This window comes from Aotus nancymaae, unplaced genomic scaffold (assembly GCF_030222135.1).
Source record: "Aotus nancymaae isolate 86718 unplaced genomic scaffold, 86718_ANA_hifiasm-v0.15.2.pri h1tg000115l, whole genome shotgun sequence".
Taxonomy (NCBI): Eukaryota; Metazoa; Chordata; class Mammalia; order Primates; family Aotidae; genus Aotus; species Aotus nancymaae.
The window spans coordinates 3,953,642-4,241,999 of record NW_026988530.1 but is presented as its reverse complement, the minus strand read 5'-3'; the positions used below and the strand labels follow the sequence as shown (position 1 = coordinate 4,241,999).

Sequence of the window (288,358 nt, the reverse complement as noted above, 5' to 3'; positions counted from 1 at the left end):
ACAGAACCGCTGTCACTGGTGGTAGCACCGCAAGGAGTCACTTCTCCCTCTAATAGGCTCTCTGGGTCCTTTGGCTGGATTTTGGCCTTGGGAGCACCCTGGATAGGCTCAGCAGCTTTATGCTTGTTCTTCCAGACTTGATCAGAGTGACCCTTTATGACACTTGCCTTTTCCTGCACCTGATTTACCCTGATGGAACTGGGATCTTTGACTTTCTTTGTGGAGGGACTTCTGGGTTGGTCAAGATCTTGTAAGGAACTGAAGATGGAGGGGAGGTGAGTATTCTCTGCCAATGTAGTGATGTCCGCAAAATCACTGCTAGACTCAATCCCATTTTCAAGTATCCCTTGGCCCTCAAGACTCAAGCTGTTCTTTCTTAGATTGGTATTTTCGGAACAGGCTGCTCCTCTTGGCCAAGAGGATCAATGCAGGACAGAAGCTGGTGAATATCAGGGATTTCTAAAGGAAGCAGTGGAGGATCTTGATTTTCTTTTGGGAACTGGTAGGCATCTAGAGGCATTGACAGCTTGTTTTTAATCTCATCCAAATTCTTATTCTCGGTTTTGTCCTGGCTTGGAGCTGGAGACAGTGTCAAGAGATTAGTTGGACTCTGGACTGGAGCTATTGTTGAAATGTCCCCAAGCTGAGGTGATGGATTACTCTCAAGTAATAACTGGGTATTTCCGTTACTGCAGGACTTGGAGAAATCTGAAGTTTGTGCCAGGCAAAATGCCTGGCTTGGAGATTGCAATCCCAGGGAAGAATCCATCCCCAGGGAAGTTTCCATCACTACAAAGGAATCAAGGAAGAAGTCAATCCTTGGTAAGTGAGATGCTCCCCCTACACACCAATGCAGCAATCAGATACCTTTCTAACATGGGATTTCTACTAGCTCTTCTTCAGGACTGTGGACAAGACCCTGCATTAGGGGATAGGCAATGACTTTTCTCTTACCGGTTATCATTTGGTATGATTGTTTCTTGGCTTTCTTTGAATTTCATAGGGTTGTTGTAAGCCAAATAAAAAGTGAAAGTGATTTTTAAATAGGAGATGTTTTATAACGCCTCACATTCTCATATAGGGTAACCCTTTACACCATGCACTAGGGGAGAGAGTGGAGCCCTTCCTCATGAAATATATAAGCAAGCACAGATTCTGAGCCTGTTTGTTTTGGAGAGGATCTCTGAGCAGAAGGTCTTAAATCCTATTGTAAGTTAAGGAAAATCAGAAGGTCACTGCCAAGATAAAACTTCTGAAGTGCCTTCCAAAGAGACTAAAGTAATACATTAAGGAAGGAAGTTACGGCGTCTGGTGCAGGGGAACTGATCAGCCAGGGCACTGAAAAGTGTGATATCTCTTGTGACTCTCTTAAATGTGGCGTAGATGGCCATTATAGTGTTCCACTTTCCCACTTAGAAGGTGTTCTTGGATAGAGTCTGAAAATGGAGAGCAATGCCCAAGAACAGTGGTTAAAGTCTCAGGACTTAAATTCTGCCTATCCTTGGACTTACCACTCAGCTATAAATTTGACCCTCCCTTTCAATGCTGTATTTATTCTTCTCCTTTCTTGTTGTTTGTACTCACCTTGAAAACTGGTTTCTGTGATGGGTTGAGCAGACACAGAGTAATACATCGCAGAAGTGGAGACTGTTGGTAGAACAATTGTGGGCTGAACCTCCTTTAGCACCATCACCATTTCTGGTTGATGGGCAGACGCCCTATTTCCTATAGATGACACAGAGCCATGGGATTGCAGCCAGGGGCCAAGTTCTCCAGATAGTTGAGGCCCCAGTGTGCCTGGATTATAGTAATAGACCTGGCTTCCTTTCTGGTAGGGAAGTGACAGGCTATGGCCCTGCTGATTTGGAATTTGAGATTTTATCCCCTGAACAAGGCTGTCAGATAGTGTTGGATACAGAGAGGCCATAATATTGGCATCTGAAGTTTTATGCTGGGCTGTCATAGACATGGAAGAGACAGCTGTGTTCTGGTTGATGACAGTCACAGTGAAGTCCCTGAGTGAGGATGACTTCTTTGCTGTGCTTGCTGTAATGTCCCACTCAAAAACACCTGGGTAAGAGGCAGCTGAAGTAGAACTGTGGGTCTGGCCACTAACCCCAGACAACATAGTTGTGCTAGAATGTTGGTAAAGGTAGGCACTGCCTGTGCGTGGCTGGAAAGAGGTGCCAGAGGCTGATGGCAGTAGCCATGCTGAGCCAACAGCTGGAACAGAGGCTCTGGAGAAGTTGGAGATGCTTCCTGTTAAGGAAACCGCACTGCTCACCACAGGAAGAGAGAGCTGCAGATAATTTGCTGTTCCAAGTAAAGAAATATTTTGGAAATCTTCTGCAAGAAAGAAGAGAGAGATGAACAAACTGGTGAGATTGAGAAAATTTCACCTTATTTGGAGAACAGCATTATCTTAAGGTTGTTGCAATCAGGAAGCCTCTAATACCGATACTCACTGAGATACCACAAGCCAAACACTTTATGATGGCCATGAGTGCTGAAGCAGTTTGGTCCTGTTCTGATGAACTTCCTTTGTGTCCAATATGGGCACAGATGTGCAGAAGACCCAAGAGGTCTGGGTTCTTACATTATTTCCTAGGCTAGAAGCAACCTTCTCCCTTCCCTATCTTTCCCTAGAATCTGGGTGAGTATTGACTCCTAACTATTTCCTAGAATTGGAGCATTTTAGAAGTGGGAGGTCCTTAGAAAGGGACCTTATTTGATGAGTAACTGAGGCTGAGAGAGGTCAGATTGACCTGTTTAAGTTTTACCATTATGTTAATATCATTACCATGACTTCCTTGCTAGGACTCTTTTCTCTGAGCACAGACCAGAAACCAGGAGAAATAGAACTTTTAATATGGCAATTTGGGCCTACCAGAATATAGTACAGCTGTCAGTTTTATAATCCTTACTGTCACATTTTGCTTCTACAGGTCGTGTGACATTTCCCAGCATTTACCTTTAAGCCAGGCCACTGGTAAATCTGAAGCGTCGTTCTTTGCCCTCTTCACGCCTGGCTTTTTATCCTAAATCAAAATACTACCTAATAGTTTGAGAAGAAATGGTTTTGTGTGTGTGTGTTTGTTTGTTTCTTTTTTGAAGGAGTCTTACTCTGTCACCCAGGCTGGAGTGCAGTGGCTTGACCTCAGCTCACTGCAACCTCTGCCTCCTGGGCTCAAGCAATTCTCGTGCCTCAGCCTCCCGAGGAGCTGGGATTATAGGCGCGCACCACTGCACATGGCTGAGTTTTTGTATTTTTAGTAGAGACAGGGCTTCACCATGTTTGCCAGGCTGGTCTCGAACTCCTGACATCAAGTGATCTGCCCGCCTTGGCCTCCCAAAGTACTGGGATTATGAGGTGAGCCACCGTGCTCAGTCTGGAAGCATCATTTCTAAAACACATTTCTAAAATGTTTATATTAAAAACTGTCAAGTGTCATCTATGTTCAAAAGGGCAACAGAAAAAAAACAACTGAATGTGACTTCTGATAAGCTGCTTTTTCTAGGGATACTCTATTCTAGCCTGTTTCCTTCATAGTTTATTGATGTAAGCGTTTGCTAAAACCAACTTCATTTTGCCCTATTGTGAATAGATTTCACTCTGTCTTTCTGCTTTTCTTCTAAAATTTAAAATGCATTATTTTCTCTTGAAATCATTGTGTTATTCTTCAGAGCATATCCCAAAGGTAAGTGTAGGGGACCGGGTCCTTCTGCTTTCATTTAAAATCCCAAATTCCTACCCTAGAATATCTGCCTCCTTATAACCCAGTACTCTTCATTTTCTCTTTCCATCTAGTTCAGAGAGGAATCTCCAGAGCGTAACTATTACTTTTGTTTATTTGTTTGTTTGAGACAGGGTCTCGCCTTGTCACACAAGCTGAAGTCCAGTGGTGTGAACATGGCTCACTGCAGCCTCAACCTCCTGGGCTCAAACACTCAACTGATCCTCCCACCTCAGCCTCCTGAGTACCTGGCATGCCCCCACACCTGGCCGATTTTTTAAAAAAATTTGTAGAGATGGAGTCTTGCAATGTTGTCCAGACTGGTCTCAAATTCCTAGGCTGAAGCGATTCTCCCATCTCGGCCTCCCAAAGCACTGAGATTACAGGTGGGAGCTACCATGCCCAGCTGAATATTAAAAACATCACTACACATCACTAAATGTAAAATAGAAACGTTGAAATATTAGTGAGGGAGATGTCCTCCCAAAGCACTGAGATTACAGATGTGAGCCCTCGTGCCTGGCTGAATATTTAAAACATCACTAAATTTAAAATAGTGAAGTTGAAATATTAGTGGAGGGAGACTGTTACACATGAACCACCACAGAATATGTTGCTAGTTTTCTATGCCACTTAGGTTTTCTCTCGGTTTCTATTGAAACAAACACCCTCAAAAGTGTCTGATTTCATTTTCTAGATGTGTGCCCTTTAAGACTCAGCATTTGAAAAAAAATGGGGCAAGAGGGAATAACCAATCTATTATCCTAATGTAACAGATGAGGAAACAGATTTTGTGAGAGAATCAAAGAGTCCTCTAAAGTCACACAGCTAGTAAATGTCAAAGCCAAAACTGAAATCAGGTCTCTATATTTCTACTTGAATACTTTCCCTGTTATTCCAAGCTCTTTGGGACTATAGGGGTAAAGAAATCTAAAGTTAGGAGGAAAGAAGTTGAATGAAAAACTGTCAAGAAAGTTTCTCTCTTTACCTGACATGGTCAGAGAAGAAGAAACATCAACTGTAGATACAGGGGATGAAGAGACGATCCTAGTGGATGTCTGGGTGGCTGAAGCCAAGGAGTGCATGTGTCCAGTATGAAGGCCACCGGTCACACTGGTCACTGGCCAACTGTGACAAATTTATAGGCTACCCCAAGATTCTACCAGGTGCTGATAGGCTTGGGGAGAGAATGATGTCATAAAGCAGGCAGTTTAAAAGTGTGCGATAGCCAATAGGGAGGCCAGATCCATGAGAAGATGGGATTGGCTTGGGGAGAGAATGATGTCATGAAACAGGCAGTTTAAAAGTGTGCTATAGCCAATAGGGAGGCCAGATCCACGAGAAGATGGGATTGGCTGGCAGAGGTGGTAGGAAAGCTGAAACAGTACTAAGTGGCTGAGTTCCAGGGAGGTGAAATCCTGCAAGATCATCTCAGCGTTTCTTATACATGTTCACTAACATCATTGACTAATTTTTATATTTTATATGTCATATTTCATAGTATATAATACTATACATGTATAATTGTATAGTACATGCACAGTATCCGCCGCAGAGAAAGGAAAGGGACATCTAAGCTGAGCAATTACAGTTGTTCTAAAAGCATTTCAGTGAATCTGATTAATGAATTTACTGCTGCTTTTAAGGGCCAAAGGAAGAGATTAAAAAGCCCTCTTTTGTACCTTGGCTGAAGAGCTAACTTCATTGACTGCCCCTTGTAGGAAATGATGTGGTCCCAAGCTCCTCTCTTTTAACTTCTTCTCCTTGAATCCTACCTTCCTTGGGCCAGGTTGGACTTGGATCTCTCTTCTGCTCTTCTTTTTTCCCCTTGATTTTAGGCATTGTTTCTGGGCCAAGCCTTGATCTTGCATTTTTACACTCATGGATGTGACTTCCTGTCAACTCCCAGAGCAGGGGTCTTTTCAGTGTCCTGATGCTTGGAAAATGGACTCTGCTTCCAGTAGCTGGCTTCCGAGTTTCTTTTGGTCTCGGGTCTTATCCTGGCACTGAGGGTGGCAGACTGGCGCTTTTGGCTGGTTTGGCATTGGGTAGGCGGTTTTTGGGACCCACATGAGCCAATGGCACCATCCCCGCAGTGGCTGGGGCTGGGGACGTGGCTTTCCTGGACACTCCTCAGCCAAGAAGAGTGAAAACCACATTCCTGAAAGGTAATATGTCTTGGTCCCTTGGCATGGCCTTTCCTGCTCATGGCTTCTGGGCGTGGGCTTCATCTTTTGTGGTCTCTGCGTCTCACTTTTGCCATCACAAGCTTGGCTTGTCTGCGCCTTGCTTTGAGGCCTTTTTTTTTTTTTTTTTTTAGACAGAGTTTCACTCTTGTTACCCAGGCTGGAGTGCAATGGTGCAATCTCGGCTCACCGCAACCTCCGCCTCCTGGGTTCAGGCAATTCTCCTGCCTCAGTCTCCTGAGTAGCTGGGATTACAGGCACGCACCACCATGCCCAGCTAATTTTTGTATTTTTAGTAGAGACGGGGTTTCACTATGTTGACCAGGATGGTCTCGATCTTTTGACCTCGTGATCCACCTGCCTCGGCCGCTTTGAGGCTTTGACCCTCTTCGCCACCCGCTGTAACTGAAAGGGGGAATGTCTGTGATGTCCTGTGATTTCTCCTTATTCTTGCAAAAGTGAGGTTCTGGGCCAGGCGCGGTGGCACAAGCCTGTAATCCCAGCACTTTGGGAGGCCGAGGCAGGTAGATCATGAGGTCAAGAGATCGAGACCATCCTGGTCAACATGGTGAAACCCCATCTCTACTAAAAATAAGAAAATTAGCTGGGCATGGTGGCGCGTGCCTGTAATCCCAGCTACTCAAGAGGCTGAGGCAGGAGAATTGCCTGAACTCAGGAGGCGGAAGTTGCGGTGAGCCGAGATCGCGCCATTGCACTCCAGCCTGGGTAACAAGAGCGAAACTCCATCTCAAAAAAAAAAAAAAAATCTGAATCAGCTCTGACTCAACAACATCTCAAGAAAAATGACAATAGGCTTGCCCTCATTGGTTTTATTCTGTGTGCTGCCCCTCCACCCAAATGAGCAGTCAATTCTTGTTCCTGAAGTCTTGGATCAATAGAGCAGTATACTTCCCAAACTAATCTATTTCTGGTCTGATCCAGGTCTAGAAATCCTGCTTCTGTGAGGCTGTCATAGTCTACTTTTGATGGTGATTTTGGCCTTCAGTGGGAACACATACCTATGTGTCTATTTCCTGAAATATCCATGTCAATTCATGGTTCAGAGGTACAGTGCAAGTTCTGGAGCCAGACTGTTGAGATTTGCATCTTACCTGGACTTGCTGGCTGTGCAACTTTGAATAAGTTCATTTATATTCCTAGTACTAAAGTTTCCTGGTATCCGTCATCCTGTTGGTTGGATAAATCCTACTGTTTTGTTTTGTTTTTTCCCTTTGGAAAACCCTAATACATTGATTGACTGAAACAATCTTAATTGTGTTCTGGCTTTGGGTTATAGAAAGAGATTTTCTGAATGCAGCTATCACTGCCCATTCTAAATGTTGCTGATACCAATGACTAGGTAAATGTGCAACCTCTTAAGCAGCTGCATTGACCACTGCAGAATAAATACATGAGATGAAATCTGCAAATGCTATTACAAGCAGCCCACTTGCATGTGTTCTGAAGTTTTTCAATTCCACTGCTCAGTACGAAGCTTAAACACAGGTAACAGTAATAGTGCCTATGAAGAGGCCAATACTTCTTTATAATTCGTCTACACGCAAAGAAACTAACCTAAAGTCTACCCCGTCTAAAAACAAAGAAATAGGAAATAAATGTAACAAATGTCTTAATTCTTTAAAGCACATATGCATGTAATATTTATACTGTTATAACCTATTCTAGTTTAAATTTCAAGTATTTTCTGCTTGATTCCAGCAGATGGAATATTTTCTCTATAGTCCATACGATATTTTCATCAAGATAAAATTTTTCTAAGTATATTAAACATTAATCACTTCCAATTGGATCTTAACGATTCATATTTTATGCAGCGATTTTATGAAAAAACTGATATAGTTGATGTTCTATTTTGCCCTGAAAGTGGGTATGTCAGAAATGGTCAATTGTAACTGCATGTCTTTTGATAATTTTAATTTTGAAATGATTTCAAGGTCTTTTATAAATAGGAAAGATCGTACATAAGAAAGTGAGACAGATAATAGTTCTGCACAACTTCTTCAATCAGGGCTGAATCTGTGTCTCAATTTGCATATGGCTACTTTTTCATAACAGGCATATCAGTAACCTCATCTCCTTTTACGTTTGCTCAAAAAGAGGGCATATTAGTTTTGAGAATTGAACATCTTCACATTTTATAGGTACTCTGACAGGAGGGCTAAATACTTATAAATTGTATAATCTGTTTCTAATTTGAGGAAAAACGACAAGAATTTTTCTAGGTGAAAGGGTCAGGAGAATGCCTTCAGTTCCTTGCTCTTAATCTATGTATGTAACCGCAAAATAAAAATGCACTGGAAATAACACAATTGGAAGTCAGGAAACCCACTTTCTAGCAGTAGATTTGTTTTAAAACTAGCTACTAGATCTTATACAAGCTACCTCAACTTCAGTTTCCTTTTCTATTTCATGAGGGAGTAAGAATATTTTATGTCTCAGGCTCCTCACAAATTGAAAATTTCAAGAATTTTCACTACAAAAATGACCTATTGTGCTGTGTTCCCCACATGAAACTCCATTCCAAATATTGTTCAAGCCATTTTTTCTTGGTAAGTGGAAACAAAAAGGCTATTTTATTTTTAATTGCTCCAAATAGTTTTGTAAAACATTGAGTAATTTGCATTTAAAGTTATATTGTAATTGTCCTCTGACTCTCTTTTAAGTAAGAGTTTATCAAGTTTGGGCCTTCCACCAGTCACCATATATCTGCTATAAGAGCAATCACATTATTATTTTCAGTTGAATTAACTTTCTGACTTTCTGTTCTTCTAGTTCTAAAATGCGACGTTTCCAAATATAGTCCATTCTTGTCTACTTCTTCATATCAACAAGCAATCAAGTTTTGTATTAGCCTGTGATACAATCTAAATGTGATGTTGAATTTGAAATTAATTATGATGTACAAAAAAGATTCAATAAAACTGCTGTTTTAAATAAACCATACACAACACATATCAGTTATTATAAGGCAGAAATGTTGGAATTTTTATGTGTGCCCTTATTCACTTATTTATATTTTATTTATTCATTTATTTACCAGTCATTCATGGAGCACCTATTATGTGCTAGGCCCAAAGTAGGCTGTTATACCTAAAAAGATAAATAAGTTGACATGCCTAATTATGTCAGCTCTGTAGAACACTAATTCTGCAAAACTAATTGTTGTTTCTTTATAGATAACATAGACACAATCAAGAAAGTTTCCACACTGAGTTTCTAATTTATAAATATTATGACTGTTACTAAACTAATGGTATCCAAGACGTCTTTCCAGGCATAGTTGTGCCCCTGGTGCATAGGTAGTAGATATACCACTCACAGCAGCTGTTAAAAAATACTCATGGTCATACCTATTCTGCCCAATCCTTGACCCCTTAGTTTCTAAGAGTCAGGGATGAGTTACAGTTCTTCAACTTAGGGTCTCACACTCTGGCATACTTCATTTTTACATCTTGTTTAGCTATTTTTTATTTTAATAAGAATTGCATATGTTTGAGGTATACAACCTGTTTCAATATACATATACAAATGAAATGATTACTATAGTCAAACAAATTAATATCTCCTTCACACAGTTCCTCTTTGTATTTGTGATAAGAGCACCTAAAGTCTACTCTCCTAGCAAATTTCCAGTGTACAAGTGTCATTAGCTATGATCATAATACTGTACAGAGATCTCTAGACTTATTCACCACAGATAACTGCAACTTTGCACCCTTTAACTATGTCCCTATTTTCCATACCTCTTCACCCCTGGTAACTACCATTCTACTCTCTGCTGCTATGTATTTGACTTTTTAAGATTCTTTATGTGAGTGAGGTCATGCAATGTTTTCCTCTAATTTCACTTAGCATAATCTATGTTGTCACAAATGGCAAGATAGCTTCTCTTAAAGCTGGATAATATTCCACTGTACACAATTGTTTCTTGGTATCTGCGAGGGACTGGTCCCAGGATCACTGAAGATACCAAAATCTTGATGCTCAAGTCCCACAGTCGGCCCTGCAGAACCCATCTATATGAAAAGTAAACTCTGTGTGAGTTTCCCATTCTGGGAATACTGCATTGTTCATATGCATTTCTTCAAAAAAAATCCATGTATCAGTGGACAGGCATAGTTCAAACCCATGTTTTTCAAAGGTGAATGGTATATTTAATTTTCATATCTATTCATTCAACAACAGAAACAGGTTGTTTCCGTTTCTTGGCTATTGTGAATAAGGCTGCAATGAACGTCTTCCTTACTTCCTTGTCCTTATTCTTTATCTTTCCTCATTCCTGTTTAAACTATACTTCAATAAAGAGATAATATTCTTCATTTCCCCTATACTTCCAAAGAATTATTTCGGGGATTGTGAGCTTGGGTTAAAGAAAATCCTTGTATTCCACTAAGTGGAAGCCCTAACTTTTGATTTCTGTCTTTTTAATAACTGTAAGAGTACCTGACCCATAACAGATGCTTAATAAACAATTGTTGAAATAAGTTGTAAAATGTGAAAACATAAAACTTAAAACTTTCCTTAAAACTTGGAATTTTTAAAGTATATTATATTTCTTCATCTATATCTTTAAGTGCATTTATATTTCCCTAATATTTGCTCTTTTTTATAAAAACTAGTAGTGATATTTCTAAAATGATATCAATAGTATTTTGCACATTATTCAGAGCAATTTAAAAAATATTTGTGTACTTTTTGATTTCCATATGGACATTTACAATTATAAATTTTATTTATAATTTTAATTACAATTATGATTTTCATTACAATTATAAATTTCACTTACAATTATAATTGCAAGAATTAAGCATTTTGTTAGTACATACTTGAAAATGTTATTTTTATTTGTATTAAAATTTTATTTTTCTTAAAAATATTCTATATTTATAATTTGGATTATATTCATAAATAAAATAAACTTTGTCTGTATCTAAATTCCACATATTAACAAGGCAATATGTTGAAAATACCTTAGGACCTCAGAGGAAAATTTAAAATGTAATAAGATAGTTTGGCAATTATTTGAATATAACATATTTTAGCAATAAAAAATCAAAGAAATAAAGTGCTTGCTTGTTAAAGGATTATTTACTGGGTAAATAATGTAGGCCAGGATATTTTTCAAGTCCTTAGAATCTGTTATTTGAAAGATATGGTCGTTAGGTTAAGGACCTTAAGGACAATGCAGAGCTTCCGAAGCATCAGCACAGTGGGTGGAATCGTGTAAGATCCAGTTCTGGAAAACATACGTGAGTGGATCTTCCTAGTGCACTTGATTCTTTGCCGTCAGTAAAGTCATGCTGTCCTTCGTATTGCAATCCAATCTTTCTTCTAGAACTACATCAGGTTTTATTTTACTTCTGAGTCATTGAATATGTCAAGCAATAATTTACCTCAATGTAGACTTACATAATGGAGACATAAAGAAAACAATTTTTCTTGCACATTTTCCCTAATTACTAACATAAAAGAGAATATATTAAGTTTTTAGGAATGTTTTTCCTGCTGAAAAAGTTGAAATCTTGAGGGAGTAGGTTTCCCAGCATGCATTGATCAATATTTTATTTGATATGAAAGCATGATTTGTTTAAAACAATATTGGAATTATTACATGATTCTCATATATATGGTTATACAATAGTGTCTTTCTCAATAGTGAGAAGTCTATTAATCTACTGTTAAAATACTTACATATTCTTAAGAACATAGGTATATACCCACCAAATTAAATTAATATAGGCTCTGGCTGGGCAGAATGACTCATACCTGTAATCCCAGCATTTTGGGAGGTCAGGTCAGGAGGATTGGTTGAGATTAGGTGTTCAAGAACAGCCTGGGCAACATAGGGAGAACTTGTTTCTACAAAAAATATAAAACAATTAGCCAGGCATGGTGGAGTACACTCGTAGTAGTCCCAGCTACTTGGGATGCTGGGAAGGGAGGATGTTTTGAGCCCAGGTGTTAAGAACAGTGTTACAGTGAACTATGATCGGGCCACTGCACTCCAGCCTGGGCAATAGAGCAAGATCATATCTCTAAAACAAACAAGCATATATATATGTGTGTGTGTGTGTGTGTGTGTGTGTGTGTGTATTTCTATATTTACACATAAATACATATGTATTTTACGTACACTTTTCAAATTAAGTTAAGTTGACCAGATTGTCAAATCTATAATGGTAGAGAATGAAATATTAGAATCTCCCCAGTTGATTCGTTTGGGGAAAGTATTATATCAATTGTAAAAATAAATTAATTGCTTATGTTATAACAATCAGAAGTTTTTGAATAAACATTTAGATTTTTCACTTTCATTAGAACTTTAATTAATCTGGGATTCCTAGGCCCATTATATAGCATGGAAAATATAAGGAGCTGAGGAACGCCACTCTCTTAGATTGAAATTGCAAAATTATACCCTGACACTAACACACATGGTGGTAGACATTGCATGGTTGTCTTGTAGACATGACAACCATCATCACTATTTTTTTTTTAAGATAGTGTCTCACTCTGGCTGGAGTGCAGTGGTGTGATGACAAGTCACTGTAGCCTGGATCTCCTGGGCTCAAGTGATCCTCTCACTTCTGCCTCCCAAAGTGCAAGGATTACAGGTGTGAGCCACCACTCCTGGCTAATTTCCTATTTACTTTCTATAGAGATGGTGGGTCTCACCATGCTGTCCCTTCTCGTCTTGAACTCTTGGCCTTAAGTAATCCTCCTGCTTTGGCCCCTCAAAGAGCTGGTATTACAGGTATGAGCCACCACATCCAGCCAATCATTGCTTTCTTTTTAGAGATTTTATAGACTTCACAAGTTATTGGAAACAATTAGTGACTTCATGTTAATTAATGTTAACATTAATTATCAAGATCACATAATCATCTTTCAATAACCCAAATGGCATAATGAGAAAATAGCTATAACATATCCTACATTTTATTTATTTTAATAATTTTATAACAGTATCTATATTTATTTAAGTAAATCATTTTATTTCTATTCATCAAATATTTATTTATTTAGATTGAGTCTTGCTCTGTCGCCCAGGCTGGAGTGCAGTGGCGAAATCTTGGTTCACTGCAACCACCACATCCCAGGTTCAAGCAATTCTCCTTGCCTCAAATTCCCGAGTAGCTGGGATTACAGGCACCCCCACCTGCCTGGCTAATTTTTGTAGTTTTAGTAGAGAGGAGGTTTCACCATGTTGGCCAGGCTGGTCTCAAACTCCTGACCTCAGGTGATCCACCTGCCTTGGTCTCCCAAAGTGCTAGGATTACAAGCACGAGCCACCATGCGAGGCCCAAATTTTGTTTGAGATTTGTATTTCATTTCATTTATATTTTGTAACTAATACTGTGTTCCAAAAGGTATTAAGGGATATGTAGCATTATAGCATCCCATAAAGACATGGGTAACTCGTAAACAGAAGTTAGGATTGTAAGAATTCTCTCTACACACAGACTCAGTATGGTTCTCAAAAATGAAGTGCAGCACCCTCGAAGGATGTTTTTGGTTGTAAGGACAATGGGATATCTGGCCTCCGGTGAGGTGTTCTGAGGGTGTTTTTGATTATTAGGACAAGGGATTACAGCCCTCTAGTGAGCAATCAGGGAAGCCAGATCTTTTGCAATGCCATGATAGAATCCTTGTAACAAAGAATCATCTTTTGTCTGGCTAGACTTTTGACAGAATGCCGTCAATATTTAAAGCAGTGTTTCTCAGACATTACTGTGTTTATACATCACCCAAAGATCTTGTCAAATTATGACTTTGACCAGCTCTCTGTTGAGAGCTATGTTGTTGGTTACAGAACACTTTTCTGAGTTGCAAGTCCTAGGGTTCATTACTATATATGAAAACCTATTTGTAAATATCTAAGTGAAGAAACTCACTCTCTTCTTAGGTAAATGCAGACTATTTTTGGCATTGTTTTTTAAATAACGCTGAATTTTCCAGGAATGCAAATGCCTGGCAAATGGAAGAAAGATTGTATCCTTTTTGAAAAATTACATCACCAACAGCAATGCTGTTGCTTATGTTTTTAGTAAAACATTGTGTAGGTCTGGAAGGTAGCTACCAAGATATGATTCTCCAAGATGAGAGCAAACATTAGACAACTTCATTATGTCTGATTGTGTAATTGTGCCTAGAAATGTACATATTAAAATTCTCATTATTATTATTATTTTTGAGATGGAGTTTCACTCTCTCTCTCAGGCTGGAATGTAGTGGCACCATCTGAGCTCACTGCCACCTCTGCCTCCTGGGTTCAAGCATTTCTCCTGCCTTAAGTCTCCTGAGTAGCTAGAATTACAGGCATACACCACCACACCCAGCTAATTTTTATATTTTTAGTAGAGACAGGATTTAACCATGTTGGTCAGGCTGGTCTCGAACTCCTAACCTTGTGATCTGCTTGCTTGGCCTCCCAAAGTGCTGGGATTACAGGCATAAGCCACTGCACCAGGCCAAAATTCTCATTATTTTATAATTCATTACTTTCCATATTTTTCTTTGTATTACAGTAATGCTATGATATTGACATTTTTAAAACTCTGTGAGTCTGTACATTATATTATCAATAAAATTTATTTTAGAATAGGAAATGGGGTATTTACAATTATTTTCATATAATGTGGGGTGAGGTTTTGAGTTTAACAGGGCTGAAATATGCAATGTAATGCAGATTTCTGCTCTGTTTCTCTTTTTAACTCTTTAAAGAACTAGATCTAAAATGCAATAAGCCCATTGATTGTGGTTTTAAATCACATAATGAAGAGTAACCATATTCACATGTAACGATCATGTAACCAAAGTACCACTCTAAACATCTCCACCAACTAGGATGTAAATATTGTGCCGTAGCCTCTCTTACTCAAAGGACCAGCAGCATCTATACTACTTGGGAGCTTTTAAATAAATGCAGAATCTCAGGCTTCACCCTGATTTCTGTGTCATAATCTACATTTTACCAAGATCTCCAGGTAGTTGGAATGCATTATAACGTTTGAGAAACACCATCCTGGCCGATCCCCTGAATACTGACCCTCAAGTTCCTACTCACTCTACTGGTAACAGGAGCCAGCATGGTGCCCTCTGTCTATTTAGTGCAGTGGAATCTGCAAAGCTAATGGAGCTTGTGGTTGGGAATCTTCTGCATCTTGACATGTTGTTATAGTCTATTATTTTCTGAATGTGAGGGAAGTGCTATAACATGGGTTCTTGTCTCTTGTCTTGGGCATGTTGGAGGTCATTATTTCTTGGGAAGGAAGTAGGGAAAGAGAAAGGACAATAATGGGGGCTGGCGGAGGGCTGTCACCAGAAATGCTGCGTCAAAACCCAGTAATGGTGACCGGGCAGTATACTCCTTCCTTTTCAAAGGGACTCTTGCCTCTGCCGGCAGCCTTGGCTTGCTCGTTTACATCACTTCTCCTAGAAACAGCAGGACACAGAGATTCCATCAAGCCCAGAATCATGTTTCCTTTCTCTCTTGCAGAAGATTTCTTCCACAGTTGAACAGGTTTTGTTTTTGTTTTTGTTATTTTTTACTCAATAATTTGAAATACTGGATTCGAATAAATCCATTCTTCTTCCATTTTCCCTTGCTAAAGATGACTCTCTCTCTAAAGATGACTACTAGGAAGGGTCCGGTGACTCATGCCTGTAGTCCCAGCACTTTGGAAGGCCGATGAGGGTGGATCACAAGGTCTGGAGTCCAAGACCAGCTTGGCCAACATGGTAAAACCCCGTCTCTACTAAAAATACAAACAATTAGATGGGCATGGTGGTGGGTGCCTGTAATCCCAACTACACGGGAGGCTGAGGCAGAGAATTGCTTGAACCCGGGAGGTGGAGGTTGCACTGAGCTGAGATTGCGCCACTGCACTCCAGACTGGGCAACAGAGTGAGACTCAGTCTCAAAAAAAAAAAAAAGACTACTAACTAACCCTGTATCATTATGTCTAAGTAGACTTAATTGCAGCAATCTCTAATAACAAAGGATCTTTGGTTAAAATAGGAATTCCTCCCTCATCCTTTGCTTGCCCTTCAAAGTAAAGCAATCATCCTTAATACCTAGAACATAGAAATGTCTCATCACACTAGACAATGGAAGACCTCACCTTACACATATATGCAATAAAACTACACAAACAAAAAAAGCACTAATTTCAGTGACTCTAAACACTTATTTCAGTGATCTTAGAATCCCTGAAATTTCCTGTGCACATGATTATAAGGGGTGAGGTATGCGTAGGAGGCTGTCATCATAGCAAATTTTAGGTAATTTTCTGGTGTAGTCCTTATGCAAAAGATAGGGTAAAGTGATCTTTAGCTGGGTCAAACTGCTAAAGAGTTAAATACAGAATGTAGAGGATAAAGGAATGGATGACATCTTTCTGCAGTTTGAAGTTATTGACATATGAGGAACTGGACCAGAAAGAATGACTCTTAACTCTCATCTGCACTTGCCATAATTTTAGGTTTAATGTCTTTTTTGTCAACTTTAATGTCAATTTTAAATCTCTGGCTTATCCTCAATAACAACTGGATAGGAATGAGGGGAAGATAATAGACAGGAAAAGATTATTTATTCATTTGCCATTTGCTAAAAGCATTTGAGAAAAGCTTTTCATCGTTTCTATTTTTGTTTGCTAGTTTGGTGTTGTTTTGTTTTCATTTCTGGTTTTTTCTTTTTCACTTTGCTACTCTAAATCTCCTACTTAAAACCCTTAGAAATACAGTGGTTTTAGTCATACTCTCAAGTAACTGTTTCAGTCAAATTTCACTCAAAATTGATATGCTTTGGCAGTTCACAGCTGTTGCTCAAGCAAGAAACATCGCTGCTTGCTGAATAGAATGCACACATTGTGATTAGGACTGCACATCTGGCAGTAAAATTTGTTCAGATTGGGCCAACTGACATTTCTGGTCATCTGGAATTACGCTATCAAATAGATAAAGCACAGATGACTAACCTGCACTTCCACAACTATCGTAGAAGTTCTAGAATCACCAATTATGAACAAACATAAAGAGGAAAGTGAACCAACTCTGTGTGTTTTAGTTTCCTACTGCTAAACATTTTAAGAGGCATTCTGCAGCATCAGAGCAAATTTATAGGTATTGGAATGCTTTTTTCAGTATTCTCTTGCATTCTGTTTGCCTCCCCAACTCATTCCTTATCCCACGTGGCACTCAGACACCTTCTAGTTGACCCCTGCACCCATCAGCAAAATCCACCAGGACACCACTTCCTCTGCTCTATTCTGCTTAGTCAGTCCCTCTTTATGTTTAGGTTAATGTCATATGTGTCACAAATACTTAAAGACATAGTGGGAAATCCAGTTATGTTCAAAATAAGAGAATAGTATAACCTTAATTGAGAATATAAATACTTTGTTGGAGCAATCAGAATCTCCTATTTATATACTAGGTGCTTCCCTAGGTTCATTAGCCTGTTTGTCCTTGGAATAACTTTTTATACTTTTGTAGACTAGACCAATAAATCATGAGAGAATTGGGAATAGAAAGCAGTCCTCCCTATGCCCAGCAGAGTATTCTTGCCACTAGATTATATTGAGTTGTTATACACATTAGCCATTTCCCTGACACACTGAAACAGATCAGTATTTTTGATTGAGTTTGACATTTTGAAATTTAACTACAATAGCTTACCCTATAAACAGGAAGTGACTGTAAAACAGATGTTCTTATTTAGAGACGATGTTACCAAAAGAGCAAATCACTAAATTTGTCCTTGCTGTAATTGTGTCATTTAAACCAAGAGGAAAAAAAAAATCAGAGTCCTAAGACTGAAGAAACCCTGATAGGAAAATTATGCCATCATTCAATGTTATAAGATGTCACCTAAAGAAAGAATTTGATTTAAGGTTCAACACTGTTCTCATGTGATATGAATACCAATTTCCAAATTCTGGTATGCAATTATTGAGTGAAAAACTTCCAATAATTGTGAAAGTAGAGACTTGTGGGTGGTTTTTTAGTGAGTTAGGAAAAAGACTAATCCTCAAATTCTGTAAACCAATAACTATGTTTTTAAATTTTGTAGTAAAAACAAATTCTGTGCATTCATCAAACATGACTCCTTAACCATGAGCTTTATAAAAGTTAAGCAAATGTGGTTGATTTTATTTTGGTCTACTTAAAAAGAAGACAAGTTTAGCATGAAGATAATTTTGAAATTAAAAGCATATTAATTCCTCATGAATATATATTTTGAATGAAATTTAAGAACTATTGAATATTGCTTGTTGTATGGCTTTTAGAATAGTAAAATGAATATTTTAAGTACTTTATTTTGAGATAATACTTACTGACACTTTCCAAGATAATTTATCTTCATCCACAGCCCCTCAGAAAAGATGGGACTGGGGGGTCATATTTGTGCCTAATGGTTTTATTTATATAATCACAACTGATGAGACCATGGTGGACAACTGACCCATGTTGGGACCAAGTATTTGAATGAGCACACTGAAGATTTAGTCAGTTATCCAACAGAAGCCAAATAGAATGATTTTCTGTTATTGAGGCAGGTAAATAAATAAAAAAAACTTAGCAAAATACTATGATGAAAAACTATAGCTCTGATGGAGATAATATAAACTTGGTCATTGCCTTTCAGATGAAATCTTGACGTGATCTTCTGGTTTTTAAATGATGCTAATGTTTTACTTACCAAAGAAAAAATTAAAAATTAAAAATTATTACTGAAGCTAAAACTGGGATTTTTTTTCATGTAATGATTATAATATTCGAAGCATTCCAGAGTCAGTGCAATTCAGATATGCCATTTTGAAACTATATTTCTAGAAATTAATTTAATTTTTGACTTTGAATCTGACGCATGGCAGAGAATTTAATCTAGACATTTTCAGGCTTTCAATTACATAATCTGCTCAGGATATATAAATTAATGATAAGTCATTTCAGAAATTTTGTCTTTTGTATCCCCTGCTGTTCTTGTCATTATTGTCCTGGAAAGAAGTATGGACCGACCAAGGGAGCCCCTATAAGAATCTATTTACAGAATTGGACACACGCCAGTGGCAGGAATTAGGTGAAACAGAGATGCATCACATAGCTGAATAAGATGGTTCTGGGCTGGCATTAGACGCTGAGTTTCTTCATCGTATTAGAAAGACAATGTCTCACAGTGGCCCATATTGTGATTCATTCAAATTTGCTGGGCTCAAACTCTGATTCCCCCAATGTCTTTGGGTACATGTTTTATGTTCTCTGAGCTAATGGCATTGTGCTGCATTTCTCTGATGTGTGACTCCTTGAATCATAGGATGATGCAACAGACTTTCTTACTAGTTTGTTAGTTCAACAGGAAACATTATTTTTTTTCATGCACTGAAACTCAGAAATCATAGAGAAAGGAATTATCAGGTGCCATCTTTTGTATCCAGATGAGCCATATCCTACAGTTTCTCACTCAAAATTCTTCTGTTTTCTCAGATCATCTTTATAATTCAGAGATTATAATTTTTTTTTTATATGGAGTCTCACTCTGTCACCCAGGCTGGAGTGGAGTAGTGCTATGTCAGCTCACTGTAACCTCTGCCTCCCAGGATCAAGCGATTCTACTGCTTCAACCTCCCAAGTAGCTAGGATTACAGGAATCTGCCACCACGCCAGGCTAATTTTTGTATTTTTAGTAGAGATGGGGTTTCACCGTGTTGGCCAGGCTGATCTCGAACTCCTGACCTCAGGTGATCCACCTGCCTCAGCCTCCCAAAATATTGGGATTATTGATTACACTTGCAACATCAGAATGGAATCTTTGATCCTGTGATCATTAATTTTATATGTCAACTTGTCTATGCCATGTTTCCCAGGTATTTGATCAAGCATTATTTGGATGTTTCCATGAGGGCGTTTTTGGTTGGGATTGACATTTAAACAGGTAGATTTTCAGGGAAGCAGATTGCCATCCATAATGTGTGTGAGACTCATCCAATCAATTGAAAGCCTGAACAGGATGAAAAGCAGAACCTGTCCCTCCCTCACGACCACCCCACACCTCCAGCAAGAGAGAATTCTCCAGCAGACCACTTTCAACTTCATCTGTACCACTGGCTCTTCCTGGTTCCACAGTAGACTGCCTTTGGACTGGAACCACAACTCTTTCCTGAGTCTAATAGCCTCTGCCATCAGATTTTGTAGCTCATCGAGCCTCCACAGTTGCATGAGCCAGTTTCTTAAAATAAATCTCTCTCAGCTGGATGCAGTGGCTCACACCTATAATCCCAGCACTTTGGGAGGCCGAGGTGGGTAGGTCACAAGGTCAGGAGTTCAAAACCAGCCTGGCCAATATGGTGAAACTCTGTCTCTACTGAAAATACAAAAATTTATTTTGTATAAAGTTATACAATTTTGTACCAGATTAGAGTAGATTTATGTTGGGGTAATCTTCATAAGAATAAGATGTAAACATGAATTCACATTGTCCTACCGATTTCTTATCTGTTTCTGTAAATTGCAAGCCAAGTGTGGTGGTGAGTGCCTGTAGTCCCAGCTACTCAGGAGACTGAGGCAGGAGAATAACTTGAACCTAGGAGGAGGAGGCCGTATTGCGCTGAGATCGCACCACTGAACTCCAGCCTAGGCGACAGAGCAAGATTCGATCTCAAAAATAAATAAATAAATCTCTCCATGTTGCACACGCACACACACATAGCCTATGGATTCTGTTTCTCTGGCAAACCCTGTCTGATGCAGACCCTCCAAAGCTATAGCTTGCTCTTTTATTCCTCCTGCAATTTATTTTTAGGCAACTTTTAAGCATCAGTTAAATAGTTTAAAAGATAAGGCGTCATGAAACCAACATTAAGCTTTCTACCAGATTTATACAAAACTGTAGAATTGTAACAAAATAATATGTAACTTCTGGCTTTTAGAAAGGTGTATATATAAACAAGTCCAATGATCAACTGAAGGAGAAAATGATTTTTTAATTATAAAAATATTAAAAGGCAAGGATAATGATAGAAGACTAGAATTATGTTGGGATAATATTCATAACGATAAAATGTGAACAGGAATTCAGGTTGTCTTACCAATTTCTTGTCAGTTTCTGTAAATTTCAGTACTAATCATACCATAACCACAATGGGCGCTGATAGCCATGTAGCAAAATAAATTAAAATAATATATAACCATCTTACTTGGCTTTCCATCCATTTTCTCAGGAAATAAATTGCTGAACATGTCATGCTATTTTTCACCCCTTCACCTCACTTGTTCACCTCTCTGCCCATACAGACATTCTAGGTTCTGAGATTGTTAGGGAAAGCTAAAGGCCAGTATTTCACAACAAGTAATTTTCATCTATTAAAAAGGGAAAATGGATAAAATATAAAATTATTTTAAACTTTCATATTTTTTTCTCTGACTAATAGTCAGTGATAATCCTGCACCCTAAGCACAATAATGGACCTGAGAAGACAAGATACTTGATACCTATAATGCATTTCACTAAGCATGCATGATTTATACACTGAATCTATCTAAAGGTATTCAAGAAATGATGCTTACGTTGCACAGCTGGAAGAAACATAAACATTGTTAAAATTTAATAATTTAACTTTTAATAGTAAACCAATATGTTACTGGTACACTCACTAGTATCTTTCTCAAAATAAGATTTCTATATAGAAGGTTAAACAGATTATATCTGTAAAATGCTATAGATACATCCAAAAAGGAAAAAAAGACATCTGAACTGCAAAATAATACAAATGTGTTTATTACTATATTATAAAATAAGAATTTAGATGTTCATTTATAGAATATTTTCATTTTAAAGAGTCTTTATCCTCAGTATCTTGAGAATACTTTATGAATAATCATGAGAATAAAACTTTACCATAAAATTAATTATAGATGATGAAGAATTTGTGTAAGCGTAGGTGTGACACCATATACATAACCACTTTCAAACCATTTGAAAATAATATTTAAATAATTAAACATTTAATATAATTCGGGAGTGGTCATCATTTTGGAAATCTATTCTCTTCTTTTAAAAGAAATTATGAAGTTCTAGAACCTGCTGAGAGAATTACAAGGTTTTAGTATGCAGCGCCTAATTCTGACAATGTTGTAGCAATTCATATGTGATGAATTTCTGTGGAAGTATTTTGTAAGGGCAGAGAAAGGGAACAAAATGACTTTGGGAAGAAATTGGCATTACCCTTTCGTTGTTCACATTCAATTCCTTTTAATACAGCACCCACTGCTTGTATAATTCCTCTGTTATTATGCACAGATTGAGAAAGAAAATACTGCTGTCTTGCCACCCAGGCAAAGTCCAGAACCTTGTCAAGGGAAAGAGGAATGAATTAATCTGAATCCACTTATAAGTTCCAAGTCATTAAAATCCCACGTAAGTGGATTCACATAGCTTATTTGGCCTCCCCTTTATTTGCTTTAAAAGAAGGAGTGAATGATATGGTAACCTCATTTCCACATTCCCTGTCTGGCTTGTTTGCATTTGATCTGTTCCTCAGTGACCTCCGGAAAGGCTGCTGGCCTTTCATTCATGTTTACCTTCTCCCTGTAGATGTTGCTCTTGGGAAAGCCCAACTTTTTGTCTTTACCTTCCTCACAGGAAATCCTTTTAAACTCCGTTCTTAATTCTTCCAACTGGACCCTTTAAAATTTCTCTTCTCTCTGTTTCACAAATCTCATCAAAGAGCAACAGATTTCAAATCAGTTCTGTAATATGGGGGCTGGCTGAAAATTCAGGTACCTTCCTTGATGCCATGGATGTTCCTAATTCCGAAATCAACTATGCTATTTTTTCAAAGTGGATGAGGGTTCCTAGGATATTTGGTGACATGTATCCAACAGACACAAAAATAGGCCGAGTTTTCTTGTAAGCCTCAGGCTGGATGTACAGTTCAGTCAACATACCAAAATGTTTAAAATGCTTATCAGCCCAAGACTTATCCTTAAAGAAATCAACAAACAACATCAACAACAAAAACCCTACGATTTGGAAAGATTTGAATAGATAGATAGGTAGGTAGGTAGAGAGATAGACATATAGGTATAAATGAAGATACATAGAGTTTTGCATATACACATTTACCCCAGCACATTCCTGCAGCATGTAAAATTTTACAGCACGCTTAAAATTTAGGAATTAGTGTTTTTCTTCTATCTCAATTTTAGTGTGTAGTCATAAAGAAAATTATCATCATCCATAAAAAGGCAAGACCCACCTATTTCTCATTCTGCAAAGTGCTTCTGCTTCAATGGCCCTATTGAAAATAACATGGTGTACTACCTGTAGGTGATGCAGATATTAACAGAATGATGATAAACTTAAAGGTTTCCAAGAATTCCGTAGAAATAGGAAATTTTATTCTCACTGAAAGAATGATGAGGCTTTAAACTCTTTCCTGAATCAAACCAGATACCTTCTCTAATATTTGCAGAGTTTGATTAAACTGATTTTTCTAGGCCTTTTGCCTATTTAATAGAAGTATCTAGACTTCATCTCTCCGTTTTTCCACAAAAACCATTCCTTTCGACTCTCTTCAATATAAATCACACTAGTCTCCATTTTTTTTATATATATAATGAAAAGATTATATACATATGATAGCTCTAATCTACCCTGGGCACTTCTATTGATTTCAAATTCCACTTTTTCCTTTGTTTAACCTTTTTCAGAGTCTTGTGATAGATTCTGACCTACAATTGGGAAAAATGAAGAATGGCGAAAGATTTGACCTGAGGATCTCACAGAGCTTGTGATTTCTCAGCCAATGGAATCATGAACTTGGATTATGTAAGGGAGATGAAAACAGGCTCAGTTGTTTCTAAGGGCTTCCATATCCGTACACTTTCTCCCCAGTTATAAACATAAATAGACTTCCAAATTTTATCTAGATTAAAATTGTTTTTGGTGTTTTACTTAAAATTTAAGCAATTATAATAATACTACAATTATAGTTACTACTTGACAAAAATGATATAACAATATTCCTTTTGATGGCTTGTTTCTTCAAAGTTTGACAGCCATAGCCAAACTCTCTGAATTTCTGAGTTTAAGTTATTGATTATGATCCATCCCCCAGTTACTTGCTAGAATCACAAACTTTGTTTTATAATTCTTCTGACATTCTAATATAATAGGTTGTCATAAGAATTTTAGTTTTTCTGACACTGAAAAGAGAGATGTCCTCTCTGTCTCTCTCTCTCACACACACACACAGAGAGACACACAAATACACAGACACACACAATGGAAGTGATATTCCCCAGGCATCTGGAATGATACCTTTCTCGACACTTGAAGTTAGGCACAGCTATGCAACTGCCTTTGATCAATAACAAGTGAACAAAATAATATGGTCACCTCTAAGAAAAACCATTAATTGGTAGTGCTGGATATGACAATTTTTTTTCTCTCTCAGAATTTCAAATGATAGTGCTTTTCTCATTTTGAGTCTCTGACAAAGCAAGTACCATAATTTCTGCAATATATTAGCATAGACAGAAGAGATTAACATTTAGTAGTTAAAAGGATTTCTTCAGCAATTAAGCATTGCAGTTGCATATATACTTCACTCATTTCTTTTAGAAATGGCACATTAGTTATATTTTGAGGAAGGCTCTAAAGTTAAGAAACAATAGAAGTTAAATTTGTGTTTCAAGGATAGTATGTTTCAATTTCAGCTCTATCTCACGTTATTTGCATTCATGTGCTAACTTAAGAGAATTCCATCACAAATTATATGAAATACCTCCAAGGTAGAAAATATATACAGGTATATCTTTCAGCCACTGAGAAAAAGTCCTTTATTATATCGTAAAACAAAAAATAATAATAATGAGATGAGGGGTTCTATCAGGACGGACAAGGGCCAGAAAGCATAGACCTAGCATCAGTAACCATATGGGTTTGCCCTGCACTAGTGGATTTTCCTGGACACCAGCCTTTCAGTGCTGAAACTGAGAAAGCCCTAGGAAACCTGGGACAGTGGCTCACATTAAATGGAGGTTTGACTAAGAACAAGAGTTTTGCTTCTGAACATTTAGCATGCTTCAGAGTTACCTGGAGTACTCGTCAAAACACAGATTGCTAACTTGTAGTAGGCAGAATTCTAAGACGGCCCCCAAGATTTCTGGCCCAAGTTGTACGTACACCTTCTCACATGTATCCAATGGAACATGAATTTAGTTGCTGCTGTGAAGAGGTTATCGAAGAGGTAATTAAGGTCCCAAGTAAGTTGACTTTGTGAGAGGGAAATCATGCCTAGTCTAGTCAATGAGCCCTTTAACTCTGAGTTACAGGCTCAGTAATGGAGGAAGTGGGAAATTGGAAACATTAGAAGGACATGGTGCACCATTCTGACTTAACAAAGGAAGAGACCACACAGCAAAGAACCAAGGCAGCCTCTTGGAGCTGAGGCAGCCCTTGGCTGACAGCCAGTAAGACAGAGAACCTCAGCCCTATTTGCCAGGAAATGGATGTATCCGATATCCAGAGTGAGCTGGGAAGAAGGTTTTTCTCTAGAGCTTCTAGACAAGAACTTAGCTCAGCCTACACCTTCATTTCAGCCTTGTTATAACCTGAGCAGAAAACCTAGTCATGCTTTGATGGATTTTGGCCTATCATTTATGAGCTAATAAATGAATGTCATTTTAATTTGTTACATTTTTGGCAATTTGTTACATAGCAATAGCAATCTAATACACTGATTACCCCCAAAGTTTCTTGTTCAGTATGTCTGAGGCAGGGCCTGAGAATATGTACAAGTTTCCTGGTGATACTGCTCCTGCTTGCCTGCAGTTTAAGGCGAGCCACACTAGTGTAAAAGCTAGACTTTGGGCCATGAATGACATAAGAAAGGTGAGGAACTAGATAGATCATTCAGTTCTGCTGTGTAGCAATTCCTGTTGAGTCCACTCAGTCAGCAACGTGGCCAAGTATGAATAAAGTAGAAATTAACTAGTGTGAGTTTGTCTCAGACCTTGATATTCCTACTGGAGATCCACAGTTGTCCAAGAAGAACTAGGGCAGCATTGCTGCTTGGTTCTACTTTAATTATTATCATTATTATTGTAATCAGCAAGGAAATACCCAGTTTATGATGACACTGACCTAGATGTGAGTATGAATTGACTGTTATTTTACTTAGCCCACGGTAGTATGTAGTCCTCAGGAGAGTAAGAGAAAAACTAATATTTAGAATGTTTAGGTGGTTTGACATCTTGATTCTGAGTAAATCTTATTTTTAATTTTTATTATGGAAATATTAAAACATATAACAAAAGATGTTAAAACAATGAATTCCTTGCACACAGCAATCACATGAATAAGCTTTAACAATAATCAACAAATGGGCAACTTTGCTTCATCCATGTCTCTACCCAGTTTTCTCTTTTCCCAGAGTTATTTTGAGGATAATACCAGATATCATATCATTTTATCCTTAATGATATCAGTGTCTACTACTAATGAAATCTTTTAAAAAACAAAACCACAATACTATTATCATAAACATGAAAATACACAGTATCTTAAATAGTTTGATTAATTTTTAAGTCATGCTCATATACATGGGTAAAGACTAGAATATTAATCTTTTTCTCTTTCCTGCCTTTCCAGGGAAGAACACTTTTTTGGGAAAGATTTAATGATGGCTTGGAAAAATATAAAGGAATCCATTTGATCCTAAGCATTTAAAATGGTTATAACAATACCTTTAGAGTATTTTACATTGTCAGGGAGATTTACCTGATGGTAAACCAATTGCAAAGAGCTTTGGGATTCTTTACAGTCATCTCCCAGTTTTCCTCTGCCCAGTGCTGTGTATAAGTGTATATACATATCTGCATGAGTGATATGATATGAATGATATGAAGATGAAAACTTCTATAAACCAGCTGTCATTTCATCACTCTGACTCTGCTTCACCAGAGGTTCTCATATTGTTCCTGAGAATTTGACCAGTTTGTGAACACAAGTTTGAGACCACGAGCTGAGAAGATAGAAAAGGGTCCGCATAATCAACAAAGAACGTAGGCTGCATATTAAAATAAACATGGAGGAAGTATGTGAGGCAGTATTTGAGTGGAGAGATGACTTTGTACCGCATAGTTAAACAGAAGCCTAGATAAATTTTAGTATGTCTCCCACCAATGGTGTTCAGATCTTCAGCTGTTTCTGGATCACAGATAGAAAATGGTGTGATTGCACTTCTTGAGGAAGTCAGTTATGGGCTCAAGATCATGTCTTTGACTTTGGAAAAGAGAAAGAAAACAGGCACAAGACATGAATTTAAAGAATCTGTATGAAGGAAAGCATTGCCATCTACATTACCTTTCGTCTTATATGATTTTTAAATTTTCCTATCAAAACTTGGGTTTCACTTTGAATAACAATCTAATTGTCCTATATTTGCTAGTAAATAAATAAGTAAGGTTTTATTTTTATTTCATTCATATGCCAAATAATGGAACTTATATTTGGAGCTCTGAGTATATTTGTCACCCAAATCACTGAGTTTCATATTCTACGTGATGTTTTCACAAAGCGATATGCTGCAGGGTAGAGCATATAAATAGTTAAAAGAGGATATTATGAGGTCTCAGAAAAAGAAAAACTCTTCTACGTTATGGGCAAATGTCACATTTTTAAAATCACTCTTTCTGTATCACCAGAGATTGCATTTGTTGAAAATTTCAGGTTGCAGGATATTAATGGTAATGGAAGAAACCTAAGTCAGCAGGAACTGCCTAATTATTCACACACAGAAGATTGAGCCATTATGAATGCCAATAAAACCATAAGTCTCTGGGATACTCTTTAAATTTCACAAAATCTTCTCTCTTAGAACTTAGAACTTCTAGAGATAAGTATACACCCGTAATATATACCCTTAGTTTTTTTATAAGCTTGGTGTCCTTTGTTTTAAAGCATACCTCTAATAAACCCAGGTAGACAATTTCTTCTGAAAGGGGCATTTTGATAGAAACAGACTCAAAAGCAAATCAATGAATGTATTAATAAATATATTTACATATATATGCAATCATGTTTATTTACATTATGTGGATATAAATATATTTAAATAAATCAATATAGTATATATATAAATTGTCATACTATTTGAGCCCTTTTTGTTTTCTAATCCTAGCCCCTGTCTAGCATCATCATACAATACATTTCCTAATGCACCCTATGTTCCAGGCTGTTGGATTACAGTTTATAGATAGGTGGGTAGGTAGGTAGGTAGATAGATAGATAGATAGATACTGCTTTGAGTCTTTGCATATTACATTTCCTTTGCCTGAAATCTTCTGTTGCCTGGTTCTTTCTAACTCTCATTCAAAATTCACCCCAAATTCACCTCCAGATTCTCTCTTACTCTGTTCCCTCTAAAAACAAGTAAGTGGGCTCACTGGTTAATTTCACATAATGTTTTTACAGCGTTGTTTATCTTACGATACATATTCTTCAGTCTGTAAATTCAAATAGCCAAGTTACCTAGAAAGTAATGATTATTCAAAATGTTAAACAAACAAGTGGGTGAATCCATGAATATACTCAAGTTAATAGAATTTGCTGACAAAGCAATATCTTAGTTATTGGCAGACTATATAGTTTATCAAAAAACTCATTTTCTCTTTTTTCTTGAACATAATTTTACACTATATTTCTTGGCCAAAACTGCTAAATGAGGTCATGTTATTTATCTTAATCAGTATGTGACTGGAAGTCATAATACTTCTAGTCATAGCCAACTATTCTCTCTCTGTGATTCTCTTTATTTCTTCATCTGCTAGCTAGATATCAAATCCCAAGATAACTTTGAAATTCATGTGTTTTTCTTTTTAATCCGACAGCTTATTCTAGAATGTAATAGCCAGTCTTCTCTCCTTTCCAGTCAAGTTTTACCCGAGCAAGATACAAACTTTTCTTGTTACAGCAACTAGCATTAACTTAATCAATACAAGAGTTGTTATCAGAAATGGGATACTAACCTAAAAAATCTTAAATTATGTCACTGTTGGTGAGGCAATGAGCTACCAGAATACTAATAAAATAGATTTAAAAAGCGGAGATAGCTGTTAAGCAGTGGGAAAACAAATGTTCACAACATCATCTGTGAAAACTCATCAGGCAGACCACATGCCCACTAAGCTTCCAGCTCTGGGGAAGAGATTGGAAAACAGAAGTTAGTAATGTATGTTGGGGGCTATTAGCTGCATTTAGCAATATTTTAGAAGAATGAGAAGGCATCAAGTGACAGTTGCCTTATTTGCAAGCAAAAAAGAAAAGGAATAGAGAAAATGCATGTATTTGAGACCATGGCAGATAATCTAGACTCCCAACCATATAAAAACAATGTTAAAATATTTTGAAAATCAGAATTCTTTCTGGCCCAGTTTGGCAATAAAAATTATACACAGGCAAGCAGTCTCAAGGTCACCTCTATTAAACTGAGAAAGAAAATGTGGAGCAAGGCAGCAGCTAAGAAAGAAAACTGAGAACTCTGGAAGTCACCTGGAACCCACTGAAAACAAATATTAGAAGACAATTCCATTTTTGAGGACTTGTCATTTTGAATTTCATTGTCAAAAACGCTGTAATCTCAAACCAAAAAAGAAAGTCTTTTATGATTTGACTATTTTGTTCCTAAAATTTTGCTGATAGAAAATTGGCTGCAAAAGCTACAGCCTCCAAGAAAAGCATCCTCTTCTGCACCTCTTCTGTCATGTCTCTGTTAACATTGAGTAAAATCCTTTAGCTGGTGGAGCCAGGGCAAAGGAGATCAACCGTCAAAGGAGTTTCTCACAGATAGCAGATATATGGTCTAGCCAAGGCGTTTCCATAATCCTTGATGGGGGCGGGACTTCCCCCTCCCCGCCATCTGCCCACCCAGCAAGATTTCCTACGGATTAATGATGGCGGTGTGTTCCCTCTCATCCCTTTTTTGAATTGGAATTTTTGTTGTTGTTAGATTGCGCCTTCCCCATTGTATATTTGCTTCTCAGGGTCAGGTTTAAGATAAACTGTATTTTTAATTTACAGGTCTCCGGAGCTCAGAGTCCCATGTAGATGAGAGCCAGCTATGACTGGATGGGATTTGGGACTATCTCTCATAAGTGTGGTCTGAGCTAGAGCAAAATATGAAAGTTGCTCGATGAACAGAAAGACAGACTGTGATGAAGAATGGTGGGTGTTGTTTATGTTTCCTTACTTTTTGGGCACACAACACTTTATTTTCCATCCTCTTTTTTATGTATCTGACTAAATTTTAAGCAATGGATTATCGGTAGAAATAGTGTTAACCACTTTCATTTCAAACATCTCCTATAAATACACATAGATTAAAATATAACTTAATTTTAAAGTAGAATAAAATCTTCCTCAGTCTTGCATCCATATTTTGTTCCTGGTCGCCTGACAGGAGCTGACACTCAGAATCACCTTGGAAACCAAGTGCTGAAGATGGCAGCTCCCTGTCAGCTCCGGTTCTGAATGGACATTTGATAGAAGCTGCCTCCTCCACAACTTCCAACTAACCTCCTGCCTCAACACTTTCTGGGTTGGCTTTTACCTGAGCAATAAAGAGACTTTCACGTTGGTAATTCACTATTACAGCAACCACTGTAGTATGATTTTAACTAACATTATCCTTCCATTAAATCCTGAATTTAATGTGTTACTTTTATAGAACAACTTAATGAGAATATATAATTCCCCAAATGCCAGGCAGTGTCCTTCTACCAAAGTGTACTCGTATGCATTTCAGTTCCCTTTGTACTTAAAATGCATATACATTTCTCAAACTACAAAATGTTGCTATCTTTCTTGCTAGTCTGACCTGGGATCAAACTTCAATGAGCCGATTCTCCTAGCAGCCTACGTCAATATATTTATCCTAGGGCGATATTCCTATAAACTGCTTTTGGGGTCCCAAAGAATTTCTGTTTTTTTCTCTGCTTTGAAAATGACACCACCAATTAACTCTTTTCAGTTTCTCGTATTCCCCATGAGTCACTAAGGAGCTGGCTAAAAACCATCAGTATATCTAAATAAATTCCAAAATTTCTACGTTGAAATTTTGAAAGAAATTTGGTGTAGAATATTTTATTTGATATGCATATAAAGACCTGTGTGGAGGCAGGGTAGTCACTGTTCGTCCTATTTCACTAATAAATCAAAGCCTGGGAGTTGTTGAGTCTCAGGTCATTCATCTGATGTGTGGCTGGCTCTGATCTTCAGATTCCTACTTCAGGGTATTCTTCAACTCACTAAAGTGCTATCAATTTTTAATTTAGTGCAACAAATCACAGATCTCTGCTGCAGTGCTACTGCTCTTATTTTCTTTTCCTTCTTTTTTGCTTTGTTGTATAGTTGGGGTCTCACCCTATTGCCCAGGCTGGAGTGCAGTGGTGTGATCAGTGCTCACTGCAGCCTCAAAATCATTTTGTTTTTTCTTTTTTAATTGTATTCTTCAAGTCTTGGAAAGCATAGTACAAGCTCATGCATTCTTCAGCACCTATCATAGTTTCTCATGCATTATAGGTCCCAATTTTTAAAAATGTTGGTTGGTGCCGGGCGCGGTGGCTCAAGCCTGTAATCCCAGCATTTTGGGAGGCCAAGGTGGGCAGATCACGAGGTCAAGAGATCGAGACCATCCTGGTCAACATGGTGAAACCCCGTCTGTACTAAAAATACAAAAACTAGCTGGGCATGGTGGCACACGCTAGTCCCAGCTACTCAGGAGGCTGAGGCAGGAGAATTGCTTGAACCTAGGAGGCGGAGGTTGCAGTGAGCCGAGATTGTGCCACTGCACTCCAGCCTGGCGCCTGGCAACAGAGTGAGACTCTGTCTCAAAAAAAAAAAAAAATGTTGGTTGGTTAATTGCTTCCAGGTTTCATCTCACGCATTCATTCATTCAATCATTCATTCAATCCATCCATTAATTTTTCTGTGAGGAGTTGCTCTCGATTTTCCTGACCCCTGTCAAATTATGCCTCCAGTTGACAAACAAGGGTGGACTCCATGTAGCTCAAATTAAAAAGTAGAACCAGGAGGCCTTGGCAAAATGAGGGAGCTGTCACACACTCTGCAACCAAGTCAAAGGACAGTTCCTGAAAACAATGTCAAAAATAACTGCAACTGGAAATTTCCCAACTGACCACCAATAGACAACAGGGCATCAACTGACCAATACTTGGAAACAGCTAATTAAGAGAGACTGGTGCTTTGGAACCATTCGATCAAGACTCTTCCTCATTCCCCTGACCGCACCTCCCCTCTTCTGTGTATCATCTGTGTTTTCGCTGTATCATCTGTAACTCTCCCTCCCCTGCTTGAAGCACATTTTTGTTTTACTTAGAAGACTGTGGCTCCCCAACCCACAGATTGTATCTTTTCAGAAAATAAAGCTTTCTTTTTTGCCTCTGTAGCTCTCACGGTCTTCTTTTGTTAACACAATTCAGAGCTGTCTTTTCTGTTTGAAGTTTCTTTACTTTCACATGCAATGCTCATTAAATAAAATATGGTCTCTGTATTATCAGGTACTTGGAAAAAATATTAAAGGAGAGAAGGTTAAACTTCAGTGTGGTTTGTGTAATTGTGTATCTGTAATCTGTGAAGAAAATCTGAATAAATAAAATTTTTAAAAAACTTCTATACCTACTCTTTTTTTTTTTTTTTTTTAATGAGACAGAATCTCAGTCTGTTGCCCAGGTTGGAGTGCAGTGGCACAATCTCAGCTCACTGCAACCTCCACCTTCCAGTTTCTAACTATTCTCCTGCCTCAGCCTCCCGAGCAGCTGGGATTATAGGCGTGAGCCACCACACCTGGCTATTTTTTGTATTTTTAGTAGAAACAGGGTTTCACCATGTCAGCCAGGCTGGTCTCAAACTCCTAACCTCAAGTCATCCACCTGCCTTGGCCTCCCAAAGTGCTGGGATTACAGGCGTGAGACACTATGTCCAACCATACCTATTTATTTAATGCAAACATCTATAAAAGTAAGCAAGTTAATATCAGCCCTATCAGTATTATGAAAAGACATGTATAGTTTCATCATATGCCCTGTTATTCTTCCCAGTTTTATTGCTGCTTATTTGTTACTGATTTTGTCTTACAACTACTTAAAACATTTATCTGTCTATCATGTGTCTTGGTTCATATGTTTAGGGGGAGATGGTTTAATACCACCAACCTCACAGGACTAATTAAAAGATTAAAGGAGAAACATATAGGAAAGGGATTTTATAAAGAACACAATAATCAAATGTATTATTATTGTTGAATGGCTTTTGGATATACAAAGAATGTTTTCCAGTTAAATTTTCAGAATCATTAAAAGGGAGGAGAAATAATAAAATAATCATCTAACTGGGAGACTGGATTAGGGAAGTCACATTGGAGGAGAGTGGATGGGTAGAATTCTCTGCTTCTGACCTCAAAGGCTTTGTTTCATCAGCCTGTGGCTGTGAATGCTTGCATGAACTGGCCATACCTTGCACTCTAGGGTAAATGGGATCTGAGCTGCTCTTTTTAACGGAACATAAGGAAACTTGTGAGGATCTACGAAAGTTGGGCTACACCAAATTCTCCATAGAAGCCACAGCTGGAAAGCTGTTTGTCAATGCGAGATAAATGGCTCCAAAGCATACTTGTAGCCAAAGATAGCACTCTGTGCCAGATGAAGGTAACCAAACTATTTCACTCCACAATATTGCTACATGGTATAATGAGTATTTTGAATTAAAGGCCTTTAAGGATCAATGGATGCTGGAAGAGATGTTTCTGCTATCTATGGAAGGACTTGCAGGATCCTCCAAGGAGAACAATTGTTTTTCCTTCTCTCCCTATTACATTATTACAAAAAAAAAAAATTGTATAAAAGAATGAAAGAATGCAGCCACACTGGAACAGACCCTAAGCTTATTCAACTTCCAAAGAGAACTATTTACCAGTTAAACTCTGTCCCCAGTAACCACTGATTGCCTCTCCACAAGATTGCCTATATTTCCCATCTTCCCCTCCCATCTGCAAAAAGGCTATGTAACTTTCTGTGCCCCCTTGAAGTTATTACTTTGTGGTTCTCCCCCCATGCACATTAATAACTTTATCTGCCATTTCTTCTATTAATGTGTCTTTGCTCAGTTGATTTTTCAGCAAACTTTCAGAGAGTGAAGGGAAAGTTTTCACTTGACCCCTATACAGGAAAGTCACTTAAAAGACGCTACACCTAGAACAGACTAAGTATTTTCAGTCTGATGCGATGTTTTCAGGGTTGGAGTAGTGGACTCACTCTCTGCCTTTCAATCACTCCTAATACATATAGCTGAGCCAAACTTGCTGTCTTCAAATTCCCCTTGCTCATTTCTTTAGTCTAATTACCCAGAGTCATCTGGAATTATCTCTCTTCTCACAACAGCCCTATGATTTAGGTATTATTATCCTCCTCCTTCAGATGGAGAAATAGAATTTAAAGTTTTATTCATTTTCAAGAAAAAAAAAAGGTAAAGCTGGTAACAGGAGGAGATGAATTTGAATCGAGTTCTATGTGAACTTCAAATGTTCTCTTTATTCTTCACAGTCATGCCTTTTCTCAATAACACCATATTTTACAGTAAAAAAAAAAAAAAAAAAAAAAAAAAATTGCACTTTAGAGGAATTAGCTGATTCCTGACATTGTGATAGCTTGTACCTGGCTTGGGCCATGGGCCTTTCTCTTCAGCTTCTAAATCTAGCTGTACCCATTTTTTCACTTGAAATTTTCATTTACACCAGCATAACATGAGAATTTATAACTTCCACAGTAATATTTATTTGATTATTTAGTATTGTAAACATTGCAACATTGGCTCTAAGCCATAGTTACATATATGCCTTCAAAAATATTCTGACTAATCACAGTGAAGCAAGTTCTTGAGGTTTAAAAAATAATCTGCAGCATTATCCATATAATTCCGTATTCAAACTTAAAAAAAACTCATCAATTTTAAATCGTTTTTAAGTCTGAGAGCCAGTTTGTGGAACTGAACATAATAGAGTATTTCTGTCATAATTTTCTAATGATTTTTCATGTCAACAGAACACATATTCATTTTTTGTGCTGTTTAAAATAGTAGCAGAAAAATATTTCTAGCTTTGTCTTATGGCAAAATGCCATCACATCGGTCCATTCCCGAGCAGCCATATGGCAATGGCACTGCCATCTGCTTATCCTGATATTTCTTTCCTGGCAAACCTTGAACCCATATGGGTTCTTTGTGTCTCATCTGTGTACATCAGGAAGAGAGGTAAAATCAATATCTACACTTTTCCCTGGAAGCAAGTTTCTATAATTACTCTGAACATGAAGATCATTTTCTTTTGTATTTACCTTCTTCTTCCTCTAGTTTTCACACACCTGCCTTCTTCTAATAGAAGCGGGAACGATTTGATTTCAGGAATATGCGAAAGCTGTCAGGGCAAGCTGTCAGGTTTGAGGCATCATAATCACCTCAAAGGACTGACGGCCTGTGCTTTGTGGATTTGAAACTTCATCACTCAGGAGATAAAATGATCCATCCTTTTACATGTTGACAGGAGAGCAATTTGGTGTCAGTGTGGAGAGTCACATATTCAGACAATAAGGCAACGCAGAATCATAAACAGGCCTCTTATATTTCCAGTGACAACCATTTTCAATAATGCCTAAAATATTTGATACAGAATGTTTAGGATAACTTTAAGTAAATATGTCAATTTCTTGTGGGAAATGTTCTCATGCTTTAGCAAAAGTAGCGTAATAGCCAATTTGCCAATTAGGAGTTTTACATAGTTTCTGGCCAAGCTAAACAAGACATATTTGTACCTTTAGTCATTTCAAAACACTATATGAATTTCTATTTCTCTATTTTAATATTTTCCTTCAAGCTGAATAATTATATTATTGAAATATTTATATGCATGTATGTGTGTCTTTCTTTTTTAATTTTGTGTTCAATCAATTAAAAATCTTTTGTGTATAATTTTCAAACTTAAAAATACCCCTCTTATATAAAACAAGAAATTAGAAAAAAATTACTACTATGTTGGGAATAAATGAATGAATAAATGTAACTCATGCAGGAAACTCCCTGTTTACAATAAAAAAAACATAACTGAACTATAGCCTTGCTGTGGGCAGACCTGTATTAGACAGAATTAACATTTTAGCAAGTGTGATTGTGATGAAGTATTCATAAAGGCAGTGTTTCTAGATCTCAAAGTCCATCTTTTTGATCTCCAGAACTGTGCCCATTCCTGATGTAAGTAGTCATTCTACTTGAGAAATTACCATATATCCATTGAGAGGGACCTCAGGTTTCCACCTATTCCTACCTATTTCTTCTACCTTCCAACTTCGAAAAATTGAGTAACCGTCAAATGGGTTACTTTATAAAGAAAATAGGTTTTAAACTTGAGAAAGAAATTGTGAAACTCCTGTAAGTAGGAAGATTTAAGCCAATACAGTTACATATATTTTTTATTGCAAATCTCTTTAATGTCTGTTTTGTCCTTCAACATTTATGTTACATTCAGGAGGTACATGTGCAGGTTTGTTACCTGGGTTTATTGCATGATGCTAAGGTTTGGGGTATAGTTGATCTTTTCACCCAGGTACTGAGCAAAGTATCTAACAGTTGATTTTTCAACCTTTGTTCTCCTCCCTCCCTGCCTCCCACTTCTAATAGTTCTCAGTGTCTACTGTTGCCATCTTTAGGTCCAGGAGTACCCAATATTTACCTCACACTTATAAATGAGAGCATGCCACATTTGGTAACCCAAGATGAGAAAGAGACTGGATGCATATAGGAATAGAAATGTATAGGACCAGACGCATACATTCGCACTTTACGTTCTTCCAGGGAAGTGAGGTCTATGTCTAAGAATAAAAAATAGAGAAATAGAAATTCATATAGTGTTTTGAAATGACTAAAGGTACAAATATGTCTTGTTTAGCTTGGCCAGAAACTATGTAAAACTCCTAACAAATGTGAATTTTACCATTGTATTTGATTTTCTTCTAGTCTTTTCCAAAATCAGGCTTCCCATGTGCTAATAGGTAGAAAATTGTACTGGTAGTGTTCTGTTAATGAAAGCACAAGGGTTATGTGAAAAGTGAATCTCCAGATCAATGGCTTACAAAGAAACTCCACAATGTTTCAGCTTTAAAGAGAGATACATGCAAAATGTCTATACAAAACTGATTTACTATATTTCATTCAGTAAAAACAAGTTCCATAATAATTCTATTTTTCAATTATTTGTTTGGGCGGGGAAAAGGTGAACATTACTTAACAAAGAATACAGGTTAGAATACAAGCAAGATTATAAAAGGCAATAATTGAGAGAGAAGCACAATAAAATCATTTCAGCTTCCACAATTCCAGATCCCATGAAACCTAATCACTATTCAGCATGCAACAAAAATCCACTGGTCACAGGAGCTCCTGATCCTACTAGATTGTTACAGCAGGGCACAGCCTTCTGTGGTTTTCCCATAGTTGCAATGAAGGATTCAATATAAGCTAGAGCAAAGAAATAGAATACAGAGGCACTTTGAGGCTCAGCATAGAATCCGCTCATAGGATATTTCAAGTCTTGAGTGTTGATGCAGGCCACCAAAATCCCACAGTCATAAAAGGCTATGGGTTATAGCTCAAGTCTTCTACCGCCCATGCTCTCAAGCCCAAGGCACCTCTGTAAGAAACTAAGATATGGAGGAACTGCAGCTACTCCCATTAATACCCTTATCTAATGGAGACTTTGCTGTCTTTGTTATATAACAACGAAGGCAAAAACAACCTAGAATCATGTTGCAGTGAAATTTGTGCTAATCTTTAAATCCTGATTAGCTCTTTATGTTCTGGCTTAGCTCAATTGACTAGATGATTTAAAGTATCTGCCATGACTGCCCCTTCCTGAAAAAAGTGGCTGGAGTGGTTTCATACACACAATTACCATGCTTTTACCAACCAGATCATAAGGGAATGGACCACACAGTTTGAAGAATACAGACCTATTTGTGGAGGCCAAGCAGCCATTTTTCTCAAAAAGGACTTTGACCAGCGGGCATTTTAGGAGTTTTACAGCTGCCTAGTGAAGTTAGTCTGCTTTTTGAAAATATGCTTTTTCATATCACAAATTTATATCAAAATCTCTGTTTTATTTTTACATAAAAAATGTCCTTTTTTTCCTGCTATAATCAACTAGAGGACAAGCTTTAAGAAACTGTAAAACCAACGGTTTTGCTAAGAATCTTCTTCAGGCTGCTCTGGGCGTGCTCTGGCCTATGGGTTAGTCCTACTCCAGAAGGAACAGTCAAAAAAAAGAGAAGAAAGAAGAAGAAAGAGAAGGAGAATTGTCTATAAAACAAAAACCGGAAATAGATTTATTTGCCTTAGTTACCCATCTTTCATTGTGCATGTCAGAAGCAAACCTCTTTCCTATTTCTTTTCCTCTGGTGTGACATACATCAGAAGAGATGACTTTGCTTTCTCCATTTACATCTTCCTAATTTCTACTCTGCAGAATGGGGAACTAACTATTACATGCATATTTAAGAAAATAAGTCAAATAAATCAAAATTTCTTTCCAGCTGGGTTTTTGGGACCAGTGCAATTTATATGATATTTTAAATAAAATATACCGATGGCTTATTCATTTTATTTTATGTTTTTATTGTTTCTGAGGCAAAGTCTTGCTCTGTCTCTCAGGCTGGAGTGCAGTGGCGCGATCTTGGCTCACTGTAACCTCCCTCTGCCGGGTTCAAGCGATTCTCCTGGCTCAGCCTCCAGAGTAGCTTGACTACATGCACCCGCCATCATGCCCAGCTAATTTGTTTAAAATTTTTTTTTAGAGATGGAGTTTTACCATGTTGGTTTATATTAAGACCTGCAGATAGGCAGTAGAACAACAAACTCTTTTTTTTTTTACTCCAAATAATGCAAGTAAAAGCAATATTCCATGGAAATTTCCCCTCAGATATCTACATTTGCTTTTTTATTTTTTCTTCATCAACTCTCACCTCGAGTGTACACACAAACATTCAATTAGATAAACATAGATCAAACTTTCTGGTAAAATCTAAAAACTTCTGAGGATTAGACATTAATCTATACTACAATCAATATTCCAATAACAGCAATCTACCATAGTTTACCAGTCAAATGGCTTGTAACCCTCCTGGTAACACCACTGTTTCACTATTCCTGATAAATTACAAAATAGAGAATGGCAATTTCCCTTTATAGAATCTAATTGTTTTGTTAGTGGGAAATTGTTTTCATTGCCCATCATCCATTACCTTTTCTCTTTGTAACAGGGTCTTGATTCTCCTTTTATTCAATAGGGAATGTGTCCATTTCATGGCTTCATGTATGTCGGGTTAACCAAGTTTCTTCAATGAGCTGCTTACTATGCCACTGTGATCAAAATTATTAATTTAGATGTGGGCCAATCAGAGCTATTAAACACCTCCTAGCTCTATTAGCCAGGAGTAATTTACTTTCCTCTGCAGTTGTGAAGCTGAGGTGTCTGGCAGTCTTTATTTATTTATTTATTTATTGGGGGAATAAACTCTGGAGCTTCTGTCATACAAAGAAAGCACAACAGAGAGGCACTGCTTGCTAGAACCCTTGACTCCAGTCATGTCTCAAATCAGCTCTACATATAGGTTTGCCAAGTATGTATGCCAATGTATTCTCTTTTTATTTAATTCAGCTGAGTTGGGTCTCTGGCTAATATTATCCTTACTGTTATCAACTAAATATCACCACCATCTCCAATCACAAAACATCACTACAAAATTAAATAATCCTAATTATTCAGGTACTATATGTGCTGGATTCATATAGGTGAACCATTCATAAAAATGGTTACGTATGGAGATGTAAAAAGGTTAATCTAAGGGTCACTTCCTAGCTACATATCTCTTACTGGAGAGTAACACAGGTATTTGCCACCATGCTCAGCTAATTTATATATTTTAGTAGAGACAAGGCTTTGTCATATTGGCCAGGCTGGTCTGGAACTCCTGACCTCAGATGATCTGCCTGCCTCAGTCTCCCAAAGTGCTGGGATTACAGGCATGAGCCACCATGCCCAGCGTAACAATGTTTTCTAAAAGGTCTAGAGGAAATGTTTTCTTCCAACATAATATTCTGTGCACTGCAGAAGGTCTTCTCTTCTGTCTTTTGGTACCTGGACTAACAGATTTTATATTTAATCAAAATAATTCCTATGCCATTATTATTAAGTTTTGGTTTGCTTAGAAAAAAAGATTAAAATTTTTTTAAATTAAAGTTGTTATACCATGTGTCTTTCTGTATGTGCTTTTAAAGTCCTTGTAACATTGAGTTACAGAACTTGGACTCCTGAGTCTAAAAAGAACACCAAGTTATGCCAAATCTTAAACAGTGACAGCAATTACAACCTCATCTGCAGGCCCTGTAGAAGATGCCAATCAAAACAAACTGTATTCCTGAGGCACAGGAGCAGAAATTAAGGCTATGCAACTCCTCAGGGCCCAGGGATTATCATGGAAGAGGTGGGCAGGTGAGATTGTAAAGGCCAATTTTGAGAGACAAAATAAATTCAGTTTCTCTACAAATTAGCCATTAATGTCAAAGGCACACTGACACAAGATCAGCACTAGACCCCAATGTCAGATTCATGAGGTTTTCTTAACACATTAACCAATTCCTTAATAAAGGTTATAAAGTTTATAAAAGGGTTATGGAAGTTCTATCTTATAGGTCAAGATGAAAATTTTATAGATTGTTTATAAAATTTTGGAAAACAAGTTTAATTGAAGTCGTGCTGTTTTATTGGGACTTACTGACTGAAAAATTAAGTCTCCCCTCTCAAAGGAGGAAGGTTTTTGCCATTTTTTGAAATCCTTGAATTACCACCTTGGTTAAACGAATGACTGATTTTACATTGATCCTATTTTGTGATATCAAGTGTTTTAAACCTTTGATATTTGACAAACTTTCCAAAATCAAATTATAAATTATGTCTTTTTCTGACCTAATTAGTCCTTTAAGATATTAGGTTCTTCAAAGTCCAAAAATAACATATTTGGTTTATTTGGTATAAAAATTATACAGGAAGCATTGTAAAGTGTGAAATGGTGTTTAGTTTTCTTTGGGCTGTATTTGTATGAATATGTTATTTGTATATGTTCCAAAATTATGAGAAATTCCATTAATTCTGATATGACTTAGTGCACATTATCAGTAATAATTATAATTGTTATGTTATATTATTGCATGCCACAAAGGTAACAAATTTCCTTGTCAACTGTGTCTTTGACTATGGTTTCCTTAAAACATTTTGTCATCTGTAGATGTATTAGTCAAGGTTCTCTAGAAGGACAGAACTAATGGAATATATATACACATATATATATGTAATGTGGAATGTAATATGGATATGTATATATGGAAGTTAATTATAAACAAACATATATTAATTATATACATGCACATCTATTATATTTATATACATTATATTGTATACATACATATATAATATGTTACTATATGTTATATACATACATATATTAATTATATACATGCATATACCTACTATATATGTGTGTGTATATATATATGGAAGTTAAGTATTATATGTATGGAAGTATATATATATATGTGTGTGTATATATATATGGAAGTTAATTATTAACTCACAAGATCACATGGTCCCAAAATAGGCCATCTGTAGGCTAAGGAGCAAGGAGAGCCAGTCCCTGTTCCAAAACAGAAGAACTTGGAGTCTGATGCTCGAGGGCAGGAAGTATGCAGTATGGGGAAAAGATGTAGGCTGGGAGGTTAGGCCAGTCTCTCTTTTCACATTTTTCTGCCTGCTTATATTCTAGCCACACTAGCAACTAATTAGATTGTGCCCACTGAGATTAAGGGTGGATCTGACTTTCCCATCCCACTGACTCAAATGTTAAAATCCTTTGGCAACACCTTCACAGACATTCCCAGTATCAATACTCTATATTCTTCAATCCAATCAAGTTGACACTCAATTAACCATCACAATGGACAATTGTCTTTTTTTTTGTTATTATTTTTGAGATGGAGTTTTGCTCTTATTGCCCAGGCTGGAGTGTAATGGTGTGATCTTGACTCACTGCAACCTCCACATTTTGGGTTTTAAGCAATTTTGCTCCTGAGTAGCTGGGATTACAGGCACCCATCACTATGTCCAGCTAATTTTTGTATTTTTTTGTAGAGATGGGGTGTCACCATGTTGGCCAGGCTGGTCTCAAACACCTGACCTCAGGTGATCTACCCACCTCAGCCTCTCAAAGTGCTGGGATTACAGGCATGAGCCATTGCACCCAACCTTTGATCCTCTTTAGAAGCTACTTTTATAATCAGCTGTAAAACCCTAATGGGTTCTCTTGAATGCAGGTTTCTAATAACTTTAGAGATTGTGACATCAGAATAGAGGAAAAACTTTCAGGACTCATACAGAGCTAAAATGTTCATAAATATCATGCAGAACAGGGATTACCTACATGAACTGAACTAACAGAAGACTGAATTAATCTTTTTGACTTTTTTCTTAAAATATTGCTGATCCTTTGTTTTGTTTTTCAGAGCCAAGGAAAAAAAATTTTTTTTGAGCTATTGACAGCTTTTAACAAGTTAGTATACTCCTGTGAACAAAATTTGGAGCATATTTGTTTCTCTCTACCTGATTTACCTAGAATTTGGAATATATTTGTGAGTATTCTTAATTTATGGCAATATAGTAGTTATTTGGATAAATGAAAGAAGAATCTGTTTTCAATTGTAACAGGACACAATTAGAGAAACTCGTTATTTTACCAAGGTTTTGACTGGAATGGTGTGCTTTCCTTTAAGGAATCAAACTGGACTTAGAGAGTCAATAAAATCCTGTTGGAATAACTGGCCTCATACCTTGTCTACACAGTCCTGTGTACAGGGTTCCTGACTTGTGTTAAGTAAAGAATGCCACTTTCTGATAGGCCGAGGAGCCCCAAGTTTTCTTGGGCTCAGGGCCGGGGATGGGGGGTGCTGCCAGGAAGACCTCTGACATGCCCTGAAGACATTTTCCCCATTGTCATGGAGATTAACATTCTGTTCCTCATTTCTTGTAAAAATTTCTGCAGCTGGCTTGAATTTCTCCACAGAAAATGGGTTTTACTTTTCTATCACATTGTCAGGCTGCAATTTTTCTGAACTTTTATGCTCTGCTTCCCTTTTAAAAGTGAATGCCTTTAACAGCACCCAAGGTGCTTCTTAAATTCTTTGCTGCTCAGAAATTTCTTCTACCAGTTACCCTAAATCATCTCTCTCAAGTTCAGAGTTCCACAAATCTCTAGGGCATGGGCAAAATGCTGCCAGTATCTTTCCTAAAACATAACAAGAGTCACTTTTGCTCCAGTTCCCAACAGGTTTCTCATTTCTATCTGAGACCAACTCAGTCTGGTCTTTATTGCCCATGTCACTATCAACATTTTGGGCAAAGCCATTCAACATGTCTCTAGGAAATTCCAAACTTTCCCATATTTTCCTGTCTTTTTATAAGCGCCCCCAAGCTGTTTTAACCCTTTCCTATTACCCAGTTTGAAGGTCATTTCCACATTTTTGGATATCTTTCTTGCAGTTCCCCACTCTTCTGGTAGCAGTACATTACTGTATTAGTCCATTTTTACACTGCGTATAAAGAGATACCCAAGACTGGGCAATTCACAAAAGAAAGAAGTTTAATGGACTCGCAGTTCCACATGGCTGGTGAAGCCTCACTAACATGGCAGAAGGTGAAAGCCACATCTCACATGGCAGCAGAGAGCAGAAGAGAATGAGAGCCAAGAGAAAGGAGTTTCCCCTTATAAAATTATCAGATCCTGTGAGGCTTATTTACTACCAAGAGAACAGTATGGGGGAAATTGGCCCCATGTTTCAGTTATCTCCCACTGGGTCCCATCCACAACACAAAGGAAATATGGGAGCTACAATTCAAGATGAGATTTGGGTGGAGACACAGCCAACCCATATCACCATTCATGAGGGATCCACCTCATGACCCAAACACCTCCCACCAAACCCCACCTCCCACATTGAGGATCATATTACATCATGAGATGTGGTGTGAACAAAACATCTAAACCACATTATCAGGTTTAATAAAAAGAAGCAATTCTGGAAAAGTAACTAAATTATGTGGAGAGGCTAATGAAAGATAAGAATTATTGTAACAAAGTCTGTACAGAATTCTCTTGGCTATGATTCCCTGTCAAATGATTTTTTTTTCTTCTGGTACAGAGAGGATATCTTTCACTTGGGTTTTTTAAATCTCCTGTTTTTAGGAAGAAAAGAGAAGATAGAATACCCTTTTGCTTCTGCTGTTCTTCAAGTACCTTTATCTCAAAATAATTCTTATGTCAAAGTTGCATATTGGGGGTAGAGAAAGCATATTCTGCCACTCTTCGTTGGTTTCTAAATATCCCTGGCTTATTGGAATCCCAGCTATTTGACCATATCTGGCCTTGTTGTATTGTTAGGCTCTTAAAGCATTTAGAACAATTTTTTTTGACAAAGCTTTTTATTTAAGTCTATAATCTTATTTTAGTCTCGAAAATCTCCTGTATTTCAAGCCTGAATATTCAGTCTATTTACATTCACTTTCTTTACTAGCAATACGAAACCCCCTTGGGGCAAAAGACTGACTTCCATGGAATGCAGATGAAGTTGGTAAAAGGAAATACAAAAGTGAAAAAGTATATTTGTGCTGTTCTAGGACTATTACCATCATACACTGGTAATGCTAAGATGATGGAAGGAACAAATAAATGCCCCAGAATCTTGATCTTCTGATAATAGAGAGGGAAGTTAACAGGGAAATACAGGTGGAATTTTAGCAGGGTAAACTTCAAAACCGGTAAAGGCTTGAGTGTTGCTACCATAAAAAAAGACAAAAACAAAACAACAACAACAACAACAAAAAAGAAAACAAGAAAACCAGCCACAAAAATAAAACACTAAATTGGGCAAAGAAAGAATGATGCAAATTACTATCGAAGTATTGGAGAGCACTCACTACTTCCGTGAGTATTTTACCTGCATATATACACCATGAACACGCGGTGTTTGGTTTTCTGTTCCTGTGTTAGTTTGCTGAGAATGATGGTTTCCAGCTTCATCCATGTCCCTACAAAGGGCATGAATCCATCCTTTTTTAAGGTTGCATAGTATTCCATGGTGTATATGTGGCACATTTTCTTTATCCAGTCTATCATTGATAGGCATTTGGGTTGTTTCCAAGTCTTTGCTATTGTGAACAGTGCTGTAATAAACATATATATATATATACACACACACACACACACACATATGTATCATTGTAGTAGAGTGATTTATATTCCTTTGGGTATATATCCAGTAATGGGATTGCTGGGTCAAATGGTATTTCTGGTTTTAGATCCTTGAAAAATCACCCCACTGTCTTCCACAATGGTTGAACTAATTTACACTCCTACCAACAGTGTAAAAGTGTTCCTATTTCTCCATATCCTCTCCAGCATCTGTTGTTTCCTGACTTTTTAATGATCACCATTCTAACTGGAGTGAGATGGTATCTCATTATGGTTTTGATTTGCATTTCTCTAATGACCAGTGATGATGAGCTTTTTTTTCATATGTTTGTTGGTCACATAAATGTCTTCTTATGTAAAGTGTCTGTTCATATCCTTCACCCACTTTTTGATGGGGTTGTTTGTTTTTTTCTTGCAAATTTGTTTAAGTTCCTTGTAGATTCTGGATATTAGCCCTCTGTCAGATGAACAGATTTCCAAAATTTTCTCAACCTACCAAGAGTTTTAATAGGCCAATGTATACCATAGCTGCATTTAATTTGTGTTTCATGTCTTCAGTAATACCAACTTTACACTCTGCAACTGGATCTGTTGGAGAATACTCATAGTTACAAGAACAGATCAGCACAGAGACATGGGCAACTCCTGACATTTGGTGCTAGTTCCACAAGTTTTAGCCCAATGCTATTTAATTTGGTAACACAACTGATAAATAAAGTCCTCCTAAATGGGCATTTCATTCCTCTTACAGCTACCCTGATGATTGAACCATTTATAAACTATTCCTTTACATGCCAGTGGTTGCATCTTACTATTAATAATTATGTTATTATTTACTGTACTTTAGGATTTTCCCCTTTACCCAAATAAAACCATTTTTTAAACCAATTCGTATTCAGAGAAGTAAACTTTTTGCTAATTTATAGAGTTCCTTTCTAAGAAGTTTCCAAATGAATGCCATTCTTACAGTCTTGTTAAATTTTTCATACACACAGATTGCATGCTGTCTCCATACTATTTCTGAATGAGAGTTCTCTTATCTTGGCCACAGCTAACGAAACCAGGAGTGGTTATCTAAACCATACTAAGTAAATTTATAAAGTGGCTAAAAGATTGAGAGGTAGCCTAGATACAAGACTCTGCCCAAAAAAGGCAGGCAATATTGGAATGTGGCCAAAGCAATTAAATTCTCGTTTTTGGAGGGTCTAGGGGATCTACTGAGGAGGTTAGTAGTTGGTGGTGGGAGCAGAAGCTGAAAGAGACTGTAGAGAAACCGCAAGTCAGGAGAAGATTTTCTTCTACTCTTCTCACTAGTTACAGAGTAGGAGGTAGTGTATGCTTGCTCTGAGGGGCTAATCAGGTAGTTAATTATTGCTAGTGTTTTGGTGTATATTTTAAACGACTTTCCAACATGTAGAAATACTGGTTTTCCCATGCTTCAATCGCTATTATTTACACAAGTGCCTATTTACACTATTATTACTTATCAAGTGCCTATAGGCCAAATGCATATTCCAAATCAGGATACATTAATGAACAGTAGTGCACTCATCTTCCTGGAGTTTATATCCCAATGGCCAAAATTATTTTTATAATTTTCTTCGTATATTGATAATTAACATGCATTACCTGAATTAATCCAAGTGAGCATTAGTTCCTTGTAGTCTCAGTTTAACAAATAAAAATGTGATTTGTTCATTTCATTTTAACAGGCATTCTTGTGTGTGTGTTTTTTACAAATATTGATTCACTGAATTTTCATGGCAATTTTTAAAAGCATCTACATCTTAATAAGGGGAAATGAAGGCAAAAAGAGAAAAAGAGGTTTAAAAAATTGCCTAAAGTAGATGCTGCTAGTAGTGCTACCTATTACTAGTAGATGGCACAACCAACTTTTAAATTTAGGTAATTAATTAGGCTTCAACAATCACATTCTTAATCACCTTTCTATGTTGCCTTTTAAAACAATTGTGACAGAATTTCCTTCACATTCTCAGTAATTACATTTTTATGGATATGATTTTATAATCCAGTACTCATCTTTTAACTCCTAAATTCAATTTTCTTGAGGATAGGTATCCAAGTCAGTCTTTAATATATATCATCACAGCTATCTACAGCTACAAATATTATAGGAAGATTAGGTGATAATATTATTGGTTACCTTGTCACCCGTTACATCAGCAGGTACTAATTGTTCTTTGAAATCTTTCCAGAACCATCAATCACTGTAGAAGCATATATTATCATATACAGTGACATCATGGTGAATCACAGTGATTCTCCAAGTGATATGTGCATGTTAACATATATTTTAAGATCTGAATCATAGGAGTGAATTGACATAACACAGCTGGCCTCCGGTACTACAGTAATTCTTCTTACATTGTTATATAATATCATTGAGAAATTTTCAACGTCATTCTCACCTTTGCTATGTGTAAATCTCTATTGGTTTGGATACACTTTTTTTTCAGTTCTTCAGGTTTTACTATGTGAAATTGTGTGAAAAGGTCAAAAATATGTAGATACCTGAAACCCATATGCAACATTTGGTTACCTTATTCTGTCTCCTCAATGTATAACAGTGTGATAAACACCAAATTCAAAGTATTATATTCACACTCCTTACTGACAAACATATTTTGATTATGAGTTATCTTCTCATTTTTGTTTCAACAATTGAATTTTGATAGAATTTGCCAAGATCCCAGAATCTACCTCAGATGTTTTTGATATTTACCCACTAGCCCCACTGGGGCAATGATTGTTAAAATTCAAAGTTGAACATATTCTATTGGAAATTCACTAGTGTAAAAGGATTAAAATGTTCAAAATGTTGCAGGTGGCTTTCAAATTTATCCCCTGAAGTGTGAACCAGTTACCAAGGAAACATATTGCAAATGTTAGTAAATCTCTCACTGACTTGCTTTTTACTTGTCCCATGGTTTAAGCGTATGCTGAGCCCATTTAGCACAGTGCTGCTGGCAGCTTCCATTCCTGTTATGTTTATAAATACATCCAAGCCTCACGAAAAAACTAGGCAGAATTGCTTGGAGAAAATTCTTCTGGTTTTCTTTTGAGTGAGAAAGCAAAACATCAGAGGATCACATTGATTAGAAATAGTTTTGCCAGCTTAAAAAATCTGGCGTGATAGAGTTGGAGGGAATTTGGGGGAACACCAAGCAGTAAAACAAGCTCAGCAATTGTCATGATAATAACATTTAGACTAAATCATAATAAATCATCTGGATAATTGCAAATTGGAGTGATGATAATTTTGGGAACATGTGATTAACGTATTAGAGATCGGAGCTAAAATTTGCCTTACAATAATAATATTTTCTGGGACAAATAAAATATCATTTTGTATTTTTAAATAATCTTTTTAACCACATGAAATGTTTACTATAAAAATTTATGGTTATAGTGTCATTCAGATTCTTTTTTACTCTCAACTTCCCAACTTCAAGGCATGTGTAGGTCCGTAAATTCTGAATCTGAAAGATGTATGGTGCACTGAAATGCATTATTTTATCTGTTTTGAAAAGGTAATATGACTCCCTTTGATATGGAATGACACAGGCATAAGATAAAATAATAAGCCATAAATAGAATTGATATTTAGATACAGTCAGAATATTTATATTTAATTTTCTTAAGGAAATGATTAAGTAAGCTAGGCTATAGTCACCCTGACAATCCATTATATGTCTCAATTTCCACTACAACCAACATTTGATAACTGGCTATATTTCATTGATTCATTTATTAAGCAACCACATACTACTGACTACTTACTAGATAAGTGCTTGAGGTTTCAAAAATAAATCATAAATGGTTCTTACTCTAAGGGTGGTAGTTTTGGTGGTGGCGTGCATACGGAGCAATTACCATCATGTGGTATTAGAGATATGAATTACAACTTTCATGTTTTCTGTTGATCTTGATCCTCATTACTAAATTTCAACTCACTTCATTAATGGAAAGACTATAAAAACTATTCATCTTGTTGTATGAGGAACAGTTTACTCATGGTTTCAAGCATAGAATCACATTCACTAGGATTGGGTAAAGGTCTTGGTGACTAAACCAGGCTAGTATTACGTGGTGGGATTCACTCAGGGTAGCTGGCAAAAATGTTAGGGAAATATTAGGGAAAGTTAGAAGATTATAGTCTCAAACCTTTTGGAAGGCTGATAGGTTTTAATGGAATGGACTGAAGGCAACCGTTTCATTACATTATAACTTTAAGCCATAGGGCAAAAGATAGGGACAATAAAAGCTTCCCTAGTTAAGTCTGTTTACCCGTATTCCTTTGTCCCTACTCTGTTTACTCATGTAAACTTTGTGCCGGATGTCCCTCTCAGGGGAAGGTCAAAGAGGAATTTCCCATTAATGGTGTTTACTGTGGGCCCCAGAACCAAAAGCTTTTATCATTTGTAAAACCACTCTTTTAACCATGTTATTATCCAAAAGCATGTTGACCTAGAACCTCTGTTATTAAATCCATACTGAATAAATGTAAAGAGGTACAGGGAGTCATGGCTGGTTAGCTGCAATTGCCCTCTGAAGGTAGCTGAGGACTATCCCTAGCCCACTCATATTCGCTGTATTCTAGTGTGTGAGAGTGCATTCATTCATCTGGTCGTTAAGTCCGGGTCTACAGGACAGACCTCCGCAGGTGGTGATCAGTGTCTGAGGTGGTGACCCCAACATGAAACTCCTCACAGCTGGTGTCCCAACAAGGGCTTGATGTGATCAATGCCACAGCTGATACCCTGTGTGAGACTGGACTGAGCCCCGAAGGGATCAAGGTCTCAGGTGGTGACCCCAATGTGACTGAGGTCTCAGGTGGTGACGCTGACATGATACTTGTCACCACTAGGTAAGAGGCTATGGCTTCCAGCATTTCTAAGAAAGGAAAATCCACACAATTTTGGCCTCAAACTCTCTTTTTTCACTTCTGTTTTTTTGTTTTTGTTTATTCCTCATTAGAGATGGCTACAGAAAACTAACCTGGCTTCTAGGTAACTGGACTACTATTAAGCCACCCCCAAGGTTTATAATGCTTTTCAGTGCACTGATTGTGTTATTTAATGTGAATTGTTCTTCCCCTAGCATGGGTTCCTCTGGTTCTACTGAATGTGCTGAGCAGAGACCTTGAACCTAATTAATCTCCTAAATTCTAAATAAAATCTGTGATGATATAGAGCAAGCATACATATGGAAGAAGCAAAGACAACACACTTATCTTGGGACATTTCAATTAAACTTCTGACTTGTTGACTTTATTGTAATAGTTTATTTTTATGTATTTATTTAGGTTTTTGAGACAGTCTCACTTTACCCAGGCTGGAGTGTGGTGGCTCAGTCTCTGCTCACTGCAACCTCTGCCTCCTGAGTTCAAGGGTTCAGATGATTCTTGTGCCTTAGCCTCCTATGTTGCTGGGGCTACAGGACCGTGCCACCACACCCAGATAATTTTTGTATTTTTTGTAGAGATGGGATTTCACTATGTTGGCCAGGCAGTCTTAAACTTCTGACCTCAAGTGATCCGCCTACTCTGCCTCTCAAAGTGCTGGGATTACAGGGTGTGAGCCACCTTGCCTGGCCTATTGTAATAGCTTCTAACTTGTCAGAAAGAGTCACACAAAAATTATTTTATTTATTGAAAATCCTTCTGATTTATTTCAAGCATGACAATCACTTGATTTATGTGTTTGTTTTTCAGGTTTTGAAAATGACTGTTGAAGAGTTTATAAGCTGCAGCATTTTAAGTAAATTTTATTATTAATAAATACACAGAAATTGAAAGCAAACTCATGGTTTCAGCCTTTATACTGAACCTCAAGTAAGTGATAAAAATATCATAAATGTATTAAACAATAAACATGTACTTAGGAAAAGACAAAGGGGAATAATGAAGTGACAGGAGGCACCTAAATTAACTTTTTAAAAATTTTTATCTATTTATTTATATATGATATTTATTTAAATAGAGATGGGGTTTTGCCATATTGCCCAAGCTGCTCTTGAACTCCAGGGCTCACTCCATCTGCCTGCCTCAGCCTTGCAAAGTGTTAGGATACGGGCATGAGCCACTGTGCTGGCCAAATTAACTTTTAAAGACTAGTCTAGTTCAAGTCATTTTATATTTCCTTTCTTTTTCCAAAAAATGTTTTTCTGTATTAAAATTCTGGAAGACTTAGCATGGTTTTTAAGAATGCCAATTCCTATGTTTTTAGATTATTTGGAAATTGGAGGCACATATTATTTATATTTTGTCTTCCTAAATTATAATTTTACTATGTGCATAAAATGTTAACAGTATATTTTATTTTTCTTCAGAAAGTCAGAAAGGAGAGATGAATCAAGGAATCTTATCCAAATGCTTTTCAAAATTAGTTTCATGCATGAGATTAAAGTTTTTAATGTCCAATTGAAATATTTCTGTTTCCATTATCAAGTAGAAATTGATATTAAGGATGAAATTTATCCATATGTTGAAAGCCAGAGAGTAATAGTCAGAGAACACATCTAAATTAACAAATATTTGCTTTGTGGTCTAAACAATGAAATTAAGGCACTATTGTTACTTTGAAGGTACAGATTTTAAGTCATACATTGAAATAAGGCAAACAACATGACGTATAATTGGAACTAAAACTTGACCATCTTGACAACATATTTTGATATTCCATAGATTATTTCGCCTACATATGGGATATCATGGTGCTAAATCTTCTACACTATTAGTGGCCAGTTAACTCAATCCAATAAATTAAACCATTTGTTTCAGTATTTTAAGGTGATGGTTTTTTATATGCTGGAATAATGGAGAACTAAGCAAGAATTCTCTTTGTCTCTTCATCTTCTTTTTGCATGGGAAGTTGTGTCTACATTTAGCATATCCAACCTTTTGGCATTCAGTCAACTGTGTGGAAGACTACATTGACTTAAAATGAAACACAGAGACATGGAACAGAAACCTCATGTTAGAAATATAAATGCTGATGAGACCCTTGCACATGTTTACTTGACTTCAAAGTTAATATATATACTCAGCAGTACCCTGTTTTTCTATTTCTAAAATTAGTTCAAGAGAGCAGCATGGTTCCCAGTGATGGTTAAACATGTCCACCAAGAACCCTCAGTCTAATTGGAAAGTCATTGGAAGACAAAACAGGTATCTATGGCAGATTTTTCTCTGTAACACTGACATTTTTTTTCCCATCTGTTTCAGATTTTATATGCATTTTAATTTTACATTTTTATAATGTATTTCTTTCAAACTTCATAATAAAATTGTCTCCACAAGAAGCTATTAACATTTATCTCATAGTTTCTAAATCCTCTTACTACAATTTGAAGATCAAGAACAGATACTGATGGAGAGTGTAGTTCTAGCTTCAACAGTTACAAGTATTAGTAGTGCTGAGCAAAATTGCCTTATATCCTGAGGCTCCATTTCATTGCTTGTAAAATAGGGTTTCAAGAAGATTCTCTCATAAAACTGTTTAATGAAGCCGTTAAAGTACGAAGTTTATATTGACTTGTTGCATTAAAAAAAAAATACACCCTTTTATGCCAAAATCTTGCCCCAATCATTAGTTAAGTTAGCCTCATGGTTTTTTTGAATGAATTTACAATTCCCAAACCAATGAGAGGGAGCCCTCTTGTGGTTTAGGCATAGAGTGGCTTATGATCTGTCTACATATATAAGACATAAGAATGTATAATCTCGGAAAAATGTAACAACTTTAGATACCTTCTGAATATGATCTAAAATTTAAATTTATAGGAAATTTAAAAATTTCAATTTTGGATATGTATAATTGTTCTTTAAACAATTCAGGGGAATTTTCGAAACTAAAAGTATGCAGCACATAGCACATTGCTGTCTGTAATTACATTCTTATTCAGTGAAAACCTTGGCCAGTAGTAATAATGATCAGTAAAGACATCAAAGTGGTTCAGGTCACCTCACTTAGGAAGCAGAGGACAAAATAATGACATTAAAATGCATATTAAATACCTTTTACATGTTAAATATCTTTTACACTCTTTAATTGTATTTCTCAATGATAAGCATCAAACATTTTGATCGCTTAGGGATTTGCCAGGCTTGTAACACCAGAAGAACTTGTCATATTTTGTTGCTTAAGAATACAATGTGTAACAGATATTAAAAGGTGAGCATGTTTAGCATAAGTAATTACCTATGAAACAGTTAATAACATATGCTAACAATATTAAATACAGTAATGTGTTGCATAATGACCTTTCAGTCAACCATGGACCACATATACAGCAGTAGTCCCTTAAGATTATAATGGAGCTAAAAAATTCCTATTGTTTAGTATTTATTAGACTTCTAATCATTATGTTAGAGTGTATTCTACTTATGCAAAAAAAAAAAAAAAGTTAACTGGAAAACCTATTCAGGCAGGTGCTTTAGGAGCTATTCCAGAAGAAGATATTTTTATCATAAGAGATGACAGTTCTGTGTGTATTGTTGCCCCTGAAGATCTTCTAGGAGGAGAAGATGAGGAAGAAGACAGTGATACTGATGATGCTGACCTGTGTAGGCCTAAGCTAATGTGTGTGTCTGTGTCTTAGCTCTTGACAAAAAAGTTTAACATTTAAAAAGTTCATTTTATCTTTTAGAATAAAATAAAAATTTTAAACAGACAAAAGCTTATACAATAAAGATACAAAGAAAGAAATTATTTTTGTACCATTGTATAATGTAGTTGTGTTTTAAGCTAAGAGTTGTTACAAAAAATTCTTAAAGTTAAAAACAATTAAATAAAAACATTTATGACACCAAGGTTAGTTTATTATTAAAGAAATTTTAAAAATAAACTTAGTGTAGCCTAAGTGTACAGCATTTGGAAAGTCTACAATAGTGTGGCCGGGCATCATGACTCACACCTGTAATCCCAGCACATTGGGAGGCCATGGCGGGAGGATCACCTGAGGTCAGGAGTTCAAGACCAGCCTGGCAAACATGGTGAAAATCCATCTCTACTAAAAAATGCAAAAATTAGCTGGGTGTGGTCCCGGGCACCTGTAATCTCAGCCACTCAGGAGGCTGAGGCAGGGAGAATTGCTTGAACCTGGGAGGTGGAGGTTGCAGTGATCCGAGGTCACCCCACCACACTCTAGCCTGGGCTACAAAGCGAGACTCCATCTCAAAAAAAAAAAAAAAAAAAAAAAAAGTCAACAGTAGTGTAATATCCTAGGACTTCATATTCACTCACCACTCACTGACTTACCCAGGGCAATTTCCAGTCTGGCAGACTCCTTTCCAGTTAAATGGTCTATACAGGTGTACTATTTTTTACCTTTCATTCTATGTTTTTACTGTACCTTTTCTATGCTTATATATGTTTAGAAACACAAATACTTACCATTGTATTACAGTTGTCTGCAGTATTCAGTATGGTAACATGCTGTACAGGTTTGTAGCCTAGAAGCAGTATACCATACCATATAGCGTGGGTGGAGTAGTGTATCCCATGTCGGTATATATAAATACACTCTATGGTGTTTGTGTGACAAATCATCTAATGATACATTTCTTAGAACATATTCCTGTTGTTAAGCAACTCATGACTTACACTACCACACTAATATACTTTTTAAAGTTTCTTTTTAGAAATGAAATTATATTATCCATTAGGTGAATAAGTCATATGAACATAATTTCCCTAGTTGTATTTTTGATGATTTGAAATAACATCTTTTTTCATTTTCCCCAGCATTTTCATTAGTAAATGTTTACAGATAATATAAAAAGGATATTTCAAATATAACCAATTCACATCAAATGGATTCTGATATATTTGATTTAAAGTAAATTGCAAATAATATACTATGTCCATCTGTTTTTTGTATTCTTTTTCATTCAAGAAGGAAAAAACACAAATTAATCACCTAACTTGGAAAGATATTTTAATTTACTATATGCAATGCATCATTATAAGTTCCATCACTTTAGAAAAGATTGAGTATTGCTTAGAGATTATTGATTACCTAGGAAAAGCACTAACAAAATAAAAGAAACCTCTTGTCTATGACATATGGTTTCTGCAGATTATTTCCTTTTTTGTTTTGCTAATGAAAGTGGAGGAAGCTTTTCTGTTTGCCACACATTGAAGTTTTCTTGGCCTAATAAAGTGGAGACTCAAAAATTTGCTGATGATAAAGAGAACAAAGGAGGCACCCAGATTATTACTAGGTAGGTTTCTAGCTTCAATTTTGGTATTTATCAAATACAAGCATTTAATAATTTATTCTCCGTCTTCTTTAAGTAACTTTCTGGCAATTAAAATATAAACTAGTGCTTTTGGATTTTCTGTTATCTGTCAAATAATTTGACAATTTGAATGAATTTATTGTTTTCTATTTATATTTAATTCTCATTTTCTTTGACTAGTAACTTCAAAAATTCAATGCTATACCTGTAAGCTTGATCTTCCACAGAGTAAGTATTTCAAGCAAGGTCAATCTGTAGGAAATTGCTTTTTGGGGAGGGAGAAATTATTTCAATAAGACTCTATAAACATAATTATTTCTGTAACAGATCATTTAGAAGAGTTATATTTTCTCCCAGAAACAAAAGGAATCTGACATCAAAATAATGATTTTTTTAATGGCTTAAGAACAGAGACCACTTTGAAAGATCAAGAGCCATTAGGTTACAGAACTGCAAGTGAATGTCATTTGATTTTTAACTAGTATTCATTAATTGTTTGAAGAACAAGTTTTCAGACAATTCGTTCCTCATGTCACAGAATGGGCTATAGATGACGGCAAGATTCTCTCCTGGACCACACTCTGGTCATACTCTTCTGAGCTCCCTTTTTGATTAGGCCCCAACTTGGATTCTGTTCTCAGTCTATTTAGTTCAGTTAGGCAAGAATTCTGCTGGTTCAGTTTAATGAAAATCCCTTATCTTTGATATCTGCTCAAATTTCTTATCCCCCCACCTTCAGTATCTTATCACCCTCCCTGCATTCAGCAAGAATTTTGCAGAGTCAGTTTAGCCAGAGTTGCTGTGAGGCTTCCTCTTTAGTAATTTTCCATCCACTGACCCCTACTTGTCGAGAAATCCCCACCTGTCCTGGTATTCGGAATGCAGCCCAGTTCTATACTGAGGTCTCTCTGGCCCCATTGCAATAGTTCATGAATAAAATTTGCCTTCACTGCTTTAACTTATATCCAGGTCTGATTTTCTGTCACAGTGCCAGCTTCTATTCACAACTCAGCTTCCAGTTAACAGCTTGCCCAAGTGAATTTTTAGATACTGTCAGAGCAGTACAATGTTGGATAAAGTGCATCAACAGAGATAACATGATAAGACAACACACGGGGTCAAATATACAAATATAAGGAAACATAAAAACAAAATATTTAAATATTTATAGTATAGTTCAGTAAATATGGCCTCATTTGATTTAGGATTCCAATGAATGTGTAATTAACAATGCAAATTATACAAAATTACAAAGAAGCAATATATTTAAATAATCAGTTTATCAAGGCAGAAAGCAACAGTCAGCAAGAGTAAATTGAAATAAAATATGTACAGATGAATAACCAGTGTAGTGATATGGAAAATGATGAATATCATGAGAGTAATGAAAATATTTTAAACCAGAGTAGTGCAAATTAACTTAATAAATCACAGTTTACAAATAAACGTCTCTCCATTCTTAGTGTAGTCGCATTACATTTATTCCTATACATTTTGTTTAGGGATCTATTACCTATAGATGCCTTTAGCACTGTACTTACGGATGACCTGGCCTGATTCTATGGCAGCATTTCAGTCCAGAGTTTCTGCTGATGTCCTGATATGAACCATGTAAGCAATTAGTGAAGGTCAACTCATTGAAGAAAATCATCATGCTGATTTAGCAAGGAATTTATTTTCCTGAACTTTGTGCCAATCAACATACAAAAGTGTCAAAGATTGTTACATGTAAAGTATAGGTACTTTAAAAATGACAGACTAGTTATCATATACCAAATTGTAATATTTTCTTAAATTTCTTATATACTATATTTTTTCTTATTTTTTTTTCTAGTATTCTATCACTAAACTCCAGTCTAACTGTGTGGAGGGAAAAAGAAAGACAGATTAAAAAAGAAAAAAGATTAGGCTGGGTGTGGTGGCTTATGCCTGTAATCCCAGCACTTTGGGAGGCCCAGGCGGTAGGATTACGAGGTCAGGAGTTCGAAACCAGCCTGACCAACATGGTGAAACACCGTCTTTACTAAAAATACAGACATCACCCGGGTATGGTGGTGTGCACCTATAATCCCGGTGACTCAGGAGGCTGAGGCAGGAGAATCACTGGAACCTGGGAGGCGGAGGTTGCAGTGAGCTGAGATAGCACCATTGCACTCCAGCCTGGGCAACAGAGGGAGACTCTGTCTCAAAAAAATGATTAGGATTTCATTTTGAAATAGTCTATATGGGTAAGTCAAGTGAAAGTGGTTTATTCAATAAAGAGATTTTGAGAAGTCTTTCAAACAAACAAACAAACGAACAAACAAACAAAAACTACAAATACACTAATGCCAAGTCGTTTTTCTAGTTAGTAACACATCTCTCATTCTATATTTAGTAGAAAAGTTCCATTAACCATCCTTCTCATTGTGCTTTTTCTATAATGAAATGCATATATTAAGACTTCTCTGAATGATGTATCACTGACTTTGTAATCCTAGATGTAATAGTTTCCATGAGAACTAAAAGGCAGTAAGACTTTTATCAGGAAAACAACATAATTCTATGATAAAATTTGGCCTTTAAAAAAATTAGACAAAAGAGGTATCCATATTCTTGAAAAGTGTTCATTTTTATTGTTTCTGATCAAATTATCTACAGTTCCATGATAAATACTTTATACTGTTCACAGGTTAATGACTCTGATAGAGAGTTTGTCAGTTGCAAAATTGAACTAAAGATAATATAATGAAAAACAAGTTGATAAAGTCGTGCATTAATTTTAAAACATATTTCAGTATAATTTCCTGGAAAAATATGACAGCATTTGGACAAGGAAGACAGACTTAGACATAAGACTCAAGAAGACAAAAAATAATTTACACCATAAAAACCATGAAATAGCAATATGTTTTTTGGTAGTCCTTTAAATAACTTGGCTCACTAATAACAAAGTCACTGTATATCATAGAAAGATGGTACATGGAATATATATGGCGCATTTTCTTTTTGTTTTGTTTTTCATAGCATATCATATTATATCCATAGAATGTCAGGGTACTTCACTCTATTTCCCCCCCAATCTTATCATTTATCATACATTAAAATACAGACTTAAGGAATAACTGTTGAATAATTCATAGAGAAAAAAGTGAAGGAGTGCAAAATTATTCAAGCATATTCAAGTACAATTTTACATCTGAATCCTTTCCTGGCGTTTAAGTCACAACTCCCTACCATTAATCAGTCAGGCTGGATAATATGTATGTGAGCGGGGTTGCCCAAAGACACCTTTGTTAAAACCACCTCAGGGAAAAAGCAGCTATTAAAATAAAACAACTTAATTCATTGTACTTTTATTGTAGCTTTACTCTAAAAATACATCATATAGTTAATATGGTTGACTGCTAGTTTTTTTTAAATTCATATTACTCTGTAGAGTTGTATATAATATCTTGATATCTGATAGAAATTTTAGAATATTTAAATTTATTGCTAAGTTACAGGAAGACATTGAAAGTCAGAAAATAATTTACATAGAAATTTTCATCACTTTCTATTTATCTATGTAGATAACTAGTTTTATATTTCATTATTTTATAAGCCTGAAAATATCTCATTATTGTTTAACACAATGCTCTCATGAGTGGTTTAAATAAGAATAAATTGAGTGATAAGGGGTTGATTGAACTTAAATACAGATGACAGAAACATGAAAATACACAATGGTTGTCTTATGGGAGGGGAATAAACTTATTTGGTATTTTAGGAAGTAAAAGTTATTTCTTGATGAAGATTTAACATTTTTATTATCTAGAGTTATGTCACAATGAAACAGAAGACTGCCCTTAGAGTAATGAGCTACCTGTTGCTATTCGGGTGCTCAGAGAGTGTGGATAATGTTAACAGTGAAGGCTGGGCGCAGTGGCTCATGCCTGTAATCCCAGCACTTCGGGAGGCCGAGGCGGGTGGATCACGAGGTCAAGAGATCGAGACCATCCTGGTCAACATGGTGAAACTCCGTCTCTACTAAAAATACAAAAAAATTAGCTGGGCATGGTGGCGCGTGCCTGTAATCCCAGCTACTCAGGAGGCTGAGGCAGGAGAATTGCCTGAACCCAGGAGGCGGAGGTTGCGGTGAGCTGAGATTGCGCCATTGCACTCCAGCCTGGGTAACAAGAGCGAAACTCCGTCTCAAAAAAAAAAAAAAAAAAAAAATGTTAACTGAAGATTCTGACTTTGGGAGGAAAACTGAACTGAAACACATCAAAGGTTAATTTTAAATTCTTTTTTTGTTTGTCTTTTTTTGAGACAGAGTTTCACTTTGTCATCCAGTCTGGAGTGCAGTGGTGCGATCTTGGCTCACTGCAACCTCTGTCTCCTGGGCTCAGGTGATTCTTTCACCTCAACCTCCCTTGATTAGCTGGGAGTACAGGCACCCGCTACCGTGCCTGACTAATTTTTGTATTTTTAATAGAGACAGGGTTTCACCATGTTGTCCAGACTGGTCTCTAACTCCTGACCTCAAGTGATTCAACCGCCTCAGTCTCCGAAAGTGTGATTACAGGTGTAAGCCACTGGGCCAGGCCTATTTTTAATTCTAAGAATATAAATGAGAGACAACTAAAATGAATTGCTTGAAGGAAGAAAAAAATTGTAAAACTTGAAAAGTATTAAATTGATCCTTATTAACAGAATAAGCTTGTGTAAGTTCACATCAACTCTCTCACTTCTGGAATTTTTTCAGTCATCCAGAATTTCATATCATACTCTAAAGATACTAAATTTAGCACTTGGGACAGTGCCAGGCACATGTTAAGGTACTCAGTGAATTTTTTTTATTCCATGATTAAATCATAATCTTCTATGTTGGACACCAAGCATATGTATATATTTTTAAAATGTGTAAGGAATTCCAATATATAGCCAGAATTCAGAATCACTTTTGAAAAATAATACTCCATCACCTTAAAATTCTCCTGTTTATGTGTTAACTCTAAAAAGCACTGCAAAACTACCTATTCAGACTCTACAAAGTCATCCAATATTACTAGCTGTCATTTGAAAAAGGTTTTTGACAATTATTTTGTTGTTCTTCAAAAACGGTGGAAATAATGTTTTAGAATTCACTTGTTAAGGGTTAAAGACTTGATTCAGTTAGCTTTGTTTATGTGTTTTTGAGGCAAAAAATTGTTGCATAATTAAGAGATGGCCAAATCGAATGACCACATGGTTCATATTTTCCACCAGCAATCACTTAATATTGCAAAACATATCACAGGATTATGGACCTTTGTCCAGGAAAACTGACTGCCTTTGTATTTTTAATTTGAAAGAATTAATCTCATTACCAACATCTAAACCTGTGTGTGTGTGTGTGTGTGTGTGTAAGAGAAGGAAAAGGAAGAGATGAAGGCATTATTAAGATGTAAAATGTAGACCAAAACCAAAAAAACAAAAAACAGGTAAGTGGGTCCTAGATACTAACTTGGGATTATATCTCTTGGCCTCATATCTGGGAGAAGCTTCCCCAGGATATTTTTCCCTGCCCTAGTTACTTTTAAGTTGTAGAGAGTTATATTTTACACATGGCCTGTAAGTATCTTTGTTGTGGAAGAATATGCATCACTGTACTATTTAAGTAATTGGAGTACCAGGTGTCTCCCTTTGGAAGTTCACATTTTAGTATCAGTCTGTTTTTAAAGAGGAGTGGGGGCTGAGATAAAAGTTTAATTTTAAAGTTAATTAAATTAATGCAATTTACAGTGTACACTGCTTTTTTATTCATGCAAGGTTTACATAACAATAAAAATGCAATGGCTCTATTTACCACTGTAGTACACAAATAAGAAAATAAAAACCAATGTGTCTGCTGAGGAAGATGTCTCTTACACAGGAACAAAATGCAATGGGTATTATGGGTATTTTATTTGCAAGAGAGAATCTGTGTGACCATATACACTATGTCTTCTAATATATTGTATTAAAGAACACCAGATTGTCTTAAATTTGGAATGGCTTGCTTTTTTTGGTAATTCAATATTAACTAGATGAAAAATACAGGTGGTAGATACTGATACATTTTGAGAGTTAATGCTATTATCTATGTTGCGAAGCGTGTGGAATTGCTTTTGGAGTAGGAGATATGACCTCAAAGATTGTTAAGGATATCTGTCTCAGGATCCTTAGACACAGTTTTATTCTCAGAGTTTTGATCTTAGTGTGTTCTAAATTTTTAGGGGACAGCTGTGAATCCCAGTGTTGTCAGTTTCCCTCTTTTCCATTTACAAAATACTGCGAGTATTTCTATTTCAATTTTGGCAGGTTTCTCGTATTCTCTCATGTCCATGTCATGGAATGTGTACTTTGCAGATGAAAGGATATTAGCTGCCAATATCATATTCAGTCCTCCCGAGTAACCAGCAGGTTGAAGTATATTGTATTGAGAGAAATAGAAAGGCATATTTTAAAAAGTGGAATAAAAAATGTTCAGAAAAAGAGATGTATAGCATAGAAGATACATCTAGATTTGTTTCAATTACTATAACTACTTAAATTGCACTGAGTACTAAAGTAGTGAAGAGCTTGCTCTCTTCTGTTAAACATTTGGATTATTTCTTGTTTTTTTTTTTTTTTTTTTTTAATTTCCCTTACTTTCCATGAGATCCAGGGTATTCATAATCTAATACATGTATTCATGTCTTAGGGATACATAAATATATAAGCACTTATAATTCCAAATTAAGATAAAAGTTATTAGAATACATCAACAGAATAAGAATTTATTCTAGAATAAGAGGAGCAGCCTAGTTGATTCCCTAATATAGCCACTGAGAGTTGGATGGGCTCTCCAGGTAAGTTCCATGGAACAACTTTTGGAAGGGTTAGAGAAGTTTTAAACACACTTAGCTTTCTTGCTTATACAGTGACTCTTGAATCTATTTAAAATATGTCAAGTAAGTTCTAGAACTTCATTATGATTTGAATCCAATTCTAATGATTGGGAAAGAAAGAAAAATTGGGCACATATTCTGATGTATAAGACATCCTATAAAGTCATATGCTATGGAAGCAAATATTTCAATGATTGAGATACAAATAATTCTTTTTAAGAAAATGACATAAACTGTATACACAAAAATCCCTTATTTTATAATGTGGCTATTTTAAAATATTTGAGAATATGTACATTGGAATTCCAGTGTGTGTGTATAGTAGTTAATGTATATGCACACATTTTTAATTTCTTGCCATTAATAATTTTGTAGTTGGTTTAACTTGAAATATTCTGGTTGAACACAGGGTTTATTGAGGCAAATATTATCTCAGGATTTTAATTACAATGTAATTTTTCAGTTTTAAAAGGTCTATAAGAGTTCACAGGAGGAGAAACATTCCTATAAACATAGTGGATTCAGTCACGTGTGCCTTGTCACTGTTCCCCCTTGAGTGAAAGCTGTTAGAGTATTTTCTGAAAGTAGTAAGACACTGACAAATGTAATAGGAAAGGAAAACTATGCCTAAGGAAAGTATAAAACTTTTGAGATAGATTTCTAATGTACCAATGTTCTTGTTGACAACATTGTCTTACGGTTGATATTTTCACATTCAAGTTTCAGGTTTAAAAAAGACACATTTTTAATATTCTCAAATATGGAAACAAGTGATGTCTGCGAATTCCTTTTGGAAGTAAGCCTGTTTGCATTCATTATTTTTCTGTTTGCTCCTGGCAGAATTCACTTAACCAATGTTGGGAAACTTTTGAAATAAGATGTGTAAAGTATAGAAAAACGTATTCAGGTATTTCAGAGACACATCGAGATGATGTAATTTACACTTCGAACTTTCCTGCTAATTCTCAAGGAATACAAATGACATATCTTGCTCTAATCTTTAGTACAAAAATATGTTTCCATGGTTTTGTTAAATACACATCAAATGAAGAAGCATCTGTTTAACTTCCAGGCGCACAGTCCTCAACGTAGGTACGTACAGAGTAACAAATTCTTTTAGTTGTGGCATTTGCACATAATGCCAAACATGATATTATTTCCTTATAGTGTTGTTTGAAATTACTTATAAAGGAAGGGAACTTGGTATTTTACTAGAAAAAACTGCTTAACATTTATTATGTTTTAAAATGTCATTAAAAATTACAATTGGATAAGCTGATGTACACTAACATTGTAAAGTTTTTAGTTTTAAATAGTAGTTTTTGCTTTTAATTTGAGAGTGGTTGAAGGGTAGAAAATAGCATCTGGTTTAAGATTTGGCTTTTCTATCTTACATCTGAGTTATTTGTTTTCTTAATGTTTAAAGTTTTCTCTGTGAATAATCTGGTATATTGAGTTTGTGCATCTGATCAATAATGAAAATACCTAGAAAGCATTATTCCAAAGCTTTTCCAAATACATTGATGGTAAAAATAGTTTAAAAAAAAAAGCAAAACTGAAAAAGAGTAAGAGTCTGGTTCTATTTACCAAGAACTCTATCATACATTTGCACCCAATTACACTGCAGAAAACAAGTTACTAATGCTCTGTTGTTGTTGAAGTAGTCCATAGGGTCTTTGATAAATTTTACATAAAAATTTCATTTAAACTTATTCGAATCTTGTGAATGGCTTATTGTTTGAAATCATTAATTCAGAAATAGAAAAACAGTCCTCACTTTATAGAAATGACTTACTTATGTCATTTAAAATTAAAACTTTCCCTTCTTATATTTGGAGATAGGAGTTGGGAGCCATATCACACTGATGGGAAAATTGTTTTTATTAAAAAAACTTTCATGAATTCATTTTCGTTTTCATTGTATTTGTTTTTATCAAAATGTAAATACTTTAATCCCATTGAATTTTAAAGTCACATTCTAAACTAAAATATAAAAGTCTCACTGAATTTTGTTCAATTATATCAAAATATTAAACACAATCACATATAGTTAAGCAGCTATTAAAAATCTAACCAGAACAAGGGTACTGGCTTGAATTGTTCAATATTTGGCAATAACCTAAAATACAAAGCTATAACACTTATTTAAAAACGTAGTTGTTTTCTGTGTTTCCACCTTCGTTCTGAGAGATATAAAGTTTAAGAAAAGTAGATCATGACTGTAATGCGATCTCTTATGATACTTGTTTAAAATTTGCACAGAGGAAAATTTAATACTCTAAACAATTAAATTTAGTATTCCAAACCATTAAAGTCTTTTAATACTCTTATTTGAAAATTCTCAAAATTACATATGTTGGTTAAATACTATTTGTACATATGTTGGATAAATCCTCCATTAATATGAGTTAATTTCCGACTGTAACTGATTATTTTGTAACTATACTATAAGAAAATAGTTTTAAATCTCAAACTATTAGTTTTTATTATCTTTATAATTTCCTTCTTTTCCTGTCATAAAGTTTACTGTGTGAAGTTTGCTTTTGTAAGATAAAATAGCATTGAATTACAAATCAAGAAATTTCAAAGTAGTTTTCATGTCTACTATTATGAGATATTATGTAACATATAAACACATTGGCAGTAAAGCTTCTACTTACATGGTTTACTGTGAAAAAACAAATAATCTGGAATTACTATGAAATAAAATCCCCTAATGAATAATTTATATTTATTAAAATAATCTTATCTGTCTCATGACTTTGCATAGCTACCCAAAATACAAACCTTTTCCATATGCCATTTTAATACAAGGGTCATCAGTTGTACACCACACGCACACATACACACATACACACCTATGGCAGAGACACTTTCTTCTGAATTGACCATTTCCACTTGCTTGCCCTCAGAAACTTAATCTTGCTGCTGATGAATATCCTCATGCCTAAGAATTTTATAGATAACCCAGTAGAAAATATTAAAAATCAAAAAAGCTAATGGGAAGCAGGCTCGGGAGATGGTGTCAATCTTCTTGGCCCGGTCGATAAAGACCTTCCTCATTTCATCAGGGCTTTTTGGCATTACCTGGACAGGGTGGTTGGGGCCCTTTGGAGTCATGCCGTCTTTTGCTTGTAGACATGGTCCCATTCCATAAGCTGTGAAGCTGAATCGACTTTCCCTTACCTCATCATCCTGTCAAAGAAAATGTGAGCAGGCCCTTTAATAATAGAATAGAGCGTGCATAACAGGCATCTCAGAATCATAACCAATTTTATCATGGTTAATGTTTACATCAATATAAGGAAAGGATAACAGAAGCATATAAAGATGAGTTGCTTTTGTTCCCCACTGAAGTTTTATTTATTTATCCTACTGCATTATATGGATGTGCCCATTAATAAATGTGAAATCTCAAAAGATACGTTTTAATGGGAAAACTAAATTCTGATGTTGCTTACATATTGCTTGAATATATAAATTAAAAAAAACAGGAAAAAATCGATTGGGATATTGTGTTATATATGTTCACAAACTAGATTTTTTTTTGCATTATTTGTTTAAATGAATAAATGTGTGATGTCAAAGGGGAACATACCAGGATTATTGACTGAATTTTTCTTTCTCATGGAGACAAACCTTTTAAAATTTTTTCTTTCAATTTGAAGTCACTTCCTCAGAAAATACAGTCTAGTTCAATAATACTGCCTGGCTTATGTTATCCTCCCTTTATGCTATTTTTCTGTTTTACACTAACCATTTTGGAAAACCTAGAAGATAATCATGTATTCTAGTTTATATACAACTACTTTTCAGGCACATTGGTTTGGTTGAAATTGTGAATGAAATTTGGCAGAAGTTTATTTCATATTAAGGACATAAACTTTTCATAAATTTATTATTATTATGTTCTTCTAAAAAGTATCATTTCTTTTAAATGTGGCAAATTGAACACAATTTTCCAAATTTGTAAATGAAAAGATTTAAAGGAAAATTTAAAGGAAAATTATTTAATAATATATGATAAATGCAATATGCTTATGAGAGAAATATAATATTTAATAACTTATAATGCAAATTATTAATGAATAATTTACTTTAATACATTTATTTAGAATGTAATGGTAGTTGGATACCAATGAGTAAGGTACTAAAAGTGAAGGTCTAAATGATGAGAAGATATTTAATAAAGTTGTTATATCTCTCCTATAATAACACCTTTCCATAATAATATAAAAGATAAAATAATTGACTTTAAGTCTTGAAAATTATGGGCTGGGCATGGTGACTCACGCCTGTAATACCAGCACTTTGGGAGGTGGAGGTGGGTGGATCACAAAGTCAGGAGATGGAGACCATCCTGGCCAACAGGGTGAAACCACATCTCTACTAAACATACAAAAATTAGCTGGGTGTGGTGGCACACACGTGTAATCCCAGCTACTCGGGAGGCTGAAGCAGAGAACCCAGGAAGCGGAGGTTGTAGTGAGCTAAGATCATGCCACTGCACTACAGCCTGAGCCACAGAGCCAGACTCTATCTCAAAAAAAAAAAAAAAAAAAAAGAAGAAGAAGAAAAGAAAATTATGTTGGTTCTGTGAAAGTAGCTGCTCTATGAATAATATATTATAAAATTTGAAAGTGAAAATATAGAAGTTATTATGAATTCTAAAATGAGAAGATGACCACAGTTGATGCAGTAAGGTATAAAATAGTTTTTTTTGGGAATTATGAAAGTAATGTAATTCCGCCTGAAAAACAAAAGTCTATCATTATTGGAAAGTATTTCCATTGTAAGATATATAAGCAATCGAATTTTGAGGACACAAGTTTGAAAGAAAAACTGACAATCCAACCTACCTGAGACTACTGTTATAATCTTGCAAAAATTGAAAATTGATTTTCCAGTATTCTGTAATAAGCATGTTCACTTAGACTACCATTGCTTTGACTTCCATGAAACTTTTAAGGCAGATTTATTATTTGCCTTAAAGATTTCTGTGTCTTACAAACTGGGATTAAATTGTTGTTATGTAAGTACTAAAACAGCATCCTTATAACTTTGAAAATCATGCTGGCATTGGCATTTCTAAAGGAAAATATAGGTTACCCAGATAATTTGCACTATTTTGTGTACAAATTAGCTGAATGTTGAAGTATAAAATAGGCTCTGAAATTATATCAAACTATGTGTTAAAAAAATCTATCTCAAATTAAGACAAATGATAACTTCTTACTGAGTATTACAATGAGGTGTTGACATGTTAGTTGAAGAACTTGAGAAATTCATTGTCAAAGTGCTCAGATTTCAGGCTTCTAGCTGATGTGCTTAGTAAAGCAGAATTCATTGACTACTTTTCTAATGATCTGTTCTGAATAACTTATAAATATATTTATTTATTTGTTTTTAAGATGGAGTTTCGCTCTTGTTGCCCAGGCTGGAGTGCAATGGTGCAATCTCTACTCATGGCAACCTCCACCTCCTAGGTTCAAGCGATTCTCCTGCCTCAGTCTCCTGAGTAGCTGGGATTGCAGGCATGTGCCACCATGTCTGGCTAATTTTGTATTTTTAGTAGAGTCAGGGTTTCTCTATGTTGGTCAGGCTGGTCTTGAACTCCCGACCTCAGGTGATCCACCTGCCTCAGCGTCCCAAAGTGTTGAGATTACAGGCGTGAGCCGCTGCACCCCGCCAATAACTTATTTTAAAACCTTTAGAGACCCTAGCTGCTCATCTCAAAACAGAGATGATCTATTTAAAATTAACATATTTGTGAGCAACTGAATTTTTCTCATTTGTATGTCTCCATATAGCTGAGTGTGAGTAAAGAGTTAACATCTAGCCTTGGCTGTTACAGGAGTGAGGAGAATGACCACTGATTTCCTAAGCATCATTCCCCTGAAAACAATAGAGGTAAGATACATGGGGAATTGGAGTTGGCCTCGTTGACTGTGAGGGGATGCACCTGCAATGGGGAGCTGTGCATTGGCCTGAAGACCTTTGGCCCATGTGACTAGATGGTATACAAGTGTGGTTTGGAACAAAGGCTGTGATTCTCTGCGTGAAGGTGATCATATACACCCTGACTTTTGTCCACGGCAGCTGTACCTATGTGTTCTCTGTGATGAGGGGCAAAAGAAGCTGTGCTCTTGAGAACCTGCTGAGTCTCCTGTGTGAGGCAGATACTAGAGGCCTGATGGGTTTCCTGCCTCACATCCTCCTAGGAGGCTGAGTGAACATAATGTTAGGTTAAAGCCCATGGGTGTCCTGAGAGTCTGCATGACAATTTGAACCCCAAATCTCAGCAGCAGTGGACAGAAGCTAACCAGGCTTTCAGATCCTTTGAGACTTAACATGGCCAAATGTTCCAGGAGGGAGTTCTGAGGAGAATCTGATGCTGATCCAACCCGGTTTTAAGATAGCAAAGACTCTGCAGAAAATAACATGCTGAATATTACAAGTGGAATATGGATGGAGCAGATTTTTCCCCTGCTGAATTGGAAGATGGATGATCGGTGAGATAAAACTGAGGGGAAAGTGGCTCAAGAGACAGTTAATTCCTTGTTTTCTATTAATCAATGATTTTGGGGGCTGGAGTGGAAGGTCATGCCTGTACTCCCAGTGCTTTGGGAGGCTGAGGCAGGTGGACTGCCTGAGCTCAGGAGTTGGGGATCAGCCTGACCAACATGGTGAAACCCAGTCTCTGCCAAAATTACGAAAAATCAGCCAGGTGTGGCGGCGGGCGCCTGTGGGCCCAGCTACTCTGGGGGCTGAGGTGGGAGGATCGCTTAAACCAGGAATTGGAGGTTGGTTCCCACTGCACTCCAACCTGGGTGGCAGAGTGAGAGATCCCGTCTCAAAAAAAAAAAAAAAAAATTTGTGAAACAAACCACTCAAGGGAAAGAGAAACAGCCAGTAAAGCAAGCACAAGCAAGCAGCTTCATGACCTGAGCTCAAGATGAAAACAGAAGCCCAGATGGTACTTGGAAGGACACCACACTTAATTTTAATCTTCCCTTCTGTAACCCCAGGTAAGTGACACTGCAAACTAGTGACTGTAGTGCAGCTCTGTTCCGTAAAAATACAATGTAAGCCACAAATAAAAGCCATGTGGGTAATTTTAAATTTCACATTAACTACATTTTAACAGTTAAAGGAAAGAGGTCAAAATAATTTTAACTTAAAACGAATTAACTCAGTATGTTCACAATATCGTTGCAACATTTATTAAAGTAAAAATTGAGATACTTTTCATTCTTTATTTTATAGGAAGTCCTTGAAATCTGGTTTGTGTTTTACGTTCACAGCACATCTCAATTCAGACTCTAAATTTCTAGTGCTCGATAACCACATGCGGCCAGTAGCTGCCAAATTGGACAAAGCAATTACAGCATAAAGGAGCTAGGTCACTTTGCTAAGAAGTGCTAGTAGGTCTCTAGGGAATCCATGCTTTCCTAGATCTTTAGTTTAACTGACTTAGGAGCTAATAATGTATTTTTGGATGCTGCAATGTGAAAATGTAATGTTTGGTGTGAATGCTAACCCCAGTTCTGCTGCAGTGTTATCATTCAGGAATTACTGGCAGGTGTAATATCAGTGACCCTTTTGGAGGAGGTGAAGCCTGGGGTGGTATAAATCTGATGAGCGTCGGTCATGGTGGCTCATACCTGTAATCCCTGCATTTTGGGAGGCTAAGGCAGTGGATCACCTGAGGTAAGGATTTGAGACCAGCCTGGCCAACATGGTGAAACCCTGTCTCTACTGAATATACAAAAAACAAAAAAAAAGTTAGCTGGGTGGTGCATACCTGTAATCCCAGCTACTCAGGAGGCTGAGGCAGGAGAATCATTTGATCCAGGAGTGTGTTATCATTTACACTCAAATAAATTAATAATGAAGAGGAAAAAACCTAAAAGTCAAAACCAAAATACTCCTAACCATCAGATTCAGTATGAAACAAAGAGAAAAAACGTTGGCCAGGCACGGTGGCTTACACCTGTAATCCCAGCAATTTGGGAGGCCGAGGTGGGCAGATCACTTGAGGTCAGGAGTTTGAGACCAGCCTGACCAACATGGTGAAACCCTGTCTCTACTAAAATCACAAAAAATTAGTTGGGAGTGGTGCTGGGTGCCTGTAATCCCAGCTACTCAGGAGGCTGAGACAGGAGAATCACTTGAACTTGGGAGGTGGAGGTTGTAATGAGTTGAGATCACACCATTGCACTGCAGCCTGGGTTACAAAAGTGAAAACTCGTCTCAAAATAAATCAATAAATCAATCTATGCTGAGAAGGGAAACTGACTGATGCTCTCATTGCTGTGAAATGTAACACCTCTACAGAAGAGTAGATATGTTAAGTACAGCAGAAAATCTGGGCTGGACACATAATAATCAGAAAGGAGCCTACTCAAACCATATGTCCTGGCCAAAACTCAGGTAGGCACTGGGTTAGGGGAGTCCTTAGGCATGTGGCCCTTATTCTGGGAAGGCAGGAGGGTATTTAGATTCATGGGTACATTAACTCTTGCAACTGCTCTACTGGATTTTACCGATGAGAAAAAAAATCTGGGCTGTTCAGAAGAAAGATCATGGCCAGAGGTACAGCTATAAACTCTCTTTAGGTGGCTGTTAAGACACAAAAAGAACACCGCAAAAATTGACAGGATTTCTGGGAACGATTTCCTGGCACGTTATTGCCTGCTGGGAGGATGGAAATCTGTTCCAGTTTGGGGAGCAGACTCCCCTAAGGAACCCTGTTAGATCTGTTCCTTTCAGCTCAGAAGTTAAATCCCACGGAGCCAATGGGGAATGGAGACAAAAGGCACTGACACAGGTTGCTAAATTTACTCCATCAGTTAAGGCGGCTGAAACAAAACAGACTGACTTGAAGGCCAGGATTTCCTTGCCCGATTCTTCATGGGGCTCTAAGGCTGTGCAATGGTTAAAAATGAATTGTCATGGGGGTAGTGAACACAGCTTCTTGCAATTACCTGATGCCAAGGTGAAATATGTGGTAATATTGCTGGGGAACGGGAAAGCAATCTAAAGAGTGAATGAGAAGCTGCCTGAGCAGGGAAGGAGGCAAAGGATCAGCTATAGCAGTGGGTATTATGATCACACTAAAAACTGAAGGTAGGATAAAAAAGAGTAATATACTCAGTAGGTGGCATTGCCTTTAACCAAATGTATAAATGTAAAGGATGTGATACATAAATGAAGGATCTTGCCATTTCTGGCTTGAGCCTAGTCCTGGGCAAGTCGTTCTTTAGCCCAGTTTTAATTGGATGTAATAAAATAAGAGCCCTCAGAATTGCCTAAATCCTCCTTTGTAGGAAGATTACAGGAACTCTCAGCTCTGATTAACGGAATGGTGCAGGGGTGCTAGTTTTCATTAATTCTCTCTAGAATAGCCTGTCTGGCCTATGATAAAGCTAAATGGATCCTACAGGCTGACTGCTGACTATTTGAGTTCAGTAAAGAAGTTTCCCATCAGCCTCCACCATGCTGGTTGGATGTGGTGAAAACTAGTCAAGAGTTTTGGACACAAAACTCTATTCATGAGTTCAGGCCAGGAGGCTGGTTGGATTTGGTAGACTTGACTGATGTTTTTAGTCTCAATGGTTAAAAAACATCAAACATAGTATGTCTTTATGTGAGGTGGATACAATTATAATCTTACTGTCCATCCCTAAGGAAACCTAAATTCTCCAATATGTTGTCACAACTGGATAAGAAACAATTTGGTCCAGATTGTTGTCAAAAGTGTTGTTTAATAAATGGTAGTTTCCCTCACCAAGCAGAAAGTCAGGGAGTTTGGAAACTGTAGTGGCACATGTGACTAGGTAAGGGCAGTTAGTTAATTGAGATAAGATGTGAGGTCCAGCTCATGAACCCACTTACAAGAAATAACCTGATCAAGTCACAAACACGAAAGGGCAAACTGCTATTTCTTCTACATTCTGCTATGTAGAAAAAGCTTATAGCACTGTTGAAATTTGACAGGTACATTTTGGATGCCTGTTGGCCCCACATTAGAAAGTAACTAGAAAACAGACTGAGTTTCAAAGGAAAACTAAAGCAGACTGTGAGAGATCTAAGGCACACAGTAGCCAAACTGTCCTTCTGAGGTCTTAAAAGTCACTGATTGTGCAAGTAAAACACACATAGACTGGAGTTTCTGGAAAAAGCTCAATAGTGGCACTCTAAGGCAGCTGCTAAGATTCTAGACTAGAAAATTATCTGACACTGTCAGCAGGTATAATCTATTTGAATGACAGCAGCTGGCGTTCTCTTGAGTTGTGGTTAGAAATAGCCCCCAAGACCAAAGGAATCTGAAGGGCATCAGTCTATATTTAGGCCAGAGATACCTACCACATCATGGGTGATATCAAAAAGACATTCCAGTATAAGTGCCCTGATAAAATTAAAATAGTATATTCAAGACCAACTGAAAGTGAGTAACTCTGGTGGAATGCATCATGTCCGTGTAATAAAATCCTGTGTGACAATGGGCCAGTGATGGACCTCCAGTTGAGCTACCCACAATGGTCTGAACCTCATGGCTTTCTTCCAACAGAGTCAATGCAGACCACCTAGTTCACCAGTGGAAAGTCCCATATGGAAGGTCAGGACCCCAAACACACCTGGCACTACTCACTCCATGGAATGGATCAGGAGAAGAAAGCAAAGGTAAGTCTACACATGAGCTGACTTATGAACAGTGGCAGGATCAAAATTTGGTTCTTACCCTCAGAGCAATATCTGGATATTCAAAGATTCCTTGGCCCCAGCTAGTGGTCTTGCCTTGTGGTCAGGCAAATGGGCCTTGGTTAAATAGGCAGTTAAGAACATCCCATGGTGGGAGAAGATGCAGTTCCTTATAGAAATTACAGGTGAGAATTCATTTGGGTCCTACAGGTGCCTGCCGAGTTGCTGGCTCAGTAGGGGACTAGAATGCCATGGCATGTGCCTTGTATTGGCTTTGGATGTAGCCATGGTGGTGTTCAGGCCATGCTGCAATAGGCAGAATTGTGACATATTCCCTGTCACCCAGTGAAGACATTTATGTGGTGAGAGCTTGTCCTTAGTATCAACAAGAGAAAACCTGTATGAAAATTGCTTTTTCACTTGACTCTTCCAAGGACAAGTGCTAACACATAGCTGTAGATGACATACCTAGGGTTCTTGCCCATGGCTTCTGGAGGATTCAGTGGCTATTGCTTGAAATTGACAGATAATCCATCTTGGGTTTCCTTTACATTGTAACAAAAGCCACAGCTGAAGATACTATTAAGGGCTTGGAACAAGGCACTTTTATATTAGCTTGGGCTTCTCAAATATAACTCATTGAACAAAGGAACACATTTTAGCCCAAAATGCACAACATGGCCCAAGAGCACAGAAGAGGAAGAGCATCCCATATCCCATCTGCCCAGAGAGCAAAGGCTTAAACAGATAATGGAATGGGCAATTAAAGCATTTAATTATTAGAGATGTGATGACAAGGACATGCAAAGCCTGCATAGCCTTAATTTAGCTACTTAACTCTCTGACACATGGTTTCTCATTGCAGGAAAATATTTGCTATACTACCTATCAGTGTTTTTAGGATTAGAGAAGATATATAAAACACCTGACAAAACACTCAAATTCCTGCTATTATATAGTTAATATTTTGAGTGTAATATTGCATTATTCTAGAAATTGCACAAAGCACAGTAGGAAAGAATACTAATAACTTGAATTATTTTACTATTAGATGTTTTAAATTCAGAGTAACCAAATTAGCACTAAAATGCTATGTAAAATAGGCCACCCAGTCACCTGTTCTCCAGGGTGCCTGGCATCTGTGCACTGTTACACTAAAAGGTTAACCAACGGCATCAGAGTAAAAAGATCATTCACTCCTCCGGACCTCACTGTTTCAGTTGTTGCAATACATGGGCTTTGCCATATGACTGCTAGAATTCCTTGCAAATCTAATTTATGCAACCAAAGAGTCTTCGTATTTTAAATGTGTTCCATGAAACAGCACAAATCATTTTAAGTATGCCCATGAGATGAGGCATTGTGGAGTCATACTGGGCCCTTTCAGAAACAGAAATTCAGCTCTGTGGGAAGGAAAGGACCAGACTCCTCTACAGGGTCTGTCTGTGCCTGTAGTAAGACAGCGGATGACAGAGACCATGAGCCCCTGGACCTTAAAAACAAGGGATTTTTTTTTTTTTTTTTTTTTTTTAACGACTGGCTTCTTGGGACTTTTTTGAAAGGTTGCACCTAAACAATAATTTTAAGTGTAGCTAAAGCTTTTCTATCAGCTTATTATTTTATTAGATTACTAAATTAGAAGAAGCATTGCATTATTTTATTACTTATTTCTCTACTTTGCATTACACAGTCATAAATTATCCTGTGTTTATGTATGCTTACATGTGCAGTGACATTCCTTATTGTAATTAGCACTCAAATACTTTTTTGAGATAATTTAATTTTCTGGAAATAGCTTCAGCTTAAATTCTAATGGATTACGTGTAAAAAAAGCAAGGAATAAGAAAATATATCTAGAACTTTTGATTCAGAGGCATTATGTGTTAGCCAATATTTATTAGGTATAAAATTAAGGCCCTTGAAGACATGAAATATAGGTAATAATAAACATTAGCTAGAATTAACTAAAAAGTGGGCAAAACCACTGACTAAAAAGTGAAATTAAAGAAATAGTTTAGTTTACCCACAAGTAAACCTTCTTACTATGCTTCAAGCAAGTTAGAATGGTAGGCAATGAAAAATTGAGACAGACATTTGTCTGTAGCACAATTCTTTTTACAGGAAGATCCTTTTTTTGTAAATGTAAAACTGACAATAAAAACATTTCAGTCATTATGCTTCAATACCATACTGTGAAACGTTGCATGTCTCTTTTCATTTTATTTTAATTATTATGCCAAACACTGATTCATACAAAATGCAAGCTGAAACTAGAAATATTAGAGACCAACAGAAAACAACAGAAAATAGGAGGTTGCATATTGTCATTGAATAGAATTGCTTCATCTGTGTCATCAAACACAATACTGCATATTAACACATGTGTGAGGCAAGGGCTCATTTTGTATCTTCTTCTTAGTCCTCAAAAATGGACAGAAAAAAGAAAACAAGTGGATGTGAGAGTGAGAAAGGCATGAAGATTGTCACTGAGTGTGAATAAAACATTAAGCATCTAGAATAGCATGAAGTATTGATTATGTGAATTGCTGTAAAATATAACAGCATTAAAGACATTATTTTCATCTTAATGTTTCTCCATCAGTAGGTACCGTTGGGGCAATGTTTATGCAATTAAAGAATTAAATAGATTATTCCAAATGTCTTTTTAGTAAATAATTTTCTGTAACTTTATTACCAAATGAGAATGTGACAAAGGAAGGAAAACTGAATTATTACTAATTTCTATTTATATGGTTTCAATGTGGATTATTTTAAATTACTGATAAACACAGCAATGACTTATTTTGTTGGGAAAAATCATTGCCCTTTGAGAATATCAAGATCAGATGAAAAATGTGAATGAATTAAAATTGTTTTTCTAAAATATCAATCTAAAATAAAATGTTTCGTTTCATACATCTACACACATTTTAAAATCATTTATAAATGGAAGGTCTAAAATAGTGCAATTATAGATGAGGTTAAAACATACTTTGTTGTTGCAAGTAAACTGTTAATATGAAATTGTTTGAAATTTCACTCCAGGAGAACCTTGCATTTATTGTAAATGACATTTTAATTAGCTATTAATTAGCCAAGAGTATACTTGGCATATTAAGCTTAGATTCAGAAATGGTTTGGAGATTAATAAATGTTAAAATGTAAATTCAAAAAGATAAATATTTTAGATGAAATATTATAGGGGACAGATAAGAAATCAATGGAATAATTTATTTAAAAATCTATATATCTATTTCTAGCATAATGTGTTAGATTCATTTATTGCCAACTCATAATTATGGAGTGTCATAGGGTATAGCAATATATATTATATGTTAAAAAACAGCACTTCTATTTTAGTTAACACTGAAATAGAAGTCACCAAAATGCACGTAAATTTAGATTAAACAAAAATTATATCACCTTATCAAATATTATTGTCCTGAACAGATTTTCAGGGAGAATATAGCTATAAGAAATAAGGAGGCTGAGGCAGGAGAATTGCCTGAACCCAGGAGGCGGAGGTTGCGGTGAGCCGAGATCGCGCCATTGCACTCCAGCCTGGGTAACGAGAGCGAAACTCCGTCTCAAAAAAAAAAAAAAAAAAAAAAAAAAGAAATAGTTACGTTTAACATAAACTAAATATCTAAATATTTGTCCATAGGGAATAATTAAAGTCTTACAATTTTTATCTGGAGAGGATGCAATTTCAACTCCTGATATTAGAGTCATTCAAATAGAATTTTCTTTGAATCTAAGTTATTGGGAAATAACTTTTCTTAAGTAGGAAAGACAATTGTAGGAACTATTTTATCTACTTAAAGAACATCTTAGCTCTGGAATAGCATAAGCTGACCTGGAATGGAAAGATTATTGAATAATTAGTGTATATGGATGCCATATTGCTTTCAACCATGATTCCTCCTCATTTTCATCAAAATAGTATATATGTATGTTTGCATTTATCCTTAGACTTTAGACTTGACAAATCCGCAGGACAGAAAATCAATTATTTAATATTCTTAGAAGCTATCTTGAATTATTTTTAAAGTAAGACAGCATATAAAAACATAAGTAAATAAAATAAAGTTTGTGTACAGATGGTCAAAATGCAGTCAATGATATCTTTGTTTTTCAAAAGATAATCATTGTGCCTACCAAAACATAAACTTGGACAAGATTTCTTAAATCTAGAACTAATGGTCCATTCCTATTTCATTTGAATATATAAATAATAATAAATAATAATCAGTAGGGAAACAGGCACTAGAATACTGGTGCATATGTTTTCTTGCAGCAAACCATTACACTATTACATTGCATTGTGGAGGAAGCTACATGAAATGCACTAAAGCAATCCCATTTCATCCACATCGCTCAACAAATAACATGTTCAGAAATACCTTGGCATGTCTTTTTAAGGCTCCAGGACTAAAGTAATGCTATCATACATGGGAATAGCGGCTCTAACCAAAATACTCCCCATATCATGCATACAGAAACACACACGCACACACACATAGCACTAGAGATAGCATCCATGACATGGTGCAGTGCGTAATCAGCACACAGCAGGCTGGGGCAGTGTGGGGTGGGGAAATTAGGATACAAGAGCAAACTTGTGTTTCTTCACAATAGATGCTAGATTCTCTGGTACCTTCACAGAGGAAAAAGTAAGTTTAAAAGACTGTATGCAATGCCTAAGCCAATGCTGAGCCTAGTTAAAACTTTCCTAGGAATCATATTTCCGTTAATGTAAGGACCCCTGTTGTGACAAACTTTCTACAGTGAGACTATTTTATTTACTTTGCCTGTTCTGCCAAATAGAGTACTGAAGAAAATTCATGTAAACCAGTACTCATGTCAATAAAAGGCATAGTACCAATATTAACACTCATTTTGAATATGTTTATTTCAAAATTTAGATTGCTCAGACTGTTTCTAAGCAAATACATAGTTTTAAATGACAAATTTGATTAGCCCAGAGCATTGTTAGTTTGGGGAAATAGTTTTCATAAAGCCAACCACCCCCAAATTTGCCCAATGCTTGAAATATTTTAAAAACAAATGGGATGTATATACTTTGTTATGAATATATCTGCATTATCATATTGTTTCTTCTCTAAAAATAAGAATTTTTTGACTGTCTATGAGGTAAGCCTGTTTTTACATTAGAGTTTTCATAAAGTAATATTTAATTAAATATCTTTCATTCTATGGTTTCTATAAACATTAACTGTTTAGCTGCTGGAGATATAATTATGTTGGTCTTTCAAAGAAATATTATAGTCTGCTATATAGTTTAATACCTACTTGTATCTATAAATATATATTGCAAATACTATATCTGATTATGTAAATTTCATGCAATGAAAAATTTACAATTCAGATAATTGAGTAAAAGAAGGTAGATCAGGTGAAATTATTTTTCAAGGATGAAAAGCAGAGAGAAATGGGATGCTGGGAAATATGATGTAATTTTAGTAGCAAAGGAAAATAGCTGAGTGATTATATATTATAAGATAACATACCAAGTACTTTAAAATAATACCAGGTCTAGATAATCTGTTATGAGATTGAGAATACTGCAAGAGTTGTTTAACATGTCTCTTGCAGGGATTCTTACCCGCAGTATACAGTAGAATCATCTGGGGAGCTACTTTTAAACATAGTTCAACCCAGAAATTTAGTTCAATAGACAGAACTATTTGTATGTGATTTCCCAGGCTAAGTTCCTGGCTTCAACAGATTTCTATTTAATTATTGCATAGTATATTATGGGTCCCAAGTCAAACCACATATAGACCAAAATGATCTATTTTAGATTGCTTTCCTAATATTTAATCATTATACTTGGACTTATGTCTTTGTGATCTCTTTTTGTTAGAAAATTTCAAAGGATGCTGCTAGCAAAACTAAATTGTTCACTTACTGTAAGTAATCTAAACACATTTTAACGTTTAGAATTGATTCTAAAGATACACAGAAGGCATAAATCATTTTGTTGCCTTATTTTGAGGTCTCTTGTGCAGCTGCTTTTGGAATTTGTATAAATAAAATTTCCATTTATTTTCAACTAATTTTGTAAAAGTATATGAGTGTTTCTTCTATGATGATTATTACAAGATATATGTGATATTTCTCTTTAACATATATTTTTAAATCATTTTGACCAATCAAATCGCTCTGTTAATAAAATGAAGGATAATATTTAAATATCCATTTACTGCGTGAGAGAAGACAAGAATAAAGTTTTTAGAAAAAGAAAATACTCTTCTTAGCTAAAGGGGATGTGTTTGCTCAGCTTTCAAAACAAAAGGGGCTGTGTTTCCCCACCAAACACTGCCTTGGTAGTGCAGAATATGCTGTCTGCTTTTTACTGATGAGCACATTCCTCTATTTAGAGTTAAGAAAGTCAATTTACCATATCTGAGAAACGGTAAAACTTCTCCAATGCAAAAGCTTCTGTCTGTGGGAAGGTAAAGTGGACCAAGAAGGATTGAGAAACCAGAGAATCAATTCATATATGATTAAATATAATTACACAATTGGTTGTAATCGCATATATCATTTGAACAGACATATGTAGCAATTAATAGATTTTCACATATGCAAAGTATCTACCTCAATGTATAAACTGAACTTAAAAAAACTCTTTTTTCTTCATTAAATCATAATTACTTTTAATTACATTTGATCCCTGAATATATCAAGTAGTTTTCAGAAAATAATAAGATAAGACTATTTTTGCATTTTCCCAGAGTACCAATCAGTAGAGAAAATGAATATTTCCATCTTTTTATGAGCTAAAGAGGAAGGAATATCAAATAGTTTTATTTTATTTACGTGTGGTAAAACTGAGTAAAGAGGCACTTAGGTAAAAATAATTTTTTAAAAGAAGGACCCAGAATTGAGCATCTAGACATGTTGTCTAATACTTTTTCTACTAGATATTGTGTTTATTGGATGTGTGGTGGATGTAGGGTGTGTCTGACCTTTCACACTTTCCTCATTTGGACATCGGATGTACAATACTTCTCTTTTCTAGTACTTAGAATACATGCCTGATACATTCAAAATTGTATAAGGAGAAGAAAAAAGGTAAAGAAATGGAAAATCAAAATGATAAAAAGCAAATCATAATGATAGGGAACATGAGTATTGCTTTACTTCTAATTATTGATACTAGAAGGGGGAAAGTGGTCTTTATCAGTCACTGATAAAAAAGAAAGACCAGAGCATCACCCCTGTGATAAGCATTTGTACTGTCATTGTTGTTCCACCGGTGCCAGGTATCATGAAAGAAAAGAGGAGCAGGTAGGAGGTAGAGAGGGAGAGAGAAGAGGAAGAACAAGAGATAAAGGGAGAATGAGGAGGTATGGGAAAATGTAACAGACCAGTAGACCAGGGTGAGGTGAGGGAAGAAGATAAAGTTAACCTCTCCATCACAATATGTTTCAGTGTACAAAAGATGTGGTGCTTTGGTTTTCATAAAATTTAATTAAATGCAAGTCTTAGCACTGTTTTTTGTTCATATATTACTGACTCTTCCAATGCCAAATGCTGATGTTCTTTCCATGCTGCCGTTAATTGTGTGTTTATTGGAGCAGTGACGCTTTTTGGAGGGCCAATTAAAAATGATAAGTAAGTTACTGCTTTAGAATATGTTTAATACTAAATAGACTCAAGCACTGAGAGGTCAAAGCTTAGTGCTTTTTAAAGAAGTTTAATAAATATATAAATTGCAGCATAATTTATAAACCACAAATAATCCTTAAAAAATTGCAACTTTTAAAATACTTAAAAATGCACACTAGATGAACTAGACTATTATCATTAAGGTTTATCTTTTGACTTAAATATACCAGAATATTGGATCCTTGCCACAATTACACAAAACTTTGACATTATTCTCCATTGCTTTAAAAGTCCATTTACTTTCAAAATATCAGTTGGCACATTCACATTAGAAGTAAATGTGTAGATCTGCTGTTGATAGAGGCTCTCTCTTATAGAAAAAGAAAGGGGATTGGTCAAAACCACGTGCATGTCAAGGGAGATGCCATTACAGTTCTGCATGGAAGAAAAACTTCATTTAGGGCATCAAAATTCAATTAGGAGTTTACTTCTGCAACTTACTATGGTCTTTTCATGATGTTCTAAGTTTTCTCCTGGTTTCATTATTTATCAGATAGTAGCCACGTAACAATAGCACTTTATTGTGTTCCCATGGGGTTTCAAAAGAAACGTTTTTAGCTCATGAAAATATGTATCAAAAAGAGACCACATAGTTTTGCATGTATTTGTCATTATGGTATTAGTAAATAAGTAATATTTGATTAAAATAAATTACCTCTGACAAAGACACTTTAATAATTACATTTGATGACTTATATGAAATGAAACCATTAGAAATGCTCTAACATTGCAAGTAAGAAATAATATATTTCATCAATTAAAATAAAAAAGTGTCTGTCCAGGAAGTATATTAAAAAGAAGTTGATATAGGTCTCATGTCATCAGATATGCTGTTTAAAGTAGAGCTAGGTGTCATCATTTTCTCCCTGAAGCTATTTTTGACCCTTTCAGTTTGGATTGGGAAAAAATGAAAGAAATATTATATCATTTCATCTCCAGTCCCAATTGCCTCTCTTTTCATCTCGATTAAATACAACAAATTCACTTTCCAGTGAAAATTGGATCCTGCCAAACCCAATACATTTATTCACTTACCTTATTCTTTCTCTTTCGTCGAAATCTCAGAAGTTCTTTGTGTTGTCTTGATACAAAATTTACAGCTGCATACTCCAGAAGTGCTGAAAACACAAAAAGGAGGCATACTGCCATCCAAATATCAATAGCTTTGACATATGAAACCTAGCCAAGAGAGAAAGAGAGAGCAAGCAAATTCACTTATATTGTTACTTCCTTTGAGAACAAGACTGAGTTTTTCTGATTCTGAATTATATCATCCAAGTTTAAAAAAATAAAGAAAAGGACAAATATTTTCTAGAATTTTTCAGAAAGTAATTTTTGCAAATTTTATATATTAGTTGTATTTTGTTATTTTTTTTTTTTCAAATGTAGGCAATAGCCCAAACACAATGAAAGGAAAAATAAGATGAAATATAATTTTACCTTCAGAACAGTATAGTGCTTGAAAAGTATGAAGGATCATTAAACTATGGATAATGCTGTTGACTTTTTAGTTCCAAATTTTCATTAATTTTTTTATGTTCAATTTTTTAAATTTTAAAATCTTAATTCTGTGAAGATATTTTTCTTTCATTGCATTTATAAATAATATATGGTTACTTGCTATTTATTTTGAAATATTTTTAACTTTTACAAAGACATGTTATAAGAATACTAAAAAGAGGCCAGGGGTGGTGGCTCATGCCTGTATTCCTAGTGCTTTGGGAGGCTGAGGCAGGAGGATCACCTGAGGTCAAGAGGCTTGGTCAAGATCAGCCTAGCCAACATGGTGAAACCCTGTCTGTATTAAAAATGCAACAATTGTCTGGGAGTGGTGTTGGGCACCTATAATCCCAGCTACTTGAGAGGCTGAGGGAGGAGAATCACTTGAACCCAGGAGGCGGAGGTTGCAGTGAGCCAAGATTGCACCACTTCACTCCAGCTGGGGCAAAAGAGCAAAACTCTGTCTCAAAAAAAAAAAAAAAAGAAAGAAAGAAAAGTAAAGAATAGTAAAATGAGTAAAGGACTATCGGTTTCTCCAGCTGTTAATATTTAACTGCATGCATTATTGTGTGTGTGTGTTTGTGTGTGTGTGTGTGTGTGTATATATACATATACATAGTCCCCCAAAATATTTGAGTGTAATTTGTAGACATAAAACCATACACTCAATGAAATTTAACATTTATAACATTAATAAAATCCTACCACCTAATCCTTAAATCCCTCTTATTCACCAATCGTCTCAAGAATGCCCTTTTTTATTGAAAACACAGACTTTTTAAATTATTTTTTTCCAGCCCACGATTCAAACCAAGATCATGTGCTGCATTTTGTTGTCATATCTCTTTCGTTTTCAGTGTGGGACATTATCTGTCTCTTCTTGCTTTTTTGTGGCATTGGTACTTTTGATGAGTACAGGCCAGTTATTTTCTAAAGTTTGCCTGATTTTTCCTCGTTTCTATAATGAAAGTTTGCCTGTTTCCTCATTTACATTCAGATGATGGATTTTTAATAGGAATTCCTCACCAGTAATGCCCTGTTCTTCACAGTGCATCCTATCAGGAGGAACACAATTTGGATCAGTTGATGAAGGTAATATCTGCTAGGTTGCTCTATTATAAAATTGCTAATCTTCCCGTATATGGAATATTTTGAAACTATATAAGTAAGTATTCTATTACTCTTTAAATCTTCACCCACTAGATTTAGCATTCGTTGATGATTTTTGCCTGAAACAAGCAATGATGTTTACTCAGTGGTGATTTTCTAATTTCCTTATTAATCTACATTTATCAGCCAGCATTCCACTGTAAGAAAAGTCCCTGTCATCTAAATTTATCTGTTTATTCATTTGTTTATTTATGAGTATAAAATTATTAATAACTATTTTCTTCCAAGTGATGTAATACATTAACATCATTATTTATTTTGATGCTCACATTATCCCAGATTAAGCCATTTGGAGCCCCTAGATGTTAGCACATATATCCTTTTGAGAAGTCTCCCTCATTATTTGAGGATTTCCTCACTTATGGTCACAAGATATTCCAGATTCATCTGGTATTTCTCCTGTTCTAGTCTTTGAGTTAGTCTGAAGACTGGCTTTTAGAAACCAAGATCTGGGCACTGGGTATACTCACATCTCACTGAGTGGTATCGTTTCTAGGCCCTCACAGTGGACAGAGCTGGCAATCTCACACACACACACACACACACACACACACACAATGTAGCATGTATATCAATTTCTCTATCATCTCTCTTTCTATCTCTCTATCTATCCATCAAACATGAGCTCACATTAGTATCTTTAAATCTAACTCAACACCACACACAGGGTTTCCTCTAGCCTATACCCTTTCTGTATAGGCAATGTTTTTCTCTAAAAGTGGGAAACTTGACTCCCATTATACTCAACATGTGTTTGATCATTCACTGTGTAAGTAACTATCATGTCAATTCTGCCAAGCATCTCCTCAGCTTCAGCCTCTTAACATAATGGTAAAACCAGGTATTGTGATCATTCACCTGATTTTTGGTTCTTATGAAGGTGCATTTTTTGTGTACATAGTTGTTCCATTTGGCATTCCTGTTGGGAGGATTATGGTTGGAAGCTTCTATTTGGCCAGCATTGGCCGCATTTGGCTCCCGGCTCCTGGTCCCATCCCCAATGGCCCCATGGGCCTTGGTCATAACTATCTATTTATCATGCTCCACAGGTTCTGGCATTCTGGCAGCAACCTTGACCCTGGTTCCACCAGCCCCAGCCAGCCTCCTTGATTCTGACACCTCCTCAGCTACAACCCCATAGGTCTCGCTGTGTCTTGTCACCTCAAAGGTAGAGAAGGGAAGAGAAGGATAAGAAAAAGCATGGAAAAAACAGACAACTTTTTAAAAAAGGAACACAAAGGGAAGAGACAGGAAGAGTAAAAAGAAAAGCTAGGTCCATATTTTCTAGAAATAGACTCATACAGACCTAAGTCCCTTGAAGAGAGCAATTCAGTAACCTTTAAGCAACTGTTTTCATACTCCTCTCAGGTTAACTGGGCAGTGATTTGAGGTTGTAGCTGAACCCATGTCTTCGCATATGTTCATTGCTCAAGGTTGAAAAGTTGCTTGAGTATTACTTTCCCCTCTTATTGTATCCCTGTGCATATATTCCAGAGTTAAGGAAGCATATTTTGCAAGCGGTGTCAGTGAAAAAGGTGCCATTTGTGGAGTAAGCATGACATAATTCATTTGTTGAATACTTTAATATAGCCAATCAGATGTGTAAAATGCTGTCATTTGCCAAGTATGAGAAATAAACATGAGAGATACTTACATTTATGATAGGTAAGATGTTTTTCCAATTTTCCTTGGAAATGGACAATTAGCTAGAAATCTGTTTTCCTGCCATAAAAATAAATACCCCTACTTCCAAGAAATGTGGATCTAGGAGAACAGAATGCCAGGCTGGGTTCAAGCCAATTTGCACTACTTCTTTGGACCCAGTATATAATTATCTTAAGGATCAACACCCTACATTTTGAGAACTTCACTGTCTTTGTGCTTTTTATATCTTCTGTATTCTCTCCCCCTTCATCTTCAATATTTAGTGTAGTTATTTTTATGAAATGTTAGCCTGTGAGAATTTTGAACAGATTTAGATTGTAGTTTTAAAGGGTAAGCGGCTCAACATTTAGGAGAAAGGTAGGGTGGCAGGAGTGGTAAATAAAGTAAGGAAAAAAGCTCTTCCCCATCTTTCCCTGCAGGCCCTTCAGTTCTCAGGTTAGACTTTGCTCAAGCGTGGTTCAGAATTCCATGGTACGTTTGCTGACTTGCTGTGTCACTTTAATATGTTGCATTGGAATTGCTTATTCCTTTTTTTTTTTTTTTCCTTTTTGGACTGTGAACTCTTAGAGGGTAGATGATATTTCTGTTTTGGTCACCAAAACATCAGTGTTTGTTACATGTACATATTTGCTGAGTGAATGGGCAGATAAATGAAGGTATTAAATGGTAAAATATAGGCATGGGGTAGAAACTGAGTCATAGATGACATACGGAGATTCACTTTCTGAAGCAGTATTCTCTTACTACCTTCAATTGGGTTGATTTTCTTTTTAAAAGAGTTTATTTCTTGACACCCAGAATGGCATTTCAGCAAGGAAGCACCCTGCATCTCCTCCTGCATCTTAAGTGTGACTTCTGTTGGTCAGAATCATCTCCACTGGACAAAGAGCAGTGCATCTCATTTTATTCCAGTGCTGTGTTAAATGTTCATCTGTTTGCAAGTATAGATTTAAATCTCATAAATTCTGTAACTCAGCCAGAAATTTCTGGCTGCTTCCAAATATATACAGTCCTGGAAAAAGTAAAAAGATGCTGTCTCAAGCCACATTATTCCTGAACGAATATGACTCATAAAGTGTTTGTGCATTCTTTAGCATCTTGAATCCATAATGACATGAACCACAGAAATTACATCAGAAATATAATTTCCAAATTAATTCAATGAGCATTTTCAGTGACAATAGATATATGGAAACATCATTTGTGCCTGCCAGGGTTCTGCTAATTGTGAACAACTTTTGAGCATTGAGCCTTAAAGGCCTTTCTTTATCATTTATTCTGACCCCCTTCATCAATTTCAAGTCTGTTTCTCCTCCTTCATTCTAACTTCCCTGCCAAGCACAGGAAACACAGGACGTGGGAAGTTTGGAACTTTGGGGCTAGTAACTTTAAAATAAAGATAGCAGTTCTTACTTCAACGCATTCACTACACACTCATGACAGACAGCACAGCCCCCATGGATGCAGAATCATTGCCTTCTTTCCTCCCCTTCTTGCATGCCGGCCTTCTGGGCAGTATCATTCCAATCTGGACCACGTTGCCAAAAGACCCATTGTCCAATGGAACCCTAGTTCTATTTTCAGGAAGAATCTCTCCTTGGTATAACTCTCTGAATACAATTGTCTGTTGAAATAAAACCTAAAGGTTTACTAATTAGATGCCCTGATCAGGGGGCCTGTGTCACAGAATCCAGTCTTAAGCCATCCTGCAGAAGACTTCTTCCTTCCAAGAGCACACCCTTTCCATGGCTTCTGTGACCTGCGTTCTCTGGGTTTCCCTCCCTCCACTCCACCCTGTCGGCTTTGTGGATTCTTTTTCTCTTTCTGAGCTCCTTAGGGAGATGGCCTGGGCCCTCTTCTATTCTCACTGGGACACTAATCCACCTTATCTTTCCCTATAGATTCAATTCCTCTTCTGTGCTCATGATCCTTAAACCTCTATTTCCTGACTAGAGCCCTCTTTATCCAGGTTCTTCCTTCATAGTACTCTCACTGTCTTTTGAGAAGCAGTCACGTTCAGGGAGCTTGCCTAACCATGAGATTTCTCTGTATCTACCCCCTCCAATGACATGAGGAGTTTGGCATAGGGAGGATTCAAGCTAGGATACAATGTAGTTAGCAGACAATCCCAAAATTTCGCTGGCTTGATGCAACAGAGGTTTGTTTTACTCTCATACTCCATGTCTACTTTGAGTCAAATGCTGACCCTGGAGTGGCGTTGTCATTCCTATTCTCACTTGTAACACAGCAGCAGAGGAAAATCAAGTCGCTGATGGTTCTCACGTTTGGTCATAAATGTTCCAAGCTAGTAGTAGCACATGTTGCTTCTGCTCGAAGTTCATTAGCCAGAACTACTCACAGTCAACCCTGACCACAAAGCACTAGGAAATGTAATCCTACCACATGCCTAAAGGGTAAAGCGGTCTTCGTGGCACAGAGCATTATGATAACTCCAGAGCAGGTCAGGTGGGGGTGATTTCTATTTGTCCTTCTGAAATAAGAATCCTCATAAGCTCAGGACTGAGGAACATGTGGATTATGATTTGATCACTATGATATCTTTAATAGCACATAACGGCAGCTTTGTTAAAGAGAAAAACTCACTGCTTTGTAGAAAGAAGCTGTCAGTTAATTAGGATATGACAAAGAATAAGAAATATCCCCTGATTTTCAGCCAAAAATTTCCTAACACAATAGTGTCAGGTCCAATTTTTGTAATATGAATTGTAAGGAGCTACAAAAAACAGTAGAGTTCAGGTAGTGCTCTGAAGCACTAACTTAATCTAAGACAGATAATCCATTTTCTAGATGCAGAAAGACAGGCAGTCTGCAAGCCAAATTTATGTATGAGAAAAGAAAAAGAACATGCTTCTAAGCATGGAATGCACATCATCAGTTAAGCATACTGCTGTTCATCCCTCCTCCCCTCGTTCATTATACCAGACCACTTCGTTCATTTATGTGGGCATCTGACCCCTGAAGTCACTTGACTTTGTGCTCTCTGATGCTGAGATGGTTCGGCTCTGTATCTCCACCCAAATTTCATGTTGAATTGTAATCCCTTGTATTGGAGGTGGGGCCTGGTGGGAGGTGATTCGATCATGGGGGTGGTTTCTAATGGCTTAGCACCATCCCTCTAGTGCTGTCTTGTGATAGAGTTCTCATTCATGTGATCTGATTGTTTAAAAGTGTGTGGCACATTCCCTTTCAATCTTCTTCCTCCTGCTCCAGCCATGTAAGGAGTGCTTGCTTCCCCTTCCCCTTCCACTGTGATTGTAAGTTTCCTGCAGCCTCCCCAGAAGCAGAAGCCTGTATAGCCTGTGGATTCATAAGCCAATTAATCCTCTTTTCTTTATAAATTACCCAGCCTCAGGTAGTTCTTTATAGCAATGTTGAAAATGGACTAAAACAAGTCCGGAAGAATAGATGGATTGCATCTATCTCAGGTAATCCTTCATAAATAAGTTCACTTTTGTGCGAACTTTTGATAAGATGATTGAAACAGCAACAATTTTACATCATATTCCTTGACAAGTACATTGAGTGAGCTGTATTATAACTATGGCAGTATATGCTGTGGTTGAGAAGCCTACCAAGATACATGACTTTACCTCAGTCCACACAGAAGTAGTCAAAAGGATTTTCCTGTGACCAATAGATTCCTCTTACGGCCTATAGATAACAATATATTAACAGGTAAAGATATATTAGATGTGACTAGCTAAATTACAACCCAGATGACTATTAATCAATGGATTCTAGAAATGGAAATTTAAATGTATGTAGAAACAGCATAGTTTAAACTTAAGAAAAAGAAATTGATTAAACCCGAACCTGGAGTTTGAATCACAAAATCTCATCTACACTTATAGGAACTCTATAAGGTAAATTTCTAGGAATCCCTTAAGAGAGGTAGTATGTCAATTCTTTTCTCAATCCAAACTTGCTTTTTATTTGAGAAAGAGGTAAAATAAAACATCACAATGTATACTTTTGATGAGCTAAAATAGCCCTTTGAGTAGGGTAATTGGGTCTTCCTTTAATAACATTCAATCCTGGTGGATTGCCCTAGTTCCTCAGAAATATCAAGTAAACTGTGATGAGTAATTTTGGCTGTGCATTGGGCAAGTGATTGAAGCCTACAGATAAATTATTTTTCTCTGAGATACGTTGAAAATATCTCTGCTTGTGTCATTCATTTTTTTGAGGTTTTAATTTCAGATCTCATTGACTATTCATTTAATTGTTCATTTCTTTTTTTTTTTTTTTTGAGACGGAGTTTCGCTCTTGTTACCCAGGCTGGAGTGCAATGGCACGATCTCGGCTCACCGCAACCTCTGCCTCCTGGGTTCAGTCAATTCTCCTGCTTCAGCCTCCTGAGTAGCTGGGATTACAGGCACACGCCACCGTGCCCAGCTAATTTTTTGTATTTTTAGTAGAGACGGGGTTTCACCATGTTGACCAGGATGGTCTCGATCTCTTGACCTCGTGATCTACCCGCCTCGGCCTCCCAAAGTGCTGGGATTACAGGCGTGAGCCATAATTGTTCATTTTTAAAATACAAATTTTTAGTACCCTTAATCCTACATTTCTCCTTAGTGCAAGAACCTGTATAATAATTTTACATTTTGTAAAAGGTAAAAAAATATTAATCTCAAAAGCATTTCAAACTTCATTAAGACCTAAAGCTAGAGGAAAAGGAGCCTAAATAAAAGAAAATAATAATGTTTTAAAAACAGGTGTCTAAGTGGAATGAAGCTGATGCTGAAAAGGCAAAGGGAGGTAACTAGAGGACTGTTTTCTTGGAGCACTAATAACTAGGCAATGAAACATACAGCCCAGGCTATTGTGTTTCAAAATTCTGACATTTATCTTCCTGGAGGGTGACTGCCAACAGTCCTACTGGTGGAATGTTCATGCTGATTATCATACTCATAACCCTTAGTAAATGAATGATGCCTCTAACACAATATTCATTTTTCACATAAAGGATTTTTGTTTTGTTTTTTGTGAAGGGTTTTTCTCTGTCACCCAGGCTGAAGTGCAGTGGTGCAAGCATAACTCACTGCAGCCTTGAGTTCCTGGGCTCAAGCAATTCTCCCGCCTCAGCCTCTCAAGCAACTAAGACTATAGGTGTGTGCTACCACACTTTGCTAATTAAAAGAAAAAGAATTGTGGAGACAGCCACACTATATTGCTCATGCTAATCTTGAACTCCTGGCCTCAAGATATCCTCCCACCTCAGCCTCTCAAAGTGCTGGGATTACAGGTGTGAGCCATTCACATAACGGTTTTTACTTTATGAGATAAAATACAACAGAGAATCACATAATAACAGAATTTCATTGTTTGCAAAAAGGTGAATTTAACCAATACTTCAGTCACCAGACAAGGAAGGTACAACCAAAAAGGCTAAAGAATTTTGAAAAGTCACAGTTATCTCCCACTTGAGTAACTGGAGTTTTACCATCATCTCTGCTGTAGGATGTAGCTCTTTTTCTTACGTTTAACACTTAGGTGAAATTATCACGTCCAGATGTCACTGAAAATGTTTCTTAGCTGCAGGCTGTTAGAATTCCTGGCATTGTTAAATACATCACCTTTTTTTGACCTACTCAAGTTAAATTATATTTGTGACCTCTCTCTTCTGCATTTTTGTACTGAAGGGTTTGGGTTTCTATAACATCATTTTTGTTGTAATCATATAAAGTCCTATTCCTTTTTCCTCTGGAGTTAAAGAGCTTCATTTAAAACTTCAAATAGGAATCATGAAGACAGATAAAGCCTATAAAGGTATTTGTTTTACACTGATTTGGGGACAAAGTTCTTTCTTTCACTGGCAAGGTGGTAGTTTGACATTCACTTTTATCTTTTGGGGGCTTATAGTATGATTCTAGGATATATACGAATGTTGTGGTATTACGCCGTTTTAAAACAGTTTTAAAGTTGTGATTGGCCATATACTTTCCCCTAGTTGTTCTATCAGATTTAAGAAATTATGCGGCAGCCCTGTCTCCATCTCAAGTACAGAGAAAATGCTTGATAATCATTAATTTTTCAGCTTGATAGAATCTAATAAGTCTAGTAAAGTAGATTCTAAGATGAAATGTAGGACTTGAAATATCTATCAATTTCTATCCTTCTTATCATAGGACCCACTGACATTTAGGACTTATTTATTTACAAATGAGATAATTTTTGTGTCAGTAATAAAATTGGATGGTATTCATATGCATTATATCTTGCGATAAGGGTATGACTAAATAACTATTTCATTTTCTAAGCCTTTTTTCTTTTTTCCCTTTATCCTAAATGTGTGTATATGGAATCACATTAGTTAGTATGATCCATAAACATTTAAAAAAATTTAATTGAATATATTGCTCATATCAAACATTGTATCATAAAGATAAACTTACTTATTACAAATTTTGTCACAGTAATAAATTTAAAATGAATTCACTTAGATCATGTTTATACTGAACTTGATTGACATGACATTGGTTGACTACATTTTGAGTAAATATTAAACTGTTATATTTAAATGGTTTGGACCAAAACATTACTGACAATAATAACTATTCATTTGTTATATTAATAGGAAAATCTGATTACTGTGTAGGCTTCCTGACCCCATTACATTACCACTAACACAATTTACTCTTCTTTAAAATTTGAGGGTTTTGTTTTAGAAGAATAAGAATGTATATTTGCTGATTATCAATGAACACAACAGTGAATATAAAGCCTTCATTTTTCTTCCCAGTTCCTATCTTTTTATTGTAATCAACCTCACATAGATATCTGTGTGCCAACACAATTGTGGAGTTTAAAAAATATATCAGTTCAATTTACATTTTCTAATAGTTAATAGTCACTTTTAAAATTGGTGTCTTTGTGAAGAATAAAAACTTAATATGGCCGGGCACGGTGGCTCACGACTGTAATCCCAACACTTTGGGAGGCCAAGGCGGGTGGATCACGAGGTCAAGAGATCGAGACCATTCTGGTCAACATGGTGAAACCCCGTCTCTACTAAAAATACAAAAAATTAGCTGGGCATGGTGGCGCGTGCCTGTAATCCCAGCTACTCAAGAGGCTGAAGCAGGAGAATTGCCTGAACCCAGGAGGCGGAGGCTGCGGTGAGCCGAGATCGCGCCACTGCACTCCAGCCTGGGTAACAAGAGCGAAACTCCATCTCAAAAAAAAAAAAAAAAAAAAAATATATATATATATATATATATATATATATATATATACATACATACACATACACATATGTGTATGTATATATATAAGCTATTGTCATTATTTTTAAATTTTTTATTATATTTTTGAGATGGAGTCTCACTCTGTTGCTCAGGCTGGCGTGCAGTGGTGCAATCTCGGTCCACTGCAACCTCGGCCTTCTGGGTTCAAGTGATTCTGGTGCCCTGGCCTCCCGAATAGCTAGGACTACAGTCACACGCCACCACACGTGGCTAATTTTTGTATTTTTTAGTAGAGATGGGGTTTCGCTATGTTGGCCAGGCTGATCTCAAACTCCTGGCCTCAAGTGACCCACCCACCTCAGCCTCCCAAACTGCTGGGATTACAGGCATGAGCCACTGCACCCAGCCACTATCTTCATTATATTTTGTGAGAACCAATATTTTCAGTATACTGTAAGGTAGATAAATGCATTCTTTTAATTCTTTTTCATTAATTTCTTGGTTCTCAGGGGGGAAATACGGTTCTGCACAAGTATATCGTAATCCATTGAGTTTTCACACTCTAGAGAGAAAGATGGAGAAAATGACATTAAGACTAAGTTAATGTTTTAAAAACTCACATTGTCATCAAATATCTGTATGATGCTCAATAAACATGTACTATGTATCGATTTAAGGTCTAAGAATAGAAATATGTAAAAGATAGTTTGTCCTCTGAAAATGAGGACTATTTCACAGAGAAATTGAGTGGGGGAAAATGAGAAGAATTGAGTGAAGTAAAAAGTTTGAAGTAATTGCTGATGATAAACAGCTTTTGGTGCAGAATTTGCAATCTCCGTAGGCTACCAGCTTGTGAGCTTCTGTAAAATATTTACTCAATAAGCCATATTTGAAATTTCAAGTGCTCCTTGTTTTTTAATGTTTAGTAGCTCTGTTTTCAATTAGATGGCCATAGTGATGAGAACAGAGAAATCCACATAGAATCTCCCTGGGATTCTTCCCTGTTTCCCTTCTATCCCTTCCTCCCCTCTCGTTTTTCTGAGCATTAACTGGCAAGCCAGAGTGTGGTCTAAGAAAGGAGCTGAAAACTTAAACAAATCATTGCCCCAAGGTGGATAAGATTATTTACAACTCAATTTTCCTTTCCTCCTCTCCGAGGCCTCCCTGTGGGCGGAGTGCACTCTTCCACCCCACTGACTTTCAGTTTGGCCATGAGACTTGGTATAATTTGTGGAATGAGAACAGAAGTGACTGTGTGCCAATTCTGAGCAAAAGCCTTGTGTGTTTCTTCTTGCCTTCTTACCATTGAAAGAACGTGTTACAGTTCCCCGCATCCCCAAAAGAGGAGACACAGGGACCAGATCTGAAGCCCACTCCACAGCCTAGATTCAAACCCACTCTAACAGCCAGTCTCAGGGCAAGCCCAGAAGGGACACAGGCACCTTGCAGTCCTGTGAGCAAGAGGAAATGTAAACCATTGAGATTCATGAGTTGTTATGCAGAATAATTGCAATGTAACTGGATTAACAGCCCCAAGTGCCAAGAATCTCATAATATTAATATATTGTGTTAAGTGCTGGGGTTTGGATGAACTTGAATCTAGAGATTCCCCCATCCTGCCAAGTTTCTATCTGTGTATGTGAATGTGTGCATCGTGCATAGTGTGTGTATGTGTGTGCATGCATCTCTCTGGCATGCTATGTTCAAGGTCACTGATATGATAATAAGTTTAAAAGACTAAAATAAGGTATGCAGAGTGACACTTGTGTACTTCTGGGATGATATGAAACCTAAAACATGTGGCAGAACTGATCCTTAGCCAATCTCTATGAAACAGGATAAAAAAAAATGATGAGGGTAGGTCTCTAATAGGAATTAATTGATTGTTGAAATCATAAAATAAAGGGCAAGGCGTATGTAATATTGCTGTAGAGCCAAGATTTCTCCAGAGTTCCCTAATGTGGATTCCTTCTAGTACTCAGAGTTTCCAAATTAAAATTCTATTTTGTCTCTTCTACTGATTTTCTCTATTCTTATTCATCCCCACACTTAATTCCTTCAGTGCCAAGGTCTTAACTAGGTATTTAAATTAAATTTATACTAAAAAATAATTAAATTATTATTGCTATCCCATCTTTCACTCCTGGTGAAATGAATCCTCCTAAAAAGGATTAGTTTTCCATATCTAAAAAAAGATCACAGAATGCTGAGATCTCAAAGAGTTTGGGAGTAAAGTTTTGGGGTGAGTGGATCTTGCCTTTAACCAAACTATCTAATATATTCTGTGTATGGGTGGAGATAGCCCCGGGGGAAGAAAGGAGAGAGATTTTCAGCTGAAGGAAGAGGGCCAAACACAAATGCATCTTTTTTCCCTCTTTGTGGGCTTTCTTTCATTAGAAAAATCTGCTCTAGTCCACTTCTCTATCCATTTGTACTTTACTCCCTAAAGTCTGAGGCCTGGGTGTCTTTGGTCAGAACCTTGGAAGTTCCTAGTTTTCGACAATTCCATGCGGTTGTCTTATAAATGTCTCAAAGTTAACATGTTTTAGAAAAGAACTCTCACAATTAACCTTTCCCTCAATCTTCCCTATTAATAACGATCATCTCCACTTGCCTAATTACTTACCCGAATGCCACCATTGGTTCCTGTATTTCCCTGAAACTTCCATGTTCAGTTCATAAGCAAATCCTTTCTGTTTTACCTCCAAATATATATTTTTAAAAACATTTTTTTTTTTTTTTGAGACAGAGTTCCGCTCTTGTTACCCAGGCTGGAGTGCAATGGCGCGATCTCGGCTCACCGCAACCTCCGCCTCCTGGGTTCAGGCAATTCTCCTGCCTCAGCCTCCTGAGTAGCTGGGATTATAGGCACGCACCACCATGCCCAACTAATTTTTTGTATTTTTAGTAGAGACGGGGTTTCACCATGTTGACCAGGATGGTCTCGATCTCTTGACCTCGTGATCCACCCGCCTCGGCCTCCCAAAGTGCTGGGATTACAGGCGTGAGCCACCGCGCCTGGCCCCGAAAACATTTACTTATTTCTAAAACCATCTGCCACTCTCTAACTCTGTTGCTACCAATTCTGCCAGACCATCATCTGCTGTGGACTATAATAGCTTGCTTGGTAGACTCCTAGCTCCTACTCTGACTCTTCTACCTGGTCTTCAAACAGAAGTCAGTGTAATCACTCCCCTTATGAAAATTCATCAGTGGCCCATTCCTGCACCCAAATTAAAGCAAATCATTACCAAGGTCTATGAAGTCTTCCTTGATAGGACCATGATCATTGCCATTTTTTCTCATTCTGCCCCAAGCACATGGTGTAAGGAAGTGCTCCTAAAGTTATACAACCCTGAAAATTTGCTGGGAATAGAATGTATATGTCACCTTCTTATGGCCACCTGATACAGACACTGCAAAAATGCAAAAGAGTTCCGAGCATCAAGTAACGAATCACAGGAGTGTTCTTGCCTTGAGTGACTGCATGCTTGATTTATCATGATATTGTCGAGGCCAATGCGGTAGAAAATATCAGAGAGGAATCTCAGCTATGTAGTTCTCAAGAAGCTGGCTAAAGTACATTCTTTGAGATGTCATTCTCTGAGTCTTACTTTACTGATTTCTAAGCTTGTTCTTATCCTACAAGAGATGTATTGACACAGAGCCTAGACAAAACACTAGGCAAAGATCACAAACTGATGATTTATTGTTTCATCCTCCTATGTTTGATAGTCAATTTCCCTGAATGTAACTTTGTTTTCCTGCTTTCTAGAAACTGTCAGTAGGTGAATTGTGGGTGCTTCAGTGGCAAGACTTTCAGGCATCTGGGGGTTCTTTGTGAGGTTGAGAAGAGCAGATCTTAAAGTGCATGGTCTCATATATCTGTTCCTAAATGTGAGTTATAAAGTCCTCACCTCCTGTCTCTCTGGCCCAAAAGTCACAGAATCAGAATCGAATGTTTAAAGAGATTTTCTACTCTTTTGAATGGTCTTATCCAATAGATTAATTCTTGTTGTTTATCTTGGGTCTTCAGGGTCTGCCCTCCTAAAATTGAATGTATATAATTAAATATGCTTAATCTCCCTATTCCTGACCTATCCTGAATTCTGAGATGATGTAGTCAACCTCTTTTAAGGCATCACTTTGTCAATCAATCTTTTTGTGGGTCAGAGTCACACCTGTCTTCACATTTTTAGATGTCATTGTCTCTGTGATGAGAGATGGAGGGGCTTTATACACATGTATATGTATAGTTGAACTCACTGCTGAAAGCTTATTTTTTCTCTAAGGTCTTGTGGAAATTAAAGCCATATATATATATAAAATGTATATATGTAACAAGCCTGCACGTTCTGGGCGTGTACCTTCCGGGGTACATGCGTAGAACGTGCAGGCTTGTTACATAGATATACACGTGCCATGGTGGTTTGCTACATCCATCACCCCGTTATCTACATTAGATGTTTCTCCTAATGCTATCCCTCCCCTATCACCCCATCTGCTGTTATTCCTCCCCTAGCCCCCCACCCCGCGACAGGCCCCGGTGTGTGATGTTCCCCTCCCTGTGTCCATGTGTTCTCATTTTTCAACACTCACTTATGAGTGAGAACATGTGGTGTTTGATTTTCTGTTATTGTGTCAGTTTGCTGAGAACGATCATTTCTAGCTTTATCCGTGTTCCTGCAACGGTCATGAACTCATCCTTTTTTATGGCTGCATTGCATGTGTGCCACATTTTCTTTATCCAGTCTATCATTGATGGGCATTGGGTTGGTTCCAAATCTTTGTTATTGTGAACGGTGCCGCAATAGCAATAAACATACATGTGCATGTGTATAATAGAATATTTTATAATCCTTTGGGTACCTAGTAATGGGGTTGCTAGGTCAAATGGTATTTCTGGTTCTAGATCCTTGAGGCATCACCACACTCTCTTCCACAATGGTTAAACTAATTTACACTTTCACCAACAGTGTAAAAGCATTCATATTTCTCCACATCTTCTCCAGCATCTGTTGTCTCCTTATTTTTTAATGATCGCCATTCAAACTGATATGAGATGGTATCTTAATGTGGTTTTGATTTGTATTTTTCTAATGGCCAGTGATAATGAGCTTATTTTTCATATGTTTGTTGGCTGCATAAATTAAAAACTAGGCAATACCATTCAGGACATAAGCATGGGCAAGGACTTCATGACTAAAACACCAAAAGCAATGGCAGCAAAAGCCAAAATAGACAGCTGGGATCTAATTAAACTAAAGAGCTTCTGCACAGTAAAGGAAACTATCATTAAAGTGAATTGGCAACCAACAGAATGGGAAAGTTTTTGCAATCTACCCATCTGATAAAGGGCTGATATACAGAACCTACAAAGAACTTAAACAATATTACAAGAAAAAAGCAAACAATCCCATCAAAAAGTGGGTGGAGAATATGAACAGACACTTCTAATGCCTTTTTAAAATGTCTTCTATTTCTTGAGAAAAAAGTATGAAGCAGTTCTAGACCTTCCTGTTTTTTAAGTTGTGTGTCCATTCTGTTTTTAATTATTGCTTGTTTTGTTTCTGCTTCCTCCACTCACATTTCCATGCAATCCAAATTCTTCGTTACTCTCTGTATCTAAATGCCTTTCTATTGTGCCTGGTAGAAGTCATAGATTCTCCTTTTTCTGACTGACAGCATATAGACAAATGAGCTTTCATTTCTGTTTAGCTCATGGTGATCAATGAGTAAACTGGTGATTTCTTTTCTTTCTTTTTTTTTTTTTATTATACTTTAAGTTCTGGGGTACAGGAGCAGATGGTGCAGGATTGTTACATAGGTATACACATGCCATGGTGGTTTGCTGCATCCATTCTCCTGTCATCTACATTAGATATGTCTCCTAATGTTATCCCTCCCCAATCCCCCACCTGCTGCTATCCCTCCCCTAACTCTCCCACCCCACAACAGGCCCTGGGATGTGATGTTCCCCTCCCTGTGTCCATGAGAGGAAATGTGGCATATATACACCATGATGATTTCTTTTACAAATTAACTACGAAATTTCCACTATTACACAGAGCTCTTGTGACATTTATCCTTATGTAAATAAGCTTTGAGACTTATTAGTTTGAATTTATAAACAGGTTTATAATTTTCACATGAACAATATTTTAGAAAACACTAGCTGATATGAACCATTTTGAAAATACAATTAATTGTTAATACAAATAGACATTATTTTGAAAGACAACCATTAAATTTTAGTAAGGCAGAGCATATTAATATCAAGTTCCTCCTATATTAAGTATTTTTGATGATTAAATTTCTATTTTCAATTTTTATTTATATAGGCATCTTAATCTAATAAATTGAATCATAGAACGAATTAATAGAAATGACTAAGGGAGCCATGACAATAGATTTATAATTTACTTGGTGTGGCAAGAAGATAGCATCAAATGCACGAAAAAAGTTAATATGATTTTATTATATTGAAGTACGTCATTTCAATGAAAATAATAGTAAAGCTTCTTGGAAGCTTCACAGAATTACTTAATTTAGATGATAGAAACTTCTTAGACGTCATTTTAGGGGAAGAAAATAATTTTCTATTTCTAAGCAGCTAAATAAATGAAAAGAGTTTTATTTCAAGATCTTATGCAAATCAATATTGGGTCTTTTACAAGACTCACAGAAGAAACAATTTTATTTTAATCCTGGCAGCTCAGCATAGATGAAAATCATGGAATTAGATAAGGTCTCCCTCCTGTTAACTTATGACTACTTAAAAGCAAAGTGGAGAAAAAAATCCCCACAAAACTGATATATACCATATTTGGCTCAGGGTACAGCACTGTGGGTATTCCAATACAATACTTGTAATATAATTGGTATATTGTTTCTGAAAAAATATTGGCAATATATATCAATGCATACAGCTATCAGTGCAGCAATTCTGTTTATAAGAATGTATGCTAAGAACATAATACAAAATATGTGCAAAGCTATATATATGTGTGTGTGTGTTTGGTGTTTGTGTCTACATATGTGCATTCATAAAATATGCATATATAAATATATGTATGTATATAGATGACATGTGTGATATGTAAAGACATCGGCACATGCACATATGTATATATACACATATACTCATATATATGACATTTATTATATAAATATTTATTATAGTATCAGTCCTAAGAGTAACTAAGTAAATTATGGCATATCCATACAATAAAGTACTGTGCCACCATTTAAAATTACCATGTAGATTCAACTTAAATATTTAATATATTTCCATTTTTTTAATTGTTCTTTAGGTTCTGGGGTACATGTGCAGATCATGCAGGATTGTTGCAGAAGTACATACATGGCAAGGTGGTTTGCTGCCTCCATCCCCCATCACCTATATCTGGCATTTCTCCCCATGTTATCCCTCCCCAACCTCCCAACTCCCCACTGTCCCTCCTCTAGCCCCCACAACAGACCCCAGTGTGTGATGCTCCCCTCCCTATGTCCATGTGTTCAAAACCTATTGATACAAAGAAGTCCATAGTGTATAAGAGTATTATTGATTATTAAATAATTGGAAATCATAACACAAAATGTGAATAGTGGATATCACTGGTTTGTAGAATTTTTTCATTTATTTCTGTTTTACAAAATTTCTGCTTTGGTTATTTATTACTCTAAAAATCAGTAATGCCATTGAAATGCCGTTGAAAAATATCTGAACAAAGCTGACAACGATATCTTTGCAAGATTTACATGCGTGGGTGCCAAGATGTGCGTGCTCATTGAGTGCACTTACCTTTGGCAAGGAAGCTCGTGATCCTGAACTCTGCGTCGTCATCGTCAGCACAGTAGTTATTCCCAGAGCTACCCTGGCCGGCGCTGCATCCATGTTGATCCAGAATGAAACCCAGGATAGAATAACAATCAGGAGACTGGGAATGTACATCTGGATCAGATAGTATCCCATTTGTCGCTCCAGATGGAATCGCACTTCTATACAGGTAAACTTTCCTAATTGGTGGTAAGGTAAATAGCAATTAGTAAAAATAGGGCTTTGTTATGGCATCAAATATCACAATTTGTTTTCTCTCTCTCTCTCTTTTTTTTTTTTTTCGTGAGACAGGGTCTTACTCTGTCGCCCAGGCTGGAGTGAAGTGGTGTGATCTCAGCTCATTGCAGCCTGTGCCTCCGGGGTTCAAGAGGTTATCCTGCCTCAGCTTCCCTCATAGCTGGGACTAGAGGCATGCGCCATCAAGCCCGGCTAATTTTTTTTTTTTTTAGAGACATGGTGTCACCATGTTGACCAGGCTTGTGTTGAGCGCCTGACCTCAGATAATCTGCCTACCTCAGCCTCCAAAAGTGCTGGGGTTACAGGTGTGAGCCACTGTTCCCAGCCTCACAATTTCACTTTAATAAAGATTCTGTCATAAAACTTTCCACAACAATGAAAAGAGACTCACATTAATTCCTGAAAAAAAATTTTCTCTGTTAGCATCTAGAAGCAATGTAGTAAGAGAGTATACTCTTTTAGGAAATAGGAAATTTTATTACTTCCTATTTGAAAAGTGCTTCGCTTTCAAGTGAAGATCTATTATTTCACTTGATTCTGACAATTGCTTCTGAGGCAGACAGGAGAAATAGATGCTTATAAAGATCTTCTTTACTCATTGGCTGTTTCTGGTGCTTTCAGTGGTTCTTTAGAGCCAGGTGCTCTTTGTTTCAGAAGCCTTTCCATTTTCTTTAAAATAAGTGCTAGAGGATAAATATAGTTGAAGATGAATGATTCTCTGAATAATAATGCAAACAATTAGGAAAATGTGTTATTTCCCATTAATAACTTTGAAAATAACTTAAAAACACACTTACTAAAAACAAATGGGATCCATTTGTACTATATACTTATGCTTTTGTGTCTCTATTATTTACCTCTATTATGGTAAGCCACAAATAGAGGAGTAAGTTATGGTTTAATTAAACATTGTTTACATTTTTGCTTGTGTCCTGGTTCTACTCCCTACTCTACTGATATTGATTTATATTACTCTATGTTATCTCTCCTTTATAAAAATTGTTCTTCTAAATCATCTAGTTCTTGGTTTAATTGTTTTTATTCTAATTATTTTAAGAAGGATGAAGTCAGAAAGTTAACATTCTGCTCTTTCAGTAATGTTCTGTTACTTACCATGGAAGAAAGATGGTTATAGAGCAATTGCTGTCCTATTGCTAGGTAGGGCTCAGGGCAAAACTTCTATTAATGTGACTTGGGCCATGCATGGTTGCACAGATGATGCAAGGGTGCTATAACTGGATGAATCCATGCATGTGATTCCAGAGTTTAAATCTCAAAAAAGTTCATAAACTCCAGGGAAAGTAGATTCCAATCTTAAGTGAATAGTAATCAGAAACATTTGTGCAAACCATACATGATCCTTCTGTCAATTTATCAAATATGTACAAAATGCCTAAAGATTCCTGAAATATATGAAAATACTTCTATTTTAAAGTGCTATTAAATATGAAGTTTTAAATTTTTCTATGAAAAATAATGAAATAGAATAAAACAAGAATAACTGAAACATGTTTATAATATCAGGTAAATAACTCACTAAGTAATCTCATAGCATGATTAGTGACAAATAGTAACCACTCAGATACTTTGTATAAGTTCTCTAAATTTTAGGTGATACTCAAGGAAAAAAATAAGCTCCATTGTGTTTTTATTTAAAAAGAATGTTTTTCAAAGCTCAAAATCACTAATCATCAGAAAAATGCAAATCAAAACCACAATAAGATATTATCTCACCCCAATAAAATAACCATTGTCAAAAAGACAGAAAATAACAGATGCTGATGAGGAAGCAGAGAAAGCGGAACACCCATACACCATTGGTGGGAATATAGATTAGTACAGCTAATGGAGAAAATAATATAGGAGTTCTTTAAAAACTAAAAATAAAGCTACCATGTGATCTAGCAATCCCACTACTGGGTATATATCCAAAAGAAAGAAAATCAGTGTATTAAAGAGATACCTGTTAATTGCATGTTTGTTGAAGTCCGATTCAAAATAGCTAAGATAAGGAGCCAACCTAAGTGTCCCTCAGTGGAAGAATGGATAAAGAAATTGTAGTGTATATACACAATGGAATATTATTCAAACAAAAAAGAATGAAATTCTATCATTTGAAGCAAGATGGATGGAACTAGATGAAATAAGCCAGACATAGAAAGACAATATCACATGTAGGACCCAAAATAATTGACTTCATGGTGGTAGTGAAGAGAATAGTGGCTTCGAGAGGTTGAGAAGAAGGCAGGTAAAGCAGCTGGCGAGTGGGTCCCAAAGTACACTTAGACAGAATGAATAAGTTGTAGTGTTCAATGGCACAATGGGGTGAACTATAGTTAACAATTTATTGTACATTTCAAAATAGAAAGAAGAAAAGATTTGGAATGTTCCCAACACAAAGAATTGATAAATATGTGAGGTGATAGATATCTCAATTACCCAGGTTTCATAGTTTCAGATTTATGTTTGTATCAAAATTTCACATGTACCTCTGAAAATATGTACAGCTATTATGTGTCCATAAAAATTAAAAAGTTTTTATAATATTGCTAGGAAAGAAAATTAGGGCATATATACATGAACACAAATATACACCATTGTCTGAATATAAATAAATATAGTCAGTATATGTGGATCTGAAGAGAAGAAAGAAAAAGATGGACAAAATATCTGTCACTTATGCATAGCAGCGGACCCCAGAAACACAGTAATCAATAGAATAAATATAATACAAACTTAGAACAATGAAAGAAACAGGCAATAAATAAGTAAATATAAAATTGAATGATATAATTTCAGAAAGTGAAGGCAGGATTTGGGTATTTAACAAACATGGATGTTTCAAGAGTTGGCATTTGAGTAACCCTGAAGGATGTGGGAGCATTAGGCTTGGAACAATCTGGGGAAGAGTTTTATATGCAGAAGGAAGAGCAAGGGAAAAGGCCCTGAGACAGAGATGAGCTTGGTGTATATGAGCAAGCAAGTCATTGTGGGAGGGGATTATGGAGCAAGGGGAAGACGGGTAAAAGATTTTGGAGAAATTATTAGCAGGAAACAGATCATAGGGTGCTGTAGCATATAACAAATACTTACTTTGGGATAGGGAATATAAAACTGAAGAAATCCTCTAATTCTGTGCAATTAAATTCGTGTATGAGCACATTTTTGACTTAAGTATATTTCATTTATACTTAAGGAGGAAAGGGTATTTTATAAATGTGGTTCTTAGGTAACCCACTATTGTTATTTGTTTGCTGTATTTGCACGAGTAACTTAAGAGACATGTGGTACCTGGGCCTATTTTTGGAAAACAACTAAAAGAGGATATTCTTGTGTATTGTAAAAACAAATGTGAAATGGAGTCTGGGATCTGAAGCAAATTAACCACGTACTTGAATGAGGACTCTATGAGATGCTTTTATTCTCTATATAATTTGGGCACATTATTCTGCTTCTGGACAGTACAGTGCTTCTAGAATGTAAAGTTGTGACATCTCTGTGATATCATCCAAGAAAGAGATCATCTGTCTCATTCCTTGCTTAGAGTAGGCATTCATAAATGTAAGTTCTTTTCCTTTATGCTGTAATAGCTCATTTAATAACTCAAGGAAGTATGCAAACTTACTTTAAGGAAGTGTCTTGAGACTCTCTATCATAAAAATTCATTCCTAACTGATGTTTACAACTTCACCTCTTGCTCTGCGTTAAATGATATCTTCCTAAAACTCATGTCCACCCAGAACCTGTGAATGTAACCTGACTTGAAAATAAGGTATTCGCAGGTACAATTAAGTTAAAATGAAATTGTACTGGATAAGAGGGGGTCCCAAATCCAACATTACTGATGTCCTTATAGAAAAAGGGAAATTTGGACACAGAAAAACAGACACACAGGGGAAATCTCATGTGACTCTGAAATTTCAGAGACTGAAATGATAAAACTGCAAGCTGAGAACAAGGTTTTCCAGAAATAGGCAGTCAGGAAGAAACAGGGGAAAAAGCCTTGAGAAAAAGCATCGTCCTGCTGACACCTTGATTCTGGACTCCTAGCCTCCAGAACTATGAGAGAACACATTTCTGTTGTTTTAAGTCACTGTTTGTGATAGGTTATTATGGCAGCCCTAGGAAACTAATATACCTCCCTGAGACAACTCTAGGGGATTTTTACCATCTCTCTAAGGGAACTGGGCAAGGACATTGCTATTGACTTGCCTGCCCTTTATCTTTGTGTTGAGATGTTAAACTTGAGCTCCCTAATAAGTTAGATATCAGCTTCGTCTCTGAGTTAAAAGGAAAATGGCAGTGACTTTTTGATCAGATATTGTGAATTTGCTAAGAAGATAAGAGACTAGGGACTTTGTATAGTGAAAGGTCAGAGCACAGTTCTGGAAAATGTTGAGTCCACAATGAATCACAGTTACTGTAATGAAATGATAAAAATGGCAGCTGATGCTAGTGGGAGGGCTTGTACTCACCACAGTGGAGTGATGTCTCAATCATGGGCCATTTAATGGAATTCAGAGAAATAGACTATACAGTTAGATTATGTCTAATGGAATAGCCCATGTTAGTTAAAGCAATTGAACAGAATTTGTCAATATACGAATGTCACATTGAGTCTCTCAATTCTTAGTGTTGATAACTATATCTGATATTTATGTCAAGTGTCTTAATAAGCATAGTAGGCACTTAGGTAAAAATATGCTGAAATGCATGAAAACATGACAAAGGGAAAAGTTAGCCAAATGAAGCTTTTTTTTAAAAAAAAAAAAGCAATTTTTAAAATTTTTCTTAACACAGTGTTTACTGCTCAAGAAGGGTTAAAAGCACATTTCATTGGTCACAGAAATTAAAGGAATGGTTTTGGAAACATTATTGCTATGTACTTATGAGCTTTTCATTAAAAATTATTTAAATATAATTTTTATTTTTAATAAAAATAAAGACCAAGCATTATTTTGGTCTCATACAGATGAATTATTTAACAATATGCAATGAATCAAAGTATTCAGAAGTTTCAAATGCATCCATTTTCTGCTATATGCCTATGAAAAACATTGATCTATGAAGAGTTAACACAGCATTATAATGAAGAAACATCTGGATATCATAAAACCACAAGTAGTAAGTGTAAAGAACACTACTCAACCCCTACCTGTATTGTAATGTTTAGTGCAGTATCGTAAATCTTTTTCTTCCTTCAACAGAAACTGGGGCAAAGTGAGTCCTTCTGCCACTTGCACAGGTGCCTCATCTTGCCATTCAAAAATGAGATCATTCATTGTGTACCCAACTAGGCAAAACATAATAAAATATTAATAGTCTATAAAGCACATTCAAAGAAAAGAAATACAAATTACTTGTATCATCATATAGGATGAAAAGACCAAACGGTGCCATCTTACAGTAACTCTGTTGGTGAAGCTACTCATTGCCCGATTCCATTTCATAAATGTCTACTGAAGTCTATTCATGTGGAACTCCCACCAAATAATGTAAGAAAACTAAGTGGGCTCATCATGGCATGTAGAAACTTGAAGGGACAGGTATATACATTCCTTGGGATGGCTAGCTACTGGATTAATTTTGTAATTTTCATTTTGGTTTCATTCCATCCAGTTTCTTCTCACTTTCTTTCAAATTATTCAGGACTCTTCTCAACAAAAACTGAATTGACACTGTTTAGAAAATGACTTAAACTTAGCTTAAGAATAAATGTCAGAAATCTCTTAATTGTATACAGATTGCTCAAGAATTTAGGCATGTTAACTTTACTTCTGTTGTGTTTTGAATCTCTTCAGAGTTACAGGTAGATAGTATTTATTTTTGTGCACTTAAACCCTTTAGAAAATCTACAAGGTAAAAATAGAAAGGAAATAGAAATTTATTTTTTCATGAAGATTTTGATACATATTTCATTATTAATGATTCACCAATTTCTAACATTAATTTGAATTGTTTAATTCAAAAATGAGGAGCATTCATTATTGATATATATAAGCTTTTAAAAACTCCATCCTTTATAAATAGTCAAGGTTTGGACCATACAAATTACATTTTTATCATGAAAAAATTTCAACTCCTCAAACCATAATATTTAATAGAATCGAAGTATTTTATTTGGAATTTCTTGAACAGGCAAATGAAAACTTATTATAGAATGCTTGTATTTTATTTTCTCTTTATAACAGCAACAACAGTATATTGCTGGAAGCTATTGTATTTTTTTTTTTTTTTTTTTTTTTGAGACGGAGTTTCGCTCTTGATACCCAGGCTGGAGCGCAATGGCGCGATCTCGGCTCACCGCAATCTCCGCTTCCTGGGTTCAGGCAATTCTCCTGCCTCAGCCTCCTGAGTAGCTGGGATTACAGGCACGCGCCACTGTGCCCAGCTAATTTTTTGTATTAGTAGAGACGGGGTTTCACCATGTTGACCAGGATGGTCTCGATCTTTTGACCTCGTGATCCACCCGCCTCGGCCTCCCAAAGTGCTGGGATTACAGGCTTGAGCCACCGCGCCCGGCCGCTATTGTATTTTTTAAAAGTATATTTTCACTATCATAAAGGATTCTTGTTCCCCCCTTGTGAAAATAAATAACTTGGGGTAAAATAAAAGTACTTAAACTTTAACATCTGTGGGGGAAAAGTATGACCACATCTTCCTTGATTTAATCATTAAACTGGATAGTTTGTGGAAGTGGAAACTCTTGCACATAATATCAGTGAATTCAGGATAGGATTGATGAACAGATTTTGTAATAGGTCAGCATCCTTTAGTAAACTAAAATTTCATAATTCTATATGGCAGGTATCTAAGAACAGCAGAATATTATATTTTTCTTCCCTCTGGGTGAGAAGCTATTGAATGTATGCTTAAAGGCTATTACAGAAAAAGAGTCACAAGTGAATGGGACCTGTGAGGCAGAACTGTTGTTATTTTGATCAATGAGTCTCTTGATGCACAACCACCATGGAGGTAGAAAGAGAGAGGAGACATGGTGTGGCCTCTGAATCAAGTCAAATGATGAGTTTGTTAAAAGTGACTGGACACAATGGCCCATGCTTGTAATCCCAGCACTTTGGAAGGCCGAGTGGGCTGATCACATGAGGTCAGGAGTTCGAGACCAGCCTGGCCAACATGGTGAAACCCCATCTCTGTCTCTTCTAAAAAATATAAAAATTTGCCAGGTGTGGTGGCATGCACCCATAATCCCAGCTACTCGGGAGATTGAGGCAGGAGAATCACTTGAACCCAGGAAGCGGAGGTTGCAGTGTGCCGAAATCGCATTGTTGCATTCCAGCCTGGGCAAAAGAGCTTGCCCCAAACAAATTCTCCTGGAAACAAGCTTATATCGTAGGGAAGAGGCTGTGTGAATGCCTGGAAACAAGTGGCATGGAGCAGATCAAGCTGAATAGAACACTGAGTAGAGAAAGGAACTGATCACCCTCCACCCTCCCAAATGCCTGAGAAAAACTCTTCCAGACAGAGTGAAATCTGATCCAGGTAAGGGGGTAGTGACTGGAGCTAGGTGACCTACCACAGTTGACCCTTAGGTATACCTCCCAGCATCCACTCCATAGGCAGTGGAGATGGTAGTAGCAAGGGCATCAGTGACTAGATCTCTCTAGACTTCATGGGATTCTGTTGCTGAAGTTTTTAGCAGAAGTATCATCAGCGTGATGGCTCATTATGGAGCAAGCACTATTTGGTAGTTTGTGAAGTCATTGAAATGGAAGGAAGTGTGCATCTACATGTGAATTTTGATTCCATAACAGATGTGGGAACCTGAAGAACTGCCCCTTAGGCTGTTAGATTTAGCACAGCAGGGACTTGATACTTGCTTATACTAGAATATATTTCATGGAACCCTGCAATTAATGATGATTTGATTGGTAATAATAGAAAGCTTTCACTTTTATTCATAAGTTCTTTAATATGTCCATTATAAATACCATTTTAACCAAGAGAGAAAGTTGTACATTTCTCAAGATTTAAGGGTAGTAAAATAGGCACCAATTCTATCTGCTGCCAGGTAAGACATGTTTCTCACTCTTCCGTACCTATGATCACTGAAGACAAAATAAATGAGATTGAGTTCCAGTTTAGACAGATGAATAGAAAAATGACCTGATACTTCATTTCTTTTTTATATTCAGAATTTTTCTCAAGATTTGGGAAAAAAAACTAGCTTTATGAAATTCCTTCAAAGACAAGCTTTATTTAGTTGCTAATGCAATTTATAGATCGTATATGTAGCTTGCTCTTTTTTCAAACAGTCATCAACATTAGTTTAGGTATGTGTATTTCATAATCATACTATACTACTTCATTATGCTTCAAAAAATACTTAAGTTTGAAAGCAGAAGGAAAATAGTAAGGGGCCACGGTTAGGGGGAAACTTCTTTATTCTAAGTAATATACTAGTTGTTTGAGGATAATAATTAAGTGGTAATATTGTCTCAATAAACTCTCAAACATAATTTTTAAAAATCAGTACTCTTCTACACAATTCAAAATGTTTTAACATCTTTATGCTTTTGGTTGGTAGATCTTTTTTTTTTTTTTTTTTTTTTTTTATGTGGAAGTTCTGGCTACACTGTGAAGTGCTCCATAATGGCGAATTCCAGCAGTAATAGTGATCACTGAAAGGTCCTAATAGTAAGGCATAGAAGTGGTGAGAGGTTGGATCCCTTGTGTTGGGGATGGGGGAACATGAAATAATGCGTCCAATGGGGAAAACAGTATGGAAGCTTCTCAAAATATGATCTCGTGAGTCCGTGCCGGGTATACATGCAAAAGAATTGAAATCAGGGACTCAAGCAGATATTTGCACACCTCTGTTTGTGGCAGCATTACTCATGATAGCCAAAGGTAGAAACAGCCCAAATGTCCCCCAGCAGATGAACAGATAAGCAAAATGTGGTATATACATGCAATGGAGTGTTATTCAGCTTTGAAAAGAGGGAATTCTGTCATATGCTAAGACATGGATGAACTTTGAGGACATTTTGCTATAGGAAATAGCCAGGTAAAAAAGGACAAATACCGCATGATATATATATTTTTTTTTAAAGAGAAAGAGAGAGAGAGAATAGGAAGGAGGAAAAAGGAAGAGAAAGAGAGAGAGAGAATGGGGAGGAGGGAGAAGGAAAAGAAAGAGGGAGAGAGAATGGGAGTATTGCTTTCTTGCCCAGGCTAGAATGCAATTTAGTAATGGGTATTGAAAACCTCTTTTATACTGATAATTATACTTAATGATGTAATCAAGAAAGAGTAAGGGAAGAAGATAACAAACAAACAGCCAACCAATATTTAATTTAAACCTATGAAATGCTATGCGATTACTGAGGAGTGATTTACTTCCAATTATATAGTCACCTTTGGAATAGGTGTGAGGTGGTAATGTATGTTTTGTGTATTTGAAGTGGAGAGTTCTATAAATGTTTATTAAGTTTACTTGTTCCGGGTCTGAGTTCAAGTTCTGAATATCCTTGTTAATTTTCTATCTCGTTGATCTATAGAATCATTAGCTCTTCTTGTTGCATTGATCCTTTTGCCATTATGTAATGTCCTTCTTTGCCTCTTTTGACCTTTGTTGCTTTAAAGTCTACTTTATCAGAGGCGAGAATTGCATCTCCTGCTTTTTGTTTATTAGTTTATTTTTACTCTCTGTTTGATTGGTAAATCTTCCTCCTTCTCTCTGAGTCTTTGTGTATTGTTGCATGTAAGATGGGCCCGGATGCAGCATACCGATGGGTTTTGGCTTTTTATCCAATTAAAATATATATAAGTTTAATACCGGCATTTGATGCTAGCTGGCTGTTTTGCCCATTAGTTGATGTAAATTTTTTATTGTGTTAAAGTTCTTTGCTTTTTGATATATTTTTGGAAAGGCTGATATTGGTTGTTCCTTTATATGTATAGTGCTTCTTTCAGAAGCTCTTGTAAAGCAGGCCTGGTGGTGGTGAACTCTCTAAGTACTTGTTTGTTAGCAAAAGATTTAATTTTTCCTTCGCTCATAAAGCTTAGTTTGGCTGGATAGGAAATTCTGGGTTGAAAGTTCTTTTCTTTAAGGATGTTAAATATTGGTCCCCACTCTTTTCTGGCTTGTAGGGTTTCTGCTGAGAGATCTGCTGTAAGTCTGATAGGTTTCCCTTTATGGGTAACCTGACCTTTCTCTCTGGCTGCCCTTAGTATTTTCTCCTTCATTTCAACCCTAATAAATCTGGCGATTATGTGCCTTGGAGTTGGTCTTCTTGAAGAATATCTTTGTGGTGTTCTCTGTATTACCTGGAGTTGAATATTACCCTGCCTTGCCAGGTTGGGAAAGTTTTCCTGAATGATATCCTGAAGAGTATTTTCCAACTTGGATTCATTCTCTTCATCACATTCAGGTACACCTATCAAACGTAAATTAGATCTTTTCACATAGTCCCATATTTCCTGGAGACTTTGCTCATTCCTTTTCATCCTTTTTTCTGCATTCTTGTGTTCCCGTTTCATTTCACTGAGCTGGTCCTCGACTTCTGATATCCTTCCTTCTGCTTGATCAATTCTACTGTTTAAACTTGTGCATGCTTCGCGAAGTTCTCGTGTTGTGTTTTTCAGCTCCATCAATTCACTTATATTCTTCTCTAAATTGTCCATTCTCGTTAACATTTCGTCAAACCTTTTTTCAAGGTTCTTAGTTTCTTTGCATTGGGTTAGAACAAGTTCTTTTAATTCACAGAAGTTTCTTATCACCCACGTTTTGAAACCTGCTTCTGTTATTGGAACACACGTGTAATCTATTAAGCCTTGTTCCGTTACTGATGAGGAATTGCAATCCCCTGTAGAGGGAGAGGCATTCTGATTTTGAGTATTCTCTACCTTTTTACGCTGGTTTCTTCCCTTCATTATATATTTGTCTGTCTGTCGTCTTTATAATTACCAACTTTCTAACCGGGTCTCTGACGTCCAACTTGTTGATTCCCTGCGCCGAAATCTGAGCAATCCACTGAGCCGGCCAAAACAGCGGTGTTAAGATTGATGGTGCTTTTCTGCCCGGGAATCTCCGGACTCTGCACCAAGAACTGGCGTGCTAAGGCACCAGCAAAACCGCCACGCCGGCCACAAGAGTCGCCCTGGCGACCCGTGGAGCTCCTCCACTGGGAATGTCCTGGTCCGTGAGCAACAAATATTCGTCTGAAAGTGTGGCGTCCTCTCATTCTTTGCGCTTTCACTGGGAGGTACGTGCCCGAGCTGCTAATCATCAGCCATCTTGGATCTCTCTCCCGGTAGATCTTTTTAAAAGTCTGAGAATGTTAAAGGGAACAGCCTGGCTGATGAGATCAAGATTGTGAGCTGAATTACCTTATATCACAATAAGCTTCCCAATGAAAACTAATTTATTCAGGGAGCAGACATTAACCCTAACTTCAGTCAACAATCTCATATGGTAGCTACACCAAAACATGTAAACAAATGGCTCAGTACAACCAAATCCTTGTTTTATCAAAAAGTTATTTATTGAGCACTAAGTATATGTAACACGTCCTGCTAGGCTTCAAGGAATGTGAGGTATTATTGCCAAGTAAAGTGTAGGTGGCATGGGTGAGCCAGAAAGCGCTATGTACATTTAGGGCAGGGTTCTGTGATATCTACCTAAGCTTCATATGAGCTGGACCTTGAAAACAAGGCAGGACCTGCATATAAAGTAAGCAAAAGAAGGTGAGGCACTTCAGGTGAAAGAAGCAGCAAAATCATTTGAAAGAAACTGAAAACTCCCAAGGTTTTTAATGGCAATGGGAAGAACTTCATTCGTCTACAGCCAGTTTGCATGAAGAAGCATACGAAGTGACAAATAATGTAAGATAATATAAAGTTTCAATTTCCAGCTGAAAAGTTTTGATCACTGGAATGTTTTCAGTAAGAGGCGACACACAAATATTGTGCTTGAGCAGTATTACTCTAGCAGGATCCTTTCACGGAATTCACAAGGTCAGAACTGCTTTCATAATCATAAGACATTTGACTTTTTCACTGTGTCAACCCTTGCCCTGATGTCGAAAAAACAATGGTGGGTAAAGCTTCTGGTGCTTTAGCACAAATGAAGGGCTCGCACCAAACTGTGCTAGGAGTTACTATATTTTTACTGCCCTATCTTGCAGTAAAAATATTTCAATTTTTATTTATGAATGTCTTTGATCCTTCATGAAACAGTAAACATCTTACAGTAAAAACAATGCCACTTTTATTTCAGAATGTTCTTGATCTTTGATGAAGCACTAACAATGATTGATTTTATTAAATTTGGACCCTATGTAAATATATTTTAGTATTCTGTGTGTCAAAATGGGAAGTCTGTACAAAATACTCAGCTGCAGGCTGTAATATGTTTCTTTCAAGGAAAATCATTGGTGTCTTTGAGTTGCAAGCTTAACTGGCTTGTGTTTTTCTTTTTTTTTTTTTTGAGAAATACTATTTTTAACTTGAAAAAGTGGTTGGAAACCGAATACTGTGCCTAGGTATTTGACAGACCATTTTCTCAGAGATGAAGGAAGTGAACTTATCTAAACTTGCCATGTTAAGGCAAACAACAGACAGTATTTGCTATCAATGATAAATTTTGAACTTTCAAGTCAAAATTAAAATTTTGGAGAAATTGTTGTTACTCCATGAGCTTGATAGCTTCCCAATACTTAAAGATTTTTTGATAGACTTGATGATGACATCAACAAATATGATCTTTTGATATGTACAATGAAATGTGTCAGCTGTTTGGAAGATCTGAATAACTCATCAATCTGATATTTTCAAAATGACGAAAGCATGTTAAAAAAGCATAGATGTAAGACCCATTCAAAGTGCAAAATAGACAAGTGGATTTTAATTTAAAAGAGCAGGTAAAGTTCATTGACATGGTTTCCAATTCCACATTGCAATTAATCTTTAAGAGACTAAAGAATTGTGCCTCTATGAAAAAACAAAACAAAACAAAGTGAAAACCCCCTCATTCTTTCACAATGGTCAGCAAGGAGTATAAGACAGAGGTAACATTTCAGTAGATATTTTAACCAAAATAGGCAGACAATTAACTATGTGTTTGCAGAAAATAAAGAAAAATTTCAAGGTTTTCAGTCTAAGTCACTGACAAATAGCTCTGAAACCATATTTGCTCATATTTCATACCTCATGCCATTAGAGTGGCTTTCGTTGACCATCTGATAAAACACCTCTCCTCCAGTTACTCTGCCTTATCTCTTTTCTGTTTATTTTTTCCATAGTACTTATCCTTACCTGACATTATATATATTCATCAGGTTTTTTGTTTTTCTACTTTGTCTCCTAGATTTTGTTCTTTATAGAAGCAGAAACTTATTCTGTTTTAGTCAGTGGCATATTTTTTATTAACTAAAATAGTATATGTCCAGCATATAGCAGGTGCTTGAATATTTGAATTAGAAATAGGGAAGGGATAAAGGGAAAGAGGATGCGTGTGTGTGTGTGTGTGTGTGTGTGTGTATGTGTGTGTGTGATTTCTTTTGGGGTTGCCTTGAATTTGAGATGGAAGCAGAAGATGCGGGTGTTGAGCCTAACAAGTCTCAACATTGACTTTTATGTTGAAGGTAGTTGAAATCACGGAACTAGATAGTGAAAATGAGGTCAGGATTGAAGATATAAGTTAAGAATGATTATCTACATATAAAAATTAAAATTATAGATTATCTGAAAACATCAGAGATAATATATAAATGAAGAGGAAAAGCTATAAAGAATCTTAGAGAATGCTTTGGAAGAGAAAAGTGCTGACAGGAAAGTAATAATCAAAATAGAAAATCCAAAGAGGTACATTTCAGCTAAATATAAATAAGGGTATCTAATGGAATTGTCTGACCATAGAATTTTAAGGTGACAAATTTCCCACAAACAGAGGCTGGAAAGTCATTTTTCAGGAATGTTATAAGAGACATTCAATCACAGGTTTAGTTAAAGTAGATAAACTATAAGGCTTTTCCAACCCTTTGGTTTTATAATAAAATTATAGCTTTACAAATCTGTCTAAAATGCACTATAAAATAAAACAGTAAGAAGCATTTGGTCCTGTTATAGAAATAGGAAGACTGATCAAAGGAATCAATGATAAAGTTTAGAAAAAAATCCAAGTATGTGTACACATTCAATAATTGTGCTATTTGCAAGTATCACGGAAAGAATGCAAGAATAGTGGAATAACAAATGAACCATAGCAATATGAACATCTGTGTAACAGCAAAATAAGATGTAGATGTAATCTTGAGAGATGCAGAAAAGGCCTCAGAAGCCTACCTTCCTTTTATTTTGCATAAATTTATGGAGTACAAGTGTAATTTTGTTACATGCATAGATGCACAGCATTGAAGTCAGGGCTTTTAGAGTACCCATTACCCAAATAATGTACATTTTATCCATTCAGTAACTTCTCAGCCTCCTCCTGCTCCCACCCTGTCAGCCTTCTGAGTTTCCACTGTCTCTCATTCTACACTCTGTTCATATGTTCTGAAGCATTATTCACAATAGCAAAGATATGGATTCTTTATGAATCTATAAAATGCTTTGGACTGACCTTGATTGTAAACAGGCGAAATCCCTCACTGAAAAGGCACAGTGGCTAGTTGGATTAGCAAAAAAAAATAATAATAACAATAATAATAAAAGAAAAAGGAAAGACCTGATCTATTTCACAGGTAATGACACTCATAGGTTCAAAATAAAGTGATGGAGAAAAATCTAACAACCAAATGAAAAACACAGAAAAGCAGGAGTTGTAATACTAATTTTAGAAAAAACAGATTTCAAACTATTGATGTCCATCAGTGGATGACTGGATAAAGAAAATGTGAAATATATACACAATGGAATACTATTCAGCCATAAAGAAGGAATTAAATTATGTCTTTTGCATCAATGTAGATGTAACTAGAGGCTGTTATCTTAAATGAATAAAGTCAGGCATAGAACACAAATACTGCATGTTCTCACTTATAAGTGGAAGCAAAATGTGCACACATGGACTTAGAAGTTATTTAAACACTATAGCTTTATTTGTATATTTTGTCCTCTGTTAGAAAGGCCTACTTCTTTATTATTTTCAAAACTTCCTTTGCCATGTATAAATTTTTATATTTCAGATTAATATCCAATTGAAAATCACATTAGGATTTTCATTTACGTTGCATTGAAATTATGGCTTAATTCTGAGAGAATAACATTTTCACAAGAATGTATTTAAATAACCTTAGGAATGGACAATTTAGATAAATGGTTCAAAACAGAGTTCAAAATCAGACCTATAGTTGGAAATTTCAGGTAAAAATGACGCTTTTTATTATGTAGTTTTTATTTTTTATTATTTATTTATTCAGTTTTAAATTTTAGGTTTGAGGGTACAGTTGAAGGTTTGTTATGTAGGTAAACACATGTCACAGGGCTTTGTTGTACATATTATTTCATCTCCTAGGTATTAAGCCCAGTACCTAATTGTTATCTTTTCTGCCCCCTCACTTCTCCTACTCTCCTGCATTAAGTACACGGTTGTTCGTGATGTTGTTCTTTTCTCTGGGTTCATAAGTTCTTATCATTCGGCTCCCATTTATAAGTGAGAACATGAGGTATTTGGTTTTTTCTTCCTGCATTAGCTTGCTAAGGATAATAGCCTCCAGCTCCATCCATGTTCCCATAAAATACACGATCTTGTTCTTTTTTATGGCTGCATAGTATTCCCTGTTGTATATGTACCACATTTTCTTTATTCAGTCTATCACTGATGGGCATTTAGATTGATTTCAAGTCTTTGCTATTGTGAATAGTGAGGGAATAAACATTCGTGTGCATGTATCTTTATGGTACAATGATTTATATTCCTCTGGGTATATACCCAGTGATGGGATTGCTGGGTTGAATGGTAATTCTGCTTTTAGTTATTTGAGGAATGGCCATACTGCTTTCCACAATGGTTGAACTTATTTACACTCCCACTAACAGTGTATAAGTGTTCCCTTATCTCTACAACCTCACCAGCATCTGCTATTTTTTGTATTTTTTGACTTTTTAGTAATAGCCATTTTGACCAGCATTAAGATGGTATCTCATGGTTTTGACTTGATGATGATCAGTGATGTTGAACTTTCTCTGATGGTCAGTGATGTTGAACTTTTTTTCATATGGAAAAATATGCTGGCCACTTGTCTTCTTTTGAAAAGTGTCAGGTCATGTCCTTTGCCCACTTTTTAATGGAGTTGTATGTTCTTTTATTGTAAATTTGTTAAGTTCCTTATAAATGTTGGGTTTTAGGCCTTTGTCAGATGCATAGTTTGCAAATATTTTCTCTCATTTTGTGGGCTGTCTGTTTATTCTGTTGATAGTCTCTTCTACTGTACAGAAACTCTGAAATATAATTTGACCCCACTTGTCAATTTTTGCTTTTGTTGCAATTGTTTTAGGTGTCTTTGTCATAAAATCTTTTACTGTTGCTATGTCCAGGATGGTATTTCTTAAGTTATCTTCTAGGGTTTTTATAGTATTGGGTTTTACCTTTAAATATTTAATCCATCTTGAGTTGATTTTTGTATATGGTGTAAGGAAGAGGTTTGGTTTCAATCTTCTGCATATGACTAGCCAGTTATCCCACAACGATTTATTGAATAGGGAATCATTTCTCCATTGATTGTTTTTGTCAGCTTTGTCAAAGATCAGATGGTCATAGATGTTTGGTCTTCTTTCTGGGCCCTCTATTCTGTTCAGTAGGTCTATGTGTCTGTTTTTGTACCAGTAACCTGCTTTTTTGGTTATTCTAGCCTTGTAGTATAGTTTGAAGGAGGGTAGCATGATGCCTCTATATTTTGCTTAGAATTGCCTTGGCTATTCGGGATCTTCTTTGGTTATATATGAATTTTAAAATAGTTTTCTGGTTCTGTGAAGAATGTCATTGGCAATTTTATAGAAATAACATTGAATATGTAAATTGCTTTGGGCTAAACTTGAATGTAAATGGGCTAAATGCCACATTTAAAAGGCACAGAGTGGTAAGCAGGATTAAAAAGCAATACAAAACAAAACAAACAAACAAAAAAACAAGACCTAATAGCATGTCACTTGTGAACTCAAAATAAAGAGAAGGAAAATCGACCAAGAATATGGAAAACAGAAAAAGCAAGAGTTGTAATCCTAATTTCAGACCAAACAGATTTAAAACCAATAAAGATAAAAAATGATGAAGAAAAACATTACATAATGGTAAAGGGTTCAATTCAACAGGAAGACCTAACTATCCTAAATATATGTGCACCTACTACAGGAACACTGAGATTCATAAAATAAGTTTTTAAGAGACCTACAAAGAGACATAGACTTCCCCACAGTAATAGTGGGAGACTTCAACACTCCATTGACCATATTAGTCAGATCATCAAGTCAGAAAAGTAAAAAATACACTCAGGATGTAAACTCAAAATTGGACCAAATGAATCTGATGGAGCTTTATAGCACTCCACCCAAAACCAACAGAATATATACTGTTCTCTTCACTACATAGCACATACTGTAAAATTGACCATGTAATTGGACATAAAATGATACTCAACAAATTTAAAAGTAATGACATCATACCAAACATACTCTTGAACCACAGTGAAATAAAAACAGAAGTTGACAGTATGAAAATTGCTCAAAAAGCATGCAATTACATCAAAATTAGACAAGATGCTCCTGAATGACTTTGGGGTAAATAATAAAATTAAGGAAGAAATAAAATTCTTTGAAAATAATGAGAACAAAGATACAACATACCAGAATGTCTGGGACACAACTAACTTAGTGTTAAGCGGGAAATTGATAGCACTAAATGTCCACATCATAAAGCTGGAAAGATCTCAAATTAACAACCTAACTTCACAATTGAAAGAATTAGAGAAGCAAAAACAAATCAACCCCAAAGCTAGAAGTCAATAAATAACAAAAATCAGAGTGGAACAGAAGGAAATCAAGTCACAAAAAAAAAAAAATCAAAAGATCAATGAATCCATGAGTTATTTTTTAAAACCTTAATAAAACATAGGCCACTAGCTAGACTAACAAAGAAGAAAAGAGCGAAGGTCCAAATAAACACAATTAGAAACGATGAAGGGAATGTTACTACTGATCCCACAGAAATTAAAAGAACCGTCAGAAAGTACTCTATGCACACAAACTAGAAAACCTAGAAGGGATGCCTAAGTTCCTGGAAACATACAGCTTTGCAAGATAACTGATTCCCTAAGCAGATCAATAACGAGCTCCAATATTGAATCAGTAATAAGTAGACTACTGAAAAAAAAAAAAAAAAAAAAAAAAAAAAGAAAAGCTCAGGAGATAATGGATTCACAGAATGGTAGTCCTGAGTTTTACCAGACCTGCAAAGAAGAGCTGATACCATTTTTACAGAAGTTATTCCATAAAATTGAGGAGGAGTCTCCTCCCCAACTCGTTATATGCCAAAACCTGGCAAAGTCACAACCAAAAAGAAAACTTCAGGCCAATATCCTTGATGAACATTGGTGTAAAAATTCTCAACAAAATAATTTCAAAATGAATCCAGCAGCACATCAAAAAGCAAATCCACCGTGATTGATAGCCTTCATTCCCAGGATGCAAGGTTGGTTTAACATATGCCGATCAATAAATGTGATTCATCATGTAAACAGAACAAAAGACAACCACATGATTATCTCAATAGACTCAGAAAAAGCTTTTCATAAAGTTCAACGCCCCTTCATGTTAAAAACTCTCAATAAACTAGGTATTGAAAGAAAATACCTCAAAATAATAGGAGCCATCTATGACAAACCTGCAGTCAAAATTATACTGAATGGTCAAAAGCTGGAAGCATTCCTTTTGAAAACTGGCACAAGACACGAATGTCTTCTCTCACTACTTCTATTCAACATAGTATTGAAAATCTTAGCCATAGTGATCAGGCAAGAGAAATAAATAAAGAATATCCAAATAGGAAGAGGGGAAGTCAAACTACCTCTGTTGATGACATGATTCTATATCTAGGAAACTCCATAGTGTTGGCTCAGAAGCTCCTCCAGCTGATAAACAACTTCAGCAAAGTTTCAGGATACAAAATCAATGTACAAAAATCACCATCATTCCTATACACCAACAGCAGCCAAACTGAAAGCCAAATCAGAAAGACAATTCTATTTACAATTGGCCCCAAAAGAATAAAATACCTAGGAATACAGCTGACCAGGGAGGTGAAAGAAAAATCTCTACAATGAGAATTACAAAACACTCCTCAAAGAAATCAGAGAAGACACAAACAAATGGAAAAATATCCCATGCTCATAGATAGGAAGAATCAATACCACTAAAAAAATGTGGTTTTAAATTATCATGGCAAAGTTTTAATAAATGATGATGGGAACAATTTCTATCCACTTAGAAAAAGGAGTGATGCAAAAATAAAATCTAATTGTATTTAAAATATAAACATAATTTGTGCTATAAAAGTTCTGGATTAAAATACATAATATTTTTATAATATTGGCATGTATTAAACATAATTTATTAAGAAAAACATAAATTTTATTATATGTATATTTAAAACTTTACTATGAAAGTGATAGTAACGTTGAAATGTGAATAATATATGGAAAATAACATGTAATAAATATAATATAATATAATAAAAATGAAAAGATAATTCTATGTTAAAAGTTTAAACAGGCAAGTTACAGAAGAAACAGCAAAGTTTGCTAAGTATGCAGGGGAAAAAAACCTCAAACTAAAGAAGATGAAAATACAATAAAATACAATTTTATGTCCATCAGATTAGATAAAAAACCTTAAATCTGATATAAAATGTCAATGTTAATGAGTTTGGTACAAAAATGTTTTTAAATTTACTGCATTTTTTGTGTGAAATATCTTTTGAATTTATCATTCATATAGTATGTGCATATACACACATACACATTCATAGAGACAAACACAAATGCATATATATAACAGAGAGAGAGAGAAAAGGAAGAAAAAGTAAAAAAAAAAAGTAAAAGGGAAACAAGCAAATTGTTTCTCAATTTCTATTCAAATTTTCTAGCAAAAACATACTAATTTTGAAGAAATCATTCAAATTTATTACATTATCACTTTTTAAAATCACAAAATCTTGGGTAGTTTAAACATAGCTTAAAACACTACACACAAGAAAAGAGGTTATATAATACTTTACACAATGGGTAACAGAAAAGTACTTATTCAAAGGGAGAATGTGGGCTGTGAATATACCTCAGTTGAAAATGAGTTTAAAGATTTATTAATAAATTTTAGATTCACATTTTGTTTTAAAAGTAAATGAAAACTTATTTCGTCTAGCTATCTCAAAAGTTAGGCAGGGTTGGGGTGGAGACAGAGAGATTTCTAGTTTGACCCAGTTTGCGAATGCTTATGTTCTTAATCAGCAGCTGGAATTTAAGAAGCAGAAGGAAGAAAATGCTCACTCCTGGCACATGCTAACTATTGCTAGGAGAAATATTGCTCAAGTAAATTTTATTGACCTGACAAGGAACAACTGCTATGTCAAAACGTATTTAACTAAAACATTTTTATTTATAATTTGTGCATTTCATTTGAATACTCTTACAATAAATCAGGCTATTACATGTGGTTTCATTTAAATTATTGGTCTAGTAAATTAAATATCTTCTTAGTAATTACATTTTCTCTAAAACTTCTGGTATAACTGACCTATAACCATTATTTTATGAGACACTTTAACATACATCACAGACAGAAAGTTTCCCCCTTTCTCTTCAGAAAAGTGTGGATATATAATTTGTGACCCTAACTGTTCTTCTAAATGACAAACACAACAACTTTGTTCATATTTCTTGAAACGTCACAAAATTACCACACTTTGACAATACAAAGTTTAAAGTTTTTGTGAGAAATTTCACATTAAAATCAGAAAATGACCTGACCCTCAGCCCGTTTTAATGAGGAAAGGCATTGTGATTGGTTGGATTTCACTGCAGGAGAGGTTTTAAGAGGGCCCTGTGAATAAACTTCAAATTGTGAGAAAACATTCTGTATCTGCCTCCCAGAATGTTGGAGGTTCAGATCTGCTCAAATTTGTGAAATAATCAATTCACTAAATAGGACCCAAATCATAATAGACACTGTGAAACAAACCACTTTGGCAATATCTGAAAGTTGTGTAACATTTTGAATAGAGAATAGTAAGGCAATAATCCTTTGACTAGGCGTGTGTGTGTGTGTGTGTGTGTGTGTGTGTGTCTGTGTGTATGTACATCATATATATATGTACATACACACACACACACACACACACACACACACACACACACATATATATATATATATATATATATATATATGACATAGTGTCTCACTCTGTTGCCCAGACTGGAGTACAGTGAAGCATGGCTCAGTGCAGCATTGAATTCCTGGGCAAAAATGATTTTTCCAAGTAGCTGGGACTATATTTTGTCACAATGCCAGCTACTTTTATGGGTTTTTAAATTTTTTGTAGAGATAGGATTCTCATTATGTTGCCTGGGGTGGTCTCAAACTCCTGGGCTCAAGCAGTGCTCCTGCTTCAGACGCCCAAATTGCTGGGATTACAAGTGTAAGCCACCATATTCTGCATGGTCTTGGGATTTTTGGTGCCTGATTTTTCAGTACCACTATTTATTTATAAGAACCCAAACCTATGCTAATCCAAGAGAAGAAAGCACTGCATAATATTAGCAAGAAGATCCACTTCAAATTCATATTGCTGGAAGCATTTGAAGAGTGTTATAATGAAAAAGTCTTTGTAATACTATAAAATTAAATTTTTAACATTATTGGATAGCTTAAACATCAGAGAATAAAATTATATATTTTGTGTGCAACTCCTCCACAAGGTGAAATATAAAATGTCTGTTATTGCAATACGTTTATTGAAGCGCTTGAGAGAGGTAATTAGCATGGTAGGGACAGATTTCAAACACTCAAATTCACATTTAATACATAGCATAATAAAAACTGATGCAGGCTACTTTTGACAGAAGCCAAGACATTACTGTAAATCATTTGTTATTGTATAATTTACCATATACATAAAATCACACTGTTCCTCTCAGGTCTCAGAGCACTTATAATTACTTTTTAAAACTTACTTTTAAAACTTTAAACAGAAAATAATACTGACAGACAAGGCAAAAGATAGCTGATGTTTTACACACAACCAAAGCCTATAATATCAAGTATACCTACAATGAAAATGACATTGGTACAGAAAGATGTCCAAAGAATTGGAAGTGAGTAACTCCATATTATTCTGTTTCACCTTAAAATATAATTAGATAGCAAAATCATAGCTGTGTCATAGAATTATACAGCAAAGCATTGTTTCTTAGTATATTGTTATGAGCACTACTGTAATAATAAAATTCTAAGTTAGTATGTGGTACATCCTTCGGATGGAAGGATCACTTAAGAAGTATTTAAGGCATATTAGCTGAAGTTCAGCAAGTCTTAAGTTGCTCATCACAAAGAAACCAGAACTTCAAAATTGTACTGTTTAAATTATCCTTATATTGTTTTAAATAATTAATATTTGTTAAATCATTCAATTGTATTGTAATCCACACTCCCAGGAATTTTTCTGTTTTCTGTGTTCTAATTTATAAATTGTTAAGTATATGCTGATTTATATCAGGTAAAAATGATAAACCAACTCAAGGTACAGAGTTTGCACATCCCAAGGATATATTATGGTTGTTTTCTAATGGAGATGTCAGAAACAGTGATTGTAATTAGGTAGAAGATGAGGTTTTAATCACAAACGAGCAAGTTAACTATATGCAGAAAAATGTTCACCATTTTCTGTTTTCTGTGTCTTTAATGCAGGCATAGCTTGCATTATTTTATTTTATTATTGTGCTTTATGGATATTGAATATTTTACAAATTAAAGATTTGTTGCAACCTTACATCAAGTAAGTCTAACGGCTTCATTTTTTCAACAATCTGTGGTCACTTCATGTCTCTGTGTCATATTTTGGTAATTTTCATATTTCAAACTTTGTCATTATTATGATATCTGTTATAATGATCTGTGGTCAGTGGTCTTTGATGTTACTATTGTAATTGTTTTGGGGTGCTACAAACTACAACCCTATATGATGGCAAATTATTGCCCAATTAATTACTAAAACGGCCTTTAAGTGTTTGATGAAAGGAAAAGTAACACATCTCTCACTTTAAATCAAAAGCTAGAAATGATTAAGCTTAGCGAGAAAGGCATGTTGGAAGCTTAGACAGGATGAAAGGTAGGTCTCTTGGACCTGACAGTTAACTAAGTTGTTATGGCAGAGAAAAGTTCTTGAAGGAAATTAATAGTGCTACTCCACTGAACACATGAACAATAAATAAGAAAACAAAACAGACTTATTGCAAATAAGGAGAAAGTTTGAGTGGTCTGCATGGGTCAAACCAGGCACAACATTTCCTTAAGCCAAAACCGAATCTACAGCAAGATCCTAACTCTTCAATTCTATGAAAGCTTAGAGAGGTGAAGAAGCTGTAGAATTAAAATTGGAAGCAAGCAGAGGTTAGTTTATGAGGTTTAAGCAAAGAAGCCCTCTCCACATAAAAGTGCAGGTGAAGCAGCAAGTGATGACACAGAAGCTGTAGTAAGCTATCCAGAAGACCTAGATAAGATAATTGATGAAGGCAGATACACTAAACAACAGATTTTCAATGTAGGTGAAACAGTCTTCTATTCGAACAAGATGCTACCTGGGACTTTCATAGCTAGAGAGGAGAAGTCAATGACTGGCTTCAAAGCTTCAAAGGACAGGCTGACTCTCTTTTTAGGGGCTAATGAAGCTGATGACTTTAAGTTGAAGGCAGTGCTTATCTACCTTCCAAAGATCCTAGGGCCCTTTAGATTTATTATGCTAAATCTACTCTGCTTGTTGTCTATAAATGGAACAAGAGGCCTGGATGGCAGCACATCTGTTTGCAGCATAGTTTACTGAATACTTTAAGCTCACTATTGAGACTTATTGTTTAGAACAAAAGATGCCTTTCAAAGTATCACTGCTAATGCCAATTCGCCCAGTCAGCCAAGAGCTCTGATGGAGATGTACAAGGAGATTGTTGTTTTCAAGCCTTCTAACAGCATCCATTCTGTGGCCCCTAGATTAAGGAGTAATTTTGACTTTTAAGACTTATCATTTAAGAGAAACATTTTGTAAGGCTATAGCTGCCAGAGATAGCGATTCCTCTCATGGATCTGGGCAAAGTAAATTGAAAACCTGCATGTAACAATTCACTATTCTATGATGACACCACATTCATAATTCAGGGGAGGAATTCATAATATTAATATTAACAGGAGTTTGGAAGAAATTGATTTCACCCCTCTTGGATGACTTCGAGGGGTTTAAGACTTCAGTGGAGGAAGTAATTGCAGATATGGCAGAAACAGCAAGAGAACTGGAATTAGAAGGGGAGCCTCCAGATGTCAACAAATTACTACAAGTGCATGATCAAACTCGAACAGATAAGGAGTTGCTGGAAGCTGATGTGAAAGGACTGCTTGAGCCTGGAGGTGGAGGTTGCAGTGAGCTGAGGTCACGCCACTTCACTCCAGGTGGGCAACAGAATGAGACTCCATATCTAAAAAATAGTGACAGATCTGAGCAGTAAAGAATAGCAGCAAATGGCAGGATCACAGAAATAAAAATGCTTTAAATTACAGGTGATCTAGGGTGTTCTAAAAAGTCTACTGAGAGTTACACACAGAAGATGGCTACTATCTGAAACACCCATCAAAACAAGTGACGCTACTGGAGGAGGACAATAGAAAGATAAGCTTTTTATCTACATCTTCGCTATGAAGGAAAATAAAATTCCAGAGCATGAATACATTTTCAGATGAGATTGCTGATGCTATATGGAATCTCAGATGGTTGGTACAGAATTTTGCAAAGCTACTAAGAGATTAATATTGAGAATATTTTCAAGTTTATTAACAGGTAGATTCTGTTAATTAAAGGAGCTTAACACCAAATCCATACAATTCTGGAGTAGTTAAGATTACATCTGTGAGCAAGTAGAGTAGGAAGCTGTGGTCAGTAGGAGCCAGAATTAGGGTCATAAAGAAAAAGCCATGTTACATTAATATCATATTAGAATCTTATTACCAACTACGCCAGAATATTAAGGGATACTATAAATAGTGTTCTCAGAAAGATATCTGATGAATTATAATGTTATTCTTAAAAACAAGGATTTCAGAAATTTGAAATTGATGTCTATTTAAATAATTTATAGCTGACTGAAAAAGCAATTGTTGATTTTTTTCTGTGGTAATAAATCAAGATGAATACCTCTAGTGCACTGTTGAAAGGTTTTCAGCCCTGACTTTTTGGGAGTGCAAAATGATATATTGTTCAATTCTCTGGATAATTAACCAGGAGAGACAGGGATCATCAAAGTAGAATTATGGACTAAATCTAGTAAGATGATCTTTAACTAGAAAAAAGGTAAAATAGTTTGCATTTCTTCCAGTGAACCAATTTAGTAAACATGGAATGAGGGATATAGTACTTAGCTGTAGTACTCAACTGACTGTAGATGTGGTCTGAGTCAAGAGTGTTTTACAGCTATCTCTAACGTATGTGTAACCTGAAATTGCAATAGTAATGGAATGATGGGCACTGTCACCACGGGGCGGGGGAAAGCCTTACCCTACAGTCTCGGTTTAGGCCAATTTGAATACATTGAAAGACATCTGGGGAGAGGAAATAATAGGCAATGGAGCAAACTCTAAGTGTTTTCATATGAGAAAATGAACAAAATTACTGGGTATGTTTAAGTTGCAGACATAATTTAAGAATACCACAGTTACAATTTTTAAATATTTGAAAATCATTGGATATATTTCTAAATGACTTATGTTTGTATAAAAAGCTTGTGAGCTATTGAATCATATCATTTCTCTGTCCACGTCACAGTTGGGTGACCTTGGGAAAGTCACTTAACTTCTCTAAGCATAATGTGACCACGTGATTGACTGTGGTCAATATGCTTAGAATACCTGATGACCAGCAAAAATGCAAGCTAGAAAGATGTGGACAGATTAGAAGAGAATGGCCATTAGTGTTACATAGGATGAAATATTTAATGTTTAAGTGAGGATTCATTTTATAAGTAGTGAGTTCATTAGTGTGTGTTTTTGTCTTGGGAGGACTTCTGTTTTCTAGCTAATACTGTAACTGCAGAGGTTTAAGCAACAAATACTCAGAAAACAAGAACCATCTGTATTTCTCACTAGGCAAACAAAAAGCATAATACTATTTTGAACAATGTCCAAACTCTTAAATTCTGAAAGAGCTTGGATCACAGTAGAGACTATTATAAAATAATTGTGAAAAATCACCATCAAATCTTTTGCCTTAACTAATTTAGCATAAATTCTAGAGTAAGCAATCTGAGTAATGTCAAACATGGTTTTTAAATGAATCTGAGAAATTAAATCATAAAAACCTCCCATCTCTTTTTAGAAATTTCTACCCCCAAACCCCAATAAAGTATAGTCTCTCTTTAGATATTTCTATCCAATAATACTATTAAAGTATATTCCAAGTTTCTTAAAGCTTTTGTTAGTGTTTTTTTCAAGTTGATCCTTAAAAATTACCTGGTAATTTTAGAGATTTAGGCTGTTCTTTTTGGCAAACAGTACTTCTTTGCTGAGTTATTTTCTTACATTTTCTTTTCAAATCTAAGTAATAATAATTTCTTTAACTTTTACACATTGGTGATGTTTTCCTATTTTATTATCTACGTTCCTTTTTTTTTTTTTTTTTGAGATGGAGTTTTGCTCTTGTCACCCAGGCTGGAGTGCAATAATTCCTCTTTAGATATAAACTAGAGAATTAGATCCTTTATGGAAACAGTATTATGTATCATATGTCATCAATGGCTCTTATTATTCTGATTCTATGAAATTATTATCCAGTATTTTTCTATGATTTAAAAAAAATCCTTCATGGCTTTTTTTTTTCCAACTAGCAAGCAAACAAACAGAAAGCCAGTTAGAAACTTGCCTTATAATGTAAATGAAAAACTGAAAATTAAGACTTGAGTTCTTTCCTGCCTCTAGTTTTGTACATCAGTTTTTACCAAACATTACTCAGGAGCATCGTCTAGGTCTTAATATAGTTAGTTGTGTTTCCTTCTCTTATATATTATTTGTTTTGTGTCAAATAAATAATTTAAAATTGCATTTATGTAAAAAATATATTTATAAATTGTGACAGAAATGAAAATGTATCTGTTGAAAATTACCTCGGGTTGCTAGCACTTCATACAGCTTTAAAAAGTTGAGGTAAGGGATCTGATAAGTAATCAGTAAACTAATGCAATCTAATCCTGAGAAGGAAGGTTAGTGATCAGTTTAATAGTTTATCTTCACTAGGAGCTTTTCTCAGTTTCATTTATTACGACCAAGAACTGCACACAAGAACTGGGGCTTAAATTTAAAACGGTGAAAAACAAGTCTTCATTGCAGAATTCTCTGTGTGGCATAGATGATTTAATAATTTTATTGTTATTTTATTAGGTTTCTCCTAATAAAATATGAATTTTGAGAATAAAATGTGAATTTTGGAGATGCATATTGTCATGGGAACTGACCTGTGTTTTCCTACTGACCTTGAATGTGAGAAATGAGCATTAAAAAGAGAGAGAAATAATGAAAGTAACACATTTGCTTCACACCCAAAAGCAAACATTTATAGCATTTATCTCAGAATGAAGTTGAATTAAGTATGTTCTAGGCCAGAGGTAAAAATAGTATGTTGAACTTCTGGCTTTTATATAAGCAGTTGGGTGAAACTCTGTTGATATTTGAGGAATAAGCACATATAAACGGTGCCACATTCTTTGCTTCGACTTCAGTAAAATTCTCAGTAATGAGCTAGCTTTCTAAATTACTGTAATGGTAAAGATTCACCTTTAGTATAGTTATTTTATTTTTATTTCAAATGGCAGCAGAGTAAAACACTGTGATAAATATCACTTGTATTGCAGCTAATACATTTTTGTACGTCAATATTGAAAAAAACATAGTGTGAATTTTCTGGTTTTTTAAACTTTAATAACTCTACTCTCCATGAATCAAATAGATTAATCATATTTTCCAAATGGCCTCTAGGAAACATATTGTTAAAATATCACAAAGAGTTTTTTATTTGTCTCTCTGTTTCACTTCTTCCTCTGTCCCCAATTTTTCTAAAACTTGATAATTCTATCTTTCTCTGGCTCTCTTTGGGTTATCATTTTCTATGCTCTCTCCAGAAACATCTCAATTGATTTTCATGTCTCCATGCTTACTCATGTCTCATTTCTAAGGTTATGTCTCTGTATTTGTACAACCATTCCTAATTCAAGTGCTATCCTAAAATTTCCCATAATCCAAAGTTTTAATTGAACATGTATTTTCACAAAAAAACACAGCACACTTAAGCAGACATCAGCTTTGACCTACTTTTTCCATAAATCACCTTCTTTTTTCCAATTAATATAAACAAAGCAATATTCAATTTTCTCGATTGAGAGAAAACTTGAGGAAATCATCTTTATGCATAATTCTTCCTTTTATGTAGCAAATATTTGAGCAGCTTTTCAAAACGTTTGCTGGTCTTCCCATCATTAGTGTCTCAGCTCTTGGAAATTCTCATTCATTTATAACGAAATTAGCTATTTACACGGATGATTTTCCCCCAGGCTTCTTTCTTATTTTCAAATAAAGGTTTTGGATGAGTTTCCTTTCCATAACTATGACTGAAAAAGAATTGCTCAGGATTTTCTTTCATTGCTTTTAACCTGGCGTACTACAATTATTTCTATTTCTTCCTTCTGTATTTTTTATATTCAATCAACCTAATTTCTTTTTCTTTAAAGAATTTCTCCAGGGATGTGTCTAGGTTCTGAGATTTTTCAAAGCACCAGTTTTAGGGGTTTGTGTGATTTTTTGGATACTCTATTGTGTCTTTTTGGTCTTTTTGAATAGAATGCTTAGTGCAATCATTTTTATTTTAAAAAATGTGGTTTAGTTGTATCTGAAATTTTGATGCACTATGCTTTCATTGTTACTTAGCATCAAGTTTTTCTTAATTTCTTTAAACAAATAGTCACTTAGTATATGCTTTTCATTCCAGTTATACAATTGTATATTAATACATAATAATGTATAAGAATTTATAGCAACTTATAGTAATTCTATATTGTTATAGATTTCTAATTTTATTGCATTTTAGTTAGCAATCACATTTTATTACATGTTGATTCATAGGACGTTACTGAAAGTTCCTTGGCAGTGTATAACATAATTAATTTTTGTAAATGTTCCCATATGCTAAAAAGAAAAATCAAAGACAAAGAAATGATAAGAATTCTCTGTCTCTATGATTTGTTTTGTTCAAATATACTGTGCTTGTACAATCCAATAAATTGTTGATTTACCTGTTTTTTATTCAGTTCATCCTGCTTTTGCTTAGTAAATTTAGAAGTTAAATGGTTACATACTTACATTTTCCCAATTATATATCGATATATTTTTTATTTTTTATTTATTTTTTATAGTCTCCCTCTGTTGTCCAGGCTGGAGTGCAGTGGCGCCATCTGGTCTCACTTCACTATATCTGCCTTCCTGGTTCAAGTGATTCTGTGGCCTCAGGCTCCCAAGCAGCTGGGACTACAGGCATGTGGCACTATGCCCAGCTAATTTTTGTAGTTTTAGTAGAGACGGGGTTTCACCATGTTGGCTGGGCTGGTCTTAAACTCTTGACCTCAAGTGATCTGCCCGCCTTGGCCTCCCAAAGTGCTAGGATTACAGGCATGAGCTACCGTATATATTCATTTTATTTACCAGCATACTACTCAAGTGTTTGTGACTCATAATTTTTTACTGCCATTAATTTTTTTCTGATTAAAATTATTCTGGACTTTTTAAAGGTACACTTCTCAGATATAATTTTTTAATATTTCCTTATCAATTTTTTTTTTGGCATGGTATTCTTAGAAAGAGTCTAATTGTCAACACATTGTTGGGTCTTAATATTTGTTAACGTCTAGTTTGAGAATCTCTCTTTTTCCTAAGTGTATTTACTCTTTATTCTATTTTTATTCTTTGATGTCATTCTTAACTCATACATTTTTTTCTTATCAATTTCTAATGAAAACTTTCTCTTACCTTGGATTTCCCCTGCATAAGCCTCTTCCCCAACAATTTCTTTTCCTCTACCTATGAATTTTGTGTCATCTAGGGTTTCAATTCTAAGTTGTAAATGTTTACTTTTGAGGGCATGGGATCCTTGTTAGTTTAGACAACATATTCTTTTCTAAGTTAGTTATTCATTGCTAATTTTGTTCTTCTCTTATTTTTTTTTATTGCATTTTAGGCTTTGGGGTACATGTGAAAAACATGCAAGATTGTTGCATAGGTGCATACGTGGCAGTGTGATTTGCTGCCTTCCTCCCCTTCACCTATATCTGGCATTTCTCCACATGCTCTCTCCCCCCAACTACCCATCCCCCCCGTCCCTCCCCTGTTTCCTCCCAACAGACCCCAGTGTGTGATGCTCCCCTCCCTGTGTCCATGAGTTCCCACTGTTCAACACCCGTCTATGAGTGAGAACATGCGGTGTTTGATTTTGTGTTCTTGTGTCAGTTTGCTGAGAATGATGGTTTCCAGGTTCATCCAAGTCCCTACAAAGGATGTGAACTCATCATTTTTGATGGCTGCATAATATTCCATAGTGTATATGTGCCACATTTTCCCTGTCCAGTCTATCATCGATGGGCATTTGGGTTGGTTCCAGGTCTTTGCTATTGTAAACTGTGCTGCAATGAACATTTGTGTGCATGTGTCCTTATAGTAGAATGATTTATAATCCTTTGGATATATACCCAGTAATGGGATTGCTGGGTCAAATGGAATTTCTATTTCTAGGTCCTTGAGGAATCACCACACTGTCTTCCACAATGGTTGAACTAATTTACACTCCCACCAACAGTGTAAAAGTGTTCCTATTTCTCCACATCCTCTACAGCATCTGTTGTCTCCAGATTTTTTAATGATCTCCGTTCTAACTGGCATGAGATGGTATCTCAATGTAGTTTTGATTTGCATTTCTCTAATGACCAGTGATGATGAGCATTTTTTCATATGTTTGTTGGCCTCATGTATGTCTTCTTTTGTAAAGAATCTGTTCATATCCTTCACCAACTTTTGAATGGGCTTGTTTGTTTTTTTCTTGTAAATCTGTTTTTGTTCATTGTAAATTCTGGCTATCAGCCCTTTGTCAGATGGGTAAATTGCAAAAATTTTTTCCCATTCTGTTGGTTGCCAATTCACTCTAATGACTGTTTCTTTTGCCGTGCAGAAGCTGTGGAGTTTAATTAGGTCCCATTTGTCTATTTTGGGTTTTGTTGCCAATGCTCTTGGTGTTTTGGTCATGAAGTCCTTGCCTATGCCTATGTCCTGAATGGTTTTGCCTAGGTTTTCTTCTAGGGTTTTTATGGTGTTAGGTCTTATGTTTAAGTCTTTAATCCATCTGGAGCTGATTTTAGTGTTAGGTGTCAGGAAAGGGTCCAGTTTCTGCTTTCTGCATATGGCTAGCCAGTTTTCCCAACACCACTTATTAAACAGGGAATCCTTTCCCCATTGCTTGTTTTTATCAGGTTTGTCAAAGATCGGATGGTTGTAGATATGTTGTGTTGCCTCCGAGGCCTCTGTTCTGTTCCATTGGTCTATATCTCTGTTTTGGTACCAGTACCATGCTGTTTTGATTACTGTAGCCTTGTAGTATAGTTTGATGTCTGGTAGTGTGATGCCTCCCGCTTTGTTCTTTTTGCTTAGAATTGACTTGGCTATGCGGGCTCTCTTTTGGTTCCATATGAAGTTTAAGGTGGTTTTTTCCAGTTCTGTGAAGAAGGTCATTGGTAGCTTGATGGGGATAGCATGGAATCTGTAAATTACCTTGGGCGGTATGGCCATTTTCACGATATTGATTCTTCCTAACCATGAACATGGAATGTTTCTCCATCTGTTTGTGTCCTCTCTTATTTTGTTGAGCAGTGGTTTGTAGTTCTCCTTGAAGAGGTCCTTTACATTCCTTGTTAGTTGTATTCCTAGGTATTTTATTCTCTTTGTAGCAATTGTGAATGGCAGTTTGCTCTTGATTTGGCTCTCTTTAAGTCTGTTATTTGTGTATAGGAATGCTTGTGATTTTTGCACATTGATTTTGTGTCCTGAGACCTTGCTGAAGTTGCTTATCAATTTCAGGAGATTTTGGGCTGAGATGATGGGGTCTTATAGATATACAATCATGTCGTCTGCAAATAGAGACAATTTGACTTCCTCTTTTCCTAATTGAATACCATTTATTTCCTTTTCTTGCCTGATTGCTCTGGCTAGAACTTCCAGTACTATATTGAATAGGAGTGGTGAGAGAGGGCATCCTTGTCTAGTGCCAGATTTCAAAGGGAATGCTTCCAGTTTTTGCCCATTCAGTATGATGTTGGCTGTTGGTTTGTCATAAATAGCTTTTATTATTTTGAGATATGTTCCATCGACACCTAGTTTATTGAGGGTTTTTAGCATAAAGGGCTGTTGAATTTTGTCGAAGGCCTTCTCTGCATCAATTGAGATAATCATGTGGTTTTTGTCTTTGGTTCTGTTTATGTGGTGAATTACATTTATAGGCTTGCGTATGTTGAACCAGCCTTGCATCCCCGGGATGAATCCTACTTGATCATGGTGAATAAGCTTTTTGATGTGCTGTTGCAATTGGCTTGCCAGTATTTTATTGAAGATTTTTGCATCTATGTTCATCATGGGTATTGGCCTGTAGTTTTCTTTTCTTGTTGAGTCTCTGCCGGGTTTTGGTATTAGGATGATGTTGGTCTCATAAAATGATTTGGGAAGGATTCCCTCTTTTTGGATTATTTGGAATAGTTTCAGAAGGAATGGTACCAGTTCCTCTTTGTATGTCTGGTAGAATTCTGCTGTGAACCTATCTGGACCTGGGTTTTTTTTGGGTGGTAGGCTCTTAGTTGCTGCCTCGACTTCAGACCTTGTTATTGGTCTATTCAGGGTTTCGACTTCTTCCTGGTTTAGGCTTGGGAGGAGGCAACTGTCCAGGAATTTATCCATTTCTTCCAGGTTTTCTAGTTTATGTGCATAGAGTTGTTTGTAATAATCTCTGATGATGTTTTGAATCTGTGGAATCTGTGGTGATATCCCCTTTATCGTTTTTTATTGCATCTATTTGGTTATTCTCTCTTTTCTTTTTTATTAATCTGGCTAGTGGTCTGTCTATTTTGTTGATCTTTTCAAAAAACCAGTTCCTGGATTTATTGATTTTTTGTAGGGTTTTTCATGTCTCCATCTCCTTCAATTCTGCTCTGACCTTAGTTATTTCTTGTCTTCTGCTAGGTTTTGAGTTTTTTTGATCTTGCTCCTCTAGCTCTTTCAATTTTGATGATAGGGTGTCAATTTTAGATCTCTCCTTGCTTCTCATGTGGGCACTTATTGCTATATATTTTCCTCTAGAGACTGCTTTAAATGTGTCCCAGAGATTCTGGTATGTGGTGTCTTTTTTCTCATTGGTTTTGAAGAACATCTTTATTTCTGCCTTCATTTCATTGTTTATCCAGTCAACATTCAAGAGAAAGTTGTTCAGTTTCCATGAAGCTGTGCAGTTCTGGGTTGGTTTCTGAATTCTGAGTTCTAACTTGATTGCACTGTGGTCTGAGAGACTGTTTGTTATGGTTTCTGTTCTTTTGCATTTGCTGAGGAGTGATTTACTTCCAATTATGTGGTCAATTTTAGAGAGGTGTGGTGTGGTGCTGAGAAGAATGTATATTCTGTGGATTTGGGATGGAGAGTTCTGTAAATGTATATTAGGTTTGCTTGTTCCAGGTCTGAGTTCAAGTCCTGGATATCCTTGTTAATTTTCTGTCTCGTTGATCTGTCTAATATTGACAATGGTGTGTTGAAGTCTCCCACTATTATTGTGTGGGAGTCTAAGTCTCTTTGTGCTCCTGTATTAGGTGCATATATATTTAGGATCGTTAGCTCTTCTTGATGCATTGATCCTTTTACCATTATGTAATGTCCTTCTTTGTCTCTTTTGATCGTTGTTGCTTTAAAGTCTATTTTATCAGAGATGAGAATTGCAACTCCAGCTTTTTTTTGCTCTCCATTTGCTTGGTAAATCTTCCATCATCCCTTTATTTTGAGCCTTTGTGTATCCTTGCATGTGACATGGGTTTCCTGGATACAGCACACTGATGGGTTTTGGCTTTTTATCCAATTTGCCAGTCTGTGTCTTTTGATTGGGGCATTTAGACCATTTACGTTTAGGGTTAATATTGTTATGTGTGAATTTGATCCTGTCATTTTGATGCTAGCTGGCTGTTTTGCCCGTTGGTTGATGCAGATTCTTCATTGTGTTGATGCTCTTTACCATTTGGTGTGTTTTTGGAGTGGCTGGTACTGGTTGTTCTTTTCTATGTGTAGTGCCTCTTTCAGGAGCTCTTGTAAAGCCGGTCAGGTGGTGATGAAATCTCTGAGTACTTGCTTGTTCACAAAGGATTTTATTTTTCCTTCACTTGTGAAGCTTAGTTTGGCTGGATATGAAATTCTGGGTTGAAAGTTCTTTTCTTTAAGGATGTTGAATATAGGCCCCCACTCTCTTCTGGCTTGTAGGGTTTCTGCTGAGAGATCTGCTATGAGTCTGATGGGTTTCCCTTTGTGGGTAACCCGACCTTTCTCTCTGGCTGCCCTTAGCATTTTCTCCTTCATTTCAACCCTGGTGAATCTGACGGTTATGTGCCTTGGGGTTGCTCTTCTAGAGGAATATCTTTGTGGTGTTCTCTGTATTTCCTGGACTTGAATATTGGCCTGACTTGCTAGATTGGGGAAGTTTTCCTGGATAATATCCTGAAGAGTATTTTCCAGCTTGGATTCATTCTCTTCGTCACATTCAGGTACACTTATCAAATGTAGATTAGGTCTTTTCCCATAGTCCCGTATTTCTTGTTGACTTTGCTCATTCCTTTTTACCCTGTTTTCTCTAATCTTGCCTTCTTGTTTTATTTCATTGAGTTGATCTTCGACCTCTGATATCCTTTCTTCTGCTTGGTCAATTTGGCTGTTGAAACTTGTGCATGCTTCGTGAAGTTCTCGTGTTGTGTTTTTCAGCTCCATCAATTCACTCATATTCTTCTCTAAGTTGTCCATTCTCATTAGCATTTCGTCAAATCTTTTTTCAAGGTTCTTAGTTTCTTTGCATTGAGTTAGAACATGTTCTTTTAGCTCACGGAAGTTTCTTATCACCCACTTTCTGAAGGCTTATTCTGTCATTTCATCACACTCATTCTCCATCCAGTCTTGTTCCCTTGCTTGTGAGGAGTTGTGATCCCTTGTAGGAGGAGAGGTGTTCTGGTTTCGGGTGTTTTCATCCTTTTTGCGCTGGTTTCTTCCCATCTTTGTGGATTTATCCACCTGTCGGCTTTGTAGTTGTTGACTTTCTGATTGGGTCTCTGAGTGGACGTCCTGTTTGTTGTTGATGAAGTTATTTCTGTTTCTTAGTTTTCCTTTTAACTGTCTGGCCTCTCTGCTGTAGGACTGCTGAGGTCCACTCCAGGCCCTGCTTTCCTGGGGATCACTTACAGCAGCTGCCGAACAGTAAAGGTGGCTACCAGTTTCTTCTTCTGCTTTGTCCCAGAAGGATACCTGCCAAATGTCAGTCTGAGCTCTCCTTTATGAGGTTACTCTTTGGATATACGGGGGTCAGGGAGCTGCTTGAGGAAACAGTCTGTCGTTTATATTAGCTCAGGTGCTGAGCTGTGAGCCCTGTTGTTCATTCAGAGCTGCTGGGCCAGTAAATTTAAGTCTGCTGCAGCAGAACTCATAAACCCCCCTTTTTTTTCCCCAGGTGTTCTGTCCCAGGGAGTTAGGGCTTTATGAGTTTCCGCTGTGCTGCTGCTTTTTTTTTTCTTCAGGGCTGACCTGCTCACAAGGAGGCAGCCTAGTCTCTCTCAGCCTGCAGAGGCTTCGCTGAGCTGCTGTGGGCTCTTCCCAGCTGCCGTGTGAATTTCCCTGTAGTCCTGTTTATATGGGTGTAGTTAGAACTGCTTCCGCAATGTTGGCCTGCCTCTGTAATGACGGACTCTCTCTGTAATGGCAGGTTGCCTCAGCAACGGCAGGCTGCCTTGGCAATGGCAGGCTGCCTCAGTAATGGCAGACGCCCATCCCCACAGAGCTGGACCATCCCGGGTTCAGCTGTGCTTGCTGTGAAACTCTCAACCCAGAGCGTTTCCAATTGCTGTTTTTTTGTTTTTGTTTTTGTTTTTGTGGGAGTGGGAGGAGCCGGGCCTGATCTCCTGGCTCCCTGCCTCAGAGCCTTTTATTTTTTAGTTGAATGGTCGGCCCTCTCCCAGGTGTCCTGGTTGCCTGTTGAATAGGTGCTGGGATCTGTGTGATTTCCTGTGCGGCAACCCACTGCGCTGCTGAAACTGCGGCTCTGAGATTCGTGGTGCTTTTTTGCCTGGGAATCTCCTGGCCTGGCTCCCTGTTTCAGCTCCCCTAGCTGGCTAAGTGGGAACACAGTCCTGTTTACTCTGTGCCGGGAGCCGCTGCGCCAGGGTGCAGGCAAAACAGCCGCACCAGCCAAAACAGCCACACTGGCGACATGTGGGGCTCCTCCGCCTGGGAATCTCCTAGTCTGTGGGCAATAAAAATCCATCTGGAAATGTGGCATCCACTCACCCTCTGCACTTTCACTCGGAGCTGCAATCCTGAGCTGCATCTAACCAACCATTTTCTAATTTTGTTCTCTTATTCACTTTCTCTTTTGTTTAAAAAGTATACCATTAACATTTACTTATCATCTTTAATTGAATTATTATATTGGCATAAATATAATTTATCTTATTATATTCCAGGTATCCTCTGAAATTCTTGAAAGGAGAGACCTTTTGGCTTGATTTATTGTTATATCACCCAACATAATATGTGGAATATATTAGGTATTTGATAGATATTTTCAACTGATGCTTAAATGAAAGATTATTTCCCAGGCCACTTGGAACAGTCTTGACCATTGATATATATTTATTGAACTTTTACTGAATTTAAGCAACTTTTACAAAATTTATTGAACTTTTACTGAAATTGTACCATTACAAGCCATTAAAGTGTTTGCTTTTCAATTATGTTTCCTTTTTGCCTGCTTCCCATGTCTTAATATTATTGAACATTTTCTTTTTTCTTTTTTGAAGTTAGATTTCATTCAAAAGTAGACCCTGGGATTTTTACAGCTCTTGCTTTCTGGTGGGTTAAACTCTTTTTACCTACGTTCCAGTGAGTTCCACTAATTTACAATCTTTTATCTTGTCATTTTAAACCACTATTTAAAGAGAAAGAAAGAAAAATAGATATAAATTTTTCTTAAAATGTATATATAGGCTGGGCATGGTGACTCACCCCTGTAATCCCAGCACTTGGGAAGTCAAGGCAGGTGAATCACCTGAGGTCAGAAATTCAAGACCAGCCTGACCAACATGGAGAAACCCCGTTTCTACTGAAAATACAAAAAATTAGCCAGGCATGGTGGCATATGCCTGTAATCCCAGCTACTTGGGAGGCCGAGGCAGGAGAATCACTTGAACCTGCAAGGTGGAGGTTGCGGTGAGCCGAGATCATGCCGTTGTACTCCAGCCTGGGTAACAAGAGCAAAACTCCGTCTCAAACAAACAAACCATCTATCTATCTATCTATCTATCTATCTATCTATCTATCTGTCTGTCTATACACACACACACACATATGCAGATTTGTATGTATGTGTATATATACATACACACATATATATATAGAAATGTGGGCATTTCTTAATATATATGTATATACAATATATATTATATATGTGTGTATATATATGAAATTGTCCTAAAAACATTTTAAGAAAAAAAAGCCTTGAATAACTTGACTTTAGTAGCTTCTACTTTAAATGACATTAGCATCTACTAAAGGAGTTTAGTAAACAAAGTCTCTATGGTGAGCTAAATTAAAATTGATTTCTAATAGGAGAGCAGGAAGTGCTTAACAACTGAAATATTAAAGAACCCCTTGAACAACCCACTCATATTTCTTATAGAGGAATTAAGAAACAAGGGGGAAGAGGAAGAGAGGCTCTCTTTTCTCATGTTGAGTTTTAGATTGCTTTGGAAATGTTCTGACAAGGGCAGGCACTTGAGCGGTCTTATTATGTCAGCTCTTGTGTTCTGCAAAATAGCTTACTAGCTTTCCTTATTCAAAAAAGGAAGCCCAGTGATATAACCAACCCTCAGGCACTGTACTTTTTCTCATCTTTCTTTAATAACTAAGGTTCGTGGAATAACAGATTTCACTCACTGCCCCCACGTTCTCATCACTCACTTAAAAAAAAAAAAGTTTTTTAGATTCCAGCTTTGACCGTCATCATTCTAGTCAGATTTGCCTCTGTTGACAATAACAATTGCTTTTTTCAAGTCCTTTATGAAAAGCTTTTTGCAGCATTTGATTTTGTTACACAAAACTCCTTGACAGTTCCTTCTGTTTTGAGATTGAATAGTGTTGATTTTAATTTGCCATCTATGACAACCCTTTGTCTGGAAGTTCTTCCAACAACTTCTAAAGGTAGGCATTTCTTAAGGGTCTGTTCTTGTTCTTGTTTGTGTTTTTGTTTTCCTCTCTACATTCTCTTCTTCAGCTGTTTCATCGGATTCCTTGAACCACTCTGTATATGGCTTTTAATAGTTGATCTTCACTTTTCACTCCTCTCTTTGGCTTTGGACCTAAATTTCCCAGGCCTCAAACATATTAAGATGGATTTTTATCAACAGTCCCATCAACATTTCTTTCTCATCCCCTGTTCCCTTTCTTCATCAGTACTTCTAATCTGATCTTCATAGTACTTCTAATGTGTTAGTACATTTATCTAAGCTCTTTAGCTCTGACTCACAAGCACTCAGTGACTTCACTTCCACTCTGAATCAACCTCTCCCATTTCTACCTTTCACATAACTGCTTTTTGTCCTACTTTCTGTTCTTTTTGCTGGAAAATCATGAGAACTTCTTAAATAATCTTGTTTCATTTGATTAAAATAATCTTTAAGAGGTACAGCAAGTACCAAATAATTTTCTTCGCCCTAATATGTTGACCATTTCTCATGCCTATTGAATAACATCCAGCCCCCTGGTTTAGTAATGAGGGTGCCACTAGACTGTTGTGCACATTTTTAAACTCTATACCCTAAATGTACTTAATTTTTCAACCAAGGTACACTATCAGCCTGTCCTCAAATGGCCTCTCTTAAATTTCAAAATTCTGCTGCTCCCTCCACGTAGATTAATTGCTAAGTAGCTCCCCAAATTTTAATTTATTTCCTGTCATTTACATTAGTAGTTTATTCATGTGTATGCTAATTAATTATTTAAGAACTACTTACAAAATAATCAATTTAAATGTTATAAGTAGGAGTTCTTATCAGAGAAATGGATATTTCCACTTAAGAAAAAACAAATGGGAGGGGGAGGGGGGATAGTCATATTGCCCCACAAAGTAGGTGCGCCATCTAGTGACTACTGCATCACACTACAAGCCTTGTCTTTGACACCCAGAGTAGTGTGAGGATCCGCCTTCAAATTTCCCTCAAGGAGTATGTCAAACCTTTTTCCCCCTCGTATAACAAGAGAAAATATTGCATATTGCTTAATGTTTGCATGGGATTATACACTGTAAACAAATAATTTAGGGATAATTATACAGATCAGAGAAATATTCATCTGTGTTAACATCAATTAGTGAGGCACATAGGTCTACTTTGAAAGAAGAAATTTAGAGGAAAACCTGAAAGCTGGAATAAGTCTGTGAGAAAGCGTGATAAGTTTTTTCTTCTGAGACAATATACATACCATACCCAGCAGAGTGATATTAAGATAATCAGCATTAGTTCTCAGAAGCAGCACAAGTTTGGAGGCAGACAGTTTGTCATTGTCACCTTAGTGAATTGGAGCCCAATACTCAATCATTCAGCATGACCATTTTCACATTTACTCAATCATTCACATGACCATTATCCCCATGAAAACACGGGATAACAATATCTTTGTCAGTATAAGAAAAAAATATATATAGACACTTGGTTGATAAGAGGCTTCCAATAAATGTGACAGTTCGTGTTTAATGATTACCACCCTTTTCACTTCTGATGATGTGAATGGAAACATATATTTACATTTCAAGCTTTAAAAATCTGTTATTTCTAGATCCTCAATTTGTTTCTTTCTCATAGTATAGGGTGCATGTGTTGAGAGAGATTATTTTCAGTACCTGGTGAAAGGTTACATGCCTATTCAGTAAATATGTGACCAAAATAAATTATTCATATTAGGCATTAAAAGCTTGTATCTACTATATTGTCAAAGTATTTTTAAAGGTAAGTCGTTCATACTTACAGCTTTCCAGTTGCATTATACATGTTTGTACATCCATGGGAAAATTCTTGAGATCCATTGGACAGGAAAGTGTTAATGTTAATCTGAAAGTCAAAGTAATTGTTTTTAAAGGAAATTTATGACATTATATTAACATTCTATTGTTCAGGAAAAACAATGTTGCTTTGGTAGTGACTAACCCAGATTTAAGTAAAAATTTCTCCAGCTTATGTATATTACTTACTATAAAATAGCTATGCCGTTATATACAATCTGGCTTTGGTGGGCTGGGGGTTAGATAGTTGCACATCTTAGGTTGGTGCAAAAGTAATCGTGGGCAAACAGCAATTACTTTTGCACCAACCTAAATATAAGCATCCCACCGTATTTATATATGTATGTGTTTATTTATTCAATTAGAAAGAGCTGTGGATGTCTAGTAAATGTCTGTATTCCAAGAAGACACTCTCAAAAGAGAAATTTGAGAGTGGATTCTATAAAATTAATGCCGACTGTCAAAAGGTATCCCTCCTTGCAAATCACATACTATATTCGAGAGGCATTGGAGTTCTAAACGTGGAAAAGCAGTGCAGAGGAGCAATCTTATGTAACTTTCAGTCATCATTATAACGCCCCCGAAGTTGTCAGTGAACATTCAGCAGTGTATTCAGTAAAGTGAATCTGGAGGACTTGAAAAGTTAGGCCTCACGGTCCCTGGTGTGGGATAAGGGAATCTTCAGGGGCAGGAAATAACCCTCTAGAATATTCATGATCTGATTCCATGCTCATCAGACAAACTTCTGATTTGGCTTCACACAAAGCCTGGATGTTGTATACCAATATTCTGCTCATTGGAGAGGCTCTCCTCCAACTTCCAGGGAGAATTAGTATGTTGATATTCCAGAAAATTCATCACCTTTGAATGCTTTTTGTTAGAAAAGCATACTACCCAGATCTCTCAACGGCTGTTTTTGTAGTTTCTAAACCTGAGGAAGAGATGCTGAAATCCACTCAAGTTTATTCAAATGAAGTTCTTTCTGAGAACTCTTTAGCAAGCCTCTTGTATTGAGAATATTCCCATCGAAATTCAGTGTATTCATGAGCACCCTAGGTGGATTAGTTTACTTAAATTTCGTGACCCTTGGATGATTACTTCAAATCTTCTATACTGCAGTTTTCTCATCTTTAAAATGAAGATAACAATAGTACCTACCCCAGAGAGTTGCTGTGAGCAGAACATGAATTAATACACGTAAGTGCTTAGATGAGTGCTTCAGCCATAGAACACCCTCAACAAACAGTGGTTATTAGTGATTATTAGTGCATTCAGCCACTCCCAGAACCCTTCATTTACCCATCCCCTGAATTCTATAGTGTAGGCACAAAGATGACTGAATTAAATTACATATTAAGAACTAGTTAGCTAGGTATGGTGTCTCACGCCTATAATTCTGGCATTTTGGGAGACTAAGACAGAAGGTTCACTTGAGCCCAGTAGTGTGAAATCATCCTGGGCAGCATAAAAAGACTCCATCACTACAAATAAAAGAAAAATAAATAAAAATTAGCCAGGTGTGGCATGTGCGCCTATAATCCCAGCTGCTTGGGAGGCTGAGGCGAGAGTATGGCTTGACCCCAGGAGGTTGAGGCCGCAATGAGCTAGGATCACATTGACGAACTCTAGCCTGGGTGACAGAGCAAGACCTTGTCTCTTAAACAAAAGAAAGAAAGAAAAGAAAGAAAAGAAAAGAAAGAGAAAGAAAGAGAAAGGAAGGAAGAAAGGAAGAAGGAGGGAAGGAAGGAAGGAGAAAGAAGAGAGAGCTGTTTAAGCTTTAACAAAAAATAGTCAGCACCTCTACTAAATATAACCACATTCTTCAAACTGACATTTTTATGTAGACCACAGACATAAAGTTAGAATGATGTATATTCTACAGAGAGTATGCTTGGTGAGTTAGGCCCAATTAACATAATTTGGGACACATAAATGGACAGAGTGAAACTGCTGAATTTTTAAGAGTCTCAGGAGGATAATCTGGTAATTCATTCGAGTCAGAGTCCATAACACCCTAGAATAATTCATAGAGTCCAATATTCAAAAGCAATTTTTCTCCTGGCTCAGCTAGGTTAAGTATCATTGTGTAAATTTACAAAGTTCTCTCTGAAAAAGGCAATTGTAAAATTAGGTGGACACAATGTTCTCTGCCTTGTGAAAGGGTTTATTAGAAGTGTATGCACACGTACATTTTGAATGTACACACATTAATTTTCCAAATCTCCAAGGCTCTCAGAAAGCCAGTTTCAAACGCTGAATTGTAAAATTAATTCTGTGACCTTTTATTTGGAAGTAAATAGCGTTCTCAGAATCTTTTCCACACTCTCACCATGCATGTGATGTCAAATTCATATCCTGGCTATTTTTCTGGCATACAAAAAAGAGACATTACATAATTCTAAAAAAATAGCACTTGAAAGGAATTATTTGGCAAAGAAAAACACAGTTTGTAACACTTGTGTCATAAATCATATCCTGAGAAAATCTATTCATCGACTTTCTTTCTTTCTGTTTAAGGTACAATACAATTGCTCCTTTCACAGCATATTGAAAAATATGTGTCAACTTGGTGGGTATGATACTGAATTTCTTTATCAAAACACTAAATTAAAGATCTGTCTTGACCACTTCAAAAGAAAACTAAACCAAGAGGCAATTAATCACATTCTACTGTTTTGGAAATGAATGTCTACTTGTGTGAGAGGGACACTAAGTTATCTTTCTGAGACAAGATACATAAACAGGATATGGCATTTCTTCTTTTCCTTTAAGAAGTCTTGGGAAAGACTTTTAAGATTAGTGCCTAGAGAAACAGTAATGTTAGAAAAGCTGACAATACTCTGTGACAAACAATTGATCTCATTAAAACTCAGTTATTGCCCATTTTTGAACAAGCATTGCCTAATGTGTCTATCTCAACCACTAATTGAATTAAAAAATGTTTGCTGACTTTATTAGAGACTTTGCACATAAATGAGTATTTTTATTAGCTCCTAATAATTCTTTATTTACTGCCATAAGAACAGTGGCCTCAATTAGCAATTTAATTAATTTTAATATATATTATCTGTAATATCATATTTAGATAACACATCTATTAGACAATGTTTATTGTGTGGTAAGCAGTATTTTAAGCACTTTATGTATGTTAACTCATTTATTCTGCACTACAAATTTACAAGAATAGGTAAATGATATTACCCTGTTTTAGAGATAAGGTAGCTTAGAGGTTAAGTGACTCAGCTGACATTACACATCAAAAATTGAGAGAGCTGAATTTGCAGCCTTGGGGTTCTAGTTCTAGATTTTGTGCTCTTAACCTTTCAGTATACTTTCTCTCAAAGGCACTGAAGCATTTTTCATGAAAATGGGTTCTGTAATTAATATGACATTTAAAATTATGTATTCATTATAATACAAGAAATGATACATTGCATGCATGTATCAGTTATTAAATTTAAAGTAAAGCATACATAAATAATTCTTCCAAAAGATATCAGAGAAATGTAGTTAAACTCTAGGAAATATAAGGAATTTCCCCAGATATTTGATATAGTTGAATGATTTATTATATGATTATGAATGATTTTGTAAAAGGTAAATCACTCTTAGGAGAGATGAGATTGCTGGAGCATTAGAAGGGAGATTAGAATGAGCTTCTGTAACCTCCTTCTGGAGTTTAACTGTCATCTGATCATAGAGACAATCATTGATCTCAACAACCCATCACCAAAACAATCTCAGTATTGTTGATGGTTTCTTTATGAAACTCTGGACCTCTTTAGAAAAACATACACAATTACGTGTATGTTAAATTCCCCTTACAACAAATATTTTATAGTATTGTAAATTAATTTCCCTTGAATAAACAGTACTTAAAAAAGCAACTATCAAAATAAGTTTGCTTTCTTATTTAAAAATTAATGACTGTCAATGTTAAAAAATGCATATTATCATACAATCAAACTAGTTATTGTCACAAACTTCAGAGAGTGATTCTATTTGCCTTAAATAAAAGTTAAAATTTTATCATGATCATTGTCAAGTTGCTGTGCATAGCATCCTTCACATAAAATTTCTTCCTGTGATTTGATTTTTAATGCAAGAATGCTTCTGTACTATAAGTAGTAAACTTGGGTTTGTTAGTAATATTAGTAAAGTTAGAAAGTATATTATATTTAACTGCCTATGATGTGATTCCATTATTCTGTGATAAAGATATTATCATCTTCATTTGACAAGTGACAAAACTGAGGCTCAGATACGTTAATAACTTGAGTTCATGCTGCCTTGATTTGTGGATTTTGGGAAAAAACAGAAGTTATAATTTTCTTAAAAGGTAAAAATAACAACTTTAGTGCCTATGGTGTGTCTGGCACTATGCTGCTTTCTTTATTTAACGTATTTTAATACATTATTTCAGGCTCAAGGTAATTAGTATTGTTACTGCCATGCACATAACAAAAATGAGCCTTTTAGAAGTAAAAAGACTTAACCCAAATCACAGCTAGTCAATAGCAGAGCCTCGATCTGGGCTGGGAGACATATTCCTCCTTCATCCTCTTGTGCCCTTATACCTCCTTTAGTTTGTATACTAAGACTACAAAGCTCTGATTATCCTTTTATCTGAGCCATTTTTCAGAGTTGTTTATGCAGATGATCATTTTGAGAAATCAGAACATCTTTCACTTGGACAAAGAGAAGGCTTGCTTACAGCTTGCTATAAATGTAATGGGTTCCCAAAGTCAGTGGCAGGGAGATAATCATACATGGAGTGTCATATCAAAGAAATAAACTCTTGTTTTTCCTTTATAGGAAGTTAATAGACAATTTCAAATATTTTAAAAACCAAGCATGATATTACAGCAACTTAAGTATATGAATGTGAGTGGTAGACAAATAGCTAAAGAAAGGCTACCTCTCTGACAAGTGAGAATGGGGGGTAGGGATGGGCAGGGCAAAAATAACTGGTTTTCGTATGTTTTATAGAACTGCTTGAACCTTTAACTGACATTCATGAATTATATAAACATTTGTGGTTAAATTAATATTCAGTGTTTTCATGTTATAAATATGTAATTCTTGTTCATGATAGGGAAAACTTGATAGTTTGTTATAGCTCTTGTATAACTTTTTGTTATATGTAACATATATACATACATAAATATAAGTAATATTTATATTATAAATTTTATAAAATTTTCAATAGATTTAACAATGAGGTGCTAAAAACTGTCTGGAGCTCAGTTAGTAGCAGATGGCTCATTGAATAATGGTCTAAACTATAGGATGATAATATGGCTGCCTAGAGGTTCTTCAAATGCAGAATCTGTAGATCTTTTCCCTTAGGCAAGTTAGTTTCCCAGATATAGGTATATTTATATAGAACCTCTGGGCAGCCATATTATCTATAACCTATATCCATTTATAATCTATCTATATCTATATTTATATCTGTATCTATATCTATCATCTATATTCTTGTCTACTGATCAGTGGAAGAAGTTTAAGTCTGCCTTTCAGGATTTTAGGGCAAGCAAGGGGTCCTGTCATTTTCATTTTCTTGGTTTGATGCCTCATGACAGGCATCAGTTGCACCTGGAGCCCCTATGCCTGAAGCTCTTGAAAGAATCTCTCCAGCATTTTCTGTCCTCCTGCTTCTTGCTTAGGTCAAAAGATTAAAAGGGAGTCTCTAACCTGAGAGCATGGGAAGGAAATCAGGAATAGAGGGTCCACTTTTCCTACAAAGCTTAAATAAATGACACTCCTTTTAGATCCTGGCCCCCACTTTCTGAAGTCCCAGCTGCCTTACATTTCTAAAAATTTGAAAATAATAATTATTCTGTTTCTTTTGAATTCCCCTACATTGACTTAGGTTTCCACTATCTCTGTTTAAGTCACTTTTCACAAGTGCCTTCATTTTCAAGCTTCCTAAATATATTTCACTCGTCTGTTGCTGTTTTTTTTTCCCTATTACTTTCATCCTCCTGTGTGTTAATGACATTTTTATTCTTAATTCAGTTTATTTCCTTGTTTAGTGGGGTTTTGGAGGAAAAATGCATAAATGTGTAAGTTCAATTAGTCGCCTTTGCAAGGACCTGCTGCTTCTTTCTTTAAAAAAGCAGGAAAGCCAGATTTCTCATGAAACATCACAGATGCTCCATTTGTAAATTCGACAAGATTTTTTTCTTTTTCTAGCACAATTTTTGTTAACAAAGAAACTGAAGATTTGAAGCATTTGAAGATTTCAAAGTCCTGTGAGATTTCCAAAAACAACTCAGAAAAAAATGATTTTTTCTTTGATCGTGCCAGCCAGGATGTAGCAAACAAAAACTAGGAGCCGAGAGAACATCTGTTTCATTTGAATTCATACGGAAGGACAAAAGATGCATTTCTGAATTATTTCATACCTTTCCTCAAAATATTAGAAGAAATGCAAGCAATTCATAATGGATGATGTCATTTATAAGAGACATAATTCCAGTTTATTCCACTACTTTAAAAAAGAAAACATTTGAGCATTTCCAACGGACATAGTAGCAAGGTCTCGCTAATCGTATTTAAATTATTTAACTTTTCAATATAATAAACTTTAGTATTCTTTAATATAATGCATTTGAATTGGCACAACTAAGGTGTTAGTACAACTGTCATCTTGAAATCTTCTTAATAACGAGATCTATCCTATTTGACAAATGTTCAGGATAGACAGAGTTAAGTGCTTTCGGCTTTGGTGACATACTGTTAGCAAGAAGCTCCTCACACAAAAAGTAGTCTAGCTTTTATATTCTATTTTGTTCAATCATGAGGGAAAAACTAAAAGCTCAGTAGTGTGTCCTTTATGTTGACATTGTCCAACTCCAGTAAGACTTAAAATAAACAAATATTGATAATTATGTAAGATACGTTACATACAAACACACACAACTTCAATAAATAATCTAGACATTCTATCTTTGCAAAATGACTATTCCATGCTACCTGGTGATACATTTTTGCAACCTATGCAACCCCAAACCTGTCTAAGAAACAGTACTTCAAAATACAATTTAAAATAAAATGACACCTTTTACAAAAATAATTTTCAACTTAGCAGGAAGAAATGAAACATATTACTTATACCCTATCATGGGTCCCCTGATAACCATCATGTACCCACAGCACAGAAGAATCAAGAATCATGACCTCAGGTTAAGAGCCTTTATAACTTAAAATACATGAATTTAATTCGTAAGTGATACATAACTTTGTTCTGAAAAATTCAAACAATATAACAATACATATAGCAAAATGTAGAGTTCTCCTTTATTCCTGCCCAATTCCACTATTCTTATTCATTTCCAAATTGTTGGTGGTTCGTTTAAACTTGTATAGATTTACATATATGTATATTTTTACATACATAGTTATGTGTGTGTGTGTGTGTATATATATACACACACACACATATATATACACCTTAAATAAAAATGCACAAAACATTTTTCTTGAACTGACATATATCATGTAGGCTTACATTCAGGTATATCTCATGCAAATTATTTCATAATATGGGATTATCATTGTGTTCAGTTATGTTCTTATTAGTGAACATACATAGGCCCTTTTTTGTTGCTATTTCAGTGGGTTCTTTTGTAAAATTATCTATGTACACATGAATATGTATATAATTTAGAAGTGAAGGATAAATGAGTTTCATACTGTTATGTATCTTGACAAATCATCTTCCCAGTTAACATCAAGTCATGTGGCCACAGAAAGAGTATTAGACAACACAAAATCTCACTGGTCTTGTTAACTTCTCTCAATGTCTTCCTAAAAAATGTTTTCTCATTTGTTTCTTTCATTTTTCCTCTACATCTGTCTTATAATTTTTGCTTGAACAGTCAAATATAATTTAGAAAACTCAAAATGAGAAGGAAAGTCTATTGTATTCACTCATATTTTTGTTTACTGTGTCCTTTTTTCCTTCTTGATATTCCTACACTCCTTCTTTTATCATTTTCTTTTTTTTAGAAAGCTTCTTTGGCCATACTTTCCAGGAAGATTTACTTGTGATAAATCCTCTGTCTTCATTTATCCAAGAATGTCTTGATTTCCCCTTGATTCCTGAAGGATATCTTTCCTGGGTATAAGATTCTCAGATGAGAATTCCTTTCTTTCAGCACCTAAAAAACTATTTGTAGCTTCTTTCTGGCTTCCATGACTTCTAAAAACGTCTACTCTCATTCTAATTGTTTTTCCTTTATAGGACATCATTATTTTCTGGATGCCTTCAACATTTGTATTTAGTTTTCAGAACTTTATACATTATGTGTCTTCATGTGAATATCTTCGGATTTACCATGTTTCGGAACTCAACTTCTTGAATCTGTAGGCTCATGCATTTGCAAAGTTTATTAAAATTTCAGCCATTATTTTCTCTAGATTTTTGAGCTTCATACCCTTTCCCCCTCTATCTGAGACTCTGATGACATGAATTTTAGATCTTCTGTTTTAATCTCACAGATCCCTGAGGCCGTTTCCCAGGTCCCACCACCAATCTATTCATTCTCTCTTGCTCAAATTGAGTAATTTTTATTATTCTGTTTTATGGTTCACTGATTCTTTTTTCTATCTTCTCCATTTTTTGTTCCACCCATAAACTGAGTTTTCATTTAGATTATTGTATTTTTAGGTCTAAATTTTTGACTTGGTTTCACTGTATAGCTTCTATTTATTTGCTGAGGCTTTCTATTTTTCTCATTTGTTTCAAGCATATTTGTAATTGCTCACTGAAGCAAATTTATCATGGCTACTTTAAAGTCTTTCCCAGGTATCTAACATTGTTGTCTTCTCTTTTGAGACAGGGACTTGCTGTGTTTCCCAGGATGGAGTGCAGTGGTGTAATCTGGACTCACTGCAACCTCTGCCTCTTGGGCTCAAGCAATCCTCTCACCTCAGTCTTCCTAGTTGCTGGAAACACAGGTGCATGCCACTTCGCCCAGCTAAGTTTTGTATTTTTTTTTTTTTTTTTTTTTTTTTTGTAGAGACAGGGTTGTTGCCTGGGCTGGTCTCAAACTCCTGGGCTCAAGCGATCCACCTGCCTCAGCCTCCCAAAGTGCTGGGATTACAGGGTGTGAGCCACCACTCCTAGCCTCATCTTTGTGATTTTGATGTTGCCATCAGTTAATTGTCTTTTTCCAGAATTATTGAACTATGTATGGTTCTTGGAATGATTTCCGATTCTTTGTATGATAAATGTTTCTTGGTTGAAGCCCAGACATTTTAAATATTATTTTATTAGACTCTAGCTCTTATTTAAACTTATTTAAATCAGTTTTAACTGATTTTCTCTGACATCCCTTTGTCTTGGCATAGGAAGGTGCTATCTTGTTACTTCTAGGTGGCACCTGTTGCCTAACCACTCTCTATATTGACCTGTGATGGGAGAGGTTCCTACTGTTGCTAGATGTCCCAGCTCTAAACATGATGTCCACTGACACTATGGTGAAAGTGACCTTGTAACTGCTAGGTGATGTTGAAAGAATTGACTGTCTACTAGTACTTCTCTAAAACCACCCAGCAGGGAGGGTATGCCTTGTTTCTGCAGGGAAAGGGTGGAATTCCTGGCTCTCTACGTGATCAATAATAACAGATCCAAGTCCCAGATTCAGGAATTATATAAGTAATTCTTGGAAATCTACTTTTCAAGAAGTCGCCCAGGTGATTCTTAACATCAGCCAGGTTGTCAGGAATCTTAAAGGCAAAGTGAAAGGCAGCTGAATCATACATTGTGGTAATATTTTTATGTATATGTGTCTTCTTTAAATATTTATAGGTGAAGGAATGTTGAGGTTTGCTCACCTCAGATCCATTTTACATAGATTATTTTTCTGATATATAGGATTTTAAAAATATCCTTGAGTTTCTCTGGTCATTCTTTTGGATTTTTGCCCCAGCTGTTCAATTTTCATCCTTTCTAACATGCTGCAAAGTGGTGATTTTGTTGATAAACTTTGAACAAGGCAGGGAAGAAAAAAACAAATCACTGTATTGTGTGAAAATTGATGACAATCAGAACCCTTATCACAATCCCTGGAAAAGATCTTATTTATATTTTTGTTACTCATTATTGAGTTATCAGAAGACTATATAGCATTTTAAAAATAATATCAATATTAAATAATAATTAATGCCAAACTATACACACCAATAAAAAAAGTTTGGACAGTTGGAACTCTGGGCCTCACTTAACTTTGGGAGTTCATTAAATATGAAACAAATGTAGAGTCAGTAAATAGCTACTTACAAGATATACTTGATGATTTTTGTCACATCTGAAAAGGTTTTCTAAAATGAAGTGATTATTTTAAAATTTTCCATAATTCTTTTTATTTTTTTAATTTTTAATTTTTATAGTTTCTGAATTTGGGACTTGGGTCTGTTGTTATTGATCAGGCATATTTGGGAAATTGTATATTAGAGGAACTGAAGTGGAACAAGGATAGGACTTGCTCAAAAATTTGGTAATATTTATTAAAAGGTGCAGAATTTTCTTGCATAGACCTGGAATTCACTGTTCATTTATTCAAACAGATAAACAAAACATCGTGATATTTTATTTCACTGAAATCGGCAATTTAAGTCCATGACTCACCTTATTGAATAAAGGACATTTCCATTTTTGAAAATTCTGAGCAATTTGTTGTCTGTAGTGACTTCATGAAAGTTGGCACCCTTTTCGTTGGCAAAGAACAAATCAGGTTTCCAAATGGAATCCAGCATGGAGGGGTCGAGGTCTAAAGAGTCATCAGGATATTCACTGTATGCAAGGCGAGGATCATTCCATTTTTGACGAAGAAAGATATTCACTCTGTAATCCTATGATAAAAGAAAGAAAGAAAGAAAAATAAAAACCCTGCTTTAAAAAGTTTAGAATCCATAGTGTCAATGTGGTGCCAGTGCAGGTTCATCCTCTGTAGAATATGTATCCCTTCTGGGGATGGGGTGTATAGTTAATGGAGAAGGCTACACAAGTGTTGAGGCAGAGAGCAGATGGAAATCTCTATACCTTCCTCTCAATTTTTCTGTAAACCTAAAATTCTTCTAAAAACATAAAGTCTTATAAAAAAGAGTTTGGGATCTTATGTACTATCTTGGGTTTTTCTGAATTATAACAGGAACCAATGACATCTTTGGGTGCTTTCACCCTTCAGGATCCTCATTCATTACCCCTAAAAGAGTCACCCTTGTTCTGAGGTTTTGGCCATGTCTTCAGTGACCTATAGCCCTCCAAAGGAAAAACCTCAATTTATCGTGTTTACTTGCTGTTCCATTCAAATTTTACTTCCCTGCTTTGTCGCGATAAAATTCCGGAATGCTATTAGACACTTTGAGAAAGATATTTTCATCTTTGCACTTATTTTCTAGAATCATTTCTTTTAGTAGATATACAATTACATCCAGAATATATTTAGTGAACTTTTCTGAAAAGCTCTCTGTGTTACAAAAATGATCATATGTACTTCTTCAAAATGAAAGCACATTTTCTCATGTTTAACATAGCATGTAAGTTCTATGAAATAAGTAATTTGAGAAAAATAAAAGCTGATTTTAGAATAATGAAAGATAATAAAGGACAATTATAGCCAATAATACTTTAAGAAGATTTGGCTGTTGAGATTTCCCAATTAGATCCTTTGTAGTTAATTTTAAAAGGAGAGAAGTCAGTGTTTTCAACCAAATTCTTGCTCATAATTTTGGACTAATGTGTAGAATGACAGATGTTGACAGCTGAGTATATGTGTAGTGTTTGAATATACACAGTATATGAAAATAAGTACCACATATGTCTTTATAAATGACTTTTTTCTAGAGTTTTGAAATGAGCAAATAAATTAAATATAGACCTCACTGTACTCAACATTAAAGCCAACATTTGAAGATCACTTCATTTGCATGCAAAATAGCCAAGGCTGGAGATATTCACAGGAACTGAAAACCACTTTTCATCTATTTTTCTATTTCTTCAATACCAAATTATGAGACATCAGAATATAGTAACCAGGCAATCACAACGGATGCTTTAATAATATCAGAGCAGGTAGATTGCTTATCTTATTGGCAGGTCAAATTCAGGGTTTGTACTGAATGTTACAAATCTATATATCCCCTTGATCAATATTTGTGCCCTGAGTCTAGAATCTTCTAACTGCAACTAAGGTTACATGCTAGATAATATTTTTTCTGCTTGCTGGCTGCCCCACGTATCTTCCAAAGTGACAATGGAGCAGTGTTCACTTCAACTTTTTACCAGAAAACTCAGGATATTGTGGAAATCTCATCCATCACAAGAATCTGTAGAACTGGTAAATGAGGATATGTGAACAAACTTGTACCAGCCTAGAACGAGTCATTTTCTCTTAGCCTGTACTCCAGGGCACCAGGAGGCACAGCTCCATGGTGGGTGGCTCATTCTTGTTTCCTTCACCATTCTCCAGTGTACGCCCTCAATATCACCAAAGGAATCAGTAACTGACCAAATCAGTCTCTGTCTGCTTTATAGGCAGGAGAAGACTGAACAAGGTCAAGTTATAGTCATACCTGCCGGGAAAGACAATTGACTAGTAAAGAATCTACATTTGGGCTGGGCATGGTGGTCCAGGCCTGTAATCCCAGCACTTTGGGAGGCCGAGGCGGGTGGATCACTTGAGGTCAGGAGTTCAAGACCAGCCTGGTCAACATGGCAAAACCCCATCTTTACTAAAAATAAAAAAAATTAGCCAGGTGTGGTAGTAGGTGTCTGTAATCCCAGCTACTTGGGAGGCTGAGGCAGGAGAATTGCTTGAACCTGGGAGGCGGAGGTTGCAGTGAGCAGAGATCATGCCACTGTACTCCAGCCTGGGGTACAAGAGCGAGACTTCATCTCAAACAAACAAAAACATTACATTTGTACCAATTTATAAGATATGTAGTAATCCTGTTTGAAGCATTTTTTCCTGTAACATTTTTAGATTTATGTCTCTACAGCTGTTCACCACACTTAGGCTAAAATAAAAGTACTCTTTAAGTTGCAGTATATGTAATAAAATTTGATAGAATCTCTTTATCCTTATGTTGTTAGTACTAGTGATAAACTTTATAGATACATTTTCAGTTCTTCTGGGGACACTTTTTGCTCCAAACGTGAGCTAGAAAAGATGTTAGGTATCTTTCAGTTTCTAAGTAACACAAGAAAAAAGCAACAGATCATCTGTTACCAAGGCCAAATGTTACTACATACCCATTGTGATGCTCTTTTTGAAGTAATTCTGTCTCTTAATACATTTAGTGTAGGGAAGTAAGAAGTGAGGCTGCTGGATGGTAATAATGCTGTCATTCACTACAGCATGGGAAATATGATTTTGTGATCTATTGTACCGGATGGTAAGCACAGTTAGTAATAATGTATTGTATATTTCAAAATCGCTAAAAGAATAAAGTTTTGAGATTCTCACCCCTAAACTACATTTAGTTAGATGATGACTATGTTAATTAGCTTGATTAAATCTTTCTATTATTTGGTTCAGGGTCAGGGTTCAAAGCAAAACACTAAAATAACCATGTCCTGAAAATCTTAGAAACTAAAATTTCACTACTCCTCACAGTTTTCGTTTTGCTTTCACTGCAAATGAACGTTAAGATGGAAAGCTATTACATGACCAAATTCAGCATTTCAAAAATGTTATTTTAAGACTGATTCCTCATAGCCACAGTATCCTCTTATACCCAGAATCCAATTATATTAATTGTTTTTGAATTCTGGCCATCTGTGATAATGTGTAAAGAAAGGGGTAAGTAAACTGACAGTCAAAATAATACCACCCTAAGAGAAGTCCTTGTAACTAGACTTGAAGTAACTTGCCTATAACAAAATTCCCTGGAGTGAAGAAGAAAAGAGCCTTGTACAACAACACATTTTGTGTATGGCAAAAGGTTAAATTACTTCTCAACATGACACTACTCAAGAAGGCAACCTGCAGTAAATTAAAAGTTCAAATATGATTGGTAAAATTTTTTTGAAAAGAAAATGTAGCAGAATATTTTTGTGTCCTTGAGGAAAGGTAAATTATTTAAAAAGCACAATAGTGTTGATCATAAAATAAAAGTTAATAAATTCTATGATGTCAGAATTAAGAAATTCTGTTTCAAAGCTCATTTAAGGATAACGGACACATAAATTATATTGCAAGAAGGTATTTGCCACATAGACAATTGAGAGTTGATCAGTAACATACTTTAAAAGATTTCATACCAATAATTGAGGAAAACAGAAACCACTGAGGAGAAAAAGGCCAAAACAATCAAAACATTTTCCTACACAGGCATTGCAAATGTCCAATGAGTATCTGAAACAATTGTTCAACCACATTAGTAAATAAAGAAGTGCAAACTAAGATATTAATGAGATACCATTTTACATTTACTCCGCTGTTAAAAATAAGATTTTGATGATACCAGAATTTGGCAAGAATAGTACAGGACAAAATCATCCTTTATACGTTGCTGCTAAAAGTATAAAATATGGAAAAATTAACATTGTAACACAAATTTGATATATGCATACTCAGGATACAGATATTTTAGTTCGAAGTATAAAACTTAAAACCCCTTGTACTTTTGCAACAGAAGACATATACAAAAATATTTACAGCAACACTGTTAGCTACAATAAAAGACCAAGGCAAACCAAACCAAAACCTGGAAACAATTTAAATATCCATTGGCAGAAAAATGTGTAATCAAGTGTGCCTTGTCAATAAAATCAAATATCTAGTAGTGAAAATAAATTGCTGCTATTTCTAATGATGGGGATGAATCTTAGAAATGTAAAACAGTAAAAAGAAAAAAAGCAAGTGCTGAGGATATAACTAATATCACCAGTTTTGTAAAATTCAAAAGCAAGCAATCTCTGTCTCTCCCTCTCTGTCTTTATATATATATATGTTTGTGTGTATGTACGTATGTGTGCATGTGTATGTATGTATGTATGTGTATGTATGTATGTATATGTATGTGTGTGTATACATATATATATACACATATTCATCAATCTAGAATTATAACAGCAAATTTCATGATACTGATTACATAGGGAAATATGGGGAATGAGGTAGTAGTGGATCATACAGGTATCTTTTCTCTCTAAATGTAAGTAATGTTTTCGCTCTAAATCTAGGTAAAGGATTCAACAGTTTATGTTATTAAACTATACTTCATCACATATATGTTATGTATGTAATTATATATCAAATGGAATCTTGTGATCATAAGAATCCTTCTAGCTGAAGAGGAGGAAGAGAGTCAGTGTCAAAATGATGTGATGTGAAACTGACTGGGTCTCTGCTGGAGGAAAAGGGCCAAGAAAAAGCCAAAGAAACTGAGCACCCTCTAGAAGCTGTAAAAGTGAAGGAATGGATTCTCTCCAAAGCCTCCAGAAAGAATGCAGCCCTGTAGACACCTTGAATTTAGTCTAGCAAAACACACTGGACTTCTGACCTTGAAAAGTGTAAGATAGTACATTTGTGTTGTTTAAGCCACTTGCAGTATACATATTTTTAAAATTTTCTGCATGTTATGCTATTTTGACATCTTAAAAAACCCTTCTGGCTGAGGAGAGACTACCTCTCCCAGGACTAGTCAAATTTCAGAGATAGCAAAGGGCCCAGCCTGGAGCATGTCTTGAGTATACAAACTAACGACCTCAGAGCCTTCCTTCCTCTATAGCTAGTGCACCCGGAAGATCATGTTTCTGTGCCATAATCATCTTGGGGCTGGGTACCAGGCAACTAGAAATCATCTCTATAGCCCAAAGCCTAGCAAAATTATTCAAACCAGGCAACCATAAAGAAACCGTTCACCTTGCCCTGCCTGCCTTTGCAGAAGAAACCCCAATAATAGCTGTGGCTTAAACTTTCATGCTCCTACCTTGTGCCTCCTCACCACCTGGTGTCTTTCCCACACAGCCCTGCATGGCACACTGTGCCTTTTGTCTCTAGGACCTGTGAGTATAATAAACTGTGTTTTTCCTGAGCCTCCCTGACTCTTCTTGTGGCCACACGTGACTGACCATCTCATAGAAGAATAGAAACGCCACTAAATTTGTGGCAATTTGTGACAGTAGCAATAGGAAACCAGTATATCTTTTTGAACTGATTTGCATAGAATATTACTACCAGTTTTTGAAGACATCTCTAAAACAATAGATTTTTAAAAAAATTTTTTGCCAGTAATTGGAAAAGGTGGAACATTCAAGCAACTATTACTGGATTCATAGCCAGATGGAAAAAATAATCCAGAATTCTTTCTGTTTTAAAAAATCCTAATCAGATATCCCGGCAAATTTCAAAATGATCAGAAAATAACTCACCTTTGTCAAATAAACAAGAACAAAGTTCAAACTCCCTACCAATGTCTTACTGGTTTAGCTGTATCAGCTCTTATAGTTCTGAAGTACTGCACAACATAGGTTCCCAGGCGTCAGGAAACATAGAATACGGACACCCAAGGGTGGAATAATTGCTTCTAATGTCATCTCTGTAACATCCCTCATGTTGCATATACCATCTGCTCTATGAACCCCACCACAGGGATGGTGGTCACATGGCGCCGCTGATTCTGAAATAATGGCCCATTGGGAAAGTGCCTTTCAATTCTCAGTTCCTAAAGCAACAGGGAAGAAAGTCATTTTATAAGAACTCTTGAGAGGCTTAAAAGGTTATCTCAAATCTCCCTCTGACTTCTCCATCATCATGTGTACAATTATTCTCTTAGAAAAGGGAAGAATTTTTTTTAAAATTCCAAAACTTTTTAAAAAAAGCAATCTAATTGTGTACGAATTCTGGAAAGATACAATTAAGAGGGATGGATTATAACATAAAATGCGCCAGATCAATGAAATAACACTATTCATATCTCAATCTGATATAAAGAGTGTTATTTCATTGATTCAGCACAATCTAATATTTAACTTGTATAAATATGAGTGAAAATTAAAATACCAGCAAAAACAATACAAAGTGGTATTCCATTTAGAATACTGCCCAGTCCGTACCCTCTAATGTAATAATTTCTGGAGAGGTAAACTTAGTTCATGGGAACATTCTTCCAGAAGCTGAAAGAATTGATTTCAACTAACATAGTTCATTCAGTTTGTGGGTACCTGGCTTTAGGTATAAACACCCACAAAGGGCCAGTATTCCCAGTAGCTGCTTGCTGTCAATGAAAACTAGTCATTTTTGTTGCTCTTGGGTTGCAAGGTAACAAGTTATTCTCCCCCTAAGTTGCTGGACACCAGTGCTCCACAAGACCCCATTCAGCCACCAGTCCCTTCTGTCTTTGATGCTTGCTTAACATTTCTTTATTATTATTATTATTATACTTTAAGATCTGAAGTACATGTGCAGAACGTGCAGATTTGTTACATAGGTATATATGTGCCATGGTGGTTTGCTGCGCCCATCACCCCGTCATCTACATTAGGTATTTCTCCTAATGCTATACCTCCCCAACCCCCCACCCCTGCTATCCCTCCCCTAACTCCCAACACCGATAGGCCCCTGTGTATGATGATCCCTTCCCTGTGTCCATGTGTTCTCATTGTGACATTTCTACTCAATTCTCCTTTGACTGCCAATTGTATACCTAATTTTCAGCCTTTTAAAAACTGGGCTAGACAACCGGATGGACTGCTCTCTGTCCTTCATAGCAAGTTGCATCAACAAGGCTGTGGGTGGGAGAAAAAAATGGCAGAAGTTTCTGCATCATTTTTCTGCCCACTTCTCAGCTCCAAAACTCCAATTCACTCCATTTTGTGTTATACCAACTATGAAGGGGAAACTTATATATTTCTCCTGGTTTAGACAATGTAGATGTGGAAGTCCACTAGATCCAACAGAATATTCATTCTTCATTGACTTTACTGCTGCTTGATGTCAATTACACAATTTGCATGCCAAAATAAACAATCATTTACACATAAGACATTATTTTGTATTTTATTTATTTATTTTTGAGATGGAGTATTGCTCTGTTGCCGAGGCTGGAATGCAGTGGCGCCAGCTCGGCTCACTAACCTCCGCCTCCCTGGTTCAAATGATTCTCCTGCCTCAGCCTCTCAAGTAGCTGGGATTACAGGTGCACACCACCACGCCTGGCTAATTTTTGCATTTTCAAAGTAGAGATGGGATTTCGCCATGTTGGCCAGGTGATCTGCCCCGGCCTCCCAAAGTGCTGGGATTACAGGAATGAGCCACCATGCCTGGCCTCATTTTGTATATCTAATATGTGGGCATCTGATTATTATTATTTTTGGACTTCCACTAAACAATTGTTCTACTACTGAAACATATGACTTGGGTCCTAAAACAATGAAAGTCTCTGGGAAAATGAACTATAATTTTGTCTTTGTGATAATCTATTGTCAATCAACACTACAAATGCTCTTCAAATCAGAATTCTAAGAATTTCTTCCCAGTCATGGGAAGAAAGTTTTTGAGAAAAGTTGAGAGATTCTTCATAATTTTAAGGTGGATAATAATGTCATAGAATAATAATTTTTGAAGATATTACAACTGGTGTGTTTCCTTGAATGTCTGATGTAAACTCTATTATATTTTATTATATGTGTGTTTTAAAAATTTTAGTCAAATACATATAACATTTATCAGTGACATTTTGTACATTAAGAGCATTATACAGCCATCACCACCACTACCTATTTTCACATCATTGTTGTCACCCCAAAAGGAAACCCCTTACCCATTTAGTGGCCTTCTTTCCTCCTCCTGTAGTCACTGGCAACCATTCATCTGCTTTCTGTCTCCAAAGATCTGCCTACTCTGGATATTTCAAATAAAGAGAATCACACTATATGTGACTTTCTGTGTCTGGCTTCTTTCACTTAGCATAAGTTTTTACAAGGTTTTACAGTGTATTTAAGAACACAGAGGTCATTTGTTTATGGAAACATGAAGGGTCTTATTGAGAGAATTATATATACAAGGTGATACAGTTTCAGAGATGTATTTTTGGAAGTGAGTGCTTTATACGTAATGATGTATATGTATATGTACATAGATAAACCATCATCTGTGTATATATGCATTATACATAAACCCATGGGAATCCACAATCATTATAAAAGATGAAAACAATGGTTACTATTAATCAAACGACGCTAACATTCAGGCATAAAACTAGATGCTTCAAAAATAATCTGGAATTGAAAAAATAATGAGTAAAATTGGCCCTGTATGTGAAGTTTCAGGATCATACTGCAGCTTGTAAGAGCCTAACAGCTTCATCTTGCATACAAGTACTTTTCATGATAGCGGTATCTGACACTGTCAGGGTTTATCTATTTACTTCTCACTAATCAGAGATTTTTTTTTTGTATCATGTGTAACTTGGGACTAATGTTACCAAACTAACAAAGAAAAAAAGATTTATTTGGGGCCTGTGAAAGATCAAATTTTTTACCAAAGTAAACAAGTTATGTGAATCAAGTTTGTTTACCTCAAGTGTTTCCAGTTTAAAGATATGTATATTTTTAGTTATATAAATACATATTTAAAAATTTCATCTATTTTAAAGCTCACTCTTCCCTTCACAATTTTAATGAGTTATTAACATTTAGTAGCTTGGCGTTTGATAAAAGATATGGTTTAGCAAATAAGAACAAAAGAATAGATATTATTGGCAGAAAACTTTGTTGTATTTGACATTTGTCCTCAGTTAGAAAACAGAACATGTAAATAAAAGTATTCCAATAGTTATTTTCCAGTTGTTCTGAATGCTAATACTTTTTACTTGTGAGACAGTCTTGCTCTGTCTCCCAGGCTGGAGTGCAGTAGTGCAATCTCGACTCACTAAGACCTCTGCCCCCTTGATTCAAGTAATTTTCATACCTCAGATCTGAATAGCTGGGATTACATGCTCCCACCACCACGTCTGGCTAATTTTTGTATTTTAGTAGAGACAGGGTTTCTCCATGTTGGCCAGGCTGGTCTCAAACTCCTGACCTCATCTGATCCGCCCACCTTGCCCTCCCAAAGTGCTGGGATTACAGGCATGAGCCACTGTGCCCAGCCAACACTCATGTTTGTTATCACACTTTTACATTTAACTGATATTTAAATTTTCAGAAATTTAAACCACTTATTGTCTTTTAGGAATTTTTAATTCATGACGGCTTGTATGGCATATCACTATGAAATGTGATAGGTTAAAGAGAAAATGTTCCACTTTGGAAGAACTTTTAATTAAATGTTATATGTCAAAGAAAAAAATTAAATTGCATTTTTTTCCTTCTGAGCAATCTAGATGTTTCTTAACCAGTTTTTTTTTTTCTTTTTCTTTTCTTTTTTTTTTTTTTGAGACGGAGTCTTGCTCTTTTGCCAGGCTGGAGTGCAGAGGCACTATCTTGGCTCACTGCAACCTCCATCTCCCAGATTCAAGTGATTCTCCTGCCTCAGCCTCCTGAGTAGCTGGGACTACAGGCGCGTGCCACCACATCTAGCTACTTTTTTGTATTTTAATAGAGACGAGGTTTCACCATGGACAGGATGGTCTCTATCTCCTGACCTCATGATCCGCCTGCCTCGGCCTCCCAAAGTACTGGGATTACAGGCGTGAGCCACCACGCCTGGCATCTGAACTAGTTTTGTATTGATTTGGAGATTGGCCAAGAAGATCTGTGGAGGCTAAGTATACTGTAAAGCTGGAGTGGAATTAACTTCTTTTAGAAACTACCATTGAATATTGCTGCCTCATTTAGGATAGCTCTTGACAGTAACATATGAAGTGTTTGCTTCTTCTGCAACAAATAAAATTTTAAAATCTATTTTTCACTCTTACCTATATAGTACATATACAACCTATTAAAATCAGAATTAAAAGAATAATGTAATCAATCATTAAATATTTTCTTCTTGGGTAGAGAACACCACTCATTTTAATATTTCTATACTTACAGGTATTTGGGATTATGCATACATATTTAAAAATATTTGAATATAGGGTATCATAGGCAAAAAAGTTTCAAAATTTTGGTGTGTTTTTGCATTGCATACAAATATTTGGCAAACTGTGAATATTACCTTCTATTTGAGTATGTAAGTTTGAGGAAATTTATATTTTATTGAATGTAAATCCTAGAGTAGGTTTAGCATAATGTTGCAGCTAAAACTTTTAGAAATACTTAAGTATGGTTATTTCATTTCCACATTATGGGTTTTGACCTGTTCTGTATCTATTGATATTTCTTTTCTTATAAAATTAGCTTGCTATTTATGCTTGAATGCTTTTATGACAAAAAAAAGTATTCGAAGTGATGAGAACACATGGAGTAAATTAAGCATCTTTACCAATGCTGCATTGTAGGACAAGAACAACAACTGAGATCTTACTGATCTTCATTAGGACCATTTGCTATGTAAATAACTCAGCATGACACATAATATGCTGCTAACTACAAGTGAGATCATCTCATAGGCAAGGTCTCTTTATGGTGGCAGATTATTTTCTCTCAGGGACTATGCCCATATACCAGCTGAATGCCACTGAGCAACTTTTGTTCACACCATGTGGAAAAGGCTCAGCAAAGCCCTGCCCAGATCTCTGGCTTACAATTTCATGGCATATAATAAAATGTGTTTTGTTTGTTTGTTTGTTTTATAAACCACAAAGTTTTGGGATAGTTTGCTATGCAGCAACAATTGGAATTGAACTAGGTAACTGGAATAGAACTAGGTAACTGGAAGTGGGTGCTGCTCTAAGAAGAAAACTTAAAACATGTTCCCTTGACTCTTGGACCAGGTAGCAAGAAGAAGCTTGCAAGGATTTGAAGAAATTGTTGTGATGGCTAAAGGAATGAGAAGGAAATTCTTTTTAGAGGATAGGAAAGAAAATCTACCCCTACATTGTGGTACAGAAAGCTTGGCAACCCATTTCAGTAAAGTAGAAAATAGAAAATGCAACTAATGAAGTGTTTCATTTGGCTAAGAATATTTTCATATAAATTCTTGAAATTTCACTTCACTTTTTTATGAACTCTAGGTAAAGATCTTCTCAAGAAAGTGGCTACAGTCCCGTGTATATACTTGAAAAATGTTAAAAATATGCCTCATAAATATTCTCAATTGGATTAAAGGGTCTTTAAGAATCATAAGAGATTTATCTCAAAGAATCTTGATTCCCAGCCCAAGGTAGAGAATCATAGGAAGCCCACAAACATATTAAGAGAATTGGACTAGTAGAAGCACCATTGGCTTCATTTGAAATGGGCTGGGACAGTTCAAAATGCAAAGAGCTTGCAAGGTTCCCACATTTCTATGAGCAGGAAGTGGTATGAAAAGGCTTACTTAGTAGCAAATATGGCTCATTTTTACAGCAAAGGAAAGATGACCCAGAAGGCAGAAACAAGAACGCAAATGGTGAAGTCAAGACGTACATTTTTTGGGAGCAGGACTGGGCCTTAATTACATAACTGGAAGGCTATACTTTTCCAGGCTTCAGAATTCCCATGAACCAGTGATTACAATGTACTTCCCATCACCCCTTTCCTTTTGAATGTTATCTCTATTGCAGTTTTCCTATTCTGTATCACCTCTCTAGTTTGACTTTGTGTGGGATAGAAAGCTTATTCTTAAATTTACAAGTCTTTTGATCAAGAAGAATCATAATCAAGATCCACCCTTTGGGAACCTTGTTTGCACTTGCATCTAATTTAGTTGACACAATTCTAGAATTCAAAACAATGCTATAGTGGGACAAAAAAGTTGGGGTCTTTAGGAAAGGGTGTTTATGTTTTACATATTGGAAGAATGTAAATAATGTCACTAGAAGAATGACTGTGTCAGATTAAAGAAGTGCTAGGGGTTGTAAGAATCCTCACAGATTTTACCCTGTCTCTTAAAACACTCTGAGACACAGCTGGCTGCCATGTCAGAAGTTAGAAACCCCTGAGAAGCTACACTGGAGTAGCCACATGTAAGAACTCTGGTCAACAGTCCCAACTGGGTCCAGATTTCCAGGCTTCCTCACCAAGGCACTAGGCATATGAATGAAATCATTTTGAACACTTAAGACAAGCTGATCCTCTAGCTGAAACCAGAGAGTTTATATCAATGACAAGAGGAGCAGAAAATTTACCCAGCAAATCCCCGCCCAAATACCTGATCCACATCCATGTGGATAAACCAATAAAATTGGTGTTGTTTTAAGCCATTTTATTGTGAATGTTGTTGCTTTAATTTGTTTGAAGATTCAGATAGAGCTTACATATACAGTTGTACCAAATGCATAGAGATGTGTAACCACTATCATAGGCAGGTTACAGAACAGAGTTCTCACCCACAAAAATTCCCTGTGTTGCCCTATTGTATTGAAACCATCTCTACACCTGTTCCCTTAAAGCCAGTGGTGTCTTCTTCATCCTTATTTCTTTGCCTTTTCTAGAATGTTATATAAAGGGAATCATACAATATTTAACTTTTTGAGTCTGGCTCCTTCTTAAGTTACTATGTGTATCAGTTGATTCTTAATTGCTGAGTTGCATTCCATTGTATGAGCATACCACAGGGCTTATTCATCCATTGATGGACTTTTGATGTTTTCTCATTTGTGATTATGAATAATATTGATATACACATTTGTCTACAGAATTTTAGGTAAGCATATGTGTTTGTTTCTTGTAAGTAAATATCTAGGAGTGAGATTACTAGGTCATATGAAGTGCATGTTTACATTTAGGAAAAAAGTGCTAACCTGTTTTCTAGAGTGGCTGCAGTATTCATACTTCCACCAAAAATATAGGAGAGTTACAGTTTCTTTGCACTCTTACCAGTAGTTAGTAATCTCAGACTTGTTTACAAAATTAATTTCATATTTTCTAATATATGTGTAGTTCTAACTCATTGTGGTTTTACATTTTGCTAATGGCTAATGATGTCAAGCAACATTTTCTGCCTATTTGCACTATCTTTTTAGTGAAGTGTAACAAACATTTAAATTGCTCATTAAAAGTATTGTGTTTATTTTACCATTAAGTTTTAGAGTTCTTTATAAATATTCTGGATAAATATCTTTTGCCAGATATGATATTGGCAAACCTGTTTATTTGTAGCATGTAGCTTGTTTTTTCCTTCTATTGACAGAATCTTTCACAGGAAAAAAAAGGTGTTTAATTATGATAAAGCTCACTTTATCCATTAGTTATATTTTTAAAATTGTGCTTTTGATGTTATATCTAAGAGCTCTTTACCTAACTCAAGATCGCAAATTTTTTTTTTTTATGTTTTTGTTTTCTTCTAACAATATTATAATTTTAAATTTCGTATTTAGGTTTGTGGTCCACCATGAGTTAATTCGTGTATGAGGTATGAGTATGTGTTGCAGTTCATTTCTTTGTTCTGTAGAGTTCACAAATTATTCCTACACTATTTGTTGAAAAGATTAGAATGGAATTTTCTTATGGTGCAGAACCTAGAGAATAGATTTAAAACTGTATGAGGCAAGAGATTATTTGTTCACTCCTGAGTTTTGCTCATCTTTGAAGATATATATTCTTTCTTTACTCAGACACACACACACACACACACACACACACACAACATATATATATATTTTGCATAAAATGATATATATATATATATATATATAATGTTCTTTCTTTTACTCAGACACACAAAATAATTGACATTAGCTAGAAATTCCCTAGCATGGTTTTTGTGAGAGTAATGACTTAAAAAACAAAAAAAGCCAAGTATGACAAAACAGAATATATCACAACAATTTTGTTGTTAAAAGAAAGAAATTTAAAAAATAGTAGTTAAAAATTTTAAGAAATGTTCTTTGTTAGAAAGCTGGCAAGCTGAAATTGAATCTGTAGTTCAATATTTGACATCAGTAGAAGCTGTGTGAATGGATATTGACCATGGACTCACCTAATTAATTTGAGAGTAAGAAAATGTATTATTTGATGTTTTTAATAAGCTATTTTAAGAAACATAATTTGAAGAGTAGGAACACTAAAGCTTTCTTTGAGTATTGTTCAGAATGAAATAATTTTGTAAAGTATTCTGCAATAACTCTGGTACTAAAAATTGTCAAGGGCAAGCAATTTAGCCCTAAAATAAGTAATAAGAAATAGAAGCCCCAGAAAGGAAAGAGAATTACAAAAATATATTGCATTCTGAATCAAATAGCCACTGGGCTTTTACAGGGCAAGAACTGCTAAACTCATGGAGAAATTTAAGAAGGAAAAATCTCTCTCTCCTTTGTTTCTGATGTTTGCTTTTTCTTCAGTGTTTTGAGAGTAAAAAGAAGATAGATGGAAATTCAGACTTGTAATATGAGCCATTTGCATGTTGTAAAACTCTTATGATCACAGCAGAAATATGACAGCTTTTAAAGCCTGTTTCCTGGTATTTCATCACTTTTCCCAGAAGTATATAAATTGCTGGAAGATAATTGCTGTGAATACATTATTCTCGTTCTTGAGATTCCCTGGTCCTTATGAAATTCACTCTATGTCCCTAGGAGCAGAATTGGTGGAGAAGGACGATACCACAGAAGAAAGATGCAAAATTATTGAAGATCCATTCTGTTGGCTAGCTTTGTTTTACTTTACCCTTCCCATTTAGTAGCATCAAGAAAGAACAATCTGTTTGATTATATGAAACTCTGTATCTGTTGCAGAATACCCATAGCTGTTGTGGAAAACAAAGTATTTCATAAAGATATTCAGAAGTAAGCTATTTCCTCTCTTTTAAATTTAGACTTACAGAAAAGTTGCAAAAAATAAGAGTTCTGTAAACCTTTCACACAGCTTCTGCTAATGTTAATATTTTATATATTCACAAGTAGTTCTTGAAAACTGAAAATTAACATTGATACAATACTATTAACTTACCTGCAGACCTGTTTTGGATTTCATGAGATTATGAAAAAAGAATTCAAGATTATGAAATTAACGAATCTAAAATCCTCTCATATCTTTTTTTTCTGATCTAGGATATAATCTAGGATCCCACATTGCATTTAGCTGTTATCTTAGTATCTTTTAATCTGTGACAGTCCCTTAGTCTTTCTTTTTTCTTTTCTTTTTCTTTTGTTCTATCTTTCATGTTCTTGTCACTGTTGAAGAATACCAGCCAGTTATTTTGTGGAATGTCCCTCAGTTCCTAAGTTTGGGTTTTTCTGATGTTTCCTCATTATTCAATTGGTATTACTCCTTTTTAACAAAAACGCTGCAGAAAGAACACTGTGCCCTTCTCATTGCATCATATCAACAGCACATGATGTTGACCTGTTTCATGGGTGTTTTTAAGCTCGATGCATAAGTGTCTGCATTGTGCCACTGCACTTCAGCCTGGGAAACAAAGTGAGATTTCATTTCAAAAAACAAAAAGTGTCTGGGATGATTCATGGTAAACCTATAGTGAAGCTTATTTGGTAACTATTTGTATGATATTCTGGGTTTCCTCATAACCCTTGCATCTTGGTTGATTTTAACAATTCTCATAGACATTTAGTACATTTTGTAGGATAGGATATTACATACAATAGGTGTTTAAGTTGAAAAACTTACACAAATGATGCATCTTAGAAGTGACAACTCTGTGTCTGGGTTCATAAGTACAGGACAGGACCCCCTCTCTTGCTCCATACACCACTGCAGCTGCAGCTGTTGCTGCTGCCGTTATAGGCTGGGGCAGGCAAGCTAGAAAGCTGCCTGTCTGGGGCTGTGAATGGTGACTGTGTCCCCACTGGTGGCATGGCCTTTGTGCTTGAGCTCACAAGAGAAGGAGAGGGTTCCTCACCTACTCTGTATGGTGCTGTGACGCTGCTGCCATCAAAAGTAGGTAGGCCTGAGAGCTGAGTTTCTGGGACTATGAGTGGCAACCCAGCATTGCAGCCACTGGCAACACCAGCAGTGCACTGCTTGGGACCCAGAGGGTTGTACGGCCACTGCTACTGCCATTGACAACACCACACTGGCTGCTCAGGGACCTGAGAACCCACTCACCTACATGGCTTGTGACTGCCATGGCTGGCATCAGAGCAGCCACTTGGGGGACCAAGAATAGGCCTGCCGCGTCCTGCTAACACTGGTTCTGGTGTATGCTGCCATGGGAGCCCAAGAACAGGCATATTCAGCACTCTGCTACCACCACTGGGACCAGGACCTAAAGACTGGTGCATTTGGCATCCCTGTCCCCAGCAAAATTTCACCATACCCTCTACTAGTACCTGCACCCTAAACCAGTGAGGAAATCACAGATACCACCAATGCTGTTTATAGTCAAGTGAATCACACAGAGATTACACTACTTCATGCACTGAGAATCAAAGCCAAAGGGTTCTAGCCAACTGAAACCATTGACACATATTCAGGAAAAAGTCCTTCCTTGTGAAAGTCAATTCAAAAAATTGTAAGAAATGACTATTACCCCAGATATGTAGATACCGCCATAAGGACACCAGAAACATGATAAAGCAAAGAAATATGACACTTTCAAGGGAACACAATAATTTCCCAGCAACAGATCCAAACTGCAGATATATTAACAAAACTATGAAAAAGGAATTCATAATTATGATATTAAAGAAGCTTAATGAGATAAAAAGACTTTGAAAATAAAATATGCAGGAATCAGAAAAACAATTCAGGATATGAATGAGAAATTTATGAAAGAGATAGCTATCTTAATAAAGAACCAAACAAATTCTGTAACTGCAGAACTTCTTGAATAAAATGCAAAATACACTTAAAAGCTTCAACAATAGACTGAATCTAGCAGAAGAAAGAACCACAGAACTTGAAGACAGGTCTTTTGAAATAACCCAGTCAGACAAAAATAAAGAAAAAAGAACAAAGTCTTTATAATATATGGGATAGCATAAAGCAACCAAACATACAAATTATTGGTACTCCTGAAGGTAAAGAAAGGTTAAAATTTTTTGAAAGCCCATTTAATGAAATAAAAGATGAATATTTCCCAAGACTAGCAAGATATTTCAACATCCACATACAGGAGGCCCAGTGTTCCCTAAAAATAGACAATGCAAAAAGTCTCCATGGCACTTTATAGGCAAACTGTCTGAAGTCAATGGCAAATGGAAATTCTAAAAACAGCAAGAGAAAAGCATCTAGTCACCACTAAAGTAGTTCCCATCAGGCTAACAGTAAGTACTTACGACGTGTTTTCATAGTTTTGGGTCTTACACTTAAGACACATTAGAAAAAAGTACTCACTTTTTTTCTATGAAGAAAACATAAGGAAAAGTCTTCAGGACATTGGTCTTGGCAAAGATTTTATGGCTAAAAACCTCAAAAACATAGGCAACAAAACCAAAAATAGACAAATGGACTGTATTAAACTAAAAAGCCTCTGCAAAGCAAATGATCAATGAAATGAGGCAATAACCTGCAGAATGGGAGAAAATATTTGCAAGTTACTCATCTGACAAGGGACTAATATTCAGACTATATATAAGCAACTTGATCAACTCAACAGGAAAAAATAAAAATAAAAAAAGTGCCAAATAATCCCATTAAAAGATGGACAAAAAACATGAGTATATGTTTCTCAAAAGAAGACATACAAGTAGCCAACAGATAGCTTAAAGAGTGTCCAGCATCACTAATCATTAGGAAAATGCAAATCAAAAACACAAGGAGGTATTACCTTATGCCAGTTAGAATGGCTATAATTAAAAACAAATAAAATAACAGATGCTGGTGAGGATGCAGAGAAAGGAGAACTCATACACTCTTGGCAGGAATGTAAATGAGTACAACCCCAGTATGGGAAACAGTATGGAGATTTCTCAAAAAACTTAAAGGAGAACTACCATACAATCCAGCAATCTTACTACTGGGTATCTATCCAAAGGAAAAGAACTCAGTCAAAGGGACACCTGCACTTGCTTGTTTATCGCAGTACTATTCACAATAGACCTTACATAAAATCAACCTAAGTGTATGTTAACAGGTGAGTAAATAAAGAAATATGGTAAATATACAGCATGGGATATTGTTCAGCCTAAAGAAACTATGAAATAATTTCATTCCCAACATGGAAAGAACTGCAGGTCATTGTGTTAAATAAAATAGGTACAAAAAGACAAATATTGCACTTTCACACTCATATGTGGGAGCTAAAAAAAATCTTACAACATCATGGATGTAGAGAGTAGAATGATAGACACCAGAGACCGAGAAGAGCAGGTACTGGTAAGAGAGGGATTAAGAAAGGTTGGTTATGGGTATAAATGTACAATTAGATAGAAGAAATAAATTCTAGTGTTTGAGAGAAGATGAGAATGACTATACTTAACATCAATATCATGTATATTTCAAAGAAACTAGAAGAGTTACCAATACAGTTACCAGATACCAATACAGCTACCAGAGTTACCAGTGCCAATATCTGATACCAGTATTTCTGATACCAAAATGTAAAAATGATAAACCCATGTAAAAATTACGTATACCCCAAGCATGCTGACTTAAACACTACACATTCTATGCATGTAACAAATACTCACATGTACCAAATAAATATGTAAACCATACTAGGTTGGTGCATAAGTAGTTGTCATTTCTTTTAATGGTAAAAACTGCAATTATTTTTGCACCAAGCTAATATATCAATAAAAGAGGAAAAAACAGTGACAGAATCTTAGGTTGACATGTACTCACAGAAAAAATGAAGTCTTACAATTGAAGAATATAGGCATGCCTGTGTTACACTCAGAATTTTTTTTACATAATTATAATCAGACTGCATATACTATGGATTCTTCTATGATGTGTTCTATTATTGGTCACCAATTATTTTGGCTTCTTTTTTTGTGGTTCTTTCTTTGAAAGGGATTTATATATCCCTGCTTTGCTGTACTTAGGAGTGGCCATGTGACCTAAGAGTTAATCATCAGAGAATCAGACAATGAAGAGGTAAGGTGGCGGAAGCAGTAGTCGAGGAAGGAACAGCAAATGCAAGGAAGAGATGCGAGATAAAATATTGCATACTTGGAATAGTAAGAGTTCATAGGCCATGTCTGAAAGGCAGAGTGAGTTAGGAGATGCTGTGGGAAGAGAAATCAGTCTGATGACTTAAGGAGAGGCAGATTATATAGGCTAGCAAAAGCCATGGGAATTTGAAGTTTGCTTCAACAGGAATTATTTGAGAGCCAATGAAAGAGCAGAAAAATGACAAGATCTTATTTGAGTTTTAGAACGATCCAGGGTAGTGATTGGGCAGGCAATAAGGCAGAAGCAGAGTTAGATTCTGTGACCATTCCTGTCACAACAGCGAGAGGTGATCCACAGAGTGGTAAAAAAGTGACATATTTGGGAAATAATTTGCTGTGCCTTTGTGATTCATTAGATATTGGGTTTAAGAGAGGAAGAAATAGGCCCTCAATTTTCTGGCTGATTCAATGAGACAGCAAACAGGTGAAGCAGATTTGGATATGATGAGCTCCAGGAATTTGTACAATTGAGGAAGATAATCAGTTCAGATATTTGAGAGAGCAACCTACTAATTAGACTACAGTGTCAGTAGACAGTTAATCTTGCCTTTAACATTATAACATATACATATGCTGTTCCAAATACTGTTTCAAAGTTATTTCTGTTTGTTTTGTATTTCCCCATCCCTTTCACATGGAGACACTTGGGCTGTAGCTATTGATTGAATAATTACTGCCATACATGTAGATGGCCATAAAGCCAAAGGCGAGGATAAATGTACGTAGAGAGCATGTGTGTAGCAAAGGCAGCACCTCTGATTGAACCCTTATAATGGCCAGCATTCAAGAAATAGAAAGAAGATAATAGTGCAAATACATTGAGGAAGGAGTGGTCAGAGAGTTAGAAAACCAGGAGATGGTTGAATCAGAAAAGACAAAGTAAGAGAGTTTTCAAGAGCGTAATCAACACTGGCAGATTCTGCAAAGAGGTTAAGAAAGTTTAAGCTCATGTGGTCATTGTCATTATTGGATACTTTGGAAATAACAACTTCAGTGAAGTGATTCATGAAAAACCAGGTCTAGAAAAGAGTATTCAGTAAGGGATTGAGGAATAGAATTATGCACAACCATTTAAAGTAATTTGGCTATGAAAAGAAAGAAATATGGGAACAACTAGAAATAGACAAATCCAGGGAAAGCTTTCGTTTTAGGAGGGCAGTTAGCAAACTGAAATATTAAAGGGAGAGGACACATAAAGAAGACTTGAAATACATTGAGTGTGGTCCTGGAGTAAAAAGGACTTCAGGATTTGATCTAGAAAAAATTGGGAACTAATCTTATGTAAAAGGAGGGAAATAGGCCTCAATGTATCAGCAGGAACATTATACCCAGGTTAATTTTTAGGTTTGGAGGCAGATAACTAAAAGGTGTCTTGTTTTCTGGTCTCTACTTTTTCTGTGAAGACAAAGGTAAGGTAATCTATTGAGAATCAGAGGACAGGTTTGGAGGTTAAGGGTAGTTGTGATTTGTGTGGAAGACTGACACTCAACCTCCATTGGACCTGTCTCATAACTTGTCAGCCAGTATTGCAGAGATGAGAAAGATAGAAAGATATGAAAGCTAGGGATCTTGATGTGATTTCTGTTTAGTCAACTACATACGCTTATGGGAGATTGAGACAAAGCCACAATTTGCTCATTCTGCGTTTCTACTTGCAAGTGGGGTGATGAGATTACAGTATCATCTTTTCCACAGTTGTGTCAATGGAGTTTCCCTGTCATGTCACTCGTTTTATGACTGTTGAAAGAACAAATGTAAGTTATCCAGTAATAATTGTAATTGTGGCTCAGTGACTGTGATTGTTTCTTCATTCTTAGATTTCAGCAGTGTGTTCCAGGAGCCAACTGCTCCAGTAGCAATCTTCCCACTTCCTGATTCAGGCAAGGGTAGCAGCTTTACTTACAAGCCAAACCTGTGGCATAATCCTCCTCCCCCAGCTTTCCAGTACTTTTATGAACATCTCATTCCCAGAAATAAATTCCTTTCTGTGAGGTGGCTGGCATGGTTTCCGTTACAATCACTGAACACAACTGGAAAAATCTTTGCCACCAGAGGAGTTGTGGGAATAGGAACTTTGTACTGTTCAGTTGGCCTGTTTGTGTTTGATGGCCAGGCGTATCTGAATCCATTAAATGACCAGATACTAAAAGTACATAGAAACCAGTGGCAAAATCATTTAAATTTTTACTTATGGTCACCTGAAATGAAGTACATGATTTTGCAAACCTAGTATTGAAAGCCATAGCAAAGAAGAATGTCACTGGCAAGTCAAGGACTGAGAAATGGGTTGCCGGCTACTGATGACATTGGGGAGCTCAAGAACAGAAAGCCAAGCACCACATGTTCTCACTCACAGGTGGGTGTTGAACAATGAGAACACGTGGACTCAGGGAGAGGAGCATCACACACTGGGGGCAGTTGGCAGGGGTAGGGGAGAGACAGCGGGGGGTGGGGAGGGAGGGGAGGGTGGGGAGTGATAAGTGGGGAGAAATACCAGATATAGTATGCACCTAAAGTAAAATAAATTTTAAAAAAGTATGACCCATAAAAGAAAAAATTAATAAACTAGACTTTATCAAAAAAATGTATAAATAAAATCTGGTACAGTAATTTAAATTCTCATATTAAGGCATAGTCAGAGAACCAGGGATTTTTCATGACTCTCCTGAATTTGTATCTTATTTCTTGTACCTTCATGGATGAGGATGGTACTGCTGAAAACTAAAAACAAAGGATTAATCTGTGGATTACTAAACTAAAAAGTACATTATATTCACTCTCTTGCAGAGTGACATATAGGAGTATTAGCTCCTTGGTTAGGAAAGATTGAAGTTCAAATATTAGAATAATAAAATTGGGAAGATTTAGAAAATTCCAACAAAGTCCAAGGCTCTTGTGTTGGCAGAAGCAGCTCCTCCTCCCATTTTTGATGAGGGAGGGATATAAGAAAAATAGGGAAACCCCTCCCTCATACCTATCATTGCCCTCAGACCTATTATTGGAGTGGATCTCTGAAAGCAGCTAGAAAGCCAATTACAGTCCATCCAACAAGGAGAATTCTTATATACTAAGAAATTGCTAGATTTTTACCATTTTTGGTGCATAAATAGTTACATGTGAAATAGATTCCAAGAGTGCTAGACCATGGATTGTGAAACAAAATTTTAGGATTGGTTAACCTGATTGCTATAGGTTTGTTTACAGAGATTCCAGATGCTGTATGTTAGCTCAGATAGCCAGGAATGGTTCCTATTGGTTATGTGGCTGACTGAAAGCTGGGCCTAGCATGGGACTATGCTGAATGATGTTTCTACATTATAAATTTCTTAGTCTGTCATAGATGAGATATCCAAAGACTGAGATAATAAGAGACATAGAAATGGATTTAATATATATGATCAGTTAATTCTCTTTTCCCAACTACGGACCCTAAGAGGGCCCATTTTCTAAGAGATTAAAATTACATTAGTAAATGAAAGGTCAGCATCTTTAAACAAAAATGTACTGTGATGACTATCCTCTGTAAGCTGAAAATATTGCCCCTGAAATGAGCTCCCAGATTTCAATAGTGATGATAATTGCCAAGGTGACAGATAAAACTTAGTAGCACTGAATCCCAGAGGCATATTGGACCCTGTTACCATAAATGGAGCAGCTTTGGAGTGGTATTCATAAAGTGTAAACCTTAGTGATCTTTGACTGCAGAAGTTAATAGGATCTTTGACTCATGAGTTTAATAGACTTGAAATAAAATAGGTAGCTCATTAAGGAAGATCCTACTTGTTTTGAATAATCAAAATAACACTGGGAAATAAAGGCTCCGGAACATCTCTAGGCTGGAAGCTGTACTGATAGATGAATTAATTATCTTCAAGTTCTTAGGGGAAGTTTTCAGACAAAATTTAAGAGTGTCTCATGAAGAACTTTTACATAGGAATTTATCTAGAACATAGTTTCTAAACAAAGTTTACCCTTATACCAACTTACCCAGAAAAAAATCTATCTATCTATCTATCTATCTATCTATCTATCTATCTATCTATCTATCTATCTATCTGGTCATCTATCTATCTACCTACCTACCTTCCTGCTACAAACCTACCTATGTACCATTTTTTTAGTAAGTCACACCTTTATAGAACCTTTTTTCTGGTTAAAGCATGACAGACACATTGTAAGCATGGTGTAAATGTCACAAAGAATCTGTTGCCATTGAAGCAGACATAAAGAATGAACTTCATGGTAAATACTTTGAGAACAACTTTATCAAATAATGAAAGACAGGATGCAACAATGATTTTATGAGTGAAATAAGATAACTATAATCACAGCAGAAAAGGAAAGGAATATGACCCTTGTGTCAGATGTGGAAGGTATATATGAAACAAGTCTGAATGTATTTACAATTAGTATACGTGTGTGTGTGCAGGCATGCATACAAAGTTTAAAAAATAACATCAAAGAATAAATTCGTACAAAATACAAGAGAGAATATAGTTGGATCTCCAGTTTATAAGTATTACTAGTTTTGCAAATAGCAGCGGGCATAATCATGAATCCCTTCCTCTCAGAATACCCAGTGCTCTTCCCGTTATATGACAGCATTGCTGTTACATGGCCTTCTGAGCAATGAGCATAGAAATATTACTCTTGGGCAAGTGTACTCATTAGTACCCTTATAAATATGCACTTTAGAGCACGCATTATTTTCAAAGAGGACAGTATTGTTCCCGAGGGAGCAAACATTGGTTCTTGGTGGGTGAAAGAATGTCTACCATTTTTATGTATAATTCAGAGATATGTAGAAAGTATATAAATAAATTTACAGTTTATCTGAAGTACTAAAATTTCATGGGGAGGGCATTTAGGGAGAAGATGTGAATAAAGTGTCTTTAGGGAGGCATCATGAAAAAAGTGGTTGAGAAACATGGCTTTAGGAGAAGCTAAACAGAAAAGGGATGCAAAGCACAGTTATTTCTTTTTATGTCTGCTGTCAAATTTTGATTAATCATCTTAATCTTATAGTGCATGGATGAGGAATAGCAATTATCTTCATAGCTAGTTATAATATGAAAAGAAGTAAAATATATTTAGAATCAGAATTTTTAGCGTTTTTAGTAGCTGCTGCTTGGGATGTGTATACCACAAGCATACGATGTAGCATATATTAGCACAGTGAGTGAGCATTGAAGGACGAGTGAGCAGAAAAACATGAGAAGCTGATGCAATGTATGAAATGACTCTCATAGAAACAGTGAAATAAAAACCTAAAGCAAACGAAGTGACTTCCATCAGAGAAAGAGGTTAAATTCCATTTCATCAGCTCAGAGAAGACCTGGCTATTCTCTTATTTTGTGCCAGTCAAGAGGCTTCCTGAGAGACTAGAAGTGAAACGATGTCACAGCCTAGCATCAGTAAGGGGTGGAGACAGCTCCATTGGAGAGAGAGAGAGAGATAAAGAGAGAAAGGGGTGGGTGAAGAGTCCTTATAGGAAAAAGTAGAGAGTCATTCTTCACTATTCCAAAAGTTTGAGGAAAGAAAATGTTGGGGGAAGCAGCAAAGGAGAAAGGACTTACAGAGTGCCTACATAAATTGGTTATGAGTAACATATAAACTGGGAACAGCAACCCGAGGCAAACTGTGGGAGGCCTCTGGGGAGGCAAACTTCTCCACGCCTCATGTTCCTGTGCAGGGTGACCTAGGCTCTGTTACCATAAACATTGTGCTCCAGGATGTAAAACCCCTTTGTAGCACTATGACATAACCAGACTTGTAGGCTTTTTGTAAGACCCACATTCCACCAGCTGCACGTAGATAACAGGCTAAAGATAACCACAAGTTCTTGTTTTGTGAAACTCCCAAACCATCACTGTTATTGGTCTTTAGAATGACACGCCACTTCCGGCTCACTGATTCAGTTCCGGCTTACTGATTCACCCCACCATCATGTCACCCTATCCCCACCATCACTCCACCTCTACCCTATAGCTCAAAGTGATTGTAACCAATAAATACTGTGGCTAAGCTCAGGGCCTTCACTGCCTCCAGTAATAAGTGATGGCCCCCTGGTCCCACTTTTATTCTTATTCTGTCTTTTTCTAAATCCTTTGTCACCACTGAACTCGGGGTACCTACGGGTGATGTAGGGGCTGGTTCCCTACAAGAAAAGAGTCCCAGAAGGACTGGAAGACTTAATGGAGAAGAAAGCACTCCCAAATATCTTCCTTACTTTAGGAGGAAATTAATACTTCGTTAATATCCATAGTAAAGTGAATAGGTTTTGCAGGTAAAGGTTGCCCAGGATTTATCAGTGAATATTTTCAGTTTATCGTCTTAATGTTAATATATGTTATAAGCTCATTTTTGTTAATTATGCCTCTCAATATAACGTTGTGACGAGATTATTTGTCTTATGCTTTATCTAGTCTCTGGAGTGTTGGCAATATTCTAAGAAACTACTAAAATTTTTGAAAAGATATTGCAGATTATAGTACTACATTTGTGCCAGTAAATCCATGTTTCTTCATGCTCTCCGTAGAACAAATAGTTTATGTTATCAAGCCTCCTTGATGAGATTGAGAATAACTTCTCCTTTGTTTAAAACCAAATTCTAAGAACTAAATTTATTTTGATATACATATGTCATTGTTGAGAAGGAATCTTTCATTTCGAATTGACTTTTTAAGTAACAAGGACAGCTTAATTCTTGAGTGCATCTGTTCTACTTGACAGGACACGGGTGGCACAGCCCCAGGTTCTTGTCAGTTTAGCATGTTTGAGTCCTTCTGAAGCAGTTAGTTGGCTTGTTTGGTGGATAACCTGGGAATCTCATCACAGCAACAGAAATGTGCCATTTGACTGGTCCAGAGAGCTTCAGTGTTAATACTAACTCACACATCTGTCAGAGATTCTGCCTAACAGCTGAAGAGCTATCTGCAATTTAAATTGATTGCCAAGAACTTAACACTAATTGACATGCTAAATTCATGACTAAGTAACACATTATGACTAGTGCCAATCATGTTAGAGAACACAATTCCCAATCTTGTTGGCCTGTTTTATCTTTAGAGGCTGAAATGACATTTTGGAGGGTATTCTTTCAGAAAATCAAATTCTCTTAGAAAAATATACATGATGATAAATAGCATGAAGATGAATAGCATTGCTATAATTTGTTCATGATAATCTGATCATTTCTATGTTATGAGAGGTGGCCAACAAAAGTGTTTAATTGATCTCTATGATGCCTTCCTCTAGAGAGATCCTTGAACAAGTCATGGTCATTTTCCACTGCAAATTAAGAGGAGGCAGAAGAGAAGAGTTGAATTAAATGATGCATGTATTTGCCATTACGTTTAACTCTATAATCTTTATTTCTCTTTCCCAGCCCAAATATTTCAAATGCCTAAAAATGCAATTAACCTTTTAATTTACTTATCAAAAAGAAACTCTACAACGATATACAGTCCAATAAAGGAGATAGGTTATAGAGGTGTGTGCCTGGCAACTCTCTCAGGATACAGATTTCTTTTCTGTTGTCATTAGCGTCAGTTCCTCCTTGGTATTTCCCTCCATAGAATTGGAATTGTGCCTTTTAATGTTGTTTTAACAACATTAAAGCATAAATAAACAATTGTATTCTTTATGATAATCTGTATAAGAATTTTACCTTTGTGAACAGTATCTACAGACAGTCCCTTTTTGAGCACAATGATTATAAAGATGATCTAGTGGATGAATTCATTAAGCAGAGATTTATTCATATTTCTGATGGGGTCACCAAAGTGTGTAACATTCATGCATGCCTATTTTTTGCAGGCATCCCCATAAATAAGCCCATTTCTGATTTATTCTTACAAGTGATAGATCAGAGCACATTCATGATGCCAATCACTGGTAACTCATGCATGGAATTAAAAATCTTACAGATCCGTACCATTTCTATATTTGGTTTGGCTTTATCTATTACTCAAAGTAAGAAAAAAAAGAGTGAGGATAAGATGTAAACAGATATAATCTTAATATTGAAAGGATAGCAGGATATTTTCAGGCTATTCCAAAGGAACTGAAATAGCAGCAATCTAATCATATCCTACATTAACATTGTTGAATTTAAAAATATGAATGACATAGGAATAGTCACTCAATGCTATTATGGTACTTACAAATAGTGCATAAATGCACCTTTATAAGAATTTAACTCATTGGCATCAGATAAAAAGAACCAATGACACATTTTAGGAAAAGTTTACAAAAGGACAGAAAAAAATGCACTTTCCTTCAAATTACACACATTTAATTTCAATTGTGATGAAAATTACCCTGAAATCTAGTCTATTTATGAAATAATTACACTCCAATATTTTTAATTTTTGAAAATTATTCCTGGATCACTATAAGCACAAATAGGAACTTTAATTTCTTATCATAGAGAAGTCTCCATAAAATTTCAGCATGTTTCACAAAATTATCTTTCTATAAACATGCATGAAAGAGCAAATGGTTTTAGAGGAAAAATTATAGAATTACATAGAAAGATTTGAATAAAGAAGCCAAGCTCATTTAGGCTATATTATCCAACATTAACTTGATTGTACAATTAGTGGCTTAACTCATATTTTAGAGACTAGCATTGCTTTATGACAATGATCAGGACTCAGAAGTGCAGAAACAGGATCATATTGCAAAGCAATAAAAATAACAGTTTATCTACTTGTGTCAAGGAAACAATGACGAAGTTCTCTTTTTGGAAAAAGTAGTCTATTTTTCCCGGAATAAATACATGCTTACATACATTCAACAATATAAACTTAAGAGCTACTTTATGCTGAGCATTTTGCTAGTTGTTAATGATACAATGATGAACATATCAGAGAGAACTGTTGCCCTGTGGAGACTGTTATACAAAATTTAAAATAAATATTGATGGCTTTAAACAAAATATTAAGAAAGGAAAAAAGAGACTTAAAAGTAAATTGGATGAAATAATAGGATGTCATTGAAGTATGATAAATTAGCACAAGGAGAAAAGGCAATTCCAACAAAGGAAAATAAAGAAGCACAAGAAAATATCATCATAGATTGTGAATAAATTGCCTTTATGTAAGTCATTAAATTATTTGCGGTGAAAGAATTTAGAATGGATTGATATGAAATGTAAGTTATTTGAGATGTTTATTAATTTCCAATAATTTATTTACCAATGGCAATTCTTAAGTATAGAAATATACAAGATAGAAGCACAGAAATATACAGAGATATTATAGAAACTCTGCCAGAGAGATTAAGGTATAGGGAAAGCAATTAGAATATACAGTCTAGTAGGTTCTACAGAAAGAACCAATTCATAGGAGATAAGCATTAATTATAAATTCAGAAAGTAGCAAAATATATAGCAGAACAAATAAAAGTATACCCACATATAAACTAATAAAGAAAAAAAATGAGCTAAAACCAAATTACCAGTAAGAACAATAAAAATGAAAACATTACAAAGACTTCTTATCTTGCAAGATAAGATGTGGTAAGTTTATGCAAATAATTTGACAAGGAATGCAAAAATTCATTGAAAAGCAAAACTATTACAAAACTCAAGCTATAAAATATGAATAATCTTATATCTAAGGAATGAAACTTGTAAGTTAAAACCTTTACGCAAATAAAATGACTGGCTTGGATGACATTACTGGTGAATTTTTCTAAATACTTATGGAAGAAATAACAATAGTTCATCAATTTTACATAAACTATTTTAAAGAGTAGAGGAAAAAGAAACACCTTCATCTAGGTTTAGAAAGCCAGCATAATACTGATACCACACGCCACGCTTGATATTGCAAGAAAATAATAGTTCGGTATCCAAAGTTAACACAGTAGCAAATATTCTAAACCAAGTACTAGAAATTTAAACCTAGCATTAGATAAAAAGAATAATAAATTATGGTCAAATGAGGTTTATACAAGGAATGTAAGAAGGATTTACTACTTTGGAATAAATCAATCTAATCAATAATGTTAACAGAGTGAAGGAGAAAAACATATCATCATTTCAATGAATGTTAAGACAGCATTGAATAAAATTGAATTCCTTTTCATAATAAAACATCTCAGCAAACAATAATGAAAATAAGATCTCTCAGTCTGATAAGGAGGATTTATGGGAAACCTATAGTTACTGCCATTCTTAATTGTGAAATACTGCAGGCTTTCCAACTGATGTCATAAAACAAAAAGACAAATATAGCCATTCTCCATTGTTATTTAGCATTGTACAGGAGTTCTGAACCACTGCAATAAGGTAAGAGGGATTGGGAAGGAAAAAGTACAACTCTCTTAAAAGTTTGCATTAACATATTCATAGAAAATACAAAAAAGTTGGTAAATTACTACAATTATTGAATTGTCAAGTTGAGAATATGTCAATATTGCAAAATTTATTGTTTGCTCATATATTAGAAACAATTGGTAAATGAAATTTAAAATACAACATTTACACACACACACACATGCACACACACACAATTCCAAGCTCTGTCTGCTGGGAAGCCTAGACTCAATGAAACCCCTATAGCAATGAGCATACGTGGTGATCAGATCTGGGTTTCTAGTACCATCCTCCAATTTAAAAATACAGAAAAAGAATTTTGGAGAAATGGCTGATCTAGGGATGGGGCAGGAAATATACAAGATGAGTCTGGAACATCTTATGTTTACAGAACACAAGGAAGTGCTCAAAAACCACAGCGGTAGGAATATGTCAGAGACACAGAAGCTAAGTGAATAAACCCCCATCGGCCAAACTGGAATAATTTGAGCAACAAATTAAATAACGTAGCTTTGAATTATAACTCGAGGCATAAAATAAATATGCAAGAGTCTGTATTGATATACATGTTATTATATAAATAAATGGGAAGGAATAAATAAATCTGTATCAAAGAATCTCAAATAATATGCAGAAATGGTTCCTTCAAAGAGGTGGAACATAATCACTTTGTCCCCTTAAGTTGGGCTACATACAGTGACTTGCTTTCCAAGAGTACTGATACAGTTTGGATATTTGCCAAATCTCATGTTGAACTTTGATCCCTAGTGTTGCAGGTGGGGGCCTGGTGGGAGATGTTTGGGTCACGGCATGGATCCCTCATGAATGGCTTTGTGCTGTCCCCATGGTAACCAGTGAGTTGTCACTATATGAATTCCAGCAAGAACCGCTTGTTAAAAAGAGTCTGGCACCTTTCCCTCCTGCACTCTTGTCCTGTAATCTCTGCATGCTGGCTCCCCTTCCCCTCCTGCTTCTGCCGTGAGTGGAAATAGATGCTGGTGCCATGCTTCTTGTACAGCCTACAGAACCATGAGCCAAAAACCCACAAAAAACAAAAAACAAAAAACCACACCTTTTTTTCTTTATAAAATACCCAGCTCCAGGTATTCCTATATAGCAATGCAAAACAAACTAAGACAAGAATAGCACAGAGAAGGTCAAAAAAGGAGTTACAGTGGAGAAATCAGACAAACACCACCTCAGGCCTGCAATCAAGCTTAACATATTCAATAATAAGTCCTATTGATAATACATACTCTTAATAAAAAATAATGAGAATGGCACTTCACCTCTGTGATATTCCTTGCAGAGTGTATATGTACTGACAGGGAGAAATTAACATGTTACTATTCCTAGGTGGCATAATTGTATGAAGAAATTATAAAGCATGAGGCCTAAAATGAGAGTATTTTGGGCAATGTAAAAAATAATCATATTCTTATATATTGGCAATGAAGTGTTAAAAATAACTAAAATGTTATAATTTTAAACACATAGCTTAACAATGAAGTTTAAATAATTAAATCTAAAAGATATGCTAGAAAATTGATACCTTTGTTAAATGATATTAATAATATTTAAATAAAGGGAGAGATGTATTGTATTCATTGGTAGAAAGACCCAATATTTTGAGATGACAATTTTCCCAGTACTCATCTTTATATTCAACTCAAGTTTATTTTGTGGAACTTGACAAGATAATTCTAAACTTCCATCTTCCAAGAATACTAATGAATACTTCAAACAGAATTTTAAAAATGTGTGTTTGGCAAGTTGTCCTATTAAATATCAAGTCTAATGTAAACTACATTAAATAAGACAACGTGATATCAGTGCAGGCATAGACAAATAGATCATTAGCATAGAACTTGAAACGGACTCATTAAATTTAATTACAAATTATTGGAAGTATTCACTTCTGAAATAAAAATAAATGTCTACCTTACACATTACATATATGTATAGATATACAACTGTACAAAATTCCAAGAGGACTAAAACCTAAACAAGAAAGCAAAACCCTTTTAAGGCAGTATAAGAAAATTTATTTATGAACTTGGGTGAGAGAAGAATTTCTTATGGCAAAGAAGTGTAGACCATTAAGTAAAACAAGGTTACATTTTTGTGAATTAAAATTATACATCAAAAAGAATGCCTTGAATAAATGTTTAAAATGCATATAACTGACAAAGTATTCATCTTCAGAATATTGAGAGAGAGAGAGAATGTGTGTGTGTGTGTGTGTGTGTGTGTGTTAATTCCATGTGTATAATAAAAAAAAGGAACCCTAAACTGGGAAAATATAAGAAACATTTTGCATAAACAACATCCGAATCATTTATTAAAAGACATAACCTCATTGTTTATCAAGGAAGTACATCTTAAGCAGCAATTAAATCCAATTTTACAACAATTATATAAGTTAAAAGATTAAAAGTGTGTAAATACTAAGTGTTGGAGAAGATATAAAACAATAGAAAATCTCATGAAATTGCTAATAGGTGCTTCATACAGAATGACCACATTGGAGAGCAATTTAGTAATTTGAATAGGGAGCAACTTAGTAAATTTCAAGGAATTACCAAGTAATCTCACTCCTAGGTATATACCCTGTAGAATAGCTTGCATGTATGTATATATATATGTGTGTGTGTATATATGTATGTGTATATATATATATGTAATATGTAATGATTTTCTTTCTTTCTTTCTCCCTTTCTCCCTTTGTCTCTTTCTTTCTCTCTTTTTCTCTCTCTTCTTTCTTTTTTTTTGATGGAGTCTGACTCTGCTGCACAGGCTGGAGTGCAGTAGCATGATCTTGGCTCACTGCAAACTCCACCTCCCGGGTTCAAGTGATTCTCCTGCCTCAGCCTCCTGAGAAGCTGGGATTACAGGTGCCTGCCATCACACCTGGCTAATTTTTGTATTTTTAGTGGAGATGGGGTTTTGGTATGTTAGATAGGCTGGTCTCAAACTCCAGACCCCAGGTGATCCATCCTATACAATGATTTTCATTGCAGAGATGTTTTGTAGTATTGAAAACATTAGAAACAACCGAAATGTCTAGCAAAAAGAATAGAATGGAAAAATATATTATGAAATACTAAAATGAAAATGGAAAATAGAATAGTCTACATATACAAGCATGGAGTATCTCAAAAAAAAAAACACATAAATTTATACCTAAAAATGGAGCCAAGCTAAATTAGATGAAGATACTTCAGTATGGTCATTTTGATTATATTTTCATACATATAGAATAAATATTTATATCTTAATATCAAATTCTGGAATAAAGTTTATTTTCGTAAAGTAATTTTCATGTATTTGTATTATGTATTTTCTTAAGATAGTGATAGATTTTTAGTGTTACTTCTAATCCATGCATCTTTGTATGCCTGCAACTTTTTAATAAAAAATACTTTAAAAAGAATATCTAGTAGTTTAGAGATTCCATTAACATATATATAGATAGAGAGATAGATAGATCATATCAATTTTTATGCTGTATTGGCTTAGATATATCTTGAGAATCTAATGACTCAATAATTCAAAGTAGCATTTATATGTATGTGCTTATTTTTGCAACTAAAATGTGAGCCTATCGTGTTTATGGAAAATTAAAAAACTGTACATTTGGACAATTCTGTGAGATCACACTGGACCCTCAGGTCCTCCCTTCCAACCTATCATACATTTATGTACACAAACACCTGAAAAAATATTAATCCACAATGTCTAATTTTTTTTGTTTTTGTTTTATAAAAATGATTTATTTTACGGGCAGTGGTGAAAAGTAACGGTTCGATATGTAAATATTGATTTCAATCACATAGCAGAGCAATTCTCTAACTTTCTAACATATGTGTAACAAGCTGGAGAGTCATCTGTTTTTTGAAGATAGGCAGATAAAACCAATATGTTCATTTTAAAATACTGTACTACTATATATACACACCCAAACACCCAAACTACTTTGGAGACTCTGAGGGGTAGGATTTAAAAGGGATGTAAGCAGACTTCTGGGATGCTACTTTTGGCTTGAATGTGGTTACATGAATGTGTGCACTTTGTGTTAATTCACCATACTGCACTCCTATAATTTATGTACTTTCCTGCATATGTATTAAATAAAAAGGAAAACGAGGCTCATTATTTTATCTTTATAATGGGAAAAAGCTTATGATTCACTAATAAGTTTGAAAAAAGATTTGTCAGAATAAAATGGTTATGTCATCTTTTATGCATAGCAAAATGTTTGGCTCATTTTATGCCCTCAAAAAAGATTTATTGAATGAATGATGAATGCATAAACTACGTAAAAATATGTTCAGTCAAAACATTTACAAGCAAATATAAATACAGCTAACTGCTAATAGTGCTGGGTTAGAGTAGGGCATTATGGTGACTGTTTCCTCTCTTTTTCAAATTTTAAATTACATAATGGACTTTTAATATCATCATGGGTTTAGCCAGTCCCACAGGGTGCTTCTATGATGGGAATTTATTTCTTGTTTCTGTCATAGTTATGCTTCACAGTGTGGTCTGTGGTTGAACTGTGAGGTAATCCCATTGGGGGGAGGATTATAAAAACTGTCCTTGTAATGCTTTCCTAAGGTTGACTCATGCCATTGTCTAGCTGAAGAATAATCCTCCTTTGAGTAAAGTGCCTGGTCCGTAAGGCAAGACTGGTGACCCTTATTCTCCTTTCCTTTCAAGATGGTAGAACTTTATTGTATTCTAATTCTTCCTTGCTGGGATCTTGTGGGGTTTGTTGACTTTTTTGGGTGCCATTTTTGCTGTTCCTGCTGCCAAAGATGTGCATATTTATTTGTGTGTGTGTGTGTGTGTGTGTGTATACATACACAAATATGCACATCTTTGCATATTTGTGTGTGTGTGTGTGTGTGTGTAGACACACACAAAAATATATATATTTCTATTTCTATTTTCAAGTTTCTCTTAACGTTTGACAGCTGAGAACTCCTGGGCTACCTATAGCCAGTCCCCATCGCCAGAGCAGATCAAATGGAATTCCCTTTTACCTATATCATGGAAGCTGCATATCATCTCGGTGATTTTTTTCTTCAAGATTACTCATTTTTTGGTCCTTATAACTAGGTATTTTAAGGACTGGAAGGCACAGGGTTAGAGAAATCACATATTAATGCTCTAGACATGCATAATCCTGCAGACTGTTTCTGATGAAGAATAAAAGCTTTCATTTCAAGCTTTTTGTCTAACTTCTAACGTTCTCACCTGTGATCACTGAATACATATGCTCTGCATGACACACTTGGTGTGTTAAATTTTAAATTTGTGAAGGTTTTTGTTTACTTTTACTTTTATCTTTATAATGGGAAAAAGTTTATGATTCACTGTCTTTTGAATTAAATCTTTTAAGTTAAGATATAACCGCCATTCATAACATACACAAGTCTTCAGTGTCCATTCAATAATCCTGACATATGTACATACCTGTGTAACTACCACCCAGATCAAAATATAGAATAATTTTGGTACTGAGAAGACTCCATGGTACCTCCTCACTATCAGTTACCAACCACCTCCCGCCTCCCACTAAAGATAATCTTTTAGAATTCAGAAGCCTTTTATGTTCTTAAACTTCATATAAATAGAAGTAAATGGTACATACTCTATTGTGTCTGTTTTCTTTAACTCATAGTTATGTTTATGAGAATTATCGATGTTGTTGCTATGTAATACTCCATTGTATGAATTATGAAAATTGATGATATGACTTGGGCTTATTACAGTCACACTCAACTAAATGGGAGTTAAGGGATCATGGGGAAAAAGCACTCAGGTCTCAAAGCTCCTGCTCCAAGAACTGTCTAGCAAGCTCAGATGCAGAAATAACTTGCTGTAATCTTAAAACCAGTTGTACCTGGTAACTGCTGAAACTACCTTCCATGCCTCTAATTAGTTTTACCTACCACCAAGATTAGTTTTACCCACCACTGTCACTCAAAAATTACAGTTTGACAGAGCTAGAAAAATTTCTCTAGGCAATGAACTTTCTTTCAAAACATTTTACAAAATGTTTCTCTTAACCAATAAAATCCCAATCTTTTATTTTGTTCCGTGGACATCCTGAAGACCAGCCAGGTCAGGGTGTATGCTCCAAATTGCAATTTGGTTTTTGTGAATATTTCCAAAGAAATCCTTTGCTTAAGGGAGAACAAAAAGCCAAACTTAACAAATGTTTTCGTCCTGGCACATAAGCCTTATCCGAAGCTCATCATAGCTTTGCAGGAGCACACTTCATGTAAGAGCCACTTAATGTGGACATCTTAAGCTTCCCCTCCTTGAAATAATCATGTGGTCCCTTCATCACCACAGTTTAAAAGACAGGACAGATATTCCTCTCTCACCAAGATCATGTTTCCAAACAGTAATGGTGGTAAACTAGTTTTATTTTTAATTTAATATTTTTAAGAACTGGAGCTTCCTATAGTTGTTAAATCATTCTCTGTCAAGAAGAATGTGTACTTTAAATAATGGAGGCTGAATAAGTCCTTAAAGAATCTCATTATATGTAATAACATATGACTCAAATATGAGGGAAATAGGGAAGTTGAAATTCTCATAATATTTGTAGAAAAAATTTTGGTGACTATGTGTAAAATAATAAAACTGTACTCAAGTGAGAATAGTTGGCACTACATGAAACTAATCAGATTAACAAACATTAGGAAAGGAGTTTAACAGCTAAACAGAAATTTGAATTTATACTGCTAAACTGCACACACATATTTTTTAAATTTATGCAAGAAAAATCTAAAAAATATGTTGTTTGAATTAACTTAATTTACAAAAAGTGTCCTAAAAGGTAGAATATCTACTGGAGAGATTTTCCCAATAATTAAATATTAACCTCAAATGGGACAAGAGCTGTATTTAAAAATGAGATATACCACTTATAAACTAGACCAGCAGAGGGAGCTCAACATACTTAGCCAGGAAAGCCATTGAAGACTTAGTTAAGATTCTTGTTAAGCAGACACATATGCATTAGGATAATTATGTCGTTTTATTTTAAATATGAATAATCAGACATAAATATATTCATTACTGATTACAGATAATTTGAGATTCCATCCTCTCAATTTTAATTGACTGCCTTAGTTGAATTCAATTATTTATATAAGAACAGAAGTCAGCCTGTGCAACATAGTGAGACTGTCTAAAATAAATAAATAAATAAAAATAAAAAAAGAACAGAAGGAAATTATATTCGGTATAAGAAGGGTAATAAATTTAAAACTACATCAACACATATATTAGCATTTTTTCTGAATTTTAAACACAGCAATAGAATAATGAGATAAAGTTCAGTGTAGAATCTTGATAGTGGACCCTGTAAATAAAACATAACAACTTAACTAAATGGGAGCAAAACATTTATGAGTCTCATGATAGTAATATACTAACAAGTTCTCATTTTCTTTGTGCCTATGTAGATGGATATCATCATCACAGCTATTCTAGCTGATACCACTACAAATTTATAAATATAGAATCTGATCATTTGAATGGAAATAACAAATGTTTAGAAATTTGGAAAAAGAAAAATAAAAATACCAAGGTGAACATGATTAGGTTTGTTCACTGACAGTGCTTGAGACTGTAAAGAAGTGAGTGACAGATGCTTAAAGTAATTTCAAAGGGAATGTATAATAATGGAGTATGTAGGGAAGGAAAGGGTTGCATGCTGAAGGAGAGAAATAAAACTGAATATGGGTTATCTTGAAGGTATGTTTACAATATTCTGCAAGCTTTTTGTAAAATTTTATTCTATAAAGTCCGGCTAAAATTATTTAGCTAAGAAATTTAACTGGTGTAGCCATCTTAAAGATTGTGTTATATCCATTTTTGTGGTAGACTGATGAATTATATCATAAAAACAGGCACTTTCAGAAAGCTGGCAATCTTTAAGTCTTAATGGAAAGGAAATCTGGCTATGCCCTCTCTTTTTTCCAAGTCCCTTCCCTCCCTACCCCATGAAGATGGATAAAGCTTTAAATCATTCCAACTATTGCTGTGGAAAGTATTTCGTAGAAATAATCATGCAAAAAAATAGAGAAAAGTATATTTCCGGGTTTTTAGGATTATACACATACAGAAATGAAATGAGAAAATTGCTAGAGCTAGAAATACAATTTGTGAAGTCTAAATAGAACAAAGCCAGTAGTGATCCCTTCTTCTGTGGATTATATGGACTGAATATGTACAAATGTTGGACATAAATCAGGACCACATTTTTCCACAAGAACCTAGAATATATTAAAATCTAAAACAGGATTATAGCTGCTTTAGAGAAGAAAATTGCACCAGGACCACACTGCTTCTAACCAAATTACATGCATCTTCTTTGCTTTTACACTCATATACACACATTCATGTCAACTTATATTGTATCCTATTTAAGATAATTCTATATAACGCCTCCAAATTTAAGTTTGGTTCCTCTCCGCAAAAGCTTTACTGTAGTTAAGCTATATTAACGTTGAGTAGAACCACAGAGACACTGCTAAATGACTTAATATTGCATACAAGAGGAAAAAACACTTGTTTTAAATGATGCCTGTAGACAACCTCTCCCTGATTCCAACACACACACACACACACACACACACCCTCTATATGCACTTGCACCATAATTCATGTAATAATTTGCATATTAGATTGCTTTTCCTTAGAAAATTTACTATCTATTTACTATTCTAAGACAGGTAAAATGAACATAATTCTTAATAATAGTTTTTGAAAATAATAAATCCTTAAGTATTTTATATCATATTTTAGTTAATATTAACTTTGAGAAGTATTGCAAACTCTACTTGCTACATTTAAAAGTATAATTCTAGCTAATTTAAGAATCATCATGAACACAGTTTAAAAAAAAAGTAACTTGGCTGCTAGACAATTTTATGGACGTTCAGTGGTTTATTTGTCCATTTCTGCACTTTATTACAGTTAAATTGCCCAATAAAAGCTAATGGGCAAAGTAGAGATACATGTGCTCTTTAGAAAAAAACTATAAGATTCAAGACAGAAGAAATTTGGTCTGTAATGACAATTTTTATGTTTTTCAGGCTTTAATAACTTTTCAAATAACAGTTGATAAAATCTCTAAGTATAATGTTTTGGCAAATACTGTATTCATTGGGAAAAATAAATTGAATATTTAAAATAACATAAATCTGTAAGTGGGGTGCAGAATAAACATGTAAATATTCACTACTCTGCTTATGTCTGGATATCAAAGAGTATTAGAAAAAATAAAGGATATGATGACATTTTAGCTTTAAATTGAAGTTTAATATTAGACTGGTAAATTGGGAAACTCAATGTTGTTTTCACTTATATTAATATATTCTAATATACCATCTCTAACTGAAACATTATTACCTGCAGGTGATCATAATTTAATTATACTATTAATTTTACTCTTAAAATCTTGTTATATTAATTTGTGTTCTAAATTGCATAAAATGAGCAGAAGAGTTGCCATGAATGCAATTACAGATTACTCTAGTGTGAAACTTGTTGCAAAGTAAAATGCCTACCATGGTCGTCTCTGCAATAGAGCCAAAGCTGTTGATGAATATGTTGCATGTGACATTAACTGGAGGGCCTGAAAAAGATATTAAAACATAAAGGCTGTTTAGAGACTTATCTAAAACATTTTCAAATAATTCCTTGAATTGCATTATTAGTGCATATACATATATACACACACACAGACACACACACACACACAGATGCTCAAAATTGAAGGCAATAATTCCATAAAACAATCTGTATTGAGAATCACAAGGAACACTAATGGTGACCATTTTTTAGCCTCTCTTGGTCTTATTTTAAAAATCTAGATATCTCTAATGGCTTTGTAAATGCCTGATGCAGTAAGTCCAATATCTGAACTCCTTCAGGGATAGTTTCTATTGATTTTTTTCTCCTATGCACAGGCTATAATTTTCTATTTCTTTGCATGTCTCATTTTTTTGTTAGAAACTGAATACTTTAGATAGCTTAATGTGACAATCTGGAAACCAGACCATTCCACCTCCAACCCACAGTTTGTTGTTGCTGGTTTTTCTTGCAGTTGTCGTTTGTTCTTTAGTGACTTACCTGGACTAATATGGTAAAGTTTTCATTTCCCTAGAATGCACAGCCACTGAAATCTCTGTTTAGTGAGCTTAGCGGTCAACTAATATTTGATTAGCAATTTCTTTAAAGCCTGGAGCCAATACATCTTCCACTCTTGCCAAGGGTCTTCCATGGGTTTGGAGGCATGTCTTCAATGCTCAGGCAGTTTACAACTCTTACCTTAGCCTTCACTTCCTGCTTGTACAGGGCCTGAGGTCCACCAGAGGAGAGAGAGTGGGACTTTCTGAGGACTTTCCTGGATATGCACACAGCCCTATACACATATGTAAACTCCACATTGCAAGGATATGTTAGAGCTTCTCAGAGCTGCCTAAGAACATTGAATTTTCCAGGTCCTTTAAAATTTTTGTACATGTTCTTATTTGCCTAAACTAGTGTCCACAGCCTTAGGCAGCTACAATGTTAAACAATCTTCTGATTACCTTCCACAAATGCCCTAGAGATAGACTTTTTTCCCACCAAGTGAGTGCTTGGTCAAGTCAAATAATGAAAAGCTCTTTGAGTGGGGCTTTTCCAGGGAGTTACTAGACACACAGGTAGAACAGTGACAAAGCTCTGGGGATGGACCTTCTAAGGAACTCCAAACCTGGTCAGCCAGCTCCGGTGGTTTTACAACTTCTATTGTTTAGAGGCTGTTGGATTTCAAGGCTGCTGTGGAACTAGAAAGGTAGGCCAAATTAATATGCCTTCTTACATGATGTCTTACAGAACATCATCAGTTTTTCTTGAATAAACACTCTTCAGGTTGTTGTGAGCTTTTGATCAATTTTAAGAGTTCTAAAAGTTAATCTTGACAATTTTGCCAGTGTTTTCGCTGCTTTTTTGGAGAAGTGAACTTAATGGAGTTTCTTACTCCTCCATTCTGGAAATTTCTTATTAATGCCTGATTTAGTATTCATTGTAAATCCAAGGATTTTTATTTTTATAAGGCCCACTTATTCATTCCTTTACTAAATATCCAAAACCTTTGCATACAAAATTGAAGAAGACACAAAGAGATCTTCATCTATCAGAGAAGAAAGAGCAGAAATTAGTAAATTGTTACACTTTTTTTTGTTGTTGTTACTTTAGGTTCTGGGGTACATGTGCAGGTAATGCAGGGTTGTTGCATAGGGATATACATAACCAGGTAGTTTGCTGCCTCTATTCCCCCTGCATCTATATCTGGCATTTCTCCCCATGCTATCCCTCCCTACACTCCCCACCCACCAATGTCCCTCCCCTAGGCCCCCTCAACTGCCCCCAGGGTGTGATGCTCCTCTCCCTGAGTCCACATGTTCTCATTGTTCAACACCCGCCTATGAGTGAGAACATGCGGTGTTTGGTTTCCCATTCTTGCGTCAGTTTGCTGAGAATTATGGTTTCCAGATTCATCCAAGTCCCTACAAAGGACACGAACTCATTGTTTTTTATAGTTGCCTAGTATTCCATGGTGTATATGTGCCACATTTTCTTTGTCCAGTCTATCATTGATGGGCATTTGGGTTGGTATGTCTTTGCTATTGTACACACTGCTGCAATGAACATGCATGTGTCTTTATGATAGTCCTTTGGGTATATATCCAGTAATGGGATTGCTGGGTCAAATGGAATTTCTATTTCCAGATCCTTGAGGAATCGCCACACTGTCTTCCACAATGGTTGAACTAATTTACACTCCCACCAACAGTGTAAAAGTGTTCCTATTTCTCCATGTCCTCTCCCAGCATCTGTTGTCTCCAGATTTTTTAATGATCACCATTCTAACTGGCATGAGATGATACCTCAATGTGGTTTTGAATTGCATTTCTCTAATAACCAGTGATGATGAGCATTCTTTCATATGTTTGTTGGCTTCATGTATGTCTTCTTTTGAGAAGTTTCTGTTCATATCCTTCACCCAGTTTTGAATGGGTTTGTTTGTTTTTTTCTTGTATCTCTGTTTTAGTTCTTTGTAAATTCTGGATATTAGCCCTTTGTCAAATGGGTAGTCTGTTATTTGTGTATAGGAATGCTTGTGATTTTTGCACATTGATTTTGTGTCCTGAGACTTTGCTGAAGTTGCTTATCAGTTTCAGGAGATTTTGGGCTGAGATGATGGGGTCTTCTAGATATACAATCATGTCGTCTGCAAATAGAGACAATTTGACTTCCTCTTTTCCTAATTGAATACCCTTTATTTCTTTTTCTAGCCTGATTGCTCTGGCTAGAACTTCCAATACTATATTGAATGGGAGTGGTGAGAGAGGGCATCCTTGTCTAGTGCCTGATTTCAAAGGGAATGCTTCCAGCTTTTGACTGTTCAGTGTTATATTGGCTGGGGGTTTGTCATAAATAGCTTTTATTATTTTGAAATACCTTCCATCAATACCTAGTTTATTGAGAGTTTTTAGCATGAAGGGCTGTTGAATTTTGTCGAAGGCCTTCTCTGCATCTATTGAGATAATCATGTGGTTTTTGTCTTTGGTTCTCTTTATATGATGGATTACATTTACGGACTTGCATATGTTGAACCAACCTTGCATCCCCAGGATGAAGCCTACTTGATTGTGATGAAATATCTTTTTGATGTACTGTAGCATTTGGTTTGCCAGTATTTTATTGAAGATTTTTGCATCTATGTTCATCATGGATATTGGCCTGAAGTTTTCTTTTTCAGTTGAGTCTCTGCCTGAGTTTAGTATCAGGATGATGTTGGTCTCAAAGTGAGTTAGGGAGGATTCCCTCGTTTTGTATTGTTTGGTATAGTTTCAGAAGGAATGGAACCAGCTCCTCCTTGTACATCTGGCAGAATACGGCTGTGAACCCGTCTGGATCTGGATTTTTTTTGGTTGGTAGGCTATTGACTGCTGCCTCAACTTCAGCCCTTGTTATTGGTCTATTCAGGGTTTTGACTTCTTCCTGGGTTAGTCTTGGTAGAGTGCAAGTGTCCTGGAATTTATCCATTTTTTCCAGATTTACTGGTTTGTGTGCATAGAGTTGATTGTAGTAATCTCTGATGGTAGTTTGTATTTCTGTGGAATCAATGGTGATATCCCCTTTATCATTTTTATTGCATCTATTTGATTCTTCTCTCTTTTCTTTTTTATTAATATGGCTAGTGGTCTATTTTGTTGATCTTTTCAAAAAACCAGCTCCTGGATTTACTGATTTTTTGAAGGGTTTTTTGTGTCTCTATCTCCTTCAGTTTCGCTCTGATCTTAGTCATTTCTTGTTTTCTGCTAGCTTTTGAGGTTTTTTTTTGATCTAGCTCCTTTAACTCTTTCCATTTTGATTATAGGGTGTCAATTTTAGATCTTTCCTTGTTTCTCATGTGGCAATTTATTGCTATAAATTTCCCTCTAGACACTGCTTTAAAGGTGTCCCAGAGATTCTGGTAAGTTGTGTCTTCATTCTGGTTGGTTTCAAAAAACATCTTTATTTCTGCCTTCATTTCAGTGTTTATCCAGTCAACACTCAGAAGCAAGTTGTTCAGTTTCCAAGTAGTTGTGCAGATTTGCATCAGTTTCTTAACGCTTCATTCTAATCTAATTGTGCTGTGGTCTGAAAGACTGTTCGTTATGATTTCCATTTTTTTGCATTTGCTGAGGAGTAATTTGCTTCCAATTGTATGGTCAATTTTAGAGTAAGTGCAATGTGGTGCTGAGAAGAATGTATATTCTGTGGATTTGGGGTGGAGCGTTCTATAGTCTATTAGGTCCCCTTGGCCAGCTCTGCATTCAAGTCCTGAATGTCCTTGTTAATTATCTGTCTCATTGATCTGTCTAATATTGACAGTGGAGTATTGAAGTCTCCCACTATTATTGTGTGGGAGTCTAAATCTCGTTTTAGGTCGTTAAGAACTTGCTTTATGCATCTGGGTGCTCCTGTGTTGGGTGCGTATATATTTAGGATAGTTAGCTCTTCTTCTTGTATTGATCCTTTTACCATTATGTAATGCTCTTCTTTGTCTCTTTTGATTTTTGTTGGTTTGAAGTCCGTTTTATCACAGACTAGGATTGCAACCCCTGCTTTTTTTTGTTCTCCATTTGCTTGGTAAATCTTCTTCCATCCCTTTATTTTGAGTCTATGTGTGTCTTTGTACATGAGATGGGTTTCCTGAATACAGCACACTGATGGGTCTTGACTTTTTATCCAGTTTGCCAGTCTGTGCCTTTCGATTGTGGTGTTTAGGCCATTTACATTCAATGTTAATATTGTTATGTGTGAATTTGATCCTGCCATTTTGTTACTGGCTGGTTTTCTTGCCCATTAGATGTCTCAGTTTCTTCATTGCATTTTTGGTCTTTGCCATTTCGTGTGCTTTTGCAGTGGCTGGTATTGTTCCTTTCCATGTTTAGTGTTTCTTTCAGGAGCTCTTGTAAGGCAGGTCTGGTGGTGATGAAATATCTCAGTAATTGCTTGCGTGTAAAGGATTTTATTTCTCCTTCACTTATGAAGCTGAGTTTGGCTGGATATGAGATTCTGGGTTGAAAGTTCTTTTCTTTAAGGATGTTGAATATTGGCCCCATTTGCTTCTAGCTCATAGGGTTTCTGCTGAGAGATCCACCGTGAGTCTGATTGCCTTCCCTTTGTGGGTGACCTGACCTTTCTCTCTGGCTGCCCTTAGCATTTTTTCCTTCATTTCAACCCTAGTGAATCTGAGGATTATATGCCTTGGGGTTGCTCTTCTTGATGAATATCTTTGTGGAGTTCTGTGTATTTCTTGGATTTGAATGTTAGACTGCCTTGTTAGGCTGGGGAAGTTCTCCTGGTTAATATCCTGGAGCATGCTTTCCAGCTTGGATTTATTCTCCCAGTCATATTCAGGTACACCAGTCAAGTGTAGATTAGGTCGTTTCACATAATCCCATATTTCTTGGAGGCTTTATTCATTTATTTTCACTCATTTTCCTCTGGTCTTGTCTTCTCTTTTTATTTCATTGAGTTGATCTTCAATCTCTGATACCCTTTCTTCTGCTTGATCAATTCAGCTATTATAACTTGTGTTTGTTTCACTTAGTTCTCATGCTGTGTTTTTCAACTCCATCAAGTCATTTATGTTCTGCTCTAAGCTAGTTATTCTATTTAGCATTTTGTCTAATCTTTTTTCAAGGTTTTTAGTTTCTTTTCATTGGGTTAGAACATGTTCCTTTAGTTCAGAAAAGTTTGTTATTACCCACCTTCTGAAGCCTGTTTCTGTCAATTTGTTGCACTCTTTCTTAATCATGTTGTGGTTCCATGTTGATGAAGAGTTGTGATCCCTTGAAGGAGAAAGGGCATTCTGGTCTTTGATGGTTTCATCTTTTTTGTGCTGTTTTTTCCCTATCGTCGTGGATTTATCTAGTTCTGATCTCAGGGAGCTGCTTGATGAGGCCACTTGTCTGTGTGTCCAGGCACTGCTGGGTTTCCAGGGACTCCTTCAGGTTGCTAGGTAGGCTTCCTGTGTCTTTTTGTTTACACTGGGAGGTTAGGCCTACCTCTTCTGCTAACCTGGAAATGTTATTTTCTTACAAATGTTGAAGATTTTTTTCACTATCTTCTATAATTCAGCATTGCTACTGAAAAGTCCAAAACCATTTTGTAGGTGACCTGTTTTTCTTTCTGAAAATAAGATGTTTTATTTGTTCCAAGATTTTTAAAAAACTATTTTATTAGTTAAAATGGTCTGAAATATCATTTGAGATTGTAGTTCACATTTATTTGATTACTGGTTCATGATTTCCATCTTAATTCGCTTTTCCACTTATTCTCTAGATGGCTATTTATCTTGCTGGATTAAGGTAGAGGAAAAATCAAAAAAATTATTTAAAAATGAAGTCTAGGTTTCATAGGTCTCTAAATCCTGTACTGCACTTTGAAATCACCTGGAGATCTTTACAAAATATAGATGGCTAATTCTCATCTTCTTCAGTTGGTATGGAATGCACCCAAGGCATCAGTTGCATTTTTTTAAGCTTCCTAGGTTGTTGCAATGTGGAAGAATGTTTGGAAACCACTGATCTAAGAAATTACCGACTAGGAAATATCTGGGGCCATTATACTACAGGGCTGACACAAGAACACAAAACCAAACACCACATGTTCTCACTCATAGAAGGGTGTTGAACAAGGAGAACACATGGACACAGGGAAGGGAGCACTATACACGGGGGTCTGTTGCGGGGGAGTGGGGAGGACAGCGGGGGGGGGGGAGTTGGGGAGGGATAGCATGGGGAGAAATGCCAGATATGGGTGAGGGGGAAGGAGGCAGCAAATCACACTGCCATGAATGCACCTATGCAACAACTTTGCATGTTTTTCACATGTACCCCAAAACCTAAAATGCAATAAAAAAAAAAAAAGAAAAGAAAAAAAAAGAAATAGAAAAATATGGAGACAAAAGTCAGGGCTTGGGAGCATTGAAAATTCAAGGCTATTAATTTTGGTAGAAGAGTTTCCTATTATAAATTTGGTGAACACTAAAGTAGATGCTATGTACTTAGAAAGGGCCTAAAGTTTACTAAACATGGGAATGTCTACAACATAAAATTCAATCAGATACAGAAGTTAAATTGTTTTAAATATGAAAGATGAACATGTAATAATAAGACCTTAGAGAAGAACTGAGTCCTAAAGGGCTGTATTTAGTTACTAAAAAAACATTGTAAAATGTCTTGACTGCTTATTTCTAAATGTTTACAAATTTCTAAAATTTGTGAGATGAGACTAGTGTCTTATATGCCACTATGTGAGAGAAGAGAAAGCATAGTTTATTCTATGATTTTTCAAAAATCCCATCTTAAAAGAAGTATGAGGTTACAACTGTCAGAAGATAATTTGTTTTCTTAATGTGAGTCTAATATGAACTCTGAAAAGTATATGTAGGCTGAATGGCATCATTAAAAACTAAAATCAAACTTTCATATTTTCTAGGTTATTCTTTTTTTCCCCAGACAATGCTAAAATCCTACTATTTTCTTTTGCTTGGAATAGCAATATGAATCTGGGTGTTATTATTTGGCTTGAGATAAGTTCTGTCATATTCTATTGACTCATGCCCTCTTGAAAAAAGGAAAACATAAGAACATCAGTATTGGGTTAATTCACCTGCAAATAAAATGCTGATGTGATACACCCATGTTGGGGGAACATGGCCCAGGAGGAAGCTACTACTAGAACACTGCTAGCTCCATCTGATTGAGATATTTTTGGCTGAAACTGGAATAAATAAAAAAGTGAGGAGATCATTTATCTTATTTTAGTTTTGCAAGGGAAAGAGTCTTTATTTCTCGGATTTTAATTTGCCACTGGCATTGAATAAAAGATGAGGCATTCTCTATAATATTTGTGTCTCATCTTTTAAATTTAATTATTTTCTATATGTTTATGGATAATAGTGGTGAAAAATAAAATGGGGGCAAAAAGTCAGTATGGACTTCATGGTGCTGAAGTTAGTGACATCTGTTCTGATACATTTCAGTGTCCCTTGGGAGCAAGTGCTTTGTGGCATATCCTAATGCCTCCAGGAAGGTTCTGAAAGGAGCAGTGTTAGGTACTGTCTTTGGAACAAGAAACCTCTGATATTTTTGTTTTCTTTTAAAAATATGGTGCTGATATCCCTAGTTGACCAGAGGCTCGAATTATAAGGCAAATGGATAAAATAAAGAAAATAACATGTTTCCACAGAAGAATAATGGTCAAAGAACTGACTAATTTAGGCTTTTACTAATAGTTGGGAACATAATGCCTCATTGTATTTGAAACAGACTCCAGCCTCAGCCTCCATAACATTCTTCCAACAAGAAGCAGAGAGCTAGACAGCACTGGCTTGGGTTTTATTTTTGCAGCCAGTTAATTTTGCATCAGGTCTACACAGTCCTTGCAGCCTTTGATTGCTCCAGTTGTAGAGATTTGAAATGGGGTGACCGGGTTCCTCTCATTTTTCCTTCAGTCTATCTAACATGCATTTTACACACATTAGAGGAGTCATATGCATTGTTTTTCCTTGTTGTAAGGAGGGCTTCTCATTAGTCTAACTGAAATAGTTGGGGTTCACTTAACAAAAGCAAGAAAAAAAAACCTGTTATGTGTCACATAAACAGATGTCTCAACACATTTGGATAGTTTCTTTGGGGTGTGTGCATGTGTTTGTGTGTGTGTGTGTGTGTGTGTGTGTGTGTGTGTCTTGGTGAAGGTGGGAGGCTGCATTTTCACCAAGCCTTTTCATAATCAGATTAGCTTTGCTAATCTACGGCCTTGCACCCAGCAGAGCAGTCCTTCCTAATAAAAGGGTGATGCTCTGTAATGGTTCTCTGTAAATTACCTTGTGTTGGGAAATTCTGTTGAGGCTTAGTTTGATCTTCCGTGGTGGACACGTCTATTCCATTGTAAGAAGCACTACATTTGTGTTCTAGAGGTTGGGATTTGAAGCCTTTCCACAGTCTTTGTCCTCTGAGATGGCTGTTGAGCTCTGCTCAGCTGTCATAGCTGAATTCTTTCTTTTTGCACTAAACACTGGGCAGCCTCACCATGTTGCCAACGTGCTTCTGGGGCTCCTATGACTGCCTTCGGATGCTGTGCATACAGGCAGGGTGCCTTTGTAGGTATGTGCACCCCTTGTGAGCCGGAGCTGAGAACCCCGTGGGGTGATCCCGCCTTCTCTTGGGGGGTCAAGGAGGGGAGTGCCTATTTTTAATCCTGTCCATTTGTTGCACAATGGAAATCACAGTGATTTGTACAAATACCTTAGGGAAATTTTACTGCCGTCTAATTTATGTAATAATACTATTGATTTCAGATTTGTTTAATAAAACTTTGTATCTTAAAAAAATAATAATAAGCAGAAAGTCCTTCCCAAAAGTGAAAAGTCACCTGGTTTCAAAACCAGGTGCAAGAAACTCACAGTGGTTTCAGGTCTAAACTTTATTCTCCTTCTAGTTATAACATGTTCCTGGCTTGGATATTAGAACATAAAAAAGTGCAATTTGGTTCCCATTTGACTATTTATTTGTGTATATGTTTTCTTCTTCAGCAGAAAGAAAGGTGAATGAATTTGGACATCAACTCCTAAATCCAAATTTCAAAACTATAGTAGCCACTTATTTGAAACACAGGTAGATAGATACATATGCATAAATAAGAATAATTTAAAATTTAAAAATATTCAAATTAAAAACAATTTGGGAATAAAAATCATTTAAGATCATGGAGTTTCTTCAATGTAATAACAAGGTATTTGGGACTTATTTTATGGAAGCTTTGGAGCCATAACAGATTGTTGATAGTGGAAGTGTAGTAACTAACATGACTCTGTGAATGTTTGCATGAATAAGCAAAAGCATAGAGACAGAGCAAAAAGAAATTTATTATAATAGTTTGGGGTGGGGACCTGATGCCCAAGGACAATGACAGTCCTTGGAGATAGATTACGAAGAATGAAATGGATACAGCAACATGATGTTTTAAAGGTACCATCTTCCACCCCTTTGGTTTCTGGTCCATATCAGATTAGTGCAGCAATCTTGGAGTAGTCTTTCCTATTCTTGCTTTGACATAGATATTCAAAAATTGTATAGAGAATGAAGCTCAGAGAAGACCATAAATCTTCTAGTGCCATTACAGAGAGCACCTGTTTAGCAGTTCTTGGCCAATCTGCTACTTCTCTGTGCCAATGCAAAAGCTGTTATATCCATTCGATACACTCCTATGTTAAGCAACAGAGCAAATAACTGCTATAGCATCCATATGGCAAATTGTACTTTTAAATTGTTCACTACTTTAGGCATCATCCTTAAAAGCAAATGACAGTAGTTGCAGATGTTTTCAGCAGTAGGTTTTCTTTTAGATGCTTTTTAAAGAAATAGGAGATGGCCTTGAAGTTTAAGAAATGAAGTGATGGCAGAATAGCAAAGTATAATGCAAAATCTTGGCAACAATATTATTGTTATTCATATTGGGAAAAAATCATTCACTAGGCAAATCTAGAGCAAGTAAGAAAACAAACAAACAACTCAGATGTTCGTAAAAATGACTCAGGAAGTTTTCAGGTCATGTTGTATTAAAGTTTTATCCTTTTTAAAGACACAGAATGAAATTGAAAGGTTAAATTTCAAAATAATTCCAACTAGAGACTTGTTTTATTTTAGACAAATGCACACACATGTAACAAGGAGACATGTTATTTTACTTTTTATTCACAAAGCATATTTGATGACTTAAAATCCAGATTTTAAATGATTTGTTAGGTGCTTTAAGAAGGTTTGTAAATTATGGTATAGAAGCAGACTCCTGTTTGTTCCTTCCCTTCCATTCTCTTTCCTTCCCCAAAATGCTTCCCTAAAGCCATTCATTTGGGCAGCGCAAAATAGCCTTAAATGCTGGGATGGCTGAGGGGTTTGTAGTAAGCTTGGGTTGGAGAGAACAACATTGTGGAGAAGTGTCACATGCAGGAAATGTTGGAGGCCCAGTGCGAGAGGAGGATGTGCCCATGACAGGGAAGCCTGGTGTTGGGTGTTAGAACCATAGAAGGGCAAGGCGTGTATCCCCTTGGGGCCATCCTGGCTTGCAGAGTTGGAGCCTGAACAGGGACCTACACAAGGAGATGAATCTGAGGAAGGCTTCAGAGTCCCACCAGGGTGAGGAGGGTACTTATATAAAAGAAGGATTATCAGGAAACAAGGCAGATTCGTTACATATTGATTAAATAAGTAATTATATTGAGGATAACGGGAGCCATGTTTCTTGCTGTATAGAAGAGGGATTTAAAATATGGAAACTTAGTAACTAGACTCAACCTATGATATTGAGATAATCAGTGTGAATTTATGGTTTTCAATGGATAGAGAAGGATAGATGAACAGTGGTGTGTAAATGTATATGTGTGTATGTGTGCATGCATGTGTGTGTATTTATTTATGCTTATGTGTGTGAGTATATATAGATATATCCTGGCAGGCACCAACTTAATCAAGTGATTCAAGTAAACATAACCAGTAATGGCAAAATTTCACATGGTCCACCATCCAATAGAACACAATCAACACATATCATCATTTCTGTAATATCTCTGCTAAGATGCACTACTTAATTTGAATCATGAGGAAGCATTAGACAAACACAAAGTGAAGTACATTCCTCTAAGTAATTGAATAAGAATTTTTTTTAAATGTCAAGACCGTGACAGTCATTGAAAGAATAAAGTGCTGGCTCAGACCAAGGGAGACAATGAGAAATGACAAATAAAATCTTATGTCATTCTAAACTGAAACCTTTCATAATAAATCATCAGATAATAGATGAAATTTGAATAAAGATCAGCAAATTAGATGGTAGCAATGTATTCAAATACCTTTCTTGTTTTAATGGTTAGATTGTGATTATGGAGGAGAACATTTTTATTTGTAGTAAATATTCAAGTATTGGGCCATCAGGTCAACAACTTACATTGAAGTAGCTCAGAAAAAAAAGCTTTTGTAATTGTAACACTTCTGAGATTGTTGTAAAATACAAAAAGAGAAATAATTACTACAGAAATAATTCATTAAAAACAAAAAGCAAATACAAACAGAAAATACGGGGTTCAGAATCTAACTCCATTAGCATTTCAAATGAACATGTATAGTTTTAGAAGGGCTTATTATTCCAGAGATACTTCTTGTTAAAATGACCTTGTACTAAGTAAAAATGCAATTAGAAATGTACCTTTTTCGAAAATAATTGTAAATATAATTCAAGAACAATAGTGTCTTGGTGGATAGTAAAAATGGGCAAAGGAGACCTTTAAAATGCTAACATTTACCCTAATAAAAATACATGTAGAAAATGAGTTTGGGTACCCATTCCATCCTTGGCATAGGTATTGTAGAATAGAGTACTAGAAAGAGTAAATTTGTGATGTAGGGGGAAAAGGATTAGTAAAATATTTAAGAGTAAAAGACAGAAACCACAAATACATTGTGAAGGCAAACAAAAGTTATATCTACATAGAAAGAGAGTGGCCATTGGAGATGGCATGAGAAAACTTAACAAAAATGCAGTAAGTACTTGGGAGGAACACAGAATTGGGTGATTACTGAGAGAATACTTTCCATGGGAGGAATACAGAATTGGGTGATTACTGAGAGAATACTTTCCATGGGAGGAATACAGAATTGGGTGATTACTGAGAGAATACTTTCCAAAGTTACACTGAAGAGTCATAAGAGACCAACTGAGAGACCTCAAGATTAGGATCAAAAGAGAGAAATAAAATCTGGTGGTGGTTGGTAAAATATTCTAGTGAAATAATGTTTTGTTGTCTTAGAAATGTACGTTTACTTGCAATTCAATTGTTTTATGTTAAACTTGCTTCTAGTTTCAGATGACACCTAGAAGCTTCTCTTTCAAGACAGAGAATTAAACATCATTTTCTTTCTCTCTGAAGACATAAAAATATTACCTAATAAAATTTTAATGAGAATAAATGTATCCTACCAAAAAGAATGGGAGAAAAACTATAATTAGTTTAATGACATAAAATACAGAGGCAGATAAGAATGGTTGACAAATGAATCAGAGGTAGCCTAAAATAAAAGCAGGCAGGGACTGCATGGCGAGGAGAAAGACATGGAGAGTGAGAAGAAGACCCCACGGCATCTGTCTTGAAAGCTTCCTGCTTCCCTCTGTATTCCTGTTGAGGAACGGTGGCCTGGCATTTAGCCCTATGGAATTTTTGAGGAAATGGAAATAACTTCGTTGATGATTAGGGCAAGATAGTACCTGACTGTACTTCAGACTTAAAGCCTGCTATATTTCCCCATCTGCAGGACCCAGGAATAAAATCTAGTCTGAAGCTCAAAGCTCACCTAAAAAAGAGCTCTGGCCAGGGCAATGCAGCCTGTGTCAGAGTTCCCTTTGGAGGTATAGAAATAGCACAAGAAATAGTCCTCCTACACACACACACACACACACACACACACACACAAACACACACACTAGACAAAAACTATACCACTCAGGCTAATTCACCCCTCAAATCTTCCTGAATCTCGGACATTCTATCACACAAAAGAAAACTGATGGTTTAAAGAGAATGAACAATATAAACATAATTTTTCCTGCAGGAAGAAACAACATATCATTGAGCAGAGAAGAAAAACAAAAGAAGCAGAATGCAATAAATGAGGCATTAAATTAGCAGTCTAGTTAGTGCAAGGGAATCTCGTAATGCTTGCATTGTGAAAGGCCTAGAAAGCAATCAAACAGATTGAAACAGATAATCAACAGAAATAACCAATTTTGGGGAGGAGTGGTTTCCTCAGAAAAGTGGAACTGTGCATCATGAGTGTTGAGGCAATGAACTGCTGCTTTTCATCACTGAAATTTGTAGACTTTTTTTTTTTTTGCAATTTCAGGTACATGATTTTTACTATTGTTGTAAGTAAAATTAACAAGAAAATAAACATACAAAATAGCATCTATGTAGCAGCTTGTAACACAACGTTCGCAACTTCACATTCAAGGAAAACGGTTCAGGACAAAGAGGATTGTGAAGAGACCAAAACACAATTACAGAGTTAAAATCTCTCTAACCAGTCAAAACTTGAATAAATGGCACCATGTAATATTAAATCAGTGATTCTGAGGACAAATCTGAACAATTCTCTTTTAATGTAGAGGGAAAGGACAAAGGAGAGAAGGGGATAAGGGAAATGTGTTAGACACAGATGACAGGGGAAAATATTAGATTTTTTAAAAGTAAAGGAGTATTGTTTTATAGAAATAACACAAAACAGTGCCAGCATAATCAAAAATCCTCCTAAAGAAAAATGTCCAGAGATAGACAGAAAAAAATAGGCTACATACAAAAGAGCAGAAATCAAAATGGGATTTGACTTCTTTATGATATTAAATGTCAGTAGGCAATGAATCAACATCTGCAAACTTCTGAGCTAGAATTCTGCAGTTCGATAATTGTATAAAGTTTCTTTAATGTCAAATGCATAAAAAAGAGATTATCCTGGAATATTATTCAGTGATAAAAAGAAATGAACGATCAAGCCACGAAGAGACATAGAGGAACCTGAAAAGCATATTGCTACCTGACAGAAGCCAATTTGAAAAAGTTTCCCTACTGTATGATTCTAATTATATGACATCCCAGAGAGGCAGAACTCTAGAGACAGTGAAAAGATCATTGGCTGCCAGAGACTGGGGGTAGATGAGGGGAGATGGGAGAGAGAGATATTCGTAGAGCAAACACAGGGAATTTTTGGGCAGTGAAATTATTCTATATGATACAGTAATGATGAACACATGTTGTTATGAATTTGTCAAAACCCATAAAAAGTGTACAGCTCAAAGAATGAACTCTAATATAAATTATGGACTTCAGTTAATAATAATGTACTAAACTTGGTTCATCGGTAATAGTAAATAGACCACATGAATATGAGATGCCAATAGCAAGGTAAACTGTGGGGGAGGAGGGGGAATATGCACTTTCCAATCAATTATTCTGTAAACCTAAAACTGCTCTTTAAACAAGAGTTTAAAACAATCAGAAAAACTAGAACTGGGAAAATATATAAGCGTTACTCCGAGCCTGAAAATGAAAACCTGTTTTATTTTACTTTGTTTTTCAGTGAATGGAAACAAAGCTAGAAAAATTAAAGAGTAGAATATCCTACCCTTTACTTTTCAAGGTTTTAGTTTATGTGTGTGTACGTGTGTGTGTGTGTATATAGAAAATGGTTTAGGATAAAGAGGATTGTGAAGAGACCAAAACACAATTATGGAGTTAAAATCTCCCTAAACATTCAAACATTTTTGAATTCTTTGAAACATTCAAACATTTTATATATATGTGTATATATATATATATATATATATACACACACAAACACACACACACACACACACACACATTATATAATATGTATATATAATTTGAACTGGTAGCTCTTACATATATATGAGATATTAAACATTAAATATATAATAAACAATATATATAAACATTAATTATATATAGAAACATTAAAATGTTTGAAACATTCAAACATTTTATATATTTCTTATATATTATAATTATATATAACTATATTATATAATATATAAATTATTTATATATTATTTATATAAATAAATATATTTATTTATTATATATTATATATTTATATATTTATATAATATATAATATATTTGTATATTATATATTTATATAATATATATTTATATAATTATATATTTATATATTATAAATATATATAAATATATATATTTATATAATTATATATTTATATATTATAAATATATATATAAATATATATATTTATATAATTATATAATATAGTTATATATAATATATAATATATATTATATATTATAATATATATAAATTATATATTATCAGTTATATATATAATTTATATACATATAAAATAGTGGAATCTACCTATTATACATATTATAGGTTATATATATAATTTATATATATATTACAGGATCATTTAGGATAATATATATATAAAATGTTTGAATGTTTCAAACATTTTAATGTTTCTATATATAATTAATGTTTATATATTGTTTATTATATAATGTTTTATATATATAATATTTTATATATATTAACCTTTTATATATAATAACATCTTATATATATAAATATTATATATGAAATGTTATACATAAATGTTTTATGTATATAAAATGTTATATATATAGTTTATATATTTATTAAATACATATATTTTAGTTTATATATAAATAACATTTTATATATATAACATTTATATATAATAACATTTTATATATATAATATATATTATATATATATAAAATGAATGTTTCAAACATTTTAATGTTTCATTTTATATATAGATTAAAAATATATATATTTAGATAATATATATATATATATATAGGAGCTACCAGTTTCAAGGATTACTGAGTCTTCCCTTAATTCTTCATCTGTCTGGCCCTCTGACTGTAACAGAGGTAGGCAGTGCTGCCCAGTGAACGCCTTGGCCTGTGGGATGCTCCTGGGGACTTGGCGCTTTCTCGCACTGAGCCGCTTCTGTTTCTGCTCTTTTCCCTAGCAAAAAAGGCTTCTAAAGAGAAACGATGTCAAATTCTGAGAAAGAAATGGTGGGATCTACCTATTATTTTCATTTTCAAAATAAAAATAACTATTTTTTCTTCCTTTTTTTTTTGCTTTTACCATGTCTCATATTTTTCTCGGCCACATCATGAGATAAAACAATAACAATAACAAGATCTGACATGAAGTTGGCAAAAGAAAGAAAACACAAGGAATTCCCCATAACATCAAAACTTAGATGCATATCCATGGTCCTTACCAATGACCTTTGCCTAATTGAACATAAAAATAACCATTTCTATGCATACCATTCTCCTTAAGACCAAATTTTTGAAATATTGACTTGGACAAAATTCTAATTTCTTTTGCTTGATGAACTGTTTGAGTGATATTTGCAGCTTTACTTTCTAATTCTTTTTAGCAGCTCTCAGAACATTTCTAAACCCATATATCATTATTAAATGTTTTTTAATAAGTTTTAAAAATCATTATATTTAATAGGACTAAGATATAACAGAAATTTGAAGTAGTTTTTATACTTATGCCAAATTATCCTAAAGGCACACGATCATTTAGCATAATTTATGCTAAATTATCCTAAAGGCACAGGATCATTATTGGAGAAATCTGATTCTCAAAAATGTTTCAGAGAAATTAATACCCTTCTGGAGAGGAAAAGAACAGGTTAATCAGTGAAAAGGAAAGCTGATGGTAAGGAGTTAAGCACCAATTATTTTAACATTTCAGTATTGATGTAAATAATGTTCAATGGAAGAGGCTGTCTTTTCCATGCTCAATACCAATTTAAAGTGATTTACGAGAATTATTTATTTATACTTCTCTGTGATACATTTTAATAACTTATTAATCTACTTAGTCTTTGAGAGGTGAGATTTGTTTTAAAGAGTACTTTTTTAAAAGAAATGACAAAACAAGAAATACAAACACCATAATTTTGGTTAAATAAAAAATATCTACATCTAGATTTTTTTAAATGTTAGAAGTAGAAAGGAGCAAAATCAAAGTTGCATTTTTACAAAGTCATTTGTATTTTTTAATAGTTGTTTTCCCATTATGGCCTTCAAAATAGATTCTCTTTTAATATGAAGATACTTGTGAAACCAATCACAAATTTCATACTATTACTCCAGAAATAAATTCATAATAATGCATATAATGCTGGAACATTTATTATTTTTAAATGTTGATAATTTTTAAAGTAAAAATGTTATATTATTGTTATATACCTTACTTTTGGCTAATGAGATTAAACATTTCTATTTCTTTTCTGTTATTTTTCTGATAATGTCAATACTGAGACTTTATGTTTGCCTTTTACAAAACTTATGAATTCCAGAGAGGGCAAACGTATAGGTATTTTCCAATGCTTTCATATTTTATAAGCAATTTTCTATCAACTGATAACTTATCTAGGTAAAGTATGTTTCTGTGTGTTTAGGAAAAAGTGAGGATGAAATAAATTAGGTTATTGTAATTATTTTTACAAATATTACAATTCCTATTCTTCTCTTCTTTTTAGAGATAGAGTCTTGCTCTGTTACCCAGGCTGGAGTACAGTGGCACAACCATAACTCACTGTAACCTCCAACAACTGGGCTCAAGCAATCCTCCTGCCTCAGCCTCCCAAGTAGCCAGAACTAATTTGGCATGAGTATAAAAACTACTTCAAATTTCTATTATATCTTAGTCCTATTAAATATAATGATTTTTAAAACTATTATTAAAAAGGCATTTAATAATGATATATGGGTTTAGAAATGTTCTGAGAGCTGCTAAACAGAATTAGAAAGTAAAGCTGCAAGTAGCCAGGTGTGTGCCACCACATCTGGCTAGTTTTATTTTTTTTTGTATAGATGGGTGTCTCAGAGCTGGTCTCAAGCTTCTAGCTTCAAGCAATCCTCCTGCCTCAGCCTCCCAAAATGTTGGTATTAGAGGCATGAACCCCCATTCTTCTTTTAAAATTCTTTTAGCTAATTTTGCTTATTTTAAAAACTTTAGTATAATATTATATTACTAATATTCATGTCTCTAAACTCATTTACTATTAATTTAATGTCTTTGACAATTGGATAGGAAAGCATACATAATACCAATTTTAAATTAGTTCATTTGATTAGCTAACTAGATTCCTTTCAAAAACACTGATGGGGGAAAGACAAAATCAACATGGCCAGGGATTATATTTTTAGTCATGTGAGCTACCACAGAGAAAAAATGATTTAAATATCATCAGGACAACAGGTTCTTCATTTTCTGATTCTATGTTTGATGAGCTTATTTTTGACTGAGGTGAGGTGTGTCCCTAGGTACCTGACAATAGAATGGTTGATCATTTTCACTTTTTTTGTGTAAATATCTTCTGTTAGGTATTGGATTAAGTTTGTTAACACCAACATATCCTCCTGTTAACCTGTAAGGAAGAAATAGCATGTAAAGACTATTTTATTTATATTTCAATATTGGGCAATGAAATAATGATCAAAATATTATGATGTCATTTTATCCAATGAAATGAAACAGTGTTGAATATGCCTAATTAGGAAGCAGAGTTATAAGTATGTTTGCTGAAGTCAATAATATAATAATAATATAAGTATGTTTGATCCTTGCAAAGATAAAAAAGCAAAGTTGTTAGCTAAACATTAATCCATTAAATTATTACTTTTTTATAATTAATAATATTACTTTTGGTTATCAAATCCAGCCTGCATTTTTTTTTTTCTAGCATTCAGAGCACAGGATATTTGAAAATCAATGAGAGAAATTCTCCATTTTTCTTTTTCTTCCTTTAGTGACCCTGTGGAGTAAGAATGACTTTTAGTCTTCCCAAAAATCTAATCGCCTCTGAACTGGCTTGGTGATCAGCTTGTTTTTAGGAATGCATTTTTATTTAGAAAAGAATCAGTATTTATTTTAAGCATCAGCAAATCCTTGGGGTCCTTTCCTGATCTCACACATAAATGGCAGTAATCACATTTTAAAATAGTTTAACATTTCTGTTGTCTTTTAAACTATTAAAATAATAAACTAACACTAAACTTTCGAAGAGAATGGCAGAAGACCTGAGGCCACTCTTGTGTGGTTAGTAACTTATCTGCCGTTTTATTAAAATATCTGCTGAGACTGTTTATATGCTTTTTAAATATTCACAGACATTTAAAAATAGAATGCATTTTCTTCTTTAATTTTCAGTGAAAAGAAAGCAAAACTTCTGAGTCACTGAATATGGACTCACCATAATGAATCTGCTAATTACGGATTGTGTCTTGTGGTTTATTTAAATGACAACTGCATATATTTCTAAGATCAATTACAAATTAGTTCTTAACAGATTCACAGAAATACTGCTTTCATTCAATTTGAAAAAGAGCCTTATAATACTGAAATTTCTCATTTTCGTTTGTATATTGTACCCCTGTAAATTGCACTATTTTTCTACATCTTATATTCAGTCGTTTCCTCCTGAAGTTAAAAATATTTATGGTTGAAAAGCTTAAAAACAAATAAACAAGTGTGATCCACAATTTAAATATGAAACTCATTTTAAAATTGAAGACATTCATAATTTTCTACTCAGACATTATTAGTGAGTTTTACTTCTTTTTCTCCTGCTACCCAATGTTGATATTTTTTATTCCTTTCTAGTAAATTTTTACACCACTGCTAAGCAATTCTGTTTTTCTTCCATAAGGACAAATTTAAGAAAAAATAGTAATTGTAGACCACACTTTTTAAACCTTTAGCAATGACAAAGTTTAACTCAATCCCATGGAAAAAGTGTATATTCTTTAACTTTGTTTATTTTCTTTATTGGGTCAAGTAATATTCAAGAACATATGCTGTAAGTTGGGGTCTGGAAGCAACTTTCTAATATTTTACTCTAAAAGTTAAATTACAGGATATATTGTGGTTCTGGATAAGTTATATTTCCTTATATAAACATGTTACTTACAACTATATTAAACAAAAGAATAAAAAGTGTTACTCTTAAATTGACAAGTGCATTCTTTCCTAGAAATTGGGGTGAAACATTTGGTACGAGGAATAATGTCCCACACATTTCCAAGGCTGTTAGTTAGCAATTCAGCCCATTTCTCAATAGGTAAATTAAACAATGATTTGATTCCCCACAATATAGAGAGTACCACAGTGGCAGATTAAGATAGGAAAGTCTATCAGTAGCAATTAAAGAAGTTTTCATTCCAGCTAGTGAGATAACTGATAGAATAATTAAATAAGAGATATGTACATACATGTATACTCCTAAAATCAGTGGTCAAGACAAGAAGTATTGTTAACAGTTAGAGAAGGGAAAAAAAAATAGTTGGGAAAAAAATATAGTTGGGCCAAAGAAGGCAAATTATGATGATTGAGAAGCTGTGAATAGATTTCTTTTTCAAGACACATCTGTGACTAATGTAGTATTTGGAAGATTGTTGAAAATAAGCATTAGAATTTCTGATGGAATCAATTTAAAATTGTATCTTCTTGAAGCATATTTCAAACACACATATAAAGTAGCAAACACAACAATTACCTTTAAAATTGGGTCTGATTCTTGCATCATATCCTGATGTCTTCCCCATTAATTTATCCAGAAAGTCAGAAGGTGACATTGGGGCACTTCGAGATCTTGCACTATTTGTTTCCTTTGTGGCGACCAAACTACAAATAAGAACAAACATGCAAACTTTACAAAAAGAAGTATTTCTAATAATTGTTACCTACAAATATAAAATAGAAATGCTAAGCTGAATTATCTTTGACAACAAAAAAGAAAACTTTAGATACCACACAGTGAAGATTATAAGACAGACATTTATAGATTTATAATCAATACTTGTAAGTTTTCATATATATTCAGTCCAATTGTCAGAGGTGGCATTCTTTTGTATTAAACCTGAAAACAAAGGCGACTTCTAAAATATTAAGCCTTCAAATCTGTATTTACAAAAACCTGATTTCTGAGAGCAATTTTTAACCAATGTATCCTTATGGCTTTAAGTATAACAAAATATGAAAATTCAACTGTAAACTGAAATCTTATTGCTTTTATTGAGGGGAAAACATCACCTTTCAGGTTTTGTGAATTTTTCTTAGCAGTGAAACCTTATATCTAATAAGTTAAATGATGCTTTTTTCTTCAATTAGAGTGCTTCCTGAATTAGTAACACACCAAGTTAAATTCATTCTGCTTTCACTTACATGTCATTAATCTACAATACCTTTTGTTAAGATCTAAAATTTGTGTGTGAAGATTGAGAAATTTCCAAAAATGTACCATATGCACCTGGATATTATATTAGAACCTGTGTCCAGGAAAGTTAGTATGTTCCTATATTCTTTTCATCCCAAATTCTTTTCCTAAAAACCCATAGTGTAAGCTGCTGCTTCTGTCCAACTCTTCATTTACATAGGCTTCTCCAACAGAAGCTGGGTCCTGCTTGTTAAAATTCAATGATTCTTTTTATCCACAGAGTTTTGCTCAGGAAAGTGATGCTTTCTGGAACTGATGTCACTTCCTGAAGATCATCAATCATCACATGCTTCCAGCTCTGTCACTCAACGGAGGACATTGCCAAATCTCAAACCATTTGGGTCACCATATGATCATAGCAAGATCAAGTTATTAAAATCCTTAGATTTCTCCTGCCAGAATTTTAGTAAGAAGTAAAACTGGGGCTTAGAGCCATCATCATTAAGTTGTCTACCACAGGGATATATGCAGTGATTCATGGGCACAGTTTTAAAATCTCATCAATCTCAGTGATAATGTAAGAATGAGATTTCTGTAATCACAGAATCACAAATAACAGTATCTATTAGCTATTGCCCCATTCTAGAGGTTACTTCTGATTCTGGGCACATGGAGTCACTTGTCTTCCCAGGGACTTTCATTCTGTCAGTCTTGCTTTCTTCCAGAATGGAAGCATTTCTTCTCTCTATTCTGTTGGCTCCATATGACTTTGTGACCATTTATCTCTGATTATTATTGTTCAACCAAACTCTCTGTCATTGTGATCACTGGGAATTTTATTCTAATACAAAAATCATTATAATAATAAATTTTTTTTCAAAAACATTTCTTTTCAAAAAAACCTATCTTTTCAATGACTCTAGAGCTTTCCTCTACCATCTGGTTTTAAGTAACTTTTTCCCATCCTATCAAGCAGAATTTGCTTACATTCCATTGTTCAAGAACAGGGTGGAAAAACATCATAGGAGCTTTCGTAGCTACATGCTGCTGCTTCTAAACCATTCTCTTTATTTCCCTTGTTTAATCTTTCCTTTCAATTATCAGAAAAACTCCTGCATCCTCCTACCAACAAATATAGCAACTTACCTTGATCTGAACAAATAACACTCTGCCTCTTTCTCTTTTAAAAATACTAGATGACTATGTATACTGAACTGTAGTCCTTCACATTGTACACTAAACGTGGGAAGATTATCCTAGATTATCAGGGGCAGTCCGCCATGAAACAACATATAAGCACATGTCTGTATAAGGATACATGCAACAACATCTATCCTCATAAGAAGGAGGCAGAATTACATTTGATGACAGACAGAAGAGGGAAAGCAATGTGACCATGGAGACAGGAATTGGGGTGATGCTGCCACAGCCAAGGAATGCTGGCAGCCACCAAAGCTGGAAGAGAAAATGAATGGATTCATCCCTATAGTTTCTGGAGGTAGCATGGACCTACTCACACCTTGTTTTTGACCCCGTGAACTGATTCCAGACTTCTGGCCTGCAGAACTGTTGAAGAATAGGTTTCTGTTCTTTGCGGTAATTTGTTATAGTTGCCATAGGAAATACCAGCCTTCTAAGTGAATTTATTGTTTCAGTCATGGTGCCTTTCAACCCCAGAATTACTCTTTGCTTCTTTTTTTTATAATCTCTATCTCTTTATTATGTCCTTTTTGGTAAGATACTATCATACTTTCTTTTTAGCTCTTTGGACATGGTTTCCTTTAATTCTTTAAATGTTCTTTAAAGATTTGATTTGAAGTCTTTGTCTAGTGATCTCAATGCCTTTGCTAAGCAAGTTTCTAGTGATTGCATTTTTCCTGTGTTTAGTCCATACATTTTTGTTTCTTTACAAAACTTATACCTTTTATTGAAAACGACATTTTAAGTAACATAATGTGGCAACTCTGGAAATCATATTCTCTTTTCTCCCCAGAGAGTTTGTTGTTGTTGCTCCTCTTTTTTTTGAGACAGAGTCTTGCTCTGTTACCGAGGCTGGAGTACAGTGGCGTGATCTCGGCACACTGCAGCCTCCGCCTCCTAGGTTCGAGCAATTCTCCTGCCTCAGCCTCCTGAGTAGCTGGGACTACAGGGACACACCACCACACCTGGCTAATTTTTATATTTTTTAGCAGAGATAGGGTTTCACCATCTTGTCCAGGATGGTCGTGATCTCCTGACCTCATGATCCATCCACCTTGGCCTCCCAAAGTGCTGGGATTACAGGCATGAGCCACCGTGGCTGGCTGCTCTTTTTAAAATGGACTTTTCTGAACGAATTCTGTAAAGACTACTTTATAATATGTAATCATTAGACCATTGGTTAGTTTAGAGATCAGCTAGTAATTGGACATGGATTTTATGGAATTTCTAGAACCAATAAGTCTCTCAGTATTTGTTGGGGGCTCTGAGTCATGGAGTCATACCTTCAACACTATGTCAGGCAGTTGATAACTCTACTGATATAGTCTACTTTCACTTGTGTGAGGCCTAAAAGCCATCCAGAGTTGAGAGCTTAGGGTCTTTTCATGTCTTTCCTGAAATGCACACAACCCTGGGTGTACTACTTGGCTAGGGCTGCCATGACATAGTATCATGAACAAATAGGTGGCTAATGCAAGCGAAATTAACTTTTTTAAAATTCTAGAAGTCCAAGATCAAGTTATCAGCAGAGTTGGTTTCCTTTGAGGGCCTCCTTTGTTGGCTTGTAGATGGCCATTTTCTGTTTCTTCATGTGACCTTTACTTTATCTGTGTCTGTTCTAACTTCTTCTTATAAGCATATTGGATTAGGGCATATTGTTTTACCTTAATTACCTCTTGGTACGGTAACAAACCTTACCTCCAAATAAAATCATGTCTGGAGGTACTGTCAGGTAAGACTTCAACATTTAAATTTTTTGGGGAAAAATTCAGGCTATATGCATGGCCTTCCAGATGCCCAGGAATATATGCAGTTTTTCCAAACCCATATTGACATATAATTCCATTGCTTTTCCATTTAACAGTTTTAAATGTATTGTTTGCCCCTACTACTACTCATTGCCTTAGGCACCTGTGAAGTTAAAAAATTGACTCCACATGTTTTAAACAGACTTCTCCAGGAAAAAGGCTTTTTGCAGTGGGTGAACTCCAAGATAGGTCAAAGAAAAACAGATTTGAAAATGGGGTCCTCCAGAAAGCCTGCAGACAAGTTAAATAATGGTAATTCTTTAAGAATAATCCCTTAAAGGATTTGAGACTCCATGCTGTCCCCTCTGGTGGCTGCCAGAATGTGGACTTTGCTGTAATTTGGGACTATGGATTTACATCGTCACCACGGAGCTAAAGAGAGGAAGTGGGAAATACAGCAAAATATAATGCCACAAATCCCAGTGTTTTTACTAAGAGAAAGATGTTTTTCTTCAGTAAACAACTTCAGGAATCACTACAGGTGTCTGATTGTCAGAGTTTTGAAAAAGTTGATTCTCACAATTATTTTGTTACCAGTTTTCTTGTTGCTTTCATGGAGGAGAGAATTTATGCAAGTCTTACTCTACTATGTTTTTCTTTCTCAACTATTTTTGCTGATGTCACTCTCTAATAATGCCTTCCTAGACTTCTTTTTATATTTGTTTACTATATCTTTGCTTTAAATTACAATGTTCCTTACAGCTCCATTCTGGAGCTCCTCCTTTTCTCTCTTTATGCATAATTTTATTTACTCCCATGCTATCAACTGCATACCATGATACTATTTTGTAGGACTTTCAAAAAATACCTTTTTATCATAACTAATGCCAAAATTTCTTTTATTTATTTATTTTTATTTAGAGACAGAGTCTTGCTCTGTAAAATGGGATCTCACTATGTTGTCCAGGCTGGTCTCCAGCTTCTGGACTCAAGCAATGCTCCCACCTTGGCCTACCAAAACACGAATTACAGGCAAGAGCAGCTGCACCCGGCCAAGATTTGCTCTTAAAAGAAAGGATGTCTTTAAGATTTTCCCATAATATATGTCCAAAAACTGTAAATATTCTAAGTGATTGTTATTCTTGTGGCAGTAATAAAGAAATAATTATATCTTTATCTATCGATCTGTATCATCTATCTATCTATCTATCTATCTATCTACCTACCTAACAAGTAGTCAGCACAATAAAGAAAAAAATAAATGATTAAGAAAATTTAATTAAGATTAAAGATTTAATTAAGATTAAATCTTAATTAATTTTAGATTTAAGATTTTCACTATCTACCAACAATTTTGATAAAATAAATGTAGTTTTATTTCTCTAGGCAGATAAATGCTAAATTTTAATGATAATACTTCCTTGCATTCATACAATTCATATCTTGTAAAAGTCTGTCTTTTCTAATAGTTTTCATTAACCCATGTTTAAAATATTTTCCAAATGTTGCAATTAAACATTAATCTTAAAATAGAATAAGAAAATCAAAAAAATCACACTTTTCATCTCATATCAAGCAATCATTTATCCATTGCAACTGGCTATTAAAATAGTTTAATACTTGAACCAATATGAGAAACAAGGTATTAAAAATTTTCCAGTAGTGGATGTAGAGATGTCATCTCTGTGTACTTTTTAAAAAAGTATTACTTCAAATACAAGTAGTGGTAGGAACTGGCATGGTAAGTGCCATGCGATGCTTCCATTTTCGGTAGTATGTGATCATGTTGCTTATGAACTCCTGGAATTCTGGACATTTATAGGAAGACAACTGGGTTAAGTAACCAAAATGCAGCACAATTTTACACACACGCACACACACACACAATGCTCAGTAAATTGTATTATCCCAAATTCCTGTTTGAATATTTCAACCCCTATTAGCAAGCACTCTCAGCATCCAAATATCCCATTTGAATAACTAGATTTAAAAGGCAAGATTGTTATTGTTTAAATATGAAAAACTCCTTCTTAATCTTTTTAAAGGTTACAAATTGTTATTAATATTTAAAATCTTATATCATTTCTTTTGATGTATTCAGAAAGCAGTAATTGAGCTACTGTAATAATTGTGCTTTCCTGAAATTTGATCTGATATTGGTTCTGTAAAAATTCGATTTGAAATATACTTTCGTTGCCAAAAAATTTGCTTCCAAATATATTATGTAAAAGTCATGATGAATTCACCAGGGATGGGAATATATAAAAATCAATTTAATAGAGGACAAGAGTTTTATGAGTAGTAGCTCATTCATTTATTTATTTAACAGCCATTATTGACATGTTCCAAAGAGCCTGGCATCATGCCTAGCATAGTCTCAAAGAGAAAAAAAATTATAAATAAATAAATAATTATATATATTTATATTGCATATATAAAAGCTCAGTGTTTAACCTTTTAAAAGATCAATATGTTGTTAAAATAGTTTCTGCTAATATATAAATGTTCATTGTTTATGCAATTAGTAATTAAAGTAATCTGGAGGAAGGAAAACACACTACCTCTTATCACGAACATAGTATAAAATGGAAAACGTATCTTTGGTAAGTAACTTTAGAAGGGTGTGAGGCATTTCATCTTGTAGCAGAAATTCTACTAAAATTATCTGTTTTCTCTAAAAACTATTATAAATTTTATAGTCAAATATCACTTTACTATTTTCTATTCTTTAATACTGAAGATTAAAAACATATGTTACCATGAAAGTAAATTAAACACAAAATTATGGTTGTTTTGACGTGGCACTTAAAATTAATAGAAGCATGAATGTAATTGGATCAATATATTGAGAGCAATACATGAAATATACATTGGGCTGGGATGAGGAGGAATATGTAAGAGATGATAAACTATTTTTAAAATACAATACACAAACTTTTATAAGCTTTTTATAAATGGAGAAATGTTTAGTACTAATAAAATCGTAGTGCATTTATTTATTAGGTAAAAGTATCCTTTCTTATATCATGATGTAATAAAATAATATGATATATATTGCAAAAATGATTTTTGGGTTCTTATGTAATTTGCCACTGTGCTCCAAACAGTAAGGTATATAAAAAACAAATCTGAGTCTCTAAAGTGTTCACAGTTCAGTCGATTACTGTCTGGTCTCCTTATGATGTGAGCAGGAGCTGAGAAATGAGATGATAATGAAGTGAATGATTGGTTGGTTCCCTTAATATGCTGTGAGCAAAATCCTTATGTTTTATAACAGGAATCCAAACCAAACTCTACAGAGCGATGCTTATAAAATGAGAAAATCTGAAAAGATTAATATTTAGATTTTATTTATGAGTTGCTATGGTCTCAATGTTTATGACTCCCCAAAATTCAAATGTTAAAATCCTAAACCCCAAGGTGATGGTAATAGGAGTAGGGACCTTTGGGAGGAGATTAGGTCATAAAGGCTCCAAATGAGATTAGTGCCTTTATGAAAGAGATCTCAGACATTTGCCTTGCCCCTTCCACCATGTGAGGTTACAGTAAAAAGATAGTGGTCAATATACCAGGAAGTAGGCCCCAAACCAAATTTGCTGATGCTCTGATCTTACACTTCCCAGCCTCAAGAACCATAAATTCTGTTATGTGTAAGCCATCCAGTTTATAGTATTTTGTTTTTGCAGCCTGAAAGGACTCAAGTACTAGTGATGTTCCCTTCAATGACACAGAGCCATTCAATTGCTCATGGGCAATTGCTTTTACTTTTAAAGATTCACATTATTTACTCAAAAGAAATTATTGTTAGCAAAATTACATTGAGTTATTGGCTAAAAATCATTTTTACATAGTCTATTTCTTCCTTTTCTGATAGGAGTGGAGGCTTTACTTACAGAAAAACTTCCTATCAGCTACAATTCTTACTCCAATATATTTCTCCAAAATTTTCTTATTACAGTCATATCTGAGCCTTGTACTGTGTGAACATTAGCAGACAGCCCTTAGAAAACTAGTTATTTAAGGGAACTAGTCATTTAATCATAGTAATAAATACATAATATGAGGCTCCACATAACCAATTTGGCACCCTACCCTAAGTTTTAAATAGCCCACATCATTTGTACATACATATTCACAATCTTTTTTTTTTATTTAAGTTTTTAAAACTCAGGGTAGGAAGAGACAATGGAAAGAAACTCAGTATTAATTTAGAATGAATTTTGGATAAGAAACTTTACCATCAAAGCCATTTCTATTTTGTCTAAACTTCCTAGTTGCAACAGAACTGACATATTTATAGCAAGTTACTAAGATGGTTAGCAAATTAGCTATGATCAGTACTTTGGAAGGAAGCAGCTTTGACTTTTTTGAACAGTCTTTTATTTATGAATCTCCTCAAAATCTGTGGTAATTAGCTTGCCTCCCACACTTCACTTTTCACTTCTATGCTACACCAAGTATTTCATTTACTATTAACTTTTCTTGGAAACTCTGTGTGGGCTCATACACATTCCCATCAATGAATGTTTTTTAACTTAGGTATTTTATATATTCTTATTTATATAAAGACATGCTACTAGAAAGTTCAGAGACTTTAATTTCATAAAGATCAGCAGAAATTGATTCATCCGACTATTAAAATGAAATGCCAAAATGTAACAATAATATCCAATAAGATAAGAGTAATAGCTGGGTGCAGTGGCTCACACCTGTAATCCCAGCACTGGGAGGCCAAGGTGGGAGGATGACCTAAGTTCAAGAGTTCAAGACCAGCCTGAGTAACATAGCAAGACCTCTTCTCTACAAAAAAATCAAAAATTAGCTGGAGAGACAGCAAATGCCCCAGCTACTCTGAGGCAGGAGAATAGCCTGATGCCAAGTGGTCAAAGCTGCAGTGAGCCATGATTATGTCACTGAACTCCATCGCGGGCAACAGAGCAAGACCCTGTCTCAAAAAGAAAAAAAAAAAAAAGATAGGGGTGTAAAATATATTCACTCACTTTTGGAGGATGATAATAGCCAATAAATATAGATGCTTTTAAGATGACTTTTAGTATGATTGTCAATAAGTTTCTCTTCTAAATACACCTTAAAATTCTGAGAGAAAATAGGAAAGTTGAAGGTGAGAAACATAATGTGGATTTGAGACAGATCTTGAGACATGGGGCCACAATGTTCCATGTATCTATTTTCTAAAGTTATTTGCACAGAGGGAAGAATGGTTTTTAGTCAGTGCCTAGACTGCTGAAACAAATCAGTGCCTAGACTCCTGAAGCAGAGAAGGTTTGGGGTGTAATGGAGAAAGAGTTTTACTATGTATTCACTATCTCTATGAACCAGTCCTGTAGATTTATGGGTCCTTGTGATAAAATTTCTATTATTTGGGCTTTTCTAAATTATAGTATCATAAGAAATTGATATTTCTAGCCACAATTTGAAAAATAAGATGCAGAATGGAAGATGTGAGCATTTTACTCATCTCCCTATGCTTCAGTGTAGGGAGAACTAAAGAGAAACTTGGTCACCAGGAATATGTGATGTTTTGAGTATTTCAAGCTAAAGCAGAGTGGGTAAGAAAAAGAATCACTGCAGTGAAGACACTACCAGTGAAGTGGGCCTTATGTTAATTTTTGAACATTAATAATTAAAAAAAGAAGGCTAACATAGAAGAATATTTAAAAGACTATTTTAAAACACTTCTGGAGACTGAGAAATAGCTAAAACTTGATGGGCTACTACCATCTTGATTCTTGTCACTGTCAGCAATGTGCCAGTGAAATATGATTATTATTTTGAAGTGATCTCATTTCTACCTGCACTTTAATAAGGACTTGGGAATTTTAATTTTTTGAAGAGAAATGATAGCTGCTCCCTTACCTCTTAGGCACAGGAATAATATACGTGTTATCATTTAATTATCTTAACAATCTTGTTAGTTAGGTATCATTACCTATGGATTACAGATGAAGAAACAAAAGTATATAGAAAAGTTAGTAATTTTTCTAGGCCATTCAGATATTGAAAGTAAAAGCCCACATTTTAAAACGAACCAAAGCTTCCACTTAAAACAATTATAAATTTTTTTTTAATGTAATGCCAGTGCTAATAAACACAGTGAAAAATGACATGATTAAGATCTAGAAAAAAAGAAACTTGAAGGTGATCCCTATATTTGGAGATTCATTTTCCTTTGGGGCGGCAATACATTTCATAAATAGTGACTGAGAGGATAACAACCTGAACATCAGTTTTGAAAACTTTATGGGTTTAAGAAGACAAAAATTGCATTCTAAGATTCACCAAAATGATGAACTCACATGAGTTAGAGATCTCAAAGAATTATAACTTTTAAAATTCAACTTCAGTAAAAATGACCCAGAAATACAGAACCTTAGAAGGAAGGTATTACTTGAAATCATCTCAATTTCCAAAGCTGAAATGCAATAATAATCCCAGATTGCTAGCAACTTACCTCTCTAAATAAATGCAAACATATTATATACATCCTTTCTGGAGGAAGAATATATCACTCTAAACCTCAAATTTTATCTAATTCATGTGTACAATAGCAGGGATGTAATACAAATAAGTAGGAAAAAAGTAAACGAGAATTAACTTTTTAGATCTAAAACTCAAGACAAATGTGAAATAGAAATAGATACACCAAAAATTCAGATGATGAATTTGTCGCAGTGATTAAGCTTTATATATTTAAGTAGATAAAAAATAAGACTAAGAAGTTCAGCATGGAAATTTATTATAATCAATAACTAAGTGGCAATTCCATAATTTAAAAACATAATAAAATTAAGAACTCAATTATCTTAACAGCAGATTAGGCATAGCTAAAAAGAGAATTACTTGTTTGGAAAGTAGACAAGCAGAAAATGTATAGAAGGCAGCATGGAAAATGAAAAATAGAGAATATTTATTTTTCAATAAAATGAAAAATAGAGAATGGACTGCTAAAACTTATAGTAAAAACGTCAATGTCTATAAAATTGTAAAACCAGAATGTGAAGATGAATGAAGCAATATATGATCAGTTAATTACTGAGAATATTCCAAAGCTAAGAACATCTAGCTGCAGAGTTAATAAATACTACAAATTCCAAGCACTAGTAAAAAATCATCTTGCTATATCAAACATGGAAAAGTAAACACAAGAAGAAAAATCATAAGTTCAGTTGATAGCAAAGTAATTTAAAGTTTTTTATAGATTTTATGTGGACTTTAAGAAGATTAATTTTAACTGCTTTTTGATAATTATTTTTTGTTATGAATAGACATGTCTCAATGTGGTGCACTGGCTAATTAAGTCAGGAAAGTGAGGTTTTGCTGATTTATACACTGTACATCTGTCTCCTTTTCAATTTGTGTACCATACTCTCAAATGGGTTTTTAACACTTCTTTCAATCACACTACATCTTCTGATTTCATTTATTTTCCAATTTTCTACATCGCTATTTCATGTTTACCTCTCTTCTCAGTTTGGAACATCTTATTGTCCATTCGAGAGGATAGAAGAAATCAAGATATCAATCTCCCTCTGTCACCTGTGTTCCTCTACCAGCCTTAGAAGACTAATTCTCTTTTCACTTCTATTACTGTGGATGGGCTGTCTATGCCAATAGCATAGGCCAAACTTCCAAATGTGCCTTAGATCACATCTGCTCTTATGTACTCAAAGGTATCCTAGCCCTGCCTTTTCCATAAACAACACCCTCTCTAGAGGATTATTCCTATTAGCATTCAAACCATGCTTTTATTTGTGTTATTAAAACCAAACAAACAAAAATCTTTATTCTACAGCTTCCCTCAGCCACCTGCCCCTTTCTTTTAAAAGCAAAACTATAATTACACATACTCACAATGTCTAATTCCTCTCTGTATATAGACAGTGCCTAGCTTATGATGATTCGACTTACTATTTTTTGACTTTCTGATGGTATAGGCTGTCATTTGTGTGCTGCTGTTGTTGTAGATAACTGACAATGGCTGGATTAAAATAATAAAGATTACACTTGTTTTTTACTTTCAGTACAGTTTTCAGTACATTACATAAGATATTCAATACTTCATTATAAAATAGGCTTTGTATTAGATGATTTTGTCCAACTGTAGGCTAATAATGGAGGTGCATTGAGCATGTTTAAGGTAGATTAGGCTAAACTATAATATGCAGTAGTTTAGGTATATTAAATATGTTTTCAACTCAGGATATTTTCAACTTATGATTGGTTTATCAAGATGTAACCCCATCATAAGTTGAGCAACATCTGTATATGCTCTTGAATCCACACCAGCCTCTTTCACCACTCCATCAATAAAATATTCTTGTCAAGGTTCTAATATCTTCTACAGAGCTAAATCCAATTGTTAATTCATATTTACTTTTTTTCTCTAATAATACTTCCCTTTGTGATCTTATCTCATCTCATCGTTTTAGACATAGTATAGAGAGCATTGAGCAGTTTCAGTTTATTTCAGTTATGAATTCTCCTGTACTACAAGCTATTGGGTCCAACTGCCTACTCGTCATTTCCACTTGGATATGTGACATTACATCCAAATCAAACTCCTATTATTTCCACACAATTTTGCTCTTTCCCTATTCCTTTCAAACTTGGTTAACAGCAACTGTATTCTTCCAGTTCTCAAAATGAAAATTTTTGCTAATTCCTAACTCCACTTTTAATTTTTACATATCACATCCATCCTGTTGGCCTTACCATTTAATTTTATCCATAATCCAAACATACCTTACCACATTATCTTTGACTGGTCTGTTCCAACTGTCTACTAGTTTTTACCTTTGCCTAAAGTGCTCATTGATCCTCTAGTCACCTCATTAATTCTTACTTATCATTATGATCCAGATTTAAGCATAATTTCCTCAGGAAGCCTTAACTATTATCTCTGATTTTACAAAATACTGCTAAAATGTGTCTCAACTCTGTGTCTTTCATTGGTAGCACTTGTTGCAATTGCAACTGTCAATTTTTACAGGATCAATATGTGTCTATCTGCCTCCTTTGTAGGGTCTACTATTTAAGCAAAAATTGTGACTGTTTCATTTGTTTAAATAGCTCTAAAAGCAATTCAAAGTATCTAGAGTAACTAAATAAATATTTTTCTTTTTTTTTTTCTTTTTTTTTTTTTTTTTTTAGACGGAGTTTTCGCTCTTGTTACCCAGGCTGGAGTGCAATGGTGCTATCTCGGCTCACCGCAACCTCCGCCTCCTGGGTTCAGGCAATTCTCCTGCCTCAGCCTCCTGAGTAGCTGGGATTACAGGCACGTGCCACCATGCCCAGCTAATTTTTTGTATTTTTAGTAGAGACGGGGTTTCACTATGTTGACCAGGATGGTCTCGATCTCTTGACCTCGTGATCCACCTGCCTCGGCCTCCCAAAGTGCTGGGATTACAGGCTTGAGCCACCGCGCCCGGCCAATAAATATTTTTCAAATGGATTAACTGAATATAATGAGGGAGAAGTCAAGCCTCAGAAGTTGATTCTCCAAACCAACCAGTAGTCATGCATTGAGTATATATATGTTTGACACTAGAGAAGGTCTAACCTTTCTCTTCTCTCATCCTTGTGCCCAAGTTAGGAGTGATGCTGATGGATAATAAAAAATATATATTGAAATTGGCCCAATTTTTCTATAGAACTGATGTTTACATTTTTTTGAATAAGCATAGAAATTGATCCTCCTGGTCTTAAAACTTGAAACTTACATTTGTCTTGTCGAGTTCCTTTCTCAGAAAACCTGCCATCAGTTCTCTTAGATAGTATCAAGGAACTGAAATGTACAGATCACCACATCCAGATAATGAGACACCAAACCCTACATCCATCAATTCCTGGGGAGAAGTTGAGACTAATCTCCCATCTCCTGGCTAAGATCACCCAAATAAAGACTTTCTTTCCTGGCAATACTCATTGTCTGAGTGATTGGCTTTCATTGCAGTGAGCAATGGGACTTAGATCGAACCTCTGGTATTTGGTAACAATATTACAGAACAAAGATTTAGAAATTGATAAAAATCAAGATGTAGAAATCTAAAAGAGAAACTTGAGCCATCAAAATCATAGTCTGAAAATTGTCATTTAATGATGAACCTGCAAAGTTGTGAATTGAAATACTGTCGGTGTCTTTTTAACCAGGCTTGTTATTGCGGTAGTGTTATATTCAGGTCTTACATAAATTAATGCTTATTAGGGGTATCTATATTCAGTGCTTGCTAGTTGCCAGTGATAAATTATAGATCATTTATGCATGAGCATGCCATGTTTGAATGTGAATAGTTAATATTGGATTATGGTGGGGGTGGGGAAGAAGGACTCCATTCAATAGTGAAATATATGACAAAAATTAGTGTAATTATCTGAGATTTCTTAAATCTAATCTTTATACAGTTTGTTGGTTTACCTATAAAATTTATTTTCATCATACATTCATTCATTTTTGCTAAGCTTTGAAAATACTATGCTTGAAATTAATGGTAATTGTTATAACTTCATAAAAATTGTCTCTTCTTATGGGTAATAGTTTATTTCTTTATAGATTTGGCATCAGCTTATTTCAACTGAAAGAACTAAAAGGCCATAATGCAGCTAATTAACTCACTGATTTTTATCTTCTTAATGACTTATTTATTTTAAAGAAAACTAATTAAATATTTCAGAATACACTGAAAATTACTTAGAAAAGACATAATAGCTCCTATTGTGTCATGCTCAAGATAATAAAATGAAAGGCATCATGATGCGATGGTTGAGGCTCCAGATGGATAGCTAGGAAGCTTGTATTTTGTTCTTTTCTGTCATTAACTAGTTGTTTGGCGTTGGGCAAGCCAGATATTTTACCAGTACACATCTTTCACAGATAAGTTTAGTAAAACAAATGATGCAACATTTCCATATGTTTAGAAAACTGCCAAGATCTTATGCTGAAGTTTGGCTTTTTCATTGGATATGATGACTCTTTTGGTCAGGGATGTCTTTAACGAAAAAGAAGAGAAATCCACTCAACCTAGTTTATGTAAAAGAGCCCTGAATGGTGATAGTAGTATCTCATAAAACCCAAATGTAGAAAAAATGGACAAACTTCAGAAAAGACTGAGTACAAAAAAGTTAAGAATCTGATTGACTTATCCCAATTCATGAATTCAACTCCTGGTTGTAACTGCAACTGCCTTAGCAAGAGAGGTTCAAAGTCACTTTGCAAACATGTAGTTGTAGAGGCCTTGACTGACAGATTTGTCTACTAGTTATCCTTAAATAATTTCTCATTCATGACATTTGGTATTTCATAACCCAACTACTGAATGGATATTTAAAGTAGTTTGGGGTTTATATTGTTTTGTATTTAATAGTTTAGTTTTGGTTTTGGTACTCTAAGCAAGATTTTGAATAATTCAAAAGAAATCTATGAGTTTATGTAAAACTCAGTGAAAATTTATAGGATGAAGGATTTTTGAAACAGTGCTTCAGAGTTTCAGGCAGGAAAATGTTGAACAGGTAGGTAAAAAGAGTAAGTCTTCTAGAACCTGTGATGGGAAAGAGCATGGGAAATACAAGAGACTAGTAGAATGTCAGTGTGGCTGGAAGAGAGACAGAGACCATCAAACCAATAAAAAATGAGGCTGGAGACTGCTACAGATACCTGATCATGCAGTGCCTTACAGATCATATTATTGACCTTTATCTTCATAGCCCCTTTAAGAGACAATCCTAGTGGTCAGAAAGAGAGTTGAGGGTAGTCTTGGTAATTTTAACAGCAGTGGGGATGGAAAAGGGTAGAACAATCTAAAAGATATATAATTAATAAACTCCACAGAATTTGGTAATGGTTTGGTACTGGAGGTAAAGAAGAGTGTCTCAAGGATTGAAGTGGTGTCATTCATCTGGGGTAACACCTGCAGTTTGTCATCCCATGGCCACAGAAAACTAGGACACAGATACGCCACAGTGGGGTTAAGAGTGGAAGTTTAATAAGGTGAAAGAAAGAGAATAGCTCTCTGCAGAGAGAGGAGTCCTGGAGAAAATGTGTTACTGCCTCCACAAGTGAAATGCAGAAGGTTTTTCTTTTTTTTTTTTTAACATTTAATTTTTATTGAGTTATAATTGATAGTCAATAGAATGCACAGATATTAGGCATTCAGCTCAATGGATTTTGACACTTGTACACACCCATATTACTTCCACACCCTAACCAAGAGATAGAACATTTTCATCATCACCCCAGAAAGTCTCCTTGACTTATACTCCTTTCTAATTCATTTCTCTCATCACTGGAAATTACTTTCTGAATTTTTTTTTTTTTTTTTGAGATGGAGTCTCACTCTGTCACCCAGGCGAGAGTGCAGTGCAGTGGTGCGATCTCGGATCACTGCAATCTCCACCTCCTGGGTTCAAGTGATTCTTCTGCCTCAGCCTCCCAAGTAGCTGGGACTACAAGCATGCACCATCATGCCTGGCTGATTTTTTTGTATTTTTAGTAGAGATGGGGTTTCACCATGTTGGTCAGGCTGGTCTAGAATGATCTGCCTGCCTGAGCCTCTCAAAGTGCTGAGATTACAGGCATGAGCCACCATACCTGGTCTTTACTTTTTGATTTTCATTACTGCAGATTAGCTTTGTCTACTCTTGGTCTTCATATTTTATATATTCTTTAGTGTTTGGCTTTTTTCAATTAACACAGTGTTTTTGAGCTTTATCCATGATGTTGCCTGTATCAGTAGTTTGGTCTTTTGTATTACTGATTAGTTTCCTCATATGAATATATTTATCATTCTCAGCAAACTGACACAGGAACACAAAATCAAACACTGCATGTTCTCACTCATAGGCGGGTGTTGAACAATGGGAACACATGGACACAGGGAGGGGAGCACTACACACTGGGGTCTGTTGGGGGGAAATAGGGGAGGAACAGCGGGGGATGGGAGGTTGGGGAGGGATAACATGGGGAGAAATGCCACATATAGGTGAAGGGGAGGAAGGCAGCAAATCACACTGCCACGTGTGCACCTATGCAACAATCTTGCATGTTCTTCATATGTACCCCAAAACCTAAAATGCAATAAAAACAACAACAACAACAAATGCAGAAGGTTTTATAGATAAACTTGATGGGGTGGTGTCTGATTTACATAGGGCACGAAAGATTGGTCAGACCAGGTGTGCCATTTGCATAGGGTGCGAAGAAGCTGGCCACCTCACCCTAGTCTTTTATTATGCAAATGGGTTCTCTACCTGGCTGATTCCATGTTGCCTAGTTCTTTACTGTACATGTGGTGACAAAGAAAAGCGAAGATGGAGCCTCCATGTTGAACATACATGGCTTCCAGGTAACCCTTTTCTATTGGCACAGCTACCGGCTTTCACCTGTGCAAGCCTCCAGCTTGATTATCTACATCTGCAGTTTGATTTTTCAAGCTGCTCTTTCTTAGAAAAGAAATGATTTGGGGGCTGCTTTTTGTTAAAAGGGAAGCCTTGCTGAGGACTCCTTTACCCTCACTATCTGCCTAAATAATTTCTTTCTAGCTTCTGTATCAGGATGACTGCAGTGGCTTTAAAATTGTTTCTCAAGTTTTTTTGAACTCCATTCTTCAAAGAGTGGTGCCTAATTTCCCTCCTCTTGAACATTGGCTGGGTTAAGTGACTTGACTGTGCATGAATTTTGTGGTTAGGTTATCAAATGCATTGCAACTTCCATCTTGCACCCTTTTGGATCACTCACTCTGGGAAAGGTAATCATCATTTTGTGAGAACAATCAAGAAGCAACCTGGAAGAAACTAAAGGCTTCTACCAATAGGCTTCTTCAACTTCCCAGCTATTTCACCGAGCCATTGTGGAATCAGCTTCTCTATCCCAGTCAAGCCTTCCTGACTGAGATCTTGACATAAACCTCATGAAAGATTCTGAGCTAGGACACCTACTTAAGCAGCTCCTGAATTCCTGACTCACAGAAACTTTGAAGCAATAGGTATTTATTGTTATTTTAAGCCAATTAAATATCAGGGTAATAAAAAACATTTTTTACTGAGAAGTTTTTGCATAATAATAAAACAGGTTGATATAAAACTCAATAAATTTTTAATAAGTCATAACATTTATTATTATTATGGCTATTATAGAAGTCAGGTCTTTAAGAGGATAGTTCAAATAAGGAAATGTTTCAGTGTTGCTATCTGACAAAGGTAGTGATTCTTCAATGCTTCAAACTTTTGTGTAGTTCCAGAGAGCAATAAAAGCACCCTTGACTTGATTTAGAGTATCAGTGTCTCGTTGGGAAGGGAGCGTGTAGTACTTTTGTCTGGATACTACTTCATATTTCCTCACAGAGAAAAGTGTCTTCCTTGAAAAGATCATGTGAAAGGTATAGCAAAGACTTCTCCTAAAGCTTATAGCTCCTGTTCTTATTCCATGTAAGCATTTTTGATGAATCACTTTTTTAACCTGGATGTTCAATGTTGTTAATTAGGTATTTATAAAAATGAAGTTTAAAATTGTAAACTTAAATATGTAGCTTTACACACACATCTCATTATAGTAATAGCTGCATGCATTAGCCTTTGAGCAAAACTAGGTTTAATTACCCAAAACAACCAAAAAAAAAAACAGATTTTGAAAATCTAAGAGGAAACCGAACGACAAAAAAAATTCAATATTCTTCTAGAAGCAGAAAATGTGTAGATTAAGATAAGTCAAAGCAGAGTATTTGTTCCCCTAAATTGTATTTCATATACATAAAAGTTGGCACTCTGTATCTTAACCAAATTCTGCATCTGTGGATCAGAAAACCCAGACATTGAAAATATTCAGAAAAAAGGATAGTTGTGTCTATACTAAATATGTAAAGGCTTTTTTCCCCTTGTCATTATTCCTTAAACAATAGAGTATTATAACTGTTTAAACAGCATTTACTTTGTGTTAGGTATTATCAGTAATCTAGAGATGATTTAAGATATACGAGAGGATATGGGTAGGTTATATGGAAATACGACTTGAAGTTGTATAAGGGATTTGAGCATCAGTGAATTTTGGTATCCTCGGGAGTTCTGGAACCAATCTCTTGTGAATACAGAGGGATGACTGTATGCATATATTCTATAGGTACCCATATGCATATAAAATACATATTCTTATATTCATTTAGCTGTATATATGTGGTAAAAAAAAGTTATGGAAGACTCTACGTGCAATAGTTGAAATACCAATAAGTCTCTGTGACCAAGGAATGTACATCATGGTCGAAGAAACAGAAAATAAACAAAATAAATTTATACATAATCAAGACAATTAGAGGCTACTCTACACTCTCAGAAGAAAATAGCCCTTATGATGAAATAGAAAATAAATGAGTATCTATCTTGGATACAATGCTTAAATAGACTTAGAAAGTCTTTACTGAGCTGAGTGTGAAGCAGAGGGAAGAAGGTAAAGAGAACAACTACTTCAAACTCATGGTGTTGTAAGAATCAATCTATAAAAAAATAATAACATAAACTTGATCTCTTACATCGTAAATATAAATGTTACAGATAAATTAAATTAAATATTGTAAATATTTAAATAAAATATTCAAAAATATTTCAAGAGTAAGCACATTTCTATTTTTTTTCCCTTGAAGTGTTCATTAAAAGACTACTGAATGACTAAAGATGTGTACACTTCAAAAGACAACAGGAAGGTAATCATAAATGAGATATCAGAAAATGAGAAATTTCTATAAGTTTTGTGAGTTTTGGGGAGATGAAAAAGAAAGAAATAAGATATAGAGACTTATATGTATCTATCCAGAAAATTTTTGGAAATGATAAAAATATATATTGTCAAAGTTCAGTGAGCCTATTTAAGTTCAAAGGAGATTGAGCCTAAAATAGAGAACTGTCTAGACCTATTTTTTGTAAAACTGCCAAACATTATGAAGAGAAGATTCTGAAAGATCTTTTGAATATTTTGAAAGAAAAAGTAAATTTTCATATATGGATGCTACAAGATAAAAAGATAAAGCCTTTCAAAATTCTGGGTGAACATTATTTTCATTCAGCATTTTCAATCTAGTTTAACATAAATGGTCTCCTGGAAAAATATTTGAGAAAATACTACAGCAAAATGAGGAAACAGACAAGAAATAGACCAAGAATCCTAGGAGCTTATCCAACTTACAAAAGTAGTAATGTAGTTTCCTCAAATGAAATCCATGAAGAAGGTCTTAGAAAACACACAATGTAGTCAGAAGAGGGATCTCTGTGATGGCCATTGTGGTGTGGAGTGCAGTGAAATGTGGATTGTATTGCAAAGACAAAATCATAGGATTGAGAGTGTGAGGAAGAAAATAAACATTTGAAAAAGCACTTAAAGTCAGAAGAAAACAATTAAGGAATTAAGGGAAAACAAAAGGTGAACCAAAAATAATATAAGGGTATTATTCAGATGTATGGCTATACAGTCATGTACCACATAACGACATTTTGGCCAACGTCACACTGCAAGCAGAATCGTGATCCCATAGGATTAAAATGAAGCTGAAAAATTCCCTTTGCCTAGTGATGTCATAGCCATGGTAACATCAAACAGCAATAGATTACTCATGTGCTTGTTGTGATGCTGGTATAAACAAACCTACAGCACTGTCAGTCATATAAAAGTATAGCACATACAATTATGTACAGTACATAATACTTGGGTAATGATAATAAATGTTACTGGTTTATATATTTACTACACTGTACTTTTAATATTTATTTTAGAGAGCCTGCCTTCTAGTTATATATATATATATAAATTTTTTTTTTTTTTGAGACAGAGTGTCACTCTGTCACCAGGCACCAGGCTGCAGTGCAGTGGCACGACCTCGGCTCACTGCAACCTCCACCTCCCGGGTTCAAGCAATTCTCCTGCCTCAGCCTCCCGAGTAGCTGGACTACAGGCGTGTGCCACCATGCTCAGCTAACTTTTTTTATTTTTAGTAGAGACAGGGTTTCACCATGGTGAATCGAGGCCAGGATGGTCTCGATCTCTTGATTTCATGATCCTCCCGCCTCGGCCTCCCAAAGTGCTGGGATTACAGGCGTGAGCCACCGCGCCTGGCCTCTAGTTATACTTTTAAAAGTTAGCTGTAAAACATCCTCAGGCAGGTCCTTCAGGAGGTATTCCAGAAGAAGACATTGTTATTGATGGAGATAACAGCTTCATGCATGTTATCGCCCTGAAGACTTTCCATGGGACAAGATGTAGAGGTGAAAGATGGTGTGTAGGTAATCCAGATTCTGTGTAGATGCAGGCTAATGTGTGTGCTTGTGTCTTAGTTTTTAACAACAGAAATAAATTAAGACATGAAACAAAATTTAAACGTAGTCAAAAGGTTTTAGAATAAAGATATAAAGAAAACATTTTATAAGCCGTAAAATGTGTTTTAAGCTAATCATTTTGCAGGAGTCAAAAAATTAAAAAAATAAAAGTTTATAAAGTAAAAGAGTTACAGTGAGCTAAGGATGATTCATTGTTGAAGAAAATATATATATATTTTTTAATTTAGTGTAGCCTAAGTGTACAGTGTTTAAAAATTTTACAGTAGTTTTCAGTAATATCCTAGGCCTTCACATTCACTTACCAATCACTCACTGACTTACTCAATACTGCAAGCTCCATTCATAATAAGTGCTTTATACAGGTGAACCATTTGTTTTTATCTTTAGCAGATGTGTTTTACTGTATCATTTCTATGTTTAGATATATGAATACCATTGTGTTACAGTTGCCTACATCATTTAATACTGTGCATGCTGTACTAGTTTGCAGACTAGCAGCCATAGGCTATACCGCATAGCCTCGGTTTGCAGTAGGCTATGCCATCTAGGTTTGTGTAAGTACATGTTATGATGGTCATACAATAACTATTACCTAACGATATATTTCTCAAAACGTATCCCTGCTGTTAAGCAACACATGGCTGTAGTCATAACAGTAAGAAAAAAGTGAGCATTTAAAAAGATTACTCAACTGGGTGCAGCGGCTCACACATGTAATCCCAGCACTTTGGGAGGCCAAGGTGGGCAGATCACTGAAGGCCAGGAGTTCGAGACCAGCATTGCCAACATGGTGACACCCCATCTCTACTAAAAATAAAAGAATGAGCCAGGTGTGGTGGTGCATGCCTCTAATCCCAGCTACTTGGGGGGCTGAGTCAAGAGAATCATTTGAACCCAGGAGGCAGAGGTTGCAATAAGCTGAGATCGTGCAATTGCACTCCAGCCTGGGTGACAGAGTGAGACTCTGTCTCAAAATAAATAATAAAATAAAAATGATTTCTCTTAGGAAGCATAACTCAGTATAAGGGAGGTAGGACCAAAGAATGCTCTGAACAGCATTAAAGTGCTATTCTCACCATTTGATTATTTTAATCCATATGCAAATTTTACTTTGTAAAGTAATTCATAGCAAAGGATTAGAGACATAGAAGAAATTAAGACTTTTATAGAAGAAAATTTTATAAACAAGACAAATTAAAAAGCCTTCAGTAGAGGCTGATTTATTTAGTACCCACACTTACTCATTTTCATCTTCCGATAGGTTTTGAAAATATACAATGTACCAAGCACTGTCTGAGGACTCTGGATTTTACAACAAATAAAACAGAACAGAATCTTTGGTCTCATGGAGTTTACATTCTAGCCGAATGGAATATGATCAACCAGAAATATGAGAAATTAGTGAATTATATGCTATGTTGGAAGAAAGGAACAGTTAGAGAAGAATGGAGCAAAGGACAAATGGAGCAAAGGACAATAAGAAGTGAGAGGAAAGGAAACAAAAGAGGCTGGACTATGCCGGCCCATATTCTCCATCTAAACTCCCCGAACAGAATATTCACCTCTCTATTCTGTGGCAGAATGGATTAGCGTTGGAGACAGGCAAGAACAAATTCTCAGTGCAACTTTCTCCCCCTGAAAGTAAAGGAAACTCATGGAATGGATACATAGTATTAACCCCCTAATTAGAATATTTTCTTAAAAATATATATATTACATATATGTATATTTATTTGTGGTCACATATACTTGTATAAATATATTAAATATAATCTAGAAAGAAGTATATTTAATGATTTCAGTCATTATCTCTAAGACAGGAACTAAGACAGTGTTGGCAACCAAGAGAAACTTATTTATCCAAAATATTGGGATTTTTATATTAAAGTCATAATTATGTATCACCTAAGTAATTATAAGTGAAATTAAATCCACACAAAGACTTTGAAATCCATTTTAATTAAATGGCTATAATGATTAGATTCAAAATTTTAAATGCAAGTTTGTAGGTATTATATATCAATTACCACAGTAGCAGCTTCATACACAAGCTTTAGAATAAAATGCCAGTTACCTTCTAAATCCCTATAGCAGCATTTCAGGGAAATACTTTGTCAATATTACCTTTCCTTTGTCAAATCCGTGAAATAGCAGTTGATTTCTTAAAATAAATCACATGCTATAAAATGTTTTTCATAGGTATTGTTGCTCCTAGCTTCCTTCTGGAAAGAGATAGTATTTCTTTTCCGTCGAGTCCTTTTCATATCCAAAGACTTCCTCCCTAAGCCTGATTCTAGGCAAGTCATCTTTACAGTTTGTTTTTTGAATCCATTTTATTCCAGTTGTGTTCATTCACCACACACTCACACATACACACGCACTCACACAGACACACACACACACAGCATGCACAAAGTACTTCCCCACCTCTTATTTTCCATTTGAAAAAGAAAACACCTCTATGTTTTCTTTTTCAAATGAAAAATAAACATGGAATTTGCTCTGACTCTGGAGTAGAGTGTGCTGTTGGATAACTAGCTTAATAAAAACATTCAGTTACAATAAAATCAAAAATTGGAAGGTAAAATCTTAGAATAACAGATGTTACCTTTTCTTTAGTCAGAAAAGGGTCAGGACATCCCTAGAGTCACAAGAGTAATTATTCAAAATCCAGAATGTGGCCTGATCTTTGTGAATTTGAGTGTGCATTTTGGCCTAAGGGAATTTTATAAATTCTTTTGCTTAAATGTCAGGTCCTCCACATTGCCTTTCTTGGCTTAGCTGAACCAGAAATGATCCCTCCTCCACTGAATTCCTATAGGCCATAGTTTATGTCACAAATATGGTTCTCATTCACTGTTTTTCATTGTTGATAGGTAATATTTACAAGTCATAACTCTCTTTACTAGACTGGAAACTTCAGGGCTAAGGGCAGCGATCATGTCATATGACACATTTTATGGTGAATTAGAAAAACAAATAATGACTATATTGCTTTGCTATAATTTCTAAAGTTCTTTTAGATTTTAGTTTGATAAAGGGTGGTTCATTCGAAATTCAATTCAAGAACATTTTCTTCCTTATATTCTAAATATACCTCGGCCAGTTTAACTTACCAAAAGGTCACAGCATGATTTCAGGTACATTTTTCTAGTCATAATTTCAAAATGATTACACAAAATCGATGTGGGAAAAGTTGACCAAGAATTGAGATTATCTTCTAAATCTTATTTGGTAAACAATTTTCTATAACTTTAAAATAAGCACAAAGTGTGTTTAAAATAAAAACACTATATACATTTCATTTTAATCTATGTGTATTATACAGAAAAATACTGCAAAAATACTGGAAAAATTAACTTAATTTCACCAATCACAAATATTAACAGAAATTATCTAAGCAATTATCTAAATTTCTAAATTCTACTATTAGAATTATCTAAGCAATACTACTTAGATAATCTACTATACACATTATATTAAGCAATACTAACAGAAATTATCATTTTACTTGGGATTTTAATTAAACTTGGGATTCTTTTTACAAAGAAAAACATACAGCAGTAGAAGTAATGAAATGCATTTTTATAAATCTTCAAATCAATAAGATTCAGGACATAAAAACATGATATTTTGAAGCACCAATCTCTAGAGTCTCCAGACTTAAAAACAGATGTACACAGAATATTGCAGTGAAGTCATTCTAAATTTATTTTTATAAATAGTATTGAACCAGCAGAGTAGGGACTCATTCAGATTATAGTAGATATTCGGTCTCGTGTGACTACAGATATTTATGTGAATGTCCCCTTTAAATGGAAGACGTTCTGTCTTAAGTATATTCAAGACAGACTGGGCCTTTTTATTCCTGTGGTGCCAGAACCCCCAGCACTGCCCGACATTACTTTATAAAGAGAGAAAATGGCATAGAACAAAGGAGAAAATTAAGCAATAAAACAGAAAAAAAAATGAGTTCATAATTAAAAGTGCTAAGGAGAGATAAATATAGCATTAGGTATGGTGTCATTCAATTTCACTCTAGTGAAAAATTACACTGTATCTCAAGGTTTTTATAGCACTATATATTTTTTTGAAAAGTAAGAGCGAGAAGACATTAGCAAGATGCAATTACTGATGTCAACATTATACTTAAGGCTAATACTCAGTTTACACTTTATGCTAATATTCTAGGTTACCCACTCTCTACCATTCTCTCCTTTTCTCCCCTTCCTCCATCCTTTGTTTCCTACCTTTCTTCTATCTATATACCTAAACTATTATGGGCAAAACATTAACAGTTTCCCAGGAAACAAGCGGGTTCAGACAGCCTCTAAATTACAGAAGTTATTTCCTGTGGCAATAAGAGCACACACATTTCTTTAATCAAGCATAACAAAATCCCTAGAGACTGTGCTTTGTGCAAAAAGGCTAGCTATTTTCAACATGTAAAGAAAATGGTTCAGAAATGGTAAGTGAAAAATATAAGCCAGCACTGCCAACCTTGGTGCTCATATATAGAAATTTTTAAAAACAATCAAACGTTTGAATTTGGTTCAGTCTCATATTTTCCCATGAAAACATTAAAGATTGTCCTATGATTTTAATTAAATGAGTCCTATTTCACCTTTTACAGAGTGATAAGATGATTATTTTTGTCTCTAGAAAAGCCTAATACAGTGCTCCTTTAGAAAAATAAACAGAGAATTTTAATTAGGTGATGTGTTTTCTATCTCTGACTTTGCCACCAAAATTAGTGCAGCGTTAATAAAGATCATGCCTTGGCTTCATTTGCTTCCTCTTCGGAGCAATAGAAACGTCTGCTGCAATGAGGCTGGACTGAATCCTCTATGAGAACTACAGCGTGGCCATGCCACAGTACCAGAAATAACACAGACTTGGCTCTTTCCTGTGTTGCCTCGTAACCGATTGCATCAGCCTAGGCTGGTCTGTTTCGTTGTTCATCTTTATCATATTCGAGACCTCCTACTTCAAAGATATAATTGAGTATTCAACTGATAAATTATGCTGAATTATGAAATTACAACCTCTAAATCTATAGCCTAATATATTCTGCCTCTATTCTAACCTCTTTCTATTTACTTCCAAAGACTTAGCCCTTTTCTGATTTAAAATCTATCTTTGGCTGAGCACAGTGGATCATGTCTGTAATCCCAGCACTTTGGGAGGCTGAGCTGAGGTGGGCCTCGGTCAAGAGATCACAGGGTCAGGAAATTAAGACCATCCTTGCTAACTCAAGGAAACACTGTCTCTACTAAAAATAAAAATAAAAAAATTAGCCAGGTGTGGTGGCACACGCCTTTAGTCCCAGCAATTTGGGAGGCTGAGACAAGAGAACCACTTGAACAGAGGAGGTAGAGATTGCAGTGAGTTGAGATTGCACCACTGCACTCCATCCTGGGTGACAGAACAAACTTCATCTCAAAAAAAAAAAAAAAAAAAAAAACTATCCTTCGACTATTGCTGTTAAAAATCTTCTTTGTCATTTTAATTTAATGACTTTGCCCTATCTCTTCTGTATTCCTCTTGTCTCTTTCTAAACATTTCCAAATCCACTGATGTCTTTTCCCCATACGATAAACAAGGAGGACTCAAATTTCCTTCTGAAGCCGATCCCTTGGCAGGACTCACAAAGTGGTTAGCTCGTTTACTCAACCCACAGCTCTCAACCTCTCATGGGAAGGGGAACACACAGGTGAGAGGGTGCAGGGGCCAGGAAAACTTCTGAGTGCTGGCAGGTATAGAACTCTGTGTGGCCCTGCAGCAGCACCAAGAGGGGTATCCATGACCTCCGGACCCCTAGAAGGCATGTGCTACAGTATGCTCCTTTAGCTTTGCTGTCCATGGATAGTTTAAGTGTTTAACAGCTCAGTGGAGTGTTATGTGATAGCCTTTTGCATTTGCCTTTTTAGTACCTGACTGGAGGGTCATGGTGATAGCCTCTTGTACTTGTCCTCTTAGTACCCGAGTTCTTGTCCAGTATCCAGGAAGAATCAGGTTGCATGAATAAAGTGAAAGGTGGTGACTGTGGAGAATTATATTGATTAGTAGAAGTGGCTCTCAGCAGGATTGGGAGCTGGAAAGGGGATGGAGTGAGAAGGTAGTCTTTCCCTGGAGTCTGGACATCCCTAACCGAAATATTCTTCAAAGTCCTGCTGTCCAAGCAGTCCCTCTGAAGTCAAGCTGCTTCTCTCTAATGGCCAGATGCTGCTTCTTCTCTATCCTTCTCTGTCACTTTGCCACTCTGCCAGTGGAGTTTGGAAAGCTTGATGAATTAGTTCATTTTCATGATGCTCATAACAACATAACTGAGATTGGGCAATTTACAAAAGAAAGATATTTAATGGACTTACAGTTCCACGTGGCTGGGGAGGTCTCACAATCATGGCAGAGGAGCAAGTCATATCTTACATAGATGGCAGCAGGCAAAGAAAGAGAGCTTGTGCAGGGAAATTCCCCTTTTTAAAACCATCAGATCTTGTAAGAGATATTCACTGTCACAAGAACAGCATGGGAAATATCTGTCCCCATGATTCAATTACCTCCCACCATGTCCTCCACAACATGTGGGAATTAAAGATGAGATCTGGATGGGGACACAAACAAACCATATGATTCCACACCTGACCCCACCCAAATCTCATGTCCTCAGATTTCAAAACCAATCATGCCTTCCTAAGAGTCCCCCCAAAGTCTTAACTTATTTTAGCATTAGCTCAAATGTCCACAGTCTAAAGTCTCACATGAGACAAAGGAAGTCCCTTCTACCCATGAGCTCATAAAATCACAAGTAAGCTAGTAACCTCCTAGATACAATGGGGGTACAGGCATTGGGTAAATACAGCCATTCCAAATGGAAGAAATTAGACAAAACAAAAGGGCTACAGGCCCCATACAAGTCCAAATGCAGCAGGGAAATCAAATCTTAAAGCTCCAAAATGATCTCCTTTGACTCCATGTCTCACATCCAGGTCTTGCTTATGTAAGAGGTGGGCTCCCATGGCCTTGAGCAGGTCCACCCTGTGGCTTTGTGGGCATATTCCCACTCTTGGCTGCTTTTATGGGCTGGCATTGAGTGTCTGTGGCTTTTCCAGGCACACAGTGCAAGCTGTCACTGGATCTTCCATTCTGGGGTCTGGGGGATGGTGGCCCTCTTCTCACAGCTCCACTAAATGATGCCCCAGTAGGGACTCTATGTGGGGGCTCCAGAGGTTCTCCATGAGGGCCCTGCACCTGTGGCAAACTTCTGCCTCAGCATCCAAGCATTTCCATACATCCTCTGAAATCTGGGCAGAGGTTTCCAAACCTCAGTTCCTGATATGTATGCACTGACATGTTCAACACTACTTGGAAACTGACAAGTCTTGGGGCTTCCACCCCTTGAAGCAACAGCTGAGCTGTACCTTGGCCTCTTTGAGTCATTACTAGAGTGGCTGGGATGCAGGGCACCAATTCCCTATGCTGCACACAGCAAAGGGATCCTGGGTCTGGCCCACAAAATCATTTTTTCTGCCTAAACCTCCAGACTTGTGATAGGAGGGGCTGCCACAAAGGTCTCTGACTTGCCCTGGAGACATTTTCCCCATTATCTTGGTGATTAACATTTGGCTCCTCATTACTTATGCAAATTTCTGCAGCCAGCTTGAATTTCTTCTTAGAAAATGGGATTTTCTCTTTTATGGCATCATCCAGCTGCAAATTTTCTGAACTTTTATGCTCCGTTTTCCTTTTAAAACTGAATGGCTTTAACAGTATCCAAGTCATATCTTCAATGCTTTCCTGCTTAGAAATTTCTTCTTCCAGATACCCTAAATAATCTCTCTCAAGTTCAAAGTTCCACAAATCTCCAGGGCAGGGGTAAAAAGCCACCAGTCTCTTTGCTAAAACATAACGAGTCACCTTTGCTCCCGTTCCCAACAAGTTCCTCATCTCCATCTGAGACTGCTTTAGCCTGGATTTCATTGTCCATATCATTATCAGCATTTTTGTCAAAGCCATTCAACAAGTCTCTAGGAAGTTTCAAACTTTCCCACATTTTCTGTCTTCTTTTGAGCCCTCCAAACTGTTCCAACCTTTGCCTGTTACCCAGTTCCAAAGTTGCTGCCATATTTTCAGGTATCTTTTCAGCAGCACCCAACTCTACCAGTACCAATGTACCATATTAGTTCTTTTCCATGCTGCTGATAAAGACATATCCAAGACTAGGCAATTTACAAAAGACAGGTTTAATGGACTTAGAATTCCACATGGCTGGTGAGGCCTCACAATTATGGCAGAGGCAAAAGTCACATCTTACATGGATGACAGCAGACAGAAAGAGAGCTTGTACAAGGAAACTCTACTTTTGAAAACCATCAGCTCTTGTGAGACTTATTCATTACCACGAGAACAGCATGGGAAAGATCTGCCCCCATGATTCAATTACCTTCCACCAAGTCCCTCCGACAACACGTGGGAATTCAAGATGAGATTTGAGTGGGAACACAGCCAAACCATATCACTTGATAAAATGCACATTCTGATTCAGTGAATATGTGGTAAAATACAGTGTTTGTAGTTCAGCCAAACCATATCACTTGATATAATGCACATTCTGATTCAGTGAATATGTGGTTGAAGACAGTGTTTGTAGTTCTAACAAGCTTCCAGGTTATGAGTTTCCTGCTGGTTAAAAGACCACACATTGAATAGCTAGGTCTGTGACAGGGAAGGACCTTTCCTCATCTGTGTTCCCCAGGGGCTGGGGCCTAGCTCAGCTAAAGACCACAGGCCAGGGATCTCTTTGAGTCACCAGGTTTATTTACCCCAACTGGATGAACCATCCAAGTGTGCTTCTCAACAATGAAAAATATTGGAAAACCCTGTCCCAGAGTTCTAGCCATCTAACCTCATCTATTTCCAGGTCTTGTACTCCCACCTGTATATTCGTTAAGTGGGTATCTCATAGGCGTCACGTTCACTGTATTTATCTAGAACTTAACTCACAATATTGTCTATAGGACTGTTCTTTTTCTTGTATACTCTATCTTTGTCATGGCATTATCATTCTCCCAGTTAATAAAGGAGGAAGTATGGTTATCTTACACCACTCTCTCTTTTCTCACATCCAATCAATGGACAAGTTTTTTTTTTTTTTGAGGGGTCATTTCTCATTGTGTTTCCTTCTCTCTATTTTTGAAACATGCTATAGTGTCGATCACATACTATGTTCTCTGAAGCCAGTTTTGCCCCTCCCCACTGATCAACACATTTTCTTATTATTTGTCTTTTTTATAATTTGTGTTGTCAAATTCTTGGCATGCTTTATGTTTTTTATTTTTTAATTGTAATTCTTGTGGGTACATAGCAGGTGTATACGTTTATGGTGTACATGAAAAGTTTCGATATAGGAATGCCATATGTAATAATCACATAATGTAAAATGGGGCATCCACCACTCAACTAATTCCATATTACTTCTTTAGTGATATTTCTGAGATGATCTGATCATGCTCCTTTCCTACTTGCAACCGTCCTTTTTGCTTCAGTTAAAGTCTGAGTTCCACAGGGCAGAATGCATCTGGAGTCTCTGGACATACTTTAGAGATGCTTCCAAGAAATTCAGCATGCCACTTCTATTTACAACTTCCTGTCCAGAACTTGGCCAGAGAGGCACACAAGGCTGCCAGGAAAACTGGAATATCTTTAACATCTTGGAAGTGTCTTTAAAGAGAAGCCTCTTCTTTTCTCTGATGGCTAAAAAGAAGCCAGAATGAATGAAAGCAGAGGATGTATCTTCAGTCTCCAAGAAGAAATCCCACGTTTGAGTGGCAAAACAAGAGAAAAGGACTGGCAGTCCCCCATTCCAGCCTTGAGCTGTTCACTTGCATGGTTTTTCTTTTCTTTTCTTTCTTTTATTTTCTTGTCTTGTCTCTTCCTCTTAAGAGGAAGAAAAATATTTCTTAAACCAATGTTATTGTGCACTTTCTGTCACTCACAAATGAACCTAATCTGTACTAAAACAACAACAATAAGAGGCTGGTCTGTTCATCCCTTACTTACTTTTTTTCCATTCAACAGCCCTCACTTCTACTATATAATGAATTTTAGAAACAAAGACAGGTATCTGGCATTAGGGTTACTAATATATATATTTTTTGAGATGGAATCTCACTCTGTCACCCAGGCTGGAGTGTAGTGGCACTATCTCAGCTCACTGCAGCATCCGCTTGCCGGATTTAAGCAATTCTCCTGCCTCAGTGACCCTAGTAGCTGGGATTACAAGAGTGCGCCACAATGCCCGGCTAATTTTTGTACTTTTAGTAGAGACGGGGTTTCATCATGTTGGCCAGGCTGATCTCGAATGCCTGACCTCTAATGATCCACCTACCTCAGCCTCCCAAACTGCTGGGATTATAGGTGTGAGCCACCACGCCTGACTAAGGTTACTAGTATTAAATTAAATAAGAAAATATAGCTATAATACTAAGTACATATTTTCTACTAAAGAGAGATTATCATATTTTGACAATGTTGGTTTAAAAAAAGTTGTAGTTGGATGGAAACAGCTCTACACTTTACATTTTAATCCTGAGTCTTATTTCTTTAAATTCCTTCTTATTTTCACATGGCATGCAAGTGAATGAGGAGAGATGATAGAATTGAAGGACAGTTAATTTAGAAAACATCTAAAATAAACTAGCTATTTCTTATAGAGGCATATATGTCATCTTTTTACTACTATGTTTTTGAGATTTAATTCTGATTTTTCTCCAGGAATTTGGATGTTTTCATATCAATTCAGCTTTTCCAGTGTAATCTTTGCTGTGAGATGACATATATAATAATACATATACCCACAGAGAATGGTATGCATTTTGCCCTTTTGAAATAGAACAAAATTTTAGGTTCATGGTTATCACTTAGGGGAAAACATTTAGCCTACACATAAAACCTAATTCTCCACTATAGTCTCCGGAGGCACCAGCAAAGATCTGCAGCGGAGTCAATGACTTTGATGATTCTCACCCTATTTAAGATTTGCAGGAAAAGACACCCTAAATTTCAGAGATTTCAGGGGAAAAATATTTTAGAATCTTTTCAAGTGTTTTAAGGGCTTTACAAAGAAACAACATAAAATAGAAGGAAGATTTCTAATAGTTCTATCTTTATAATCCTCTGCTGATTCTATTCTTACCAATAAATAAAACAGGAGGCAAATTAAGGACACAGAGGTTCATTTATTTGTGATAGACAGTAAGATATACAATAAAAAGAAAGGTCTCTTGGTGTTTTAATAGACTAAAGGTAAGTCACTTCTTATAAAGGAATGATTTAATAACTGGTGGAAAATATCATTTAATGCATATTATATTGTTTGCTTATTAATAAGAAAGTAATTTATAAAGATAGATTGTCTCTAAGTTCTTGGGGTTAGCATTTCATTACACAATTCCATCTTTATCCTTTATCAGAAATGTAATCACTTGTTTATAAACTTATGAAAACTTATACCTCTCTTTTTTATTGGATTTTTGTCTTGTTTAACCTACTAATCATTAAGTTTCCATCTTTAAACTTCTGATAAGTAGAACAAACCGATTTAAAATTATGTAAATTAACAAAAACGTGTATATTGACATTAATTGGACAAGTGAATATAGAGTAGCTTATTAGAATATGTTCTTCCTTTACAAACAAGTGATGACAAGGAAAAATTTTGTAACAGAGAAAATTATTATTTGAATAAACATTTGCTGACATTTTATAACTCCCTAGAAGAGTCATACAGATTTTCTCTCAGCAGCTAGTCCTAACACAATACAGCATGGATTTGTTTGAAAAGAAAATGTGAGGGCCCACATGGAAATATCTCCATGAAGTTAGCCATATTCTCCATTCCAGATGGAAACTATGGCCTGTGCCAACAGTGCTTTTTCTGCCTGAAATGCTCTTCCTTCTTTTCTGCCCATTCAAATTCCATCAACTGCTCAAGATTCACTCAATGTTTCCTTCTTCTTTATAAAGAATTTTTATACTCTTTTCCATTCCAAAAAATGATTTTACTCAGTATTTATTATTATTACTATTTTGGGTAGTTATTCATAATTATGTTTTCAGTAATTGTTAGCAAAAAATAATCACTGAACTACCTTTTACAGAGACTCTTAGGATTAACACATAAATGTATGTAAACAAAGTGATTTAAAGAAAAATACAAATGTTCTGTGATACAATGGTTCTCCATCTACCTAGAGAATTGGAAACTTATTAGAGATTCTGATCCCAGAACTCTGATAGGTACAATAACAAAATCCAAGTATGATACCTTGAGAATACATTTTGATTAATATTTAGGGTTGTCATTTGGTTATGCTTTCTCTTTTCAGTACAAATATCTTTTTAAAAGTAGATGCATCATACATTGATTTAAAGATAGACCTTTTATTTGAAATAGCAATTTTCTACAGCTATTATGATATGAAGCATTATTTTAGTTGACAATATTTAAAAGAGAAGCCATCACACGTGAAAGCTGACTACTGCTGCTTAGAGTAGAGGTGAGAATTGTTTCCAAATGAGAACAAGTAAGGCATAGATGAGTAAGAAAATGAAAACTTTTAGAATATTTTTTTCTAGATATTTTTCTGTGAAAAAAGAGATAAGAGGCAAGTGGGTAAATATACCACAGACACATAAAGTTAGGAATAAAAGAAAAATAAGCTGTACCAAATTCCTCACCAAATGTTCCCCTGTATAGCACAGAATGATAGCATAGTAATTTTGGTTATAGCTGGAGTTATTCATCTGAAATTGTTAATTTGCTTTTGAAAAGAAGGAATAGTGCTCCAGAAATTAATGAGCCCTGAAAGCAAGCTAGACACTCTTAAGACCTGCGGATAGAATTGGGAATGTGTTTTGGTCCTTGCCCTCAAAAAGTTCAGTCTGAACTAGATGGAGAACTCGGACTGTGGCAACAGCCCTGGGCTATGTGGCATTGGGACACGGAGGAAGCATCCTCACCTCGACTTTAGGGGAAATCAGAGACTTCTTAGAGAATGTGAAATGAGTTAAACAGAAATTAGCCAAGCAAAGAGATGGGATTCGCATTTTTCTCCCTGTCATTCGATGGAGGACATTTGGGTAGTCATTCCATTGAGGCTCACATCACTTACCTTCTTGCAGGCATCCACCTAAAGTATTAGATGACCAGTCTGACACATTCCCCCCACCACCCACGAAGAAGACAAACGTTATTTGCTGGTGATTTCCTCAAATTGTACTGATTTAGCAATTATATCTATTTTCCTTTCATTAGTAATATTTTACTTGTCATCACAATTATCTGCCAGTCATTAAAAAAAAAATTCCTAGTAACATTACTTTCAGACTTTCGTCCATGTTTCCTAACTCCTGAACTAAGGAACATCCAGAGCTAATGTCAGGACCAACTGTAGAAATCTTGCTTTATAACTAAAAGTTAACTTTAAGAAAGAATGTAAACTTTTTACATGTATTTGACATCAAAAACAAAGTCAACTGAGTCTAAACCTAGTTAGGAGTGTATAGATAAAACAATGACACAGAAATGATAATATATCCAATATTATTATTTTCTTCTTTTATACACACACACACACACACACACACACACACATATATATTGTACTTTAGGTTCTAGGGCACATGAGCAGATCATGCAGGATTGTTGCATAGGTACATACAAGGCAATATGGTTTGCTGCCTCCATCACCCCGTCACCTCTATCTGGCATTTCTCCCCATGTTATCCCTTCCCAACCTCCCTAACCCCCACTGTCCCTCCCCTAGTCCCTCCAACAGACCCCGATGTGTGATGCTCCCCTCCCTGAGTCCACGTGTTCTTATTGTTCAACACCCGCCTATGAGTGAGAACATGCGGTGTTTGATTTTCTGTTCTTGTGTCAGTTTGCTGAGAATGATGGTTTCTAGATTCATCCATGTTGCTACAAAGGACACAAACTCATATTTTTTATTGCTGCATAGAATTCCATGGTGTATATGTGCCACATTTTTATTTTTAAAGATATTTGAATACAAGTATGATATGACATTAGTAAGAGCAGAAGTGTCTAGGGAGAAAGCTCAGTGACTTCTGGGAACCATGTGCATTTATGAAAAAAAATACTGCTAGGCTGGGCGCGGTGGCTCAAGCCTGTAATCCCAGCACTTTGGGAGGCCAAGGCGGGTGGATCACGAGGTCAAGAGATCGAGACCATCCTGGTCAACATGGTGAAACCCCGTCTCTACTAAAAATACAAAAAAACTAGCTGGACATAGGGGCGCGTGCCTGTAATCCCAGCTACTCAGGAGGCTGAGGCAGGAGAATTGCCTGAACCCAGGAGGTGGAGGTTGCGGTGAGCCGAGATCGCGCCATTGCACTCCAGCCTGGGTAACAAGAGTGAAACTCCGTCTCAAAAAAAAAAAAAAAAAAAAAATACTGCTAAATTTCTCTAATGCTTTAAGACTAACTGATTTTACAGAGTGTCAGTATATACATAATGCAAATTACTTGTTTATTATAAAAAGCTGCAAAGTCCTAGTAAAATTCAAAATAAATAAATACTTGTTTTATGGCTTTATTTCTATGTGATGACCCAAAATTTTAAATTCTAGGACCTTAGTCAAAGCAGCATCATAAAAGAGTAGCAACTGTTATACCAAGGGGTGATATCAAACCAAGGTGGGTGGGCAGAAGTTTCCTCTTGAGTTGACAAAATATATTATTTTTTAAGTAAATATGTAGAAAAAGTACGTAACAAAATACATGAAATATTTGGTATTACAATTTCACAGAAGTCAGTTACAAAAAAGTGTCAAAAAAAGTGCCTTAAGAGGCAACAATGAAAAACATTGAAAAATACACATTACATTACACAATGCAAATGCATTACACAATGCAAATTCAGTTTTTCATGGGGCAAAGAAGCAAACCATTTACTTTTCAACTAGATGCTGGTAATTTGTGTCTGTTTTACAACCTCTTCTTGAAGTAGGTAGTATTTTCTAAGGAGATTGTTTGATCCCATGAAGTCTGAGATCTTGAACACAGTACTTCCTTTTTACATGATAACACAGACAACTAAATACAATTCAAATCTAAAATCATAGATAGATGTGACAGACAGGCAGATGTCATCTCAGTGCTTATGTATTATTTGTTGAGCATGCATGACATTGAAATACACATTATGGATGTAAAACAAAGGCCAGAAATGATTCTATTCCCATGGTAGTTAAAATTTACATACAGAGAAGAAGCTTGCATGAAAATCTAAAATACAAATAGATATCACAGATTCTCTGCTCCACAGTGCTATAGTGTTAAAAGTTGGGGTTTTTTTCCCCACTACTAAACACACTGCTTTGGCTGTAGCCATTGCTCCATACATTGTTATAGAAGCTATAGAGAGAGAGATTCAGGTAGAATGCCACAGGCTCTCTGAAACTAAAGAATCCAAGCTTCATGCATGGAGCACCTGCATGGAAAACCATTTAAAACCATGGTTCAAATATTGGCACAATTTTTATGAACAGGAAGGTCATCTTAAGTGGAGAAAAACCTCAAAGAACACAGAAACAAAATTTGTGGATTTACATATAGGAAAAAGTAGTACACTTTGTCTAGGAGAAAGCAGAAGATATTTTAGTTTTTACTAATTAAAATCAGTAAATATTTTCCTTCGGAGAAAGTCCGTATCAGTAGGAATTTTTAAATTTAAATGATCACCACCTGTTGAAGATGTTGTTCAGAAATTCTAAAATTTATGTAGGATGTTGGATGGACCAGTTACCTCCACTGTAAGCCCGATCATTCTATGTTGCCAATGGTTGTGTAATATTATCAGAATTATCTCAGGGTTTGGTTACAATTCTTGGTTGGTTACAGCAAATGTTTGTATGCACTAATGGAGAATTCTTCATTGCTTACATTGCAAATTCTTCCATTCAGGAAGCTTTTTCCAGAGACCTTCAAATTTTATGCTATTCCTAGTACCACTGAGGTGATTGCTTCTGTCCATCTCATTGCCTATGAGGTATTAGTAATACTTCCTTCTAAAAGCATCTCCAGTAAGGAGATTCTGAAAAATTTTTTAGAAATATACTATGATGGAGCTGCATTGTTTTACCACTGTTTCCTCTTCTGATAACATCTGAGGATTCAAAACTGCATTTACTGAAAATTTGTGTTGTTGCCATGCAATTGTTAGAATAGATTAATTTACTGGACAGCTCAGTCCATTTACACACTATGTTTGTTGCTAAACAGTGGTTCTATCTTGGAATTTCTGCCTTCACTCCAGAACCAGTTCTCCTGAGGAGTCACTCATCTCTCTTGGCCACTTACACAAACAAAATAAAGCCACAGGCTATACCATCCACCTAATGAAAAAACAAACAAAAACCTAAAACTCAAAAAATAAAAACATTATATTTCCACATATATACACACATACATATGAATTTATTTTCTGTAAGTACTGTTAATGCAAGAATAAAAATAATCCTATGGAAAAGAGTAGGAGACAAGTTTGGTGGGCAAATTAAGGAGGATCTAATAGATATGTTTCATAATATAAGAAAAAGTAGAGATGTACCTTCTCCAAAATAATTTTCTGAAAATTTCCTGAGGAAACATGAGTAAAATATGTCATCTGTAAATTGGGACTAGTTTATTAGATTAGCTGAAATTGGAGAAATGCTAATGTCAATGTTCTCTTGATAAGTGATGGAAATATATTAGTATATGATGATAATAAGAACTGGGGCCTTGAGATAAATAGCATAGAACTATGATATAATCTGCAACTTCATCACTTGGTTCTGATAAGCCTTATCTCTTCAGCTGAGCTCAGGGATCTCTGAGTACTTCTCCATGTCCTGCTCCAAGTATTCTATCCTCATCCTCAACAAATGTATTTTCCATTCCTTCTTTGCACCACAGTACACTCACCTTTAAAACCTTTTGTAAATCTATCATCTGGCATTTAAATCTATGCAAATATCTGCATTTCTAGCTGATGGCAGGAAACCTAGCTCTTCTGCAAGCATCTTAACCTGAAAATATCTCAAGCCAAATTCAATGCCCTCTTTTCCTCCAATTAGTAAAATCTTCTACTAGATTTCACTATTTATTTTAAGAAATTACATTTTGAAGAAACATTCTCATATGGTGTCCAAGTTCTAAAACAATCAGATTAAATTTTTATTCTAGTACTTGTGTCATTGTTTCTTTACATAGCTCTTAAATAATTACTACCACCAATCCTATGATTAATGGTAATTTTGAGGTAAACACCACCTCTGAAGGATAAGAGCTAATAGAGATATTTTGAGTCATTATAAAACTATTCCTGTAATAATAACTACTCAGTTATAATTAAATTATTTGTTTCTAAATTGTAGTCATATTCCACTGTGAGGTGATGCTGTGGCTCCTCCATATTTTTGTAGTTGTATTAATGTAGCTAGCTCCATAGTTGTTGCTAGTACAATATAGTTTTAAATCATAAACTGTAATTTCTTCGACTGAATTTGACAGTCGCCATTTCCGGATCACATACTGTATCTGTATCATTCTTTTTGCATAGGAATTCTCATTATATATCATTTTGCCCCTATCTTACAAGGCCCAGCACAAGTACTAAGGCATCTTGATAGTTTCCCATCCTTATATTCCCTAAACTATCGCTATCTTTATTTTTTTGTTGTTGTTGTTTGGCTCTTTTCAGTTTCTTCTAGACTCTAAGTTTTGAAATGGAAAAGGTGATATTTGTTCAATCATCCATAGCTAAATTGTACTAGCACAAAATTTTGTGCACAGAATTTTGTGAATAAATCTTGTTTAATTGCTTATCCTTATACAGTAAACACATAATTGCTGTTTGACTTGACTCAGTACACAGTTCTGTGGTTAAGGAAAGAAAAACTATATAGAAGAGGAAATATTTTTCAGGCTGTTCTCTAAATTAGCAGGGCAAACTGCTTGAAGTGTTGACTGGACAATGATTCTTCTATACATGAAACAATTTATTGTTATTTTCAGGCAAAAATGGAAGAATCATATTATATATAGCAAATATTTTTAAAACTATATAGAATCTTGCTACATTTGCATGTAGTAAGTCATAATAATAGTAAAAGTTTATTCCTAGAAATATAGTTTTCTTCAATATCTTACATAGAAAAATAGAGACAACGTTGAAAAGGATTCCTCTCATCCTCCAAAACGTTGAAAAGGATTCCTCTCATCCTCCAAAACATACCAAAAGCAAAACCAGTAACTTCTATATAAAATATTTTACTTAGGCTTTGAAGTAAAACAAGAAAATATTATATTTTTTATTATTATGACATCTGAAATGCACACATTCTGGTTTTGACACAATGTGTCCTAGTTTATTCAAATAGCAATTACGTGTTGATATCAACTTGTAAAGATAAAAAATTAAGTGATATGGTGAGAAACTAATCAACTTAAATGAAATATTTTTGGCTGTTTCCCTGCTTTTGGAATTTATTCTGCAAGCTCTTTATAATATAATCACTTATCTGCATTTCAAAGAAAGCTGAACACTGACATTTTGTTCTTTATTTCCTTAATATGATAATTAAAATGCAAAAGCCATAGAATTGTTTCATAAAATAGCAATATACAAACCAAGTAAGTTTATAAAACAAAAAAGTTTTATAAACTTTTTTGTAAATATTTTGTAAATATTTTTGTTCTGCTGCTTTCATCTTATAATGCTAATTTACTAAATAAAGATGATAATTTTAGTGCTTTTTAAAACATAAAAGTACTAAAGTATCATCTGTAGGATTGTAAAAATATGCTAGAAATGCTAAAAATTTGTATAGTATAATATTACAGTGATCAAACTGTGTACTAGTAAGCAACAGAAACTCTCATACATTGCTGATGGGAGTGTTGAAACATACAACTTTGGAAAACTGGCAGTACCTACTAAAGTTAAACATACTCATTCCTATGCTACATTTAGCAATTCCCCTTCTAAAGAAAGTCTTGGACCTCAACTTAATGACCCAAAATGCATCCATGTATTCACAACAAAAGATGTTCAAAAATATTCATAACAGTACTAAACAAAACCAAAGAAATTGTCAAATCAACAGGACAATAGATAAGTAAATTATGATGCATTCATATAATGGCATATCATACAGCAATGAGAATGAATAAGCTATTGCTACATGCAATAGTATGGATAAATCATATAAACATGATGCTTAAAAAAATAAAGCAGACTCAGAGTATTTATATAAAGTTCTAAAATGGAAAAAACATATTTTTTTATGTAAGTTAGGAAAGTGATTACCTTTGGCCAAGGTAGTGCCTTGGAAAGGATTGTGGTGGAGGAAGAGAGTGGGGTTAGTGCTTCTGTGATAATCACACTTCTACTTGTTGAACTGTGATCTCTTCACTTGGGTGTGTTCCCATTGTAAAACTTTATCTAGAGGGAAATGTATTATTTGTGCACTTTTGTCTGTGTATGTTGTATCTCAATAAAACTTTTAAAAAATCTTTAAAGCCTATGAAATAAAAAGTCTGTACCAGTAAATTATTTACTTGTAAATATTGGTGGTTTCTGGTGGTTGTTCTTGCCTCCAAATTGCCCTGGTAAGCTGTTTTCAAATTTAAAAATATAATAGGAGTTAATGCCAATACTTTTTTTTGTCTTTATCTTTTTTCCTGTTTCCTTTGTGCTCAGTACATCAGGACTAGAATTAGAAAATAAAGAATCATTCCCAAGAAGACATTTATTGTACAAAATATTTCCAGTAGAGGGAGCTTCCTTTTTTTTCTATAGGAAATCTTCCTTTGAGGATCATCACTAAAAGTGAAAATGCTTAATTTTTAAAAAATATGATTAAAGTTCTTCATGGAGTGATGACCTACTCTCATCTAAGACTAGTTACAGATAGAGAAAAAATTTATTTGATTTCTGAAAGGAGAAAGAAAAACTTGATGAACAATATAAGTAAGAAGTAAACTTTTGTATGTTGTATGTCTTCTCAAAGATTTACATTTTTGGGTTACTCATAAAATTTATTACTAACTAAAATTATTTAACATTAATGAAGATAAATTCTTATAATCACAATCATCCATTTGAAATAGCTTTTCATAACTTTTAACAAAATTGAACAAAAATCAGAGGATCTAGTGATGGAGATTATCTCAGAACATATTTTAACAATATCATAGTGAATTGCTATTATACAAATTTAACCTCATTGACCAAAACATTTTGGTTTCTGACTTTAGCTTCCTAAATCTAAGTATCTATCAACTAAGCTAATCTGATTTCTTTGAAAAAAAAAAAAAAAAGCATTTTACCATTTAAGACATTAAGAAATATAGGGAAATGATCAATTTAAATTTTCAAATGAAGTTTGTACTTCTTAACATAAAAATTTCACAAATATAAAAGCTCCACATAGTTTTAACTATTACAAATAAAATTTATGACAAATACAAACTTACACAAATTTATTAAATCATATGAAAATGTTTTTCATTGAAATTACTTTGATTAAAAATGGCTCAACTTGTTATTTTGGGAAAAAAATCAATAATTTCAGAAATAACTATCACAATTAGTTACCATTAAATATAGGCATATCAAAATAATATAACTTTCTATAAGGTTGTTTGAGATACACTATTGGATTTTTTAAAGGTAGCCCAAAGATGAAAAATTCAACATAGCAATGAAGAATATTTACATACTTCAAGTAGAAATCAGTATACATATAACTTAGTTACTCTAGCTATTTGACTTAAATACTCCTTTGAAAACCTTGCAAGCCATAAAAATGGAAATCCTATGGCAATTAATTGTAACCATAAAATTAAATTTATTTTGGTGAGTCAAAATTCTATATGAGCAGTACCTTATTTCTACACATTAATAACAGGGGTAACATTATCTGATCCTTTCCCTAGTTCTCTTAAACTCTTTAAATTATTTTTTTAAAGCCTGCCAAATGTGACAGGATCATGATAAGAAAATGACATGTCATAGAACAATTTTATAGTTTAATGGCTTTGTTATAATATTACTTTCTTCAAGGGTATTCCTTACATAGAACAGATCTAATAATCTATTTATGATTTTGCCTTCATGTATTACCTGAACTAGGTCATTAGAAAATAGTACTTGCTAGGCCTTTATTGTGATTCATTTAACTTACCTCTGAATATATCACAATGTTTCGAGTTTCTCTCATCAGTGAATGACTATGGTCTACATTTCTGCTTTTAAAGAAGTAATGTCTCATTTCTAAATACTAAATGTTTTGTAACTTTCAGAAAGACAGTAATACCCAAATTACATAATTCACTTAGAAAAGGAAAACTTTAAAAGAAATTTGAGAAGGAAAACGTAGGCTTCTGAAATAATTTTTTTCTCAGCTGCAAATAACGTAGGATGCCAGTTACTAAAATGCACTAATCAATGAAAAAGCAAATGACTAGGTCTCAATAGATAGACTGCTAGATAATTTAGATAGAAAACAGTACGAGTAAATGGATTGTTTCAACAAGTCAATATAGAATTGCAAATTTCCCTGTTTCATCAATAACAAGTGGTTGCAACATAATGCACAGGCTTAATGAGTTCTCCAACTGTTAAATCCAAGCGGACTCACCTGAGTAACAATGCTGCTTCCCAGAAGTAAAATCCCGAAACTAATGTCCGAAAGTGTCTCACGTGGGCCATGATACGGAGAGATATTCACGGTCCTGAAAATAGTCTTATCCAAGGCATGGGGAACCAGAAAGACAGAATGAAAATGTGCAATCTAACCCCGCGTGGTGTTGGTGTAGACAAATGCTTGGGAAGCTCAGCACCCTAGACAGCTCCCCGCAGTACGCGGACCCGGTCTCAGCATAGAGCGGAAGAGAGTCACAGGGTTATAAATGTGCAGGTGATTTTTACAGTGAAATCACAAAAACGAGTGAGATGAAATGTCTGAAGTGCCTAGGCTCTGAGCAACAGTTCTCTAAAGCTCCAGCACCACAGGAAGAATGCTCGTCCTTTCCTGACTGAGACCCAGTATTGGAGGAAGAAGAGCAGCAACAGCCGGAAAAAGGATGCCTCTGCACCTGCTCCTAGCGCCGCCCGCCGGAATCCCGCTCTCCACCTTGGGCTAAAACCCGAGACCCAGAGCGCGGCTAGGGAAGCGGGGGCGGGGCAGGACGACCCGGTCCTGCGGGCCAATCAGGACCGCACAGCGGGACGGAGTGACAGGCCACTTACGACGGTGGGCGGGGATTAGCACTTCACCCTTTAACGAAACCCAAACAAACCAAACGGCACCTGGAGCGAGGTGGGCGGAAAAAGCCACCAGGAAAAGTCACGGTTTTGTGGATTAGGTAGTGTAACCCCGCGGGAGGGATGCACTAGTATTCCCTTCCGGGAAAATGCACACTGCAGGTCTTTTCGGATGTGACACTGTCTCTTAGACCCTACACCGAAATGCAAGAGTCAACAGTAAACCCAGACCCTGGCGGAGGTCTGGGGAAGAGAAGACAATGTGGTGCATGAACGCCCGTGGAACGGAAGAACCAGCTGCTTCTAGAATCCTCTATAGCCCGGCCAGCTTCTGACTAGGAAGCGCTGAGTTTCCTTCAGTAATAGTAAGGGCTCTAAGAAGATGAAGGTGTGAAGTCTAAAGAGATGGCTGCTGCAGACGCAAGCCTTCCCACCATTTTTTTTTTTTTTTTTTTTTTTTTTTTTTTTTTTTGTCTTTCCTGTTTTACATCTTCACAGTAAGTTTTAAGTGAGAAGGACAGCTCGGTCACATAGTACCATAAAGTACATCTTTTCTCCACCATGTCAGCTTTTCTGTCCTTCTCTTTCTCTAATCTTTTCCCCCTCTCCTTCTCTGTCCCTTTTTCCCTCCCCTCCCACGTTTATTTACTTTGGGTCTTGGATGGAAGACTGGAAAAGAAAAATGTGTGTGTTGTGTTGTTTATGTATTTCAAAGTAATAGAATTTTTTTAAAATTAAAACTTCTTTGATATTTATAGTGGCTTTTACTTACTATCAGCCATGATCAAAATGTTCACTCCTTGAATCTTAGCTTTTCCCCTAAGCTTTCTCAGATATTTATTCTGAAAGCCCTACTTTCATCTCTTAACTTTTCCAATGACTAAGCTACACCTCAAAAATGATTCCTCATCTTTTCACAAAGTTTTTTCTTAATTAAATTTCAAAGGTTATTGACACGTTAGTTATTCCTGAAACTTTCTGTTTAACTGGAAGAGCATAAGTTACCATCTTTCAACCCTCTCATATGAAAAATCTCTCTCTCTACACTTTAGTAAAAAAGCTTTATTTACATTCAGTGACAATAGTTACCTGGATTTATTTCTATATGTTCTTATTATATTTGTCTCTTTTCACATAGTGGTTTTCTGATTTAAATCACAAACTGCCAGAAGTCTCCGAAGGAATGCTATTTATTCTGCCCAGGAGTATGTGTACCTGGAGAAGATCTATACCATTTTGATTAACTTAATTATTCACAATGAATCTTTTGAAATTTCACTAAGCACAAAAGCTTTTAAGTTGGTCATTCTTTGCTTTTAAGTTGGTCATTCTTTGAACAGCAGTAATAATTGTTTAAAAACATACAGAGAAAAAAACTCCAAAACTTGATTTCAAGAATACATGGATTCCTTGCCTTGCTAAATCACTAATTAGTTACTTTTAGAAAAGCTATGTTCTTTTAAAAATATCTTTTTAAATATATATATAAATATATGAATATATATAAATATATAAATATATATATATATATATATTGTTTGTTTGTTTGTTTGAGATGGAGTCTTGCTCTGTCACCAGGCTGGAGTACAGTGGCCCATCTCGGCTCACTGCAACCTCCACTTTCCAGGTTCACACAATTCTGCCACAACCTCCCAAGTAGCTGGGACTACAGGCGTGCGCCACTACGCCCAGCTAATTTTTTGTATTTTTAATAGTGACGGGGTTTCACCATGTTGGCTAGGATGCTCTTGATCTCCTATCCTAGTGATCTGCCAGCCTTGGCCTCCCAAATGGCTGTGGTTACAGGCCTGAACCACCGTGCCCGGCCAAATATATCTTTTTAAAGTATTTTTATTGAGAAAATTAGATTAAATGACCTTGCAGATTTATTCTGTGGCTTGAAGGAGACAACTAATGTATATTTAAGCCACTAAATTCGTGGATAATACTAAAACTCTCTTTACAGTAATCTGGAAAATTAAATTACACAATAGCTTACAAGGAAGGATAGTAGGTGATGGGGGATGGAGGCAGCAAACCACCATGGAATGTGTATACCTATGTAACAATCCTGCAAGATCAGCACATGTACCCCAGAACTTAAAGTATAATAATAAATAAAAGGCAGAATAATTTTACCCATTTCATCTTGTCGTCGTCGTTAACATAAAACCTAGAAATATTATACTTTATAAAATTAGTATGGATATAAAATTCAAAGGAATCTAATTCTTTTTTGATATAAAGGTCATGTGAGAGAATGGCTGGAATCCTCATAATACTCATTTTTCATAACACCATAATTAGTTTCTTCAAATTACTTATTGCTCTCTGTTATCATCCTCCTCATTTATTTGTTTGACTTATTCATTAGAGTGAGGACAATGGCCACTAACTAGCACAGCACTTAGCATGCAGTACATCAATATTTGTTGGATGTATTAATTATCATATTGGAAACAATATGTATTTTTATTTCTCTTAGTAAATGAATGAATTTGTTACAGTGCATTGAGAACTAGGCTAATTATGTAAATTAGAAATTAAGGAGTTGATTGTGGTGCTGTTTCAGTTAACATTTGACATTTAAGTTTCCAGTGTGTTTTTGTTGATGGATATTTATATTGTTTGTTTTAATTTCTATCAGGTCAAACTGAATTTTATGCATCTACATATTTTTGGTAGATATCTTGTAAATCTTAATCTTTTCAGAATAATAGTCCTGATTGAATGGGTAGGTGAATGAATGTGTTTCTGGGGCAAGGGTAACCTTCTGTGGCTGAAGACCAGTCCATTCATATACAACTAAGCTGGATTCTGACATGGCTAAATCTCAGCTTTTCCCTTTGTGGCCTTTATTGTTGCTTTCTTGCACCAATGAATTCTATTTTATATAGGACAGGGGACTTCAGAGCCAAATGTGATATCAATCTTCATCATGCTTAATACTTACTTTTAAAGAGAAAGCAATTGTAGCCCCATGTGGTTAAGTGATGGTTACAAATCCAGTAAGCTGAAGTTTACTGGATACCGCCATATACAGTAAGCTGAAGATGTCAAACTTGAATTTGAGGCTTTGTCTATTCTTTTTCATTACCATGGAGCTGTTTTTAATGGCATATTTATTGTATTTTTTCAAAATATATTCACATTGCCTAAGCTGCAGAAAGAAAAATTTCAGTATAATGATAAAGATGCTTCTTTTATTTAGTTAGCATTTTTCATATGCTCAGTTGTTACTACCAATGATCTAAAACCTGTAATATTTTACACACATTGTTGAGATGCTTTTCTATTTAATAAAAGCCCCATATACTCTTTAAGTCAATGTAGTATATAATTAGTGCTAATTTACTGAGAGTTGATCAGATTCAGTAGCATTGGATCATTCTAAGCATTTCATCAAAAGTTGTTATGCAGATCAAAATGCCAGTTTAAACACTTACCAAAAGTAATGTTACTTCTGAAATAATTGCAATATTGACATCTTTGAATTAACACACCCTAAGATTGAAAGCAAGTTTTAATTTAGGAGTCAATCAGAAAGTTGCTTATTTAATATAAATCTAGTGCAGACCATTAGCCCTATGGCAGGCTTACATATTGTTACTGAATATGTGAGCCTAGTGAACTTTTGCATAGGGATTGACCTTTTGCATAGGGATTGACCTACTGAGAGCACTATAATAATCATGAAATGTTATTAGTTGATTAGGTGACTCTCTGTTTTGAATAGTGGGAGAAATACCAAATAATTTATTTCCATTTGCTTGTCTAGGCTACACAGTTTCATACATGAATCTCAGCAACAGTTTCCTAGTTGTTTCTCCTGCTGATGTAATTAATGCTCCATTGTAAAATTAAGTTGTTATAAGTAAATAAAACCATGCCACTTCTATTCCCAAAGCCCTTTATTTCCAATGCAGCAAATTAAAATTCATACTCCCCTTTATAGCTCACAAGACTGAATATTTCATTGGTAATCTCCTGAGCCTCACGTTCTAAAAATGTGAAATTGTGTTTATTTTTGTACATTTTTTAGACAGTTTTGACTTTTCAGAATATCTAAATGAGTAATTTATTGTGAAATATACAGAAAAATTATTTTGCTTATTTATTTTAAAAATGTTTTACTAAGAGATGATTGATGTTCAAAAAGCTGTACATATTTAAGGTACACATCTTAATATGTTTGGAGATAAGAATACACCTTTGAAATCATCAACACAATCAATGCTATAATCCTATCAACAACCTCCCAGAGTTTTCTCCCACTCCTTCAATTGTTTTGTTTTTTCTTTTTGTGGTAAAAGCATTTAACATAAGAATTATCTTCTTAACAAATTTTAAAGTATACAATACAATATTATTAATCATAGGCCCTATGCTCTACATGAGATATCCAGAAATTTTTTATCTTGCATAATTGAAACTTTAGACCTTTTGTCCAATCCTTCCCCAGTTTCCTTTTCCTCTATCCCTTTACAGCCAACCTTTTACTCTGCTTCTGTGAGTTTGACTGTTTTAGATTCCACATGTATGTGAGATCACATAGTATTTATCCTTCTGCTGACTAACTTATTTCTCTTAGCATAATGTCCTTCATTCAATCCATGATGTCACAAATGTTCAGGTTTTCTTCTTTTTTTTAAGGCTAAATAACATTCCTGTGTATGTATATATTAGCATTAATCATGGTGTCACAACTGAGTTTTTTATCCTTTCATCCATCAACGGACACTTCGGTACTTAGGTTATTTCCATATCTTAACTACTGTGAATAATGTCGCAGTGAACATGGAAGTGCAGATATCTCTTCAACAAACTAATTTTAATTTCTTTAGATATGTACCCAGAGGTAGGATTTCTGGATTAAATGATAATTTTATTTTTAATGTTTAAGTAAATTTCATCTTGTTTTCCATAGTGACTCTACCAATTTACATTCCCATCAACAATATAAACTGTTCTTTTTTCTCTACATCGTAGCCAACACATGCCCTATGTTTTTTGATAATAGCCAACTTAACAAATATGAGCTGGTATCTCCTGCAGTTCAATTTGTATTTTCCTGACGACTGGTAAAAGCAATTGTTCATATACCTATTGGCTATTTTATGTCTTCTTTTGAGAAATGTCTATTCAGTTCCCTTGTCCATTTTTTGTTTGGGTTGTTTTCTTGCTATTCAGTTGTTTAAGTTTATTATACATTTTAGACACTAACCCTTTATCACATACATGATCTGCAAATATTTACTCTTATTCTATGATTTACCTTTGCATTTTGTTAACTGTTTCCTTTGCTGTGCAGAAGATTTTTCTTTTCTTTTCTTTTCTTCTTCCTTTTCTTTTTTGAGACAGAGTCTTGCTCTGTTGCCCTGGCTGGAGTGTAACAGCACAATCTCAGCTTACTGCAACCTTTGCCTCTGGGTTCAAGCAGTTCTCTTGACTTAGCCTCTGGAGTAGCTGGGACTACAGGCGCCTACCATCACACCTGGCTGTATTTTTAGTAGAGGTGGGGTTTCACCTCTTGGCCAGGATGGTTTCAAACTCCTGACCTTATGATCCGTCCACCTTAGCCTCCCAAAGAAGCTATTTCAAAGATATAATCCCACTTGTTTATCCTTGCTTTTGTTTGCTGTGCTTTAGTGTCATATCCAAGAAATCATTGCCCAGTCTAATCTGTAGAAGCTTTTCCCCAATGTTTTCTTCCAGGAGTTTTATTATTTTACACTTAAGTCTTTAACCCATTTTGAGTTGACTTTTGTATATAGTGGGAGATTAAGTCCAATTTTGTATTTTGCATTGAAAATTTGATTTTCCAAAACCATTTATTGAAGAGACTACCTTTCCCTCATTGTGTATTATTGGCACCCTTGTCAAAGATCAGTTGACCCTATAGATGCATGGGTTTATTTCTGGGCTCTCTATTCTATTCAGTTGGTCTGTATGTGTGTTTTTATACCAGTGCCTTTTCTTAATAACTGTAGTTTTGTAATACATTTTCAAATCAGGGATTGTGATGCCTTCAGCTTTGTTCTTCTTGATCAAAATTGCTTAGACTTTTTTAAAAACTGGTTTCCCTTTTCCCCATTTTGTATCAGTCACATGAACTGTTTCTTTTCTCAGAATTTGTCTACTTTAAATACCCTTCTTCTTGGGCTTTCTATCTTGGTCACTTTTCAGCTTTTAACTCACAGTATGGCTATCAGCTTCTTTCTTGAGCACAACATATAACAGTATTTCCCCTTTACCTTTAATTCAGAATTAATTTTCTTCACAGATGAAATATAATTTGATGTTTGCCCTTGTTTGAATACTCCATGAAGGTGAGGAAAATATACCTTTGTGTCTAACAGTGTTTGGTATGTGATAAGTGGTCCGTGAATATATGTTAAATAAATGATTGAGTGCATAAATATTCTTTGTTCTTTGTTATCCCTTTTTAGAATTCCATGCTTACTAACCCCTTTGCTCCATTTTCTCTTCATAAAATTATTTAAGATCTCTAGGTTGTAGGGTTCTTTCCTTGGCTGTCGAAAAGTAACTTTGGAGTTTTTATGTGTGCCCTCAGTTCACTCTCAGAGTACTTTATTTATTTATTTATTTATTTATTTTTGAGACAGAGTCTCACAGTGTTGCCCAGGCTGGAGTGCGGTGGCATCATCTCAGCTCACTGCAACATCTGCCTCCCGGGTTCAAGCGATTTTGTTGTCTCAGGAGAGTGTCTTGTTTACAAAAAAAATTAATATTATCTATCATATTATGATTTTTACAGTTTTAACACTTGTTAAAAAATGTCCAAGACACTTTTTAGAGACAATAGAAGAGAGCTTATTAAAGGGAAAGTATTGCAATAGGTATAGAGATTTCTTCAATGGGTCTCATAGTGTAGTAGAGACATTGGTCTTGACTGTGATTACAAGAAGAATGAGTGGGAATTTATGGTCAAGGAGTAGGGATTAGTGAATGGAAAATTACTAAGTGAAAACATCAGGGATGGGGGATTCTTCTTACACTGACTTGACAGGATTTTTACTGAAGGCAAGCCAGCATGATAAGATATTGAAGGTAAAGGATAAAGAATTTGATCAGATACCAAGGGTGTTTATGTACCAAAGGCAGGGGAGTTTCACTAGATTGGCCCTGCAAGATTTTTTCTAAAAGTGCTCTAAACAGGCAGAGCCACTGCAACTAAGGACAGAGCTCAAGGTCAGGGCCTAGTCAGAAAGAAGACTCAGAGGAGCCTGACTCAAGCTTAGGCAATAGCTTGGACTCTTTTGAAGTCTAAATATGGCAATTTTATTACATTGTAGGATAACCTGTCAATGATGCATCTACTCATATCCAAGCCTTGGTCAGAAACACATTAAAAAGAAATGTTAAGAACTTACCTATTATAGCATTTTAACTGGATAACAATTAGTCTGCATATGGAATCATCACATTATCTAATGATCTGCTACAGAATTAATAATTTACCTCTATAAAAATATAATCTGTTAATTTGTACAACTAATAAATTTTCTGAGTTTTAACTATTCATTTCTAACACAAAACTATCACATATGTAAATATTTTATAAGACACTTGTCACTTCCAGCTTCTTCCAAAATCTCTTTAAGTTTTCTTAACTAATGTTTATAGTATTTTTGACACAATAGATATCCTTTAAAAAGTGCCTTTTATCAAAATACCTAAATTACAGGAAATATGATTATTTAAAAAAAAAACCTAAATACTTTGCTGAGATTTCACAGATAAATAATAAAATGCCCACAGGACCCAACTATTGAAAAGGAATGAAGCAAAAAAAGCAAGTGAGGACTGAAGTTGAAGGGTGCCCAGGGGAAAGCAACTGATCTCTCTTCGACTAGAGCTTCCATTTTAACTCAATGCCCACAGAATTGGAGCAATGACTGCAGCCCAAACAAAGACCTAAATACTATGTCTTTTAAATCCAGCAATCCCTGGAGTTAATAACCACAGGACACAATGTAGAAAATCTATTTATATCCTAAAGGAAAGAAGGAAACTTGTCTGTCTCAGCTTTAGCTCTGAATGAGGCCAGAAATATCTCACTAAAAAGTCATTTACCAAAACCTGACATACACACAGTTTTTGAGCCAGAACCACCTGTGGCCACAGAAACACCAAGTTACAAATATGTATTTAACTGGTGCTGTGATTTTAATGTCCCAGAAATCTGGTAGAAACAACCTTCATTCTCCGGGGAGAACTATATCTTAAGTCCAAGTCTGAAGGGAAGAATTTTCACAAAGTTCCAAAGAACATATGCTCAATATCAAAAACAGAACACATGAAGAAACAAGCTATTATGAATTAGTCAAGAAAGCAGGTAAAGCAGAATTTGAAGTGTAAAGATTGTAGATATTGGAATAAGAGGCCAGAGAATGTAAAGTGAGTGTGTTTAACATATTGGAAGAATAAAAACATGGCTGGCACTATAAATTGGTCAGTTAGATTTTTAAAATCACCAGGAGACTATGTAAAAGGGAAAATTATCATAGCTAGAATTTTAAAACTATGGATACTTTTAACAGCAGATTAAGCATGCCAGAAGAGAATAAGTGAGTTAAGAGATATATCTGAAAATTAAACAGCATTAACCATACAGTGTCAAAGATATTTACAAAAACAGGTTTAAAGATACGGCGAAGAGATTCATGATGTCTAGTAAAAATTAGATATGTATTAAGAAAAAATATAAATTAAGTGGGGAGTAAATAAAATATGAAGAGACGATGACTGAAAATTTTATCAAAATGATTAGAATTTTCACATTATGGAAGTGAAAATTAACCCAGCAGGAACATGGAGAACAAACTGCAGTTTGACTGCATAATACTAAACTGTGTATGCAGTCTAGCCTAGACTGATGAGTATTTCTTATAAGGTACTTCTATATGTTATAGTTTTCAATATTAGAAATTAACAGTCAAAACTCACAGACTGACTAGACTGCATAGTACTAATGACAAAGACGTCTCAAAAGTTGCTACACAGGAGAGCAGCTTTTATTTTAAAAGAATAAAAATAAAGAATAACAGCTATACACAGTTTATAAGTGTCAAGAATAAGCCAAATGATATCTAGAAGCATAAAAATAAAAGGAGAGGAAAACACGTCAGGTAAATGCTGACTCTGCAAAAGTAAAATCGAATATAAGGCAAAGTAAAGAATTAGCATATTTACACACAAACCCACAAAAAGCATATTTATATAATGAATAAAGTTTTACCAGATGGATGGGAAATTTCTAAATTTGCATACATCTAAAAATTTAGCCTCGAAACATGTAAAGTCAGAAAATCGAAAGGATAAATCCAGCAGTATAGCAGGTCATTTTAATATGCTATTTCATAGCTTTTATGATATGAATTAGGATATTAATTTTGAAAAATATATAATATAATTAACAAATTTGATCTAATGAAAATAGTTATGCAACATTGCAGCCACAATTTTGGAATAAGCATTTTTTGGGGGTGGACAAGGGTCTCTGTGTCACCCAGGCTTGAGAGCAGTGTTATGACCATAGTTCACAGCAGCCTTGAACTTCTGGGCTCAAGTGATCCTCCTACCTCAGACTCCTGAGTAGCTAGGACTACAGACAAGTGCCACCATGCCAGGTTAATTTTTTTTGTGTGTGAGGAGATAGTGGTCTTATTATGTTGCACAGGCTTGTCCTGAACTCCTGGTCTGAAGCTATCCACCTTGGCCTCCCAAAGTATTGGAATTACAGGCCTGAGCCACCACACTCAGCCCATAATAAGCATTCTTTTTAAGCATACACTGAGCATCTATAATTTGAACATATAGACTATAAACAAGTTTCAACTAATTTTAAAATGTGCTATCATCTCAATGAATTCAAAACTGAAATTGAATAAAGTTAAAATGAATAATCATATATTACAAATCAGGAAATATTTATAACTTAAGGTAATAAGAATACTACATACTAAAAGCCTCTAAAACTGTGATTAAAAAGAAATGGGTATCCCTAAATTGTCGTAAAGGCTGAAAATTAATGATGTGCACATAGAAATAAGATTTTGTCATGAACAACTCAAAAAACCTCATAAATCTACAAGGAAGTAAGTAAACATAAGGGAATAAGTAATTAATAAAGTAGAAAACAAAGATAAAATAGGTCATTTTAAAAGCCAAATGATTTTCAATAAATTTTAAATTAGCAAAATTTCTCACAATAATAAAAAAAGGAAAAAAAGGGAGAAACAGCAAATAAATAGTATTGAATACTCAAGTTTGGAAAATAGTATGATAGTTATTGATAGCAAGAGTATTTCAGAAAAAATAAAAAAAAGAGTTATAATCCAACAGAAGACAAATATGGAAATATTGCATTAACAGGAATTTTAAAATACAAAATAGCTATTAGCATAATTAAAGATGTTAAACTTTGACTGGCTGTGGTAGCTCATACCTGTAATCTCATTACTTTAGGATGCTGAGGCAGGCAGATCATTGGAGGTCAGGAGTTTGATACTAGCCTGGCCAACATGGTGAAACCCTGTCTCTACTAAAAATAAAAAAATAAAAATTAGCTCGATGTGGTGGTGTGTGCCTGTAATTCTAGCTACTCCAGAGATTGAGGCACCAGAATTGCTTGAACCTGGGAGGCAGAGGTTGAATTGAGCTCAGATTGTACCACTGCACTCCAGCCTGAGTGACAGAGTGAGACTCTGTCTCAGAAAAATAAAAAAAATAAAGATGTTAAACTTTATTTGTCATAAAGGAATTCAAATTAAATTATAGGCACAATTTTAGAGCCAACATATTGATAAATGTGTAATCATAATACCAATTGTTGCATGAATGTGGATCAACAGAAACTTAAATAGAGCTAATGAAAATGTACACCCATTTTAAAAAAAGTTTTCTCTACATTAACTATAATCAAGAATTCTAATCTTACTTATATATCCTGGAAAGTAATCTGGCATGGGTACACCAAGAAGAATGTACAAGAATATTCATAGTTTTTAATGGGAAATTGGCTTGAAATAAATGAAATATCTATCAATAAACAAAGAAACAAATACATAAGTAAACAAGTTAAGTATGTTCATGTAGGAGAATATCATTCAACAATGAAAATGGATGTAATTCAGCTACTTATTTCAACATGAGTGTATTGTAACAACACAATGAAACACACTGTAGAAAACTGAGAATTCCATTTATATAACGTGTCATTGTTTGTTTCAGTTGATTGATAAGTAGCTGTATTGAATACTTTACTGTCTGATAACCTCTGTGATATCTATAGACTCATGATTCCAAACTTTAAAATGATTGTTTCCAGAGTTTACAGTATTATTGGATATTTTACACTTATATACCCAAACAGTAAAGACCAGAACAAAACAAACAAACAAAAACATTAGAGGCAATTTCTAACCAACAGCTAATATGCTTGGTTCAGATAATATGGATTTTAGGAGTTTAGGAAAGTATGAGGGAGGCCGGGGACTGTGGCTCACGCCTATAATCCCAGCACTCTGGGAGGCCAAGGTGGGTGGATCACGAGGTCAGGAGATGTAGACCATCCTGGCTAACACGATGAAACCCCGTCTCTACTAAAAATACAAAAAATTAGCCAGATGTGGTGGCGTGTGCCTGTAATCCCAGCTACTTGGGAAACTGGGGCAGGAGAATAACCTGAACCTGGGAGGTGGAAGTTGCAGTGAGCTGAGATTGTGCCACTGCACTCCAGCCTGAGTGGCAGAGCAAGACTCAAAAGAAAGAAAGAAAGAGAGAAAGAGAGAGAAGAAAAAGAAAGAAGGAAAGAAAGAAAGAGAGAAAGAGAGAGAAAAAAGAAAGAGAAAAAGAAAGAAAGAAAGAAAGAAAGAAAGAGAAAGAAAGAAAGAAAGAAAGAAAGAAAGAAAGAAGGAAAGAAAGAAAGAAAGAAAGAAAATTGAGGTAAAAACAAGCCAAGCCAGAATAAATAGAGTGCACTCTATAAGGACGTAAGTGATAATACAGTGTAAAAGTTAAATAAATTGTTGGAAAAAATATCAAAGACACCAGACCCAGTTTATGTGCCATACAAGTTGAGCTTCTGTCCCAGGGCTTCAGCTAGGAAATTGCTGTCCTGGTTGAGTGATGCAGACTTTTAATCCTAAAGGATGTGAAACCCTGCTTACTTTGTCCTTGTTCAGTCATGTTTGGTGGATTTGCCAACTTATCGTAGTCTTTAGGCATGAAACAACCAAGAGACAATGCATTGGATCCCCTGGATTCTCAAATAGATACTGTGAATGTATCCTGGGGTTTTAACTTTATTATCTCTTTAAAAACTCTATCTCCAAATACAGTAGCATTCTGAGGTACTGAAGTTTAAGGCTTCTGCATCTGAACATTCGGGGAAACACAATTCAGGCCCACATATTGGCATCTGGTTTGGGGAATGCACTGCGTCATGGAGAACAGCACTGCACAGCCACAAGGTGATGTCCTAAAGCCAGGATATTTGCTGAACCTTCAGTGAGATGTTCAGAAGAAATGTTAGCTTCTCATTTTAATCAAGGCTAATTACCATGGCTACATGGCTAGTGAAGTGACACCATTTTTTTTTTTTTTTTTTTTTGGTCTGCAGACAGATCCACTGGCATGATAAAGGCATGGTATTTGTCTAGATGGTACATGCAGTTTCTAGTTCAATGTAACTCTTCCTGTATCTCCAACAGATAAGTTTCCTCTTAAAACTGGGAAGTATTGCCCATCAGAGACAAAGGCTGTGAAGCTAGGAAACACAAACTCTCTGAATGCCAGGATGAGAAGTTTGGATCCTGCTTGTACCCCAGGTTCCTGAACTCATATGTTCTCAGCATTGATGTCTGCATCCATTTGCTAGGGCAGCCATAACAAAATACCACACACTGGGTGGCTTCAACAACTGAAATTTATTTTCCCTAAGCTCTGGAGGTTAGAAGTCCAAGATCAAGGTGCCAGCAGGTTTTGGTTTCTTCTGAGGCCTTTCTCCTTGGCTTGCAAATGGCCACCTTCTCACTTTGACCCCACTATGGTCTTTTCTCTGTGCATCCACATCTCTCTTTTCTCCCTGTGGGCCCTAATCTCTTCTTATAAGGACACCAATCAGAATGTTTGGGGAAACACAATTCAGGCCCACAAATTGGCAATTGATCTGGGAAATGTACTGCATCGTGGAGAACAGCACTGCACAGCCGCAAAGTGATGTCCTAAAGCCAGGATATTTGCTGAACCTTCAGTGAGGTGTTCAGACATTCTATTCAGCCAAATATGTATGATATAAGACCAATGAATCTAATAGTTGTGAGCCCAATCTTCTGAATTTTGTTTGCAATAGAAAATGTTGACAAAAGGAGTCAAACTCTGTAAAGGATTTTAAGAGATTTATTCTGAGCCATGTATAAGTGACCATGGCCTGTGACACAGCCCTCAGGAGGTCCTGAGAACATATGCCCAAGGTGGTTGGGGGTACAGCCTGGTTTTATATATGTTAGGAAGGCATGAGATACCAGTCAAATACGTTTAAGCAATACATTGGTTTGTTTCAGAAAGGCGGGACAACTCAAAGCAGGGGCTTCTAGGCTATAAGTAAATTAAAAATTTTTCTGGTTGACAATTGGTTGCGTTTGTCTAAAGGCCTGGGATCCATAGAAAGGAAAGTTCAGGTTAAAGATATAGGATTGTGGAGATCAATTCTTATGGGACTTAAAAGGGTGCCTGGCTCTTGGTTACTATCTCTTGGATCTGGAAAGAAAGGAAGGAAAACAAAGGGGGAAGGGGATTCTCTATAGAATGTGGATTTTTTTTCTGCAAGAGACTTTGCAGGGCAATTAAGATATGGAAAGGAAATATATTTTGGGGTCAAATATTTTTTCTTTGTCTCGTAATGTTATGCCAGAGTCAGACTGAGAAGTAAGTCACAATATGTAGGGTCAAATAAAACCCATCTGATGAGAATTTATGGCTTGTAGGGCTTGACTCCTTAGACCCCTTAGGTAGGAATTTGGGTGCAATAAAAATCAGCGCTTAGTTCTCAAAAATTATCTATTCTCTTTTAAACTGAAAACATTTAAAAATCCTTTTGAGGGGTGTATTTCAGAATATTTCTTTTTAAAAGTCTATTTAACTGTCTCCTACACACATATTCGCAAACACTGAGAAATTATTTCTGTTCATGAAATGAAAAATGGGATTGTTTGAAACGATTTACTAAATCATATGTCTTCAAACTAAAACATTATTCTCTCTGTAGTTCCTTTCTCCTTCGCTAAATGTATTTGGAATGCTGACTATGAGTTGTTTTACTAGAGGGCATCCCACGTGATTCTTAAAGTAAAATGATTGGACAGTGACTAGCCATTAAGTCACTTTTTTTAATCATTATTTTAAATTTTAAAATGGGAATATTATGTGCTCATTTTTCACTGAAGTGAGATGCAAATAAATGACCTGGAAGGTGGTTTGTAGAGCAGATACTTTTGTCCTAGCTACACTATCTTTTAGTGTTTTACAAAAATCCTCATTTGTTTCTCAGCTGGTAATGTGTCAATAAGATGTAAGAGTTGCTTGTGATAATGTCCTCTTTGTTCCCATGACCCCAGCAGCTCCTCCTGTGCAGCCCTTTGGGCTAGAGTCCCTTTATTATTCCATCTACCTCCGGAATGTTTTGCAATTTGCCCACTTCTATAGCATATAGGACTATGAGCAAACAATCTGGAGCCGTAGTTAATATGTTCAGTAGAGTATTCAGGGTAGACAGTTTACCTAAACATGGCCATCATGGGTTGAATTTTGTCCTCCCTAAAAACGTATGTTGGAGTCCTAACCTCGGATATCTCTGTAAGGCCGGTCGCCTAGCCAGGAGCTCAGACACACCCACCTGCCTCTCCAGGAGCTTGGACACGCGCCCCACCCCCAAACACAGCACCTAGCTCTCCGTTAAAGAACTCCTCCAAAATCTAAAGGAAGCCCCTCTAGGACCTGCCCAATAGCATTTTGTCCCGTCCGGGCCCCACTCCCCTTGGGCTGCCTGCTCACCGGAAATCCCGCCTACTTGCCAATAGCAGCTTGTACGTCCACGTCCTGCTCTCCCACAACCAATCAAACGCCTGCACTCCCTATAAAACCCCACGTCTGAGAGGAGTCCGTGCGAGTTCTCCAGCCCCTCCTGTCAGACAGCAGAACGTTGCCTGGGAGAAGAATAAATTCGCATTGGATCTTCTTGTGCTGGTCTCAGTTTCTTCTTTATAAACTCGACAAGAACCCAAGAACCCTTACAATCTCATGTGACCTTATTTGGAGATAGGTTCTCTTCAGAAGTAATCAAGCTAAAATGAGGTCATTATGGTAGAACCTAATCCATTATGACTGATGTCCTTATGAAAAGAGGAAATTTGGACACAGATAGACAAGCATAAAGGGAAGATGATAAAAAGAGAGCGTAGACGATGGCCATCTGCAAGCCAAGGCAGGAGTCTGGGAAGACACTTTCCTCACGGTTCTCAGAGGTAACCAACTCTGCCATCACCTTGACTCTGGACTTTTAACCTCCGGAAATGTGAGGCAGTAAATTTCTGTTGTTTAAGCCACCCAGTCTGTCATACTCTGTCACAGCAGCTCTAGAAAACTAATACATTCAGCTTCCTACAACTTCTATTCAAATTCCTAACAATCTGTCTTTCCTAAATCAAATTGCCACTGGAATCAATGAGAGAATAGGTTTGAAGATCTTTGTGGAAAGGACAGATAAGGACTCCTTCCTCTTTGGGCTGAAGGAGAGTTTCCAGATACTTGGAAGAACCTGTGACACAGAGATTCTTAGATTTGTAGAAGGAGGTTTGACATTGGTACAAATTTCTCCAGTGAGTATGACCTTAGGGACTGGGGGAGGAGCTGGCCTAGGTCCTCTGCCCCTGAGGTTGAGTATATGCCTGGAAACCTGGAAACAGGAAGGCTTCATCCTGCTCCTCAGCGGTGGGGACTGGCAGCCCTTCTGCTCCTGCACTACTAGCTCAGTGTTTTAGAGAGTAGTCAGTCTGCTTCCACATGTTTACCCCCACTACCAGATCTAAGGGCTAATAAATAAAATAACAAACCTACATAGGGGTTCTAACAACCAGAGAGAGGATCAGTCAGCAAAAACTGATCTCATGACAGCAAAATAGAGTTGCTGTAGGAGACAGAAAGTACTTGAACAAACAAATAATGAGAACTCTTAAGAAAACTCAAGTGTACTCCAATCACACATGCTTTCTGGAACTAAAATTACATGATTTTCCAATGAAATATTTCAGTAGGTAAACTGAAGGATTCTTTAACATGAACCCATTCCAGGGTATAGAAGTTCTTATAGAAGAAATGTGTCAAAGCACAGAGGTACAAGTTATAATAAACAAACAACTTAGCCATTTGGGGAGTAGATAAAATAAAAATTACCTGCAAAACTTGGACTTACTTAAGAAAAAACATGACAGAAGCTTAAGTAAGTAAACAAATACATGAAGAGATATCTTAAATTGAGACAAAATTATCAGATGAATGAGTCTCACTAAATTTTAGGCAGTTTTAAAGTGAAATCAGCAAAGCTAGCCATAACCTGCTATAATTAAGTTTTTTAAAAAGAAAATAATTCTAATATTTCACACAGAGATTCTAATGCAAAACTCTAAACAAACAATTAGAAAAACAAGAACCTAGCCAATGTATCAAAGAAAAAATGCACTCTACAACCAAGGAGGGTTTATAGCTAGAAGACAAGACTCTTTCAATATAAAAATATCTGCCAACATAATTATCAACAAATTTAAGAAATAAAGCAGATGATCATTTATGAATTTTGACAAGCATTGGATAAAATGTTTAAATTTTCAAAGGAAACAGATATGTTTGTAAAATGCTTGAATTTAATAAATATTGTCAAAAATGCTGCATAGACTGGGCATGGTGACTCATGCTTGTAATCTCAGTGCTTTGAGAGTCCAGGGTGGGAGGCTCCCTTGAGGTCAGGAGTTGGAGACCAGCGTGGGCAACAAAGTGGAGACCCTACAAAAAAAAAAAAAAAAAAAAAAAAAGAAGGAAAACCAAAACACTACTAAGCATGGTGGTGCACGCCTTTAGTTCCAGCTATTTGGAGGCTGAGAGGAAATAATTGCTTGTGCTCAGGAGTTTGATGCTGCAGTGAGCTATGATAGCACAACTGTACTTCAGTCTGGGTGACAAACTGAGACCCTATCTTTTCCCCCACCCCCCAAAAAGGTGCGTAAACTCTAATGTTAAAAGTTAAGTCACTAAACCATTTCAATCAAACCAATTATTATTCTGCAATGCCTTGGAGATTCAGTGAATGTAGTGAGATTCAGTGAGTGTAGCGAAATAAAGACATAAAAACTCAAAAGAAGGTAACTAGTGAAAAAAAAATCTCATCTAGCCAATGAATATAAAATAAAATATTTAGGTATAGGTAGATAGAGAGAATGGAAAACCATGTACAAATGGACAAAAATGCATAGAATCTCTCAATGTTATGTCTAATATCATACTTACGCATTTTTAGAAAATGGTATATGGTGTGTATACGTACAGAGAAAAGAAATTGGCATATTTTTCAGTAGCTACTAATATTAGCAAACCTTATTACTCACTATTTGGAAAATGGTCTTAAGGAACTATAACTGAGGAAACATTTTTAGACCCATTTCCTGTTTGGTATTAACAGATTGTTTTACTTATATTCTTCAAATTACATAAGAAATGTGGAAGCCAGCCATTCAAATTAGATTTGTCACATGCAGTTTTGCCAGAGCTTTTTCTCTCACATTATTAGTGTTCAAAAATTTAATGCGTACTATATTATTTACCATAGATAATATTCATGATAGGAATACTATAGCTAATAAACACAACTTAACATTGTATTTACTTTATGCATTGCTCTAAAAAATTCCATTCACAAAATATTGACTGAACCTCATTCTATGTAGTGTTAAAGAAAATAAATAAGAGAATTATATATATTTTAAAAAGTATTATTTCCTGGGATGTGTCCTCTACATTTTTGAAGTTAAAAAAATACCTTGCACAGCTCATTCCTTTTTTCAAAACATTTGAATTATACTCAGAATATCATGCTGTTATAACATTAATTTAAAATATACTGATAATTTTATTTGAATAGGCTATAAAATGCTTACCTTAAAATTATATATCATGTATTTATTTTTTGAATTGTTTTTTCTGTCACTATATTATTTATGCTTTATTTTGATGTTGCATTTTTTTGATTTAATTAAAATTTTTTTTTAACTTCCAGGTTACATGTGTAGGATGTGCAGGTTTGTTGCATAGGTAAACATGTGCCATGGTGGTTTGCTGCAGGTGTCAACCCTAGGCATTAAGCCCAATATACATTAGCTCTTTTACCCAATTCTCTCACCCAGTTCCCTTCCCAATAGGCCCCAGTGTGTGATGTTCCCCTCCCTGTGTCCATGTGTTCTCATTGTTCAGCATCCACATATAAGTGAGAACATGCGATGTTTGATTTTCTGTTCCTGCCTTAGTTTGCTGAGGATAATGGCTTCCAGCTTACCCATGTCCCTGCAAAGGTCGTGATCTCATTCGTTTTCATAGTATTCCATAGTGTATATGTACCACATTTTCTTTATCCAGTCTATCATTGATGGGCATTTGGGTTGATTCCATGTCTTTGCTATTGTGAATAATGCTGCAGACATTGAATATTTTTAATGTTTTTGCTTTTAGGTAAACATTTGATACATTTTCATTGCAAAAGATTTTCCCTGCTGGGCGCGGTGACTCACACCTGTAATCCCAGCACTTTGGGAGGCTGAGGCAGGTGGATCACAAGATCAGGAGTTAGAGACCAGCCTGACCAACATGGTGAAACTCCGTCTCTACTAAAAATACAAAAATTAGTTGGGCGTGGTAGCATGCGCCTGTAATCCCAGCTACTCAGGAGACTGAGGCAGGAGAATCGCTTGAACTCAGAAGGCGGAAGCTGCAGTGAGCCGTGATCGTGCCACTGCACTCCAGTCTGGGCAACAGAGTGAGACTGTCTCAAAAAAAAAAAAAAAAATTTTTTTTTCTCCACTCAAATTATTGCAATGATTTGCATGCTAATTATTTCTTCTTTTTGCTTTATTATAACATAATTTTCCTATATACTACTTTAAGAACATTTACAAATGTATTAGTTGAAAAGTACTGTAATATCAGAAGAATTGTGATAATTTGTGTTACAGATCTTCAAATGATACCCAAACTCTTAAGTGTTCTGTTTTATAGATGATACATTATCTGTTGAGGGGATAATGTATCATTAAACTTACGTTTAATTTTGTGTTTATACTTGCCTGAAACTATACTGGATTATTTTTGTAAGTACAGTAGTTTGGTTGTAGCTGAAAGTTGCTTTTTACTAGAAGTCTGGAATTGTTACACTCTCAATAATTGTCACAAATTTTTTATTTTACAAAAGGAAGACTTAACTTCTCAATTGAGAAACTTTATTTCAACACCTACATTTATTAACACCCTTAACAAATTTAGGTAGCCCTTTTCTATACTGTATGATTATTTCAATTATAGAATTTGTCATAAGTATTGAAACTTTTATTTATATTCTTGTTTCTTCATTAGACTGGGAACACATTTTTAAGGTCAATGTCTTGTTTTAGTTTACATCACAACCTTAAAACTTACTGAAGTGGCTGACACAGATACAGGATAAAATTAATATTTAGAGTCAATGAATAAATAAAATGTATATTCCATTAATAATTGATGGGGTATATTTTTTGGTAAGTTGGAATTTCTAACCAGTGTGATTGATTTGCCTTCATGTAATAGTTAACAGAACTATTAAATGACCTACATAACAATTCAGCCTGTTTTCCTAGCAAATAATGTTTTTCATATTAAACAGATACCATTGAAACAGATGTTCCTGGATTAGGTTTTCAAAACAAATGAAGCAGGGCCTTGATTCCATACATATGAAAACAAGTGATTCACAATGACAGTTTCAAATTTGTGGACACAATGATTAGTGTTCTACTTGTTACAAAGGATTTGATTAGGCATTTCTAGACATTTTGAATTTTAATTATCTGAAATATTTAATATGCATTTTATTTGTCTTATGCCTGCTAAATGTTTTAAAAGGATTAATTTTTAAAACCTTGTAGAACTTTTGTGTTCTAGAAATATGATTTAGTATGAGAAAGAACTTTATTTGCTGAAATAGCAAAATGTTTAAGAAAACTTCAAGACCAATAAAAATATTTTTAACATTGGCTGTAAATGGCCTGAATTCAACTCCTAGCATCGGCACCTACTCTTTTATTACCTTGGACAAAATCATTCTAACTAAGTTCTAGTTTGTTATCTATAAAATAAAAGTTGCAATCTGTTTCATATTCATGTTTCATTTCATACATTTTTCTTTGCTCTTCGATTCCTTCCAAAAAGTTTGATTTTTTAAGAATTCCCTTCGAAATCTCCTGTGTTATTTATGGAAACGTTTATTAACTTTAATACCATTTTATTTTATCCACAGAAAACCACAACAATTTAAAGGTTAAAGGTATTATTTGTATTTTATATTAATATAACTTTGAATAACAGTTTTATTGAAATATAATTTACATTCGTGCCATAAAACTCACTCTTTGAAAGTGTACAATTCAGTAGTTTTTAAGCATATTCATATAATTATGCAACCATTACCACTCTCTGATTTTAGAACATATAACTACTCCAGAAATAAACCCCACACCATTAACAGTCACTTCTCATTTCCCTCTGCCTCTAGCTCTTGGCAACCACTAATCTACTTCCTCTCCATGGACTGACCTATTCTGAACATTTCATATAAATCAAATCACATATATGTGGGCTTTTGTGACAAGTTTCTTTCACATAGCTTAATGTTTCGCAGATTTGTGGTAATACCCTTATGTTTAGAATTAGTTTTATGTCTAGAAAATATATGCGTTTATGGTTCTGTTTTTAATTTAGTAGACTTAATTTTTCTAGAGCAGTTTTAAGTTCACAGCAAAACTGAGTGGACTGTACAGAGGTTTCCCAACTATGTGACATTATAGTCCCCCACCTCCACAAAGGTATAGCCTATGTCATAATCAGCATCCCCTACCATATAAATAGCCCCATTTCCACAAATGTATAGCGTATGTCATAATCAACATCCTTGCCACCATGATACTATTATTTTTCTTTCTTTCTTTTTTTTTTTTTTTAACAAATGATGAGCCTACACTGTCACCCAAAGTCCGTAGTTTACATTAAGGTTTATTCTTTGTGTTATCCATCCTATAGGCTTAGCCAAATATACAGTGGAGTTTATCAACCATTGTGGTGTCATACAGAGTAGTTTCGCTGCCCTAAAAATCCCTTGTCTTCTGCCCAATCACCCTCTCTCCCTCAACCCCTGCCAATCACTGATCTTTTTATATTCTCAACAGTTTTGCCTTTCCCAGAATGTCATATAGTTGGAATCACACAGCATGTAGCCTTTTCAAATAGGCTTCTTTTACTTAGTAATAAGCCTTTAAGTTTCCTCCATTCTTTTTATGACTTCATTTCTTTTTTTTTTTTTTTTTTTTTTGAGACAGAGTTTCACTCTTGTTACCCAAGCTGGAGTGCAATGGCGCGATCTCGGCTCACCGCAACCTCCGCCTCCTGGGTTCAGGCAATTCTCCTGCCTCAGCCTCCTGAGTAGCTGGGATTACAGGCACGCGCCACCATGCCCAGCTAATTTTTTGTATTAGTAGAGACGGGGTTTCACCATGTTGACCAGGATGGTCTCGATCTCTTGACTTAGTGATCCACCCGCCTCGGCCTCCCAAAGTGCTGGGATTACAGGCTTGAGCCACCGCGCCTGGCCCCGACTTCATTTCTTATTAGTGCTGAATAGTGTTTCACTATCCGCATAGAGCACAGTCTATTTATTCATTTGCCTACTTTTGCAAATGTTGATTATTTCCAAATATTGGAAATTATGAATAATGCTTCCATAAACATATTTGTGTAGGTCATTTTGAGGACATAAATTTTCCTTTAAGTAAATATGAATGTGCATGGTTGCTGAATCATGCAGTAAAAATGTATTTGGTTTTTAAAGAAACTGCCAAACTGCCTTCTAAAGTGTCTGTTCCATTTTGCATTCTTACCAGTAATGAAGGAGAGGTTCTGTTGCTACACATCCTTGCCAACTTTGGTGTTGTCCGTGTTCTGGATTTTGGCTTATCTCATAGGTGTGTAGTACCACCCCATTTATCATCTTAATTCCCATTTCTCTGATGACGTGGTGTGGAGCACCTTTTCATACGATTACTTGCCATCTATATATCTTGGGTGAGGTGTCCATGAAGATGTTTGGCACATGTTAAAATTAGGTTGTTTTCTTACTGTTGAGTTTTAAGAGTTCTTTGTGTATTTTGGATACCAGTACTTTACCAGATAGGTGTTTTGCAAATAATTTCTCCCAGTCTGTGGCTTGTCTTTTTATTCTCTTTACAATATCTTTTGCAGAGCAGAATTTTTAAAATATTAATAAAGTCCAGCTTATTAATTTTTTCTTTCACAAATTGTTTCTTTGGTATTGTAACTAAAGTTAGCAACAAACCTGATATCATTTATATTTTCTTCTAGGCTATCCTCTAGGAGTTTTATAGTTTCACATTTTGTATCTAGGTCTGTGATTCATTTTGAGTTAACTTTTGAAGAATAAGTTCCGTGTCTAGTTTAAACATTTTTTTGGTATATGAATATCCAATTATTCCAGCACCATTTGTTGATAGGGTAGTATTTTCTACGTTTCATATTGCCTTTGCTTCTTTGTCAAAGATAAGTTTACCATATCTGTGGGCTCTCAATGCTGTTCCATTGATCTATTTATCTATTATTTTTCTAATACTACTCTTTCTTGATTACTGTAGTTTTACTGTAGTTTTGAATTTGGGTAGTATTAGACATTTGACTTTATTTTTCTTTAATATTGTATTGGCTATTCTGGGCCTTTTGATACTACATATAAACTTTAGAACCATTTTATCAATATACACAAAATAACTTACTGGGATTTTGATTGGGATTATGTTGAATCTATCAAGCTGACATCTTGACAATATTGAATCTTCCTATTAATAGACATGGAATATCTCTTCATTTATTTAGTTCTTTGATTTCTTTCATCAGCATTTTGTGGTTTCCTTCATATAAATTTTAAATACATTTTATTAGATTTCTACCTAAGTATTTCATTTTTTGGGTGATGCTAATGTAAATGGTATTGTATTTTTAACTTCAGACTCAACTTGTTAATTGTTGGTATATAGGAAAGTGATGAATTTTTGTATATTAACCTTGTATACTGCAATCTTGTTATCATCTTACTTGCTCCAGGACTTTTTTCATTGATTATTTTGGATTTTCTACGTGGACAATCATGTAATCTACAAACAAATACAGTTTTATTTTTTATCTTTCTCATCTATATACTTCTTATTTCCTTTTTCAGTCATAATGGATTAATTGTGACATCCAGTATGATGTTGAAAAGCAGTGGTGAAGAGGACATCTTTGAGTTGTATCTTAATGAAAAAGCTTATAGTTTTCCACTGTTGAGTATCATGTTAGCTGTACTCTATTTGTAGATATTCTCTGTGAAGTTGAGGATAGTTCTAGTTCTCATCTAGTTCTAGTTTGCTGACAGTTTGTATAATAAGTGGATCTTAGATTTTATCAAATGCTTTTTCTGCAATGCTTAATATGATTATATAAAATTTCTTTTTTAGTCTGTTGATGTGATGGATTTATATTAATTGATTTTTGAATGTTAAGCCAGTCTTACATAAATCCATTTGGGTCATGGTGTATAATTCTTTTATACATTGTCTGATTTTATTTGCTAATATTTTTAAAGATAATCTATGTTCATGAGTGATATTTTCTTGTAATGTCTTTGGTTTGGTACCAGTATAATGCTGGCCTCTTAGATTGAGTGAGGAAGTGTTCTATTTTATTTTGTTTTCTAAAAGAGCTTTTAGAAAACGGCATTATTTCTTCCTTGAATGTTTGGCAGAATACACCAGTCAACCCGTGTAGGCCTGGTACTTTCAGTTTCCAGTTATTGATATTGATTCAATTTTTAATTGTTAAGGGCCTATTCAGATTGTCTGTTTCTTCTTGTATGAGTTTTGTCTCTATGGATGTTCATCATATCCAGTTGATGATGGAACTGGTGTTTTCAATTATGCCTTAATGAATTCTTACCTGCTGTAATTTTCCATTTGTGAGACAGGAGAGCTGAAGTCTTTAACCATAAGAGTGGATTCATCTATTTCTTCTTTCAATTCTATCAGCTTTTGCCTCATATATTTTGATACCCTATTGTTAGGCTCATATATATCAATGATTGTTATGTCTTCTTGGAGAATCAACCTCATTATCATTATGTAATGCTCCTTGTTATCCTTGATAATTTCCTTGCTCTGAAATCTGCTCTGTCTGAAGTTAATCTAGCTATTTCCACTTTCTTTTGCTTAGTGTCAGTAAGGTACAGTAATTCCCCCTTATCCACAAGGGATATGTTCCAAGACTCCCAGTTGACACCTGAAACAGTGGATAGCATCAAACTTTATATATGTTATGTTTCTTCCTACATATACATATGGATGATAAAGTTTAGTTTATAAATTAGACACAGTAAGAGTTTACCAACAATAAACTAACAGTAAAATATAACAATTATAACAATATACTGTAATAAAAGTTATATGAATGTGATTTCTCTTTCTCTCAAAATATTTTATTATACAGTATTCACCCTTTTTATTGTGATGATATGAAATGATACAGCACCTACATGATAAGATAAAGTGATATGAATGACATAAGCCTTGTGATGTAGCGTTAAACTACTGTTGACCCTTTGTATTCTTAAATCTGCGTAACCATCTTTTAACTTGCAGTTAATGTCTTGGTGTCATTCATATCAGGGGATTTCTTGACAGAGTCTGCATAGGTGCAACACTTTTTGGCACAACATATTGCTATAATTGAACATGTTTTCAGTTCATTTTCTTCCATTCACAAATTAAGTGCTTTTTCTATCTTAACTAAGTACTTATCATACAATGTGGCTGGAACTTTTGCAGTTTAAGGAGTGACAGAAAACTACCATAAATTTCTTTTGCTTCTTCATAAGCTTATGGATAGAATAGTCATTCTTACTGTAGATTTTAACAACATCAATATATGATGTTTCTCTTTCTTTATTAAAGTTGAGGACTTTTACCTCTTTACCTAATAGAAGTACTTCAGTTTCTTTCTTTGGCATATTTGAATTTCCAGCATCACTATTATTGCATTTTGGAACCATTATTAAGTAAAATAAAGATTACCTGAACACAAGCACTGAGATATCATGACAGTGAATCTGATAACTGAGACGGTTACTAAGCAACTAATGGACAAGTAGCATATACAGTGTGGGTATGCTGGACAAAAGGATTATTCAAATCCCACACAAGATGACGCGGGATCCATGGTGTGAGATTTTATCATGCTACCAAGAATGGTGCACAATTTAAAATTTATAAATTGTTTACTTCTGGAACTTTCCATATATATTTTGGACTGTTTGTGACTGCTGGTAATGAAAATCACAGAAACTAAAAAAAAAAAAAAACAAGGATAAGGGGGGACTACTGTGTATCTTTCCTCATTTATTTACTTGTAATCTCTATGTGTCCTTATATTTAAAGTGGGTTTTTTGTAGACAACATATAATGGGGTCTATTTTTTTAAATCTGTTGCTTAACTGGTGCATTTAAACCATTGATTCAAAGTGATTGTGATATAATGGGTTAATACCTAGCATATTTGTTAGTTTCTGTTTGTTCACCTTGCTCTTTACTTCTATTTTTGTCTTACACTCTTTTTCTGTCTTTTGTGGTTTTAATTGAGCATTTTATATAATTTCATTTGCTCTCCATTCTTAGAGACTTTTTAATGTTTATGCAGTGTGTGCAATAAATTTACAACTAATCCAAGTTTACTTTCAGATAACGCTATGCCACTTCACGTGTGATTATCTTATAATAACAAAATAATTTTGTCTCTCACATGCTTATTGTCATTCATTTCATTCATGCATAAGCATACATAAGCCTATGTACATATATATGCATACTTAATGAATACATTATTGCTATTATTTTTGAACAAACATCTATCAGATCAATTAAGAATAAGGAAATATGTTTTATTTTACTTTCACTTATTTCTTAACTAATGCTTTCTTTTCTTTATGTAGATGTGAGTTTCTGACCTATATCATTTTGTTTTTCTTTAAATAACTTCTTTTAACATTTCTTACAAGTCAAGTCTACTGGCAACAAATTTATTCATTTTTTATATACCTAAAAAAAGTATTCTCCTTTACATTTGAAGAGTAATTTCTCAGGATACAGAATTCTAGGTTATTTTTTCTCTCTCTCTCTCTCAACACTTTAAAATTTCAATCTACTCTCTTCTTGCTTGTATGGTTTCTGAAGCAAAATCAGATGTAACTGTTATCTCTGTTCCTCTATAAGTGTGGTAGGAGTTATTAAGAAATTATTTTAGGCAGATAGAGAGGAAAAGGGGTTCTTGGAAGGTTTTTCACAGCTCCAGAAAATGTTTCTTGTCTAGCATGAAAGCCCTGGCTCTTAGACCTGGGCTGGGAATTTTAAATATGCAAATGCCAGCCTTTAGAAACCGGGTACACCCAACATGGTGATTCCCACCATTGTCCTCTTGCTCTTGCCCCACAGGTGACTGACAGCATGGCCACGCCCACATATCTCCATGTGTGTAGAACATCATGGTGCCTTGCGTTTGCATATTAAAGGACTTGGGTGGGAGGGCCAGTTTTTTCACTGGCTAAGTGAATAACATGGCTGGTCAAACCAATCCCCTGATCACTATGCAAATCAAACACCACCTCCTCCAGCCATGGCATAAAACTAGCTGGTATCCTCCAAGTACGGGGTCTCCTCTTTGGGCTTTGGAGCCCCCCTCAGTCTGTCTCTGTACAGGGGAGCTTCTTCCCTTTACCCTCCGCCTTCTTGCCTATTAAACTCTCTGCTCCTTAAAACCACTCCACTTGTGTCTGTGTCATTTTATCTAATTCAACTCAAAACAAAAAACCTGGTGTTCCTCCACTCATCGAAGTCATATCACAACTAAGCTGTATTTTTTCTTTAGCTTCTTTAAGGGATTTTTTTAATCTTCAATTTTGTATCATTTGAATATTATATGCCGAGGTGAAAATTTTTTGGCATTTATTCTGTTTGGTGTTCTCTGAGCTTACTGGATCTGTGTAAGGCAAAACTCTGACTTTTTTTTCCTCCTTCCTGCCCATATTCTTTTCTAAGGGGCCTGACAAGTCATGCCTTACACACCATAAAAATCTCTTTAGATGGGTTGTAATTAACCCTGTATAAGTGGCTTACTTTCCAACCTGCCTGTGGTATAGCACCACATGACACATAGTAGACTGAAGGAAATAAAAATATTGCACCCCTAAATATATTAATTTGACATATTTTGAAATGGCTGTCACAGGACAGAAGACTGAAGTAGAAGAAATTTGCATCTGTAGAGAATGGAGATTAATGCAGCCACATCTCCCCTTTCTATCCCTTTCCTGGATCTAGGAAAAATGGAAAGTCTGACATCTTTAAAAGTGAGAAAACAAACATTTACCATCTATTCCTTCTGACAGTTGCCACATTTGAGGCTCTATCTACACAATAAGAAGCCTGATCTCCACAATCTCATTAATTTTATCTCAGTCATTCCTTTCTACTCGTTTTACCTATTTAGACAATTGCTTAAATCTTTCAACCAATTGTCAACTGAAGAATCCCTAAGTCCCACCAATGACTTGCAAGCCCTTATTTTGAGATGTCCCACATTTTCAAGACAAACCCATGTATACCTTCTGATATTGGTTTATGATTTTACCTGCAATTTCTGTCTCCCTGAAATGTATAAAATCAAAGTGTAACCCAACCACTTTGGGTACACTTTCTCAGGACTTCTTGAGATTGTGTAAACTGGGCTGCAATTACACATAGTGGCTCAGATTAACATCTGTTAGTATATTTGGCAGATTTTTTTTTCCATCATCATGTGGTTTGGTGTCTGACACTGACTTGGGGAAATTCTTGGTTACTATTGTTTCAAATGTTCTTCTGTTCCGTTTTCTCTTCTCTTTCTGATAGTGCCTTCACACATATGTTACAGCTTTTGTAGCTGTCTCACAGTTCTTAAATATTCTGTTCTGACATTTTAGTTTTCATTCTCCTTTCTCTTTGGTTTTAAATTTCAGTGGTTTCTATTGAGATGTACTCAGTCTCAGAGATTCTTTTTTCAACTGTGTCCAGTCTACTGAGAGGCCCATCAAAGGTATTGTTCATTTTTGTTACCGTGTTTTTGATCTCTAGCATTTTAGGGGGGAGTCTTTTTTATAATTTCCATCTCTTTGTTTACATTGACCACCTGTTCTTACACATTGTCTACTTTACCCAGTAGAACGCTTAGCATATTAATCATAGTTATTTTAAATTCCCCATCTGTTACTTCCAACAGCCTGCCATAACTGAGTCTGATTTTAATGCATTTTCTATCTCTTCACACTGTGTTTTACCTATTTGTATGTCTTGTCATTTTATTCTTGATAGGTGGACATTATGAACTGGATAAAATGAATTGACTTAAGCAGGGTTTTAGTAATGAGTTGGTACCATATGTGGGGAGGGGAAATGTTCTATAGTCCTATGATTAGGTCTCAGTCTTTTAGTGAGCTTGTGCTCTGGACTGTGAGCTTCTCAGTTTTCTCCACTTAGATGGGACTAGATGACTACAGGGAACTGAAATTGGGTATTTCCTTTCCTCCATAGGGAATGCTAGAGCCAGCAGGAGTCGGATATTTCACTTCCCCCAGGTCTGTTAGGCTCTGCTAAAACCAACAGGTTAGACTTTCATAAAGAGCAGAGCTTGTTAAGAATAAATGCATTCTCTGGCACATTCAGATGGTTTAGTTTCCCCTAACCTTGCCAGAGCATGAGGGGATTTTTATCTGTTATTTATCGTGAGAGCCTGTAGAGCTCCAGGGGTAATGTGCATGAAAGTGCATTGAATTGGGGCACCCACAACTGGGTTCCGCTGTTTATAACTCTCGAGAATTGTCCTCACTGAGCCTCCAATAATTCACAGTTACACTTTTGGTTTTCCTGTCCTTGCACTGGTTCCAGTGGTGGTTTAAACTCGCAAGTCTCTGTTCCAATATGCCCTGACTGCCTGTATTCACCTGTTTGTCTCTCCAATTTGGGAACACTGGTTTGTCTGTTATGGTACTAAGAATTTTTTTATTGCATTTTAGGTTTGGGGGTACATGTGAAGAACATGTAAGATTGTTGCATAGGTACACACATGGCAGTGTGGTTTGCTGCCTTCCTTCCCTTCACCTATATCTGCCATTTCTCCCCATGTTATCCCTCCCCAACTCCCCACCCCCTGCTGTCCTTCCCCTATTCCCCCTCCACAGACCCCAGTGTGTGATACTCCCCTCCCTGTGTCCACGTGTTCTCATCGTTCAACGCCTGCCTATGAATGAGAAAATGCAGTGTTTGATTTTTTGTTCTTGTGTCAGTTTCCTGAGAATGATGGTTCAGGACTTCTCTTATTGTTAGGCTGAAGTGGTGATTTATAAGCTTCTTACATGCTGGACCAGAAACTGGAAGTTTCTTATGATTCTATTTTAAAAACTTTAGCTGATCTTAGATTTTGGATTTTTTTTTTCTTGTTGTTGTTTGTTTTGTAGCTTTGGGGAATATTTGGCCTTTTAAACTTCTGCATAGTTTGTCTTTAAGAGGAACTTCAGTTGAGCCTAAAACACATTCATTTTAAAATTTAGGCATGTTAAAGCATTTCTAGAAGGCAATGTGGTAGATGTAGATATACAAATGAATACTAGGGAAAACAATCTTATTCAAAAATAGAATCAAGTCACACAAGTTAAATGATATATAAGCTTCATTTCAGTTCCTCAAAATACTTACCTCTCTCTTCTCTAAAGCATTTATATTTATTCTTGCCTCTAACTGGTATGTTCAACTCTGCATGGTTAACTCCTCTAGTCTAGCATGTCTCAGCTTGAATACTTCCCAGAGAAACCTTCTCCCATCTGTGTAAAGCATCATTATACCTGTTACTCTATCATATCATCCATTTCGTTTATCATAAACACAGGTCATGGTAACCTTTTTTATATATTTACTTATTTATTTTGTCTCTTCTTGGGTAAGGTAGCTCCATGAGGTAACTACCCCCTTTGCCTTTTTTGTCTTTATATTTTCATTACTTAGAATAATCCATGGCACAGGATAGATCTTTAAATAATATTTGAAGTAAAATAATGTAAGGACTACAAATGAGCTTCACAGAAGAGGAAAGTTTCAGGATGCAAAATGGCATTTATAATTGACATCAGTCTTCTCTTCCCCTTACCCACTTTCATTCTTGCATCTTAGGATAAAAGAAAGAGTGTGAAAAATACAAGGTGATGGATGAGGGAGAAAATAGATGTTTTTATACAATGTGGAATATTGAAAATTTGAGAAAACAGACCAGGAACAAAATTTGTACTGATTGATGGAGACAGGCTGGAAAATTTGGCACCATTCCTGAACTAGTCTGCGGGGTCCTTAACATTGATAGTCGACGATAATTGGTGCAGACTTAGCACCAAGGTCAGCCTCAGGGGCAGACATGTGAATCTGTGGCAGCTGCAGATGCAGTTGTGTCTCTAGTGAGTGTTAGCAGCACAGTTGACATTTGGAGGAAGGATATTCAGTAAGCAAAAGAAGAAAGAGAAAGTGCGAAAAAAAAAATCAGACAGTAGCCATGGAGACCAGTAACTTCATGGAGCATTGGGCATGACACTTCTAGGAACCTCTCAAGATCAAGAAGAAATTGAGAGGTTGGCTTTGTTGAAGAATTAATAGGAACATGTAGTGCCAGGTAAGTTTTATACTGTCAACTTTTTTAAAAATCTTTTTTATTGCCAGATTGCTGAGGTCTAAGAAACAAAGGTTTCCTTCTAAAAATAATTATCTTCTTTATTTGCCCCTTTGATAGTGAAATCACGAGACAAAAAAAAAAAAAAAAAAAGCCAAAAATCCCCCAAATACATCCAAACATTTTCTGTACACAAAAGGTTACAAAGTAGATGTTTCTTTCCTCTAGCCATACAAATTAAGAAGAAGAATATAGACATTTAGGATGATTAAATTCTCTCCCCAAGCTTCTTGGATTCAGAACAAAGTTCTCCGGGGTTTAATGTAGCAAAAAATTGTGGAAAATATTTTTCTCATACACTTCCATATATTCTCATATCTTAATTATGATATATGACTTTTTCTTACCAATGTAAATCACACTTGTCTTGAGTGTTTTTATTATTTTTTTGCTGAATAAAGGGAAATTTATGGCAATTGAGACTCACCCTTGGCTGAATGAAGGTTGATAGTGTCCTTGCAGTCTCCTCCTTTGGAAAAAGGACTGCCGGCGGTCACTTATGTTTTCTACACCACTTTCTCATACTTGTGAGAGAAACATCCCAGCTTGGTCAAATACTTTCAAAAATAAACACTGAGAATGACCATCTTGGCCATTGATCTGTTTTCTGTCTGGTACTTTGTGTGAATCCCTGTGGTGATGAATTAGCCCATTTTCATACCACTGTAAAGAACTGTCCAAGACTGGGTAATTTACAAAGAAAAGAGGTTTAATTGGCTCACAGGTTAGCATGGCTGGGGAGGCCTCAGGAAACCTATAATCATGGCAGAAGGCAAAGGGGAAGTAAGGACCTTCTTCACAGGGTGGCAGAAGAGAATGAGAGCCAGCAGAAGAGAATGAATGCCAGGCACTTACAAAAAAATCAGCCCTCATGAGAACTCACTATTACAAGAATAGCATGAGGGAAACTATCCCCATGTCAATTACCTCCACCTGGTGTCTCCCTTGACACGTGGGGATAAGGGGATTATGGCGATTACACTTCAAGATGAGATTTTGGGTGAGGATACAGCCAAACCATATCAGGTGACTAATAATGTTCCTTTTCCTATGTCTTTCTCTAACTTGTAGCATATAGAAGATATTCCACCTCACATTGACTTTATTGATAGTATATTCTACTATTTTTTTCCTACAGATAAATACTTCAACAGTACTAGAAATTTATGTACTACCTTTAAGGCTTAGGGTCCCATGACATAGAGCCTGAATTCTTCATCCAGGTCTTACACCTGTACCTAAGTTGCATTAAAATGGAATCTTTCCTTAGAGCATTCAGAGACTGACAAAACCTTGAAATAATTTCAAGTAAAATTATATTTATGTTTCTAGATATACATTAAAAATCAGATTCATTGTTAAATCTTGACATTTATTCAAGAGGACATTCAATTTAGAAATAGCTCAAGGGCATTTCTGAAATTAGAGATCAAGTTTGAAAGTCAATAAAAAGATGATGCCTTTTATTTTGTAGCCATTTTCTTTGCCTCAGTGTTGCTCTAGGAATGTGTGTGTGTGTGTTTGTGTGTGTGTGTGCATGCGTGTGTGCTCATGCACGTATATTAGAGTTGTTATTA

General features: G+C 35.5%; 1 protein-coding gene and 1 pseudogene across 2 annotated transcripts; both read right to left on the bottom strand.

Annotated features, from left to right (window-relative positions):
• The window catches only part of LOC135272582 (uncharacterized protein C2orf78-like), a 5,960-nt pseudogene extending 1,141 nt beyond the window's left edge, over positions 1-4,819 (bottom strand).
• A 57,393-nt stretch (positions 4,820-62,212) lies between these two features.
• GLRA3 (glycine receptor alpha 3) lies at positions 62,213-255,411 on the bottom strand. Of its 2 annotated transcripts, XM_012454689.2 has the most exons (10): positions 254,950-255,411; positions 212,304-212,431; positions 191,121-191,188; positions 151,783-152,006; positions 141,110-141,192; positions 105,675-105,812; positions 100,247-100,461; positions 81,932-82,075; positions 79,623-79,667; positions 62,213-65,689 (listed from the first exon to the last, which is right to left on the bottom strand). In XM_012454689.2, the coding sequence occupies exons 1-10, from the start codon at positions 255,018-255,020 to the stop codon at positions 65,411-65,413; spliced, it is 1,395 nt and encodes a 464-aa protein (XP_012310112.1). In that variant the 5' UTR covers positions 255,021-255,411; the 3' UTR covers positions 62,213-65,410. The 2 variants fall into 2 exon arrangements, with proteins under 2 accessions (XP_012310112.1, XP_012310113.1); XM_012454690.2 differs by lacking the exon at positions 79,623-79,667.
• Positions 255,412-288,358: the final 32,947 nt, after the last annotated feature.

What these genes read in the sequence shown, in the direction of transcription:
- GLRA3 (XM_012454689.2), bottom strand. Translation starts at nt 255,020, where the DNA reads ATGGCCCACGTGAGACACTTTCGGACATTAGTTTCGGGATTTTACTTC. An exon ending in AATCAGACCCAATTTTAAAG is followed by an intron (nt 191,189 to 212,303) that starts GTAATTGTTGTG and finishes TATCTTTTTCAG; the next exon opens with GCCCTCCAGTTAATGTCACA. An exon ending in GACGAAAGAGAAAGAATAAG is followed by an intron (nt 79,668 to 81,931) that starts GTAAGTGAATAA and finishes ACCTTCCCACAG; the next exon opens with ACAGAAGCTTTTGCATTGGA.